Source organism: Malaclemys terrapin, chromosome 20 (assembly GCF_027887155.1).
Source record: "Malaclemys terrapin pileata isolate rMalTer1 chromosome 20, rMalTer1.hap1, whole genome shotgun sequence".
NCBI classification, from domain to species: domain Eukaryota; kingdom Metazoa; phylum Chordata; order Testudines; family Emydidae; genus Malaclemys; species Malaclemys terrapin.
In genome coordinates this window covers 14,847,871-15,098,208 of record NC_071524.1, presented here as the reverse complement: position 1 = coordinate 15,098,208, position 250,338 = coordinate 14,847,871, and the positions used below count along the sequence as shown (strand labels likewise).

Sequence of the window (250,338 nt, the reverse complement as noted above, 5' to 3'; positions counted from 1 at the left end):
GCTGTGCCACACCCCAGAGACAGCTGCAGCTCCGCTCTGGGTGAGGGATATTTGTATAAACAACTGCCAAGCCGGGCCAAGGAGCCTTGTTACAAAAAGCTGCCGTGCTCCAGTCAAGCGGTGGCTACATTTCAGCCCATAAGCCCTTTATAACCAGCTGCTGCTGCCCTCCCGCCCCAGAAGTGGGCGCATCTCAGTGCTGGGTGAGGGATCCCTGTGTAAACAGCTGTCACGCCCTACCCCAGAGGTGGCTGCATCTCAGTGCAAGGTCAAAGGTCCCTATATAAACAGCTGTCATGCCCTGCCTCACTGGTAGCTGCTCTGTGCAAAACAATCAATCTGTGTAGAGAAGTATTGTTATGGGAAGTGCTCAGAGCAGCTCAAACCCCGCTCCCCACCCCCCAGAAAACCTTGACAGTTTGGAAAACGGAACAAACAAGCCACTTCCCTGTTTTCCAGCCCCAGCCTTTACTGCCTGGGCGGGGAGAAGGAAAAATCCACCTTAAAGGAACTCAGCCCAGCTATTCCAAGGCCTTCCTTTCCCTGGGGTTGATTGGCCATCCAGCCAGTCACTCAAGATCCCATATGGGCTGCTAGGAAAAGTTGGCTCCAGACTCCCAGTTGCCCTGGGCGTCCTGCTGCAGAGGGGGGAGATTCCCGGCGAGGCCTGACGGCATGAGAGATGGGCTGCCAGAGCTCCCATCCATCCACTATCCCCGAGCTGGAGGAGATCATGCAGGAAACGGGCTGTAAGGGATCAGCAGAGTCTGTGTGTGTGTGTGGGGCGGGGGGGTTGTGTAACCTTAAAGTTGGCAACTTAAATCTGAGCAAAAGGGCGGAGGGGGGGGGGGTTGCACTGGCTGGTGTCCTGGGGCTGCAGGCCATGGGGGGCAGGGACCCTGCACCCTAAATACTGCCCTCCATGGCCTGTTTGAAGGGGAGGGGGAGATTTGGGTGGGTGTGTGGGTGGGTGTATGATTCTGCCCAACGGACTGGGTGTCAGGACTCCTGGGTTCTGTTCCGAGCTTGGGGAAGGGAATGAGGTCTAGTGGTTAGAGCAGGTGGGGCTGGGAGGCAGGACTTGGGTTTTAGCCCCAGCTCTGGGAGGGGAGTGGGCTCTGGTGGTTAGAGCGGGAGCCAGGGCTCCTGGGTTCTCTCCCCAGCTCTGGGAGGGGAGTGGGCTCTGGTGGTTAGAGCGGGAGCCAGGACTCCTGGGTTCTCTCCCCAGCTCTGGGAAGGGTGTTATTTTGTGACCACAGCAGAGGTTGTGGAGTCAGGCAGGACTCCTGGGTTCCCTGCTTGGCTCTGACACTGACGAGCTGGACAGTCCCACGGCAAACACCCTGTGCCTCGGTTTGCCCCGTCTGACCTGGAGCCTTGGGAAAGCAGCTTAAGTGGTTAATCTGCAAAGTGCTCTGATAGTGGGTGGACGGGAGGGGCTGGGGAAGGAGACAGGCTCACTCCCCAAACTGCTCCATCCCATCCCCCCATCTACTCCGGGGAGGTGGGGGGCAGAGAATCGCCACAGCACAGTGTGTGGAGGAGGACGCTGGAGAGCCATTTCCCACCCCAGGGGGCTCGGAGTGTGACAGAGGAGCCGCCCCTGGGTGCATTTCAGAGCCACTCACTGGGGCCCTGGGACCTACTGGGTGTGAAGCTTTGAACGGGGGTCCCAGCAAAGTCCCCCTCCCCAGGAATCTTGGAGCGTGGCTCCCCTGACAGGGCACTTTGGGTCTCTCTGAACCCAGCTGGGAAGATCCTCGAGGTGCTAATTGGCAGCCTTGGCTAACAGGCCAAGGATTGAATGGGGTACAGAGAACGGGGGACCCCTTCAGGGTGTATCGGCAAGGGGTGCGGAGACAAAATAGCCCCCTGGCTAGAGTGCCGGACTCAGAACCAGGACTCCTGGGTTCTGTTTTCAGCTCCGGGAAGAGAGTGGGTTCTAGTGGTTAGCGCGAGGAAGGCTGGGAGTCGGGACTCCTGAGTTCTCTTCCCAGCTCTGCCACTGATTGGCTGTGGGTGACCTTGGGTGAATCACGTCCCCGTCTCATGCCTCAGTTTCCCCATCTGTAAAACGATACCGACCTTCCTTTGTAAAACACTTTGAGGTCTCCAGACAAAAAACTCTGGGAAAGAACAACCCCCTGCCCTCTATATATAGATATACAGGGGAAGGGGCTTTTAATGTGACCCCCTCTCCCCAGCACTAACAACCCCATAATGCTGCGATCCCTGGGCGGCCCAGGCCCCTGGCGTGAAATTAAATCTTCTCATTAAATGTTAATCAGAGGGGGGGAGGGAGGGGAACAGATTTTAATGGCCAATATCCTAAAGCTTCCGTCACGGGGTCGTTAAACCCTCCCCTGCCTCGGCCCTGCAAGAAGGGAGAATCTTTGCTAACAGTTAAAGCTGTCTCGCTCTCTCGTGTCCAGTTTCGCAGGCCAGCGTCGTGCGCCTCTATGACCGATTTCAGGCCCTGGACAAGCAACAGAAGGGCTACCTGAGGTAGGGGAAAGCCGGCCTCTGTCCCTGGGCCTTTCTGGCAGCCTTATTATTGGTTCATTACGGTAGCACTTACAGTCTCCGGTGCATCAAGGTGGTTTAACGCTTGGGTGCAAAGTGCTCGGATACTCCAGTGATGGGCGTGGTAAAGGAACCCGTAGCGCGGGGGGGGAGGGGCAAACTTTTTGGCCCGAGGGCCACATCTGGGTATGGAAATTGTATGGTGAGCCATGAATGCTCATGAAATTGGGGGTTGGGGTGCAGGAGGGCTCCGGCTGGGTGTGTGGGCTCTAGGGTGGGGCTAGGGATGAGAGGTATGGGGTGCAGGAGGGGGCTCCAGGCTGGGATCGAGGGGTTCGGAGGGCGGGAGGGAGATCAGGGCTGGGGCAGGGGGTTGGGGCGTGGGGAGACACTCTGGGCAGCGCTTACCTCAAGCAGCTCCTGGAAGTAGCAGCATGTCCCCTCTCCGGCTCCTACGCGGAGGCATGGCCAGGCGGCTCTGTGCACTGCCCCGTCCGCAGGCGCCGCCCCTGCAGCTCACATTGGCTGCGGTTCCCGGCCAATGGGAGCTTCGGGGGCAGCGCTTGGGGCGGGGGCAGCGTGCGGAGCCCCCTGGCTGCCCCCATGTGTAGGAGCCGGAGGGCAGACATGCCGCTGCAAGACCCCGCTCCCTGGCTGGAGCACTGGAGCGGGGCAAACCCCGGACCCCACTCCCCGGCGGGAGCTCAAGGGCCGGATTAAAATGTCTGGAGAGCCGGACGCAGCCCCTGGGGCCGTAGTTTGCCCATCCCTGCCATATAGGGTGGAACAGATCAGGCGGTGCCCAGACACAGGGTCCGGTCCGGGGTTCCAGGTGGAGCGATTATCATGGGTATTACGGTAGCACCTAGCCAGGGAAAGGAGAGTGCCGCTGAGATCCGTGCCCTGTTGCTTCAGAAACTGGCTGGAGAGAAGCCCCTGTCCCAAGGAGACAGACGAAAGGGTGGGAGGGGAAACTGAGGCGCGGGGTGGGGCCCAAGGTCAGAGCCCGGACTAGAACCCAGATGTCCTGAATGCTGTCCACATCCCACCCCCTTCCCCCTGCTTCAGCCCTGGGCGAGGGGGATTGGGCCCAACTCTACTAACAGAGACCCGCAGCAGCGATGCGCTGGACAGCTAATGGGAGCTCCTGGTGGCAGGCCAGGTTCTGGCGTCAATCTGGAGTAACCCCAGGGGAGTGAGCCGCGGGGAACCAAGATCCCGCCTCTGGAACGGCTGCCATACCCCACCCCAGAGACAGCTGCATCTCGGCGCTGACAGAGGGATCCCTGTATAAACAGCTGCCGATGCCCCACCCCAGAGGCGACAGCCACCAGTCTTGGAACCGGCCTGGGGCCTAGAACACAGGGGTGAGGGCCCCTAGGGTTCAGAGCTAAACCAGCAGGGCCATGGCATGACCTCTGCCCTGTCTCACTCCCTGAAGCAAATACGACCTGCAAGGGATCGGGGAGCTGGCGGTGAACCCCCTGGGGGACCGGATCATCAATGCCTTCTTCAAGGAGGGGTGAGTACCCCCAGCCCCAATCGATGGGGGCCAGGGAGCTTCCAGCGGCCTGGCTCTGCAGCGTGGATGGTGCAGGCTACAGGGCATGTCACTCGCCGCTGGGGGGCGCCAGAGCTCACAGGCCGCAGAGCATCACAGGGGACCCCGCGGAGCCCGACGGGGACTGGGTGCTGCAGGGTGGAGAGCAGTGTGGCCTCTATGGCAAAGGCATGCGTGGTCCTCCTTCGCTCCCTGCTGTATGGATCCCCATGTACACAGCCCTCGCGCCCCGCCCCAGAGGCAGCTGCATCTCAGCACTAGGTGAGGGCTCCCTGTATAAACAACCCTGGTGCCCCACCCTAGAAGTGGCTGCACCTTAGTGCTGGGCGGCGAGGGGTCCCTGTATAAACAGCCCCCATATCCCGCCTGAGAGACGGCTGTATCTCTCTGTATAAACAGCCCTGTGCCCCGCCCCAGAGATGGCTGCATTGCCGTGCTGGGCAATGGCTTCCTGTATAAACAGCACCCATGCCCACCCCAGAGGTGGCCGCATCTCAGCGCCGGGCGAGAGCTCCCTGTATAAACAGCTGTGGAGCACCTGGCAGCCTGCGCTACTGCACTGGTTATTAGTCAAATCTCCCGTCCCCCGTCGCAGGGAAGAGCTCACCGATTTCCGATCCTTCATCCGGGTCCTGGCTCATTTCCGGCCCGTGGAGGAAGGAAAGTCCAAGGAGACTGGTCGCCCGGAGCCCATGAACAGCCGACTCCGAAAGCTGCAGTGTGAGTAGTGGGGCTGGTGTGGGGAGGGAAGCCTAGGGGGCTGCCCCCCACACCCTACTGCTGAGGCAAGCCACTGGGGCCCCTTGGTGACAAGAGGACGAGGAGCCAGATGAGGGGTTGTGGCATTATGGGGCCTGCATGGGAGGGGAAGGTACCACTGACCTCTGGCCAGAGGGCATTTGGAGTGGGGGATGAGGAAGGCATGTGGGAGGGGTGTTGGACTATGCGGGGACATGGGAGCATGTAGGGCTCTAAGGGGGGCAGGGAGAGGTTGGGGTTGATGGGGGGGATCATTTCCCTGCTCCGATCCCAGTGCTGACACCAATCTGGGTTGCGAAGTTGCTTTTCAGCTCTATGACCAGGACAGTGACGGGAAGATCTCCCGGGACGAGATGCTGCAGGTAATGAGCGTGCATGAGCGTGCGCGGGGCTGGGGAGTGTGCAAAGAGAGAGGGGGAGGGACTTGGGTGAGCATGCGCACGAGGCTGGAGAGCGAGTGTGCAAGGTGACTGTGCGAGGCCGGCACTGCCCCAGTCTCCACCTGAGGGCCCCCAGAGATGGAATCCCTCCTCCCCTCCCTCAGTGGCAGCCCCAGGGGTGGGCGTGGCAAGGGGCGGGGCCACCACTGTCTCCTCCCCTCCAGGTGCTGCGGCTGATGGTTGGCATCCAGGTGACGGAGGAGCAGCTGGCGTGCATCGCCGAGCGCACCATCCAGGAGGCCGATCAGGACGGTGACGGCGCCATCTCCTTCGAGGAGTTTGCCACGGTAGGGCAGGGTGTAGAGCCGGGGGGCAAGGGGTGGGGTTGATTGTCTAGAGGGGAGCGGTGAGGCCTGGCGGAGGATGGGAATATTAGGTGTATGAATGTAGCGCCTGGGGCCACAACGGAGTGAGAGACCGTCTAGCGAGACCAAGGAGGGACCATTATCCCCATTGAACAGGAAGGGAAACTGAGGCACGGGAGGCTAACAGCGTTGGGAATGGAGTGCGAGCCCAGGCTGCGTGGCTGCCCCCCGCCCCCCAAAGACCCCTGGCGGTTGTCTGGGTAGGAGGTGGTTCCGGCCCGGGGCTGGCCATGTTTCCGATGTCCTTGCCTCCCCGCAGTCAGTGGAGAAGCTGAATATTGACCAGAGAATGAGCCTCCGGCTGCTGAAGTGACCTGTCAGGATTGGAGAGAGCCCCCCCCAGCACTGGGAAGATCCACTCTCAGAGGGGCTGCGGCCAATCAGGTTTCAGCTCCGCCCTCTCGTCATCCAATGGATCCCACCAGGGAGGGGCTGCATCCAATCACACTTCAGCTCCACCTTCCTGCCTCCGCATAGATCCAGACAGAGAAGAGCTGCTTCCAATCAGATTTCATCTCTGCCCCCTCCCCTCAGGATGGATCCAGTCTGACAGGGGCTACGTCCAATCAGATTTTACCTCTCCCCTTGTCTTGGGATGGATCCAGGCAGAGGAAGGCTGCATCCAATCAGATTTCATCTCTGCCCCTTCACCTCAGGATGGATCCAGTCTGACAGGGGCTGCAGCCAATCAGATTTCACCTCTGTCCCTTGTCTTGGGATGGATCCAGTCGAAAAGGGGCTGCATCCAATCAGATTGCATTGCTGACAAAGAGTGGATCCCGCTGTGAGGCCGGCCTATGATGGCTGTCGCTCCTTCCAAATAACAAGTGCCTGCACCCAGGGAACGGGATCCAAGCTAACTCCCCAGTGCTGCCCCGATACCTGGGGACTCTGATGCCCCCTAATGGCGGGGGATAGTACAGCCTCTGGTCGGGTCACTGCAGATCAGAGACTTACAACCGACGAACAGCACCTCCCATTCTTGTGCTTTAAGCCCTCTTTGCAGTCCCTCTATTCTGGGCCCTACCCAGCTCCCAGTGTCCATTAGAGCAGCCCTGAGGCTGCTCTGACTTGCGCACTACCCCCTAGAGGACCTGGGGAGCAGAGAAAACCCACAGGGCAGTGCGCTCCAGCCATGCCCCCAATCGACCCCTCGTGCCGGGCGCTGGAAGCAGGGCCGTTAGGCACAGCAGCCGGGGACACTCTCACTGAGCAAGGCGGGGGAAGCTTCTCGGGGGGGACGCTGCCGTCCCAGAGGGCTCAGCGTCCCTGAGACTTGGGCCCAGAATCTCCCGCCATCGGGGCTGGATTCGCTCAGATTCAGCTCTGTTTGTAAAAAAATAAAATCACCGTGAAAAATCTCGTCCTCGGGTTTAAAATAATCGTCGTGAGTTCAGAGAATTTCCGTCTGGATTTAATGCCGGGGAGAAGATGCCTCCCCCTCTCCCCTTTGAGTCCCTGGGGCAGTGTGTCCAGCCACACAGCTCCCCTTCGCCCATCTGGCCCGGCTCTGGAGGGATCACCCCACCTCCAAGGGAAATTAGGGGGCTCAGGCCCCATCGTCCCATGTACCCCTTGGCCTTTTCACGGTGGAGTGGCTAAGGGGTTGCGGCATTCGACTATAATCTGGTGGGTTAGAGTCTCCCTCAATCTCACACGGGAAGGCCCCCTCCCATGCGCTCAGAAGCACATGGGTCCTTGATCCAAAGGCGGTCTGACCCATAGCTGGCTACTGTGCCGTCCTGTCTAGGTGGGCTATGAAACCAGTGGCTTGGGGGATCACTGACGCTCAGCAGGGTGGGGAGAGGGCAGTTATTCCGGTGTCTCTCGTAGGCCCTGCTTGTCACACCCATGGGGTCCCAAAGCAGTTATGGGGGGTCTGGGGAAATGGCTCGTCCCACACCGATGACATTAAAGTCAGATCAGAGTGGGGGGAGATTTTCAAGGGGTGGATTCTTGCCCTGCGGTTCCCCGGTGGGCGCGGATTTCCCTGTGACTGCTCGTGCCCAGCTCCAGAGGCCTGCTGGACAGTGTCCGTCTGGCTTAGGTGTTGCTGATCTCTCTCTGTTTCTCCCCACTGCACCCTATAAAATGTCCCGCCGTGCGCTCACCTCCTCCAGCAAGCTCAGGCCTTAATCATAATCAGCCCTGGTATATCTCAAGTGGCTTTCCAGAGGAGGTCGGTATCATTAGCCCTGTTCTATGGGTGGGGAAACTGAGGCACAAAGCAAGCATGATTTGCCTGTGATCAAGCTGAGATTAGAACCCACATCTTGCAGGTCCCAGGCCAGTGTGTGATGCAATAGGGCACACTGCTCTGAAGAGAAAGCACTGCTCTATCCACACCCCTAATGCCAGGTGCCCCCCACCCGCCCGCCAGCATTTCCCTTCCTTTGCCTGCCCGCCTCCCTGCGACACAGTCCCTGTTCTCCCAGGCCCGCCTCCCGGCCCGTGTTTGTTGCCAAGTGTCTTTAAGGGAGGCGGGAGGAAGGGAATTGCCTCAGTCCCGGATTGCAGGTGGGGCAGGGGGACCCCCGCCCTGCCAAGCAGATGGCAGGACTGGCCCAGTTTGGAACCTCCATGAGATGCCTGCAAAAAGCTTGCCTGTGGGTCAGCGGCTGGTGTGCTAAGCGCACTGCCCATCACGCTGGCCAGTTGTGCCCTTGTGCCACCCAGCTGTCGTCTCTTGTCTTAGCCTTAGACTGGAAGCCCTTTGGTTCCGTGTTTGTACAGCTCCTGGCACAATGGGGTCCTGCTCCATGGCTGGGCACCTAGGCGCTACCGTAATGCACCTAATAGCAATACAACCATACAGCTCCTGGCACGATGGGGTCCTGCTCCATGGCTGGGGTGCCTAGGCGCTACCGTAATGCACCTAATAGCAATACAAGCATGCAGCACTTGGCACGATGGGGTCCTGCTCCATGGCTGGTGTGCCTAGGTGCTACCGTAATACACCTAATAGCAATACAAGCATACAGCGCCTGGCACGATGGAGTCCTGCTCCACGGCTGGGGCTACCATAATACACCTAATAGCATTCAAAATATTCAGAGCCTGGTGCAATAGGGTCCTGGCCCCTGGCTGGGGCTCCTGGGTGCTACCGTAATGCACCTAATAGCAAGGAAAATGTTTTGCCCTAATACACCTAATAAATAATACACAATAACAGGCCCAGTGGGCTCCAGCATGGGAACTCTCCAGGATCTTGGCCGCTGGGGGGAGGTGGTGGGGCGAGAGAAGAAAACATTCAAGTCTATTGAATCTGGTGCCTGTAAAAATCTTCCCTCATTCAATTCAGAGGGGGAGGGGGCTGAGTTATGGCGCGGGGGGGGGGGGGGGGCTAGGTGATCACAATGGGCCTTTCTGACTCCTAATCTCATTTGGCTGGTGGCGGGTCTGACCCGGTTGGCTGGCTCTCAGTCTCTCTCTCTCACACACACACACACGGGGGGGGGGGGAGGGGGTGGCAGCTCCCAGCTCAACCTACTCCCTCCAGCCGCTGAAGGGTTAAAAAACAAAACCCACCCAGATTTGGGTCAGGGGCTCAGCCAATCGCCTCCATCCCTGGCTGTGGCCCGCCCCGCCAGCCAATAGCGCAGGGCTTGTGTCTGTGCGCTGGGTGTTTGCAGGGGGGGGGGCATCTTTGCTTACGCCTCCCCGGACGGGATCGGGGCGCATCGCCGGGATCGGGGCGCTCCCCCACTTTGGGAAAGGGAGCGGCTGGGAAGGGATCGGCGCTGCACCTGCTCGGGGGCAGGGGGGAGCGATTGGGCTGGAAAGGGGAGTCCCCCCACCCCGCACCCAGGTACCGGCTGATTTGCACTCGGCACCGGCTGTCTCAGCAGCGCAGGTGGGGGGGACGCTGGGGACCCCCCCCCCCCGCCCGGCTGGGCTCGGGGTGGGGGCGGATGTGCGGGGAGGATGCTGCAGTCTGGGCCTGGGAGACATTTTACTGCGCCGAGCGGGTGTCCGGCTCAAGGTGCCTGAGCTGGGGGGGGGGGGTCTGCTTCCCTTGCGGCTGCGGGGGGGGGGGGGGACAGAGGGAGTAGATCGGGGGGGGGGTGTCTGGGTACAGGCCGGGCTACTGGGGAGGGGCTGGGATATGGGCATGGGGGACAGGCTTTGGGGGGGATATAGGAACTGGGGACAATAGGGGAACAGATTTTGGGGGGGTACAGGCAGGGACCGGGCTGCTGGGGAGGGGCTGGGATATGAGCACGGGGGACAGGCTTTGGGGGGGGGAATGGAGGTGCTGTGGGATGGCTGGGGTATAGGAACTGGGGACAATGGGGGGAGCAGGTTTCGGGGGGGAGGAGCTGGAGGCAGGTTGCAGGAGGGATGAGAGAACAGGTTTGGGGGGGGGCAGGCTGCATTACCTGCAGCTGTCTGAGGGAGGGAACAGTTGCGGGGGAGAGCAGGGGTTACACCCCTAGGGCTGGGGTACAGGGTGCAGGTATGGGGGAACCTCACTGAGCCTGCCGGAAGACCGGGGAGGTGGAATGAGGGGAGGGGTTCTAGGTATAGCCCCTCATGCCCCCTAGAATGGAGCCCCTTGTGCCCCACACCCAGAGATGCCTCCAGGCCCAGCCTGGCTGCCAAGTCCCCAATTGCTCCCCCGCCCTGGGGGGCTGGCCCATATGGGAACGGGGTAAACCCCCTCCCACCCCCCGCCAGCCACCATCCTGATTAAACTGGCCAGTTCCTGCCATGAGCCTCCCCCTAAATCTCACCTGGGCTGCAGCTCGGGAGGCAACTAAGGGATGGGAGTGGGGTGGGGGGTTGCTGGGAGGCAGGACTCCTGGGTTCTATTCCTGGCACTGGGAGGGGAGGGGGCTAGTGGTTGGAGCAGGGAAGGCTGGGAGCCAGGTGTTTTCTGTTCCAGCTCTGGCCCCCCTCAGTCCCTGTGTGACCTTGGGAAGTCCTTTCCCTTCTCTGTGGCACCGTTTCCCCATCGGTGACGTGGGGGTGAAAACCTGATGTCCAGCGTGGGTGGCCGGGGGTAATTCACTGGTGTGTGAAGATTCTGGGGTGAAAGGAGCCGGGGAAGCACAATGCATTATTATGGAGTAGAGCAGGGGGCTGGGAGTCAGGGGTTCTGGGTACTATCCCCAGCTCGGGGAGGGGAGTGGGGTCTAGTGGTTAGAGCAGGGGGGCGCTGGGAGCCTGGACTCCTGGGTACTATCCCCAGCTTGGGGAGGGGAGTGGGGTCTAGTGGTTAGAGCAGGGGAGGGCTGGGAGCCTGGACTCCTGGGTACTATCCCCAGCTCGGGGAGAGGAGTGGGGTCTAGTGGTTAGAGCAGGGGTGGCAACTGAGAGGCAGGACTCCTGGGTTCCATTCCCAGCTCTGCCACCAGTTTACATGACCTTGGGCACATCACTTTTTTCCCCCCTGTGTAAAATGGAAATACCCCCCCCCCACATCCCATTTTTGGTGAGGGGTTAGACTGCATCCATTAATCCCTCCTGTCTCTCTCCCACACCCCCTGTCACTGACCTTGCCGGATCCAGCAAGAACCCGGGGATCCCCTGTCCCCCTCCCTCGAAGCAGCACCGTCTCTGAGCCGGACCCCGGACGCCCCCGCGCCGTCATGTCGACCATCAATCCAGAATAGTGAGTCCGGGCTGCCAGAACCTGGGGGTGCATCGCATGGCTGGCAGGAGGTGGGGGGGATGCTGAGCAAAAGGTGGCTGTTGTGTGCAGTGAGTTGGGTGGGTCTCAGCCCGATTCCTGGAGGGCAGCTGGCATTGCTTGCCCGCCCCGTAATTCTGGGCAGTGGGTAGAGATGGGAGAGCCCTGGGATGGACTAAGACACAAATCAGCCATCTCCTGCAGCATCGCACCACCCGGTTTCCCTACCGTGCGCCCCGGCAAGATGCTTGGATTCCCCTCACTCTGAGGGCGGCCTGCCCATGCTGTCCACCTCCGTCTCCTTCGGTGCTTTAACTACTTTTAAAAGGGGGTGGGGGTGCATCACGTTGGGGGCGGGGTTGTCCTCAGAGGAGATGTAGGGTGAATGGGGGACATTAAGCAGATGGTGGTGGGGAAATATTGGAGGAGTGTGGAAATGTGCCCAGATGTTGCGGGGGGGGGAGGTTAATGTGCCCAGATGTTGGGGCTGGGGGAGAGGTTAATGTGCCCAGATGTTGGGAGCAGGGCGGAGGGGTTAATGCGCCCAGATGTGCTAAGCACAGCTCTCTCAGAGACGGGAACAGGAGGTGTCCTTGTGCATATGGGTCGGGGGAGCCCTGTGTTCCCCTGGCAGACATGAGAAGGGATGGGGGTGGTTGCTGGGGTCCTTGGCCTTGTGAGCGGGGTGATATCGTTCCCTGTTGGCCACCTGCAGCCACTGCAACCACCCAGCCCACTATCGGCGGCTGGCGGTTCCCGCGCTGAGTCCGTCGGTGGATCCCTGCTGGCGGCTGTTTGGCTGCAGCGGAAAGGGGGGGGGGTTACTCAGCTGCAAGAATTGCCCCCCCCCAGGGCATTTCAGAGAGTCACCCTCCCCTCTCCCCAACAGTGACTACTTGTTCAAACTCCTCCTGATCGGGGACTCCGGGGTCGGCAAATCCTGCCTCTTGCTGCGCTTCGCGGTGAGTATCGGAGATGATGATTTATTAGGTAGTGCCCAGGCACCCTGCTCACAGACCAGACCCCCATTGTGCCAGGTGCTGTACATTTGTATTGCTATTAGGTTTATTATGGTAGCGCCTTGAAGCCAGGTCACCCACCCCATGGGGCCCATGGACACTCCTGACCCTAACAGCTCTTCCCCTCTCCAGGTCCCAGGAGGGAGAGAAAGCCAAGGGCCCTGATGAAGGAATTTCTCCCATCCAGTGGGGGAAGCAAGAATGATGGGAGGGAACAGAGTGTAGTGGGTTAGAGCCGGGGTAGGGGTGGGAGCAGTGGAGAAGGGGGCTGGGAATCAGGACTCCTGGCTTCTCTTCATAGCTCAGTCAGCCCCTCGCTGTGCGACCTTGAGAGAGTTGCTGCCTTGTTCCCTGCCTCAGTTTCCCCGTTTGTGACGTGATAAAAATACCATATGGCCTGAACCTGAGGGGTTGAGGGCTTGTGCATCTTACTAGGGTAAAGCCACTGTCCTCTCCAGGATGGAATTGGAACTGCTCATTTGTGTGTCCTAGCCCCCGTACTGCTAAGAGCTGATGGGGATTCTCCTTTAGCTCCGGTGGCTAGGCTTTTAGAGCAGGGGGAAGCAGGTTCTAAGCTTTTTGTTGCTGTGACGTTCCTAGGGGCTGTGGGGTGGGCAGCACAGGGGCACCATGATGGCTGTGGAGGCTTGCGGGGGTCAGTGTTGGGGGGAGCACTCAGTCTGGGGAAGGCTGGGGGGCACTGCCGGGCTCCCCCCGCCCCATCACTCACTGTCCCTCCTCTCTTCCCCAGGATGACAATTACACGGACAGCTACATCAGTACCATTGGGGTGGACTTCAAGATCCGGACCATCGAGCTGGAGGGGAAAACTATCAAACTCCAGATAGTGAGTTCAGGGCAGTCGGGGGTGTCAGGACCCCTGGGTTCCATTCCCAGCTCTGGGAGGGGAGTCGGTTCTGGTGGGTTAGAGCGGGGGAGGGCTGGGAGTTGGACTCCTGGGTTCTATGGGCTCTGGGAGGGGAGTCGGTTCTGGTGGGTTAGAGCGGGGGAGGGCTGGGAGTTGGACTCCTGGGTTCTATGGGCTCTGGGAGGGGAATGTGGGGTCTTGTGGGTAGGGTTAGGAGCCAGGGTCAGAGGTTCAACACATTGAATGAACAACAGACCCGGCTGCAAAAGTGGGAATTCCCGCCCAACTCCTGACCCCAACTCTCTCCCCCACCCATGAGATTGGGGGGTTCATCCAGACTCAGCACCTCGCGCTGTCCTCATGACGCTCCCACCTTCCTGACTGGCTAAAATCTCCTGGGATTTCCCCGGCGTTCTCAGGAGATTTCAGCTGCCCCAGACCAAGGGATACGGACTCTGCCCCATTGCGGAGTCTGAGCCGGAGCCGGGTTCAGAGCAGGCCCCAACCCAAAGGGAAGGGGGTGGGCTGGATCTGAAGTTGCTTTCTGACCCATCCACGAGGACGGTGGGGGAGACCTTAAAATTGTTCAGGGTGTCGCTGCGTCTGATACACGCAGGGAGTGGGAGGAGGGGCACGGCACCAAGGACGTATACGTGGGAATAGCGCGAGCGTGTAGGGGCAAGATCAGGAAAGCCCAGGTGAGGAATGAGCTACCGCTGGCAAGGAAGGTTAGAGACAACGAGACGGGGTTCTTCAAATACGTCAGGCGAAAAAGAAAGATCACGGGCAGCGTGGGGCCGCTGCTCGGTGGAGAAGGTGAGCTGGGAACGGAAGATGATAGGAAGGCAGAACTGCTCAATGCCCACCTGGCCTCAGTCTATCACATGTGACCGGACGACCACAGACAATAAAGGGAAAGGGAGGCAGATCGGGATAAAGTAAAGAACACGTCACAGATCTTCTGACCAATTTGAATGAAGTCAAATCAGCAGGGCCGGACGCTGTTCACCCAGGGCACTGCGGGAAGTAGGTGAAGAAATCTCAGTGCCACTGGCGATGATACAAACACATGGGTGACAGGAGAGGTCCCGGAAGGCTGGAGAAGGGCCAACGTAAAGCCCATCTTTAAAAAGGGGGAGCCGGGGAACTACAGACCAGTCAGCCTGACTTCGATACCTGGGAGCTGCTAGAGCCATGTAGCAAACATTCCACTGGCGAATGCCAGCAGGCTGAAGGGGTGATCGCTAGCAGCCAGCGTGGATTTACCAAGAACAAATCCTGCCAAACCAGCTGGATTCCCTTCTTTGACAGGGTAACTGGTTTGGTGGCCGGGGGGAATGCGGTGGATGTCGTATACCTGGACTTCAGCAAGGCTTTTGACACAGTCCCCCGAGACATTCTGATAACTAAGCTGGAGAAATGTGGGCTCGGCGGAACTACCATTAAGTGGATACATAACTGGTTAAACAGCTGCAAACAAAGAGTAACGGTTAATGGAACGATGTCGGGTTGAAGGGAGGTCTCAAGGGGGGTTCCCCAGGGATCTGTTCTGGGTTTGGTATTGTTTAACATCTTTATTAATGCCCTGGATGTAGGTATAGAGAGAGCAGACTGACCACATTTGCAGGTGACACAAAGCGGGGGGGGGGGGGGGGTGTTGCCAACCCTTTGGAGGGTAGAGCTAAGATTCAGAGGGATCTTGATAAATTGGAGAACTGGGCTATAGACAACACAATGAAATTCAACACAGACAAACAGAAGGTGCTTCCGTTAGGGAAGAAAAACCAAATACAGAATGGGGGGTAACTGGCTTGACAGCAGCACCTCTGAGAAGGAGCTGGGAGTGGTGGTGGATGGATCCCAACCTCAACATGAGTCAGCAACGCGATGCTGTTGTAAAAAAAAGCAAGTGCGGTTTTAGGTAGCATGAACCGAGGCATAGCCTGCAAGTCCTGGGAGGTGACAGTACCGCTCTGCTCGGCGCTGGTTGGGCCTCAGCTGGAGCCCTCTGTCCAGTTTTGGTCCTCAATGTATAGAAAGGGTGTAGAGAAGCTGGAAAGGATCCAGACGCGTGCGACGAAGATGATCGAAGGGTGGAACACAAGCCGTATGAGCGAAGGCTGAAGGAGCTGGGTGTGGTTAGTTTGGAAAAGAGGAGATGAACGGGGGACACGATAGCGGTCTTCAAATACTTGGAAAGCTGCCATCAGAAAGATGGAGAAAAGTTGTTCTCTCCTGCCACAGGGGGCAGGACAAGGGGCAGTGGGTTCAAACGACAGCCCAGCCGATCTAGATTAAATCTCCCCTCGCTGTAAGAACAGTAGGACAATGGAACAGACGCCTTTTGGGGGCAGGGGGGGATCGTTTTCACTGGAGGTTTCAAAAGGAGGCTGGAGCCATCTGTCTTGGGTGGTTTAGACCCAACAAATCTGCACCTTGGCAGAGGGTGAGATTAGATGTCCCTTGCGGTCCCTTCTCACCTTGTGGTCCTATGATCTCTTCATCAGGAGTGCATGAGGGGGAGCTGGGGTCTGTTTTGGGGGTACAAGAGGGGGTGGGGTCTATGGGGTGCATGGCAGGGCATCGAGGACCTATGGGGATGGAGGCACAGGGTAGGGCATCTGGGGTCCTTTTGGAGCGCAAGAGGCGCTAGGGTCTATTGGGGATCTGGAGGCTGTGTGGGTCCATGATAGGAGATCTGGGTTCTGTGGGGCCTGGAGCTGGAATGCGAGCTGGCAGGGCTGGGGGCTGGGGGGTACAGAGTGGGGGGCTGGGGGGGTCCAGGATAGGAGATCTGGGTTCTGTGGGGCCTGGAGCTGGAATACGATCTGGCAGGGCTGGGGGTACAGAGTGGGGGGCTGTGGGGGTCCAGGATAAGAGATCTGGGTTCGGTGGGGTCTGGAGCTGGAATGCGAGCTGGCGGGGCTGGGGGTACAGAGTGGGGGGCTGTGGGGGTCCAGGATAGGAGATCTGGGTTCTGTGGGGCCTGGAGCTGGAATACGAGCTGGCAGGGCTGGGGGTACAGAATGGGAGGCTGTGGGGTACAGGAGATTTAAGATCAGTGTGGGGCACAGGGTGTGTGTGGCAGCCTTCTAGAAGTTGCATATAATAAACTACAAACCAGCCTGCTGGGGCCGATTCCCCTTTTGCCCCATGGGGCAGCCAACAGCGGGGTTCATCCCGCGGTGGGAAGGAAGCCTCCGTTCCCCCCTCAATCCTTATGGGGCCTGTCCTGCTCCATTCAGATGCCCCACACCAGAGCCCCGGGAGCAGCCATTTATCAGCTGTGACTGGGGCGGGGTGCGTGTCGCAGGGTCCATCCAACCGCTGATCCCACCCTCCAATCCCAGCCCTGTTCCCCAGTGGGGGTCCCCACCCCCCAAGGCTCCTTGCTGCTCCATCTCCCTGCCAGTCCCCCATGCACAGGACCCTAATCTCACTCACGTGCCAGCCCCTCTGTGCCAAGAATGGCCCCTTGAAACTCCCCTCCCCCCACGCAGGGTCCTCCCTGGCCAGCTGGCATAAGGGGCCTGCTCCCAGTTACAGGGCACTGCATGGACACTGATTGGGGGGGTGTCCACACCGGGTGCTGCACGGCCCCCAGGCGAGGTCGGGGGGTTCCCCCCGTCGCGCCGGGTGCTGCACGGCCCCCAGGCGAGGATGGGGGGTTCCCCCGTCACACCGGGGGCTGCACGGACCCCAGGCGAGGTCGGGGGGTTCCCTCATCGCGCCGGGTGCTGCACGGACCCCAGGCGAGGTCGGGGGGTTCCCCCTGTCGCGCCAGGTGCTGCACGGCCCCCAGGCGAGGTCGGGGGGTTCCCCTGTCGCGCCGGGTGCTGCACGGACTCCAGGCGAGGTCGGGGGGGTTCCCCCTGTCGCGCCGGGTGCTGCACAGACATGGAGTCCCTGCGCCAAAGTCCTGACGGCTGAAGTGGCCCAAGGGAGGGTTGTTCTCCCTATCCAGCAGTGGGGTGTGGGGGGGGTCCTGACAGGGCCAGCTCCAGCGCTTTTGCCGCCCCAAGCCACGGTTGGTGGCACTTCGGCGGCAGCTCTACCGCCGCCGCTTCATTCTTCGGGGGCAATTTTGCGGCAGGTCCTTCCCTCCGAGAAGGACTGAGGAACCCGCCGCCGAAGAGCCGGACGTGCCGCCCCTCTCCGTTGGCCGCCCCAAGCACCGGCTTGCTGCGCGGGTGCCTGGAGCCGCCCCTGGGGCCTGAGATGCAGCGACTCACATGGGGAGCTGGGAATTGACGCTGGGGCTTTCACCCCCAAGGCCAGCCAGTCGGGGGGCTCGGCAGCGCCCTCTGCAGAGCTCAGAGCCAGCGTGCCATCATGGTCCCGTGTATCCTGGCTGCTCCCTGTGGGTGGCGCCGTCCGCTTGTTTCCATCACCCAGACAAGTTCTTTCGTGTGTTTCTCTCCCACCCCGAAGCGAGCTTCCCCTAGCAGGGACGTGGCTGGAGGCAGAAAGCTGCTGTTTTCCCTGCGTTTGCTGCTTATGAGGTGTGGGGGCCATGTAGTGGTTAGAGCAGGGGGCTGGGTCCCAGGGCTCCTGGGTTCTCTCCCAGGCACTGGGAGGGGAGTGGGGTCTAGTGGGTAGAGCAGGGGGGCTGGAAGCCAGGAGTCTATTTCTGACCAGAGGCTAGAGCTGGGGGGTTGGGAGTCCGGACACCTGGGTTCTATAGTCCAATAGAGCGGAGGATTCAGAGCCAGGACTCCTGGGTTCTATCCCTGGCTCTTGGAGGCAGTATTGTGGGAGGGGCTGGGCGCCAGGACTCCTGGGTTCCCTTTCTAGTGGTGGGAAGGAGCATAGTCTATGTGTCTTTCTTTCCCTGCTCTGCAGTGGGACACGGCCGGCCAGGAGCGCTTCCGGACCATCACGTCCAGTTACTACAGAGGCGCCCACGGTATCATCATTGTGTATGATGTAACGGACCAGGTGAGTCTGACCACGGAGCCCTTCCTAAGGGAGGGCGTTATGCTGGGTATGGACTTGCCCTTGGTTATAAATGACTGTGGCTCATCAGTGTTCTTCATCCTGGGGTGGGACGTGGCAGCTGTTTGTGCCAGGATCATGTCACGCCGCACTGAGATGCAGCCAACTCTGGGGTGGGACGTGGCAGCTGTTTATACCGGAATCATGTCACCCAGCACTGAGATGCAGCTACCTCTGGGGTGGGACATGGCAGCTGTTTATACCGGAATCATGTCACCCAGCTCTGAGATGCAGCCACCTCTGGGGTGGGGCACAGCGGCTCAGGATCATGTCACCTAGTGGAGAGATAAAGCTACCTCTGCACTGGGATATGGCAGCTGTTTCGACAGCTGTATAGAAACTACACAGCATTTTAAGGCCGGAAGGGAAGGAGAATCCAGTATCCCAGTGAAAGTGCAGAGGAAAATGTAACGGTATCTGCCTGGGGATTTGATTTTCAAATGAATGGCCCCCTTTTTTTTTTTTTTGGCTTGTGTGTAGTAGATACAGACCTGGCTGCCTTCTGCCATGGGCTGATCTCAGAGGCGGGATTTCTTCAGTGAAGCGGTGCTCTGCCTGCTGTTTAAAACAGCTGCCACGTTGATTCCACCCCAGAGGCAGCTGCATGTGTTTGGTGGGAGACGTGAGCGTTGCGTGCGAATGATCTTTGCATTCTCGCAGAGCGGCTCCGTGCTAGCCAAGGGCTCTGTATCAATAACAACACCAACTTTTTAAAGTCGAGGAGGAGAAATCAAGTCTTGCTGGAAATGTAAATGAATCTGCTGGACTGAAAATCCCAACACCTGTGTGACCAGGAGTGTCTTGGGTCTCTTTAGTTGGGGGTTGGTCTAGATACCTTCTGAGGTCCCTTCCAACCCTGATATTCTGTTCTAAGAGGGTAGCCGCTCCAAGACTGGCCAGCTCCGTTGCTTGGGGGCGGGGCTGTGGAGCCTTTCCCTCCAGGCTGTGGGTTCGAGTCCCGCTCAGGGGAGTAATGCCTGAGAGTCGCTCCCAATTAATGGTCGCTTTGCGGGAGGTGTGTGTGAGTCAGAAGCTGGTGGGTCTCGGTCCAGTTTGGACGGGAAGGCGCCCTTTATTTGAGATGCAAGTTGACATGAGCATTGGCCTGCTAAACCCAGGGTGGTGAGTTCAATCCTTGAGGGGGCCATTTAGGGAACTGGGGTAAAAATCTGTCTGGGGATTGGTCCAGCTTTGAGCAGGGGGTTGGACTAGATACCTCCTGAGGTCCCTTCCAACCCTGGTATTCTATGATTCTATGTTCTCCTGACTCGTACGGGGCAATCACACCCTGGCTGGGGATGGACTAGGTGAAGGCTGGTGGGCCTGCCCCCAGATGTAGATGGGGATTAGACTGCAGGCAAGGCCCTTGCCTTGACCCCCTGGGAGAAGGGAAGCACTGGGCCCCTGGAGACGTCGCTCAGAGCCTCTCCCGTCTCCGCTCCCCCCAGGACTCGTTCAGCAACATGCACCTGTGGCTGGAGGAGATCGGCCGCTATGCCAGCGAGAACGTCAACAAGCTGATCGTGGGCAACAAGAACGACCTGACCTGCAAGAAGGTGGTGGATTACACCATGGCCAAGGTCAGTACCGGGGGGAGGGGGGGGCGCAGAATAGTGCACATGTCGCACACTTAAACCCCAGCCCACAAGCACCGGGGGAGGGCTTCTGTGAATAACCAAGCTGGCAGGGCGAGGCGGGGATCTGCCCGGCACTCACCGTGGCCTTTCGTGTTTTCCCTCCCCCGGGGCAGGAATACGCGGACGCGCTGGAGGTGCCGTTCCTGGAGACCAGCGCCAAGACCGCCACCAACGTGGAGCAGGCCTTCGTCACCATGGCGGCCGAGATCAAGAACCGGGTGGGCAGCGGCCTCCCCCACAGCGACAGCCGCCAGCCCAACCCCCGCATCCAGAGCGCCCCCCTGCGGCAGGGCCGGGACGGCGCGGGGGAGGGCGGCGACGGAGGTGGGGGCTGCTGTTAGGGAGGGGGGTTTCCCCCACCCACCTACTCCGTGGTGGGGAGCTTCTCCGTGTCTGGGACTACCGCTGGGGGCCAGGACGGCTGGGCAGAGGGGCCCTTTGCAGCACCCTATTTATTTGCAATAGATTTTTACAGGCTGCGATCCCTCTCCAACCGTGTGGGCGCGCCCTCCCCCTTGGCTAGCCAAGAGAGACTCAGGGCCGGCTACTGATCTGGGCTCCTGGCGGGCTGAGCTACTCCAAGCTCCATCCTCTCCTCCCCCAGTCATTCCCGATCCCCGCTGCATGGCCATACAGCCAGCCCTGCTCTGCACCCTTCAGGCCTCTGGAAGGGCCCCAGCTGCTCCGAACAGAGCCGGGCCCAGGGAGGAATCCCCGAATGCCGCAGGACGCGCGATGCCTCCCTGCATGGGGGTGGAAGGCGACGTAGCCACAGACGGAGCAGCGAGGAACTGTGCCGTGACGCCCAGGACAAAAGCAGAAAGCACCGTCGTCTGCGTCCCCTCTTAACGCAGCCTCGTGGGCGTCTGGTGCCGAGTTAGCATCTTTTTCGTGTCCAAATGCTTGAATTTCTCCCCCCTCGGCTCAAGACTGAAGAGCGGCTTGAACATTCAAAGCTTGGGTGGAAAAGCGCCTCGAGCCGGGTCCCGCAGCCGGATGCCATTTCTGATAGGAGGGGCCTTGTTAATCCAGAGCGAGATCCCGTGGCTGGGCGGAGTCGGCTGGAAAACGGGGTGCTGGTTTATAACACCATGGGCGGTGACCCAGTGGAGGAGGTCTCTCAGCGCCGGGCTGGAGTCTTCATCACTCTGGCGTCTCAGTGAGATTGCATGCCCCGTTCGAGAGCCGAGCGAGCTCCACCACCAGCTAGGGGCTGAATGCTGGAATTCTGGTGTGTGAGGCACCAGCCCTTGGCTTACAGGGAGGGTTTTGACTAGAAAGATTCGAAGGAGGGTCAAATTTCAATCCTGCCTCCCTGGAAGAATTTCCCTCCCCACCCCCACCCCCACCCCCGGTTTGCAACCCTTCCCTCCCCCCTTTGCTCACAACTGATGCCTCCAGCCCATGGCGGGGAGAGTTTGGCAAGATCCCTCCCCACTGAGCGGGGCCATGTTGGGACGAGGACCTTGCTGCATTAATTGGCTCCGGCATGTTCCGAGCAGGGCAGTCCCTGTCCTGAGGGGTGGGGGATTTAAAGGGATGTCTGTTTGATGGGGGCAGGAAGTTGTGGGGGGGGGTGGTAGAAGTGGCACCTGGGTTAATAGACTTGCTGGAAAATTTGCCCTTGGTATTTATCTTATTGCCTTTGAAATACAGTTAACTCTAACAGCAGCTCGTCTGCCAGGGCTTGACTGGCACGACCCACCGCCGGCGGTAGGTCGTGGGCCCCAGAAATGGCACGTGCCGGCCGGGGCCAGCAGTTTATCCCTGCTATTTAACACCGCTGAGAGTTTTTAGGGCTTGCGGGTGCCCTACGAATTAAAGGCTCCATCTACAATTGATTCCGGGAGCTTTGCATCTGTCCAGCTCAAAGCACTTTGCTAAGCAGAACCACAGCCTTAGTTCCATTTTACAGATGGGGAAACTGAGGCACGGAGCGGGGACGTGACGCACCCATGGGTCCCCAGCAGGCCCAGGGCCTGTGCTAGGAATAAGATTAGGGTGGCCAGTGCTCGCACCCCTCCTGCCTGCGTCATATTCCCCAGCTAGGAGGCCCCAGCTACGTCACTGGGGCTCTCGCTTTTCTTAAGGCCGGTCTGAAGCGACTCAAACAACCGCCGGCCGCTTTAGAGCAGAAGGAAAGGTTAAACTAAACAGGCCAGTCAAGCGAGTCCTTCACAGCTGAGGAACGGGATGCAGGACAGGAACGGGGGAGCCAAAAAATCTCACATAAGGGACCAGGTGTCCTAAAATAGTTTGGATCTCAGCGTGGCCGACTGTGAGCCTTTAATGTCTAGGGATTACAGAGACACAGCTCAGGCTGTATTGTACCGGTTAGTTTAACCTTTGGCCTAAGCAGCCGGTTGTGTAAGGGCCCCGGCCCTCTGCATTAAAGGTCATACCGCTCATTGGTGTCACCCCAACATACAGCCATCCCATCACCCCCCCACACACTATTAATTTCAGTGGGAATGAGGCACCTAAATCCCTTTGAGGAGCCAGGCCAAACCCTCTGAGCACGGGCAGCGGTGCCCTGATATTCGATGCTTTGACTTGCATCCATTCCCAGCAGCTAAACGGGCCAGCCGGCCAGCGAGGGCCCCAGAACGGCTTGCACGCGGCCGGATTGGGGTGGGGGGCCGCAGGAACCGGAGATTTTGCTGTGCCTGGTGGCAGACGATTGCACAGGCGGGTGCAGAGCGCGGTCGGGGCACAGCAGGTGACTAGAGAAGGAGGGGAGCCTGGCGGAGCAAGGAGGGGGTGGTCCCTCGCAATGCAGCCGTGGGGAGAGCCGTCTGGCGCTACCCTGGCCTGTCCTGATGGCTGCACTTCAGCCGGGCTCTGGACACATGGGGACGGGCACAAAGAGCTCCGAGGACGACCCCAGGTATGTAAAATCTGAGCTCAATCAAGCTAATGGATGAGTGTCATTAACCGCTGGACACGCTTCCCGCACCTGTAGGGGGCGTCTCTCTCACGCGGAAGCTTCCCACCCCAGATGTCCATCTCCAAGCGCTCTGCTCTAGCTCGCACCAGGACGCACCGGGCCAGGAGCTCTGGCCTCAGTCGGACTCGCTGCTCCAAATAGTCTTATGGCTGAATCTAGTTGCCGGAGCAGGCCATGGATGGGGGGAAGGTTCCCACCTCAGCCGCTACCCAGGAGCCAATGGGGGAAGGGCAGGTGTTTCAGTCTGTGGCAGCCTCACGCATGCCAGGCTGGGGGGGGGGGGGGAGCAAGGTGCAATACCACGTGCTCTGGGCATCAGGTCACTTTCCGCACCTGGGCTGCTGCTCTCCTGCCATCCCTTTACACAGCCCAGGTGGGGAAAGGGACCTAGATGCAGGAGTGCCAGGGTCTGTTTCCCCACATGGGCACAGGAGGAGGGGTGCAGGGGCTGGGTGAAGGGTCACAGTGCAGGGTTAGGGGCGCAGGAGGGAGGTGCAGGGCTTACGGGTGCGGGGCCTGTGTGCAGAGATTGGTAGCACCATGGAGCTCTGGGAAGGGGGTGGGAGCAGGAACAGGGCATAGCAGTATGTGGCATAAGGCCAGAGGAGGAGGCCGGGGCGTGGGCAGGGTTCAGCGCGATGTAAGAGTTAGACGGACAGGGCACGTGTGATGGGGCCGGACAGGGGGAGCTAGGTTAGGGGAACCCCCCCCAGGACTCGGACCAGCCTGGGCTGCCCGGGCCCAGCCGGGCTCTTACCTGTGGCCAGATGGCTCAGGAAATAGGCTTCTACCAGCTGGTCTGTGTCTCCACAACACAAGAGAGAAAGTGCTGGCAATCCCGCGGGGGGTGGGGGAACAGTCGCTTTAGGGAGTACCCAGAGCCGCCTCCCCCATCCCCCACACAAGGCAGGACTCCTGGGTTCCATTCCCGGCTCTGGGAGAGGAGTGGGGTCCAGTGATTAGAGCTGGGGGGCTGGGAGCCAGGACTCCTGGGTTCCATTCCCGGCTCCGGGAGGGGAGTGGGATCTAGTGGTTAGAGCAGGGGGGCTGGGAGCCAGGACTCCTGGGTTCCATTTCCGGCTCCGGGAGGGGAGTGGGGTCTGGTGGTTAGAGCAGGGGGGGCTGGGAACCAAGACTCCTGGGTTCTAGTCCCGACTCTGCAGGAGGAGTGTGGTCTAGTGGTCAGAGCAGCGGAAGGCAGGCTGGTAGTGAGGACTCGGCTTCTATCCCTGGCTCTGGGAGGGGAGTGGAGTCTAGTGGTTAGAGCAAAGGCACTGGGTTGATGAGCTCAGCCTTGCGGGCCAGGCGTTCCTGCTGTCCCCACAGCTGCCCCGCTTGTCTGTGCCAGGTACAGGAGAGCGAGGCAGATGCCTTCTAGGGGGCACTCCCCCTTTACCCACTCCACTGTGGGAATTTGTTCCCCCTTTAACCACGTTGGGTCCCGGACGCCAGGGTCCCGTGTAGCCAGTCGCCGTGGTCACAAAATAATCGCATGCACAAGACTCAGTCGATCCTTCCCGAGCACTTTATTCTGGTGATGGGGCCCCTGATTTCCAGCCTTCCCTGGGGCTCTCTGCTGCTGAGCCACGAGACGCTCCTGCCCCACCCCTACCCCCAACCCCAGTCAGGGGCAGGGGTCCCGTGGGGTCTTCTGGTTCGGAGGGAAGTAGAAGATGCGTCTCTGGTTTTCGCAGGGCCGGTAGGGGGAGAAATCCCGGGCTCCCTCCTCCAGGCACCCGGCAGAGAAGTTGCTGAAGAGCGAGACCTTGAGCTGCACCAGGACCTGGCGGGCCTGCAGCACAGTGGGAGGGAAGAAGGGCATGAGGAATAGAACCAAGGAGCAGAAATAAAAGCGTTGCCATGCATTGACCTGCGGAACTCCCTGCTGCAGGAAGGACAGGTCCTCTTATAGCTTCAGGAGCCTCAGCAAAAACACACAGCCCTACCCAGCTCCACGGCCCCATTATCTGTGACCCCAAGCCCCTGCTTGTCCCCAGCACCCACAATCCCCCAGTGCGCCTGCCCAACCCCCATGTCCCATTCTCTGTTACCCAGAATCCCCTGGGGCTCTGCTCAACCCCAGCACCTCAGCCTCTGTTTTCCAGAATGCCCCATAGCCTCTGCTCACACCCAGCACCCCATTGTTTATTACCCAGAATCCCTGGTGGCTCCTACCCTACCCCACAGCTGTTGCCCGCAGGACCCTGGGGAGCGCAAGAAAGGCACCCACCTGGCCGTCGGTCACACACTGCAGCACATGCTCCTTCCCCAGGACGGGCACCAAAGCCTCCTGGAGGGTGTGGAGCTGTGGAGGCAGGATGGGAAGGGTCAGCGAGCAGGACACTGGGGTGGTGACGGGGGTGGGAGTCCCCCCTCCACAAACCATCATCTGCCAAGGGCAAACCCAGCCGGAAAAGGCCAGGGATGAGCCGAGCCCCCTCACACCGGGGACGGGGCCCTAGGGAGACTGTGGGGCAGCAGCCCTCGGGCGTACCTGGTAGCTGTGATTGCAGGACGGGAGGATCCCAGCTCTCTGGAACGCTCTGTGCAAAAGGGAGATGAATTGGGGTCAGACGGAGGGGCAGGGGGAGGTAAAAATCATCCCACGATGCCAGCACTGCAGTGCCACCAGAACGCCAGCCTCCCATAGAGCACTGCCCAGAGAGAGTTAGCCCCACCTTCCCCATAGACAGACCCACCCCCCGACAGAGACCCTATTCACCCCATAAACACCCCCCTGAGAGAGAGTACTGAGCTATAGATCGCCCCACTATAGATCCCGAGAGAGAGAGAGACGCTCCCCCCCCCCCCCCCAGTACTGTACATTGATCCCCAAGAGAGAGCTGGATCTCTGTTACAGACTGTCCCAATCCCAGACTGTACAGCCCCCTAAAAGAGAGATCCCCTATAGATCCTCAACCCTGAGCTCCCCTCACTAGAGATTCCCCCCAACACTGAGCTCCCCTCACTATAATTCTCCAACACTGAGAAATCCCCGACAATAGATTCCCCCAACACTGAGAGATCCCCCAACACTGAGAGATCCCGATGATAGATCCCCCCAACACTGAGCGATTTCCCCCCAACACTGAGAGATTCCCCCAACATTGAGATCTCCACTATAGATTCCCCCAACACTGAGAGATCCCCCTACTATAAATCCCCAGCACCGAGAGATTCCCCCAACACCGAGAGATCCCCTCAATACAGATCTCCCACAGATGAAGATCCCCTAATGATAGATCCCCACCCTATAGATCCCTTCATGAGAGATCAGCTCGTGACAGATCCCCATCTCCCCCATGAGGCATCCCAATCGCTCGACCCATAACCCAAAGCCAGGGAAAGACCGAGCCTCCTCTCCGAGCCCCTGCCCCAGTGGGAGCTTTGCTGGCACCATGGGGTGGGGTGGAGCGGGGGTTGGAAGTGTCCTGTCCCCCCGCCCCATGGTGGGCTAGTCTCCCTTGCTCTCCCGCCCTGCGCCCGGCTCACCCGTCAATGTTGTACATGGTGCGCAGGGCAAGGGCCGCCCCGAAGTACTTGCTGGGGGAGCTCAAGGCCTCCATGCACCCAGCACAGGTCCCGTGCTTCTGCCACTCTTCCTTCCTGCAGAGGGGGGAAATTAAATCCCATGAGTCAGTCACATGCCCCCCTCCCCCAGGCCCCAGGCTGGGAATCCAGGCTGGGGGGGCAGGGGGATCTGCCGGCCATGACACCCGACCCGGTACGGCAGCCTCCCCGTGCCTATGGCCTCTTCAGCATCCTTTCTGTGGCCTCCCCACTATCCTCCCCCCCGCCAGCTCTCTCCCCTCCCCTGCAGCGTCCTCCCACCCCCCCAGCTCCCACCCCTGCAGCGCCCCCCATGCTTTCTCTCTGCAGCTTGCCCCATTCCCCCCCCCCCCGAGTCTCAGCGCTAACCTCCCCACACATGCCCCCAGGGGCCCCCCCCCCCGATCCTCTCCTCTCCACCAACCCAGCCCCTCCTCCCCCTGATGGGCCTGAGAGCCCCCCCCCAAAACACTCCCCGGCCACCCCACTCACCAGAAGTTGAAGCTGCTGGCATTGAGGAAGGTGGGCCAGTGCTCGGCCAGCTGCTTGGGCAGATCCTGGCGTAGGAGAGAAAAGCGGGCAAGGCTTGTCCTGGGGGGGGGGGGGGCAGGGGTCCCACAATTTGGCCCAGGGTTACCCTCCCCTGTTCAGAGGAGACATCAGCTCCCAGCAGGCCGTGCTCCAGCTCCATCCCCTCTGGGATGAGGCCACAATCCACCAGTGCCCCCCAAGCCGGGGAATCACCCCTTCCTCCCCCCCGCCAGTCTCCCAGCCACGTACTCCTGGGGTGGGGTCACATAAGGGGGGATTTATTCTTTCCATTCCTCAGATCTAGCCCTCAGCCCGGCTCTGCCTGTCCATGATTCAGGAGCGGTTGGCTGCTTACCCACAGCTACCTAGGAGACTCCAGGAGACGGGACTAGATTCTCCACCGCTTTGCATCTGTTCACACTGGTACCTCTCTCACACATGGGGAAACTGAGGCACCAGGGAGGGAGACTTGGCCTGCCCAAGGTCAGATAGGGTGTCTGTGGAAGAGCCAGGAAGAGAACCCAGGAGTCCCAATGCCCACCCCACTCTAACCACTAGACACCACTCCCCTCCCGGGGGCCGGGATGGAACCCAGGAGTCCTGGCTCCCAGCCCTGCTGTGGTTGGAACAGAACGTACTGGATGTGGGGGTCGGCGGGGCATCGCTTACCATCAGGTCAGAGGGGAAGAGATGCCAGCAGGTGCAGCAGTTCATGACGTTGCTGGGCCTGGGATCAAGGGGCACAGAGTCAGGGGAAAGGCCGCGTTGACCCCACGCCTCCCACCCACCCCAAGGGGCATCTCTCACCAGAGCCCGTGGATGGTCCAGCTGTCGGCAGACTCGGGGACGACGCAGTCGAACCTCGGCCCTAGAGCCTCCAGGCAAAGGAACCGGGAAATGGAAATGGTCACGTCCCAGTTTAGCCCGCCACCCCCCACTGAGCTATTCCCACTGGAATCAGGACTCCTGGGTTCGAGCCCAGCTCTGGGAGGGGAGTGGGGTCCAGTGGTTAGAGCAAGGGGGACTGGGTTCCATTCATGGCTCTCCCTGCCTGCCCTTGAGACAATCACATCCCCTCCCTGTGCGGGAGGTGGGGGGGGGCTAGATTGTCAACCTGCTCCTACCCAGGGATCGGACACTCCATAAAGCAAGCCGGGGATCAGCGCAATGGGCCCATCTAACCTGGGATCCCCCAGCCCCAGCCCCGCCAGCTCCAGACCAGTCTAACCTGGTATTCTCCCCTGCCTTATGGCAGACCACGGGCCCAGCTGGCCCCACGCCCCCTGCCCTAGGGCAGACCACAGGCCCAGCTGGCCCCACGCCCCCTGCCCTAGGGCAGACCACGGGCCCAGCTGGCCCCACGCCCCCTGCCCTAGGGCAGACCATGGACCCAGCTCTGGCAAGCAGCCACCCTGGTTTAGTTCCCTAATCCCAGGCTTTTCAGCCAGTCCATGTGGCTGTTCCGCTTGGTACCTGTAGGTGGCAGCCGCAGACAGGTATGGGGGGCTGGGGGAGCGGAGGTGTTGTGGGGCAGGGATCAGATATAGGGGGGAAGGTTTGGGGATGGGGGCGGCAGGCGCTCACCACGCAGAACGATCCCGGCCACATCTGGACAAACTTCATGCACTTCCAGCTGCAAAACCTAGCGAGGCAAAGCAGAGCTTTGCAGAGACCACGCAGGGGCAGGGGCGTGGGGGGAAGGAGATGGGGTAGTGGAAAGGAAGAGTGGCCTAGAGGTATGGCTTGGGGACTCTGGGTTCAAATCCCATCTCCCTACAGATTCCTTGGCCGAGTCACATAGTCTGTGCCTCAGTTTCCCCACCTGTACAATGGGGATGATAGCCCAGCCCTGCCAAGCCTCACGGGGGCGGGAGGATAAAAGCCCCAAAGACTGTGAGGCGCCAAGATGCTGCGGTGATGGGGGGCTGCACAAGAGCTCAGACAGACAGGAAGTGGAAAATCTGGAGCCTGATTCGGAGTCACCCCCTTTCTGCACCCAGGGCAGGGACAGGATGGGAGGTGGCTTTAAGCCCCCTTTGTCCTCCCCCCCCCTCCTCCATTCTTGGCCCTGCCAGGGCTGTCCTAACTCACACGCTGTCCCCTATGATCCCTTAGGAGTGGAGAATAGAAACAGCACAGGGCCCTCCGGCCGCGCCCCAACCTGTCCTCGGGGGGGGGGGGGGGCAGAGAAGAACCACAGGGCGCTCCGGCCATGTTCCCAGCCCACCTCCTACGCTGGTGGGGAGAGAGGTTCCCAAGGGGCTTTCCCCAGCTCCTACCTCTGTGTTTCTCACACTTCACATGGTCACCAATGCAAACCCTTCTTCCTGCCCCCCGGAGGAGTGGGGATTGTCCCTCGCTAGGGGACGCTCTGCAACTTGCTTGCAGGGCAGGTGGGGCCTCGGGGCTGTAATCTAGGGGTCAGTCCCCCCAGAATCCGCGTATGAAGCCCGTTGGGGATGGGGACCAGTGCGCCTATAGGTCCAGTGAGATCTCAGCTGGTCCCTAAGAATAGGAACGGGAGCCCTGGACCCCGCTCTGCCCCCCCAGTGCTGGGGCCAGCGGGCATCACTGCAAAGGGGCACTCACTCTCGGTGGCACCTACCTGTTTTGCTCCACCTGCTCCTCCCGGAGCATCTCCGCTCCGGCTAGCCACAGGAACACCAGCACGGCCCCACGCACCATCGTCCCTGCAAGGCAAGCGCCCAACCGCTGACACGGGGGAGCAACGGCGGCCACGGTTGTCCCCGGACGCCACAGGCCACGTCCTGCCAACCCCCCCGGGGCAGCCCCCGTCCTTGGTGGAAGTCACTGTCTAGGGGTGGATTCGGCCAAACATCTCTGGGTCTCTGTGCTGGGCAGCTGTCATGCACAGCCAGCACCCCAGGGTGGGAGCCCCGGGTTGGATCCAGCACCTCTCGGTTACCTCCCCGGGGGAGTTAATGGGGAGCACCAGGAGGAGGGGGCTGGGAGTCGGGAATCTGGAGGGATCTGGGCTTGGAAAGCTTACCCTGCTCAGTCCAATCTGGCCTGGCCGAAGGGTGGAGCCGGCCGGGGAGCCGAAAATGGAAAGCCCTCGAGCTGGTTTCACTTCTTCATGCAGCAAAACACGCCCCTCGAGCACAGACGTGCGGGGACCCTGGGGGCCCTCAGCCACCACCATCAGGAAGTGCGGTGGGTGCCGGGGGTGAGGGGTTTGGGGAGAGGCCCAAAGTGGATCCAGGATGGATATTCCTCACTCAGTAAAGGGAGAGGATGGGGGGAGATCATCTCAGGTGAGGAGGTGCCTTCCAGGGCTAGGGAGGAGCAGCCCTAGGGGGCAGAGAATAGCCACAGCGCAGGGCGCTCTGACCACGCCCCCGATCTGCCCCCTATGGGCCCTGGGGGCCAGCGAATAGCCACAGCGCAGGGCGCTCTGGCCACGCCCCCGATCCGCCCCCCCATGGGCCCTGGGGGGCAGAGAATAGCCACAGCGCAGGGCACCCTGGCCATGCCCGATTGGGGGGCGGGTTGGGGGGCTGTTTCCTGTTCCTCAGTGGCCTCTATTCTCCCTCCTCTTGGGACCTTTCCTGCCCCCTCTGCCACCCCCCGAGGAGGCCGTGGGGGGAGTCCATGGCCCGGAAAGACGCCCAGGCCTCTTGGCATCAGCTTGTGATTTGAGCTCAGCGGCTGCCCTTAGTCTGGCAGCGGGACAGGCGGAGAGCCAGCCCCCCGCCCGGCAGCGTCCTTGTAAGGCCGGGACAGAGGGCGACGGGCAGAGGGGGGCAGGAGAGAAGGAGACGGGCGACGAGAGGAGAGGAGAGCGCGGCCCAGGCCCAGGACGATGCAGGCCCTTCTGGTAACGAACGCCCCCCACCTCTGCAGCGCAAACACCCCCTCAGAGCCACCCCCCGATCCAAACACCCCGCCAGCCCCAGCCCCCGCATCAGGGTGCAAGTCCTCAGTCAGACCCCTCCGGATCCACCCCCAATCTAAGCATCCCTGTGGATCCAGCCCCCCTCCAGATCCACCCCCAATCTAAACACCCCCGTGGGTCCAGCCCCCCTCCGGATCCACCCCCCATGTAAACACCCCCGTGGGTCCAGCCCCCCTCCGGGTCCAACCCCAATCTAAACACCCCCATGGGTCCAGCCCCCCTCCGGATCCACCCCCAATCTAAACACCCCCATGGGTCCAGCCCCCCTCCGGATCCAACCCCAATCTAAACACCCCCATGGATCCAGCCCCTCTCCGGATCCACCCCCAATCTAAACACCCCCATGGGTACAGCCCCCCTCTGGATCCAACCCCAATCTAAACACCCCCATGGATCCAGCCCCACTCTGGATCCAGCCCCAATCTAAACACCCCTATGAATCCAGCGCCCCTCCAGATACCCCCTACAATTTAAACACCCCCATGGATACAGCCCCCCTCTGGATCCACCCCCATCTAAACACCCCTGTGGATCCATCCCTCCTCCGGATCCACCCCCCATCTAAACACCCCCTTGGATCCAGCCCCCCAAGATCTAAGCCTCCAATCCAAACACCCCCCTCAGATCCACCTCCCCCCAGCTCCATACACCCCCTCAACTCTAACCCCTCCCTGGATCCACACACCCCCTCATAACCCCAAACACCCCCAGCTCCAAGCAGGTCCAACCCCCCCAGATCTGATCACTTCCAAGATTCAACCCCCCTGCCCCCTTCAGGTGCAGCCCATGTGTGTGAATCGCTCCCCTGCGCTTTGCCTGGGTCTCTAACCTTTGTTCCCTGCTGGGCACCGGCTTTTCTCCTTCGGGGGCTGGGTTTTTAAACCCGTCAGTCCGGTGTCTTTCAATAGCGAGGCCCTGACCCTCCTCTGCGGTGCTGCAGTTTCAGCCCCGTGTAGACACCGGGAGCAACTCCTGATTTAAACCCTGGGTAAGCAAGAGCCCAACCAGACCCTGCGAGACTTATTATGTATTATGTGTATTACGGTAGCGCCTCAGCCACGGGCCACGACCCCATTGTGTTAGGCCCTGTATATTTTTATGGCTCGTCGGTGTATTACGGTAGTGCCGAGGCGCCCCCCTCACGGACCAGGCCCCCGCTGCGAACTCACACAGCGCCTGGCCCAAGGCCCTCGCCATCTGCGTACGCGACAAAGACAACAGGTGCAGGCCGACGGGGGAAGCACCAGGGAACGTTCCCAATTAAAGGCCCAGACTCCAGCTTTGGTCCCTTTAGCGCTTTCACCCGTTCTGGTTTTCTGAGCCATCCCATAATGACTCTGGGAAACCTTCCCAAACAGGGGTCCTCTTCTTCCCCCTCCCCGCTCTGCATATACACGCACGCAGACACGGATTCCCACAAACGGGAAACGATTCTGGTGCCACTGCGCTGGTTCGTTACGTGCCTGGGAAGGGGCAGGTACAAAAAGCCCCCGAAACTGCAGAGCGATGTAAAAAAAAAGGGGGGGGGGTGAGAAATATGCCCAGGAACGGATCTGCCTGGCACCTCGCTCCTGGGCCAACGTGTGCTTTGGAATGTAGATTCGGTAGACAGGTGGGTTGGTACGGTGGGTAGACGGGTGGATGGGCGCTGGGTAGAACGGCTGGCGTGTAAGCCGCTAGACAGAGGGCGGCATGGCAGAGGAAGGGTGGCCTGAGCTGTGACTCACTGTGTGACCTGGGGTGAGTCACTGCAGCTCCCTGGGCCTCTGTCTCCCCATCTGTAAAATGGGATAATCGGCCTTCCTTCGGCTGGTTAGACTGGGAACCCTTCAAGGCAGGAACTGACCCTGGCTCTGTGTCTGTGAAGCGCCCGGCACGACGGGGCCCTGATCTCGGTCGGGGTGTGCGCAGTGCCCAGCGCGACGTGGCCCTGATCTCGGTCGGGGTGTGCGCGGTGCCCGGCGTGACGGGGCCCTGATCTCGGTCAGGGTCTGGGCAACACCCGGCGCGACGGGGCCCTGATCTCGATTGGGGTCTGCGCAGCACCCGGCGCGACGGGGCCCTGATCTCAGTTGGGGTCTGCGCAGCGCCCGGCGCGACGGGGCCCTGATCTCGGTTGGGGTCTGCGCAGCGCCCGGCGCGACAGGGCCCTGATCTCAGCAAGGCATCTAGGTTGCTAGGTGTACAAATAAGAAGAATACTGCATGGCAGGGCGGGGATAGATCAGTAGAAATTAATGTTCCCTGCCTAGAAGGATATGATGCTTTGAAGCCAGGGAGCAGAGAGTTTGGAAGGGGGAGGCAAGAGTGGGGCAGTAGGCTTGGGTGTTAAAATTCCATGGTGGCCGTTAATCCTCCAAGGTCCTGGGTGGGCTGCAGGGATGTTTTCTAGGTGGATTAGATCTCCTGCTTCGGGGGCTAAGCAGAAGGAGAGTATAGATAAGGGGGAGTAAAGAGGGGTAGACCCCAGAGGTGGGGTGGAGAGAGAGGAAAGGGCACAGAGGCCTCTGCGGCTGCAGTTTCACTTTTCCAAGGTGACTTTAGATCTATTGGTGTCAGGAGTGGGATTCCCAGTCCCGCTCCCAGCAATGGCCTTGGGCCTGGCTGGAGGCTGCCCTGGGAAATCTGGACCCCTCTGCCACTCTGAGAGTTTCTTAGCAGCCTTTGCAGCACCATGACAACTTGTAGCAAACTGAGGGGTTCTCACTCTGGCCCCATCTGATGCCCGGCAGCCCGGATCCTGCAGCGTGAGCCAGATCGTGACCCCAGTTACGCAGCAGTGTAAATCCATTAGCCAGACCCTGGGTGCAGGGTGCTGTACGTCCCCTCTGGCTGTCTCTCGCTGGCCCAGCCTCACTAGCCAGCCCCACTTTCACATGTGCTTTCACGTCCCCGGGGGAAGGCTCCGAGCAGCTGCTGCTTTCGCTCTGTCTGTCCAGGAAACAGAAGCTGCACTGGGGTGTCACACGGTGGAAGGGTGGGGAGTTCCTGAACCTGGCTTCGCTGTACCACCCGGCCCCGCACCCTCCCTTGATCCAGCCCAACCCTTCTAGATTGGCATGTGGGAGTCCTGACTGCCAGCCCCCCTGCTCTAACCCACTAGACCCCACTCCCCTCCCAGCCCGGGGACAGAACCCAGGAGTCCTGACCCTCAGCCTGGGTTTGATTCTCTGCTGGTCTGGGCCTTGTATTGGCATTTGCATGCATTAGATGCAAGGCAGGGTGGAAACCAGAACCCAGCAAGATGACTCTGATCTCGCTCACCGGGGCTCCTTCCCCTCTCACTCAGGAGTGACTCCACTGGCATCAATGCCGAGACAACAGGACCAAGCCGCACGGGGCCATCTCCTCCCAGAGGCTGGGACCTACGCGGGGGAGGGGGTTGATTTCACTCTATTCTGTAGGTTCCTCATCACCTTTGCCCTCCCCCACCCTGTCCCCCCTCCCCACGGCCATCTGTGTCACAGATCTCCCGCGTGGGATCCCTCCGCTCCTTCGCCACCTCCACTCGCCACCAGATGAAAAACAAAGTCCCCGAACATCAGAAGCTCTTTCAGGTGAGACAGGACCCCAGCTTGAGAGAGGCGAAGGGTGAGGGAGGGGCCAGGGGATGGAGTAGAGTGGGAGGTTGGCAGTCAGGACTCCTGGGTTCTAGCCCCAGCTCTGGGTGGGGAGTGGGGTCTAGTGGTTAGAGGTGGGGTGGGTCAGGACTCCGGGCTTTATTGCCAGCTCTGCCATGGATGCAGGGTGTAATCTTGAGGGTAGGCGTTCAAGTCCCTGCAGCAATTGGTGCCTCAGTTTCCCCACCCATTAAATGGGGATGGTAGCCACGTGAGGCTGTTGGCAGGGTTAGTGCATGGGGATCCCGGCATGAGTGAGGGGGATGGGGAGGAAGAAATGGAACATTGACCCCCATTGGCAATGGGGCAGCTGCGTCCTGTGCACCCCCTCGGAGCCAGAGGTCACCCTACAGCATGCCTGCCTCAGTTTCCCCCCTTCTCAGGGCTCCCTCAATCACCCTATGAGAACAAACCCGTCTCTGGGTCAGCAGGGGCTGGATTTGTTACCCCAAATCCAATGCTTAAACCTCCAGCCAGTCCATGCTGCTCAACTCTTCTGCAGGGCTCACCCGGGCCTGTCCCATCTAGAGCCAGGCAAGGGCCGCCTCCCTGGCCAGCCCCCTCTGGGGTGTCCTCTGCTCTTTATAAGGACATCAGCTCCCCTGCACCTAGCTGGCTCTGCTAATGAACCCCACCCCAGCCCAGGAGTGGGGTGGGGAGGGGGCTGGCTGGCTGGCTCCAGGCCTCTGGCCCTTAAAGTGGCAGTCCACCCCTTTACACCCCCCCAACCGGCCGCTACCCCCATGCTGCCATCTGTGCAGGCAGCCACGGCCCTTTCCTTTTCTTTGAATCTGTCCCATTCTCTGCATAAAGGGTGCCCCATTGCTCGGAAGCGCAGGGACCCTTGCAATGACTGGGGGGGGGGCTGGTTTCCTGATCCCCCTTCCCCCCCTTGTTTTCCTTCTCTGCCTAGGCGGATAATGGCCTGCCCGTGCATCTGAAAGGGGGCATGGTGGATGCCTTGCTGTATCGACTCACTATGATCATCACTATCTTTGGTAGGTGCTGCTCCCTGCTCAGGACGCCTGGGTTCTATCCCAGGCTCAGGGAGAGGAGTGGTGTGTAGTGGTTAGCGCGGGGTCAGGGCTTCTGGGTTCTGTGCACAGCTCTTTCAGAGGAGTGGGGTCTAGTGGTTAGAGCAGGGGTGCGGGGGGGGGGTGCTGCGAGTTAGAACTCCTGGGTTCTATCCCTGGCTCAGAGAGGGGAGTGGGGTGCAGTGGTTGGGGGGGGGGGCTGGGCACCAGGACTCCTGGGTTCTGACCCTGGCTCAGGGAGGGGATTGGGGTCTAGTGGTTAGAGCAGGGGGGCTGGGAGGCAGGACTCCTGGGTTCTATTCACAGCTTTCAGAGGAGTAGGGTCTAGTGGTTAGAGCCCGGGGGGGGGAGGTTGTGCTGGGAGCTAGAAATCCTGGGTTCTCTCTCTAATTCAGGGACTAGTGGTTAGAGCAGGGAGCTAGGGAATCCGCACTTCTGGGTTCAGTTATTAGTCGTTTAATGGAGCTGCAGCAAAGTCCCCCCGGGTCATAAGCACAATTTGAATCAAACGGAAGCCGGGTAGCTCTTAAAATAAAAGCCCACGCCAGACAGAGAAATGAAACTGAACAAAGCCTGTTTGCTTCCTTGTTGTAATGATCCTTTTCTACCCCCATTTCCCTTTTGATTTGCGATCAGCCCCTTTGCGGACTGGCAGAGGTATTGAGGGGGAAAGATTTCGCTGTGAATGAGGTGGGGTGTTGTAGCATTTCCTAGTGGTTAGAGCAGGGGGGCCCTGGGAATCAGGATCCTTCGGTTCTGTTCCCAGCTCTGGGAGGGGAAGAAAATCTAGTGCTTTAGCACAGGGAGAAGTGGGAAGCAGGACTCCTGGGTTCTCTCCCCAGCTCTGGGAGGAGAGTGGGGTTCAGTGGTTAGAGCAGGGGGGCTGGGAGCCAGGACTCCTGGGTTCTATCCCCAGCTCTGGGAGGAGAGTGGGGTTCAGTGGTTAGAGCAGGGGGGCTGGGAGCCAGGACTCCTGGGTTCTATCCCCAGCTCTGGGAGGAGAGTGGGGTTCAGTGGTTAGAGCAGGGGGGCTGGGAGCCAGGACTCCTGGGTTCTATTCCCAGCTCTGGGAGGAGAGTGGGGTTCAGTGGTTAGAGCAGGGGGTCTGGGAGCCAGGACTCCTGGGTTCTATTCCCAGCTCTGGGAGGAGAGTGGGGTTCAGTGGTTAGAGCAGGGGGGCTGGGAGCCAGGACTCCTGGGTTCCGTGTGCATCAGGGGCAGGGGTGTATGGTTTAGGGCTTGGGCCTCTCTTTCTATTCTGAAAATCTTACCAGTCATTCTCTTGCCGTTCCAGGCTCCTGTTACTCCGTCTTCTCACTGGTCAGAGCCGCTTTCCCCCAGAAGAAATGAGACGGCAGTCTGGAATAGCTGGTTCCCCTCTCCCCCCGTCCCACTGGGCCCGTTCGGGGCTGGAAGCAGAGAGCGGAGAGCCATGTACTTTAAGAAAACCCCAACCCTCTGAAATCAATAAAAAGCACCTTTAAAAACTGTGTCAGGGTAAGACCCCCCCTTTGGGGGGCAGGGGGGGAGTGGGGTGGGGCTAATGTGAGCACAGTGAGGGGATTGTTTCTTTCCAAATACTGGAATGACTCTCAGCAGCTGCTGGGCTTGATCCAAGACTCAGAGATTCTGATTCCCAGCTCCGCCGACCCCACACTGCCTGTGCTTCAGGAATATCCTGTGGCAGAGGGTTCCACAGCTTAACAGGGATGGCCGGCGGGAGAAACTGACGCCGCGATTGATGCCCTCATTCCCTGATTCAGCTATCCTGTTGCCTTCATTTAGTTACTGAAACCTTTGCTTTGGGGGAGAAAGCGTGGGCTAGTGGGTTTGATTCCCGGCCCGGCCACTGGCCTGCTCAGTGACCTTGGGTGAGTCATAGCACCCCTCTGTGCCTCAGTTTCCCCATCTGTAAAATAAGGATAATGATACTGACCTCCTTTGTAAGCCCCGTATTGGAGCTACGGATTGTTGTTACTTAAGGGCCGGACGGCAATGGAATAAATATGCTGCCCAGGGGCCAATTGGGTGGGTCTCACAGATATGAGTGGTCTAGTCATTAGAGCAGTGGGAGGTTGGGAGCTGCCAGGACTCCTGGGTTCTATCAGTTGCCTGGTCCCCAGTGTCACTCTGAGCAGCCTCAGGGCAAACTGGAGGAGATTGACCCAAAGGAGGACAGGTTTAGAAAACCTGACCCAGGAGGGAAGGCTGAAAGAAGTGGGCAGGTTTAGTCTAGAGAAGAGATGGTTGAGGGGAGAACTGAGAACAGGCGTCAGTTACGTTAAGAGCTACATAAAGCGGACGGTGATCCACTGCTCTCCATGGTGGGTAGGACAAGAAGGAACTGTCCCAATCGGCAGCAAGGGGAATTTAAGGTAGATAGTAGGAACTCTAAGGGGAGGCAGGGCTACCTGGTCCTGTCTCAGCGCGGGGGGAGATGGATTAGCTGATCCAAGGAGGTCTCTTTTAGCCCAATATTCCTAGAATGCTATGGGACAGCACCCCCCTCCTCTGGAGCATTTACCGGCCGGCAAATTGGACATGGGGTTTGAGTTTATTGTAAAGAAAAAGGCGCTTTCCCTTTTTTTGTTGTTTTTTGTATTGTGCTTTGGAAAAAAAAATCACCTCGCTTACATCACGGATAAAAATAAAGAGGGCCCCTCACACAGACAGGGGCTTTGGTGTCACAGTGACAGATACGTTTGAAAACCAAACACACACACACACACAGAGAGGGATAGAAACCAGGGAGTCATCGGCATGCGCCCCCACCTCCCCAATCCAGCCGTCCCATCAGTCCTATTTCCCTTCATTTAGTTCGTGAAATGTTTGCTTCGGGAATATCCTGTGGTGGGGAGTTCCACAGGTTGCCAGGAAAGGATGGAAGGGGAGCTGAACCAGGGAAATCTCTGATGTCCCCATTCTCTGATTCATCTCTCCCATTACTCCTATTTCTCTTTAATTGGTTAATGAAATGTTTGCTTCTGGAATATCCTGTGGTGGGGAGTTCCACAAGTGACCAGGAAAGGCTGGAAAGGGAACGGAACCAGAGAAATCTCCTATAGTTCCCATTCTCTGATTCATCTCTCCCATAACTCCTGTTTCTCTTCAGTAAGTTAATGAAATGTTTGCAAGTATCCAGTGGTGGGGGGTTCCACAGGTTAACAGGGAAGGATGGCGTGGAGAATTGAACCAGGCAAGTCTCTAGCCTGATCCCTCTCTGATTCAGCTGTCCCATCAATCCTGTTTGGCTTCATTTTGCTACTGAAGCATTTGTGTCAGTTGATATACGGGCTTTCTTCAGAACAGCGTGGCCTAGTGGATAGAGCACTGGAGTGGGACTCCGGAGACCTGGGATCTATTCCCAGCTCTGCCACTGGCCTGCTGGGTGAGCTTGGGCAAGTCGCTTCCCTTCTCTATGCCTCAGTTTCCTCATCTGTAAAATGGAGATAGTGCTACTGACACCACCACGCCCCTTTGTAAAGTGCTTTGAGATCTAGGGATTATTAATATCTTGTGGCGTGGAGTTCCACAGTTTAACATGCTTCATAAAATCATAGGCTGCTCAGAACCCAAAGTTGGCTGGGATAACACACAAGAAAATCCCTGTCTCCCTCTCACCCCCTCCCCTACCCCCATTTCTCTCCAGACGGCAGAGTCCTGCCCAATCCCACAGCTGACTGGCCCTCCCCCAGCACTCATTATCTGCCCCTGGGAAAACCCATCTCAGGCAGGGGGAGGAGCCTCCAGGGTAGGGGCATGGGTGGCAGGAGCGGGTGCGGGGCATGAGGACCCAATCACAAGAGGAGGGGTGGGGGAGATTAGGGTCCCATGGGAGGCAGGGCTGTGGCCGTTTGAAAATAGAGCCAAATATCCACACGCCGCGCTCCAAAAATTCCCCCCGACTGGGAGAAAGTTCAGGGCCGCTTCCTCCTTCTGAGTCACTGCATTGGGGCATGATGCACAGGGGTCTGCCTTTCCTACAGTGGGTGGGGGGGGTCACATGTGTACCCCAAAGAGGATATAAAGATCCCTTCCCCCCACAACACATGGCGCCACCGTGTCTGTAGCATACTCCGTCCCCCCACCTGCCACTAAGCCTATCACCTTCAGCACCCAGGGACAGCCCTCTCCCACTGGAGCTACAGGAGGAGCTCCCCTAGCTGGCTGCAATAGTAAGGCTGTTATCCGCTAAGTGCAATGGCAGTGCACACACCCTACGCCCGCCCCCGGAACATCCGCGGCTCCACCTAACGCACGGCGCCAGAGACTCCAGGGCAGGTTGGACAGCAGGGACGGACGGACGGACGGACAGCTGCGACCGGGAGCCGGGGTGGGGGGGCAGCGAAGCGGGACAGCACGTGGCGCGGCGTCTCAGGCATTTTTTAGAATCTTCTTGGCCCGGGTGTTGGCTTCTTGGATGCGATCTTCGTTCACGGTGACCTGCGGGGAGAGGAGGCGGTGGTGGAACGGGCTCATGCCCTGATCCAGGTGGAGGGGAGGAGACAACTCGGGAGGCCACGGCTCCCTGTTAGGGGCTGCAAACCCACCCACAGCAACCTAAGAACCTAGTTCCCGAGCAGGCGGGCGGGGACGACCTGGGAGCGCTGGGCCTACCCCCTCGCTAGCCGCCGCCAGGGGGTTTCGAACCCAGGACGCCCCCGCTCGGAAGCCCAGCCCATCCCTCTCCCACTTGAACATGGCCCCGGAAAGGGGTCGCTGGGTCCTCCAATCCCATCCTCTGCTGACCCCATCAGACACAGATCATGCTCCATCTTTGACCCAGTTTTGTTGTTTGCCCCCCCCCCAGCCCCCGGCCCTTCTACTGTCCCAAACCCTCCACCCTCCGGTGCTTAGAAACCTGCTTCTAATCTCCAGCCTCAGCCAATCACAGACCAATTTCATCCCATTTCTTCTGGTGCCTTTAGCTTCCAGACCTTATCTTCCTGGGGTATTTCTAGACAGCCCTCAGCTCCCCGCTCGGCCTGCGTTTTGCCGGGCTCCACTCCTCCCTTCCCCCCACGCTCCTAGCAGCCTTTCTCTGCACCTTGAATTCAAGGAGGGAGTCGCTCCTTCGGCCAGCAGCAGTAGCCGGGCCATTATCCGCCAGCTGGCGCGGGATGCAGCGCACGATTCACAAGCGCGTGGCACCGGGTGAGCGTGCCCACCCTCCTTGGGCCGGGCAGCAGCTGGCGGCCGAGCAGTGAACCGAGCTGGAGGGGGGTTCTCAGCCTGGCTCCTTAGTGGGGGCCAGACACTGTCCCATCTCCAGCCCCCCAAAACCCAGCCGGGGTCTGGTCCCACAGGGCTGCCCCCAAACCCAGCTGGAGTCTGATCCCACAGGGCTGCCCCCCAAAACCTGGCTGGGGTCAGATCCCATGGGGCAGCCCCCTCCAGCATCCCACTCCTTTGTCGCCCCCTGCAGGCAACCGGGCTCCTGCCCAAAGGCTGCGTCTCCAGGCGGGCGTGTGGCCGCGCGGCGCTCACCTTCTCCATGATCTTGTCCACCTGCTTGTTCTGGATGTCAATCTCGTTGCCCACGTCCAGCGCCATGCTCTTCAAGTTGCCCAGGATGCTTCCCACCTGCACCAGGTTCTCCTCCATCTCGTCCTCCCGCGCGTCATTCGTTATTCTGGAAGATCCGGCCCCTCCCCGTAAGGTGGGGAGCGTCCTGCTCTGACCCTAAGCACTAACCGCACCAGCCTCTCTGCCACCTGGGCTAAGGGAGTAGCTCCCTCTGCGAGGGGGCAGTAGCAGGCTGTTATCCTCTATGCAGGCTGCAGCCACTAGGGGGAGAGGTTTAGCCAGCGACTGCATCTCTATGGGCTTTATTAGACCTTGGATTCCCGCTCCGTCCCCATTCAGGACCGCTCCCCAGCCAGGCCGTCTTTTCCGAGCCCCTCTCCATCGAGGCCAGCACCAACTTTGAGAGGAGAGCACCCCCTACTGAGCCCCCCATCCTGCCCCCTAACACCACGCTGAAACATTGAGTCTCTGATGGTCCAGAACCCCACCGGACTGTCTCAAGAACCTGGGGTGGGGGGGGTCAGGTCGTGAGGCCCCCCCAGATGCAAATAACCTAAGGGGTTTGGGGTCTCCCCCAGCGAGAGTACCTCTTCCTGAGCCACCCACCCCACTCCCTTGCCTTCCAGTGGGACACCAGCCGATGGGCTCCCAGCCCAAGGGGGCCCAGCTGGGCTCAGCCCCCTGGAGGTGCCTGGGGGCAGGTCCTGCTGGTCCTACCTGTGGATGTAGTCGCCGCTCATGACCATCTGCTCTCTTTCGTCTGCCACCCGCGAGGGCTGCGTGGAGACCACCCCGTCCTGGGTGTTGCCCCAGACCGCCTTGTACGCCTCACTGGCCTTGATGTTCTTCAGCCTCCGTAAAACAAGGATGGGGGGAGCCGGTGAGACCTAGGCCTGGGGGGTCTGACCCCAACCAGGGCAGCCAGGTGCCCCCTTTTCCCTGGCTGGGGTCAGATCCCACAGGGCAGCCCCCCAAAACCCAGCCGGGGTCTGGTCCCACAGGGCTGCCCCCAAACCCAGCTGGAGTCTGATCCCACAGGGCTGCCCCCCAAAACCTGGCTGGGGTCAGATCCCACGGGGCAGCCCCCCAAACCCAGCTGGGGTCTGATCCCACAGGGCTGTCCCATGCCCCCCTGGCGCCCTGAGATGCAGGGGTGTGGGGAGGCTGCGTTGTCACATGGGGCTGGGACCGGCAGGGCGGAGGTGATGGGGCAGCAGATCACAGGGGTGTCTCCCCTTCCAGGCGGGGGGCGGGGGGGGCACCTACTTGGCACAGGGGCAGACGCAGATGCCGCAGCACTTGGCCATGTCTGTCAGGTTCTTCTCCGCCTCCTTCATGTCCTGGTTGATCTGGTCCAGCCCCTCGTCAATCCGGTCCAGCTGTTCTGGAGAGGGGGTGAGGGGCAGGTGAGTGCTGGGGCCAGGGGGGCAGAGAGGCCGTAGGGCTGGGGGAGTCTGTGGGGCAGGGTGTTGGGGGGCAGATGAGGCCGTAAGGCTGGGGGACAGTGGGAGAGCAGATGAGGACATAGGACTGGGCGAATCCATGGGGCAGGGTGTTGGGGAGGCAGATGAAGCCGTAGGGCTGGGGGAGTCTATGGGGCAGGGTGTTGGGGAGGCAGACGAGGCCGTAGGGCTGGGGGAGTCTATGGGGCAGGGTGTTGGGGAGGCAGACGAGGCCGTAGGGCTGGGGGAGTCTATGGGGGAGCCTGTGGGGGGGGCAGGCTCTAGGTTGGCAATGGATTGAGTCTTCACCTGGACCTGCCCCCAGGTAGGAGGAGCCCGGGGCTGTCTCAGGATGCATGAACCCAAGGTGGGGTAATGGGGGAGTTGGGGGTACCAGGGGAGTTCAGGTCTTGAGGTTCACTTCCAGGTACAAATAAGCTACGGGGTTGGGGTTCGCTCCTCCCAGATGAGAGTAATGGGGGGGCAATGGGGAGCCAATGGAGAGCGCCCCTCCCACCCGCACTGAGAATTCAGTGCTGTGAGCTTCCCCACAGCAGTGTCCTTGGACTCCAGTCACCATGGCTGTGAGTTACGGGGAGGGGGGGTGATATTGGAGCTGGGTCCCACCCCTGCTCTCTCATGTGGTGAGCCAGCTCTGCCCCTTCCCTAGAACTGGTCCCCCCCCCCCAACGCCCCTGGGAGCCGCACAGCCAAGGGCTGCGGGTGGGGGCAGCGGGGTCTCAGGAACCTGGGTCCAGCAGAACTCAGGGGGACCCAGCCTTAAGCTGGAGCCGGTGCTGATCCAACCAGGCGGGTCTGTGACAGGAGTGACCTGATTGGGGGGGAGGTCTGGGAGTGTCCCCCCCCCTCCCAGGCACACACTGGCTGTGTCCTGCTCCTCCCGCCCCCCCCCACCCCAGCCTCTTCCTCACCTCCCTGTTCATCCAGCATCACCAAGATCTGGATCCCAGCGTCTTTGCTCTGCGATGGGAGAGGAGGTAAGGGGGGGGGGGGGGCAGTGTTAGCAAACCCCGGCCCAGCCACTGTGACACCAACCTCAGAACAGCGCTCTGATGCCAGAGGCTGTGAGCTTCCCCACAGCAGTGCCCTGCCAGGGACTCTGGTGCTGTGAGCTTCTCTGCAGCAGTGCCCTGCCACGAACGCCAATGCTGGGAGCTTTCCCACAGCAGTGCCCTGCCAGGAACGCCAATGCTGGGAGCTTCCCCACAGCAGTGCCCTGCCAGGAATGCCAATGCTGGGAGCTTCCCCACAGCAGTGCCCAGCCAGGGACTCTGGTGCTGTGAGCTTCTCTGCAGCAGTGCCCTGCCACGAACGCCAATGCTGGGAGCTTCCCCACAGCAGTGCCCAGCCAGGGACTCTGGTGCTGTGAGCTTCCCCACAGCAGTGCCCTGCCAGGAATTCCAGTGCTGTGAGCTTCCCCACAGCAGTGCCCTGCCAGGAATTCCAGTGCTGTGAGCTTCCCCACAACAGTGCCCAGCCAGGGATTCCACAGCTGTGAGCTTCCCTACAGCAGTGCCCTGCCAATACCAGGCTGAAGACTCTGGTGCAGTGAACTTCCCCACAAGAGAGCCCTTCCTGTTCCTGGCTGAGCTCTCTGATGCTGTGAGCTTCCCCACAGCAGTGCCCTGATCAGTTCCAACTGGGACTCCAGTTTACCAGCCCCAAGGTACAGCTGCCTTTGCTATCAGCTGCTGCACATCTCTGTATTAAAGGGGGTGCCAAGGGACCACCCCCCATCACCCCTGGGGTCCTGCCTCAGTTCTTACCTCTTCCACCATATGCAGCATCCGACGGGTGCTCTCCAGCGACTGCAGGGGAGAACAGAGAACAGGGTGTTGGTACAAGAAACGCAGCCCCCACTGAGGAGCTCAGTGCTGCATACGGGGCAGACGACTGAATTGCAGCTACCTCTGGGGCACGGCCCTTCAACAGCGCAGCAAAACCACCGCAAGCCTTCTTGCAGAAAGCGCCTTCCCTGCATGAGCTCTCCTGAAAATGCTCTGCAGAATGAAAGTAACTAGAGAAGAGCACGTGGGGTGGGGTGCAGTGGGGGGGATGTTATGGAGGGGAGGCAGGCTGGCCCGCCAACCTCGTGGTTACGATGTTACGCTGGGACTCAGGGGATCTGGGTTTGATTTCTGTCTCAGCCACCAACTCCCCACAAGACCTTGGGTGAGTGAGTGTGCCTCAGTTTCCCCACCTGTAAAAAATGGATGATAATCCTTCTCCTGTCTATTTAGACTGAAAGCTCTCTAGGTCCTTGTGATGTGTCTGGGCGGCACCCGGCCCGACGGGGCCCTGATCTCGGTCACTGTGTGTCTGGGCAGCGCCCGGCGCGACGGGGCCCTGATCTCGGTCACTGTGTGTCTGGGCAGCGCCCGGCGCAATGGGGCCCTGATCTCGGTCACTGTGAGTCTGGGCAGCACCCGGCCCGACGGGGCCCTGATCTCGGTCACTGTGTGTCTGGGCAGCACCCGGCCCGACGGGGCCCTGATCTCGGTCACTGTGTCTGCGCAGCGCCCGGCGCGACGGGGCCCTGATCTCGGTCACTGTGGGTCTGGGTGGCGCCCGGCACAACGGGGCCCTGATCTCGGTCACTGTGTGTCTGGGCAGCGCCCGGCGCGACGGGGCCCTGATCTCGGTCACTGTGGGTCTGGGCGGCGCCCGGCACAACGGGGCCCTGATCTCGGTCACTGTGTGTCTGGATGACGCCCAGCACGACAGGGCCCTGATCCCCATTGTGTGGCTGTTACTGTCCATGTGGGCTTTGCATTGAGAGACCCAGAGAGGTGTCTGCCCTGCGCTCACTGAATCTGTCCCCTCCTGGGCCCCCTAAAATGAGCTCCCTGCCAGCGGTTGTCCTGCCGTGGGGCAGCCCCCAAATCCCTTGGCTCCTGCCCGGCCCATCCGCTGCCCTCTGTGTGCCCTAGGAGGGGGTGAATTCACCACCTGCTGGGCGGAGCCCGTCTGAAAGGGGAACAAGGCTCGCAGTCACCAGCTGCTTCCCAATGGCCTTTCGGTGACCGCCGTATTCTCTGCTCCGCAGGGGCTCGGGAGCTCGGTTCCCAGTGACTAAGCGCCCGGTTCAGGAGCTGCCACCTCCCCAGTTGCCATTTTCACCCCAGCAGTCGCCATCAGGGGCAGGGGCCGGGATTTCCTTCCCCTCCACCTGGGCCTCGCTCTAGTCCCCGCAAGGCAGTTCAGATCCCTTTGTTCTCTCTGGCCCCATCCTTCCCCTGTTCCCCTAGGTGGGAGCATTTGCCCGTGGGTGGGGCGAGGGGCCTGGGAGTCAGGACTCCTGGGTTCTCTCCCCTGCTCTGGGAGGGGAACGGGGGCTAGTGGGTTAGAGCAGGCAGGCTGGAGTCAGGATGCCTGGGTTCTCTCCCCAGCTCTGCAAGGGGAGCGGGGGCTAGTGGTTAGAGCAGGCAGGCTGGAGTCAGGACTCTGCCACTGACTTGCAGTCTGGCCTTGCCCAAGTCACTTCCTCTCTCGGTGCCTCAGTTTCCGCAGTGGGGGTATTCACACGCCAGGCGCTCTGGGATGCTAGAGCTGGCCCCAGCACCCTCGTCCCTGCTCACCTCATCTGTGATCTGATCCACGCGGCGCTGCATCTCCTGCGACTCGGGCCCCACTGTGCCGTTGGCTGCCATCCTGCAGGCTCCCCGGCGGAGGGCGAGTGCCTTCGGGAACTCACAGGGCACGGGCTCCGCTTACGGCCTCTCCTGGATCACCTGCAGGGGGCGACGTAAAGCAGCTACACTTGTGTCCAGAGCCCTGCAAGTGGCAGACGAAGGCTGAGATTTCCAGCCTAGGGGGCTTAGACACGTCACCCATGCTGGGGGTGTCTAAATCTCCTGGGCCACTGGGCAACTCTCCACCAGGGTTTGTATACAAATCCTATTGGTTGGTGAGCTCAGCATAGTGTCTAGGACTAGAAGGGACTGGCATTTATTTATGGAGGGGAGGTGTGTCCTGGATGGATAGATGAAGAGTGATCGGAGGTGTTGGGGGGGAGAAAGGGGGTCCCTGGAAGGATGGAGGGGAGTGCTGGGTTGGGAGGGATGGAGGGGGGGTCACAGACAGATGGAGAAAGATCGGGGGGGGGAAAAACATATGAAGAGAGACTGAAATGACTGGGAGTGTTACATTAGAGAGGCGTGAATAGGAGGGGACATGAGATATACTGTGCCCAGGAGAGAGAAGGGAGCTTGGGCAGGGACCCCCCGCCTCATCACTCAGCGACAGGTGATGGAACTAATGTGGGGATTCAAACCCAACACCAGGAAATGCTTTTCCACACGAGACATCCGCCTGAGGAACTCACTGCCACTGGATGACACTGAGGATGGAAACTTAATGCAACCAACACCGCCTCTGGGTGGCGCTCGGTTGCCCTCTAGTGGTGACCACATGCAGGCGATTGAGCCTGCTGGAGCCTTACTTAAGTGAGCAGGGACGTTTAGCTCAGACAGGAGACGGAGCGGCTCACGCATTAAGATCCAGAAGTCGCAGGTCTCAGCCCCGCTGCCGACAACCCAGCGTCACACGGGCACGAGTCAAAAAGGGGTCGGACTTTGATACGGAGAACAAGAATCTGCCGGGGCAGGAGAGTTGAGGCCTCCTATAGGGTGACCAGACAGCAAGTGTGAAAAATCGGGACAGGGGGTAGGGGGGTAATAGGAGCCTAGATAAGAAAAAGACTCAAAATCGGGACTGTCCCTATAAAATGGCGTAGGCGTCTGCTAATTGAAAACGTGCTGAAATGCAAGTACAGAGCAGGCCTTTGGGCTCCATATTATTAAAGCTAAGTGTGAACAAGAGGGATTAATAAAAGCGAGGCAAGACGTGACCTGGGGGTGGGCGTTTCTGGCCGGTGTTGTAGGGGAATTTGGGGGTGTCTCGGAACAGTAGCAACTGCAGCATTTGCATCGACACAAACGAGAATTCAAACGATGTTGGACGACAGCCAATAAAGAAGTAGGTAATATTTGGGGGCCCGGCTTAAATACGGCAGCCAAAATACAGACTGGGTTGAAGGCAGGTTTAATTCATGAAGGGGTGTTGTTATAATTGGCTAGGGAAAGGCAGTACCCTGGTTTTCGAGCAGGGCACTCGTCTGCATCGGGGTGCTGTTAGCAAGAGGATTTTCGGTCCATTCTTCACGGGCCGGGACTGATGACGGTGAGTATCCACGCAGGGGCTGGTTCGATTGTAAGGGCTGTTTGCTTTCACTCATGATTTTTATTTTAAATCAACTCTTTAATTCTCTCTCTCACGGTGTCCTTCACAGCCCTCCCCGGAATACAATGGAAGGCTCCAACCATAAAGAGTTGAATTTGAGTTTGGTTCTGTTCCTTATCTGGAAACGATTCATTGGGAAGGAGTAAATCCAGACAGGGAGAGAAACCTCCCGCTTCAGGATTTCTGCTGATCTCTGTGAGAGGTCGGGGTGAGGGGCAGACTGTCCCACGTCTGCTACTGCTGGGTTCTGACCCTTTCCTCTGTTGCAGCCTGTGCTGGGAGTTGTCGGAGACGGGAGACCAGGTTAGATGGGTTTTGACTCTGTTCAGCTAGCATCTAGATGCCCTGATCAGGGATCAAGACCCATTGTGCCAGGCGCTGCACAGACCCCGACCGAGATCAGGGCCCCTGTTGTGCCGGGCACTGCACAGACCCCAACCGCGAACAGGGCACTGCACAGACAGAGCGAAAGACAGTCCCTGCCCCAAAGAGCTAAACAGACAAAGGAAGGGCTGTTTTCCTCATTTTACAGATGGGTAAACCGAGGCACAGAGCACCGCAGCGACTGGTCCGTGGTCACCGAGGGAGTCTGGGGAAGAGCGAGGAATTGCCTCCAGATCTCCCGCGTCCCATCGTTCCTCAGAGCGCCTTTCACACTTCCTCTGTATTTGTCTTTCGTTGTCCCTGATCAGATTTTCGCCCCTGTCTGTTTCAACCAACCCACCCACCCCTCATCTGAAGCAGACCCCGGCACTGCCAGGGCCAAACCCACAACACTGACATGGGTCAGAACCAGGCCAGAACTCCAGCCCCCTGCCGCCTCGCTGCTAGATCTAAATCCGTTCCCCTACGGCCTCCTGTTATGCCAAGATGCTCAGGTGTTACTTCGCCTCTGCTAATGTATGGAGAGAGATTTGCCAAATACCCTCCCCACTCACAGCCACAACACGCCCCCTTTCCTGGGTGGCAGGGGGAACCAGTGACAGGCTATTTTTAACATGCCTCGCTGGGGGGGGTGGGGGGGCCGACCAGCACCACAGGAGCTGTTTGCACACCTCGCAGCGCACAACAAGCGAGCAGCTGCAATCCGCTGCCTCCTAATGAGGGCTCTGCGGGGGAGAGGAGGTGGGGCAGGATGACAGGGGGTGTCAGCCCTGGGGCTGTGCCTCCCCGGCGGGATTACTACAGGCCAGGGAATATGGAGCAGAGGCAGAGCCTGGAGAAAGGCATCCTCACATCTGCCCGGGAAGCCCCTTGCTGCAAACAGTGACGCGGGTGTATCAAGAGGGGGCGCTCTTCCTTCCCAGTACTGAGCCCAATGGGGCACTAGGGGGCGCTGTGCCGCAGGGAGCGGGGATGGGAGCTCAGTAGGGGGCGCTCTCTCCTCACATGCATCTGACGAAGTGGGCATTCACCCACGAAAGCTTATGCTCCAATACGTCTTTTAGTCTAGAAGGTGCCACAGGACCCTCTGTTGCTTTTTACAGACCCAGACTAACACGGCTCCCCCTCTGATACGTCTCTCCTCACAGTCAGTGCTGACCACAATGTGACGCTAGGGGCGCTGTGCTGCAGGGAGCAGGGTGGGGGCTCAGTAGGGGGCGCTCTCCCCTCTCCGTGCCAGCCCCTGTGCGGTGCAAGGGGGCGCTGTGCCACAGGGAGCAGGGTGGGGGCTCAGTAGGGGGCGCTCTCCCCTCTCCGTGCCAGCCCCTGTGCGGTGCTAGGGGGCGCTGTGTTACAGGGAGCAGGGTGGGGGAGCTCAGCAGGGACTCCCGGGTTCTGTTCCCCATTTGGACAGGGAGTTTTGCCTAATGGTTCAAGCAGGTAGGAGCAAGACATAGGCCGCAGAGTGGCGCCTAGCGGTTAGAGCGGTGAGGACGGGGTGGACACGGACTCACGATGACTGCACTCAGTTCTGGCCTCTGCCACTGACGTGCTGTGTGACCTTTCAGGCAAATCCCAGCGTTTCCTTGTGCCTCGGTTTCCCCAGCTGGAAAACAGGGCTCCTACGGCCCTCCTGAGAGGAAGGACAGGGGAGGCTGAAGCGCTGAGAGAGATCCTTACGGTGAAGGGACAAGAGCATCGGTCTTAGTGTGTTATGTCATTGCTGCCCATCCCCATAGCATCTGGGCGCTTTCCGCCGTCACAGCAATAGCAACAGACTCAGCCGCAGCCCCGAGGCGCGAGGGCCAGGCCTCAACTTCCGGCAATGACTCAACCACCTGATGCGCTGTCTGCTCTCTGGGGACGTGAGCCGGAGCACCAGCCAAGCGCCCCTCCACTGGCTGATTGCCAGGAAAATAATAAACACCCCAGGTCTGCGTGAGGCGGGGACGGACCGGCCTGCAGCCCGGGGTCGATTAACCCTTGATGAGACCCCGCCTCCATCCCATCCCCGGATCAATCCCCTTCTACCAGGCAGACCTCCCTCGCTCCCTACTACGAGCCGGTGATGGGACAGGACCGTGTCCCTTCTTCCCCTCCCCCCCCAGCATGTGGGTGTCTCCTGAGTTATAAAGGGAGTCCACGGAATCTCGGGGTCTAAATAGGGGACCCCAATGGGGCATTTTTAGGGTGGCTTGGAGCTCAATTTCGCTCCTTCCACAATCCAACGGAGCTGCTTCAAATGACGCCTAATTAGATGCAGTGAACCTTATGCAAAGGTTCTCCCAGCAGGGGGCGCTGTGGGGAGCAGGGCAGGAGCTGGGTGTGGGCGGAGCTCTCGGCTACTCCAGTCCCAGCCTCTCCCAGCAGGGGGCGCTGTGGGGAGCAGGGCAGGAGCACTACATGTGGGGAGAGCTCATCCTTATAGATGAGCAAGTGTGGGCGGGAGAGGGGCTTAGAGTCAGTACTCCCAGGAGTCCCGGATTCTCCTTCCAGCTCCCACACAGATTCACTGGGTGACCTTGGGCAAGTCCCTGCCACGCTCTGCGCCTCAGTTTCCCCATCTGTAACATGGGGAGTATAGCGCTGGGCAGAGCCGGGAGGAGCTCAGCGCTCCTTGGATGAGCGGCGCCAGCGCAGGGCACTGACTCGCTGTGGTTCTAAACTCCCCTGCACTGTAACTTCCGCTGAACACATTATCCGTCGTGCGGCGACTCAGAGACCATCATCCAGGGATCTCAGAACGCCTTAGAGATGTTTCTGAATCTCCTGTGAAGGATCATTATCCCCATTTTACAGGGAGGGAAACTGAGGCACAGAGTGGCGGGGAAGGTCACAGCCAGCCAGTGGCAGTGCTGAGGAATAAAACCGAGGACCATGAGTCCCAGTCCCCCCTGCTCTAACTCACAGACCACCCCTCCCCTCCCAGAGCTGAGGAAAGAACCCAGGAGTCCTGGCTCCCAGTCACCTGTTCTAACCAGTAGACACCACTCCCCTCCCAGAGTTGGGGGTAGATCCTAGGAGTCCTGACTCCCAGTCCCCCCACCCTGCTCTAACCACTACTCAGATCTGCAAACTAAAGAAACCACCCTTGTAAACCCCAGACCTGAAATTTAGCAGGGCCGCCCTGTGCTTTGGCCAGACCGCACCTATGATCCCCACACAACATTAGGACCCAGGAAGGACCAGGGCAACGGGCCTGGTTCCAGCTCTGCCACTGATTCATTGCGTAACCTTGGGCAAGTTACTCCCTCTCTCCGGGGTTCATCTCCCAGCCCCACAGACCGGCTCCCAGCCGGCGACATGGGTCCATTTCACACGTAGCCAGATGGAAAGCCGGCTCCTTTGTAGGTGGCCACATTTAGGGTTTGATCCTGTTGCGTGCCAAGTCCCCCCTGCCCTAACTAGTTCCAACTGCCTCCTGGGTGGCGCTGAGAGCCCCTCCGCTCCTGCTGAAATCAGCGAGCCGCAGGCGGAGTGAGTGGGGGGTGCTGGGCCCACGGCAGGATCAGGAGCTGGGGAAGCACATGGGATTGCCCTGCCCACGGGAAATCCGGGCTGTGTCCCCAAAACCGAACATTCGAACCTGTTCACGGAATAACAATTCCAAACACGTCCATTCGGGAACTTCAAAATGACCCTGTGGGACAGATTTGATCCCGTCCAGACATGACGGTGCAAATGGGAATCGTCAACAGGAAAGCGCTACATGATAGTATTTATGTTGGGATCGTCTTTTTGTTCTGGGTCTGTACAGCACCTGGCCTAAGGGGGGCCTGATCCAATACTGGGATGCCAAGGTGCTACCATAATACACCTAATAGCAACACAAATGTACAAGGGCTGAAAAGGACCAGCCCAGAGGAATGATCCAGATGGAAGTGTGAGGCTGGGAGGGGGGTGGAGAGATAGATTGACCAGCCCCCCTCCCTCCTGCCAGCCACAGACTGCCCCACCCTTCAGACCCCCGCCCCCTCTGTCTGGAATCTTCATGGACCCCATCTGCCCAGGCCCCCCGAAGCCTCCCCCAGAACCCCCTACAGTCCCCCATCTCCCCTTTCTAGACACCCCAATTCTCTCCAGACCACACCCTCCTTTCTCCATCCTCCTATCCAGACCCTCCTCCCGAGACCCTCCACCCCTTGCCCTGATCCCCTCCCACTGCCCCATCCAGCCTCCCCTCTACAGACCCGCCCCCATCCCTAGGGCTGGGAGATCCCCATCCCCCTGCAGCCCCCGCCCCAGAGGAGGGGCTCCCTCCCCTCTTACCTGTTGCTAGTTCGCTTCCAGGATCCCTGTTCTGCGTCTAGTCGCAGCAGCTCAGAGCTTCTGCTCCTCTGGGAGAGGGGTGGGGGGTTTGGCCCCACCTCTAGGGGGCCCCCATTGGACAGTTGGCCTGATTGGCAGCTCAGGATGCTTTCCCATTGGCTGCCAGCAAAAGGGGGTCGGGGCAGGGTGGGTTAAGAGCCTGAGGCTGGTACCCACCCACCCACCTGAGGATGCTGTTACCAGGGGCAACCTCCAGCCTCTGACGTTAGCTGGGGAGCAGGGAGGCTGGAGATGGCGACTTGGCATGGTAACCTGGGCAACATGCCTGGCAACTTGCATGATAACCTGGGCAGCTTGGTACTGCAACCCGGGCAATTTGGCATGGTAACCTGAACCACCGGGCCTGACACCAGGCAACCTGGGCACCTTGGTGACCTAGCCTGGTAACGTGGGCCTCTTCGTAACCCAGGCAACCTGGCCTGCCGGCAATCTAGGCCACGCTCATGGGAGCCCACTGGGCAGCCTGGCAGGGACGTGGCATCCGGACTCGCTCATGCCCTTTCAATCCAACGCCCCTGAGGAGGAGAAGGGTCGTGGCTTGAACTGGTCCTTGGCGGGGAGCTGCCTGACTGAGGATAATCCAGCAGGGGGCGATGGAGTCCGCCAGGGGCCAGGGCGGGGCTGAGTTGATGGGCCAGGCTGTTGGGATGGCGGGCAGAGCCCTGTACCTTTTTGCTCTCACCCGTGACTCTGCACCAGCCACAGCATGACAGGGCCCTTTGTAATAGGGCCTCAGGCCGGGCTACGTACACAGCGTGGCTGTCTTAAGCAGGCAGTGAGTCAGGACTCCTGGGTTCGTCTCCCAGCTTTGGGAGGGCAGTGGGGTCTTGTGGCTAGAACAGGGGGCAGGGGCTGGGCATAGACGCAGGAAGTAGGAGTGCGGGGGGTTGCTGCAGCACCCCCAGGTTTTACGCAGGGCTCCGGCTGCCGGCCCCGCACCTGGGGCTCCACCCCTGCCCCCAGTGGTGTCCCCAGTCTCTGCCCCCTTGCCCTTGTCTGTGTTCCCCCCTCCCAGAGCCACTGCTCTGCTCCTGGTCCCAGCTCCAGGGGGTAGGGGGCAGGTAAAAACGGAGCTTTACGGTTTCATTGGCTTTCAGCACCCCCCCTGTAAAAAGCATTCCAGCACCCCTGGGGCCGGGAGTCAGGACTCCTGGGTTCTACTCTCAGCTGTGGGCTGGGGGTCTAGTGGTTAGGCAGGTGGGCTGGGAGTCAGGACTCCTGGGTTCCATGCCCAGCTCTCGGAAGGGCGGGTGGGCCTAGTGATTAGAGCAGGGGGGAACTGGGAGCCAGGACTTCTGGGTTCTGCTCCGAGCTGGGGAATGGGGTCTAGTGGTTAGAGTAGGGAGGCTGGGAGCCAGGACACCATGGTGCTAACAGCCAGGGGCTCTGGGCCGGCCTCAGGTGGGGTGAGGGGCTGTGGGGAGCCCACAGGAGAGAAGGTAACAGGCGGTGGATACAATAAGCCGAGCGCTTTCCTCCCCCAAGGCCTAACAGTCGCACGGGGACGCCTGCTGAACTGCGAACAACAACTGTTATGCAGCAGGTGTGACCCAGGCAGCCCCACATGTCCCAGCCTGCCCACTAAACTGTGGCCGCTGCTCGGGGCCCCGCCCGAACCGGTTCCTCTACGCGCTGGGTGTGCTGAGGTCATTCAGTTCACAGATCACTGGAGAGTTGCTTTATGCCTTAAGCCCTGACCCTGCACCTGCCCCAGAGAATGGGGCAAGAGGAGGGGCGGGGACACGGGCAACTGCTCAGGAGAATAACAGTTTGAAGTGGGTTGTAGCTTCACACTTAGGATCATGCGATGTGCAATGCACTAATTCGGTCTCACCCCGCCCCTGGGAGAGGAATGCTATTCCATGCACCATGGTAGCTGGCAAGCTGAGGCGTGGACCAGTGTCCTATGGGGCTAGGCACTGGACTTTTTGTATTGCTATTACATATACTGCGGTAGCATCAAGGTACCCCAGTCCAGAGCCAGCCCCCCCCTCCTTGTGCCAGGTGATGTACCAAAGATGGACACTGCCCCACCCAGCTGACAAAGAAATATGATCCCCATTTTACAGATGGGGAAACTGAGGCAGGCAAGCAATCATTGCGTGTCGCCATAGTACCTCAAACCCAGGTTCCAGTGTGCTAGGCCCAGCACAAACCCCTAGCAAGAGACAGCTCCGGTCCTGAAGGGCTTCCAGCCTCAATTCACAGACGATGGGAGAGGAAACAGATGCAGAGAGAAGTGATTTGAAGCCAGTCCCCCAGCAGGGGGACAGCAGAGACAGAAACAGACCCCACATCTCCTGGGCCCTAGTCTGCCACCCTAGCCACTAGGTCGTGCTGCATCTGGGGAGAGACAGGACCATCTCCCCCTCCCTAACCCTTACCTGTAGCGCTATACCTGCTTGTTATCTAGCACCTTCCCCCCCACCTCCAATGAGGAATGTGTTTTCCAGACCTCCCTCCCCAGGGCCTCACTCAACCACCAATGAAATGCGGCCATCTCTGGGGTGGAACGTGATGGCTGTTCTGCACCAGGTATCCCACGCCGAACAGCCCATCCCCGGTTCAGGCCGGGATGCCGAGAAGGGCAGAGACGGGCAGTTGACACCGTAACAAGTGAGTAAGAGCTCAGGGTGTTGGGGTCAGATTCTGATCTCCGTTAACACCAGCTGAAACCGGGTGCAAGTCTTTTGATGTCAAGAGGTGGATTTACAGATGGGGGGTGTTTACATTTGGGCCCATTTATTTTTCTGCGACTAAACATCCCACTGGTTAAATCCCAGTTTGGATAAATCTGTGTCCCTAAAATTTTCCCCTTTGGACACCAACCCGGGACTCAGCAAAACCCGGGTGGAATTCCCTGCTCCTTCTGAGTAAGCTTGGGCAAGTCACTGCAGTCCATGCCTCGGTTTCCCCATCTGTGCATGGGGAGAGTAGCACTGGCCTACCTCGTGAGGCTAAACACATTCAAGGATGTGAGTTGCTCAGATAAGGGGGCCCACACAAGCACCACAGTAAGGCCGGTTAAGCTGTTATGTGCTGTTAAAAACAACCACTGCATTCCACCCCAGAGGCAGCTGCATTGCAGTGACCTAAACTGCCAGTGCTTCTGGGGAGAGAGGGGAAGGCCCGAAGTATGAAAACAGCGACAGCTCCTAGACAGGGGGTTGGCAGGGAACATACGTTTAACTGGAACGCAGCGCAGGGGCGGAAAAGAGACGCATCCGAGCTCTGGTGACATGTTATTATAGAACTTTATTATCATTTCTATTGAGCTTTAGAAAACACGGTGGGCGTCAATGATAGAGACAGCTGGTACGTTCCACGGCAAACCCCCAACAGCCTGGGCATCCCTCCTGCCTTCGAAAATGCCACGACCGAACGGGGCAGCCCCGGATTTGCATGTGCCCCAGCTAGGCAGCGGGTGCCCTTGGGGGCGGGGGGCACTTGATGCCCATCCGATGCCTCCCTGGCTTGGGTGGTCTGCGGGGATCGAACCCAGCACCTCCGGACCTAAAAAAGCACAAGCCTCTACCGTAGCAGCCTGAAAAAATCGCTATACATGACCTAGCCACTAAAGGAAGACAGAGCCAGGTGTGTCTGCCCAGTCAACAGCTTTTCCACCTGCCCCCGCCCCGGCCCATGCCCGGCCTCTCTAGGGCCTGGGCGGAGAAACTGCATGCAGGGAAGGAACTGGCCTGGTTGGCTCCCACTCAGCCGAGGAAATTCCAGCCAGGGAGGGAGCCGGAACCCGAGCCGATGAGAAATTAAAATCCGCCGGCGCGTGGGGAGGGGTCAATGGTTCCATTGATTGCTGCGTTTGGCTTCGTTTCTGCCCCCTCCCGCCGGAGCTGGGAGATCCCGAAGAGGGATCAATGAAGCGTGGATCATATGCCAGCAAACATACCTCAAAATCAGAAGCCATTTTATGCCCCCTCCCTCCCCCACAAGTGACCCGGAGGAGAGCTGGCGAGGGTGGGGGATGGAGAGCAGGGGACATCTGGTCTTCCAGGGAGCGAGGAGGGTTGGAAATCAAAAAGCAAAGAGAAGGGCGGGTCGCAGCTGGCGTGGAGAGGCCCAGGTCGCAGCATGGAGCCCGGAGAGGCCAGGGCGCGCTCCGGGCCGTCGGTCCAGGCTGGCGCGCCGGCTCTTAGGAGTACATGGTGAGCTGCAGCCACTGCGGGGCAGAGCGGAAGAGCGGTCAGGAGAGAGCGAGCTGGGCCGGTCAACACGAAATACAGACTGCCCCGGCGGCAGGCAGGCTCGCAGAACCCAGCAGCGGGACAGGATTGGCCTCTGTTTTTAAGGTGGGGTGGGGAGGGGCCATTCCCCATGGACCTCAATGGGGTGGGGGTGCGGGGCTGGGGGAGGGGCCCTGGACCCCAATAGGATTCTCCAGCTTTGCAGGGGTGCGGCTGCTCCTCACGCCGCTGGGAAGATCCCTGGCCCCTGCTCCGCCCCCCCCCACGGAAGCCGGGCTGGACCCGCTAACCCCGGAGTTCCCGGCCAGCCCTGAGGGGTGGGGCGGGGGAAGAGGGAGGCAGGAACCACATCGGGGTCCCTTGCTAGACAGCAGGAAAGAAAAGGCCGGGGGGGCAACCAGCCTCCCGCCTCACTCACCTCCTGGATGTTCACCCGGATCTGCCCGTCCCCGTCCTTATCCAGAGACTTGAAGGCACCTGTAGGAGGAGAGGGGAAAGGGCGGCCTCATGGTTAATACACTGGGCTGGGACTCAGGAGAGCTCGGTTATCTGTGAGCGACCTGTGAGCCCTGGGGGTGGGGGTGGGGGTGATAATCCTGCCTCTCTCCCCCTCCCCACTTGTCTATCTAGGCTGTCTAAATCTGGGGCAGGGACCATCTCTCAGCACGTGTCTGCAGCACCCGGCACAACAGGAGCCACCCCCATCTTTATCCTCTGCTCATGGAGATAGAACCCAGGAGTCCTGGCTCCCAGCCCGCCCCCACTCTAACCATTAGCCCCCACTCCCCTCCTAGAGCTGGGGATAGAACCCAGGAGTCCTGAGCACAGGGATGGAGATCAGATCACGAACGACCCACCCTCTCTCCAAGGCAAATGCCCCCCTTCCAGACAAATGCCCGTGACCCACCCCCCTGAAGTCACAACCCACAGATCCAGAACCAGGAGGTTCCCCTGAATTGGTTAGGATTAACCCCTCGGTTTCCGGCTGGAGCGCCTAGTCACCGACAGAAATCCGTTTTGCCAGAGGCCAGGGCGGAGGGGTCGAGATGAGAGAGAAACCAGTTCAGGTGGCATCATCCACCGTTGCTGTTATTTTTTTGTATTATTTCTTGTATTAGCAGAATGGGCCAGGCGATGTCTATTTTAGTGCTATTAGGTGTATTACGGTAGCACCTAGGGGCTCGCGTCATGGATCAGGCCCCCATTGTGCCAGGCGCTCGCTGTACATACATGGAGCAAAACCCAGATGGGCGGGGCCCAGCTCACACTAGAGGCAGGGGTGGGAGGGGCGGAGGGAGGGGAGGGGGGGCAGAGGACCCCAGAACCCACTCCCCCCTCCCCCTCCCCAGGACCGACCCGCAGGCCACTTACGAAACATGGCATCCAGGCGAACCAGGCAGCTGATGAAGTTGTCGAAGTCCATGTGGCCGTTCTCGTCTGAGTACCTGCGCACGATCATCTGATACAGCTGCTCGTTCAGCCGGAAGCCTGGGGGGAGAGGGGGGAGAGAGAGTCACTCCCCATCCACCTGAGACAGCCCTTGTGGGTCCCCGTCCCCCCACCCCCCCCCCGCCAATCCCACCCCTCAGCGGCTCCTTACCCGCCGCCTCGAAGGCGCCTGGCAGCTCGCTGCTCCCGATGGTGCCGGATCGGTCGGTGTCATACTGTTTGTAGACACACTGGGGGGGGGGGGGGACAAGTTGGTTATGGGATAAGAAAGTACCCCCCCAGCACAAACACACAGCCGCTGATTGGGTCTAGGCAGGGAGGGGGACCACAGACAGAGAGATGGCTGACGTGGGTGAGAGGGGAAGGGAACAGAAGCCAAGATTCCTCCCCCCGCCCCCGAGAACGGCAGAGCGGAGGAGAGAAATAAGAAACCACCACCCCACCGCTCAAGTGGCACATGGGGGGCAGGTGAGACACAAGAGAGACACCCCCCCACACACTAAAATGGCAGCCCCTCCCCAGAACGCTGGGTGATGGAGGGAGCGGGCGGAACATCACAGGCAACGCAGCCCCTTAACTCTGCCCCAAGGAGGGGACTGTTTGGATCCCAGCTACCCCCCTGCTGGACACCCCTGGTACCTCTGGCAGGTAGGCAGGGGAGCGGCGCTGGGAATTCTGGGTACCCAGAAGGCAATGCAACAGCAAAGCCCCCCCACACGCAGGGCTGAACGTGATGCATGTCAATTCCAGCCGGGAAGGCTCCTTAGAGTCCAGTGCTCTTAAAAAGCCCCCCCCCCGAGACTGGGATCCCCAAGGTCTCTCGTTCCCCCTCCTGTCCCCACACCCCGGGGGGGGGGGTACGGTCGGGCCTCAGCTACGCGTGATAGCTGCCCCTCTCCCCCCACCTCTCTACCTGCCACTTCTTGACGTTCCCCCACAAATACTTGAACTCCTCGAAGCCCAGCTTCCCGGTTGTGTCGCTCTGAAGCGCTCGAGGTCAAGGAACAAAGACGTCGGCCAAAGCCACCCGGGGCCCCGCCAAGCCGCAGGGAGGGGATCCGGCAGCACGGGGGCCTTCAACATGGGTGGAAACAGCCCCCCTGAGACTCTCACCTGTGCAGGGGATCTCCCCAGCCAGCGTGGAGCTGGGCATATGGAGCCCAGCACAGGGGGCGGATCGGGGGTGTGGCCAGAGCGCACTGCCCTGTGGCTATTCCCTGCCCCCCAGAGCCCATAGGGGGTGAAGTGTGAGTTAGGGCAGGGGCTGGGCAGGGCCTAGAATATAGGGAGAGCAAAGGGGGCTTAAAGCCCCCACCGCCCATCCCTGCCCCAGGCACAGGGGGCGCGGGAGCTGTGAATCAGGCCCTGGTATCTTTAAAGGCTCCTGGGCTCGGACGTCAGTTTAGGAGGAGGATACATCCATGACGGCCACCATGCTGCGACAGGTGTCAATCCCGAACCCATCCGTCTTCAGGTCGGGATCTGGAAGGCAAGAGAGCAGGTTCGGGCAATGACGCGGGCGGCGTAAATACGACAGGGCTCCAGGCCCCGGAGCTCTGCACGGCATCGATGCTACTGCCTCTGGGGTGTGGAGTCCAGTGCCAGGCAGCTCAATGCCATGGAGATACCAGAAGTTCAGCATCGTCCCCCATTGCTCAGAGAGGGCGGCTGGCTAGCTCAGACACCAGATATGGGCTGGAGGCAGGACACTCTGGCCCGCGTTATACAGGGCAGGCGAGATGATCACAAAAGTCCCTTAAAACCAATGAATCTAGGAAACCAAAGCATGGACAGCAGCTCGCCTGAGGTCACACCCCGAGCCAGCCAGGAATGGAACCCAGGAGTCCTGGCATTCCCTAGGTCCCCTGTAGCATCAGGACGGACAGTTACCAAGCACCACAGGACAGCAGTGCTCTGAGAGGCAGGGTCCAGCCAGCCCGGACCTTTTAACCATTTCGTAAATGAATCAAGTGACGCGGGGTTTCATTTAAACGGACCGCGGGCCCCACTTACGTCTGGTCACCACCTTGTTGAGAATGTTCATCAGCTCAGTGGCGCTCACTTCCATATCCTGTCACAAAGCACAGAAACAAGGGGGACGTCACAGCGGGCTGGAGTAACGCTCGCCCTGCCTGGTCTCTCTGGAGCACGTCGACCCGCAGGGAGCCACCTCCCGGCTGCTCCTGGATGGAGGCAGCCGCCCCCTTGGACCCATTCCTCACCCCATAACTAGGGCCCTACTAAATTCACTGTCCATTTTGGTCAATTTCACGGTCATAGGATTTTAAAAAATTGTAAATTTCATTATTTCAATCTGAAATTTCACGGAGCTGTAATTATAGGAGTCCTGACCCAAAAAGGAGTTGTGTGTGTGTGTATGGGGGGGGGTCACGAGGTTATTGTAGGGGGGGTTGCCATACTGCTACCCTTACTTCTATGCTGCTGTTGCTGGGGGGGCGCTGCCTTCAGAGCTGGGCGCCCGGCCAGCAGCCGCCCATCTCCAGCTGCCCAGCTCTGAAGGCAGCGCAGAAGTAAGGGTGACAACACCACACACTCCAAAAATAACCTTGTGACCCCCCTGCAACTCCCTTTTGGGTCAGGACCCCCAATTTGAGAAACGCTGGTCTCCCCCGTGACATCTGTATAGTACAGGGTAAAAGCACACAAAAGACCAGATTTCACGGGGGGCGACCAGATTTCACGGCCTGTGACACGTTTTTCATGGCCGTGAATTTGGTAGGGCCCCACCCATAACTCAACTAGAGTCCCATGCTGCAAAGGATTCTGGGCAGGGCCATCTACAGAGAGGAAAGGTCACAGGGCAACCAGAGGCCTTTGCTTCTGGGGCCTGACTTGCAAAGCAGTTGTGAATTGGCTGAGAATCAGTCCCAAGGAGGGCCTCGGTGAAAAGTTTGGCCCAGGGAGATGCCCTCAGGGCTGGGCCGGGGCCCCTTTCTGATGGATGCAAAGAGAGAGGAGGGCAAAATACTTACATCTCCAGCCAGCTGCGTGAAGAGGCGCCGAAACTGGCGTACTTCCTCGCTCTCGTTAGCTTCCACGTTGGAGAAGTGGCTGCGAGGGGGCTGGGGGGGGCAGAAAGAAACTGAAAGTTACAAAATATAAATAGCCAGGGTGGGTTAAACATATATCCATGTCTCTCCACTGACCCAAAGGGTCACCCACCGGCAGGTGCAGATGCCTTAGCAAAAAACGTTTAAGCATCTGAAACGGAGATCTAGTCCAAGAGGAGGGGATACCTGGGAACCCTGCTCTTGTTTGGATAGACAAGGAAAGCAGGAGACGTTCGGCTCGTTGCAAGGCAGGTTTGGATATTTTATAAGCAGGGTGGGGGGGGATTGTTAGCAGAAAGCGTTTTCCCCCAAGAGTGCCTTGAGCTAAAGAGGACTGGACAGGGACAACCCCCAAAGGGCCAGATACTCAGATGGTGTCAATCAGGAACAAGACAGGCTTCCCGGTGGGGTAAACGGGTGTCACTCCATTGGAGTCAATGGGGCCAGATCCCCCGCTAGGGCACACCCGCATTACTCCATTGACTTCAAGAGAACCAGTTTACCCCACCAGAGGAGAATCTGGCTCCAGGAGAGACAATCCGAATTAATAAAAGCCACTTTCCCCTCCCTTTCCAGTCAGTGAGATTTTCTTTGCAGGGCACGATCCAGTTCTCCAGTCATCCACGGCGTCCTCCAGGACAAACAGGGAAAAGGAGACCTGAATTTCTAACGTACGACATGCCACCTTGGGCTGTCTTTGTCTCCATAAGCAAGAAGCCAAGGACATGAGGTCCAGGGCCGGCTCTGGCTTTTTTGCCGCCCTAGGCAAAAAAGCCACCGGGAGGGTGCTGAGCCCGGCCGGGGCTCCGCTCTCCCCGGCGGCCAGAACGCCAGGGGGAGGGCGGAGAGCCCCCGGTGGCCAGAGTGCCGGGAGCAAAGCGGAGAGCCCAGCTGGGGCTCTCCGCTCTCCCCGGTGGCCAGAACGCCAGGGGGAGGGCGGAGAGCCCCCGGCGGCCAGAGCGCCGGAGGGAGGGCGGAGATCCCGCTGCAGCTCTCTGCTCTCCCCAATCGGCCGGAGCGCCGGGGGGAGGGCGGCGAGCCCAGTCGCGGCCCCGCTCTCGGGCCGGAGCACCCCGCCGCGCCGCCCCCCTCAGGCGCCGCCCCAAGCACATGCTTGGTGGGCTGGTGCCTGGAGCCGGCCCTGATGAGGCCCATTTACTTCTCTTTGCAAATCACTTTAAAAAAACAAAGCAAACCGCAGAACGCTTCCTGGTGGGCAGACGCCTGCATTCACGCGGCTTACTCCCACCAAGGCAATGGGGCTCCGTGCCGGAGGACCCTCCCCCACACGCCTGGCTACAAACTCAGCACGTCCAGGGCCCATGTTAGTAGCTGACAGGAGTCGTTAGAACCGGCTGTGATCAGGACTTACCGGTGGCTCCGGATTATACTGAGCTGCTGCTTCGCTGTGACACAGGGGGAAAGAAAGAGGAAACCGTTACGAAGGGTCTTTTATAAACACACAAGTTATTATAGATTTGCATTATGGCAGCATCAGCAAAGACCAGGGTCCCGTCGGGCCAGGCGCCGCGCAGAACCTGACTGAGACAGTACCTGCTCCCAAGAGCTTCCAATTTGCATAGACAAGGGAATAGTTATTATTCCCGTTTTACAGATGGGGATACGGAGGCCCAGAGAGATGCAGTGATTTGCCCAAGATCACACAGGGAGCCCAGTAGTGGAGCCAGGCATTGAATCCAGATCCCCCGAGTCCCAGTCCAGTTCCTTAATATTTAATGTATTTAATATTTCGAGTGCTATAGAAGAGAGGTGGCTGAGGCCAAAAGCGTCCCGGAAGTGAAGATACGGCTGTTGTCAAGTGAAACAATGCACCTGAAAGATGTAACAGGAATCACCTTTTAGTTGTGTGTCTGGACAGTGCCTGGCACCATGGGGTCTTGGCCCACTCCTGGGGTTCCTAGGGTGCCACCTTAATACATGTAAGAGCACCTCCCTGCTATACAGAGCAGGAAACTGAGGCACAGAGCCACATCCAGGCTCTCACAGAGACAACAGCAGAGCTGGGAACAGAATTTAGGGCTCCTATCTCCCAGTCCAATGCTCTAGCCACTAGACCACGCTGCCTCCCCTACACACAATACATGGCATGATAAACTGCAGAACCACTTTCTAATTTAGAGGTAGATCCCTGTATACACAGCTGCCACACCCCACCCCCAGAGGTGGCTGCATTTCAGTGCTGGGTGAGGGATCCCTGTATACACAGCTGCCACACCCCACCCCCAGAGGCGGCTGCATTTCAGTGCTGGGTGAGGGATCCCTGCATATGTGGTTTGCCAGGCGCTATGTATGGAAAGCGCTGGGGGAATATCAGTGATGAGAGAAGGGCCCAGCATCAGGGGAAGAACCGAGGCGGGGACAGAGAAAACAGGGACTCTCCCCTGCGCTCGTCTAGGGGCACGGGCAGGGTTTTCCTGGGGCCTGTGCCTCTAGCTAGTTCCCACTATGTGGGCAAACCAGTCTGACCGAAAACCGAAGCAAGGCGGAGCGGTCCAGCCAGCCCTAATCCCCAGCCCTCCCTCCATCCCCCCACAATCAATAGGCCAGGGCACCGCATTCAAAGCAACACCTCCTAGCCAAGGAGAATCCACTTCCCCCAAGAGGCCACGGGATTCTAGGGTTCAAGCCCGACCAGTAAGGGGATGGGTCACTGCCTGCCCTGTGCCTTCAATGCCCTGGCTTTACCCAGCCTGCAGGCTAAAACCAGGACCCCTCCAGCCCCTAAATCGCCCTGGAGGGACCAGCCCCTCTCACTGGGCCCCCACCGAGAAAGCAACAGGTCCTCTGCCTCTCCTCCATCCCAACAAGCAGACACTCCACAGAGCTCGATCAGCGGCTGGTGATTTAGAGATGAAAGCCAAGCGAGTAGATTCACAAAGGCCCGTGGGTCAAGTGATGCCAAGTAATAGGGAGAAAGGCCGAGACGGGAATTAAAGGGGAAACGAGCAAGACACAGTCTTTGTTCAAGACGCCTCTACTCGCCCACTCTCCTGTCCAGCTTTGTGACAGAGATCAAAGTGCTCAGATCCGTTGTCTCGGCCTGCCAGCACCTCGCCCAGCCTGGGGGAACCCCAAAACACCACACGCTCCTCTGGTGCCCCGGCGCCAACAGATTCCAGAAGGATCTGGGATATGTTCCCAGAGAGTAGTGACCAGTGATTCGCAGTCATGCTGGAAGGGCATAACGAGTGGGGTCCCGCAGGGATCAGTCCAGGGCATTGAAGGCATAATATCTTCATCAGTGAGTTAGATAATGGCAGAGCGAGGACACTTATCAAGTTTGCAGACGATACCAAGCTGGGAGGGGTTGCAAGTGCTTTGGAGGAGAGGATTATAATCCAGAAACCGGAAAGATGCTCTGAAGTAAATAGGATGAAATTCAACAAGGACAAATGCAAAGTACTCCACTTAGAAAGGAACAATCAGTTGCACGCATACACAATGGGAAAGGACCGCCTAGGAAGGAGTACTGCGGAAAGAGGTCTGGGGGTCAGAGTGGACCACAAGCTAAATATGAGTGAACAGTGTCACCCTGTTGCAAAAAAGAAAGTGAACATCATTCTGGGCTGTATTAGCAGGCGTGTTGTAAGCAAGACATGAGAAGTAATTCTTCCACTCTACTCCGCGCTGAGTATTGTGTCCCTTCTGGGCGCCGCATTTCGGGAAAAACGTGGAGAAACTGGAGCAAGTCCAGAGGAGAGCGTGAACACGGACGCAACCAATAAACGGGCCCTTACAGCAAAGAACAATATCAGCAGGGACACAGGCAGCCTCTTTAGGACCTGGCTAGGGAGCCTTTCACCCACAGGTTCACCGGTTCGAATCTGGCCTGGCTGAAAATTGTTACACTCCCCACCCCGGATGGCTGTATGGTGGCCCCTGCCTGTAATGAATTCGGGAGGTCTCAGTCCAGTTCCTAGCGAGATCTATGCCCCTGGCACATAATCCACTACCCTACCTGGCCACTCAACAGCCACCAGGGCGGACCTCTCCTCTCCTCTCACCCTCTAAAGCGGGTCCCTCCGGGTCGGGGCAGGGCACAGCAGCTGGGAATGAGAGACCGACCCAGCCACTGCCCTGCTGGGTGACTTCGGGCACGTCACCTACTGGGCCTCAGTTTCCCCGTCTGTAAAATGGGGATGATGACATGTAAAAGGTTGTTATAAAGAGGACAGTGATTCTTCACATCCATTGGAGGCAAGGACAAGAAGGGATTGGCTTAACTGGCAGGAAGGGAGATTTAGGTGAGGTATTAGGAAAAACTTTCTAACTCTCGGGGGAGTTCGGCTCTGGAACAGGCGATCAAGGGAGGTTGTGGGATCCCCACTGTTGGAGGTTTTTAAGAGCAGGCTGGAAAAACCCCTCTCAGATATGGTCTAGGTTTACTTGGCCCCTGCCTCAGTGCTGGGGGGGGGGGGGAGGAAGAGGTGTGGACTAGGTGATCTCTTGAGGTCCCTTCCAGTCCGACATCTGTGTGATTCTGCCCTCCTTAATACAGCACTTTGAGAGCTACAGATGAAAAATGCTAGACAAGAGCGAAGTATTAGTATTACCACCCTTCAGATCCAGACATTCAAGCCAGCCACTTCGGCCAGCAAACAGGACAACATCAATTAAGGAGCCTGTCTGGGGTTTCTTCTCCCACTATTGGAGACTGGCACACTCAAACTCATCCCGCTGTCCTTGATCCAAAGGCACTCCCCCCTGCCTCCCCCGCAATTCGATCCGAGAAAAGAACCCAGGAGTCCTAGTGCCCAGACCCCCGCTCTCAAGTTGTCCAAAGTCTACAAGGAGGAAAAGATGCACATTGATCTCTCTGGGCCTCAGTTCCTCCATCTAGAAAATGGGGTAATGAGCCTTCCTTCTTCGGTCTTATCTATTGAAATGGCAAAGGCTGTCTCTTAAAGTGTGTCTGTGCAGCGCCCAGCGCGACGGGGCCCCAATCTCTGTCATTGTGAGTCTGTGCAGCGCCCGGCGCAACGGGGCCCTGATCTCGGTCACTGTGTGTCTGGGCAGCGCCCGGCGCGACGGGGCCCTGATCTCGGTCACTGTGTGTCTGGGCAGCGCCCGGCGCGACGGGGCCCTGATCTCGGTTGCTGTGTGTCTGGGCAGTGCCCGGCGCGACGGGGCCCTGATCTCGGTTGCTGTGTGTCTGGGCAGCGCCTGGCGCGTTGGGGCCCTGATCTCGGTTGCTGTGTGTCTGGGCAGCGCCTGGCGCGTTGGGGCCCTGATCTCGGTTGCTGTGTGTCTGGGCAGCGCCTGGCGCGTTGGGGCCCTGATCTCGGTTGCTGTGTGTCTGGGCAGCGCCTGGCGCGTTGGGGCCCTGATCTCGGTCACTGTGTGTCTGGGCAGCGCCCGGCCCGACGGGGCCCTGATCTCGGTCACTGTGTGTCTGGGCAGCGACCGGCGCGACGGGGCCCTGATCTCGGTTGCTGTGTGTCTGGGCAGCGCCCGGGGCCCTGATCTCGATCACGGAGCCCTGGCAATACCAATAACAACAACGACGAGGCTACGTACGAACCTGATGGCATTGATCACTCCTCCAATGATGCCCATGGCTCCGCCACCGCCTCCCCCACCTCCAGCCCGTCCTCCTCCACCGCCGCCACTCAGGAATCCTCCGATCACATTCCCAATGTTCCCTCCGAAGCCTCCACCTCCGCCTCCTCCCCCTCCTCCTCCTCCTCCAAGGAAGTTCTTGACGAGGAACATCGGGGCGGTTTCCTAGCTGGAGGAAGACCTGCGAAAAGATGGGCTGGAAAGAAAACAGACAAAGGGCTGGTCAGTTTCACTCTCCCTCAACCCACTGGTGGTCCTGCAGTGGCCTTGGTCTACAAAGCGCTGCCCCCCCTTTCCCCTTGGGGAGACGACGTCTCTCTCAGGCAGGTTTTCAGCACAGACCCTTTGCTCAGGAGTAACTGCCCCCTCCGCCCCACACACAGTGTTTGCTCAGTGTACCTCGCCACAGAAGCTGCTCATAGGTGGGGAAGCAGGATGCTGTGGGAAGCGGCTGGCTCAAGCGCCTGGTTAGTTAGGCACACTCCCGGACAATGTCAGGGCCCAAACCTGCAGGGGACCGGTGCCCTCTAGCTCCTGGAGGGGTAGGGCCCCAGCACCTGGCAGGATCTAGATCGGGTGTTGCCAAAACAGGGAATCAAACTGGAGATTAACCACTGGAATCTGGTGCCGTGCTTTTGCAGATAGACAGCGCGCTGGGAGGGAAGCAGGGTCTAGTAGTTAGAGTGGAGGGGACTCCTGGGTTCTAATCTCAGCTCTGGAAGGGGAGCAGAGGGGGCTGGGAGCCAGGACTCCTGGGTTCTAATCTCAGCTCTGGAAGGGGAGCAGAGGGGGCTGGGAGCCAGGACTCCTGGGTTCTAATCTCAGCTCTGGAAGGGAGCAGGGGGGGCTGGTGGCCAGGCTTCTCACATTCTATTCCAAGTTGTGGGCAGGGAGCAGAGACTAGTGGTTAGAGCGGGGAGGACAGGGGCTAGGAGCCCGGACTCCTGGGTTCTAACCCCAGCTCTGGAAGGGGAGCACGGGGGCTGGGAAGCCAGGACTCTCACGGGGGAGTGGTATCTAGTGGTAAGAGCAGCAGAGCTGGGAGCCAGGACTCCTGGGTTCTAGCCCCAGCTCTGAAAACACTTCAAAGTCCCCAGCTTTGAGAAAAACTTTTCCACCATCAGGCTGAGACGGACAACGCCTGCGACCCAATGATCCCCTGCCAAACCACCGCACAGAAACAAAACAAGCAAGAAAGAGGCAAAATTAATAAAAAACAGCAAAACAAAACCCCAAATCCCTACCCCAGGCAGGATTTTTTCCCCCAAAAAGGGAGACACGGCAGAGACTCTATGAAATCCACAGGGGATTTTGCTAGTGGAAAAAGCCCGGATACAACAGTGATGGGCAACAATACAAATGACAGAACTCTGGAATCTCTCTCTGTACATCTGTTCTGAGTTCTGGGAGAGGAACACAGCCAGGTCAGAGAGGACTGATGGGCGGTTTGGGGGGAGGGGTCAGGACTCCTGGGTTCTATCCCCAGTTCTGGCAGTGGGATGTAGTCTAGCACAGAGCCCTGACCCGAACCAGACAGGACCAACTACAAGCGTTGGGTCTGTGTCAGGTGGGAAAACTGTGCCCCTCACTCCACAGGACGCAGCAGCGGGCAGTAGACGCCCGGGGCAGGACACGCAGCCGCCGCTGTGCCAACCCCACGGGCAGGAGGTGCACGGTGGCACGGCCACCGGTTTGGGGAAAAGGGTTGGGTCAGAAAACGACTCCATCAGCTCAGGTCTGGGTCTGGGGCGGACCTAAAAATTAAGCACAAGCAGCCCCTAGTCTAGAAGTTGGATTGGGAGAGACTGGAAGTCAGGCCTCCCAGCTCTGCCACTAACTTCCCGTGTGATCTCAGGCCAGTCACGCCCTCGTTCCGTGCCTCAGTTTTCCCTGCTGTGAAACGGGGAAAGCACCCGCCATAAACACCTAGCGGGACCGCCAGGGTTCATTTAAAAACTGGCCGGTGCTGCCGAGGGACACAAAAGAACTTTGTTTCGTTAGCGACTGTTTTCCCTCGTCTCTTTTCAGCGGGCGAAATCACCAGCCAGTTTCAGCGGAGCGGGTAGATCTTTGGACGATTTAATGCCGGCGCTGCAGGAACTGCGGCGCCCAGACGATGCAAATCGGAGAACACTGGGGCATTGTCTACGCCTACGGGGCATTTATAAGCGGGGCGGGGGGAAGAAAGGTGACTGGGCTGAACTGGCCCCATGTCAGCTGCCCACAAAATGCATCTGCTGACTTGCCCCGGGGCAGTCGGGGAGAACAAGCCGGATTCTATCGCGCTTGATGCACGAGATGTAGGATCCCCAGCAAAGCCCCAGCGGATTCCCGTGGCTTGATTTGCAGGCCAATCCGATCTGCCTGAGCCCCCGTAGGGTCTCTGCCAAGACACCTTTAGCACGCGACACCCCGAGGCCAGTCTAGCTCACAGGACAAGCGGGGTACGACAGTAAAAGCCATATGGACTCAGCTACCCACCTTTCCCTCTGTTTAATGGAGTGCGGTGGGGGAATGAAACAGGAGTCCTGGCTGCTCTAACCACTAGACCCCACTCCCCTCCCAGAGTTGGGAACAGAACCCAGGAGTCCTGGCTCCCAGCCTTGCTGTTCTAACCACTAAACCCCACTCCCCTTCCACCTGTAAAGAGAACCCGGGAGTCCTGGCTCCCATCCCCCCTGCTCTAACCACTAAACCCCACTCCCCTTCCACCTGTAAAGAGAACCCAGGAGTCCTGGCTCACATCCCCCCTGCTCTAACCACCAGACCCCACTGCCTGCACTCTGTGCCTGAGACCCCCTGAACAGAACCCAGAAGCTATGAGGCCTCGACCCATCCTCCGGGCCGCACAAAAGCGAGCGGAGCGCCCCAGAGCCGGAACTGCAGCTGCCCGGGGGCAGGCAAGCTGGGTGCAGGCTTCAGCTGGGGAAAGGAGCAGATGCTAGAGCCGCGAGCGGCCTCTGGGCACCAGGCCAGAAGCCTGGGGGGAAGAGAGAGACAATGGGGCGTTGTCTCCACAGGAGCAGCTGGGGGGGGGGGGGGAGGAAGGTTAATGGGGGGGACATGAGCTGGGTCAGAGGAGACACACAAACATGGTCCCCGTGGGGGAGAGGTATCCGTGTTCCCCGGGGTGAGAGGAGTCCAGTGTAAAGGGGGTCAAGAGATCCCTGTGGGGAAAGGAATCCAGTGTAGGGAGGAAGCAGGCGATTCCCTGAGATCCAGGTGGAGGAGAAGAAATCCAGTGTAAAGGCTGGCAAGAAATCGCCCCCGAAAGAAGGATCCCAGGAGGAGGGATGGTGGGACGGTGATCAGAGGTGGAAGTTGTTCCCGGGGCAGGGGAGGAATCCAGTGGCAGGAGAAGGGGAAGAGAGAATCTAGTCCTAAGAGGATCTCCCTAGAGCAGGGGTTCTCCACCAGGCGTACGCATACCCCTGGGGTCCATCAACTCCGCCTCGTTTTACAACAGGCTGCATAAGAAGCACTACTGAGGCCAGGACAAACTAAAATTTCAGACCGCCCATGACTCGTGTAGACGACCCACCGAAACGGAAGTACAATATTGATATTCCGATGGATTTCTTTTAGAAGGCTCTGGTCAAAATGAGACTGTCAGCCAGTCCTGGGACACTTTGGTCTTTTGAGGTCTGGTTTGGCAAGCAAGTCGGTCTTAAGCGTGGGGCAATTTGGGGGTGCGCGAGAGTCGCGAAAGGGGGACAGTCGTCTGGACAGGTTGAGAGCCGCTGCCCTAGAGATCCTAGGGGAGGAATCCAAAGAGAGCAGAAAGTTGGAGGGGCAAAGGGATGGAGTGGGAGGGGAGAAAGGGCCCCAGCGTAGGAGTGGAGGGTAGATTTCAAGGGATCTAATGGGGCAAAGGGGTTACCGGATAGGGATTTAGAATCTTGCTATAGAGGGAGGAACCCAGAGGGACACGTCTCCAGGGAAGGAAGAAGGATAGAGAGGATGGAGGAGGGAAGGATCCAATGTGTGAAGAGCTGAAATCTCCAGGGAAGAAAAGAGGGGATCCAGAGGGAGGGGTTCAGAGACCCCCCCAGGGGGAAGGGCAGGAATCCAATGTGGGGGGATTCAAAAGGGAATCCCGGGGAAGAAAAGGGAGGGGATCCAGTGTGCATGGGGGCAGGAGGGAAACCCCCAGGGGAAGGGAGGGGATCCCATGTACACAGGGAATCCCCAGGGAAGAAAAGATCCAATCCACATGGAGGACCAGACGGGGATCCCAGGGGAAAGGGGAGGGGATCCAGTGTGCAGGGGGAATCCCAGGGAAGGGAGAAGATCCAGTGCATGGGGATCAGAAGGGGGATCCCCATAGGAAGGGAAGTGATCCAGTGTGCAGAGAGCAGGAGGCGATCCCAGGGGGAAGGGGAGGGGATCCAGTGCTCAGGGAGCAGGAGGGGATCCCAGGGGAAGGGAGGGAATCCAGTGCATGGTGATCAGGAGGGGATCCCAGGGGGAAGGGGGATCCAGTGTGCAGGGGGGATCCCAGGGGGAAGGGGAGGGGATCCAGTGTGCAGGGGGGATCCCAGGGAAGGGAGAAGATCCAGTGCATGGGGATCAGAAGGGGGATCCCCATAGGAAGGGAAGTGATCCAGTGTGCAGAGAGCAGGAGGCGATCCCAGGGGGAAGGGGAGGGGATCCAGTGCTCAGGGAGCAGGAGGGGATCCCGGGGGAAGGGAGGGAATCCAGTGCATGGTGATCAGGAGGGGATCCCAGGGGGAAGGGGGATCCAGTGTGCAGGGGGGATCCCAGGGGGAAGGGAGGAGATCAGAAGGCAATTCCCAGAGGAAAGGGAGGGAATCCCGGGGGCCTGGGGCAGGAGGGGATTCCCCAGGGGAAGGGAGGGGATCCAGTGTGCAGGGGGATCCCAGGGGAAAGGGAGGAAATCCGGGGGGGCCGGAGGGGATCCCCCAGGGGGAAGGGAAGGGATCCAGTGTGCAGGGGGATCCCAGGGGAAAGGGAGGGGATCAGAATGGGAGGGGATCCAGTGGGCGGGGGGGATCCGGTGCACGAGCGGCCCACAGCCCCAGGGATCTGGGGCAGCGGAAGCCAGGGAGAGGCGGGCAGGACGGGGGCCAGCAGTGGAGGGGAAGGAGCCGGGGACCCCGCGGGAGGCGGGGTGGCGCCCCGGGTGCCCCCAGCCCTACCTGCGGGAGGCGATGCGGGGCTCCGGGCTCTGCCTGCAGCGGGCCTGTGCCAGCGGCCGGGACGGGACTGCGGGACCCACCACGCCCGAGCGAGTCACTGCGGCGGGGCGGGCCCTAGAGCCGCAGCCAGAGGCGCCTCCCCGATCCACCGGGGCCCTAGTGCCGCCCCCCTGGCGGAGAGAGAACCCAGGCGTCCTGGCTCCCAGCCCCCTGCCCCCTACTCTAACCACTTGACCCCACTCCCCTGCCAGAGCTGGGGAAAGAACCCAGGAGTCCTGGCTCCCAGCCCCCCCTGCTCTAACCACTAGATCCCATTCTCCCCCCCCCCCAGCTGGGGAAAGAACCCAGGAGTTCTGGCTCCCAGCCCCCCCTGCTCTAACCACTAGATCCCATTCTCTTCTCCCCCCCCCCCCCCCAGGGCTGGGGAAAGAACCCAGGAGTCCTGACTCCTAGCGCCCTGACCCCTGCTCTAACCACTAGATCCCACTCCCCTCCCCGAGCTGGGGAAAGAACCCAGGAGCCCTGGCTTAATTCAGTGTAACCATTGTTAGGGTGGATAGATGCCCAAAGCCAAACATACCCCATACGGGGCTCCAACCCACAACCCCAGAGAAAGACCCATCTGCCTCCATAGCTGAATTAGCCACTCGGGATGGGGTAACTCCCCACAGGCAGCTCTCCCATTAGCCTGAGTAGGATCACAGAGACGCCAGCCAACACAAGTCTGCCCCAGGGACTCCTTAGATGGGGGGCTTAGTGGTTAGTGTTGGGGGAGTGGGATTCAGGACTTCGGGGTTCTATTCCCATGGACAGTGGGATGGAGTTCCAGGGGTCAGGATGCCTGGGTTCTCCTCCCCGCCTGGGCTCTCCTGGTTAGAGCAGGGTGGAGCTGGGAAGCACGATTAGTGGGGCCCAGTTCTCAGCTCCGGGAGGGGAGTGAAGTCTAATGGTTAGATTATTACTGGTATTAGGGTAGCACCTACGAGCCCCAGTTCTGGACAAGGACGTGACCCCCCATGAGGCGCTCTACAGCAGTGCCCAGGGGGGGTCAGGACTTTGAGGGCTGAGTTCCCTGCAAGCGGATCCCCAGGTAAGCCAACGAGGCTCTGCATGGGCATAGGCCTGCCTAGGATCGAGGCCCTTAGGCGGGGGGGAGACACATGGACATTATCACCCATGCTCAGTGCTTATGTGCCCCGCTGCTCAGCACCGGGGACAGATTCTGCTCCTGGAGTGACTCTGGATTGGCCCAGATGTCAACACCAATCCGAATCCAGCACCCAGACTCAACACGTTGTGGGTGCATGGGTGGATTTAGCTACATCCTGTTTCTTTAAGGGAGTTAGATCTCCACCCCTTACTCTTCACTCCCCCCCCCCATCTCTCTTTAGCTGCAGGCAGTTCAACTATGAGGCGGAGTGGAAAAAAAACTCATTGTGGTTTCCCCAGGAAAAGGGGCGTGGGGAGGGAAGCTCCCTGCTCTGAATCAGGTGCCTGGAATGTGAGCCTACAGGGTCTCCCTGCACATCCCTTCCAGGAAGGGTTGATTCAGACTCTGAAAACATGCGAGGATGGGCGAGGAGAGTTGGTTACAATGGGCTGGGTGCTCTCACTGGTTTACACCCGCAGGGGAATCTGGCCCCCTTGACTCCAATACAGTTAGGTTAATTTCCACCTCTGGGAATTTGGCTCATCGACGCCAATAGACTGATGCCGATTTACTCCGGCTGGAGATCTGGCTTCAGAGCCTTTCCCGGCAGCACAAGTGACCCATTTGCTCCTGGACAGGGCTTTCTGCGGTCCTGCATCGCGTTCCTCCTAGATACACAGTGAGGCTGAGTTTCCGCACGGTCACTGTCACCACGGAGAGTGAGTGGGAAATGCTAGGGTAACAGAACCAGGCCCTGCTGAGGATTGTCCAATGATGATATGATGCTCTTAGACACCAGATCTCAAGGCACTTTGCAAAGGAGGGCACCAGTATCATTATCCTCATTGGACAGCTGGGGAAACCGAGGCAGGGGCCGGGGAAGCGACTTGCCCACCAGGTCGGCTGAGTCTCAGTACCGTGCCTTGTCCACTAGACCATGTTGTCTAAGGCCCAAAAGGCAAAATTAGCAAAGGCTTAGGTAGCAGATGCTGCTTTGGGGGAGGGGGGGTTAATACAGCATCATGCAGCCTGCAGGGGGGGGGGGAGAGACCTGGGGTGTTTCCATTTAATGCAGGCAGCTTCAGTTGTAGTTTTCACGGCAGAGCAGGGCACAAGCTTCCCCCCAGGGTGCCCAGCCCGGGCCTGGGGGCAGTGGCTGTAGGGACCAGTTTATTGGCAATATGGCGAGGTGGCTCAGTGGGGGGCGCTCTCCCCTGGCAGTCAGGGGTGGCTCCAAAGCTTCAAGGTGGGACTCTAGGCCCTGGCTCCTGGATTGGGAGGAGCTCATTTTTCACCCTTCCTCACCCTCCCAGCCCCTAGTATCACAAAGGGGAGGAATTATTTTTTCGCCCCTCCGCCGGGTTGGCACTTTCCCCCCGGTCCCTGCTTCCCGGATGGGGGTGCGGGGACGTTACGCCCCTCCCCGGGATTGGCACTTCCCCGCTCCCCCCCTCACCCCCCCCCGGGACCCTGCTTCCCTGATTAGCAAGGGGGAGGGTGTTTCGCCCCTTCCCGGGGTTGGCACTTTCCCCCCGGCCCCTGATTCCCGGATTGGCGGGGAGTGTTTCGCTCCTCCCCTGGGTTGGCACTCCCCCCCCCCCCCCCCCGCGGTCTCTGCTTCCCGATTTGGGGGGGGGTGTTTCTCCCCTCCCCGGGGTTGGCACTTTCCCCCCGGTCCCTGCTTCCCGGATTGGCGGCGGGGGGGCGTTTCGCTCCTCCCCGGGGTTGGCACTTTCCCCCCGGTCCCTGATTCCCGAATGGCGGGGATGGGCGTTTCGCCCCTCCCCGGGGTTGGCACTTTCCCCCCGGTCCCTGCTTCCCGGATTGGCGGCGGGGGGGGCGTTTCGCCCCTCCCCGGGGTTGGCACTTTCCCCCCGGTCCCTGATTCCCGAATGGCGGGGATGGGCGTTTCGCCCCTCCCCGGGGTTGGCACTTTCCCCCGGCCCCTGCTTCCCGAATGGCGGGGATGGGTGTTTCGCCCCTCCCCGGGGTTGGCACTTTCCCCCCGGTCCCTGATTCCCGAATGGCGGGGATGGGTGTTTCGCCCCTCCCCGGGGTTGGCACTTTCCCCCCGGTCCCTGCTTCCCGGATTGGCGGCGGGGGGGCGTTTCGCCCCTCCCCGGGGTTGGCACTTTCCCCCGGCCCCTGCCTGCAGGTCACGTGGTGCCGGGCCCGGAAGAGGATGGCGGCGGCCGCGCGGCGGGGCGGTGGGGGGACGCGGCCTCTCTCCCTCCTGCTGCTCCTGGCGCTCGGGCCCGCGGCGGCCGGCGGGGCGGGGTCCGAGCCGGGGCGCTGGACCGTGAGCCCCCGCAGCGTGAGTCTGCGGCGGCGCGATAGGGGCGGGGCCTGTCGCGACAGAGGCTCCTCCCCCTGCGGGGGGGCTCGCTCCGCCCTTCCCCCCATTAGCGGCTCCGCCTCGGGGCAATCGCCCCCCCCCCCCCCAGGTCGGGGGTCAGATTCTTCTGGGCCCCTATAGAGGGGAGGGACCGATCCCTATGTATAGGGGAGCACTGCTCTGGGCCCCTATAGAATGGGGGTGGGGTGCCTGGCCCCTATAGAATGAGAGGGGGTGCCTTGCTCTGGGCCCCTATACAATGGGGGTGGGGCACCTGGCCCCTATACAATGGGGGTGCCCTGCTTTGGGACCCTATAGAATAGGGGTGGGGTGCCTGGCCCCTATAGAGTGGGAGAGGGGTTGCCCAGCTCTGGGCCCCTATAGAATGGGGTGGGGGGACCGTGTTCTGGGTTCCTATAGAGGTGGGATATAGGGATTGGTCTATCTGGGTGAAGGAAGGAGGAGGTGCCCTGCTCGGGGCCCCTATAGAGTGGGGGGCAGGGGCGCCCTGCTCTGAGCCTCTATGTTCTTCCATACTAGAGGTAGGGCTGGTGTCCCGAGCAGGACCTGGGCTGTCCCACCTGTTTCTTGTTTGCCTTGTTCTTCATAACAGATGAGCCCTTAGATGAGCCTTTAGGTCTGGTCTGTTCCTGGGGCACGTCAGGAAGGGCGGTGGGCTTCCTCGCTTCCCCTGCAGCCGCTGCTGGGGGGATCAAAATAGCCCACTGCTGCAACTTTGGGAGCCCGGGTGTAGACAGGAGGCCTGTGCCTGCTGCTGCTTGGTGGGCGAGCCTTGGTGGTTCTAGGGCTTCCAGCATTGGCAGGGGTGGGAAATGTCCTTAGTGTGGGCTCACTCCTTGGATCGGAGCGTGTGTACCGTGAGATCTGCCTTTTAACTGTGTGCGTGAGACTCTTTTAACAGAGATGTTCTTTCTCCGGCCCGTGCGATAGTTTTATAGATTAAAGGGGTGTTCAAACGCCCTAAAGTTTTAAGCAGTCTGCTTTCCAAATCCCTCCCTCTTTGACTTGCTGCAGCTTTCAGTGTCTTGCGATGTCATAATGCCACTGGTTGTCCAGTCGCTGTGAAGTCTCCCGCGTCAGACAAGCCCTGATAACCATACAATGGCGGTGGCTGGAATCTCCTGCCCCATTGTGCCAGGCCTAGTGCAGACTGCGAGAGAGTCTCTGTCCTGAAGGACATCCAATCTAAATAGACAGAAGAGACACAGGGAGGGAGAAAGGGTGGATTGGGGTCCCTAAATTGCTATTTGGGATCTGATTTGGGAATGACTTCTGTAAAGTAAATCGAGTTGAACACAGATCCCCTGGATCCCAGTCTAGTGTCTCGATCCCACGGCCATCTGGATTCCTGGTATAAAATACACACAGGAAAATATTTCCTTCTTTATATAATATAAAGAATCTCAGGGTGTTTCATTTCTTTTTGTGTCACTATTAAGGCCGGGGAGCAGGTTGTATTCCTGGCCCTCCCACTGACGAGTCACTCTCTGTCTCAGTTTCCCTATCTGGAAAATGGGGAAAAGGGATGGAAAAAAGACTTTCCTTCCACTAAAAAGCAACAGAGAGTCCTGTGGCACCTTTAAGACTAACAGAGGTATTGGGAGCATAAGCTTTCGTGGGTAAGAACCTCACTTCTTCAGATTCTCTTGCATCTGAAGAAGTGAGGTTCTTACCCACGAAAGCTTATGCTCCCAATACTTCTTTTAGTCTTAAAGGTGCCACAGGACCCTCTGTTGCTTTTTACAGATTCAGACTAACACGGCTACGCCTCTGATACTTTCCTTCCACTGTTGATTGTGATGCTTAATTCCCTGACACCTGTAAGTGGCTTTGAATTCCTTGGCTGGAAAAGGGTAGTAGGAAATAACAGTGTGTTAATATCCCCCATTCCAAATATTCCTCGCTTCTGTCCCTCTGGAGCAATCTGGCTGTAATGGCAAATTCACTGCATATTTCCTCTGGGGAGCCGCTGAACGTACCTTACAAAGAGGGCAGTGGATTTGTGTTGACGGGCGAACATCAGTGTTGGTCTGAATAATTGAAGAACTGAATATTGACTGAATAGAATGTACCTCGGTCAATATGTACCTTGAAAACTTAATGTTAATCCGGGCACGAAGTCATTATTTGCTCGTTGCCCCGTGAGCGATAAGTTCATTAATAAGATCTCTTGATTGGATCAGTGCACAGCTGAAAGCCCTCAAAGTCTGGTACCGTCTGTAGGTATCAGGGACAATGGGATGTTCTTAGCACAGTGGGGACGTCTCGTTATACATAACAGCGTCATCGGAACTTCAGAAAGAAGGACCTAGCTGCGACCAAGTGTGTGCAGTGTTTAGGGCCGGGTGCCCGTATCCTATTCCCAGCCCTGGATGGGAGTGTGGTTTGGTGATGGGCAGTCTGGACTCCTGGGGATCTATCCCTAGGTGGGAGTAGGGCCTACTTAGAGTAATGGGGCTAGGAGTTGGAGCATATGGGTTCTAGGCCTCCAGCGGGATGGGGCTGGGATCTAGCTGTTAGAGCAAGGCAGCTGGGAGTGGGGACACCTGGGTTCTATTCGCAAAGTAGGTTGGAGGGGTTGAGCAATGGGAGTCAGGACTCCGGGGTCCTCTGCCCAGTTCTGGGCCAGAGTGAGGTTGTAGTTGTTTGAGCAGAGGAACTGGGAGTGAGGACTCCTGGGTTCTCATTGTGGCTCTTCTGCTGTGTCTGTGTGTAACATGTCGCCTTGCTTCCCTGTCTGTGGATTTGGGTGCACCTGCTTTGGGGTGGGAAGGTTGAGACTCAATTTTAGTTCATAAAGTGCTTTGAGATCCTCCACTGAGAGTGGCCGGGTGTGCTCAGGCTTGACTGGCTTTCCCCAGCCGACTTCCCCTTGTCGGAACCACGTTCATGCCGTTAAAAACGGTGCAAGCTTGTCAGCCCACGTGATCGACTTCCTACCCGAGACCTTCCACCAGCCCTGCCCTGGCCGGGCCACCTGTGCGAGTGAGCCAGGAATTTGGCCTGCGTGGGTCACTTGCTCTCCAGCCAATAGCACATTTTGGTGGCTGCGCTTGTTGCTTTCACTAATCACCCCTGGGTCCCTGTGGGCCGTCTCCCAAGGGACGTTCTACCATCCCCCCTGCCTCAAACAGTCCAATTCCATTTATTTTTACTCTCTAGCAGCAGGCTGGATTTGAACTTGTGACCTCAGTCCTTTGAACCTTCTGATCTCCTCTCTGCCCCACTGCTCAGAAGCTGCTGGTACTCTTTCCTTTTATTAGAGGTGCCAGCCAAGCCCCTCTGTAGTGCTAGGCACTGTACAAATCCCTAGTAAGAGAGTTTATCCAAATAGACATGATACAGGGTGGGAAGGGAAACGGAAGCGGAAGAGCTGGGAATGGGACGCAGATCTCCTTAGTACCAAACCAGTGCTCTAACCCCTGCATCATGCTGCCTCCTAACACAGCCCTTTCTCGTTGTCTCTTCTGAGGACAAGCCAGGGGGATAAAACTCTGCTTCTTTCGTAACCCTTCTGCCCTTCCCCAGAAGCAGCCATGCAAAACTTTATCCACTCCAGGCTATATGCAAAGCAATTTGCCCCGAGTGGCTCATTTATGATGATTCACTAGTGCACATTTCCAGAGTCCTTGCATCGGTTTGTTTAAGGGATCAAAAAACCCCTCCCCGTGTGTTTTCTTACCTTGTGACCGAACCGCCTCTTCCCCACCCCTGCCTTTTCAGAACAGCACCAAGAACCTGTTTGTGTTCTCCAAGACGATGTTCAACGGCTCCTCGATCTCTCTCCAGGGTGAGTCGCTTCAGATGCGTTGAAACGCTGGGCTCCGTAAGCTCTATGGGGGTGAGCTTTGCAGAGTCCAAACAGCATTTGGGGGATGTTTGGCCGTTTTCAAAACAGTTTCCCAATGTTTTGCACAAAGCTTCGTCTCGGTTGATACAGTTCCTTGAAAAACATTGGAATTTTCCAACGGGAAACTGTTTCAAAGAAGATCTTCCAACAAACTGTGATAAGTACGTGCTTCAGTCTTTGCATGATCGGCCCTTAATTAGGAGCCTAAATATGGAGTTTAAGGGGCCTGGTTTTAGGCACCCAGATTTGAAAGCTTTGATCACAGCTTTCCTGAGAGGGAAATACTAAATCTAGAGAAATAGAGCTCTCCAGTAAATGGAAAGGATTGTCTTCATGGCTGAGGATGTTAGGGAGATTCCCAAACCGGAGCCATTCTTTTTAGGTGACAGATCTGAGGAACTGTCCCAGATTGAGGTCTCATTAGAGGAGGTTTTGGAACAAATTGATAAATTAAACAGCAGTAAGTCACCAGGACCCGATGGGATTCACCCAAGAGTTCTGAAGGAACTCAAATGTGAATTTGCAGAACTACTAACTGTAGCCTGTAACCTATCATTTAAATCCGCTTCTGTACCAGATGACTGGAGGATAGCTAATGTGACGCCAATTTTCAAAAAGGGCTCCAGAGGTGATCCCGGCAATGACAGCCAGTAAGCCTGACTTCAGTACTGGGCAAACTGGTTGAAACTATAATAAAGAACAATATTGTCAGACATATAGATGAACATAATTTGTTGAGGAAGAGTCAACATGGTTTTAGTAAAGGGAAATCATGCCTCACCAATCTACTAGAATTCTTTGAGGCAGTCAACAAACATGTGGACCAAGGGGGATCCAGTGGACATAGTGTACTTAGATTTTCAGAAAGCCTTTGACAAGGTCCCTCATCAAAGGCTCTTACGCAAAGTAAGCTGCTGTGGGATAAGAGGGAAGGTTCTCTCATGGATTGGTGACTGGTTAAAAGATAGGAAACAAAGGGTAGGAATAAATGGTCAGTTTTCAGAATGGAGAGAGGTAAATAGTGGTGTCCCCCAGGGGTCTGTACTGGGACCAGTCCTAGTCAACCTGTTCATAAATGATCTGGAAAAAGGGGTAAACAGTGAGGTGGCGCCATTTGCAGATGATACAAAATTACGAAAGTTAGTTAAGACCCAGGCAGACTGCAAAGCGCTACAAAAGGATCGCTCAAAACTGGTTGACTGGGCAACCAAATGTCAGATGAAATTTAATGTTGATAAATGCAGAGTAATGCACATTGGAAATCATAATCCCAACTATACATAGCTAATTTAGACCCCACTATTTTATGTTACCACTCAAGAAAGAGACCTTGGAGTCATTGTGGAGAGTTCTCTGAAAACATCCACTCAATGTTCAGCGGCAGTCAAAAAAGCTAACAGAATGCTGGGAATCATTAAGAAAGGGATAGATAATAGGACAGAAAATATCATGTTGCCTCTATATAAATCCATGGTATGCCCACATCTTTAATACTGTGTGCAGATGTGGTCGCTCCATCTCAAAAGAGATGTATTGGAATTGGAAAAGGTTCAGAAAAGGGCAACAAAAATGATTAAGGGTATAGAACGGCTTCCGTGTGAGGAGAGATGAATAAAACTGGGACTTTTCAGCTTGGAAAAGAGACAGCTAAGGGGAGATATGATTGAGGTCTATAAAATCATGACTGGTGTAGAGAAAGTAAATAAGGAAGTGTTCTTTACTACTTCTCATAACACAAGAACTAGGCGTCACCAAATGAAATTAATAGGCAGCAGGTTTAAAACAAATAAAAGGAAGTATTTCCTCACACAGCACACAGTCAACCTGTGGAACTCCTTGCCAGAGGATGTTGTGAAGGCCCAGAGCATAACAGGGTTCAAAAAAGAACTAGATAAGTTCATGGAGGAAAGGCCTATCAATGGCTATTAGCCAGGATGGGCAGGGATGGTGTCCCTAGCCTCTGTTTGCCAGAAGCTTGGAATGAGCGACAGGGGATGGATACATGATGATTCCCTGTTCTGATCATTCCTCTGGGGCACTTGGCACTGGCCACTGTCGGAAGACAGGATACCGGGCCGGGCTAGATGGACCTTTGGTCTGACCCAGTAGGGCTGTTCTTATGTTTTCTGTAACCCACTGAGCTGGGGCATCTAAAAATACCATGTTATTTTGAAAAGCCCTTTGGATCATATCAAAACACTACTTTTTTATTTGTCATTTAAGCAGCTACTGTGCGAGACACACAGCCCTCCAGGGAGAGAGAGAGAGAGATTACATTTCAAACAAACCCAGAATTTAGTGAAGGTCACACATTGACAGTTGCATAATATATATATCATCTTGTTCTAAGGACCCAGTGAAAATGTTCCAAAGCATCACAAAATGTGTCCTTTTTTTTAAAGCAGTTTTGATTGCAAAAGAATACGAAACATAGGCCGTGAGTTAGCAGGGTACCTAAGCTTTGAGCATGGAATCCGTTCTGCTAAAGTTAGTGAGATGCTGCGTTGCTGAGCTCAGGGGTTCAAAAAATGCAAGTTGGGTCCCCCAACATTACGAGATCAAAAAATAATGAATGAAAACACACCTCGTGTTTTGATTTCTAGTATTAGACTCTCGGGGGGAGGGGGGTGTCCCATTTCCTAGTTTGTCTTGATTCTCACTTAATCACGTGAATCCGGTAGCTGGGGCTTTAAGCATCAGATATCAGCAGCACCTGCTTATGTATTTTCAAGTTAGGCATGTGCTCAGGTACTTTGCTGACGTGGGACTGTGACAGCAACATGTTGGGGGTTGACGTTCTCGGGCAGCCGAACGCAGCTTGGTTTTGCTTCGTGCCTGTATGTTGGAGAGGAAGCAAGAGAAACCCAAAGGAAAACTGCCCAGTCCTGGGTTGGCCGTTCAAACTGAGCAAGGTCCCGGGGCCTGCAGAGTCCCGAAGATTCAGCCTGTGCTGATGGGACCCAAGCAAATCAGGCTCTCTCCGAAAAAGCCACCATGTGGCTAGAGCTCTGGTCTGAGACTTGGGAGAACTGGTTTCTGTTCCTGGCTCAGCTGCTGGTCTGCTGGGTGAACAGGTCAAGTCCTGCCCCTGCCTCAGTTTCTCCATCTGTAAAATGGGGGTAATGATACTGCCTCATCTATCTAATCCTGTCTAGTCTCCCTCTCCCACCCCCATCAGATCAGCACAGGCCTTGGCGGTGGGGGAAGGAGTCCGCGTTCTGTCTCCATACTTCTCCTGCCAGGGATGATGTCGTCCCAGCTTTTCCTGCTGAGGATGCAAACGACCTGCCTTGCCCCTTGCCGGTCATGACTCCGGCTCCGTTGCTGGGGTCTCGGGTGCCTGTTGGCCGGGCGCTGATGGTGCCTCTGCTTTGCAGTGCTGTCGAAGAAGTGCTCCCCGGGGGTGACCCTGAACGTGACCTGGTACCTGCGAAGCTCCCATTGTCACAATGAAGTCTACATAGACGTAAGCACCTCTGTGCCCTTGCGGGGAAGGGCTGGGAGGTGTGGGGAGAAGAGGAGGACTGGGTGGAGGAGGCATTCAAAGCAGGCTGGTTGGACTGAGAACTCTGAGCATAGAGGCCTTTGACGCCCACACTCCCAGAGGGAGCACAGTCCAGTGGTTAGAGCAGGGGGCTGGGAGCCAGGACTCCGAGGTTCTATTCCTGACTCTGGGAATCCGATGGGTTAGTGCGTGAGACTGGGGGCATGGAGGGGGGGGTCAGGATTCCTGGCTTCTATTTCCAGCTGTACCAGTGACTCCCTATAAGCCCGGGCAAATTCTTTTCCATCTGCGTGCCTCAGTTTCTCCCTCTGGGAAACGAGGATGATGCTGACCTTGCAGGGGATGGTGGGAGCTGGGGTTGTGAGGCATCATTAATTGTGTGTGAATCGCTTTGGGGCCGTTGGATGGGAGACTAAGGGGGGTATGACAGAGGTCTATAAAATCATGAGTGGTGCGGAGAAAGTAAATAAGGAAGTGTTATTTACGGCTTCTCATAAACAAGAACGAGGGGTCACCCAATGAAATGAACAGGCAGCAGGTTTAAAACAAACAAAAGGAAGTATTTCTTCACCCAGCGCACAGTCACGCCTTAGGATGTTGTGAAGGCCAAGACTATAACGGTTCAAAAAAGAACTAGATAAGTTCATGGAGGATAGGTCCATCAACAGCTATTAGCCAGGATGGGCAGGGATGGTGTCACTAGCCTCTGTTTGCCAGAAGCTGGAAATGGGCGACAGGGGATGGATCATTTGATGATCACCTGTTCTGTTCATTCCCTCTGGGGCGCCTGGCATTGGCCACTGTCGGAAGACAGGATACTGGGCTAGATGGACCCTTGGTCTGACCCAATATGGCCGTTCTTATATTAATCTGGTTTAACTAATCTGGGTTAATTCACAATAATTTTCCCTAGTGTCCACATGTAGACTAAACTTTGGGGGGAACTGAAGGGGTGGGTGGGTGGGAGAGGTATTGCTCTCTTTCCTCCACCTTATCTGCTGGGAATGTGACCCCTCCGTGCTGGGCTCATTGATCCACCACTTCATGGCTATCCCTGGGGTGGGGGGGAATCAGGGAGGAGTCTGCCCCCCATCTAGGGTGTTGGCCGGAGCGTACCGAGCAGGTGATGGGCTATTGGGGATCAACCACGTGAGCGGTGTCCCCTGGGCGGGGAGATCTTTGGGCCTCGGTCCTAGTCTCTTCCCACCCCTGCAGGAGAAGAGAGCAGAGACTTACCTGACCAATTACAGGGTCGAGCTGGAACCGAAGAGCTCCGGCCAGTACATCCTACACTCCTATAAACCCTTCAACTGCAGTCACTCGGTCCCCCTCGAGGTGAGTTCCCTCTGGGGTCGAGGACTGGGAACCCCAGGAAGAGAATGGAGCTCAGAACAGAGCTCTTAGGAGCAGGGGTGGCTCTGATGACTGGGGGAGGGAGGGAGGGGCAGGCGGGGGGGGTCTTGGCCCCTTTGCGGGTGTCCTGGTGGGGGGCCGATGCAAGGGTGGGCTGATTGCGTGGGAGGCTAGGGGGGCTTGTGGTCGGTTGGGGGAGGGGGTGGTTCCTAATTCTGCTGATTGAAACAGCAGAGGGCCGTGGTAGCTGGGGGCTCTTGGGCCATTTTAGGGGGGCTGGGGTCCCCGTTGTCTGTGGGGTTCCCTGGGGCGCCGCCCTGCTTTGCGCCAGCAGCTCTAGGTGACTCTCTTCTCGCTCCTCCCTTAGCTGAATGTGGAGAGTTTCGAGCTTCCCACCCGGCTGGATCGCCTCACGGACTTGCAGGTGGGTAACCCCAGTGTCGGGCTCCCCTCTTCTCCCCCACAGCCCTGGCTTCAGGCCGATCATCGCGGCCAGCTAGCTGAGAGAGGGGTGCTCCTGTTGAGTCCCCCTGGAGTTTGGGGGGGCGGGGGAGAGAGCGCACAGGCGTTCTCTGGGCTTCCTGCGTGGCGTTGCCTGGCCCTCTGATGCAGGGTACGTAGGAGACGTCCCCTCCTTCCCTGGCCCTGGGGTAAGAGCTCTGATCACCCCACCTTTCATGGCTTGACCCTTTGCTCCGATCTAGGGGCTTGCAGAGCTCCCCTGGCTCTGGGTTTGAGTAGTGGGTTATGCCGTGAGTGTGACCGTGCCGTCTGTCATTGGTTCCGTCCTGCAGCTGCGCTGCTGGGATCCTGACAGGTCTTGCAAGCTAAACAGGATCGGCCCTGGTTGAGGCTTGGATGGGGAACCCAGGGTGCTTTGGGAACCGGGCTTTGATTCCTTATTGTGTGGTGACTTCAGAGCAGCGCTAGGGGGCGTTGCGCTGCAGGGAGCAGGATGGGTGACTTGCTAGAGGGCGCTCTCCCCACAGTCAACGCTGGCGATAAGGGGTGCAGTGCTATTGGTGGGGGGCTCGGTAGAGAGCCCTCTCCCCTCTGAATCTGTGCTGACCCCAGCGCAGCACCGTGTCCGTAGAGGGACAATCTTTCAGGTAAGGGGAGGGATAGCTCAGTGGTTTGAGCATTGGCCTGCTACCGAGGGTTGTGAGTTCAATCCTTGAGGGGGCCATTTAGGGATCTGGGGCAAAAATCTGTCTGGGGATTGGTCCTGCTTTGAGCAGGGGGTTGGACTAGATGACCTCCTGAGGTCCCTTCCAACCCTGATATTCTATGACAAGAAGTCTTGACTGCTTGTGCTGATTGTAGGTCCAATAGCATTTTCCCTAAGCATCAGTGTGCTAGCCCTGGTACCCCCGCTGAATTCTATTATTGGCCGTTCCTTCTGCCTCCCTATCCTTCCCCCCTTGCAATTTCAACTGGGCAGCGATTCTTCCTCACTTGCCATCCTAAATGCATGAGCTGATATTTATTTCTTGTTTGCAACAGAATAATATTTTGTGACTCTTTTATTACAAGGGGGATGTGATGCAGAGAGAGAAATTCCATTGCCCACTACCTATAACTGAATAATAACTGCACCAGCCGTTCTGTCCGTATTTTTTAATTGCAAGAAGGCGCTTTGAAACAAGTCCTGTACAGTGGCTAGAAGGGTGGTTCTGATTTTACTCTCAACGGTGTCCAGTCAAGTAAAAAAATCAGCTGGGATTTGAACCTAGAACCAATCTCAACATTTCCATCGAAAGAGTTTTCTGTTGGAAAATGCCATTTTGATTAAATTGGCGTTTTTGGCAAAAATCTTACAGATTTCGACAACGTTTCCTCTCAGGAGGAAAAAATTGGGATATTGCTGTTTTTCTAAAATGTTCTGTTTCAAAATGAAAGATCAAAACTTTTGGGTTTAGAAATGTCCTGTATTTTATGTATAAAAGGGTTTTTATCGAACTGTTTTGAGTTTCTTGAAACAAAACATTTTGATTGACCCAAAACATTTTATTTCCAGAATTTTGTTTGGCAAAAAATTAGAAAATTTGGCTTTTTGCCCCGATTTGGGATGAAGTGTTTTCTGATGTGTTTATTTTTCACAGGACAGACCATCTGTTTTCCAACCAGCACACTTTATGCCTTTTCTTGCTTTTTAATGAGGGGTAAAAGGGCTTGGAGTTTGTCTTCAATTTAAATAATAATAGTGTGTGTGCCTACCCTAAAAATAGCAGTTATACCTTAACTACGCTAGATGTCTCCTTGGAAGTCCTGGAGATCTGGACTGGGAGCTGTCCTAGCAACGAATGGTGTATTTAACAAAGACTTGCTCTCCCAGTTGTTCAATCTGTTTGAGTTTAAATGTGAAACCACACTTGAAACAGTCCGAATAAACCTGCTTTCTTTCTCAGTTGAGTGTCCTAACCCTACCGATCTCCAGTTGTCCTTAGTTTCCCAAGATTAAAAATTGAGTTAAAGAAGACCTGGATTTCTAATATAGAAGAAATGTCTGCAGCAGAATAAAGCAGTTTTGGTGGCCTTTATCCATCAGAAAGATGCCCTGAAAAGAGCGTAACCCTCCACCACCACCATTTTTTTTTGCCCATAGAATCTTCTAAAAGACATACATTCTTGTCTCTCAATTTCTGCACTCTGCAGCAGACAACCGGGGTCCAGCGGCGCGGGACTGTGGGCGCGCAGCCCAAGGATGCCGCAGGGAAGCAGAAGTCGTCATCTGCCGAATTGGCTGGTCCGCCTGGCAAAAATCCAGAAGCGGCAGGGAAGCCGAGCGAGACTCAGGGAAAGAAACTGGGCCCGGGAAAGACTGACGGAACCAAGAAATTAAAAGCAGGGAGGCAGGACAAATCAGAGGTTGGTGACCGCGACAGCTGGCCGATCCCATGGAGTGCTTGTCGTCATGGGGAGGGTTGCGTTCGAGGAGCTGCTTGTGTCTGTAGGACTGGATGGATCCAGCCTCGGGTAGCTCGTCTCTGTCCCTGCGGTGCCGCCTGGCAAATACTGCCCTAGCTAGGGTTCCTCAGTACGCTCTGCTGCCCCCTACAGGGTAGAATCGCACTGCTCGAGTATGTCATTGGCTGATCCAAAGTTGTATTTATAATCCCAGGTTTGTCCACCCACCCCTCGGGTTTTGCCTCCAACATAGAAATCAACAGAGAGTAGTCTGCAGGTTAGATTTTCTCCCCAGGTTGCAACTAGGGCTCCTCCCTCTGCGCTGCTCAGCCCGCACCCTAGGTCCTCTTCTCCCTCTTGCTGTTGCTGGGTGGGTTAACGAGTGCCCCATCCCAGGGAGTGAGAACCCCTGATTGTGTCTGCTGCTCTGCCAGCGTGGGGGTCGGGGGAGGGTGGAAGGTTGGCTCCTGTGGGTCACTTGGGCGTGTCTGTTTGCAGCTGGATGCCTTAGCCGAGACCTGGGAGGACGGGCCCTACATGTTCATCCTGAAGATTGAGGGGCAGAGCAAGGACCCAAAAGCTGCCCTGAACTGGGAGCTCACAAGTAAGCGCAGCCCAAGCCAGGTGGCTGCAGCTTCCCCACTCCGCTGCCTCGGCCTGGGTTCGAATCACTGGGGAAGCAGCGGTCTTGGTGCCCCTTGGACTGGACAGCTGTGTGGGGGAAGGGGTGACTCTCCCTGAGGGAGCTGTCCCGGGGAACAGGCTGGGGCGGGGCAGCTGCCACAGGGGAAGTGGATGTGTGGGGTGGGATATGGTGGGGGAGAGTGGCTGTCCCAGGTGAACAGGGTGTGGGCTGGAGACGGGTAGCTGCTGCAGGGCAAGTAGGGGTGTCTGTGGGTAGGAGGGGGGAGTGTCGGGGAGTGAGGTGGGGGTAGAGAGGCCAGGGGAAGGGGACATGGAGGAAGGGCGGGGGGGGTGGGGGTGGATGTCCTGGGGCAGTGAGGGGGTGTGTGTGTGTGGGGGGGTAAGCTGTCCCAGAGGGAGAGGGTGTAGCCGCGGGGGGGGTGGCTGTCCCAGTGAAGTGGGTGAGTGGCAGCTGTCCCATGGGTTTGGGAGGGGGGCTGTTGCCAGGGGAGCAATGGGGGGCGGGAAGGGCAGCCATCTCAGCGTGAGTGGGGGGAGGAGGAGTGTGGGGCAGGGTGGGGAGGTTGTCCCAGGGAGAGCGGGGTGGGTGGGTAGCAGCTGTCCCAGGGGATGGAGGGGCCTGTCCCAGGGGAGTGATGTGGGGGAGGGACAGCTGTCCCAGGGTGAGTGGGGGGGTTCACTGGGAGGCTGTCCCAGGGAGGGCAGGGGCGGGGATGAGCTGAGCAGAGGGAGGGGTTGGGGGGAATGGGACGGATCCCTGCGGAAGGAAGGGGGCTGAGGGGGGGGGCAGCTGGTGGAGGGAGGGGGGCCCGGAGGGGGAGGGGGCAGCGAACACAGCTGGAGAACAGCTGTTGGGGCGGGCGGGCCCCTGGCCTCTGGCTGCTTCTCGGTGCCCAGCTCCGTTGTCTCCCTCCCCAGTTGACGTCCGGATGAAACACCCTCACTACCAGTACATCTCCGCCTCCGAGTGGCCCCTCATGGCGGTGAGTGAGCAGGAGCGGGGTCCAGGCTCAGGGGAGGGACCCGACCCCCAGGGCTGGCACGGTTTGGGGAGCGCAGCCCGGGGGTCTCCATGGCTGTGCTAACACCCCCTCCCCAGGAACGCCGTGGGCTGGGCTCCCTGCAGGAACTTTCCTGGGGCTGCTGCCGGCTTTCGCTGCTGGCTGTTTTGTGGCCTCCTGGCGAGCGGGTTTGCCAGCCCCTGTGCCCCTTGATGCTGTGCATTGTGGGTAACCACCCAGCTCTGCCTGACCCCACTGAGCGCATTCTCATTTAGCACCATGAGCTGGGATGCTGGCTGGTTTTGCAAGCTAAGCAGGGTTTGGTCAGGTTGGTACCGGGAAGGGAGACCGCTGGGGCATATCCCACTACTGCAGGAAGGGACACAGGGGGTAGCCTCTGTGGGCCGGTTCTGAGCCCAGCGTGGTGTTGGGCGGCGCTGCAGAGTGGGGTGGGGTGCTCAGAAGGGGGCGCTCCCCCGTCCGTGCTGCATCATGACACTGGAAGGGGTTTTGCGCTGCAAAATGGACTCAGTAGGGGGCACTTTCAGGACTGACCCCCATGCCCCATTATGGCACTAGGGGGTGCTTTCCTTTTTCAATCGTCGCTTCCCCTGCAGCCCCGGTGTGGTGCTAGGGGGCGCTGTGCTGCAAGTGGCTGTTTCAATAGGGGGCGCTCTCCCCTCACAGCCATTGCAGGCCCCAAGGCAGCGCTAGGGGGCGCCGGCCCCTCAGATCAGAGCTGATCTCAAGGCCGCAGGGTTGGGGGGGGGATAGGGGGAAGGTGTTGGGCCTGATCACAGGGGCAGGGTGGGGGGAGGGGGCCCGCCTGGCTGCCCATCATCTGCGCCGCTCTCCCGCTCCGCAGTTCTACATGGCCATGTGCATCGTATACGTGTTCTACGGGGTGCTGTGGTTGGGGCTGCTGGCCTGCTACTGGCGGGACATCCTGCGCATCCAGTTCTGGATCGGGGGCGTCATCCTGCTGGGCATGCTGGAGAAGGCCGTCTTCTACGCCGAGTTCCAGAGCCTCCAGAGCCAGGGGGTGTCTGGTACGTGCTCGGGGCCCCGGCGCCGCTCCCGCCCAGCAGGGTTCAGCCTGGCTGGGATGTGGGTGGAAGACCTGGGGGTGAGTCAGTAGGGGGCGCCCTTACCTCTCGGCACTGACCCCAGCGCTGTGCTGCTGGGGGTGCAGGTGGGAACTCAGTAGAGGGCGCTTTCCCCTTGCAGTCAGTTGTAACAGTGCTTTTAGGGGAGTAAAGGGGGGGGGTTCAATAGGGGGCACTCTCCCCTCTCAGCGCTGACCCCAGACCTTTTTTGCTGCCCTCAGGCCCAGCGGCTCCCCCCCTGGGTTGCGTAGAGACCGACAGGAGAACACTGCCGCTGCATAATCCTTACGCTGCGCTTGATGCTCTGTTGCTTTGTTCTGCTGGGCATCATATGCAGGGAAAATCTGTTCCCCTTTCGCTGAGGGTGCTCCCCCCTTTGCCACCCTCCTTGTCTCCTCTCTTCTCCCCTCTGCGTTTCCTCGCAGCTCCCAGTTCACGCCTCCGAAGCGTCGTCATCTGGCCTTAGTGCTGCTCCTCCAGCGAGCGAGTCACGGTCGCTCTTCCCCTCCGACGCTGTCACCAGACGCCCCGGGTTCAGTTGCGCTCGGTTCCCATTTGGAAGCTTCCTTGAGGGTCGTGCCAGCCACATACATACAGCCTGTGGGCTGGATCCAGGCCGGACCCCAGCCCTACCCCTGTTCCTTGCATGGACCGAGGCCAGATTGTCTGTTTCCGTCTCTGCGTCTTCTGTCCAGCTCCCACTAGGGAGTGGCATGGGACTGATGTAACGGGCCTGAAATGGCTCCTGGCTCTGGTTTCTGATCCAAGGGGCATCTGTGCACGACAGGGAGAGGTGGGGGTGATGGTTTGTGCCCCAACCTTCCTGTTCCCCGCCCCGTGGTGACGTTGCTTTTCTCTCCCGTTCCAGTCCAAGGGGCCGTGATCTTCGCCGAAGTGCTGTGCGCTGTGAAGCGCATGTTGGCCCGAGTGCTGGTCATCATCGCCAGCCTGGGGTACGGCATTGTCAAGTGAGTACCTGGGGCGGGGGGCGGGGCAGGGAGAGTGCGTGAGACGATACCAGTGGAAGAGACTTAAGAGTGATGCGTGGCAGATTAGCCCATGAGCCCTGCGGGATGATCCCTGAGTAGCGCTGCTTCCAGGAACGAGCAGTTCAATTCCTTCCTGACCCCTGCCAATGGCCAGTTTACGCCCTGAAGCCTGAGAGCTCACCTTCCCCTCCCTGCAGGAAGAGTAGCGTGCATTTCGTATGGGTTGTGGGGAGCGGCTCCGTGCCTTGCCACTCCGATTGGGGGGCGGGGGCCCTGGTTGGAGATGGGTCAGCCCATGTGTGTGGAGGACGGGGTGACCGTTCCGGGCGTCGGGGGGTGGGGGAAGCTGGAGGAGGGCGGCTCATCTCACGGAAGAGGCCCCTCCTTTCTCCCCTGGCCTGCCCGCCCCGTGGGTGACCCCGACCCTGCTGTCTGTGCATCTCTGCAGGCCGCGGCTGGGCGCCCTGCTGAACCGGGTGGTGGGCGTGGGCCTGATGTACCTGCTCTTCTCCATCATTGAGGGCGTCCTGCGGGTGAAATCGGTAAGTGGGGACCTTGTGGGGGGGGCCCATCAGCCATGGGCGGCCTGGAGTCACGGCCCCAGTCACAGCGATGGGGGCGCTTCGTTGGAGCCCCCGGCTGCCCCGCGGCGGGTGGGAGATGGTGCCTCTGAACGGGGCTATGGTGGCAGTTGTTTCTGGGGGCGGCAGGAGCAGGAGGGATGCAGCGGAGGGGCAGGGGGGCATCCTTGGGGCACTGCCCTGCTGGGGACAGCTGGTTCTGCTGGGCACGGCTCTCTCTTCTGGCAGCCCCAGAGGGATTCGTCCCCGGCCTGGGGAGGCGTGTGGGTAGGGGCTGGCTGCTGGGACTGCAGGTTGGGGGTGGGGCTAAACTGGGGAGAGGGCGGGGCTTACTTGGGGGATGGCCTGGGCTGGTGTGGGGTGGGTTGGCTGGCCCTGCTCCATGATCCCTCAGCGTCTGGCTCTTCCCTCCCCGCTGCCCAGGACCAGGGTAGCACGACCACCCTGGTGTGCAACATTGCGCTGGCCTTTGTCGATTCCTGCATCGTCTGGTGGATATCCTTTACCCTACGCCCCCGGGGCCGCCTTCCTCCTGTCCCGGCCCCCACCCCACAGCAGGCTCGCTTGGGGGAGGGGGGAGGCAGCCAGGGGAAAGTCCCGACACTCATGGTCCTGACCACCGGGTGCCTGGAGTGGGGCTGGCCTGTGGGGGTCACCCTGGGGCTCCCTGTGAGAGGCAGGGCGGGGCCGGGTGGGGATTGCCCCACAGTGGGCGGGGCCTAGCTGTGGCAGGACTTGCCTTGGGGGCGGGGCCTAGCAGGAGGAGGTTTGCCCTGGGGCTCCCTGTGGGAGGGAGGGGTGGGGTGAGCTGGGGGATTGTCCTCGGGGGTGGGGCTAGTGTTCTGTTTGACCTTTGTAGGTGGGGGACTCCTGTCCTCTAACCGGCTGCCCCATGGGGGGGGGCTGTGCGAAGGTGGGTTGGACTGTGGCCGTCTGTGCTGTCCCCCTGCGACCCCTCCTCCCTCCTCCGCTCACCGGTCTCTGCTTCTCTTCTTCCCTCTCCAGGCTCAGGATGACCTGGTGCTGCTGGCTGCCATCCCCCTGGCTATGCTGGACTCCGCCCTCTGCTGGTGGATATCCTGGGCCGCTGCGGGTCTGCCCGGGCTCGGCCGCACGGCACGGCTCCGCTCCCCTCCTGCTCCCCTCGCGCTCCCCTCACTCTCACGTTCCCCTCGCCCTCTGCTCCCCTCGTGCTCCCGCTCCCCTCGCGCTCCCCTCACTCTCACGTTCCCCTCGCCCTCTGCTCCCCTCCTGCTCCCGCTCCCCTTGTGCTCGTGCTCCCGCTTCCCTTGCGCTCCCCTCCCCTCCCCTCACGCTCACTAGCCTGCTCCCATCCTCCTCTGTCCGGGTCCCCAGCGCCGCCGGGCTCCGCGTCCCACTGCTCCGGCCACTGGGAGGTTGAGGACTGGTTGGGCAGTGGGGGCTGGGCATCAGGACTCCTGGGTTCCATTCCCCATTCGGGGAGGGGAGTGAGGTCTAGTGGTTAGAGCAGTGGGGTGGGAGCTGGGTGTCAGGGCTCCTGGGTTCCATTCCTCATTCTAGAAGGGGAAGGGAGGTCTAGTGGTTAGAGCAGTCCGGTGAGGGCTGGGTGTCAAGACTCCTGGGTTCTATTCCCAGCTCTGGGAGGAGTGTGAGGTCCAGTGGTTAGAGCAAGGGGACGTGGGGTCAGCACTCCTGGGTTGTATCCCCAATGCTGGGTGGGCCTGGGCTATGGTGCTTGGAGCAGGAGGGGGCTGCAAGGCAGGACTCCTGGGTTCTATCCCCAGCTGTGCAGTGGGGGGGTGGGAAGTGGTCAGAACTCCTGGGTCATATTCCTAGGGTTTGCTGTGTAGTATTGGGGGCAGACTGTCTGTGCCTCAGTTTCCCTGTCTCTAAAATGGAGGTCATGACCCTCACCCCCCCCCCTTAGGCCTCTTGGGGTGGGAGGGGCTGCAGGAGGCAGAGGATGCTTATTAACCATTTCCTGGCCTTCGGGGAGTGGGGCAGGGGGGGACGTGTGTTGTATGCAACCGAGTGCCTGAGACAGGTAATTCTCTCGGCCTCCTTGTGCGCTCACACCCCCCCAAACCCCCATCTGAATGCTTTGCAGTAGTCCCCATTGGTTTATGGGGCATGCCTGGGGGAGGGGCCCAGGTCAGACACCATAGAATGGACGGGGGAGGGTCGTGTGGGCTGTAGCGAGTTCGAGGAGGTGAAGCCGCCCTCCCCCCCCATATCTCCCGGCGTACCCCGTTTTTTTCCCTTAACGGGCCACACATCCTCATCAGCCTGGTGCAGACCATGAAGCTCTTGAAGCTACGGCGCAACACGGTGAAGCTGTCCCTGTACCGCCACTTCACCAACACCCTCATCTTCGCCGTGATCGGTGAGTCGGGGGCGCTGGGGGGAGTGCACTGAGAGCTGGGCCCCCTCTCCCGGTGCGCAGGACCCCGCGGGGCAGGGCTCTGAGGCCACCAGGATCCCTTCCCCGGCTCTTGAGCGGCCGTGCCCCCGGATCAGTCTGTGCCCGGGCGGGGATGATTGGCACTGAATGCCCCCACCCCCAGTAGCGATGGTAAAGCTGAACGAGGGGTCGGGGGGACCCGCCTGGCAGCCGTCGCCCTGGTAACAGCCTGTCTCCTCCCCAGCCTCCATCATCTTCATCATCTGGACCACCAAGACCTTCCGGCTCACCAAGTGCCAGTCGGTGAGTAGCCAGGCGCTGCTTGTGGGTGCCACGGGCAGTCGGGCCGGCACAGTAACCCGGTGAACAAGAGCCGAGCCTGGGGGAGGTCGGGTCCCTTGGGGAGGAACTGGGCCCAGGCTGGCTGTGAAGGCCGCATGGGGCTGCAGATCCGCGCTGCAGGGTCTAACCCCCCAGCCCTGGTGGCTGGCTGGCTGCGACCTCCTGCGGTGCTACCGGCCGGAGTCTCCAGCAGCTACTGTTGGGATGCTGAGTCCCACATGGGGCTGGGAATCAGGACTCCTGGGTTCTGTTCCCTGCTCTGCCACTGATTCACTGGGTGCCCTTGGGCAAGGCACTCCTGCGCCGTGCCTCAGTTTCCCCGTTGCTCCATAACTCTCCTGCCTCCAACGGGAGGCTGTGTGGCTGAACGTCAGGGGCGCGGTAGGACGACCCAGGGAGGAGGGGGCTTCCGTGTCTGTCCTGCCTCCCCCGGCTCACTCCCTTTCCCGCTGCTCCCTTGCCCCTTCCCAGGACTGGCGGGAGCTGTGGATTGACGACGCCTTCTGGAGGTTCCTCTTCTCCATCATCCTGCTGGTGATCATGTTCCTGTGGAGGCCCTCGGCCAATAACCAAAGGTGCCTGGACCCCTCCGCCTTTTCCCCCCCGGGCTATGCTCTGCCAGGCGCTCGGGACTGGGAATGGAAGGATCCAACCCAGGTGTCGTCCATAACGTCAGTGCCGAACACCCGGGCGGAGGGGTCAGTGAAAGCATCTAGACTGGGGCTTAGCAGAGAGCTGCGCTCGGCCCGTTTTCCAGGGATGAGCCACCGCCTCGGATCCAGCCTCGGTTAGAAAGGCTGGTCCCCGGCAGCAGGGAAGGGCAGCTGGGATGGGAGAGGTCAGTTGTTGGGGGAAGGGTGTTTCAAGATGGGAGCTGGGATGGGGGAGTGGGGCGAAGGATTCTGTTTCCCACTGAGACACTGCTGACCCCAGTACCCCAGCGTGGCGCTAAGGGGGCCATTATTTGGTTCCCCTCATGCACACGCACTATCCCGTAGGACCATTGTCAGCATCCGGTCTAACCACCTGTATAACCCACCCAGCCGTTCCTGCAGCCAGTCCAGATCTGGTGGCTAAGATGGAGCCACATCTCCACCCAGTCGCTGGCTGCATCCCCTGCCCTGCTCCATGGGCTATTACACCCCCAGGTGATGCCCCCCCCACCCCCTTAAAAAAATATCCCTGCAACTGGCATGGTCTTCTGAAAGATCTGCCCTAGTTCAAACAGGAGTTATTTTAAGGAAGTCCCTGTAAGGATTTGGTTTTGATCGGTAAATGTCAGTAAACTTTGATTTCACCGCAAATACGCAAACCAGCGAGAAAAACGTTTCCATCTGTGAGAACTGAAAGATACAGCTGGCCAAAGGAAGACGAATGCTGCTTCAGAACGTATCGGCGTTTGATTTCAAGCTATTTACTCATGGTTTGACGGGTGATATTGACAGTTGGTGTTTTAACCGTTACAAAAAACGTCACTTTTATTTAACGACAGATGCTAAGGTTTAAATTGTCTGTCCCCGCTGCCCCATAATTTCCCACAACAGTGAACATTTAAATAAAAAAAATGCTTAAAACCCAGAATTCTGCACACCTGGGAAAATTTAAATACAGTGGAACCTCAGCATTACAGACACCTGGGGAACGGAGGTGGTTCATAACTCTGAAACATTCGTAACTGTGATCCAAACATTCTGGTGGTTCTGTCAAAAGTTGACAACTGAATGTTGACTTTAACACAGCTTTGAAACTTTACTGTGCAGAAGGAAAATGCCGCTTTCCCTTTATTTTTGCAGTAGTTTGTTTCACACAGCACTGTGCTGTATTTGCTTTGTGTGTGTCTGTGTCTGTCTGCTGCTGCCAGGTTGTGTACTTCCGGTTCCAAATGAGGTGTGTGGTTGACCGGTCAGTTCGTAACTCTGGGGTTCATAAGTCTGAGGTTCTACTGTAGCTAATGATGGGGGGGAAGGTGCTTAAACAAACATCGATACCCTTTGAAATTATTTAAAAAAGAATCAAATTCTGCCTAGGAGGATGAACACAGTGGTCCTCCTGGCTATGGGATCTGTGCATTTGTGAACCATTGTGCTATCTCGGCAGATACGCGTTTGTGCCGCTGGTGGATGAAGGGAGCGAGGAAGAGGACGAGGAAGAGGAACATATGGTGAACGAGGCCTTTGGTAAGTCGGATCTAACAGGATTCTCCCCCCCAGACCCTGGATTCCGGTGTCCGTTGCTTAGGAAGAAACTGGCCTGAACTCAAGTGACTCCCTTTGCTCCTTACCTTTCACCCTGCTCTCTCGGTGCCCTGGCGTGTGGCTGGCTTGTGCTCACACACCAATAATACCAGTTTGGTTATTGGCGTATACCAACGTGGGGTGTGCAGGAAAGGGTGAGCGAAGGCCTTCCTGACCCCTGCTCCCTGAAGCATGAGCTTGATTTCCCCTTAACTTAGCAGGGCTCTAAATTATCACAACCAGGAAATGATCCAGCCACAGGGTTGGACGTCTGGCACTGGCTACCTACATAGCTTCTGCACGGTGTATGTATGTGCCTAGGGCAATATATAGGGGGCAAGGTTATTTTTGCCCTGTACACAAAGATAAGGATGTCGGACAGTAATCCAGCTATGTAAGAATGAGGTAGGCAGTGCTGTATAAGGGTCAGAGGAGTGGTGACAGGACTGGGAGTCATGACTCCTGGGTTCTTCTCTTCCTGGAGCTGGTGGGGGAGTGGGCTCTAGTGGTTGGAACAAGGGAGGACTGGGAGTGAGGACTCCTGGGTTCTTCTCTTCCTGGAGCTGGTGGGGGAGTGGGGTCTAGTGGTTGGAATAAGGGAGCCCGGACTCCTGGGTTCTCTTCCTGGAGCTGGTGGGGGAGTGGGGTCTAGTGGTTGGAACAAGGGAGGACTGGGAGTCAGGACTCCTGGGTTCTTCTCTTCCTGGAGCTGGTTGGGGAGTGGGCTCTAGTGGTTGGAACAAGGGAGGCTGGCTCTGTCACTGATCTGCTGTGTGATGGTGGGAAAGTCACGTCCCCTGCTGTGAGGTAGAGGAAACACTGGGGAGGGGTTGTGAGGCTAAGTGGCGTGTCAAGCTCCCTGCAATCGAAGACACAAGAGTGCGGTGCAGCGGTGGGGTTGGGTCAGCCCCGTTCGATGGGCAGCGGTGGCTTCCAACCAAAACCTCTGTTGCTAGTGGCTCCTTTGAACCCTGCCAGCCAGGTAGGGGAGGGATCAAACCGAGCAGCAGCTGTCACTCTGAAATGACTTTGCCAACCCACTAGACGGTGAATGAAATGCGAGAATCCCGGGCAACTGCAGCAGGAGGTGGGTGGGGGTCTGCTCCTAGTTGCTCCCTCATTGACCCACTGGTTTGGGGTCTGTTTTGCAGAAGGGATGAAGATGAGGGGTGCAAAAAATGAAGCCAATGGGATCCTCAAAGGCAGCCGAGTGGTAAGGAATGGGGTTCGGGGGTGCTGATCCGGCTCGTGGCTCCCCAAAGGGGCCTCCACCTCTCCAGCGTCAGGCTCTGAATCGGGTGCCACCCCTGGCCCCGCATCGGAGCCCTTTAGGCCCCTAACGGCCCTGCCGAAAGTTGCTCATGGCTGCAGACGGGGGAGTCAGGGTGAACAGCTTCCGCCGGTGCGCAACCGGACAGGGTTTGCAGCTGTAGCACCGCAGGCTGCGTTCCTCTTGGAGCTGCAAAGCTAAGCAGGGTCGGACCCGCTTACGATGTGGGCGGGAGACCCAAGACGCTGCAGGGATCGTCCTTGGAGACTCTGTGGCCAGGGGTGAGCTAACCCCAATACGCCCGTGTGGCACTAGGGGGCGCTGTGCTGTGGGGTGCTGCCACTCACCACCCAGTGGCTCTAGGGGGCGCCGTCCCCTCCCAGTCAGTGGATTCTTCGCGGTATTGCAAACTTCAGGCCGATGCGCCCAATCTGGGGGATGCTCCCCAGGACTCCAGCACTCACTATGTGTTCCCCCCCACCCTCTTTCTTTGCAGGATGAAGATTTGAAATGGGTGGAGGAAAACATCCCCTCGTCTATGGCTGACGTGTAGGTTTGAGTGCGATCCCTGAGGTCGCCTGGCCCTTCCGTCTGGGGCAATCTAAGATCTTCTCGCGCGACCCTCGGGGGCTCCCCCGTGCGGGGATGCTGTGAGGAGGACGGTCTGTTCGTACGCAGGGCCTTTGCCTGGCATGCTCTTTATAGCCGCGCTGGGCTGCTGGCCTCTTAGCTGTCATGGTAATCGCGTTTGGAGCTGGACCCTGGGTGGGAGATCGCCGAGGGAAATGCCCAGTGCTGGAGAAATGGTATCAGCAGGGGCTGCTCACCTCTGAGGCTGTACTGACCCCAGTCTGGCACAAGGGGGCGCTGTGCTGTAGGGGGCACTCTCCCCTGGGAGTCAGTGCTGACCCCATTGCCCTAGGATGGCGCTAGGGGGCGTTGTGGAGCAGGGTGGGGGGCGCTCGCCCCTTGGAGTCCATAATGACCCAGTACGGCACCAGGGGGCGCTGTGGAGCAGGAGATGTGAATACCTGGATGAGAAATGACCCCCCAAAACCCTCTCCAGCAATATCCCCTGGTCCGTGCTGTGGGATTGGGGATATTTGGCTCCAGCGTCCTGGCTGAATTTCCTCTCGGACGATGTCCAGATTCTCCTCCCCCTCCCCAAGGGGTAAGATCCCTTTCACGCCCTCGCTTGGGACCCCCATACGCCTTGGGCTTGAGGCAGATCCGTCTGTCCCTCAGAGGGCCTGCGTCAGTCCGTGCATTAATCCCGTGGACTAACCTTTCCTGCCTCTCTTCCCTCTTGCAGGGTGCTACCCCCTCTGCTGGACTCCGATGAGGTAACCCTGCTTTTCGTATTCAGAGCCCCAGAGAGTCTCCTCCCTGAACCCGCCTGTTAGCTTGCCCGCTCCAAAGAGCATCTATGTATACGGAGGGCAAGGCAGTGAGTCCCCTCCCCTCGGAGCCAGTGTAGCGCTAGGGGGCGCTGTGCTGCAGAGAGCCGGGTAGGGGGCGCGCTCCCCTCGCAGTGCAGCACTAGGGGGCGCTGTTCTCTTGTGTCTCTGACCTGAAAGGAAACAGAGGCACTGACACTCATGATCACCCAAGATCCCATCAACCCCTTCACAAGAGCCAGGCGCTTACCTACCTCTGGGTTCTCCGGGTGACTCCGTTCTGCCGCTGTGTCCCCTTCCCGTTTTAGTCGGGCGCAGGGTTTTCCTTCGCTCCCTGCCCTCTGCCATCGTGTAGCTCGGTCACCGTTCATCAGCTGCCGCGCCCCACCCCAGAGGTGGCCGACACGCAGCGATCTCTTTGGTGTCCGCGTTTAGCTTTGAAGCAGCGAGGAGTCCTAGGCATGGGGGTGACTCTTCTCCTCCCCGTGGGACCTAACAAGGGCCCTTTTCTCTCTCCGGCTCCAGGAAATAGTGACCACGAAATTTGAAATGTCCAAGATGGAGTGAGAGAGGAATCCGCCCCATCGCGCTGCAGGATACGCCCAGCTTCCCTCCGTGGCCCGTCGGGGAAGGAGAGTTGCTGGTGGTTTTTCTTTTAATATATATATTTGTATATGGTTAAAAGATTATTTTATTACCTTTAAGTTTCTAATTCTCGGGCTTTAACGGACTGGGGAGCTCTCCCCTGCTAGCGGCCCCAGGAGAGCGCCCCCGTCTGGGGAGGAAGACCAGAATGCACCTCGACCCGGATCAGCTTCTTTCTCGGACTGGATTAGGAAGGAAACTGCTTTAGGCTGCTCCGGGCCTCTGTCCTGCTGGGGAGCGGCGCTGGCTGGACACGTGCAAGTGGTTTTCTAACGGGTCGGGGGGAGTGGGGAGTGACAGGCGGACACGTATTGGGCGCACCTGTTATGGGGTTCTTGTGGGGGTGCCCGTCTTTCAGGGGTGGTGTCTGGAGGAGGCGAGGGGGGTCGATCTAAGTGGGATGGGGTGCTTTTATATGGGAAGGCAGGCCGGGAGCTTTGTGTGGGGACTGGGCGGCATTCTGGGTGCAGTTGGCAGTGATGGGTGGCTGGCAGTGACCGGGGCAGGAATGGGGTAGGGAGAACGTCTGGCTCTTCTGGGGCCCCTCGCATTCTGCTGCCAAGACCGGGACACTTCCTCTTTCCAGCCCAGAGAGCCTGAGGGAACCCACGTGCCATGTGCATCCGCCACCAGGCGCTGGGGCGGGGACACCGCCACACTGCTGTGCTTGCTAGGATCCCGCTCGGCGGCAACTCTGGACGTGGGATTCTCCGGGTGGCTGCACCGGGCATCCCAGCTGCTGCCAGGGGCAGTGCCTGGCACAGCGCGTCCTCCCTGAGCCTCTTCGACTCCAGCGGGGGCCACTCAGGGTTTTCTCCCCCAGCTGGGCACCCGCTGAGGCGGATGGAGTGCCAGGGCTTGCCCGCCCCGGAGCCGGTGCCCTCTTCTCCGACGTCACTCCTGGCTGGCACAGCGGTCGCACCAAGAGACCTATCCAAGATCCACTGACGCCCCTGCGGCCAGAGAGAAGAGACACCTGGTCCGTGCCATGGCCCCTCATTCTGGAACTGACAAGGGTCACTAGTTGGTGCCCTTTGCCAGGGCGAACACGTGCCTGGTGCTTGCTTCAGACTGCGCCCGGCTGCAAACTGGACCTGGCTCGGACTGGGACGAGGAGGAAAAGCACCAGTACCGACCAGGGACCCGGAGCCCCCGCGCGGCCCTGCCTGCAGAGCCCACCCGGTTCCTGGCGACGCTGGGCCGCCTGCTTCTCTTGCCCGGCTACGCAGCTGTTTGGTGACTGTCGCGCTGACGAGCCAGCGAGCTGGAAAATCGATCGCCTGCTGCTTCGCTCTCCGCCGGCAGGAGCGGGGCTGTGATTGGCCCTGTCTAATCTTGCGGACAGACCCCCCCCCCCCCCCCCCCGCTTTCCAAATCTCCCTCTCCTCACGCCTGAGCCAACAGGATATTAACTACACTACACAGCTCGGCCCTGGAGCCCAACCAAACCTGCCCCGTCCCTGGGCCCCTAGAGGGCCCCCGCAGAACTGAGGGCGGCCCATGGACCCACGTGAGTGGCAGCCAGCCGGGGGCTGCCCGCCGGACTTCTGGGCACGGTTGAGCAGCCCCCTCTTGCAGTCTGGCTTCCCCCAGCAAAGGGCGGGAGTGGTGGAGCCAGGTCCCTCCCCAGTCTGTCGGGATGGGGTGACTCCTCTGTGAGCCTTTAGAAATTGACACTGATGGCCTAGCGCATCCTCTCCTATAACCCCCACACACACTCCATTAGCCTGGCATGTCCTCTCCCTATAGCTCCACCATCTCCTCGCCCTATAACCCCAGAACCCTTCCCTATTGAAATTCAATCAGCCTCTGCATCCCACATGCCAGCCTGCGCCCCCCCGGATGCCAGCTTGACCTACTTTAAGCGCTGCCCGTCCCACTCCGCCTCCCCTGCCCGTTCCCCACGTGCTTGACATCTTCCGCAGCGGCGCCTTCTCCTCCGCTTTGTGTTTACGTTGCTGTCACCTGCCTGGAGCCAGATCTGTCCCCTCTGGGAGATCTTCCTTTTCCTGTCTCCCCGTTTCCTTCCAGCTCTGGCTGCGCCAGGAGGGTCCCATGCCCGCTGACTTCAATTTTAAACTGAAATGCTTTACAGGCTGTCGGGCGGGGTGAATTCTGCCCCCATCACTGGCCATTTTTTTGGGTGGGGGAGCTCGATTTTGGGGAGCGGGGTGTATTGCTTTGCTGGGGGGGGACTCTGTTTGTGTTACATCCACTAATGGTAAAAAGAAGTCACGATTCGAAACCGTCTTTGTGTGCTTTCAATTTCGGCAGTGAAATTTCGTCCCCACCACTTCCCGTTGGGAGCCCAGGGGTCTCCGCAGCTGGCTGAAAGACACTGCCCGAGGGCGGGTAGCCTACATCCGTAGCACTAACAGAGAGCGGGGCCCATGGGGCCAGCTACTGTATAGACCCAGGCCTTGCCCCAGCCAAGGTAGGGGCCCCATTGGGCCAGGTGCTGCACGGACCCAGGCCATATCCTCACAGAACTCCACCTAGACCTGGCTTACTTTGTGGGCCAGCTCGGTAGGGTGGGGCCTGCGTCGGGCTGGTTTGTACAGCACCTGGCGCAGCGGGGCCGACTCGGAGGATGGTCATGGAGTTATTACACAAGGGGAAGGATTACAGCAGGGGAGCTGAGCTGGGGGGGAGTGGAAGGAGAGAATCCGGCCGGGGGGGGCAGCAACAGGCCCCAGCCAGGCCTCAACTCCTCACCTTTCTTAGCCTCTTGAGCGGTGCCCAGCCAAAGCTGCCCTATCCCAGCGCCCCGTGAGAGGCCCAGCTAACTGGTGGTGGGGGGAGCAGAGCTGGCCTGGGCCCCGATCCCCAGGGCGATTTAGGTGCCTAATTCCCACTGGCGCAGAGGAGAGTTGGGTGCCAGTGCCCTGTTGAGGGGCTTGAGCAAGGGTGAGGGTGTTGCTTAGCGGCTGGTTCAGGCCCTGGCACGTGAGCGTTTCTCTCTCAAAGTCTCGGTTATTTCTCAGGCATCGCACTAGCTCTGGCTGTTATCCGTATACGAGGCCAGTCCTCTTTGGGCCTCGGTGGCAAGGGAGTTCCACGGGCGAATGGCAGGATCCTTGCTGGGAGGCAGAGCCGGTGTCTCTGTGAGCCCCAGAAAACAGCAGCTGGAGGAAGATTTGAATGAAATCAGTCTCTGCTGTGAGTCAAGCTCCCTACGCGCTGATCGCTGGGTTGGATTGGGTTGCTGGGAATGGCCCCGGGTTCATTAGCTGAGTGGCGTCTGAGCCAGTCAGGCCATGTCCTGAGGGTGAAGAGAGAGGCACCAAGCTGTTGGAGGGTGGGCGGGCAGGGCCAAGGAGGGTGCCCCATGGAGGAACAGAACAAAGATTTCGCTCCCCGTGACCCTGCTCACCAGCTGTGACTTTTTTTACCCCCCAACACGGGTTTCTGGGCTGATCGCTAATAGAACAGGGGAGCGTAGCAATAGGAGAAACAGCTGGGTGCTGGGTTCTGTTCCCACCTCTGGACGGGGTTTATCCCCAACTCTGGGAGGGGAGTCATGTCTAGTGGTTAGAGCAGGATTAGGCCGAGAGGCAGGAGTCCTGGCTTCTGTTCCTACCTGGGACGTTATCGCCGGCACGATCCCTGCTCTGCCACTGCCTTCCTGCATGACCTGGGGCAAATCACAGTCCTGCCCTGTGCCTCAGTTTCCTCATCTGTAATAATATTGACTCCAGCCCGTGCCCAAGGTCCAATCCCGACTCCAAAGGATGTTGACTGGGCCTGGCTTGGGAGGTCGGCCCCTAGAGCTGCCCCTGCTGCAAGGACCCACCAGAGCTCCTGCAACAGGAAGGCGTTTTTATTAGCAGTATTTGGAACAGACACCAAAGGGCGAGAGAGGGTGGGGGACACAGTGGGGGGGGCACACTGGCCTGGCCAAGCCACCATCCTTCATGAGCACTGGAGCCCTTCCCTATCCGCCGGGCTCCCTTCGCTGCCCGCCCAGCCGGGCACTCGCTCCTTCCTCGCCACCTTGTGTCTCAGCATCTCCTCCGTCCCTCTTTGCCCCTTGTGCTGCCTCGGGCACTGGCAGCTGGCCCCCGCCTGGCCCTGCTCCTCTCTTTGCCCCGATCAGGCCGCAGAGAGCCCACCAGGGGCTGGAGCCTGTCCCGCCTGGGCTCAGGGAGGCAGCCCTTTGCCGCCATCTCAGCGGAGACTCGCCAAAGGGCTCCACGCTTCTGCTAAGGGTAGCGAGGGGCCTGTGCCCAGTGCCCTCACCAGGCCCCTGGCAGGGTGGCACCTCCCACCCCTTCTTCCCTGGGTTTGCTGCCTTGAAGCAGAGCAGTTTTCTGAGCAGGGAGGAGCCTGCACTGCCCGGCCCCGAGTCCTGTTGGGAGCCCCGGGCCCCGGCCCGGCCCCCTGGATGCCTCACAGCCTGGATGGGGCTCTCGTGGTTGGCTTCCAGGCAGAGACGGCTCTGGGCGGCGCCAGGCTCCCAGCCCGCCGCCCCCTTCTCCTTCCGCAGCATCCGAATCTTCTGCCTGAGGAAGGCCTGTTGTGAAGGGCGCTTTCTCCCAGGCGCTGGCGGGAGCCCTGATCCATGAGCCAGGGGCACGGGGGTGACGCTGCCTCCATCCCAGGCCGGGCTGGGCTGGGACGCCGTCCCCCCTCCCTGGCTCGCCACGTCCATTTCAGCCCCCTCGCCCCTCGCGCTCTAGAGGGCACATTCCGGCTGGGGTCCCGGCGCGAGGAGCTTCCAATCCAGCGGTGAAGGGCTCGCTCCACGCCGGGCCAGCTGCAGGTCCCGGGGTCGGCGTCCTCGTCTGGGCGAGCAGCAGGGCTCTGGCGGGTGGGGGGCCGAGCTGCGTGGGATGGGGGGACACCTCCAGCAGCTGGGGAAACCAGAACCCGAGTGAGTTGGATCAGTGGCACTTGGCATCTGTGAGTCTATTCAGGGCTAAGGCCAGAAGGACCCAGCCTGGAGCTCAGTCTTGATTTAAACCCATCTCCCCTTTAACCCTGGGCACGATCCCCCGTCCCTGCCAAGCGGGGGAACCAGCGACACCGCGTTGGATAGAGAACCCAGGCTGGGCCTGCCCCCTGCTCTAACCACTAGACCCTACGCTCACCCGCAACTGGGGATAAAACCCAGGAGGCCTGGCTCCCGGCCAGCCCCGCGCTAAGCCCTAGCCCCCCGATGCCCCAGCCAGAGCTAGAACGATCCCATCCCCCGCCACGCTAACCCCAGTTACGCCAAGCAGGGGCCTGAGTCAGGGACATGGGACCCCCACCCTGCAGCCTGTCCCCGTAAATCACTGAGCTGCCAACTGGGTGCAAAGCCCCCCCCCCTGCACCAGGGAGCCCCCGCAGCCCGTCTACGACTGCAAAACAGGGGGCCCAGCCCCCCCAGGGTGGGGATCAGGACCAGCCCAGATTGGCCCAGGTGGGAGGGGGGGGGGTGACCCGCGGCTGGGGATCCATGTGAACCTACTTCCATTTCCCCAGCCAACTCAGCGCCAGTCGCCCCTCTAAGCCAAACCGGAGTGTGCCAGCCTGGCGCGCAAGCACCCACCCACTGCCCCCCTCACCCAGCCGCTCCCCCCCCCACCCGGCCAGCTGTCCCTGCTCCTGCCCCCCCTCACCCAGCCGCTCCCCCCCTGCTCCTGCCCCCCCCACCCGGCCAGCTGTCCCCGCTCCCCCCCGCCCCCCACACTGACCTGCCCCCGCCCCGGCTGCAGGGCCGCAGCAGCGGCTACGCTGCGCGGGGCTCCCGGCTCCTGCGCTTCGCTCCGGCCCCGCCGCGCCCCCCCCCCGCTTTGCCAAGGCCCAGCCCCCTCCCAGTGTTCCCCCCCCTGTGTTCCCATGGCAACCTGCCTGCGGGGGCGGGGAGGGGCAGTCGGGATGCTCCCAGCCCGCCTTGGGGACTAACACCAGGCGCTTGGGGCAGGCTGGGGCAGTGGTTAGAGCGGGGGGGGGGGGGCGGGGCGGCTCAGGACCCCTGGGCGCTATGGTCTAATAGAGCAGAGGAGCGAGAGCCAGGACGCCTGGGTTCTCTCCCCAGTGCTGGGAGGGGAGTGGGGTCCAGTGGTTAAAGCGAGGGGGGGGTGCTGGGCACCAGGACGCCTGGGTTCTCTCCCCAGCGCTGGGAGGGGAGTGGGGTCCAGTGGTTAAAGCGGGGGGTGCTGGGTGCCAGGACTCCTGGGTTCTCTCCCCAGCGCTGGGAGGGGAGTGCTTAGAACGGGGCCAGCTGGGATTTTAAGCCCTGGACTCCCCTCCCAGCACTCACAATAGAACCCAGGAGTCCTGACTCCCACCTCTGCCCCGCCCCTGACTCGAGTCTCCTGGAGGCTGATATTATCTGTCCAGAAACTGAGACGGCTCAAACTCACAAGAACAAACGTAGCCTCAGTGCTGGCTCCCTGGGCCCTCCGACCCCACCACACTGGGGCAGGAGATGACACCCCCCCACCACCACTTTATCTCAGATGAAGACCCAGCTCTGGGTTTGACACTCACCCCTTCGCCTCTGCCTGTCGCCATCCACCCAGGGAGCTCCCACCTCAGTGGATTAAACGCCGTGGCCTCCCTTAGGTCAATCACATCACCTCCCTACAGTCTTACACATGGGGAAACTGAGGTGCCATTTGCCCACCTGGCAAATCAATGGCAGAGCCAGCCTGGGAAGGAACCCAGGCGTCCTGACTCCCAGCACTCCCCCCTGCCTCCTCTCCTAACTGGGGTCATGATGAGAAGCAGCTGCTGGCGAGGGGAAACTGAGTGGCACGGTGACCCACACGGTCACCTCAGGCCCAGTACGCAGCCCATCAAGGAGGCAACGGGGACCCAGATCCAGCCCTGGCTCCCCGCTCTCCGGAAACCACCTTCCCCTGGCAGGAGCTGACAAAACCCCCAGAACCCAGGACTTTCCCCTGGCACCCAGCTTCCCCTCTCCAGTGGCAAAGGGCAGCTGCTGGGTGGGAGGATGGCAGGACGCCCCCAGGGCGGCAGTAATGGAATAAGCAGCCCCCAGCGCCGTGAGAGGTTGATTCACGCCCTGATGCAGGAGGGTTTGCTGCCCAGGTGTGTATTTTTATTGTGGAGGCTTGTTAGCTATATAAATGTCAGACACAGCTCCCTCTCTGTGTGCCACCCTGGCAGGGCAAAGGGGCCTTAAACAAGGTAGAAAGGACCCCTGGAGACTCCCCGCCATCTCCCAGACCCCACACATAGCCACTGCACCACCTATGCTCGACCCCCCAGGGCCCATAGGGGGTGGAGCAGGAGCATGGCCTGCGCTAGCCACAAGGGGCTGGCCAGGTCCAGCATGCGGGGAGCAGACGGAAAGAGACCCACACCCAGGCAGGGGAGAAGCTGCACCAACCCAGGGAAGTGTGAGTATTTCCCGAAGGCACAAGGCCTGTGTTACTGGAACTCCCCCAGCCTCGCTGGAATAAGTACTGTCCCTCCAAAGGACTCGCACAGCCCCCCCACGGCCATATCTGAACACCTCACAACCACTACTGCAGTTAGCCTCACAACTGCACAGAGGGGAAAGCGAGGCAGGGAGAGGCTGAATGACTCACCCACATGCCACTGTCTGCAAAGTCCAAGAAGGGCACCCTCACCCCTGGGCCATCCTTTCTACCAGCATCTGCCCCGCTGTGGAAGGATCAGAGCCCCATAAGGACATGGGCATGGGTTGACTGGCAACTCCGTGGCAGGGTGGGCTTTTTGTTCTGTGTCTGTATGGCACCTGGCACCATGGTACCCAGCTGCAGAGCTCCCATGGTACCTGTGGCACAATGGGGTGTGACTAGCGTGGCACCAGTTACCATATCCCCTCGCATCCAACGGTACCAGGTCCTGTGCCCACCCGCAGGGCTGCAGCAGTACCACTTACAACGCCTTCCCCAGTGGCATAGCTAGGCATGGAAATGTAGGTGAGCCCCACTTGATGGTAGACAGGTAATGACCAAAGGTCTGAGGTCCCAGCAAACCAGTTCCATGGCACATGAATAAATTCACTTCAAAACACATTTACTTAAACTTGGCATTCGCACAGACTCCGGTTTGGATGGGCCTGGGTGCACCATTTACTAGATCCATCTTCAAGGCTGCAGCGGCCTCAGTTCCAGTCCCCTAGGGGGCAGTACCCAGTCCATGCTGTCCAGGTGTCTTATGGGAGGTGTAGTTCAGGTCTCGCATGTCCCCATTCTCTTCTATGGGCTAGGCTCCCTGGCCAGACTACATCTCCCATCATGCTCCATGGTCTTGCCTCTTGGAGATGGGTGTCGGTGCATCATGGGAGTCCCACAGCTGCAACACATCATGGGAGATGTAGGCTGGCGGGGGAGCCCAACCCATAATAAAGAATGGGGCTAAGAATCACCCAAACTACAACTCCCATGAGGCACCTGGGTAGCATTTCTGAACTGAGATATTCTGAGTTTTGGGTATTCTTTGAGTCTGAACAAAAAGTCAAAATTTTCCACAAGAAGCAGCCACTTCTCACAGGATGTTTTGCTGGGTCAAGTCCTGATTTGCTGTCGAAGAACAGCTGCGATGGAGAATTGTCCAAGCTGCCCCATTCCCTGGGGAGCGGTGGACCTGCCAAGGGGCTAGGCTGGGCTGGCAGAGCAAGGCCAACGACCACAAGGGGTCCTCGATCGGTGCAGTGGTGGGACCAGCTGATTTCTTGAGGTTCCTTTCAGCCGTAAGCTTCTGGGTTCGTGTGGGTCAGCTCTGGGGGTCTCTGAAAGTACTGATGAGCTTCTTCCAAAGTCCCGGGAAGGATCCAAAAGTGCTTCCTTCACGGGCAGGCTCCTTGCATATCTGGGCATGCTGGGAGGTTGGGATCTTCCTCAGAAGCAGGTGGCTTGGCAGATGCCCAAGGAAAATCCACGCGAGGGCGGCACTGAATGGTGGGAAATGGCCCCCCTACCCCTTGGAGCTGCCCCCGGCATTGGGGAAGCCGTGGGCTCTCGTTGGCATTTTCCCAGCACGCCTACGTAGGAGGGGGCCCATTGACGTACTTCAGCATGAAATGGAAGGACCGGACGTAGCAGGGCGTTTCAGCGCGGGAGAGAAGGGAGGTGCCGGCCAGGAGGAGCAGGAGTAGTCCAGCCGCAGACAGCAGCAGCCTCTTCATTCTGACCAGGATCCTGGAGCCCGCCTGAGGTTGATCTGAGAAAGCCAAGGGCTGGGACATAGACCTGGAGGCACGAGAGATGCCAGGATTGGAGTTGGCACGTCGGGGGCGGCGGGGAACAGAACAAGAGTCATAGGAGAGGCCCGCTGCAGCTCAACCCCCCTCCCTGCGAGCCCCAGGGAAAAGGGGAGCATGGCCTGTGGAACTCCCAGCCACTGGAAACCAGAATGGGCTCCAATGGGATTCGCCGCTCCCGGTGTCCCTTTCTCTGCACTGCTCTGTCCCCTGGCTGGGGGACCAAAGCCCCCTCCCTAGGGGTGAACTCCAAAGTCAGTGGAGTGGGGAGGGAGCCTGGCAGCTGTTTCAGACAGAAATGCGTCTGGAGACCTTCGCTCCAGGGTGTGGGAGAGGGGCAGGTCTGGCGGGGGCTGGAAAGGAGGGTGGTTAGCTAGATACGAGGAGAAAGTCTGGGCTGGCTTCATGGATGGCCCGCTGAGAGGTCCACACCCTGCACCACCTCTGCCCCTCCCATCTCAGCCTCATTCGCCCAGGCCCACCGGGCAACCCAGCCACAACTGGGCTGCGCTCAGACTGCTCCAGACACCCCTTGGGAACATCTGCTCTTGCTCTCCGTAACCCTTTGCAGGTGGGCAAGGGCCCACAGGGTGGTGACCTGGAACAGACGGCTGGAGGCACTGGTGCAACGGGCTAACCCACCCCACTCCCAGGAAAGCAGGCCTGGGGGAGGCAGGGCTGGGAGGTGGGGAGATGCCAGGCCTGGGGTGGGGTGGGGGGGTCAGTTGGGGGAGGGATGGGGCAAAGGACATCTGGCTGTGGCATTCCTGCCCCTCTGGCTCAAAGCAGCAGCCCCCTACCCCTTCTCAATGATGACTGCCACGTCCTCAGAGCCGGGACCGGCCTGACTCCTCTTGCAGGGCTGCAGAAGGAAGGTCGGAGAAGGGGGCCGTTAGTCAGGGCTGGATGGGGCCCAACACCCCCCCTCCAGCTATGGGCTCTGCATGGCCAGCGCATCCGAGGTACCAGCCTCGAGCCCACCACACGTGGGGCCTTCTTCCTTAACTCACGCGGGGGAAGGAAACTTTACAGCGGGAGAGGTGCTGTCTAGTGGTTAGAGCAGGGGGCTGGGAGCCAGGACTCGGGGGCGCTATCCCCAGCTGTGTGGAGAGAGGGGATCTAGTGGACTCAAGCAGCGGGGGGGTTGGGAGTCAGGACTCCTGGGTCCTACCCCAGTGCCAGGGGAGGGGAGTTATGTCTAGCCCCATGCTTGGCTTGTGATCTGGGAGGGCATAGCTCTTTCTAATTATCAGCAGTACAAGGGGGCCTCCCCTCCTGGGAGTGGCCAGGCATGTCCCTGCTTAGCTTGGGGACTCTGACGGCATCCCAGCTGAACCCTACTGCTTGGCCTGCCCGGGGCTGGACGCTGGGACTGGCAGGGCCAGCCAGGTCCTTGTCTTTCCCAGCCACTGTTGCAACCACCCACGCTCGGCCCTGCTGCTTGGGGAGGGGAAACTGGGGGGCGGCCCCATCGCTCCGAGCCCTGCGGGTCAGGTTGGATAGAAAGGGGCAGGGGCGAGACCAGAGGGGAGGACACCCCCCCCAGCCCAAATCCCACTTGCATCAGCTCCCCCTAGGGTGCCCCATCCCTGCAGAGGTCACAGGGATGACCCCCCAGACCACCTGATCAGCACCATCATCTCCAGTAGGGGAGGGAAAGCCGCATGGAGCTTGGGGCCGGGAGAGATCTAAGCCCCGCAGGCACTGGGGATGTGGGGGTGCCTAACCCGAGACCCCCCTGCCCCCTCCAGGGTGCAACAGCGCTCACCTGCATCACTTCCAGCTTGCCCTGCTCCACGCAGGTCTGGCCCAGCCAGCTCTCAATCCGCTCAGGGTCAAAGCCCACCGTCTCTGTCTGGCGGCAGGCCTCGTTCCCCAGGGTCAGGCTCTGGGGATGCCGGCTGCCACGCCGAGGGGCATTCCCTAAGGGGAGAGGATGGCGGGGGCGTGACTGCCAGGGGCAGGGTTACAAGAGAGAGATCAGCCCAGGGGAGGGGAGGAAGGATGACCCGGTTATTAGGATACCAACCTGGGAGACGGCAGGACTGGGTTCAAATCCTTGCTTTGCTACAAGCTCCTTGGGCAAATCACTTAGCCACTCCATGCCTCAGTTTCCCCTTCTTTGCAATGGGGATATCAGCCTTACAGGAGAGTTGAGAGGATACATACGCTACAGATTGTGAGGCCCTCGGCTAAGTAATGTGTGGGGCATCAGCAGGTGGCTCAAAGGAGTTAATAATGGGGGGCTACAGAGCCGGTGGCCTGGACTATGAAGCCCTTGGTATCAAACCAGCACCCCGAAGACAATCCCACCTCAGTACGTGCTAGCAGCTCATGGCTGTTGGGTGGCTTCCCTACTGTGAAATGAGTTTGTCAGGTCTCAGTCCAGTTCCCCCCTACCCAGCAGAGGGGCCCAGAACTCAAGGGCCCTGGAGACCGAGCTCATCCCCAGAAGCGATGTCTTTCCAGAGCAGCGTCTGAGAAAGATCTCGGGGGCTGGCCGGGCAGGATCTTTCACCAGTCCTGAGCCTGGATGTTTTATGCAGCAGAAAACCGCCCCGCGCTGTAATGCACTGAGCCCTCACAGCTCATTTCACGCCAGCCACAGAGCTGGGGTACGGACAACCAAAGGCCAGATTCAAGCCCATAAAGGACCAAAGCCCTGACCTGGTGCATAAAGTACCTTTCACCGTAAGTACCTATGCGGGAAGGAGAGATCTGATAGCAGAAGACTCGTTTATAGGAGCACAGATAGAGTGAGATCAAGGTGCTGGGAGGGGAAGCTGGATAAACTAAGAATTAACCATTGGAGCAGCCCCTTAGGAGACACGGTGGATTCTCCATCGCTCTCCACCGAGATCAGATGCTCTACGTCAACCTCCAGATCTGGGCTGGCTGCAGCCTGGCTGATCGGAATGGTCCCTTCTGGCCTCAGAATCTATGAATCACCCGGCTCCCGCCGGTCTGTTTCCAGCCGGACTGGGGGACTCTATTCAGGCGGATTAGGACTAGAGCTGGGAGAAGTTTCAGTTTTCGGTGACAAATGCAGATTCGACACGTTTTGCAAACCAGTGACTGTTTGGCAGACTCGTTCGTGTCGCAAAAACCAAACCACAACCAGACCCCGGCGGCAAACACACAACTCTGAAAAATCCCAAACGGTTTCGAAACAAAAGAGTGTCTTGGTTTCTTTCGCTCCGAACGACTTGGGGTTTCAAAAATCCCTTCGATTTCACTTTAAAAAAAATCCCAAACAATTCAGACAAGGCTCGGACATGAAACACATTATTCAACCTGAAGCAAGATTTTTTTCCATGTTTTGATTTGCCCAAAATTCTGATTTTTTCCCCATAGATTCAGAGATCACAAGGCCGGAGGGGCCCACTGCCCTGAATTAGTCTAGTCTGGCCTGTGGAACGCGGACCAGAGAACGGCCCTGAATTAATTCCTGGTTGAACTAGATTTCCTGTTATTTATACAGCTTTAGAACATAAGAACGGCCATACTGGGTCAGACCAAAGTGGCTGGTGCCAGGTGCTTCAGAGGGAATGAACAGAACAGGGCAATTATCGAGTGATCCACTCCCTGTCGTCCAGTCCCAGCATCTTTTCTTATGACCCCACAAGTCTCCCCTCATTAGCTAGTGGGAGCTACCTAAGGGCTTTCTTGGTAATGGATAGGCAGTGGTCAGCTGGACTGGACTGTGACGGGCCAGGAACCAAGTCACTTACCGGAACTGTCCCAGACAATTTCCACCTTCCTTCTGGTCGCCAGGGAGAGACAAGGCCCATCCTGGGAGCCCAGCTGCACCTGCGTTTCCCCTCGAAAGGGAACGGCCTGTTAATGATAGCCATACTCAGCCCCCACTGGCCAAAGCCGCCTCCATCAACCCTGACAGCTCCTCCCCAGGAGACAGGGTGTCTCCTGCTTGGGTTACAGGGAATGGAGGGACACCGACCCAGCACCTACCCTCCCCCTGCACCTTTCCCGCTCAGTGCTTGGGATAGAACCCAGGAGTCCTGAGCTCCACTGCCTCCTACTCTGACCACTTGAACCCACTTCCCTCCCAGAGCTGGGATAGAACCCAGGTGTCCTGGCGCCCAGCCAACTCTGCTCTAACCACTAGACCCCACTCCCTCTTACAAATAGGGAATCACCTTGTCTCTGGTTCCCAGTGAAGCCCGTTAACAGCAGGGGGTCGTGTTAGGCGTGGGAAGCTCACCCCGCTACTGACCGGGCTACGGCTGGTTTAGGGCTAGACAGAGGCTGCAGCGGCTTTGCGGTTAAGGTGCTAGGCTGGGACTCAGGAAACCTGCATTCAAGTCCCAGCTGTGTGAGACCCTGCACCTGTCCCTGCATCTCACCGGGCCTCAGTTTCCCCACCTCTCAAACAGAGCTAATCCCACTCTGTCTGAGAGTTCTCGGAGGTACGGCTGGTCTGGTGCCCCGATCTTAGCTACTGTGTCCGGGCAGCACCTGGCGCCATGGGGCCCCGATCTCGGTTACCGCGCAGGGCCCAGAATTTCACTACGGGGGCTGCGCTGTAAAGCAGATAACAATGAAATGCAGAGAGGGGGAATGTGACATGGACGGATCCTACGTGGGGAGGGAGGAAACACAAGCCTAAGGGCTGAGAATTGGTCCTGGGAATTAATCGGACCCCCGGGCCCCCGCAGAGGTACCAGCGATTGGGGGGGACCAAAGGGGACTGTCCCCCACATACACTTTTTAAACATGGGGGTCCATGCCTCCCTTGCCCTTTTGAGAACCTGAACTCAGCAGAGGAGCTGTGGGGGAGAGGGGGGAAGCATTCCCCCCTCCCCCACTGGCCCCGTCTGGAGCTGGGTGGGGTGGCCCTGCGACCTGGGACTGGGCCCCCCACTTCTGCTGTCCATCCCTCACCCCTGGGCCACTGCTGCGTAAAACCCCTTCCAGGGCTTTGTTTCCATGCTCCCCGATGGGGTCGGTTTCATCGCACCCGAAACCCCCCCCCCTCCCCCGGCCGTTTACAGAGGGGTCCCAGGAAGCCCCTGCTCGTACTTTCAGAGACCCCTGGTACATGTCACGCAGTGACCCCTGTATCGAGCCCAGCCCCCCTGGGATGGACTCCAGTAGCTACCTACGTTCAGGTCCTCGTGGCCGGTGCCTCTCCCGCATCCAGCCGGCCAGCTGCTGGGCGTGCCCGGCTGACAGCTGCACCTCCGGCCCGACTCCTCCCACTGGCCCACACCTGGAGAGAGGGAACGGCGGCTGGTGGGATCTGCCCCTTTAAAAGATCCCCCGTGACCCCCAGGAGCTGCTGCAGCAATGTTGGGTTGGCCCAGCTCGGCTGCCCCCCTTTAAGAGACTGCCCCTTTAAGGCAAAGGGGGTGGAGGGGTCTGTGCACCCCCAACCCATCTCCAGGGCCAGGAGCTGCTGCCCTTAAAGCTCTGCCCCAGCTGGCATGGGAGGGAGGTGGCAGCTGGGTCATTGTTGGGGGTGGCCCACCCTTGCCATATGGGAAGGAATCTTTATGGAGAGAGGTGTTGTCTAGTGGGTTAGAGCTGGGGGGTGGGGCAGTCAGGACTCCTGGGTTCCATCCCCAGCTCTGGGAGGGGGGTGAGAAGCCACCTCCTACCCATCATCTGGGGCAGTTTGGGGGGGCTCTGCCCCTTTAAGGACTCCTCTCCCCACCACTGCAATTCGGGGCAGCCAGGGCCCGCGACCCACGGCAGCCCGTACCCGTGATGGCGCTGCAGTACGATGAATCCTCTTCGTCATGAGACGTGGACCCGCCCACGTCCACCGAGGGGTCCCACTCCAGGTCCAGGCTGTCCCCCCAGGCAGCCCCGAACGGATGGCGGCGCCGGCAGCAGAGAGCCTTGTGCGGGGTGGACTGGTAGATCCAAGCAGCGGGAGGGGGCCCCCTGGCTTCTCCCTCAACCTCAGGCTCCGGGGACGCGTCTGCGAAGCAGTCAGACTCCACGTCAGTGTCTCGGTCTGACAGCCACTCATCCTCAAAGACCTGGTGGGTGGGTGAGCAGGAAGGGTCAGCAGGAAAGAGACAGCAGCTCGCTAGGCCTTCAGTAGCCTTTAACTAACCCTCCTGCAATGGGCAACTCCAATACACCTGAGCTATAGGAGAATCCCCAGTCATTGTTGGCAGTATAGGGGCTATGACACACATTCAAATAATTTTTATTCTACCAGCAGAGGGCAGAGAAGCACACACGAACTTGTAAATGATAATATCTCACCTGACAATCCTCAAGCACTTTGGAAACTGATACCCAGAAATCACCTCATCTAGCTCTGTGGGTACAGCTGCAGTTGTTTATCCAGAGATCCCTCCCCCAGGGCAGAGATGCCGTCACCTTCGGGATGGGATATGGCAGCTGTTTATACAGGGATCCCTCAGTGCTGAGATGCAGCCACCTCTGGAGCGGAACACACAGCAGCCATTTAACAGCTGCAGAGCAATGCTGCACAAGAGTTGAGGAGTGGAAGCGAAGAATCCTTTGACCAGCTGAAAACGCAGCGGGGGGAACTTGGGAAGGTAAAAACGCAACGGATCACAAGGAAATGTGGCCACGACCCAGGCGTTTCGTAGCCCAACTCTTGCCAAAAAATCACCACAATAAGCACCCGGTGCCTAGACCTCTCCCCCTCACCAGCACAACAAATGCAGCCTCTGCCACCAAACCTGGGCCTTGGGGTCTGGCGAGAGCCCCCCGCTCTGCTTCTTGCAGCATGCCAGTTGGAATCAGCTGACAGACTGGCGCGTACTTCCCTCTGTGCCCCCACCCCTCTCCCTGCAGCACAGCGCCCCCTAGTGCCACACTGGGACCAGCACCGACTGCAAGAGGAGCGTGCCCCATTCTCTGCTCCCACCCCTCTTCGCAGAAGAGCGCTCCCTAGTGCCACCGTGGGGCATTACAGGCAGCACTGAGTGAGCAGGGAGCACTGCCCCACAATGTCTTCCTCACAGTGGTGGCCCTGAGGATTTTCCTGGTAAATCTCCCATCCCTAGTCTGGGCAGGGCTGAGAGCGCCCAGGTGCCCGGCGCTGGTTGAGCCGCCGTGCCCCGTGGCGCGGGCTCCGCCCCACACGTACCAGCCTCATGCTGACCAGCCGGCGGCGGAAGCGGAACACCCGCCAGAAGACCTCCTGGCAGTAACAGCTCATCTCCTGCAGCTCCTCCTCCAGGATCTCGGCGTCCTGCGGCTCGCTCCTCTGGATCAACCGCTCGCCGGACACCAGCAGCCAGTCGAGCCGCTCCGCGTTGGACTGCACGGCCTCCTGGAACTCCTGGGACAGAGGGGAGACGTTAGCCGAGACAATGGGGCTGGCCCCTCCTTGCCAACTGCCCCGGGAATCTTAGCAGGCCTGGCCTCCCATTTCCATCTTACCCCGAAGACTTCCAGCAGCACAGCGCCCCCTACTGCCGTGCTGGGGTTTGCACTGGAGAGCACCCCAGCACCCCCTAGTGCTGCGAGGGGAGAGAGCCCCCCGCTGAGCCCCTCACCCTGCAGCACAGCGCCCCCTAGAGCCACCATCTCAACGCTGCCCCAGAGAGAAGGGCAAGACCAAATGAAGGGCCGATCCCAACACCTGTGGGGTGTGGTCGCCCCTCCAGTTCCTGATCCTGCTGAACTTGCCAGAACGGAGCGGCGTGGCGCCCAAGGTCACAGGGCTGCGGCAGCTCAGCCGTTGGGTTTATTGTTGGGTTTATTACGTGCTGTCGAGCGGCCCAGGGACAGGTGCGAACGCGAACTGGAAGCGAGAAGCTAATCTCGGGATCGATCTGGCGTTTCCACGCAGAGGCTGGCCGGTTTGAGCAAGCAGAGGGCTGGTAATGCACATCAGCACCTGTTCCCTCCCGCCCCCAGCGTGCAGAGCTGGAGGCGAGGGGAGGGTTTGGGAGACCAGTCAGCCTTGGGATATTTTAAGACGGCTCGGTGCCTTCAACCGAAGGACAAAGTCCACCCAGACATGGACAGAGAAGTGGGTGGAATACTGCCTGTTGACTGAGATCACTGGGCTGGGACTCAGGAGATGTAGACTGCCAGGTGACCTGGGGCAAGCCACGCCCCCCACTCCGTGCCTCAGTTTCCCCATCTGTCAAAGGGGGTGAACAATACTGCTTCCTTCGGGAAACGCTTTGAGATCTGCTGAGGAAAGAGCTAGGGATTCTTGGAAGAAAGGGAGAGCTAGTTTTCTACTGGCCTGAGGCCCGGCAAACTCATCTCACACAGGCCGGCAACTGGCTCATCCAGGGGAAACACTCATCAAGATTCAATCCCTATTGACCATGGCCCGATGGGAACTGGTGACCTAAAGGTGAAAGGGTGCACAGCTCTGCCCCAAGCCCCAGCTCCCGAGGGCCCAGGAAAGTGCTTTATACAGGGAGCCTGCAGCTCTCCGTCCCTGTGCAGCAGTTTGATCCAGGGGATCGCAGCAAATATTTCAGTTTCCTCTCTGAAAACCCACCCGCCTCGTCGCTTACGGACTTAACGTTTACGATCACAGGGGTGGGGTGTCTGTCTGCTGCCCCCTGCTGGCGGGGACGAACCCTGCTCTGTGCGTGCGCAGAAAGAGAGAGGAGGTACAAAAATGACACTGGCTAGAAGAGTTCACTTCCCCGTAGACATGAGACCAACTCAACCTACCCTGATCTACACGACTCCAAGCTTTGGGGAAGTCTGAGTTTGTGTTTGAAGGAGGCGACATGGAGTCAGGACTCCTGGGTTCTATTCCTAGCTAGCCTCCCTGTAAGACTTTGGCAGAGTCCCTTCCCTTCTCCGTGCCTCAGTTTCCCCATCTATAAAAAACTCAGAGGAAGCTATCGACTTGTATCCCCCGGGGGCTGAAGTTATGAAGGTGCTTGGAGATCCTTGGAAGGCAGATGCCAGAGCATCACTGGGAGAAAATAGTCCCACGCTGGAACTAGCCTGGTTTGACCCCCACGCTATCCTCCGGAGTCTATGTATTATTTTTTAACCCTTAGATCGCCACCGTTTCTCTGAATGTATTGGCATCTCAGCACCTGACAGGTTAAGTGAAACGTGTCACCCGAAACCAGTTCGGCCGGACGTCATTCTCTAAAAATAAAATTTCCCCTTCAGTGAACCAACATTTTCTGTGTAAACAGATGATCAGGTGTGTGCCTGTGTACACATGCATCTCTGCACGTGCACTTTCCCTTATCACTTCGCCGGTGCGACCCGCCTGCAAACAGTCGGCCACAGAACAATGAGGGTACTTTGCTCACTCACTGCTCTTCCCACTCAAAGCACATCACAGACATTAATTGATAGCTCATGAGTTCTGAGCCCTCCCCGCTTCCCATCAGAGGGGCTAGGGGAAGAATATGCAAGGGTCACTTCCCCCTGTAGGAAATGCAGCTACCTCTGGGGTGGGACGTGGCAGCTGTTTATCCACCGCACTGGGACACTGGGGTGAGCACGGATTCAGAGGGGAGAGCACCCCCTACTGAGCCCCCCACCTCACTTGCTGCAGCACAGCGCCCCCTAGTGCGGCACCAACTCCAAGATGAGCGCACCGGCTACTCAGCCCTCACCCTGCTCCCTGCAGACCAGCGCCTCTCGCACATGGTGCAGGATCATTCTGAGATGAGGCTGCACAGACGTGTGCATTGCACGGCCGCATCTGGGAGTTGCAAGGGGCCAATACGGTATATACATGCCCTGCGATCCCTAATCCTTCACAAGAGGACGTTCTCAGCTTACCTTCAGCTCCATCATTTTCTCGAGCGAGCTGCCCCCAGAGAAATGTTCCACATCCGTGAGCCGCAGATCCAGCTCCGTCAGCCACACCTGCACGTTCTCCCGCTCCCACTCAAACTCCTCCCGCTGGCTGACAAAATACTGAGGGGGGGGGGGAGAAGCAAACAAACAAAAAACAAACAGTCAAACAGAGCCAGCAGGTTTAGCAGGAAGTCGGACATCAGAAAATTCACATTTCAGTGTCCTTCTGCCTAATGCTAATGATGCTGGAGATGATTAATTATTATAATAAAGGGCCAGGATTTTGAATTCTTGACACCTTTGCAGAAGTGGCTGGTAATTTTTACACGTCCCTCTTTGTTTTCGCCTTAAGCCCAAGAATCTCTTGGGAGCAGACAGACTTTTTGTTCGGTGTTTGTATGCCGCCTGGCACAACAGGGTACTGGTCCATGCCTGTGGCTTCTAGGTGCTATCTTGATACAAAGGGTGAATCAATAATACTACTAATTCATCAGATGCCTGCATGGTATCCCTGAGTTTCTGACACTTTGATCTTGCTCATAGAATCACAGAACTGGAAGGGACCTCGAGAGGTATCTAGTCCAGTCCCCTGCACTCACGGCAGGACTAAGTATTGTCTTCTAGACCATCCCTGACAGGTGTTTGTCTAACCTGCTCTTAAAAATCCCCAATTGTGGAATCTCCATCACCTCCCTAGGCAATTTATTCCAGTGCTTATCCATCCTGACAGTTAGGAAGTTGTCTCTAATGTCCAACCTAAACCTCCCTTGCTACAATTTAAGCCCATTGCTTCTTGTCCTGTCCTCAGAGGTTAAGAAGAACAATTTTTCTCCCTCCTCCTTTTAACAACCTTGAAAACTTATCACGTCCCCTCTCAGTCTTCTCTTTTCCAGACTAAACAAACCCCGTGTTTTCAATCTTCCTTCATAGGTCATGTTTTCTAGACCTTTAATCATTTTTGTTGCTCTTCTCTGGACTTTCGCCAATTTCTCCACATCCTTCCTGAAATGTGGCGCCCAGAACTGGGCACAATACTCCAGTTAAGCCCTAATCGGCGCGGAGTCGAGCGGAAGAACGACTTCTTTTGCATTTTGCTCAGCTGAGTGGCGCGAATCAGGGCCTGAGCAATTTCACTTTCCGGGCCAGATCCCCCTCTTGTGTAAATCTGATCTGTTTCACTGTCCGGGTCTTCCTGCTGAGGAAGGGATCCCCAGTGTAACAAGGGGCAGGTTTATACGCCCATCCTGTCTCCTTCCCCACCCAAATATTATTGGCGGGGGAGACACCACAGGCACATTTCTCTGCCGGTTATTCCTGGACACAAAGATGGTGCCTCGAGATGCCTCCCCGCCGTGCCAGTGCCCCTCCCAGGGACCTGCCGACTGGTACCTTCAGTCTCTTGAGGATGGCAGCAGCTCGTTTCTGGAGGTTGTCCCAGCGCTGGTTGCTCTCCTGGACTGCGGCCCTGAGCCGGCCCTGCAAACAGATGCCGTTGGCCTGAACCAGCTGCCGGTACTGCCAGTTTAAGGACTCCAGATGGTGCAACTTCTCCTGGATCTGCCTTTGCAGCACCTGGAGGGAGAAAGGGACACCAGCACTGGTGAGGAAGGGCGGCCTTGTTGTTGTTGTAGCCCTGGACTAGGACTGGCTTGGATGCTGGCCCCTGCCGTAGACGTTGCCGTGTTGTTCTGTGCCTCAGTTTCCCCATCTGTAAAATTTGAATAGTTCTCCCCTGTCTTGGGGAGGGGGCTGTGAGGATCAATTCATTAGCAGTTGTGCTGTGTTCACGTACTGCAGTTGTTACCCTCTGGTGAGCATGTGTTACAGGGCCCCCCCTGTGCCGACCTGCAGAGCACATCCTGGGCTCTATTCCCAGCTCGGGGAGGCAAGTAGGCGCTAGTGGTTAGAGCAAGGGACTGGGAGGCAGGATGCCTGGGTTCTATTCCCAGCTCTGGCAGGGGAGTAGGGGCTAGTGGTTAAAGCAAGGGGCTTGGCGGCAGGACTCCTGGGTTCTGTTCCCAGTTCTCCCACTATGTATCTCTGCGGTAAGTCACTTTAATCTCTGTTTCCCTATCTGTCAAATGGAAATTACAAGGCCTGGCTCAGAGGGGCAGAAACATGAGACGAAATGAAACGTTTGCAACGGGCTGCCGAGATCCTTGAAGCACTATGGAAACTGGAGACCTCGTTAGCCTCTTGCCAAGGGGAAGGACAGCTTTTCCTGCCACCTTTGAAATAAAAGGATTTCAATAAACACAACTCAAAGACCCCTCTGCTACTGAGTGTCTCCCCTGAGGTCTCTTTCAAGAGACTTCTTGCCAACCCTGCCCCACCCTGGCTGTGCCAACATCACTGCGCAGAAGAAATCATTCAATTTCTTCCAGTATTATTTAATAGGTGTATTATATTACACTACCACCTACTGTCACCATGCTGAGCCCTATTAGGTTAATTACGGTTGTAGCTACCAGTCGCCATCCAGGATCTAGGCCCCATTGTGCTGAGCCTTATTAGGTGTATTATGGTAGTATCTATGAACCCTATTGGAGTTTGGGGCCCTATCAAGCTGGGCTTTATTAGGTGTAATACACCTAATGGTAGCATCTACCATCCCCATCATGCCTTGTCTTACTATGTATATTACAGTAGGACCAACATCCGCATCCCAGAACTGGGGCCCCATCAGCTGGGCCTTATTATGTATATTACGGTAGCACCTATATCTGCATCCAGATATGGATTGTGCTGGGCCTTATTATGTGTATTACGGTAGCACCTACATCCCCATCCATTATGCTGGGTCCCGCAAGAGGCGGTCCCTGCCCCAAGTCTAAATAAACAAAAGATGGGAGGGGAAACTGAGGCACGGAGCAGGGCAGGGACTGGCCCAAAGACACTCAGCAGGAGGGTGGCAGAGTTATGAACACAACCCTGGTGTCCTGTATCCCAGTCTAGTGCTCCATCCGCTGGGCCACACTGCCCCTCCCCTCACTCCCATCCTCACCTCAAACTTTTTGAGCTCCTCCTTGGCCACAGCGAAGGGCACCTGGGAGGAAGCAGGGGAGGCGGCCCACAGCTCCGCCCCCCGCAGCCAGTCCTGGAAGCGGGACAGGGAGTCCAGGACCCGCTCGTGCAGCCGGCAGGCCTGCTCGGCCCTGCAGGGAGACAGAGAGGAGCCTCACAGCGTACGGCGAGCCAAGCTCCCCCCTGCTGCCACACCACCCCCCTGCCACCACCCACCATGTCATGAACGCCAGCGACACCTGCTTCCCTGCCGCGCCAGCGGAGCGACTGTAACTGACCAGGGACGGGGAAAGCCAAGGGCCTGGCAGCTTGGCACAGCCGCAGGGGACATCTGGCATCGCTAGAAGATATAGACTCACCTGCACCAGCCCCGACTCCTCTCCGCTCCACCAGAGCCCAGACCCCTCCCCTCTCCCCACTGCATCCCACCAGGCCCCCTTCCCTCCTCCCCCCCACATCCCAGCCCCACTCCCAGCTCCCTTCATCCTTTCTTTTTCCTGCTGCCCACAAAATGACCTCCCCCCCCCCAAAAAAAGTAACCCCAGGACCCAAATCCCCACAATCCTTTGCATCCTCTAAGGATTCTGGGAAGAGGTGGGTCATTGGGCATCTGGCAGGTGGTGGGACACAGAACGGCCGACACTCCCCTATGCCCTCATACTGGGCGGCGTCTCCCCCCTCCCCAAAGACCAGAGCCTGGATCTCAGCCTCACCTGATCCGTTTTTCCACGGAGGCGGTGCAGATGCTGCAGCCGGCCTCGTCGGGCACCGGCTCCCCCTGGTGCATGGAGAGCATCCGAGATTTCAGAAGAGCCGGGCTGAAGCTCTGGGCCACGCTGTCCCTCTGCATTTCCGGCTCCCCACCACTTCACAATCCCCGCGAGCGTCTCGGGGATGCCTGGGCATCTGGACAGAGCCTGGGCATCGGCAGGGGGCGCATGATTGCCCCTCCCGGGAGCGGGTCCGGCCAATCCTGTCTGGGCACAAACAGATCTCACCTGAATAACAGGGCCGCCGCTCGCAGCTCTGGGAGAACCGCACGGCAGGGCCGCCCAGAACCCAGGTGCGGGGCCCTGCTGGGGAGACAGGAACTCCTAAGGGCAACAGGTGCAGAGAAAACCCAGCCCCCCCCGGGGGAGAACGCTCTGCTCTCGTAAATTACAGCCACGCTGGGAGGCCCCTGAGTCACAGGTATTCCCGAAGGAGGGAGGGAAGGGTATCACTGCATGGAGAAGCTTCGAAATAGGTGGAAACTAGTCTCTGCAAATCCATCACAGACACACCCCCCAATGCTCCCCAGGCAGTATGGAGATGGCATCAGGAGCAGCTCAGGGGTGTGGACTATTCTTTGCCCCCCCAGGGCCCATAGGGATGGATTGGGGGCATTGCTGGGGTGCACTGCCCTTGTTCTCTGCCCCCCAGCACCCATAGGGGGCAGATTGGGCGTGTAGCCAGAGGACACTGCACGGAGGCTATTCTATGCCCCCTGGGGGCGGATCAGGGGGTACGGCCACCACACAGCGGCTAGTCTCTCCCCCCCCCCCCCGCATCACTTAGAGCAGCTGCGAGGCTGCTCTAACCGCTGCAAAAGGGCCAGGCAGGGCCTAGAATACAGAGAGTGCAAAGGAAGTTTAAAGCCACCAGCCGCGCCCCCACATGGGCAGACGGGGTAAGTGACAATCAGGGCCTGTATTCCGTGGGGGAGGTGGCGGGGCTAACAGCAGCTTTGCAGCCACTTTGCACTGCCTCTGGCTGCACAAGAGGGCGGCCAGCCAGGTCAGGGAGCCATGCATTTGCAGATGGCATGGCTGCGGCACATCAAATTAGAGCAGACCTGGACCCAGGAATGGTACGCGGGGAGACTGAGTTGAACATAGGGTGGGAGGAGGCAGTGGTAGGGGTGTGGTAAAGGTGGCTGGAGGAGAGGCCCATTGTAACCAACCAGCGTGACCCGCCGCTTAGCACAGGCCAGAGAACAAGAGAACGGCCAGACTGGGTCAGACCAAAGGTCCATCTAGCCCAGTGTCCTGTCTTCCGACAGTGGCCAATGCCAGGTGCCCCAGAGGGAATGAACAGAACAGGGAATCAGCAAGCGATCCATCCCCTGTTGCCCATTTCCAGCTTCTGGCAAACAGAGGCTAGTGACACCCTCCCTCCCCATCCTGGCTAATAGCCATTGATGGACCTATCCGCCGTGAATTTGTCTAGTTCTTTTTTGAACCCTGTTACAGTCTTGGCCTTCACAACATCAAAGTCCTGCCCCAAAATAATCCCTAGGCCAGATCTCTTAGGAAAATACCCAGCCCTGGTTTAAAAATCGTCAATTCAATTTGAAGAAAGGACTGGGATTGTTCAGCTCAGCAAAGAGACGACTAAGGGGGGATGTGAGAGAGGTCTAAAAAATCATGACTGGTGTGGAGAGAGCGAATAAGGAAGTGTTATTTACCCCTTCATATCACCACAAGAACCGGGGGTCACCCAATGACATCAATATGCAGCAGGTTTAAAACAAACATAAGGAAATATTTCTTCACCCAACGCACAGTCAACCTGTGGAACTCATTGCCAGGGGATGTTGTGACGGCCAAGACTAACAGGATTCAAAAAGAATTAGGTAAGTTCCCGGAGGATAGGTCCATCAATGGCTATTAGCTAATATGGTCAGGGACGCAACCCCATGCCCTGACTGTCAGAAGCTGGGAGTGGACAAGGGATGGATCACTTCAGAATGCCTGTTCTGTTCACTCCCTCTGAAACATCTGGCATTAGCCACTGTCGGCAGACAGGATACTGGGCTAGATGGCCTGATCGTCTGACCCACTATGGCCGTTCCTACGTTCAGTGATGGAGAATCCCCCACGACCCTCGGTAAATTGTTCCAGTGCTTAATTAGTCTCACCGTAAAAATCTACGCCTTATTTCCAGTCTGAATGTGTCTAGTTTCAACGGCCGTGGGATCGTGTCATGGAACGGCTCCTGTTACTGTTACGGCTGGTCTGCAGACAGGGGCCCCTGTCAACCACCAGTGGAGCTTTGCATCCCACGACCGTCTGAGATCTCATTAAAGCCAAAGCGGCCTGGCCCGCACGCTCCTTCAGGACCTACCGAAGGAGTCATCCAAGCCCCCTCAGCAGCTGCTGACGATCAGGGGTGCCCGCAGACTCACAGGTCAGAGGGCGAATGGAGGGTTGCCAACACAAAGGTGAGGAGACGGGCTGTAGGGCGTGGCTGGCAGAGGCAGAGCGCCAGGGGAACAGAGTTTCAGGCCGGAAGGGAGCATTAAATCATCTAGCCTGGCCTCCCGCAGAGCGCCCAACAGGACATTCCATTCTACCCAAATACCCCGACACGGAGCTCGACTGAGCTCAAACTGCAAACCGTAGGCAGAGGCCAGCAGAGACCCAGCCCGAGGCCCACACCATGGCAGAGAATTGATTAAGTGAGATTTGCCCAGATGATCCCAGCAGATGACCTGTGGCCCACGCTGCAGAGGAAGGCAAAAAACAAGGTACTTGCCAATCTGACCTGGGGAAAATTCCTTCCTGGCCCTGAATCTGCATCAGTTGGACCCTGAGCATGTGAGCAAGACCCACCAGTCAGGCATCTAAGAACACCCCTAGCGCTGGTCCACTCCATTCAGTGTCTCGTCTCCAGCTGTGGCCAATCCCCGATGCCTCAGAGGAAGGTGAAATCCGCCCTCCCTGGCTCCAGATTACAACTGTGCATCAGGAGGGTGGTGGGGACAAGAAAAACCTTCCTGACCCTGCAAGCAACAGACTGACGCCTTGATGCAAGAATTATGAGCGTGACCATTAGAAGTAGCAGAGGGACAGGGCTTCTTGGGCACAGAGCCCACTGGATGGGCAGACATGGGGATTTCTGAGCGAGGAAGTTGCCTGCTGCCGTTTCTTCCTACTGCGTTCAGGGACACGGGACTTTCTGCACATTCCGTGTAAACAAACCCCCTGGCGATCACTGATTTTTTCCTCCTAATAGAAATAACCCTGCAAGGCCTCCAAATATTGTCTAAGGGGCTCAGGCCAAAGGGAAAACACTAGTATTACTAGGTGTATTACGGTAGTGCCTAGGCACCCCAGTCATGGACCAGGACCCCATTGTGTACATTTGCATTCCGATTAGCTGTATTACGGTAGCGTCTAGGCAGCCTAGTCCTGGACTGGGGTCCCATTGTGCCAGGTATGGTACATTTTGATGGCTATTGGGTATATTACGGTAGGGCAGAGGGCATGCCAGCAACGGCCCAGGACCCCATTGTGCTAGGTGCTGTACAAACAGGCCCCTCCTTAGAGAGTTGCCGATCCAAGTACAAGACCAGGTGGAGACAGACAGACCCGAGGGGGGCACAAGGAGACAGTGCTGGGCAGTGGGACGGGCAGTGGTCTCACCAGCCCCCAATCAGTGCCAGCTCTAAACTCCAGCTGCGGCACCCGCCTCCCCGCTGGCTCAAAGATCTCGGTCCTACAGTGCTGCCCGCCTGCTGCACCGAACCAAAACTGACCACCCAGGGATCTGCCACTGCCAGCGGGGAACCGCCTTTCCTCTGCCAGCCAGCAGAACCGAAAGCCAAACCCGGCAGTCCATCGGCTCCAGCCCGGGCCGAGCCAACCGCCCTCCTCCCCGTTTCCTTGTTTGTTCCTTAGCTGCTCTTGTGCCAACCCACCCGGGATTTGTTTGTTGTGCCTCAGGAGGCCATAACTCGCCCCACCCCTGCTTGTAGCTCAGCCGTTTCTAGGCCACCTGCTTGGTTCGCGAGCGGAAGCCTGGCCTGGGAGTGTCGGGCACTCGCTAAGACGCGCAGGAAAAGATCCCCCCTTGCCCAGCATTGCACGGCCGGCTAAGGGAACAGTGGGGGGGCATGGATAGATTACGGGGATGGATGACACCCAGGCACTTTAATCGGGGGGCGCCCGTCGTCTCGTGAGCTTCAGCCACGTGTCGAAGGCACAAAAAGTCAGGGGCAAAGCCAGGATTAGAACCCAGCATTCGCCCGCCTCACAGCCCCTTACGCTAAACGCTTTAGAAGGGACCTCCACAGTGCTTGATTTTTGCGCCCCAGCTCCTCTAAGCTTGGCAGTTCATAGCCCCAGTACTTGGTCCCGGACTAGCCCACTAGATCCCACTCCCCTGCCAGAGTTAGGGATCGAACCCAGGAGTCCTGATTCCCATCCCTGACTAACCCACTCCCCTGCCAGAGTTAGGGTTCGAACCCAGGAGTCCTGACTCCCAGGCCTCCCTAACCACTAGACAGCACCGTCCTCTGATAACTGGGAAAAGAACCTGGGAAAGGAGTCCTGATGCCCAACACCTACCGGTCCACCCACTACCCTCCTGTGCTGCCCCATAATAAAACAGGACATGGATTGCTTTCAATATCACCTAGGGTGACCAGATAGGGTGACAGAGGGTGTGTGTGGGGGGGGTAATAGGAGCCTATACAAGATAAAGCCCCAAATATCAGGACTGTCTCTATAAAAATCGGGACATCTGGTCACCCGAATATCACCCTGAATGTCCTGTCTGGATGGGCCTTTCCCACTCCATGGTACTGCCACCCTCTGGAAAAGGAACCTGCTGGAGGAGTCCTTAAGTCCTGAGCAAACAGAGCAAGAATTTTGCAAACACGCTCCGGACCTTTGAAGAGGCAGCAAAAAAAAAAAAAAAATGCAGAAGGATCAAGAGTTCACCCCCCCTCCTGTCTGGGGATGATTCTGAACCCCACCCCCATGGGGGGCTGTAAGCCTGCAAAGGAGCTAACGATGGCCTTAGTGGGCCCCGATTCTCAGTCACGCTGAGGCTCCCCTGTGCCACACGGGGGTGGAAACAATCCCCCCCCCACCCCACGGCATGGAGTTAGTGTAAAGGTCTTGTGCCCAGACCCTGGTGTAGGGGCTGGATCTGTGGGTGTGGCCAGGGCGCACTGGGCTGTGGTTGTTCTCTGCCCCCAGGGCCCATAGGGGGCGGATTGGGGGCGTGGCTGGGCAGGATGCAAAGAGTAGAGGTACAGTTGCCTCTCCCCCAGCTGTGCCCTGATTGCAGGATCGGGGCAGCTGAGAACCCGGGCAAACGTCAGCCCTTCCCAGTCCCCTGCATATGCAGCCAGTGCTGGTGGCCGCTTCCCCAGCGCATAAGGCTGCCAGGACCCCCAGCTCTTTACCTTCCTGAAGCACCCTACAGCCCCTGATCTCACACCATTACTACCGCGTCCAAAGCGTCCTCAGTGTGGCTACTGAAAACCAGGTGTGGCTACTCCCCAGCTGCAAGTACAGGGTTTCCGTGGGCCGAGCACCTTCCCTGGACTGGGGTTTAGCGGAAGGCAGAGGTGGAGATATGCAAACAAACAGGGATGCAGACAAAAGACCCAGCGTGAGCCCGTGGGTTAGGCCCTAGATCGGAACTCCACAGACCTCGGTTCTAGTCCCGGCTCTGCCAAGGACCAAAGGCCACTCGTTTCCTTTCACCGTGCCTCAGTTTCTCCTCCCGCCCTTTGTGTAGTTAGGCTGAAAGCTCTCCGGGGCTGGACAGTCTTGGCACGCCAGAGCCCCTAGTCACCACGGGGATATAAAATAAAGTGGAACCGCTTGGGATTTTCTGAGCCACCCTGGCCCCCCAGGTCCATAGAAATTCCTGCTCTTTGCGAACTCCAGCAGGAAATCCCAGATCCCGCCAACCCTGGACTTTGACCCCGATTCTGTGGCTGTCCCTATTTGAGAGAGAACGTGGGAAGATTACGGAGGGGGCAAGGTCTGAGCGCTCCTGGGAATCGGCCAGGCTGGCAGGAGGCCCTCAGGAGTGGTATCGACCATTCTAACTGGGCGGTGATTACACAGCTGCAAATGACGACGGCAGGCAAGCCACTTTGCTTCTCTGTGCCTCGGTTTCCCCATCCAGCCCTGCCTTGTAAAGCACTCTGAGGTCTACCCCGGATAAGAACTGTAGGATTGGAATTACCTTCCCTCCCCCCCATTCCCCTTCTTCTGTGTCCCAGAAACTAATTTGCAGTTTATCTGTTGAAGAATAAGAAATAAGGGCTGGATATTTCTCCCTCCCCAGCCCCCTCTTACCAAAAGCCTTTGTCGGTCACAGTTAGATTCCAAGGTGGGAAGACAGGAGGATGGTTGCTGAGCTGCTACAAATTCCTTTCAGTGGGGCAAGATGAGGAGAGTTTCAAAAAGATGTTTCCATCCCGACGCCGAGCCCTGGAAGGCAGCAACCAGGGAAACCGGATTATTTTTGCTCTAGCTGCCAAACGCCAATTCTCTGAATCTGAAAGGCAACTCGGGTCCCCCGTGCTACGGGTGGCAGCTGAATTCACTGGGAGACAGCATGATCGTTCCAAGGTTATTTTTTATATTACAGTGGTGCTTAGAGCAACCGGGACCGGGGACCGCGTCGGGCCGGGCGCCGCCCAGACACACGGCGCCCGGGACCGGGGCCCGCGTCGGGCCGGGCGCCGCCCAGACACACGGCGCCCGGGACCGGGGCCCGCGTCGGGCCGGGCGCCGCTCAGGCCCACGGCGCCCGGGACCGGGGCCCGCGTCGGGCCGGGCGCCGCCCAGGCCCACGGCGCCCGGGACCGGGGCCCGCGTCGGGCCGGGCGCCGCCCAGGCCCACGGCGCCCGGGACCGGGGCCCGCGTCGGGCCGGGCGCCGCCCAGGCCCACGGCGCCCGGGACCGGGGCCCGCGTCGGGCCGGGCGCCGCCCAGGCCCACGGCGAGCCACAGTCACTGCCCCAAAGCGGATGAGCTTTGATACAAGTCTATACTTCAAATGCTGCAGCCGCACTGACACAGCACCTCAATGAGGACACTCCCTACGCCGACAGGAGGGCTTTTCCCCTTGGCGTCGGTAACCCACCTCCCCGAGAAGCGGCAGCTATAGCGCTGTCTGCACCGGGGCTTAGTTCGGTTTCACTGCGGCGCTCGGGGGTGGATTTCTCACACCCCTGAGCCACCCTTATGCAGACCTAATTTCCTAGCGTAGCCCTGCCCCCCGTGGACCAGGCGGTTAATGGGGCTCAGCAGAAGGGCCCGGGGTCTGTTCCTAGGGCCTGTTTGCAGGTTCGGGGCTTGCGTTTCCACCGTACCGAGCGCATTTCCGTTGCTACCAGAAACGAGCATTGAATAATCACAGGGCGAGTGACGTTACACCAGTCCACTTATCCAGGCAGGGTCACTCAGCCCCTGGCTGCTATGTTGGGGTCCTGGAGACAGAAGGTTGAAACCCAACATTTGCTTTGAAGCTAAAAATCAGCGTGAGACTCTTTCTAGCAGGCCCCTGCTCCTGCCAGGCATGGGGCACCCGGGACTGCCAGCAAAGCCACCAGGAAACAAAGATAGCCGTGTGGTTATTGGGCCCTCGAGACCTGCCTTCCAGTCCCAGCTCGGCCAGGGGGGAGTCACTTCCCCCATCTGGGAAGTGGGGCTAACGCTACGTTGGTTAGGCAGTGAGCTCTTCGGGGAAGGAGCCTCTCCTCCTGCACGTACAGCTCCTAGCACACCGGGGCCTAGAGATGCTATGATAATACAAAGAACGACCGTCAGGCACGATCCTGGGGCGCTGAAGCCGTATTTTCTGCCAGATCTATTTGGAAGCAGGTCCCTTTAAGACTGTGCTCCAGGAGTCAGTGCCGTGATGCTGCCCCCACCATCCCGGGCAGGGATATACTGTAAACCCCATGGAAGCCACAAACTTTGTACTTTGTCATCGACCAGGCCACGTCTCCAACCTAGCAGCCAGGGTTAAAAACGACAGAATAAATATTGACCGTGGAGTGCACACCTGCCCCTCGGATCCAGCTCCTCGTAAAGCTTCCCCAGCCAGGAATCTCTCATCCCAGCACCCCCTAAACCCAGGGGAGTCAGGGCAGCTTTGCCAGGGAAGAACGGAGCCTCGTGTTTCCATTGCTGTTGTTTACGATGGTACCACCTCGCCGCCCCAGCAGCGAGAAAGGGACCCCAGTATGCCAGACACGGCACGGATCCCCGACTGAACCTGGTGCCCCATTGTGCCAGGTACAGCACAGACCTTTCCCCCCCCCCGCCCCACATCAGGGGCCCCCATTGTGCCAGGCACAGCACAACCCCGCCCCAACCAAAATCGGGGGACCCCCACTGTGATAGGTGCAGCACAGACCCCTCACCCTGCTGAGATCGGGGGCCCCCCCTTGTGCCAGGTGCAGCAGACCCTAATTAAGACCAGGGTCCCACTGCGCCTGGCACAGCACAACTCCCCCCCCACCCCCGGACACACATCCGAGACCGGGGTCCTCAATGTGCTAGATGAAGCACAGATTCCTCCCAAGACCAGGGGCCCCCATTCAGGGCCCCACTGCACCCATCACAGCACAACCCTCCCCCAACCAAGACTGGGGGGGGTCCCCATTGTGTGAGGTGCTGCATGGACCCCATGTGCTGGGCGCTACATAGAGACAGACTCCCTGCTCCAATAACCTGACTGTTGAGTCCCAATTATCCCCCCTTCCCTTCCCCCCGCCCCTTTGACAGATGGAGATTTGCAGCCCAGAGACCAGGTGAGATCAGCACCAGTTGCCTCCCCTTTGCAGCAGCCTCAGAGAGGCCGGAGATGGAAGGGGCCAGTAACGCAGGGCGCTCCAGCCCGCCGCCTCGCCCAGTGGCTGCCCTCACCGTACCTGATAAGCAACCGCTTAATTCTAATCCTCCAGGGCCCACTGGATCTGCAGTTCACCCAGAATTGGGGACCCTTTGCATCGCCAGCACGGATCAATCATTAACAGGTCCCACTCCCTCCTCCACCCTGCCCTCAGGGCAGCCGGGTGAGTCAGAGACCCCTCCCGGCTGGGCATCTCCCCACCTGTCCGGAGGAGATGGGCGGCGAGCTCGATTCCAGGTTCTTCCCCTGGCTTTTGGAGCAGGTGCGCTGGGCTGGGCGAATGGCACAAAGGCGGCACCGCACGGCCGGAGAGGGAGGGTGGAGAGGTGCCAAGTAACCTGGCCTTCCCCCGACAGGTAATCGGGAGCGGAAGCCCAGCCCCACCCCGGCTTGCTCAAACAAATCCGGTGCAGGCAAAGCAGCTCGGTTGGTTTCAGAGAGGATCGGGCCCTTCAGTCTTAACCGGTTCGGCCCAGGGCGGGGATTTACACTGGGACATTACCACCCCTACCCCAGTTCATTGTTTGCAGACGCCTCCAGGGGCGGAGAGGAACCGAATTCCATGGCTGGATTGCCCACGCCAGACAGACACGGCCTGCTCGGTTAACGAGGGGTGAGGGAAAGAGGTGCCGGGAAACACAATCCCTCTGGGGGTCAGGGCGCAGCGAAGGTGCCAGGGAAGCACCCAGCGCGGTGGCAGTAGCCCCAGGCTAGAGATGGGGAAAGTGAGGGGCAGAAAGGGGAAGTGACTTGTCTAAAAAACAAAAACAAAAAAATGCTGCGACAGTGACAGGGCCAGGAATAGAACCCAGGAGTCCTGCTTCCCTGTTCTAACCACTAGACCCCACTCCCCTCCCAGAGATGGGAATAGAACCCAGGAGTCCTGCCTGCCAGCTCCCCCTGCTCGAACCACTAGACCCCACTCCCCTCCCAGAGCAGAGGATAGAATCCAGAAGTCCTGCCTCACAGCTCCCCTGGCAGGACTCCTGGGTTCTATCCTCTGCTCTGGGAGGGGAGTGGGGCTAGTGGTTAGAGCAGGGGAGCTGGAAGGCTCTAACCACTAGCCCCCACTCCCCTCCCAGAGCCAGGAATAGAACCCAGGAGTCCTGGCTCTCCCAGGAAAGTCCCCCTGATCTAACCCGCACTTTCCCTGCACAGAACTGGAAATATCCGAGTCACAGCCCTGCTTTTTAGCCTCAAGACCATCTCAGCCCTACAGGCTAGAGGGAGCTGAGAAGGCTTTAGGGGGTCGAATTTCCTTCACAAACAGGCTGGCTGATGGCAGATATTGGAAGAAAAGCAAATAGCTCCAGAAAGCACTGGGATTTCCCTAAAGGGTTTAATCGGACTGTCCCCATCAGCAGGGATGAGAAGGAACCCTGGTTGCATTACAGCCAAACAATGGAGACTCTAATCCTGCCACATTAAACTATTGAAACTTACCCTTAAAGAGGCAGGATCTTTTTAACTCCACCCCTCTTAACTGTGCTCTTACTACACCGATCTGTCTGAAAATTAAGAAGCAGGCTCTTGAACCTGCAAAGGAAATTTCCTGGAAAGTTGGAGGGACATTTAATGAGATGTTTGTGGGAAGACAGATGATTTAACAAAAAAAAAAAAAAAAGTGATTTTGCAATATGCAAGCACAGCAGGTATGGCAGCCCCGTCTAGTGACAACGGGAAGGATAGTGGTCTACTACAGCGAACAGCTGAAGGAGTTCCCCTTTCAGCTCAAGGGGTAGCACACTGTGCTGTGGATTTTGATTGTCCTGAGTTCAAGTCCCTGTGGTGAACTCCCTCAATGGCGACTTTCATAGCCCGGGCATTTGCTTTTGCAGTTCTGCCAGCTACAGACCCCAGCTAAGATCAGGGTCCACATCATGATGGGCATTGCCCAGAAACCCACCAAGATCAGGGCTTCCATCGCACTGCCCAGACCCCAACCAAGATATACCCCCCACCCCATCATGCTCCAATAACCTTACTCTGTGAACAGCCAATGGGTCTGGTGCAGTGGACCAGAGTAGGTGGGTTATTTGGGTATTGAGCAGTTTAAGGCATACATTGGGAACACTGTAGGTTTACGTGAGTGTACGTCCCAGTCTGTGGTCCAAACAGAGGGCTGGGAGCCAGGACTTCCTGAGTGCTATCGCTATCTCTGCAGTCTCCTACGGGCTTTTTCCCACAGATGGGGAAGATCTGGCTGCTGCGTTAAGAAAACAGTCAGTCATTTCAGGGACTGGGGGGGGGGGGGGGGGGGGGGGAAGAGAGAGCCTGCCTGCAAAAAGATGTTGCTCCCTGGACTAACGAAACATGGAAGCAAGGAAAAAGCCAGGCTGACAGGGTGGAGCTGCACCCATGCCCTATGCAGCGCAGACAACCATGGGGAGCATGCAGAATTCAGCATGCTTCAGGCTGGATTCATGGCTCTCCCATCCCTGCACTTGGGGCAAGGATGTGGGGAAAAAGGTGGCTTGAAACCCCCTTTGCGCTCCCCACATTCTGGGCCTTGCCCAGCTCCCAGCAACAGTCAGAGCAACCCCGAGGCTGCTCTAACTCACATACTCACTGGGCCCTGGGGAGCAGAGAAGTGGGCGTAGCGCAGTGTGCTCCAGCCATGCCCCCCGAGCCGCCCCCTAGGCCAGATTGCAGGGCCCTAATGCTAGTTCTACCTGGGCTGGAGAAGACCCCTGCAGGGGTGGGGGTGGGAGAAGGCTGCTTTTCCCACTTTAAGGGCCATTTGTGCTGCACAGAGCAGCTCGAGTGTAATTATCCAAAGGAATGTTAAGAGGCCTCTTGATGCTGGTCTAGAAGTACCTACCCAGGCGGGGAGCGGAGGGCTGGGTAAACCAGCAGACAAAGGCTGATGTAGACCTGGATGAATTCAGACAGTAAACAAGATGCAAATTTTTAAAGAGAGGGAATTAACCATAGGAACTACTGACCCAGGAACAGGGAGTAATCAAGATTGGACAGCATTTAATCCACTCTAGCTCGATCACCAGATAGGGGCTGGATGTAGGAACGGCTGGGTGGGACTCTCTGGACTGGGCTAAGCAGCCTATATAGCCCCACTGACGCACCAGGACCCATTTGGGCCAAGCATATTAGGTGTACTACGGTAGTGGCAAGGAGTCCCAGCCATGGGCAAGACCCCCATCGTGCTAGGCGCTGCATAAAACGCAGAACGAAAGACAGTCCCTTCTGGCCACAGACTATGAGAACTGAGCAATTTTCCTTTCATTCACACTTGTGAATCTCCAAGCTAGAATCCGGCCCCTGAGAGACCCACAGACCTTCCCCTCTGCCCCATTTCACCCCAGAGGAGGAGACCACCAAAAGGAGCCAAGACCGCTGTAGATCTATAGGGTTCAAGGCGACGCCTGCCTTCCTGGGAGATGTCAGACAAGACAGGGAGTCCCCCGCAGGGCACGAAAGGCTAATCAATTTATCATACTTCTATCGCATGACACACCTTACATGCCCCTAGGCACTGCATCTTCACACCCCCCCTCTCCACAGCTGACCTTCATGTTGCAAACAGTTTTAGACAGATAAGGCACCCCTAGAATTCCAGTGCCCCATGGCACTTGCCTACTGTGCCTAATTGGAAATCCAGCCCCGTCTATAGTACCCACCACTGTATGAGCTGAGGGTCTTACAATTCCTTTGTGAGGTAGAGAAGTGGCATTACCTTGCCAGTATACAGATAGGGAAACCGAGGCACAGAGCAGCTAAGTGACTTGGCCCAGGTCACACAAGAAGGCGGTGGCAGAGCTAGGACTTGAACGCAGGTTTGCCGAGCCCAAGGCTAGTGCCCTGACCCTTGGCCCAGCCATCCTTCCTCCCACAGAATCACAGACTATCTAGTCCAACCCCCTGCTCAAAGCAGGACCAATCCCCAACTAAATCAAAAGTGGTAAATCCCAGAGCTGGTTCTGCTGCATCCACAGAGCGGGGGAGAGTCTGCAATCAAGGATATCCCTCCGTGGTCTCTTCGAACCCCGCTGGTTGCACCGAGACAAGAGGAGAGGCAGCTGTGGCCCTGTGCTCATCCATTCCAGCCACGGGGTGCCACGTTTTCGCCACGGCGAGCAGCTTGCTCCAGTGTGTCACCCAACAGCCTTCATACCCGAATACAGCCGGCGCACAGGAGAACCGAGGGGGTGGGGTGCACAGATGGGCCAACCTGGGCTCTTAGCCACTCACCTCCGAAGGTATTAAGAAAGTCGGATGTGTGCGGCAAAGGCCAGATTCCCAGGGGGTGAAAATCCGTATGGACGCCAATGGAGCAAAGGCCTGTTCACACCAGCTAGGGTCTGGCTCCTCCATACCTGGCTCTCGGAGCAGCACGGTGCATTTCGGCAGGACTTGCCATCAGGGGATCTCCCAGCGCTTCACGTATGTTTGTGAATGAAGCCTCCCCGGGAGATGGATGTACGACATTTCGCCCCATTTTACTGACGGGGAAACTGAGGCACGCAGCAAAGACGTGACTCACCCAACACTCAAGAGCGAGTGAGTGGTAGGCATAGAACCCAGGCGTCCTGACTCTTGGGCTTTGAGCATCCTCTCTTCTCAGGTCCGGGCTTATAGATCCCAGGGGGCCTGCCTCCCAGCCCCTTCTGCTCTAACCACGAGACCCCACTCCCCTCCCAGAGTCCGGAATAGAACCCAGGAGTCCTGGCTCCCAAGACCGCGCCCAAAGCTCAAAATTATCTAAATACCATTAGCCTCCAGCCACCAATTCCCCTGGTATTCCTGGTTTTTGTGCTGGATTCCCCACTGGACCCCAGATATCCACCTCCCGTCCATCTGGAGGCGCTCCAACCATACTCCAGTTCCCCATCGGCTCCGGCTTAGAAAGCACATCACTGATGGGAAGTGGATTAACAAGCCTTTAGCTGCAGCAGTTGATGCCCAATCCCTCTCCCCATCAAACGCACAATTTCACCTCCCACGCACCCAGGGGCTAAGGCAGGGGCAGAGCGCACAGGTGTGAACGGGAGGCGGGAGGCAGCGGCCGGCTGAGCCGAGATCTCAGCCCAGGGAAACGGGCACAGCGGCACAAGAGAGTTCAGAAGCAGAAACGTAACTGATTCCTCAAGCAGCAGCGAGGTGGAATGACCCCCCCCTGCCTTTATTAGAGTTCACCGCATTTAAATGAATGGGTTTGAACGTAGGTAGGAGCAGGCGAGCCTGCCGCACGCTTCTGAAGTGCTCAGGGTGCTTTGCCAACGGATAGCACTCCTGCCATGTCACAGCCAGGGAAACTAAGGCACTGGGAGGTGGAGGGAGAGTCCCTTAAGGTCACACGGTGAAGCAGGAGCACGAGTGGGGAGTAGGAAGCCAGGAGTTCTGGCTTCCTATCCCCTGCTCTAACCACTAGGCCCCGCACTCCCCTCCCAGAGCTGGAAACAGAACCCAGGAGTCCTGGCACCCTGGCCTCTCGCTCTAACCACTAGACCACGCTGCATCCGGTCCAAGTCTCTGCGCCTTCGTACAGATGACCCCAGAGGCTGCTCTTCTCCTCCCGTGCGGGTGAGACGCTCTTGGGCTCGGCTCTTCCCATCCTGCGGCGCGCTGGGAGAACGGGGTCTTCGCAGCCTTCCATGTCCGGGTCTCCCTACCCCCTCGTTAATTGCACGTTTCACAGCACCATTTTCAGGCAAGAGCCTGGGCGGGAGGGAGGGAAGCAAACTCCTCCCCTCACTTCCCCCTGCCCAGGAAAATGGCCGTTTTCAGCACCTTGGGGACGTGGCGGATGGTGAGCGACACCCGGGTTCCCCGGCGCAGCTCGTCCCCGAGCGCCGCGCTGCAGGCCGCCACGTTGGCCACTTTCTCCGAGATGGCGTCGGAGGTGGCGGGTCGGATCCCGTGCAGGTAACGGACGTACATGTCCTCCCGCAGAACCAGGAGGCTGCGCGGCTCCAGCAGCAGGGACAGGAAGTGGCGCTGCTCCTCTGTCTGGGGCGCGGGGACCTGAGAAAGGACAGCGGAGCACGTTCAGAACCAAACCTGGCCCCTTCTGCACCTGTTTCCACGGGAGGATCTCAAAGCACCCGAAGGATGTGAGTAGTTTAAGCCACACAACCCCCCTGGATGTTTACAGCACCACCCCCCGTCTTCCAGATGGGGAAATGGAGGCACCGACAGGGCTTTGCCTAAGACCACACAGTGAGTCAGCAACAGGACTGGGGAACAGAACCCAGGAGTCCTGATTCTCAGCTGCCCCTGCCCCCCCACCTCTAACCACTAGACCTCACTCCACTCTCAAAGCTAGGAACAGAACTCCCGATTCTCAAGCCTCTCCCACGTGTTCTAACTACTACATATCACTCCCCTCCCAGAGCTGGGGATAGAACCCATGTCCATGTGGACAAACTGGAGAAAGTCCAGAGAAGAGCAACAAAAATGATTAAAGGTCTAGAAAACATGACCTGTCAGGGAAGATGGAAAAAACTGAGTTTGTTTAGTCTGGAGAAGAGAAGACTGAGAGGGGACGTGATGACCGTTTTCAAGTGCATAAAAAGGTTGTGACAAGGAGGAGGGAGAAAAATTGTTCTCCTTAACCTCTGAGGACAGAGCAAGAAGCAATGGGCTTAAATTGTAGCCAAGGAGGTTTAGGTTGGACAGTAGGAAAAACTTCCTATCAGGGTGGTTAGGCACTGGAATAAATTGCCTAGGGAGATTGTGGAATCTCCATCATTGGGGATTTTTAAGAGCCGGTTAGACAGACACCGGTCAGAGATGGTCTAGATAATACTTAGTCCTGCTATGAGTGCAGGAGACTGGACTAGATGACCTCTCGAGGTCCCTTCCAGTCCTCTGATTCTGTGATCTCCCATAAGGTGGGCAGGGGGTGCATCCATGCGCACCTATAAGTGCATCACCCATAAACTGTATGAGAGAGAGAGAGAGGAGGAGAAGGGAGGTGTACGTGTGACCGGCTGTAGCAGTTTCTAAGCCGGATGAGTTAAAGCACCGTAAGATCCGTGCGCAGACCAGCCCTGCCCCAGCTTAGCTTCATGCACCTCAGGGATCCCACCGCAGGGAACACAGTATGGTTATTGGTTTCCCCGTTGCGCCTCAGGCAGAGAGTTTTAAGGCTGCCCGAGAGATCTGGCCCTCAGATTAAAGTGAGCAGGAACTGGTTACCCCAATCCGCTGATCAGGCTCCATTGCCCGCGGCGCTGAGCACACAGAGTGAACAGACAGTCTCTGTCCAGCTCAGGTCCTTCGATACCACAATGACGGGCAGCAGCTGAGTGCCTCACAGAAATGGATTTACCCTCACAACCCTCTACAGGAAGCAGGGGGTTCTACTGGGGCAGGGGCTGCCTTTCTGTTCCGGGTTTGAACAGCTCCCGGCACAATGGGGGCTCCTGGTCTATGACTGAGGTGCCTAGGCACTACCGTAATACACCTAATAGCAATAAAAATGTACAGCTCCCGGCACACTGGCAGCTCCTGGTCCATGACTGAGGCACCTAGGCGCTACCATAATACAAATAATATTGCCACCTTACAGAACTGAGGCCCAGAGAGGCTAAGTGACTTGCCCAAGGTCACAAAGGATGACTCTAGTGGAGCAGGGAATCAAACCTGGGTCTCCCAAAGCCCAGGCTAACTCCCTAACCACTTGGCCATCCTTCCTCTCTGTTCCCCGGGTGTTAGGCATGTGCATACCCCTCAACAGGATCGGAGCCTAACTAACGACCAATCAGAAAGCAGGAAAGTGACGACACTCAAAATACAAACAGAGAATTCTTGGCATTTTCTCAGTTCTCTTTCAGACATGCAGATCTCAGGGGCCGGGTGAAACCTCTCCAGGCACATCTAGATGTGACTTGTTAGCAGAGCCGGGTGAACATTGTCAGACAAATAATTTATTCAACGACAGATGCGATATTGGTTGATCAGAAACTATTGGCAAATTTGTTGCGAGTAGTTTTGGCCATTCATAAAATGAGGGGGTGGGGGGACGGGGAGAAGGAGCTGCTCCTGCCGCCCCCACCACTAGCACCCCCATAATGCCCAGCTCGGTGGTTACAGCACGTAGGAGAGCCAGGTACAAATTCCCGCTCCGGAACAAACCCCAGACAAACTTTTACGATTCATCTACAAATTCCAGATTCGGTTTGACCCACGCCGCATTGGTTTTCGATTTTTCAGAACTGCCACCAAACCAAAGGGGGAACAAAACAATAAATAAACAAACCAGTTATTCTCCGGGCTCTGTTTGCAATTCTGTGCTCACCTGCTCGCTGTCCACGTGCTGCCCCCTGCTGACGGGATGGTAGAAGTCCAGCAGCGTGTGTGATCCCAGGCTGATGGTGGTGACGGTGGGGAAGTACAGAGGTCCATCTTCATGAGGCTAGAGGGAGCTGACATGTCAGACTAAAGCAAAGGATCTCACACACCCTCCCCAGCTCTCCTCGCCAGTACCAAGCATGAAATGCAGAAAGACACGGCTCTAAACACCAAAGACACGTGGGACCAACCCATCACACGCAGGCCCTGCTGCTGAGAAGATGCCTCTCTGACGTCGCCAACCTTTGTAGCCAGCGCACATGGCAAAGCCAGGAGTGTGGGCGGGGTGTGCATGCCCTAGGCTTGCATGTCACTGGTGCTCATGCTCCACTCCCAAGATAAAAACCCGGCTGTGGAAACAATCTGCTCTCTCACAGCGAGGTCGGGCTATCGAAAGGTGTTGGGATTAAGAGAAGACATCGGTAGCCGGGAGTCCTGACACACAGCCTCCCTGCTCTAGCCACAACTCCTTTCCCAGAGCTGGGGAAAGAACCCAGGAATCCCAACTCCCAAGCCGCCCCCGTGCTAACCATCACTCTCCTGGGGAAAACCTAGTCTTGGCTATCTAGACTCCATCCCCCTGAAATCTCCAGCCAGTACGAGTTGCCACTGCTGCAAGATTTGCTCCCACAGACACGCCTCTGATCAGGTCAGGTTCTGCGTCTGCCCCTCCTCCTTTGCCCCCACAGGGCAGGAGCCACCCTGATGTCGAGTAACGGAGCAGCTGGCCCGTGGGTAGTTACCATGATCCCCTGCCCAGGGAGGTACTCATTCACCAGCACGTGGTTCGCCAGCTTCCCTCCAAACGCTCCGAGGGAGGAGATCTTCTCGGCATAGCGCTGCAGCCAGGCGGGCAGCTTCTCCGGTACCATCCCTTTGGCATGGGGCAGCCCTCCTGGGAGGCAGGGAATACAGAGAGGAGCTGGCGATGAAGAGATCCAGCTAGGAGATCCATGGTTGAAAAGCACTAAGCAAGTGTTATGCGACATCCCCCGCCCACCCCACTGGGCTGGGCTGTCTGAACCTCTGGAATACGGCCTGGCTTGGTTTAAGCACCGTAAGCCATTCCTCTCCCTCCTTCATGCCTGCAACCAGCAAATCCCTAGCTCCCTAGATCAGCAGATCTCAAAGCGCTTTACAATTTGCACATGGGGAAACTGAGGCACAGAGCAGCCAAGTGACTTGCCCAAGGTCATCCAGCTGGCCAGCGGCAGAGCCAGGAACAGAACCCAGCTGTCTCGAGTCCCTGCTTAGTGCTCTATCCTCTAGGTCACTCCGCTTTCCCCTCTTGGTTGTCACTTAGGCCCTCCAACCCCTGGATCAGTTTTACTACTCTCCTCTGAGCTCCCTTCCAATTTGTGCCCAGAACTGAATGCAATTAGCCTGCTTATTAGGTATATTACGGTAGCACTGTGGTGCCCCAGTCATGGACCAAGCCACCATTGTGCGAGGCGCTGTACAAACCCAGGACAAAAAGACAGTCCCTGCCCCAAGGAGCTGACAAGCTAAGTATCATCCCTGGGTCCACTTACCCCAGATCTGACTCTCAGCTCCTCGGCTCAGTCACATTTGGGGGTGTATATGCACCCCCCCCCCCAAAATCGCTATATCCTCTTTGATGCTCCATCCCACTGCAAACTCCCATACGACTGGCAGCCCTTCAGTCACTGCTACTTCCCACAGAGGGCTGCGGATCATTTCCCACCACCCTCTAGAGGTGCTTTTGCCTGGAAGCGGATTAAACCCCGGACACACAGCGGGGTCGACAGGAAAGGATGCAAGCCGGAGACATCTTTGGAGACCACTGGTGGAGGAATCTGGGTCATGGGGTCCCAGGGAGGGACCTGGGTTTAGCTCCCACCTGTGACTAAATCCAGCCTCATTTACAGGAGGAGAGGCTTCTGCAGGAGATCCGGATCCGGACACACCAGTTACAGGAAAGTGGGGATACCAATGGCTCAGACATCAGCAAAACCCTTAGACCTTAGGAGGGGCCTGGGTTACCTGACTTGACGGATGTCGAGCTGTCCTTGAACAATAAACATGTCCTTGGGGAAAGGGACTGCAAACCAACACCGGTGGGAGCTTCATTGCCAGGGAGCTGGCCTGGGGCCTTGCATGAGGGTGGGGAAACTGAGGCAGGGTCCGACGCCGGGTTTGGGGAGATCTTGTCTCCTCAATCCTGCAGCCAGCCAGCCCAGGTCACTCACCAGCCAAATGACATTCCTTCCCTCCCTGATGCAGGCTGCCCAGCGCCGTTTCCAAAGGACAAAGCTGACATCCTGCGCTGAGCCCAGACTAGACCTCAGTGGGAGCGAATTCCCCAGTTCCGTGCACTAACCGGTCCCTGGTGCAGGGGGAGGGGGGGTCCACAAGCCTGAGCGCCAGCGATGGGGCTGGAGAGAACTCACCCCAGTTCTGCAGCTTCCTTCCAGACAGCTGGGTCCACTTGGGTTTGGGGGCAGCGTAAACCTGAGGGGGCGAACACAGGGACGGGCGGAGATGCCGGAAAGCTTTGCTCGAGGGGAAGAACATTACAGAGAAACGGTACAGGAGGCACAAAGTATTATTTACATTAGCGCCGAGGGAAAGAGACCGTCCCTGCCAGGCAGAGTTTATAATCTAAATAGACACGGCAGACAAAGGGCACGAGGGGAAACGGAGGCTCTGAGGCTAAGTGACCCACCCAAGACCTCACGGGCAGTCTGTGGCAGAGGAGGGAATTGAACCAGGGCCCAGGCTAACGACCAAGGGGCATCACGTTATACGAGCCTGTCCAAGGGGTGGAGGGGAGGGGAGGGGAGGGGACAAAAACAGAAAAGTAAGGATGGGCCTGAAGCGCAGGGACTGGGCGATGGGGCCCAGAACTCTGAATGTTTAGAGGAAGGCTGGCCCTGTGGGGACTCAGGAGATCCAGGTTCAATTCCTGTCTCCGCCACAGACCCTGTGGGCAAGGCACTTTCATGCTTATATCTGTAAAACAGGCATAACAATCCATCCTGCCTACTGAGCTGCAAGGTCTTTGGGGCAAGGGCTGTCATTCACTCTGGGTCTGTGCAGCGCCTAGCACAATGGGGCTCTGATCTCGGTTGGGACCTCAAGGTGCTCCCATAACATGCATCAGGAACTTAAGATCTATGCTGGTCCTACTACATTGAGCAGGGGGGGGGTCATGCAGATGCCAGATCTACAAAAGCTGCGTCTGTCTGTGCACTCGGGGTCTGGGACCGAGATCTCCATTGCAGAGAAGTGACACTAACACACAAACCGCCTGCTTTTATCCGAGTCAGCCAGGAAATTCTTCACTGCAAGAGCAGCGTCCGCCAAGCGCTGCACTCGCTTCTTGTGCCATGCGAATAATAAACCTGAATGAAAATCTCACATACCTGGTGCAGCAGATAGGTCTCCTCCGACTTCGAGATGAAGTTTGGAACATAATAGACAGTTGGCGGAACCTGCAATTAAAACATACTAATAACACCACCACCGACTATTCATCAGTAGAGCTCAAAGCACTTTACAAAGGGGGTCGGTATCATTATGCTCAGTTTCCCAGTCTGGGAAACTGAGGCACAGAAAGGGGACGTGATTTGCCCGAGGTCACCCCGCAGGCCAGTGGCCAACCCAGGAACAGAAGCCTGGTCCCCCAAGTCCCAGTGCAGTGCTCTACCCACTAGGCCATATGCCACCCCTGCAAAAAAACTGCAACTAGTTTGCTGGTCTCAGAAGACCAGGTGACCCTTACACAAAACCACCAGTAAGATCCATGCTAATTGCCCTTCCAGTCCCGCCACCCATCCCAAAGGTGAGGGCCACGTCAGCAGAGAACCCAATGGCTGTACTCACCTCGCAGCCAGAACTCCCTTCCCAACCCGCAGAACGGGCCTCCCTCCAGGGCAAGGCAAGGGAGAAGCTTAATGTTATTACGTCTATGACAGCAGTATCTAGAGGCACTAGCCGAGACCGGGGCCAGGCGCTGCCCAGACACAGCAAAAGAGACCTCCCTCCTCACTAACATCCCTCACAACGACAGCATGGCCGCCTGCCTCACAGATCTACAAGGCAATGGACAAAACTGAGATACCTATCCCCATCGGCAAACTCATCCTCACCCTTAACCATTTTACATTCAACACCACTTTGTCCAGACCATGGGCACAGCTCTGGGTACTAGGATGGCTCCCCAATATGTCAATGTCTTCATGGGCCACTGGGAGGAAGATTTTCTGGACAAAGGCACCACAGAACCAATGATGTACCTGAGACACATCAATATTTTCATCCTTTGGGCAGACGACCTGACCTCCCACACAGCTTTCCATCACAACGTCAACCATCAAACTGCAGAACGCTCCTGCACCAGTATCAACTTCCCAAATGCCATGATCCACTTTATCGATGGAACCCTACAGACAACTATCTACAAGAAACCCACGGATCAGCACATCCGCCTTCTCAGATCCTGTAAGCACCCCAAACACACCAAGAAATCGGTTCTCTCTGTAGTGGGGCCCTCAGACACCACAGAATAAGCTCCAAGAGAAAGTCCGGGATACACACCTTAACACGCTTAAAACCACCTGCACCGAACAAGGACACTCCACCAGAGAAGTAGATCATATCCTGGAACGGGCCACCCAAATATCCCAAGAGAACCTGCTTCAATACAGAACAAAACCCCCTCCAACCATACCCCTTTAGTTGTCACCTACCAACCCACACTGGAACCCCTACAGGGTAACACTAAACAATTCTAACCCATACTCGACGGGGATCACAACCTGAAAGAAACCTTGGCCAAATCCCCTTTTCTGGCTTTCACCCCAACCTTGCCAATTCAGAAGTAAGTTCCCCCCAGACCAGAACCCACCAACTCAAAGAGGAACCAGACCATACCAGAACAACAGATGCAAAACCTGCAGGCATATCTCTACTGCTATATTCCCTCCCACCCCAACGCACCTTTCAAGGCCCATGGTTCTTACACATGCCCCAACAACTAAGTGAGTAAAACCAGACGATCACAACTCTCTCAAATGAACACTAGGGTTTTGCCCCAGTGCAAAACAAGCAGATAAAACCCCAGTTCCCCCTCCTGCCACTTCCCGGCTACATTCCGTGCCTGGTTACCTGCTCTACACAAAACGTCTCCAGCGCCAGGATCTTGGCACGTGGCTCCTCCATGTCAAAAAAGGGGCCTGCGATGGCTGGAAGGTCCAGTCTTCTGGGTCCCCCTCCTGGAACCGTTGCAGATCCATGGAAAGGAAGCAGAAGAAGCACCATTACCTACCCGAGAGCCGGCCAAGCGCACACTGCAAACAGAAACGAGACCATCAGGGTCTCCAAACTGCCGGGAGAGCTCCAACAGGAATGGTTGGCACTCTGCAACAGTGGCTCTCAACCAGGGGTATACGTACTCCTGGGGAACGCAGAGATCTTCCGGGGGTATGCCAACTCATCTGGATCAGTGTTTCTCAACCTGGCGGTCACGCCCCCGCAAGGGGTCACAGGACAGGGTTTGGGAGTTTTCAAGTGCAGGGCTGGCATTAGGGGGTGGCAAGCAGGACAACTGCCCAGGGCCCTATGCCACAGGGAGCCTGTAAAGCTATATTACATGCTTCAGCCCCGGGCAGCAGAGCTCAGGTTTGGGCTTGACTCCTGAAAGGGGTACAGTAGTCTGGAAAGGTTGAGAACCACTGATCTACAGCACACACAGACTTTAGCCTTGTGAATGGACCAACCCTCGCAGTCCCCACTCTGCTTATGGGCAGGGTTACCCTCACCTTACGTACAGGGAAACTGAGGCAGGGAGAGAGGAAGCAACTTGTCCTAGGGTCAAACGGGCAGAGCCAAGAACAGAACCCAAGAGTCCTGACTCCCAGGACAACTAACCTCTGAACCCCATGCCTCCTCCCACCCTACCAGAGCTAGGAACAGAACCCAGGAGTCCGGGCTCCCAGCCCCCCTCACCAGGGAGAGAGAGAGAACCCAGGAGTCCGGGCTCCCAGCCCCCCTCACCAGGGAGAGAGAGAGAACCCAGGAGTCCGGGCTCCCAGCCCCCTCACCAGGGAGAGAGAGAGAGAGAGAACCCAGGAGTCCGGCCTCCCAGCCCCCCTCACCAGGGAGAGAGAGAGAGAGAGAACCCAGGAGTCCTGGCTCCCAGCCCCCCTCACCAGGCAGAGAGAGAACCCAGGAGTCCGGGCTCCCAACCCCCCTCACCAGGGAGAGAGAGAACCCAGGAGTCCGGGCTCCCAACCCCCATCACCAGGGAGAGAGAGAGAGAGAGAGAACCCAGGAGTCCTGGCTCCCAGCCCCCCTCACCAGGCAGAGAGAGAACCCAGGAGTCCGGGCTCCCAGCCCCCCTCACCAGGGAGAGAGAGAACCCAGGAGTCCGGGCTCCCAGCCCCCCTTACCAGGGAGACAGAGAGAACCCAGGAGTCCGGGCTCCCAGCCCCCCTCACCAGGGAGACAGAGAGAACCCAGGAGTCCGGGCTCCCAGCCCCCCTCACCAGGGAGAGAGAGAGAACCCAGGAGTCCGGGCTCCCAGCCCCCCCTCACCAGGGAGAGAGAGAGAACCCAGGAGTCCGGGCTCCCAGCCCCCCTCACCAGGGAGACAGAGAGAACCCAGGAGTCCTGGCTCCCAGCCCCCCTCACCAGGGAGAGAGAGAACCCAGGAGTCCGGGCTCCCAGCCCCCCTTACCAGGGAGACAGAGAGAACCCAGGAGTCCGGGCTCCCAGCCCCCCTCACCAGGGAGAGAGAGAACCCAGGAGTCCGGGCTCCCAGCCCCCCTCACCAGGGAGAGAGAGAACCCAGGAGTCCGGGCTCCCAGCCCCCCTCACCAGGGAGAGAGAGAACCCAGGAGTCCGGGCTCCCAGCCCCCCTCACCAGGGAGAGAGAGAGAGAGAGAACCCAGGAGTCCTGGCTCCCAGCCCCCCTCACCAGGCAGAGAGAGAACCCAGGAGTCCGGGCTCCCAACCCCCCTCACCAGGGAGAGAGAGAACCCAGGAGTCCGGGCTCCCAACCCCCATCACCAGGGAGAGAGAGAGAGAGAGAACCCAGGAGTCCTGGCTCCCAGCCCCCCTCACCAGGCAGAGAGAGAACCCAGGAGTCCGGGCTCCCAGCCCCCCCTCACCAGGGAGAGAGAGAACCCAGGAGTCCGGGCTCCCAGCCCCCCTCACCAGGGAGACAGAGAGAACCCAGGAGTCCGGGCTCCCAGCCCCCCTCACCAGGGAGACAGAGAGAACCCAGGAGTCCGGGCTCCCAGCCCCCCTCACCAGGGAGACAGAGAACCCAGGAGTCCGGGCTCCCAGCCCCCCTCACCAGGGAGAGAGAGAACCCAGGAGTCCGGGCTCCCAGCCCCCCTTACCAGGGAGACAGAGAGAACCCAGGAGTCCGGGCTCCCAGCCCCCCTCACCAGGGAGACAGAGAGAACCCAGGAGTCCGGGCTCCCAGCCCCCCTCACCAGGGAGACAGAGAGAACCCAGGAGTCCGGGCTCCCAGCCCCCCCTCACCAGGGAGACAGAGAGAACCCAGGAGTCCTGGCTCCCAGCCCCCCTCACCAGGGAGACAGAGAGAACCCAGGAGTCCTGGCTCCCAGCCCCCCTTACCAGGGAGACAGAGAGAACCCAGGAGTCCGGGCTCCCAGCCCCCCTTACCAGGGAGACAGAGAGAACCCAGGAGTCCGGGCTCCCAGCCCCCCTCACCAGGGAGAGAGAGAACCCAGGAGTCCGGGCTCCCAGCCCCCCTCACCAGGGAGAGAGAGAACCCAGGAGTCCGGGCTCCCAGCCCCCCTCACCAGGGAGAGAGAGAACCCAGGAGTCCGGGCTCCCAGCCCCCCTCACCAGGGAGAGAGAGAGAGAGAGAACCCAGGAGTCCTGGCTCCCAGCCCCCCTCACCAGGCAGAGAGAGAACCCAGGAGTCCGGGCTCCCAACCCCCCTCACCAGGGAGAGAGAGAACCCAGGAGTCCGGGCTCCCAACCCCCATCACCAGGGAGAGAGAGAGAGAGAGAACCCAGGAGTCCTGGCTCCCAGCCCCCCTCACCAGGCAGAGAGAGAACCCAGGAGTCCGGGCTCCCAGCCCCCCCTCACCAGGGAGAGAGAGAACCCAGGAGTCCGGGCTCCCAGCCCCCCTCACCAGGGAGACAGAGAGAACCCAGGAGTCCGGGCTCCCAGCCCCCCTCACCAGGGAGACAGAGAGAACCCAGGAGTCCGGGCTCCCAGCCCCCCTCACCAGGGAGACAGAGAGAACCCAGGAGTCCGGGCTCCCAGCCCCCCTCACCAGGGAGACAGAGAGAACCCAGGAGTCCGGGCTCCCAGCCCCCCTCACCAGGGAGACAGAGAGAACCCAGGAGTCCGGGCTCCCAGCCCCCCTCACCAGGGAGACAGAGAGAACCCAGGAGTCCGGGCTCCCAGCCCCCCTCACCAGGGAGACAGAGAGAACCCAGGAGTCCGGGCTCCCAGCCCCCCTCACCAGGGAGAGAGAGAGAACCCAGGAGTCCGGGCTCCCAGCCCCCCTCACCAGGGAGAGAGAGAGAACCCAGGAGTCCGGGCTCCCAGCCCCCCTCACCAGGGAGACAGAGAGAACCCAGGAGTCCTGGCTCCCAGCCCCCCTCACCAGGGAGACAGAGAACCCAGGAGTCCGGGCTCCCAGCCCCCCTTACCAGGGAGACAGAGAGAACCCAGGAGTCCGGGCTCCCAGCCCCCCTCACCAGGGAGAGAGAGAACCCAGGAGTCCGGGCTCCCAGCCCCCCCTCACCAGGGAGAGAGAGAGAACCCAGGAGTCCGGGCTCCCAGCCCCCCTCACCAGGGAGAGAGAGAGAACCCAGGAGTCCGGGCTCCCAGCCCCCCTCACCAGGGAGAGAGAGAACCCAGGAGTCCGGGCTCCCAGCCCCCCCTTACCAGGGAGAGAGAGAGAACCCAGGAGTCCGGGCTCCCAGCCCCCCCTTACCAGGGAGAGAGAGAGAACCCAGGAGTCCGGGCTCCCAGCCCCCCTCACCAGGGAGACAGAGAGAACCCAGGAGTCCTGGCTCCCAGCCCCCCTCACCAGGGAGACAGAGAACCCAGGAGTCCGGGCTCCCAGCCCCCCTTACCAGGGAGACAGAGAGAACCCAGGAGTCCGGGCTCCCAGCCCCCCTCACCAGGGAGAGAGAGAACCCAGGAGTCCGGGCTCCCAGCCCCCCCTCACCAGGGAGAGAGAGAGAACCCAGGAGTCCGGGCTCCCAGCCCCCCTCACCAGGGAGACAGAGAACCCAGGAGTCCGGGCTCCCAGCCCCCCTCACCAGGGAGAGAGAGAGAACCCAGGAGTCCGGGCTCCCAGCCCCCCAAGCCAGGCAGAGAACCCAGGGGACCACCGGGCGAGTCGCAAAGGCTCACGGGAAAAGCGCTCCTCTGCTGCCCCACTCCCCCCTCTGAGGCACGAGCAAAGCCACTTCCGTCTGCCCCTTGAGCGAGGTCCCCGCCCCCCCATGAGAAGCCGCGGCTCAACCAATCAGCGGTGGGCGAAGGGGCAATCGGCTCGTGCAATAGGCGGGGCCGGCTTCAGCCAATGGGCTAGGGGCGGAGGCGGGCCTTGGGAGTCTCAAGGTTCTAGGCGGTGTCGTCACACGCCCGTCCCCCCACCCCCCGCGGCCAGCTGCAGCCACGTGGGGGAGCGCGTCAGCCCATCCCCGTGGCCTCGCGCCGCTCGCGGGTACCGCAGCAGCACAGCCCACCCCCCCCCCCCAGCACAGCTACCGGCTGCCCCCGCTCCTCACTTCCCGCGCCTCCCGGGGACTGCGCCGGGGGGGGGCACCCCTTACCCAGCATGGCCCGGGGGGTACCGCTCCCACCAGCTGGGTGCTCTCTCTGGACTGGGCCCCCCTTACTTCTCCCCCCCAACACGCTCCTTCCTATTTCAGGGTCTCCCTGCGACCTACACCCCCTACATCACACCATGTGCCCCCCGTTCTCCTCCCCCCCTTCCTGGGGGCTCTGTGTGCCCCCCCCATTGCCCCCCCCATCCTGGGGGCTCTGTGTGCCCCCTGTTCTCCTTCCCCCTACCCCGGGGGATCCGTGTGCCTCCTGTTCTCCTTCACCCCCATCCCGGGGGCTCCGTGTGCCCCCCATTCTCCCCCCCACCCCAGGAGCTCCGTGTGCCCCCTGTTCTCCTTCACCCCCACCCTGGGGGCTCTGTGTGCCCCCCATTCTCTCCTCCCACCCCAGGGGCTCTGTGTGCTCCCATTCCTCCCCAGGGCTGCCCCCCCATAACATTGTCTCTTGTTCTCCCCATCCATGCCAGGGGCTTGTGTCCCCCATTTCCCATTCCCCCCATAACAGGTTCATAAGAACGGCCATACTGGGTCAGACCAAAGGTCCATCTAACCCAGTGTCCTATCTTCTGACAGTGGCCAATGCCAGGTGCCCCAGAGGGAGTGAACAGAACAGGGAATCATCAAGTGATCCATCCCCTGTTGCCCAATATCACTCCAGCCAGGGGTTCTGTGTGCCCCCCATTCCCTCCTCCTCCCATACCAGGGTCTCCCATTCTCCCCCTACGCCAGCAGCTCAGTGTGCACCTCTTCTGCCCCATGGCAAGGGCTGTGTGTGCACTCTCATCCCCTCCCCTCCCCTCCCTATTACCACTCTTCTTTCTGTCGGAGTGATAAGTCACTCAGGATGTCAGCTCTACTGGGAGGACAGGCAGAGCCGAGATGGGGGGCTGTTATGCTGAAAGGCACGAACAGCTGCAATCTGCGGCCAGCTGCAGAGGGGCTTGAAGATGTGGCTGCGTTAAACTCCAAAATGGGACCAAGCAGCGCTCTGAGGAGTGGAAGCCACGTAGGGTCACCAGATGTCCCTATTTTATAGGGACAGTCCCGATATTTGGGGCTTTTTCTTATATAGGCTCCTATTACCCCCCACCCCCTGTCCCGATTTTTCACACTTGCTGTCTGGTCACCCTAAAGCCAGAGACCTGTTACACAATGCACATAGAAACACTCTTTATTAATGACAGATAAGCAATAGGCATACTGATTTCTTCTCATGCTGAGTTTTCCAGAGATCCTGGATGGACGGGGAAAGGGACAAGGCATGCAAAGTTAACAGCGAGATCATCAGCGGGAGTAACAAGCCACTCGCTAAACAATTTACAAGGAGAATGGGTTACAAATTTTAAAAATAGTGTTAAAGAAACTCCATCCGACGTGTGATTTCTATTATACAAACACTGAGGCCATGGCGGGGACCGCTGCAAAGGAGTCCGAGCCGGACTGGGGCCAGGTTAGCATTTGGACAGCGGTCCCCGACGATGGTTAGCATCGGAAACACAGGCCTGGCCGGGGTGACTCGGGGTCTGGATGAAACGGGGGAAGGCCCAGGATACCCCCTCGTGACTACGGTGAAACTGAGCAATTGCAGGGGGTTTTTATTGCTAGTAAAAAGAAAATGAGAAAGCGGGGGGGTCTTTTTATTGGGCTAGAGAGGAAGCTGAGAGGATGAAGCGATGCGTGTGTTTCGTACTCATAACAGCTGATAGGGATGGCGATGCGTGTCGGGGGCAAGGTTCCTTTCCCAGTGTCAGGAATAGAACCCAGGAGTCCTGGCTTTTCCCAGCTCTCACAAAATGCAACAGAAAGACAAGGAGGAAGGCTGGAGGATTTGGAGAGGGTGGTTAGGATTCTGGCCTGGTGCACAAGAAGCTGTTCCATTTGGAGGCGTTTTAAAGTACGCTGGGCCCAGGTCCTTTTTTCACTGCTTGATACTGCGCCGTGTTTCCAGGAGGAGCTGCTCAAAGCCTTTTCGTTATTGAAGCTCCATGACCCCTCAGTGAGGTGGGTCAATATCCTCATCCCCATTTTGTAGATGGGGGAAACTGAGGCACACAGCGGCACGGGGACTTGCCCATAGTGTCAGTGGCATGCTCCTTCTCAATGCCAGGAACAGAACCCAGGAGTCCTGGCTTTCTATTCCTTTGCCCAGCGCACCTTTCCTAGTGTCAGGAATAGAACAGGTGTCTGGGCTTCCTTTTCCCTTGTCCTTCCCAGTGTCAGGAATAGAACCCAGGAGTCCTGGCTTCCCCACCTCTAACCACTGGACCAGGCTACCTCTGCTTACTAACAGGACACCCCAGAGAAAGCAGGTTGACCAGTCGTTTTCTCCTGCTTTCCTAGTTTGTGACATTAGGGGACATGGCAGCAGCGGTGGGGAATGGAGGGAAGGATAAGAATGGATGGATAGATCTGAGGATAGAGGAAGAAGAACGGAGAAATGGAGGGAGAAAATGGATGGATGGATCTGAGGATAGAGGGATCAGGAAGGATGGGTGGAGGGATAAGATGGATGGATCTAAGGATTCAGTGGGATGGATGGATGGAGAGAGAGATTCTATGCAGCTGTTCCTGGTTTCTAGCAATGACCCACGCCCTGTCTTGGGCAGTACCCAGCCAACTATCTGTAGCTCTCCCCCGACGAGAGCAGACCCCGGTACCTTTTCCTGCCCATAGCCGAGCCCAGCCACTCAGACAGGGAGCTCTACGCCATTCCCAAAAGCAGCCACTGGGAGGCGGTTGTCAACATCCCAAATGTCTCCGGCTTCCCAGCATTCCCAAGACCTGCCCCCAAACGCTGTCCCCCTTTCACTAGACCGGACCAGCTAACGCGGTACAGCTCCCCTCTAGTGTGGACGCAGTTTTACCAGGATCAGTGTGCTTACACCAGGATTGCTATTCCCACATGGAAAGGGGGCACCTCATTCCCTTTCACCAGTTCCACACACGGATTTTGTGCTGGTACAAGCGGGTGGGCTAGAGGTGTTTTTTTTAACTGATACCGTTACACTGATATAACCCCTGTGTAGAGTTTAGTTATACCAGGATAAAGGTGTCTTGTAGCCAGTATAGTTTATTCCCCTTTCTCTCCGCTAGACTGATATACGCACCTTGATCCCAGTATAAATCCACCGTACTGCTTTAACTGGACTGGGACTGGACTGCTCTAAGCGGGAGAGTTAAACAGGACAACGTTCACGTTTAGACAGACCTTTGGCTCGGTGGGGAACATCAACATGCCATCCACGGCTAATTTTTCTTTTAAGATAGTTATTAAGGGTCATTTTCTTTTAAAAATATATATTTTTTCTAAACAGCTCAAAAGGAAAAAAGCCCGGCAGGTTTGCCTGCAACAAAGAGCGATCGCGCCGAGGGGAACGCATCGATGAGAATGAAAGAGGGACAGAGGAGCACCAGACAACCGCCGTGTTAAGAGACCCCCGACCCCGGTACAAGCTGCTCCAACCTTTGAAGTCAACATCAGTTGGTCCTTGGAGCAGTTGTGTCTCAAGGGGAATGCTTAGCAATCTCAGAAAGCGCTGATCTACCTTAGAAATACACTCATGCACTGATTTTCCCCCTGGTAACTGAACAGTGGGCCCCAGAGTGAATCCCGGGGGACGGGGGCTTTCTCAGAAGGGGGCCCGCACTACTTCCAGAGAGGAAGGTCCCCCCAAATCTCACTGCTCTTTAAGGTCCAACATGAGACCGGTTTCTATAAGCCAGATCTCCTCCCTGGAAGGAACTGAGCAATCGAATAGCATTGATCCTGGAAGGTGAGCATTACATAATTCCCAGAGAAAAAGGCAGCTTAAACTGGGGAGGATCACTACTTCCACACTCGGTGTGTTATAACCTGACCCTGTCCACGCTGCTACAGAGATGTAGAGAGAGGCCAGGTTAAATTACGTTTAGTTGGGGAGCAACTCAAAGGGCCAGGTTCTGGGGATCCTGGATCGGCCTTACCCCGAGCGTCAGGCTCAGAGCAATCAAACCGCAGAGGGAAATCTGTACCAAAGAGGTTTTGTGTTCGTGCCACTGCGCCCCGGAGGGGGGTCGGGGAGAAATCAACGAGGGGAGCTTCCGAGCCCATGTCACGTCTACCCGGGGTGTGGGGTGCATACGCGCGGTGGGGTGGGGGGGGGGTTAGTGCAGCCTTTCTCGCGGACTACAGGGGGCGACGTTCAATGGTACCAAGGCACTGGGGTTCACTAGAACTGCAACTCGGGGAGGGACGGGGGGAGATGAGAGCCCAACGGGGAGAGCAGTCTTTCGGTTAGTTGGAGAATAGAGGACAGAGCGGAGGACGGGAGAGGCGCGCGCCGAGGCCTTAGGACTGCATCTCTGCACGCAGCATCCAGGGGAACCAACAGCAGAAGAGTAATCTGAAAGAGACGAGAGAGGGGGGAGCGCTCGCCGGGCGGCTCACAGCAGGGACCCCGACAGCAGGGGGAGAGGAAATGAGAAGGCAGCGGGTCAGTTTCTTGGGGCAGGGACTGGCTTTTTGTTCTGTGTTTGTACAGCCCCTGACAGCAATAAAAATGTACAACACCTAATACAATGGGGTCTTGCTCCATGACTGGGGGTGCTACCGTAATACACTTACTTGCAATAAAATGTCCAGCCCCCTAGCACAATGGGGTTCTGATCCATGACTAGGGTGCCTGAGAGCTACCGTAATACACTTAATAGCAATAACAATGTACAGCCCTAGCACAAAGGGGTCCTTGTCTGTGACTGGGGTTTTTTTGGCACTACCGTAATTCACATAATAAATAACAACAACAGCTATGTAGGCAGCCAGGGAAAGGGTATTTCCCCCCCGGCTAGATCTGGGTGGGGCTCACAACAGGTTAAGCTCCTGAAGACTGAAACACCGAAGTCTAGCTAAAGTCTAGGGCTTGATACAGCGGTATCGAGTGAAACTGAAGGGCTTGCAGAGTCAGATTAGATGGTCTAACGGTCCCTTCTGGCCTTAACCACTTTGACTCTATCAATCATCCTCTGAAACAGCTGGTGCTGGCTCCTCTTTCCCGATTGGCTGGCACATCCCAGGGGTGTGGGGCTGTTATTCTCACTTGAGACAGGGAAGGTGCTTTACAATGGCTTTAAGCCAGCTTTGTCCTCCCCATAGGCTTCCTCTGCAGGACCCTGCCCGGCCTGCATTGTAAAGTCAGAGCAGCCTCGGGGCTGCTCTAGCAGTAAGTTAGCGCTGAGGCTGCACTCATTTCCTGTTTGCTCCTCAGGGGGCCTGGTGGGCAGAGAATAGTCACAGCGCGGTGCACTCCCCCTGCGTTCCTGAGGCCCCCCCCCCCCCCCCCCGGATCCTGGGGAGCAGAGAATAGAAACAGCAGGGTGCTTTGGCCACACCCCCAATCGGCCCCCTATGGGCCCTGGTGGACAGAGAATAACCACAGCGCAGGGTGCTCCAGCTATGCCCCAACCCATGCCCTACACTGGGAGCTGGGCTCTTACACCAGCTCCACATGGGCCAGCAATGGGGGGGGGGTCCCGGAGGGCTATTTCCATCCAGTGCACTCTGCTTGGGGCCTGAGCGGGAACCCCTAAATTAAAGTGCCAAAGGGACCCACGGATCATCCGGCTGCCTAGCCCCTGTCCGAGAACAGCTTCCAGCGCAGGAAATGGTGTTTCTCTCTTTTCCTTTGGCTCCGGTTCTAAGCTGGGAGTAGTGCTAGGGGATGCTACAGGGAATTTCCCCCCTTGCTTTTCAGGTGCGTGTTACTTACCCAGGAGAGTGTCAGGAAGGGGGGGTATGCAGAGGGTCATTTCTGTGTCTGGGACTCAGGGTGGCAATTGCTTCCCCACCCAAACCAAGATGGGAGAGCTCTGGTCACCCCACCCGCCCTGCCCCCAGCTCCTTCCCCACCTTACCTAGAGATGGAGTTTTCTGACGTGATGTCTTTTGGGGTCCTGACTGCTGTGAAGTTGCGCTTTGGCTGTGACACTGCGAGAGAAGGGACAACGCCGTCGCTTTAAATGGAGTACTGTACCCGGGGGCCACCGACGCCCTCTAACAAACCCAGGTGGAATGACAGTGCGACAAACCCAGGAGGGGGCACAGGCCTCGTGGTTAGGGTGCTTGCCTGGGATGAGGGCAGTGTGTGTTGGGGGAACGGCACTGGCAGAATGAGGGGAGCGTGGAGCAGGGGTTGGAGCACGACCTGGTACGCCACAGACTCCCCGCGTGACGTTGAGCAAGTCCGTGCCTCAGTTTCCCCATCTGTGCAAGGGGGCTAAATAGCCCTGCCTCCCAGGGACGATGTGAAGCTGAACACACCCTAACGATTGTGAGATGCTCGGAGAGGACAGTGCCGGGGAAGGAGGGGGGTCACATAAGCACCGAAGAGAGATTCCATGGGGCCATGACTTGGGCACAGATGGAATCGCTGGGGAAGACTGGATGTCCCCGTGGCCTCACTGGTTAAGTCACCCCCCAGTGCAAGGCCAATGGAGTCACAGGTGGGGTGGGCTTCGCCCCTGGTCCCTCCCGTCGCTGTGGGGAAGGGAAAAGCGGAGGATCCCGAGTATACCTACTAGTGACTTGGTGCACCTTCTTCACCGAACTGCTATCTCCCTGGGAGTCTTTGGGGCCGCCGATCCTGCAAGGGAGGGGCAGGGAAAAGGCAGAGAAGAGAGGCTTGTTCACGGAGGTGTGGAGCAGCTAGGACCTTACCGACGCCAGGGAGTTGCCCAGATTCCAACCACCGGTGATAGACAAGGAAGGCTGCTCGCATACCGGTGACTGGGATCAGGGTGAACCCTCCGCACAGGCGAGGCCTGAGAGCCGTCCCAAAGCCTCTTAAAAACGGGAGGCGGATAATCCGGGGGAAGCCACTCCTGCGCCATTTGCCTCAGACGAGTCCCGTTGCTCTACGGGGAGGATATCTGCCACTCAAGGGGGCTTCGTTAGGATGATTTGGAGGCTGTCGCGTCCTTGTCAATTAGAATCAGAGCTGTCAGAAGCGTCAGGAAATTGTACTCCCACATATATGCGCCCCTCAGGGAGCAGGATTTGAACCCAGCACAACAAACCGCAGGTTCCCACCCTTGAGCTAAAGTAGCAGTAGTGGGGGTCAGTGGGGTCAGCCACCCTCAGTGGGGTCAGCCACCAAAAGGCGATCGCTCATGCTCACACGTAGCTAAAGCCAGGAGAAACGTACCTCTGGACCCTGGAAGGTGGGGCAAAGACTCCGTGTTTAGGGGAGCAGCTGAAATACCGGACCCCAAAGACCGAGCCATCGTGTTTCCCCGTGGGCTTGTCGAGTTCGATGCCGAACCAGTAACCTGGCAATGGGATAAGAAGCCGTCAGAGTCCATTTCCCAGCACGAGACGCGGGCTCAAACCCCGGACTCCCACGCCAGAGCTAAAAGACCCTGTTACAGTCTTTTCCACCCACCAATCGGCACCTCTGCCCTCCCGCCAGCCGGGTACCTTACCCGGCGCAAAGTCCGTCTTGCCGTAGAACCGGATGATGCCCTGCTTCTGCCCCGCCACCAGCACCTGGTCCCCGATCTCGATCTTCAGCCCTTCTCGGTCCAGGCTGCCCACGGAGGGAGACTTCTTCCTGAGAACTGAACGGAGAGGCAGTGAGACCAGCCCAGGGGTGCCCAGACCTCCAGCGGCAGCTGCATTAGCCTGGTGCCAGAGTGATGATTGAAACCTTGCCCCCTGCCCATCTCTAAGCCAATCCTGCCATCTCCCCGCCCTCAACTTTTCCGCTCTCCTCCAGTGAGTGACTTGGAGGGAACAGGGGGAGGAGCCCACAGCAGAAGGTGCTGGCAAGTTAAAGAAGTATGGATTGGATGAATGGACTATAAGGTGGCTAGAAAGCTGGCTAGATCGTCAGGCTCAACGGGTAGTGATCAACGGCTCGATGTCTAGTTGGCAGCCGGTATCAAGGGGAGTGCCCCAGGGGTCGGTCCTGGGGCCGGTTTTGTTCAACATCTTTATTAATGATCTGGACGATGGGATGAATTGCACCCTCAGCAAGTTCGCAGATGACACTAAGCTGGGGGGAGAAGTAGATACACTGGAGGGTAGGGATAGGGTCCAGAGTGACCTAGACAAATTGGAGGATTGGGCCAAAAAAAACCTGATGAGGTTCAACAAGGACAAGTGCAGAGTCCTGCACTTAGGACGGAAGAATCCCATGAACCGCTACAGGCTGGGGACCGACTGGCTAAGCAGCAGTTCTGCAGAAAAGGACCTGGGGATTACAGTGGACGAGAAGCTGGATATGAGTCAGCAGTGTGCCCTTGTTGCCAAGAAGGCCAACAGCACATTGGCTGTATTACTAGGAGCATTGCCAGCAGATCGAGGGAAGTGATTATTCCCCTCTATTCGACACTGGTGAGGCCACACCTGGAGTATTGTGTCCAGTTTTGGTCCCCCCATTACAGAAGGGATGTGGACAAATTGGAGAGAGTCCAGCGGAGGGCAACGAAAATGATTAGGGGTCTGGAGCACATGACTTATGAGGAGAGGCTCAGGGAACTGGGGTTATTTAGTCTGCAGAAGAGAAGAATGAGGTGGGATTTGATAGCAGCCTTCAACTACCTGAAGGGGGGTTCCAAAGAGAATGGAGCTCGGCTGTTCTCAGTGGTGGCAGATGACAGAACAAGGAGCAACGGTCTCAAGTTGCAGTGGGGGAGGTCTAGGTTGGATATTAGGAAACACTATTTCACTAGGAGGGTGGTGAAGCACTGGAATGGGTTCCCTAGGGAGGTGGTGGAATCTCCATCCTTAGAGGTTTTTAAGGTCAGGCTTGACAAAGCCCTGGCTGGGATGATTTAGTTGGGGTTGGTCCTGCTTTGAGGAGGGGGTTGGACTAGATGCCTCCTGAGGTCCCTTCCAACCCTGATAGTCTATGATTCTATGCCAAGCCCAGGTTGGCTGAGGGAGGGGGTGGAAAGGGGGCAGGGGGTGGAGAGGAGAAGACTGACTGGAATATGGGGGAGGAGTGAGGCATATGGGTGGGGAGAACTGGTGGGATTGGTTTGTGAGGAGGCTGGGCCTTTCTAATTTGCATATGTAAATAGCACGCAAATTTTCCCCTCCGCTCTTTGCCGCACCAGAGCCGGCCAGCCTGCCGGGGCTTTGACCTCTCCCCCGCCAGACTCGGAGGGGCAGGCACGATCCGAGGACAGGGCCAGGGGGCGCCTGGTTTATCTCCTAGCAAAGAGCCCGGGGCGCAGTCCTGCCCCAGCTGCCCCTGATTAATCGGCTGCCGTGTCAAGCCCCTTGATGAGATTTGAGATCCAAAGGCCAGGTCAGCTCTTTCCACCCACCCCCGGCGATAAAGGGTCTTCAGGGTTAATTAGCCAAGTACCTTTCCAGATGGGGATGAATGAGACATGGGAGGAAAGGGGCACACCCAAGGTCACGCCCGGAATCAGTGCCAGAGCTGGGAGTGGAAACCAGGAGTCCTGTCTCCCAGCACCGCTCCCCCCGCCCAGCTCTAACCACTAAACCCCACTTCTCCCAGAGCTGGGCATAGAAGTGAACCCAGGAGTCCTGGCTCCCAACCCCTCCCCCCCCCCGCTCTAACCACTAGACCCCACTCCCTTCCCAGAGCTGGGGAGAGAACCCAGGAGTCCTGGCTCCCAGCCCCTTCTGCTTCAGCCGCTAGAACTGCCCTGCTACCTTTCTTGTCCTTCCGGCCCTTCCCGGTCATGCGGGAGAAGTCCATGCGGGGGGTTTTGGGGGTGGACGTCACCGATGACGGCATCTGGTCTGTGGCTTTGGCGATTTTAGACACAGAGGCAAAAACCCCTGAGAAGATGGAGAAAAAACCCAACAGTCAATGGTGGACTCAGAAAATGCTTAGCTGTAAAGTCCAGTATCCACTAAGCCATATTCCCTTCTGGAGAGAGGAGCAGAACCCAGGCGTCCGGGCTCCCAGTCCCACCCCATAGCCTCTAGACCCCACTCCCATCCTAGACCTGGGAACAGAACCCAGGCGTCCGGGCTCTATTTACCTTGCTTCGGAGGGCAAATGAAATAGCGTATTCCTCCAACGCTTCCGTCATTCTTGCCCTCCGGCTCATCCAGCTCCACCCCAATCCACTGGCCACTCGCGAACTCCGTCGTGCCACAGAAACGCAGGGTGCCCAGCTACAGAGACGCAAACAGATTGTCAGAGCCAGACGCTGGGGCCGTTCTGAGTCCCCCCCCTGCTCCCTGCACACAGCACCCCCTACTGCCATACCGGGGTCAGCGCAGGCACCAAGGGGAGAGCGCCCCCTACTGAGCCCCCACCCTGCTCCCTGCACACAGCGCCCCCTACTGCCATACTGGGGTCAGCGCAGGCACCGAGGGGAGAGCGCCCCCTACTGAGCCCCCACCCCGCTCCCTGCACACAGCGCCCCCTACTGCCATACTGGGGTCAGCGCAGGCACCGAGGGGAGAGAGCCCCCTACTGAGTCCCCACCCCGCTCCTTGCACACAGTGTCCCCTACTGCCATACTGGGGTCAGCGCAGGCACCGAGGGGAGAGCACCCCCTACTGAGTCCCCACTCTGCTGCCTGCACCACAGCGTCCCCTACTGCTGTACTTGGACCAGGGCTGATACTGAGGGGAGAGCGCCCCCTACTGAGCCCCCACCCCATTCTAGGGTGACCAGATAGCAAGGGTGAAAAATGGGGACGGGGTGGGAGGTAATTGGCACCTATATAAGACAAAGCCCCAAATATCAGGACTGTCCCTATAAAATTGAGACATCTGGTCACCCTACCCCATTCCCTGCAGCACAGCATCCCCTATTGTTGCACTGAGGTCAGTGCTGGGATTGAGGGGAGAGCGCCCCCTACTGACCCCCCACCTCACTCCCTGCAGCACAGCGCCCCCTAGCACCATACTGGGGTCAGCGCAGGCACCGAGGGGAGAGCGCCCCCTACTGACCCCCCACCTCACTCCCTGCAGCACAGCGCCCCCTAGCACCATACTGGGGTCAGCGCAGGCACCGAGGGGAGAGCGCCCCCTACTGAGCCCCCACCCCGCTCTGCTCCGAGATCCCCCATCCAAGCCCGGCCCAGCCCACCGCCCCTTCGCTTGGGGAGCTCCCAGAGGGGGCCGACGGGCCGGTACCTTCTGTCCGTCCACCACCACGCGCTCCCCGAGCTTGAGGCCCAGGGAGGTGAGCATCAGGTTGCCAGGGATGTTGTCGTAGTTGGGCAGCGTGACCTTGGGCAGGTTGCAGCTCAGGGGGACGGCATCCAGCAGCAGCTGTTTGAGCTCCTTGGCGACCATGGCGGCCTCGGCCTTGTCCAGCGTCATGTCCATGGGGTCGGGCACCACGTCGGCCGGCACCTGCCCTTTGCTGTTCTGCAGGGGGCAGAGCGGGAGAGAGGCTGGGACGGGGGGGAGGGGACGGGGCAGCCGGGGGGGGGGGGGGAAGGGCCCGAGAGGCTGTCTGTGTGCGCTCCCCCATCCCCTGTGCCATATCCCAGCGTCAGAGTCCCTCTTTGCTTGCAGCCCTTCCCCCCAGTCCATATCCCCATGGGTCAGGTCCCCTCTTTCCAGGCAGCCCCAGTCCCAGGCCATATCCCCACAGTCACGTCCCCTCTTTCCAGGCAGCCCCAGTCCCAGGCCATATCCCCACAGTCAGGTCCTCTCTTTGCCTGCAGCCCCTCCCCTCAGTCCATATCCCAGAGTCAGGGCCCCGCTTTGCCTGCAGCCCCTCCTCTGTCCATATCCCAGAGTCAGGGCCCCTCTTTGCCTGCAGCCCCTCCCCTCAGTCCATATCCCAGAGTCAGGGCCCCTCTTTGCCTGGAACCCCTCCTCTGTCCATATCCCAGAGTCAGGTCCCCTCTTTGCCTGCAGCCCCTCCCCCCGGTCCATATCCCCCCAGTTAGGTCCTCTGTTTGCTGCCACTTTCCCCTTCCCTCCTCCCCGCCCCCCCCCAGTCCATATCCTGACAGTCTGGTGTCCTTTATGTGCTGACAACTCCCCCTCTATCTTGCCCCAGCTGGTCTCCTGTCTGTATAAGGTCATCCCCTCCCCTCTAGGCAGTTTAGCTCCCGTTCCCGCACTCTCACCCTGACAGCGGGGTTGGCCCCGTGCTCCAGCAGACACTTCACAGCCCCCAGGCACAGGTTGGAGGCGGCGATGTGCAGCGCCGTGCCGTGGTTGAAGTCGCTGCAGGTCGAGTTGAGCACTGCAAGGCAAAGCGCAGACACGGCCCAGGGTGAGGCATCGACCCCTGCCCTGAAGGGACTTGCCGCCCCCCCAGGCCAAGGGCTAGAGGGGAAACAGGGGCACAGGGAGTGATTTGTCCAAGGTCACACAATGAGTCAGTGGCAGAAGTGGGAACAGAACCCAGGAGTCCTGGCTCCCAGCCCCTCCCCCATAACCACTAGACCCCACTCCCCTTCCACAGCTGGGGATAGAACCCAGGAGTCCTGACTTTCAGCCCTCCCCCACTCCCCCACTCCCAGCCCTAACCACTAGACCCCACTCCCCTCCCAGAGCAGGGGATAGAACCCAGGAGTCCTGGCTCCCAGCCCCTCCCCCATAACCACTAGACCCCACTCCCCTTCCACAGCTGGGGATAGAACCCGCTTGGGCCAGGGCAACACAACCCCAGAGCCACGGGGCAGTAGCACTCAGGGGAGCCCCCAGCTGGACTCAGGGGGAAGCGTCCCCCTCTTCGGCCTGTGTCTCCCCTCCTCTCGCCCCGGCTCACCTTTGGGCTTGGAGCCTTTGAGCAGGATGCGGATGAGCTCAGGCACGTCAAAGTAGGCGGCGTAATGCAGCGCGTTCATGTTGGTCCAGCGGCTACGCAGGGTCACATCCACCCCCAGGGCCAGCAGCTGGTTGGAGAGGCGGACGGCAGCAGCAGGGTCGCCTGGGGCGGGGGGGGGGGGAGGGCAAAGGCGATGGGATCAGACCTCTGAGTGGGCACCACAGCCCCTGGAACCGCCCTCCCCCTGAGGCTACTGCAGGAGAAGGACAGCAGCACCCTCCAGACTGGAGGAAGGAAGAGGCACTCTGGGCCCAGGCCGGGACCCCCGGCTCCCTGAGTCACGGGACCCCAGGAGAAGCTTGGCTTGCATTGGAAAGGAAGCAGCTCTCCAGCCACGGCGAATAGGGGGAAAAACCCAAAATACAGGAACGGATGTGACTAATGCCTGCCTGAGTCTGCCGAGAGCCTGAGCCCATCGCTCTGAGCGTGGGGAGCTGTCCCGGGTGTAACTGACGCTGCCTGAGTCTGCCGAGAGCCTGAGCCCATCGCTCTGAGCGTGGGGAGCTGTCCCGGGTGTAACTGACGCTGCCTGAGTCTGCCGAGAGCCTGAGCCCATCGCTCTGAGCGTGGGGAGCTGTCCCGGGTGTAACTGACGCTGCCTGAGTCTGCCGAGAGCCTGAGCCCATCGCTCTGAGCGTGGGGAGCTGTCCCGGGTGTAACTGACACTGCCTGAGTCTGCCGAGAGCCTGAGCCCATCGCTCTGAGCGTGGGGATTTACCCGAGGTGTCTCAGTGGGTTTTTAAACTCCCAGCCTCCCTGCTCCAGGGGGTCCAGCCAACCCTATCCGAGCAGGGAGCTTTGTGTGGGGCAGATTGGGGGGAGTACAGCAGGCCCCACCCCCCCGCCACCAAGCAGAGGTGGCCCAGCAGCTGAGGTGAGCACTGAGGGGCCCCCACACACACCTCTGTGCAGGAGAAAAATGGCCCCGATCCTGCTCCACAGGGGAAGGAATAGGTCCCCCGATGCTGGCCCTGCCTCAAGGGGATGGGGGCCGCCTGCGACCCCCCTTCAAGTGCGGGGTTGTCCCATGGCACGGAGGCAGAGCCTGCGTGGGGGAGTGTGAGCCCCCCAGATTGTCCCAATTGCTCCAGGACAGCAGCGCCCTGCCCCCCAACCAGGGGATTCAGCCATTCGCGCCTCAGCTGAGATAGAGGGCGACCCCCAAAAGGGAGCCTACCCCTTCCCAGCCCACCGTGCAGCCCGTCCCCCTCCCCCCACCCCATCCCGCTGGCTCACCGACACCGTGCGCCCCGGCTTTGCATGCGTAATGAAGCAGCGTCATGTCGGTCAAGCCATCCCGGTCGTTCACATGGCAACCGCGCTTCAGGATCTGGGGGGGAGAGAGGGGAGGCGGGCAGGGGGAGAGAGGGTTGGGGGGAGGAGAAGAGGGGGAGGGGAAAGGGAGAGCAGGGGGTGGGGTTGGTCAGAGCTGGTCATGCCGCGTTCCCCACCCCCACCTGCCATCCCGCTGCGTCTCCGGTTAATTTCCAGGTCAGAACAGCACCCAGCATGGAGTGGGAAGGTCCCTGGTGACGGGGGCTTGAGGGGTACAAGAGACGAGCAAGGGAGGCCTGATGGGAGTTTCTAACAGCAGCAACACGGTGCACCTCTGCCCCGGGGATCTCGAAGGCAGGCACTGCCCCTTTGGCAGAAGGGGGGGGAAACTGAGGCACAAAGCGGGGAAGGGACTTGCCTAGGGTCACACAGCGACTTAGTGGCAGTGCTGAAGATAGAACCCAGGAGTCCTGGCTGCCAACCCCTCTCTGCTCTAACCCGCTCAACTCCCCTCCCCTCCCAGAGCAGGGAACAGAACCCAGGAGTTCTGACGCCCAGCCCCCGCCCAGCTCTACCCACTAGACTCTGCCTCGTAATTTCCTGTGGACTCTTTTCTGACCCGCTGTGGCACCGATCTCAGACCCCCTGGTGGAATCAGGCCCTTCTCTGATCAGGATGTGCCGGTTCCACCCAGCTGCAGCCCCCCCTCGGCGTGTCCCGTGTCCCCAGGGCGGGCAACCCGGCGCCTCTCCCCAGCGCCAGGCCGCGCGGACGCAGGCACTGTGCAAGGCGCGTCGGCTCCCCTCACTCACCTCGCTGCCTATGACATCAATCTTATGTTGCACCTGGGGCACCCACTGGCGGATGATGGCAAACAGCTCCGGGACTGTGGTCTTGGGGTCGTAGAGGATTTCTTGGCAAGCCGGGTCATTCGGGTCAAAGAAAGTGAAAGCTAGAAAGGGAAGGAAGGTCTTTAAAAAGGGGAATCTACCCCTTTATTAGGTGCACTATGGTAGCACCTGACTCCCCATCCAAAATCGATACCACGCCACGCCGAGCCTGTATGACAGTAGCACCTAGAGGTCCCAACACAGACCAAGGCCCCCTTGTGCTGGGTGCTGCAGGGACACCAGTTAGCTCTTGCCTACATAGTCAGAAGTGGGAGGGGAAACTGAGGCACAGAGCGGGGCAGGGACGTGCAAAAAGTCACCCAGCAGGCCAGTGGCAGAACCGGGAGCGATGAAGCGTCTGGGTGTTTTCTGAGCACAGCTTGTTTCATTTACACCAGTCCCTGGACAGAGGTGGTTGCAAACAGCATGCAGGCCCCCCCGTCCGCCAGGGCTCAGCTACACCCAGTATGTGCCCGCGTGCCAGACCTGCCCCTCTCTGAACCGACTCTCCTGCTCTCCAGAATCTCCGCTTTCATTTACACTCCAGCTAGGTTTTCTGGTTGCCCAGAAAACACGTCCCCAGGCAGAGTCTGAAGTAATTGCTCGGTGAGGTGTGAACCGCCCCCCTCGTCTCAGGAAAGAGTGAGCCTGTTTAAACGTCTGCTGTGTTAACAGAGCAGGTCCCGGAAATGCCCAGTGTGCCGGGTGGGGTTTGGGAGCAGCCATAAGAATTTTTGTTTCTCTTCCGCAATCAGGAAGGCGTCGTCGGTTACAGTTCAGGGTAACTGTGCCTGGGTTCCCCTTCTGGGGTCCAGAAGGGGCACCCACTCTGGATTCCCAGGTTCTCAGCCATCGCCTCTCTGGGGCGGAGTCATGCATCCCAGCGGGATACATCCAGGCAGCCTGATCCCCAGCAAATCTGCCTGCCTCAGCCGTATTGCTCCTCCTGAGATACGCCGGGAAGTTGCTAGTAGACTCGAGCGCACAAGGCGACGCGCGGACCCAAGACATAACCCGGATGCTGAACGTCCCAACAAAGGTTTCTGGCCACCGTTAAAGCCCTGACACCATCACCCAGTCAGACAAACACCAGCGACCCTGTCACCTGCACGCTCCGGCTCCCACCAGCTGAGCCTCTCCCCCAGAACAGCCCTGGGCTATTAATCGACTCCGCGCTGGAGCTGGCCAGTCCAGAGACGCGCTGATCAAGTGAGGCTACATCACTGGCTGCAATAGCTGTGACTGCGTCAGAGAGACCCAAAATACAAAGTATCTCCTGCAACACCTGCTGCTTGGGTGCGGATGCTTCTCCAGTGACCTGGCAGACAGGGCCGGCTCCAGGCACCAGCCTGGCAAGCAGGGGCTTGGGGCGGCCACTCCGGAGAGGGGCGGCACGTCCAGGTATTCGGCGGAAATTCGGCGGACGGCCCCTCACTCCCGCTGGGAGCAAAGGACCTCCCGCCGAATTGCCACCGCAAATCGCGGTTGTTTTTTTTTTTGGCTGCTTGGGGCGGCCAAAATCCTGGAGCCGGCCCTGCTGGCAGAGGGCAAGGATTGGGCAATCACCTGGGCTCTATCAAGTGCTCTGGCCGGTGATCAGTCTTTGTAATCCCACCCAGCGTTTTTTTTTTGTGGCCACAAGTTCACAACGGCTCTCGCTCAGAACCAGCCCCGCCGTGAATCTGAGAGTCACTCGCCGGTCCAGTTTGGGCGTCGGATCTCGTCCCCCTTGTAACAGCTGATCAGCCGACAACAGATGTCTCCTCGGGGCGCAAGTGAGCTGTTGCCTTAGGCCTGGTCTACACTCCACAGCTATGCCTTAGCGGCACATGTGTCTCCACTGAAATGTGTCTCCTGACGATGTGACACTGACGGAGTAATGCCAGCTCCGCCTCCCGAGGAAATGGATTAACCTCAGTGACAGGAGGACCCCTCCCATCGGCACGGGTAGCGTCTACACCGGCGCGCTCCAGCAGCGTAGCTGACTTGCTTTACCACGGTAGCGTTGCAAAGGTAGACAGCCCTTAGGATACTGACGCTTAATTCAATCAGGTTGGGCCAGGAGATTGCAGGAAATTGCCTTCTCTGTCACACTGAGCCCAGGAGTCTAGCAGAACCCAGGGACAAACCCCACCGAGGGGCAACTCAGCGTATGGAGCCGAGATAACCAAGCGGCACCGCGGCCCCCTTTATGAACATCAGCACGATCTGCTGTGGGCAGCATCTCCTTTTGGCGACACACATGGGCGGGGCGTATTTAGTGGGCGGAGCTTGGAAGAGTACCACCTTTTTTTTTCTCTCCCATCTGACCCCTGCCCTCTTTCTGGCCAAATACCAATGGCTGGTTCCCAGGGAGCAATTCTGCCCAAAGACTCGGGAGTTGAGTTGGGGAGACTGAAGCAACGGCTCAATTAAATAATATATGGAGATATCCCTATCTCATAGAACTGGAAGGAACCCTGAAAGGTCATCGAGTCCAGCCCTCTGCCTTCACTAGCAGGACCAAGTACTGTTTTTGCCCCAGATCCCTAAGTGGCCCCCTCAAGCATTGAACTCACAACTCTGAGCTACCTCCTGCTGCTTGCAACAGCTCCTCCAAAGAGAAACAACAGCACGAAAAAGAGCCCAGCATGGCTTCCAAGACTGACCACTGCTCACAGGCTAAGAGAAAGAATTGATAAGATCGTCACAGCGCCACCTGGTGACTTCCGCCATAACCATATAAACAACCCTCCTTTCATATTTGTGCAGGGATCGCTCATCAGTGCTACAAGGGGTTATAGTGGACCACAAGCTAAATATGAGTCAACAGTGTGATGCTGTTGCAAAAAAAGCAAATGTGCTTCTGGGATGTATTAACAGGTGTGTTGTGAGCAAGACACGAGAAGTCATTCTTCCGCTTTACTCTGCTCTGGTTAGGCCTCAGCTGGAGTATTGTGTCCAGTTCTGGGCACCGCATTTCAAGAAAGATGTGGAGAAATTGGAGAGGGTCCAGAGAAGAGCAAGGGGGAGGGATAGCTCAGTGGTTTGAGCATTGGCCTGCTTAAACCCAGGGTTGTGAGTTCAATCCTTGAGGGGGCCACTTGGGGATCTGGGGCAAAATCAGTACTTGGTCCTGCTAGTGAAGGCAGGGGGCTGGACTCGATGACCTTTCAAGGTCCCTTCCAGTTCTAGGAGATAGGATATCTCCATTAATTTAATTTAACAAGAATGATTAAAGGTCTTGAGAACATGACCTATGAAGGAAGGCTGAAGGAATTGGGTTTGTTTAGTTTGAAAAGGAGAAGACTGAGAGGGGACATGATAGCAGTTTTCAGGTACCTAAAAGGGTGTCATAAGGAAGAGGGAGAAAACTTGTTCACCTTAGTCTCTAAGGATAGAGCAAGAAGCAATGGGCTTAAACTGCAGCAAGGGAGGTTTAGGTTGGACATTAGGAAAAAGTTCCTAACTGTCAGGGTGGTTAAACACTGGAATAAATTGCCTAGGGAGGTTGTGGAATCTCCATCTCTGGAGATATTTAAGAGTAGGTTAGATAAATGTCTATCAGGGATGGTCTAGATGGTATTTGGTCCTGCCATGAGGGCAGGGGACTGGACTCGATGACCTCTTGAGGTCCCTTCCAGTCCTAGAATCTATGAATCTATGAATGCAGCCTCCTCTGGGGTGGGGCGCAGCAGCGTTCAACGGCAACACGGTACATCAGTTTAGGATAGAAAGTAAAGAAAAACCCTGTATATAATTGACACGGCATGGGGGACTGGAAGGAAGTAGGCTGCAGTTAACCACAGTGCCCTGGCTAAATGGGCTAACACCACTATATTGCAAAGAGCGTGGCAGGATCACCGGGAGGATTTCGGGTTTCAGTTTTGCATTTGATCTGAAAGACGCCAAGTCAAGTAGCAGCACAGCGCCCCCTCGTGACACTTTGGGGTTAGCGCTGACTGCAGGGGGAGAGCGCCCCCTACTGATGCCCTGCAGTGCAGCGCCTCCTAGCACCGCATTGGGGTCAGCCCTGACTGCAAGGGGAGAGCGCCCCCTACTGAAGCCCTACAGCGCAGCTCCCACAGTGGGTCAACACTGAATACAAAGGCAGAGCGCCCTCTACTGAGTCACCCACCCTGCTCCCTGCAGCAAAGCAGAAGGACCAGCACTCATTGAGAGGGAAGAGTATCTCCTATAGGCTTCTCCACCCACACTTTGATGGACCGATCCCCCCGCTCCCACCCCCCAGTACCACCCTGACTCAGTCCTGACTCATAGGGTCCTTTGAATTAACCACGGCAGGGATTAACGTGCTAGTGAGCCGACAGCGCGGTGCAGCCACGTTTATCCCCTTTGCAGGCAGCCTAGAGATAAATAGCCCGGGCAGCGACACTCACACAAGAGCTTGTCTCAGCCTGCCAGGGAAACACAAAGCCTGGATCTTCCCTCCCCCAGCAACAGCTTCTTATGAAACACTGCCTGAGCGGCAGCCCAACGGCCAAAACAGGCCAGCGTGACTGTCGCTCGCGAGCACCACGGCACGGCAGCTCTCCGGGCTCCGATTCATCCGTGCAGAGAGCCACGCCAGCGGAAGTAGCCGGATTGCCACGCACGAGGGGCGGAGGGGTGGGGGGAACGCGTCTCGACACCGCACACGTGCAGATGAGAGCGCGGCCTCTCGGACGCGCCGTGCAGAAGCAGGGTGCGCCGGGTGGGGACACGGGAGGCGAGTGAAAGGGGCGGCGCGCCCGTTGCTGTTGAAATCAACGTGCGATTTACTGCCGCGTCCAACAGGCTCGAGCCCGAGTTTATAACCCAAAACCTGAAGCAGCTTTAGAAAAGAAAATAAAGACATAAAAATAGGTCCCACAAATTTTATGCCAGTGGAGAATTATCCCTTACGCCTGCCAGCAAATAAACCCTTTCCTGGCAGACCTCTGAGCATGGCACCATCTCCCTAAGGTCATCCCCACAGCCTTGTAGTTAAGGCAGTGGGCTACCATGCAGAACTCCTAGGTTCAATCATCCACTCTGCCTTACACAGATGGGGTAGAAGAGAAGCAAACTTTGAGGGGAGTTCCCCTTCCTTTCATGCACTAGATAGAAGCAATAACCCTCACAAATCAAAACGCTTAGCACGTTGAGCTCTCATCTTGCTTGAAACATCTGCTCCGTTTTTCAGGGCTGACCCCGGCTCTTTGGAAAATCTGGCTACAAGTTCAGGGCTTGAACACTTGACCCTGCCTTCTCTGGGCTTCAGCGTCCACAGCTGTACTGGGGGGAGAATCATCCGGCCTTCGGTTGCCTTGTCTGTTTAGCCCGGAAGCTCTTTGGACAGGGACCATCTCTCGCTGAGTCTGGGCAGTGCCCAGTGCGACAGGGCCCTGATCTCGGTCACTGTGTGTCTGGGCAGCGCCCGGCGCGACGGGGCCCTGATCTCGGTCACTGTGTGTCTGGGCGGCGCCTGGCGCAACAGGGCCCCAATCTCGGTCTCTGTGTGTCTGGGCAGCGCCTGGCACAATGGGGCCCTGATCTCGGTCACTGTGTGGGCAGCACCCGGCGCGACGGGGCCCTGATCTCGGTCTCTGTGTGTCTGGGCAGCGCCTGGCACAATGGGGCCCTGATCTCGGTCACTGTGTGGGCAGCACCCGGCGCGACGGGGCCCTGATCTCGGTCACCGTGTGTCTGGGCAGCGCCTGGCGCGACGGGGCCCTGATCTTGGTCACTGTGTGTCTGGGCAGCGCCCGGTGCGACGGGGTCCTGATCTCGGTCACTGTGTGTCTGGGCAGCGCCCGGCCCGACGGGGCCCTGATCTCGGTCGCCGTGTGTCTGGGCGGCGCCCGGCCCGACTGGGCCCTGATCTCGGTCACTGTGTGTCTGGGCAGCGCCCGGCGTGATGGGGCCCTAATGGAGGCGGGGTATGGGGCTGCCATACGTGCCGTGTCTGTGCAGCACCCAAAGGGGTTCTGATTTGGGGGCTCCAGACACTACCATCATATACTAGGGTTACCATATTTAAAAAATAAAAAAAGAGAACACTCCACGGGGCCCTGGCCTGGCCCTTTCCTACCCCCGGCCCCGCCCCAACTCCATCCCTTCCCCAAAGTCCCCGCGCTAACTCCGCCTCCTCCCCTGAGCGCCCCGCATTCCCCCTCCTCCCTCCCAGCCACGCGAAAAGGGCTGCCCGAGTGCTACCGGCTTCACGGTTTGCCGGGCAGCTCCCAAACCCTGCACCCCCGGCCGGCACTTCCCCAGCGCAGCTGGAGCCCAGGAGGGGAAGCGCCCAGCCGGGAGTGCAGGGTCCAGAGGCATGGGGGCTGCCCGAAGCCGGCAGCGCTCGGGCAGCTCGGCGCTTACAGAGCCCAGGAGTCAGGGAGCACAGCAGCCCCCGGCGCCCACTCTAAGGTAAGCCAGGGAGTATTTTTCCCGGACATGTTGGGCTTTTTGGAAATTCCCCCCGGACGGGAGTTTGATTACCAAAAAGCCGGACATGTCCGGGAAAAGCCGGACATATGGTAACCCTATCATCTACCTAATAAAAGCAGAAACTGTCCTAATAAACTGTACCGTGCTTCAGTTTCTCCAGTTGATTTGGGGAGGACTAAACATCGTTTCAATTGTTTCAATCATCTAATTGACTCCGGGGCTGAGGTATAGATTTCCTGAGTGCAGGGCCCTTGGACAAAGGAGAAAGCTTTTCAGGATGGCCTGTCAGGAGGCAGCACGTGGGCATAAAATACAGCTTGTGAGCAGCACAAGGGCTGGGCTGTGTGACGGGGAGGCTTTTGAGTCAATTTCACACGGGTGAAAGGTGCCAGATTGATGGTATTTCTCCGCAAACCAGGCAGCTGCACTGTCTGCTATCCTCCCCCCCCACGGCTCCTGCCTCACAGAGCACCTCCAGCACCTGTGCCAGCCAGTCCCCCTGCCCTGAGACCAGATCAACGACCACGCCCCCTAGAGAGAGGTGCCATATCCCGGTCCCCACCATATCCCAGCCAGTCTTCCCAATCTGGCGCCAGATCAAAACCCACACCCCCTAGAGGGTAGAGGTCCCATATCCCATTCCCCATCCCCTGAGCCAGCCAGCCCCTCCTCCAGGCACTGGATTGGAATTGGAGACCCCAAGAGGAGAAAGACCCTGTGTCCCATTCCCCACTCCCAGAGCCAGCCAGTTCCCCCACCCTGGGGCTGGATCAGAGCTGGCACCCCCTAGAGGGGACAGGCCCCATGTCCCAATCCCCAGCCAGTCATTCCCCCTGCCCGGGGCTGGATCACAGCCAGTGCCCATTAGAGGGGACAGGCCCCATGTCCCATTCCCTGCCCCCTTGAGTCAGCCAGTCCCCCACCCTGGGGCTGGATTGGAGCCAGCACCCCTTGATGGGAAAGGTCCCATTCCCCAGCCTCATGATCGATCAGACATCCCATCACACCCTGCCTTTCATTGGCCTTTGCTGGATTCTTCTAGGCTGAGCCAACCGCCCATTTGCATAACATCAAAGCTGCTTTTTCCATTTGGCAGGACATATTCTGGGATCCGCTGCTCGGCTCAGGCCGCGGCTTTCAATCCCGGCTAAACTGATGATTGTGATTACCGGTAAATGCTGTCAAAATGCCCAGCTGCCCAAGACTTCGTCCCGCTCCCAGTGCAGCCGCTGCGGGGTGGGAGCAGGCCTTGCGGAGCGGAGAGCCCAGCCCCTGCCACGTAAGCTAAACGGGGGCCTGGGTCACGACTGCAGTGCCTAGGGGCTACCACAATACACCTAAAACAAACAAACAAAAAATACAGCACCTGGCACAGTGTAGTCCTGGTCTGTGACTGGGGTGTCTCGGTGCTACCGTAACACACCTAATAGCATTAATATGTGCAGCACCGTGCACAGTGGACTCCTGGGCCATGACTAGGCATTACAGTATTACTACTAATAAATAAATAAATAAAACAAAGGATAATAATTATGATTAAACAAATAACTGTCTCAACTACATAAGAAACCATTTGGGTGGAGGTCACTGGTTCCAACCCTAGGCAGGCGGGTAGTCACCAGCCGTCTTTTACTATTCAAGGGCCGTTTTGGTGAAATGAGTCTGTGGGCCTCAGCTCGCAGCAAGCAAAGAATCAGGGGCCTAAACAGCCCTGGAGACTGAACTCTCAGATAAACAAACCATATCTCCGCCTGTCTGGGGCCGTCTATCTGACACCTTCCACCAGTGCTAAATTATCAAAGCTCCGGCGCCCTGTTGTGCTGGGCGCTGCACAGACACAGAGTGAGCGACAGTCCCTGTCCCAAAGAGCACGCAATCTAAATAGACAAAGGCAGGGTTATTCTCCCCATTTTACAGATGGGGAAACTGAGGCACGGTACGATTGAGTCACTTGTCCGGGATCACACAAGGGAACAGTAGGGGAGTCAGGGATAGACCCTGGCTCTCCTGAGTCTCAGGCAAACAAGATCAGCCTTCCACTGCATTCCCCTTTTGTTTTAAATTGTTGGGTTCTTTTAATTAATCACAGCAAGGTGGAAGCACCTGGAGACCTGTGCAGAGCCAATGGGTCTCCCACACACTCCACGCTGCAAAAACTCCCCCCTAAGCTTATTGTCCTAGCACCTGCTGTAAGCATATTCCTAGCGTGGATTTCATAGCTAATCTTATTTGCCAAAATACTCACAGCATAATCCAATCATAATAAATAAAGGCTTCAACGTCAACCCCCCTCCCCCCATTTCTATTGCTGGTGAGACACGTGCTCTTCTCTCCTCTCCCTGCCCCCCCCCCCCCCAAACAAAAATCTATACTGCTCTTGCCACAGTCCTAGCCAAATTCATGCAAAAGCAGCCGGGGGGGGGGGGGGGGGGGGGAGAGACTTTCCAGAATAATGACATCCGATGACGCATCGCGTCTGCATCTAGCAACACTGAATCACTGGGCTGTGTTTAGAAACCGATCACCTGCCAGTTCGTCGCCGGCACACCTCCACCGGGTCCTGCTCCTGAGAGGGGCTCATGTGGGTAATTCGGTCGTAAATTTCAGGCCCATGGAGCCAGCCAGCCCGCCCGCCCCAGCGGTCAAAGGAAAGGTTTCAGAACCTCTGGTTCAAATCCAGCCTAGGGATTCTGTCTCCCCTCCCAAGTCGTCCTGCCTTAATTATCCCCGTCTAGTTAACGGAGGAGACCCGGGTGCAGTTTAACAGGCATCAAGGTGCTCAGACATGGATAACTATTCCCACCTATAGGCGCTATACCGGTATAACCAGTCCGCCTTGTATAGGGAAAAAGAATCATATTCCCACCTGACACAAACTGGTCCTAACTCCGCTCAGATCAGGCCTCGGTTTCTATGGCCCAGCTCCATTAGCACTGACGCGCGGGTCGGCGGCTTACATGAAGCGAGTTTGGCTGGTCTCAGCCCGCTTTCTCGGATGGCAGACGGCACAGTCCCCTCTTGCTGGCAGCCTCAGCACAGACAGCGGGGCTTGACTGGGCCGTGGAGATTGCTGGCTCAGAGCTGGCCCTGTCCGAGCAGCGGTGAGCCGCTGTGGCGGGGGGGCGGGGTGGAACGCATGGCGGATAAGTAGAAGGATTCAGACTCCAGGGCATCTGGCCCTGGGGTTAAAAGCTGAATGACACAGCGTCGCACGGGAGGAGACTACAACTACATCCTTGTCACCCATAGGCCAATGCGGGGAGGCAGTGCTGCCTAGTGAATCCATCACTGGATTAGGCCCCGGGAAACCTGGGTTCTAATCCTAGCTCTGCCCCCACCCTGCTGGGTGATTTGGGGGAAACTGAGGCATGGAGCAGTTTCCCCATCTGTCAAATTGGGTTCTGAGACCCCTTAATGATAAGAGCTAGGATTTGGATGCTGGAGTCTGATCCCCAGAAGTTCTGAGCACCTGCCACTCTTCTTACGTGCATCATGGCAACGTCCTGGGGTCCCAGCTGAAATCGGGGCCCCACTGTGTCGGGCTGTGCACAGACTCAGAGCAAGCGCCCCCCTCCTCCCCTGCCCTAGAGAGCGTGCCGTCAAACCAGACAACAGGCAGGAGGGGAAACTGAGGCACACAGCGAGCGGGAGATCAGCAGCAGAGATGGGGACTGAACCCAACTCTCCCGTGGCCCCAACTGGTAGGCCACGCTGCCTCTCACGGGCTGGTGCTCAGCCCCTCTGGGGATGAGGCCCCTCGGTAACGGGAAATGTTACCCCGTGCGGCTGCCTTGGCCCTTGGCTCCAAAGCCAGGGGAAGTCTGGGGAACGAAAGGAGGGTGAGAGCAAGACACAGACGAGCCCCCAGGCAGGCGGCGGGGCGAGCTCACCATAGTCCTTGGGCAAGGGTGCAGGGGCGGAGGGATGGACGATGGGTTTCTTCCTCCGCTCCAGGACGGGGCTCTGGAACTCCAGCGGCTGGCGCGCCTCCTCGGTGGGAAGCTCAGCTGAGTCGTCTTTGGTCATGATGGGTTGTTACTCCTGGTTGTGGAGGGAAGGGGGGAAAAAACATCCAGGCCTCTGAACAATCAGCAGAACCCGCCGCGCCCCCCCCCCACCCCCCCGAGGGTCGATTCGCCGCTGTTGGGCAGGGCTAATAGGATCAGACCTGGCATCTCTGCAGCACCCTCTGTCCCATGGGCTCACGTTCATTTTAAGCCCCACAGGCTCGCCCCCGCCTCCCCACAGTGAGTTTGGTATTATTAAAAAAAATGGTGATGGGGAAACTGAGGCATGGACCAGTGAAGGGGCGTCCTTGCAGCAAGGCAGAACGGGGAACTGAAATCCAGGGTCAAATTACAGACCCCTGCTCTAAACACTAGGCCCCACTCCTGTCTCTGCTCTTTCATCTGTTGTCCCCAGTACTCACTCGGGCCTGGGTTCACTGGTCCCTCCCCCATGCTTAAGGGGGGAGGGCGTTTAGCTATGGGCGGGCTTAGGCTCACCATCTCCTTGCAATCACAACAGATAGACTCCCCCTCCCAGAGCTGGAAATAGAACCCAGGAGTCCTGGGGCTAACCATGAGACCCCACTCCCCTCCCAGAGCTGGGGATAGAACCCAGGAGTCCTGGCTCTAACCACGAGACCCCACTCCCCTCCCAGAGCTGGGGATAGAACCCAGGAGTCCTGGCTCTAACCACGAGACCCCACTGCCTCTGCCCATCTCACCAGCGCGTACGCTGATGTCTCCTGCTCCAGCTTAGGAAAGCCCAGCAGTTCAGAGCCCCCTACCTCCCATCTCCCAAACGCTCCTATGGGAAAGGTGAGCGAGGCCTCTCCCGCCACCGGTCCACATGGGCCTGCCCTGCGGATCAGAACCACTGCCCCGGCTGCGGATGGGGCTTCCCCAGCCCCTCCCCCTGCCGTGTGTGCAACAGGGAAGAGAAAGAGGGGGCGTTGGTCTCAGCAGAGGGGGGGATTGGAGGGGGGTTCCCTTGGACACTCCCCTTCCCCCCCCCGCCCCATACACACCCCTGGCCTGACATCCAAAAGTCCCTTGCAGGGCACAAGAGCCCCAGAAACAGCAGGACTGGTGGACAAAGGGGAAGAAATGGGATGGCCCTGCAGTGGGGAGGCGGGGGGGATGGGACCGATGGTTGGGGGTAAGGGAGAAGGATCAGGACATGAGAGTGGAGGGAGATGATGGGGGGGGGTTGTCAAGGCCTAGAGGGGAGAATGGGGCACACAGGGCAGGACTGTGGGGTGGATGGGGATAGGAATGGGTGGATGGGGCAGGGGAGGATGGAGGGTCAGGGAGGGGCACTGGGGTACAGATGGGAAGGGTGGGGGTGATGGGGTGGCTGGGGGAGCAGGGATGGGCACTGGAGGTACAGATGGGAAGGGTGGGGGTGATGGGGTGGCTGGGGGACAGGTGGGGGTGACAGGGTAGTTGGGGGAGGATGGAGGGTCAGGGAGGGGCACTGGGGTACAGATGGGAAGGGGGGGTGACAGGGTAGTTGGGGGGGAGATGGGGTACAGGTGGGTTGGTTGGGGGGTGATGGGGGTGGACGGGAGATGGGAAGGGGATGGGAAGGGGGGATGGGATACAGTTGGAGTGATCAGTCGATGGGGAAGGGGGCGATGGGGTACAGGCAGGTTGGTTGGGAGGTGATGGGGTGGACGGGGGAAAGATGGAAGGGGGGATGGGAAGGGGGATGGGGTACAGGCGGGTTGGTTGGGGCTGATGGGGTGGATGGGGGAAGGATGGGAGGGGGGATGGGACGGGGTGGGGTACAGGCGGGTTGGCTGGGGGATGATGGGGTGGACGGGGAAAGGACAGAAGGGGGGATGGGAGGGGGTGGGGTACAGGCGGGTTGGTTGGGGGTGATGGGGTGTACGGGGAAGGACGGGAGGGGGGATGGGAGGGGGTGGGGTACAGGCGGGTTGGTTGGGGGTGATGGGGTGGACGGGGGAAGGATGGGAGGGGGATGGGAAGGGGGATGGGGTACAGGCAGGTTGGTTGGGGCTGATGGGGTGGACGGGGGAAGGATGGGAGGGGGGATGGGACGGGGTGGGGTACAGGCGGGTTGGTTGGGGGTGATGGGATGGACGGGGGAAGGATGGGAGGGGGGATGGAGTACAGGCGAGTTGTTTGGGGGGTGATGGGGTGTACGGGGAAGGATGGGAGGGGAAAGAGAAGGGGGGGCGATGGGGTACAGGTGGGTTGGTTGGGGGGTGGTGGGGATGGATGGGGAAGGATGGGAGGGGTGACGGGAGAAGGGGGGATGGGGTACAGGTGGGGTGATCAGTCGATGGGGAAGGGGCAGGGGGCGATGGGATACAGGCGGGTTGGTTGGGGGCGGTGGGGATGGATGGGGAAGGATGGGAGGGGTGACGGGAGAAGGGGGATGGGGTACAGGTGGGGTGATCAGTCGATGGGGCAGGGGGCGATGGGATACAGGCGGTTGGTTGGGGGGCGGTGGGGATGGATGGGGAAGGATGGGAGGGGAATGGGAAGGGGGGGCGATGGGGTACAGATGGGTTGGTTGGGGGGCGGTGGGGGTGACGGGTGGGGAAGGACTGGAGGGGTGACGGGAGAAGGGGGGATGGGGTACAGGTGGGGTGATCAGTCGATGGGGAAGGGGCAGGGGGTGATGGGGTACAGGCGGGTTGGTTGGGGGGCGGTGGGGATGGATGGGGAAGGACGGGAGGGGTGACGGGAGAAGGGGGGATGGGGTACAGGTGGGGTGATCAGTCGATGGGGAAGGGGGCAGGGGGCGATGGGATACAGGCGGGTTGGTTGGGGGGCAGTGGGGATGGATGGGGAAGGATGGGAGGGGTGATGGGAGAAGGAGGATGGGGTACAGGCAGGTTGGTTGGGGGGCGGTGGGGATGGATGGGGAAGGATGGGAGGGGTGATGGGAGAAGGGGGATGGGGTACAGGCAGGTTGGTTCGGGGGCGGTGGGGATGGATGGGGAAGGATGGGAGGGGTGACGGGAGAAGGGGGATGGGGTACAGGTGGAGTGATCAGTCGATGGGGAAGGGGGCAGGGGGCGATGGGGTACAGGCGGGTTGGTTGGGGGGCGGTGGGGATGGATGGGGAAGGATGGGAGGGGTGACGGGAGAAGGGGGGATGGGGTACAGGTGGGGTGATCAGTCGATGGGGAAGGGGGCAGGGGGCGATGGGATACAGGCGGGTTGGTTGGGGGGCAGTGGGGATGGATGGGGAAGGACAGGAGGGGTGACGGGAGAAGGGGGGATGGGGTACAGGTGGGGTGATCAGTCGATGGGGCAGGGGGCGATGGGATACAGGCGGGTTGGTTGGGGGGCGGTGGGGGTGACTGGTGGGGCGGGCAGAAGTGGGGCGATGGGGGCAGGGGAGGGAGCTGATCTTCGCCCGGCTGGGGGACGGGGGCTGATCCCAGCCGGGCCCCAGATAAACCCCGACCCTCCCCCCATCCCCATCCCCCCGGGGCGGGGGCAGCTGGGCCCGGCCCGATGGGGGCCCGCCCGGGCCGCACCTACCGCGGACGAGGATCGCTCCGTGTCTCGGTGCCCGGGCGCTGGCGCTGGTCCGGAGCCGCTCAGAGCCCATGCGCCGCCCGCAGCATCAGCACCAGCATCAGCGCTGCATCCCCGCCTCCTCGGGGGGATGGGGCTGCGGGGGGAGGGGGGAGCGGGGGCTATAGGGGCTATAGGGGAAGTAGGGGGCTGTAGGGTAAGATAAGGTGTGAACAGGAGGTTGAGAGGGGAGCTGGGGCTATAGGGGCTATAGGGGAAGTAGGGGGGTGTGGGGTAAGATAAGGTGAGCAGGGGGTGTAGAGGGGAGCTGGGGCTATATGGGAAGTAGGGGGCTGTGGGGTAAGATAAGGTGTGAACAAGGGGTTGAGAGGGGAGCTGGGGCTATAGGGGCTATAGGGGAAGTAGGGGGCTGTGGGGTAAGATAAGGGGAAGCAGGGGGTGTAGAGGGGAGCTGGTGCTATAGGGGAAGTAGGGGGCTGTGGGTAAGATAAGGGGGAGCAGGGGGTTGAGAGGGGAGCTGGGGCTATAGGGAAGTAGGGGGCTGTGGGTAAGATAAGGTGAGCAGGGGGTGGAGAGGGGAGCGGCTGCTATAGGGGCTATAGGGGAAGTAGGGGGCTGTAGGTAGGATATGGGGGAGCAGGGGATTGAGAGGGGAGCTGGGGATATAGGGGCTATAGGTGAAGTAGGGGGCTGTAGGTAGGATAAGGGGGAACAGGGGGTTGAGAGGGGAGCGGCTGCTATAGGGGCTATAGGGGAAGTAGGGGGCTGTAGGTAGGATAAGGGGGAGCAGGGGGTTGAGAGGGGAGCTGGGGCTATAGGGGCTATAGGGGAAGTAGGGGGCTATAGGTAGGATAAGGGGGAGCAGGGGGTTGAGAGGGGAGCGGCTGCTATAGGGGCTATAGGGGAAGTAGGGGGCTGTGGGCTAAGATAAGGTGTGAACAGGGGGTTGAGATGGGAGCTGGGGTATAGGGGAAGTAGGGGGCTGTGGGGTAAGATAAGGGGTGAACAGGGGGTTGAGAGGGGAGCTGGGGTATAGGGGAAGTAGGGGTCTGTGGGTAAGTTAAGAGGGAGCAGGGGGTTGAGAGGGGAGCTGGGCTATAGGGGAAGTAGGGGGCTGTGGGTAAGATAAGGTGTGAACAGGGGGTTGAGAGGGGAGCTGGGGCTATAGGGGCTATAGGGGAAGTAGGGGGCTGTAGGTAGGATAAGGGGGAGCAGGGGGTTGAGAGGGGAGCTGGGGCTATAGGGGCTATAGGGGAAGTAGGGGGCTGTAGGTAGGATAAGGGGGAGCAGGGGGTTGAGAGGGGAGCTGGGGCTATAGGGGCTATAGGGGAAGTAGGGGGCTGTGGGTAAGATAAGGTGTGAACAGGGGGTTGAGAGGGGAGCTGGGGCTATAGGGGAAGTAGGGGGCTGTGGGTAAGATAAGGTGTGAACAGGGGGTTGAGAGGGGAGCCGGGGCTATAGGGGAAGTAGGGGGCTGTGGGGTAAGATAAGGAGGAGCAGGAGGTGTAGAGGGGAGCTGGTGCTGTAGGGGCTATAGGGGAAGTAGGGGGCTGTGGGGTAAGATAAGAGGGAGCATAGCTAGAGAGGCATAGGGAAGGGAGTGGGATAGTCCTGGGGGGTGACTGAGTGAGTGTGGCCTCCCCTCCAATAATGGGGCCACAAAGTGCCTAGCAGACTGTGGGTGCAACCCCTGTCCATGGAAATGCGACTGCTTCAGGGGTGGGGTCATGGTGGCTCTTGGTGGCCACCCTGCACCGTCTGGGACAGGGAGTGACAAAGCAACCCTGGAGCTCCTGAGACTTGAGTTCAGTGCTTGAGGCCCTGTTGTGCTCGGGTTTTTTAACAGAACCACCCCCTTATGAATCAGTTGGGGGGGGGGGAAGGGCTCAGTTGTTAGCAGAAGATCTTTTCAGGACCCAGGATGGGAGACCCAGACCAGATTCCAAACACCCCATGAGTTCTGTGGGGCGGGGCCTGAAACTTCCATCCCATCCACAGGCATTGCCTGCCACAGATGGCCCTGAACAGCTCGTAAAAGTTTCTAACGACGAACACCTTCCGAGCATGTTTGACCCAATACAGGCCTGTTATATAACCGCCACAGTGACAACAGTCTCCTCTATTTGGGAAGGCAGCTGGTCCCGTTCATCGCAAATGGATGATAACTCTGGAACCTAGTGATGACCATATACAGTAAAAATGGCAACTACCCCCACACTCTGCATTGTGGGCAGAGTAGGGGGGTTACAGGTTGTTGCTGAAGCACGGCCGCTTTTTATTCCTCATCCCTCCTTCAACTTGACCTCCTCCCCCCCCCCCCATGATAAAGGCATGAGCCATCTGCAAAATCAAATTAGGAGCTCAGAGGTCAGGGTGGGGAGAGGGTAATAAATTCAATCCGAGCTCTAGAGAAAAGCTTTTCAGTGGAGAAGGCCCATTTCCGCAGCACGTGTGTGTGATCCTTTGTGTCAAGCATGAAAGATTTTGCCGGTAAGTCAGGGGAGGGAGCTGGCATGGAGCTAGCAGAAAACCGAGCGTCCATTACTACAAATCACCTTAAAAGCAGCTATAAAACTCCATCCCCCCATCAGCCGATCTCCTGCCACACATGCTGGACAAAATGGAGGTTGGTGCCTTGGAAGCTGCAATGCCCCTGGGAGATTTATGTTTAAAGCACGTACAGTGGAGGCTAGTCAAGCATCCGATTGTTCTGGGGTTAGGTTAGCTTTTCCACGCAGACCTTCTGCAACGCGAGGATCAATTTGCACATACGCAGCTCTTGTGGGAGCGCATACTGCAGAAGGGCAATGCTGCGCCCTGCCGCTGTGTGCTGGAAAAACCTAGCAGCACCACACTAACAACTCAGAGCTAGGGCTGTGTTCCTGTTAGGACCAGGTTTCACAAAGAACGGGATGTGCCTTTGAACAACTAATTGGGGCAGGGGGTATACCCAGACCTCCCAATTGTTCCTCAGAGCCAAAGGTTTTGTATACACGGAAAAAATAAGATGTTGGGCTGTTACGCTTACAAAGGAAATCTTCAAAATGTGAAGAGTGGGATTGAGGATTGATGTAGAGTCTCCCTGAGTTTGCAGAGAGCCTGACACACTGGTGGAGAGAGGGTAACTGTTCTGAGTGTAACTGTTGTTGCTGTGTAGTGCCATAGTGTAGATGCTTCCCACATTGACAGACGTGGGGTTTCTATTGATGTTGCTAATCCACCTCTCCAAGAGGCGGTAGCTAGAATTCTTCCATTGACCTAGCCGTGCCCTCTCTGGGGTTAGGTTACAGCACTCAGGACAGGTGATTTTTCACAGCTGAGTGGCGTAGCTAGGTTGATCTAATTTTTAAGTGTAGACCAGCACTAAGATCAATCTGAGAGGGGAGAGCTGCCCCGAGTGTTACCAATTCAGAAGAGCCTGCCTGAGTTTGCAGAGAGCCTGTAACAGTAGCTCTGATGTGGAGACTGCCTCACTGATTTCAACGGCTGCTAAGCCAATTATGGTTTCAAGGCTTTATCCTGACTCAGAAAAGTGGACACACTTAAGTCAGGCTTAGCAAAGCCAGCCCTAAACTCACTACTTTCCTTAGTGAAGGCAAAGCCCAAATGTCTCCATTGTTAGCTCTCATATGGTACTTATCATCAGTAGATCCAGAGGAGATTTACAAAGGAGGTAGGTATCATCATCCCCGAACTGAAGCACAGAGAAGGGGGGGTGGCTTACCCAAGCTCACTCAGCGAGCAGGGTCGGGAATCTAACCAACATCTCCTGAGACCCAAGCCAGTGCATTATCCATGAGGCCTCCCTTAATTATTAACCATGCCCCTGCTCATTAACGCAGGTCAGAAAGGAGAGGCAGGCTCAAATTAAGATCCACAACAGCATTTTGTAGAGAGCAGGCGGGGAGGCAAGGAGACACATGAAGGACTAGCTGTGACCGAGACGCTTGTGGGTAGGATTGTGTTTTCCTTACGGGGAGCTCAACTTTCAAACGCCCGGGACACACCTGACCTCAGGGTGTGATTTATAATGGGCTTTAGGGAACGTTCCTTTGGCAGGGAATGGCGTTCGCCCAAATAAAAAACAGAAGGGAACAAGCAGGAGTTTGCTGCAGGAGACTTAGCCATCCATAGGTGCCTAGAGGTGCTGGATTGCCCAGTGCTTCATGGTGTGTCTACACTGCATATTGGGGCCTGCAGCAGCGACGCTCCCCCGCCCAAATCCGCTAGCTCAAATCTGCCAGACTCAGGGTAGCAGGAACGCTTTGAAGATGTGATCTCCAGCCCAAGATGCAACTTCAGAGCATTGTCTACACGGCACTTTTTGGAAAAAACAGAGCAAGCCTCACCAGCCCAAGTCAAGCCAGGCTGGCAGGCTCCAAACCGCAGCGCAAATGTGCCCTCAGGCACCCTGCTCCAGTACGGACGTCATGCGGATCCGGGACCAGCGCCCCAGCTCCACACGCTGACAGCAGGGGAGTTATTCCTGATTTACACTGGGAGAGAGTGAGGGGGGAAAAAATAAATAAATCAGACCCCTGATGTTAATACACCCAAAAGGCTGGAAGGACACGCTCCAGGGAAGAATTTTTCACTGTGGAAACCTCCACTTCTTTGTCATCATCATTCATTTTTATTAAAGCATTTTTTAACCAGGTACAAACACAATCTCTCCCGTGGAGAGACAAATCAAGATTTAAACACGATGAGGTCCCCGTCCCTCCCCTCAACACATTCAACAGGATCTACAATCGTGGCGCTGCCAGTCAACCTTTGATTCCAGCTGCTTCATTTGCAAACAATCGTATTAAAAATAAACTTAAATAAAAAAATAAAGTGGAAGAGAATTTATTCACACCCTCAGGAAAGAATCAAGTACGCAGCTAGTCAGGGAAAGCCAATGGCAATGGGACAACATGATGGTGGTTGGGAGCCTTGCTTAAAACCTTTGGAGGATGAATTATTCTTAGATCTAATGAAGCTTTTTCCTCTCCTGATAACTTTGCAATTCAAGGACCAATCCTGCACCCACTCAAGTCGGTGGGAGCTTTGCCATCGTCCTCAACAGCAGCAGAATTGCTTAATTGCAGTGTTTTCCAAACAGGGAACCCGATAGCAGGAAGCCGTAGACAAGAGCTGGCTGCAATGGTAGGGTACCCAGCACAAAAGCCCCCATTGGAGTCATGGGTCAGGCTCTAAACATTCATGGAATGGGCTCAGAAAAAAACAGGCGTCAGGAGACACCCCCATCTTTCCACACCCCCCTCCAAAAATAAAAAAATAAAAAAATCCCAGCTGCCCAACCCCTCTGCCAAATCCTTTATCAAGCTTTCTGATGACCCCAGCTCCTGGCAGCCCCAAACCTCTCCCCTGAGCTAGTGCACATGTCCATGTTCCCTGAAGTGACTGTCCCTGCCCGTCTCCCCAGCTGCTAAGCCTACAGCGTTACAAGCCTCCTACACAGTGTTGCCAACTCTCATGATTTTGTTATGAGTCTCATGATAATTATTGTTTTCCTTAAAGCCCCAGCTCCTGGAGATGTGATGATTGCAGCCTTCATTCTTAAAGAAAAAGTAAGTTTCTAGCCCTCCTGGCTGTGGAGAAAGCTTCCAGCTGTGACCCCATGGCACCCTAAAGGCTCAAAAAGCAGAAGGCAAATAAAAAGAACACCAAAGCCATTATGTTGACATTATCTCATGACTTTAAAGCCAAGCTCACCATTTTTTGGTGATGTTTTGAACATTTGGGGTTGGCACTACCGCCTAGAACAAGCCGTTTAAATATCACGGCAAACTGCGCTCACCCAGGATGCCTGGGACCCCGGGGATGGACGGTGAGCCTTGTAACGACAGCGTTTTGCGTGACAACGCAGCTGGTCAGTGTTAACAGATACACAGTCACACATCCCTCCAGGACCTCTGCAGCCCAGATCTCGGGCAAGCACGGCTATCCTCAAGATTTCCAGCCCGGCTTTGCTGTTTCGGTCTGCTCGGTCCATTTCCCATCTGCACAGATACTTGTGCATAGGCCGAGAAATTTGTGCTTCAGCGGGGGAGGGCTTATACACAGGATGACCCAGAGGAACAATTAGGTTAACTGCCCCAACAGTGCCAGAGAGGCTTAAAACTCAGGGCCAGCAGCAAAGTTGACAGGAGTTTTCAGGAGCTTAGGGAGGGGTGAGTTGGCTTGGCTTATACACACCCTGCTCATTTTTGTTGTCACTCACGCAGGCAGCCAGTTATGCACAGCAAGTACACGAGTAAATACAGCTTTTAATCGGTGGTTATTAACCCGGTGACAGCAGGACCCCGCAGCTCAGATGTTTGGGGAGGTGGACACATGGACAAGCCAGTAACTCGATCCCCCCCTGAGAAGACCCTTTATAAACAATCATTCCAACGCGAAACAAACCCACCTCTCCACTCCCCACCCAAATAAAGTGCCATAGCATGAAGGCCATTGAATACGCAGCTGCCGCATCAGCGCCAGCAGCACGGGAATCGCTGCTCCTGTTGCTGGGGAGAGAAGGACCTGGGTGATCCCTGAACGTGCAGCTCAGTGAAGCAGGGAGCGGAGGGTCTCTTGGTTACTGCTCTTCCACGTGGATGATTGTCTCATTCCCTTCCTCTGGGAGCTGGGGAACGGCGTACACTAGAGCCCGGTCTTCCTCCTGGCAGATGATGGCAACCGTGCTGCCGCTTTCTGGCATCACCGCGCTGGACTGCAGGCACGCCTGGGGGAGAGCAAGACGGGAGGTTAAAGATTTTGCCTGGAGAGGTTTTCGGGCAGGGCTGCTTAAAGGACGGGAGGGGCCAGGGCTCGGAGGTGGCACTGCCCGTTTGCTCTCTCCGGCCTTGGCTACACTCGGGAATTCCCAGTGCTGCCGCCTTGCGAGAGAGCGTGCAGCGCTGCAGGCTCTGATCACACTGGCGTTTTACACGGCTGGCCCAGGGCAGCTGACTTGGCTCGCGGCGCTCAAAACTGCAGTGTAGACGGCCAGGCTTGGGCTGGAGCCCAGACTCGAACCCGGCGAGGGGTGGGTCTCAGCGCCTGGGCTCCAGCCCGAGCATCTACACTGCCATTTTCAGCCCCGCAGCTCAAGTCAACTGACCTGGGCTCCAAGCCTCGGTGCCGTGCGTTTTTGCCTTGCAGTGTAGACGTACCCTCTGGTGTTTGGCTGGCTGGTTCTTGCTGCTCAGGGTCGAAATGGTCGCCATATGTGGGGTTGAGAAGGAATTTCCCCCTCCAGGTCACATTGGCGGGGACCTCACGGGTTTTTCGCCAGCGTGGCGGGGGTGGGTCACTTGGCAGGATGATCTGGGTCTATCTCCCTTCATCATTCCCCTGTCACTGCTGGGCTCTGGGGCCCCTCGGTCCCTCCTATTCGCAGCCTGCGGCACATGATAGGTCAGTCTCCTGCAAGCTGTAATACTTGGTCTGATTTCAGTGGCTGAGTTAAGCAGGCAGGTGCTGCTGGTAGCCTGTGAGATACAGCAGATAAGTCTAGATGGTCTGGTGGACCCTTCTGGCCTCAGGCTCTCTGACTCTAGCTCCAGATGGCGCCTTCAATCCAGCCCCGGGGAACAGCAAACGAGTCGTTCCCGTCTGACAGCGGTTTGGTGGCCCCTGGATAAACCAAGTTTGGTTGCTATCGAGCAAGGGTGCAGGAGACAGAGGGGCACTTAGGCCCCTCGTCGGCAGCCTCAGCAGAGAAGCCAAGGGCTGATTGGACCCCGGGGGCTGAACTCTCCCCTCTCAGCCCTAGAGAGGGTCCTGCAGATCACAGAGATGGGGGCGACAGAGGACTTCAGTCTCAGTGGCCTGTGTATTCCTTGGCCTCTCTGCCTAGGCTGCTGGGAAAAGGCCTGGTAGGTGATGGGAACTGCAGGCAGAGGTCGGAATGCTCCACTTGAACCCATGACCTAGAAGCGAAAGATGCTGCCTCTCCCCTAGTCAAGCCCACAAGCCATTCAGACCCCACCCAAGCTATTTTAGGGCTCATCAACATGCGAAGTCATTCCAGAACAAGGCAGGGTCTGGATTTCAAGTCTTACAGCTATTCTGGAATAAGAGTATCCATATGGGAAGCTATTCTGATCAGTTTCCCCAGGTAGAAAAATCCTCAGGTCCACAGATCAGTAGTTTTTGTTGTTTTTTTTTAAGGTTAGCAGGGACTACCGCATTATCTTAGTCTGGCCTGGGTAAAGCAGACCGTGTTTCATGCAACATAATTTTGCTTCAACTGCCTCTCCCATACCCCCATTCCAAAATGCTACAGGAAAGAGTGGGGGTATAAAGACACTGTCATGCTGAAAGGGCTAAAGGCTGCCAGCAAGCAAATCCTGGATCCAAACACAATCACAGGCATCTCTATAGCCAGTGGGTGTGGCCAAGCACTCTTTTAGGCTAAACAAAAGGAGCAATCAAGCCACTTGATGTAGTGATGGCAGCTGCAGACAAAGAAGACTGACTGCCCAAGGAAACAGGCTGCATGGCGTATCAGAGCTTTGCCATGTAAACTGAGGAATGGCTCAGGCAACAGAGCGAGGGGAAGGGGCTGTGGGTGTGACCCTGATAGGAAGCAAAGAGGTGGAGTTTCTTGGGGACAGACTGCTCTGGAGGGACAGACTTGAAGATTTACGAGCAAGGAAGATGCCTGTTTTGTAGAGATGGCTGTATATAGACAAGATGACATCATAAGTCTACCTGACTCGTATCATCAATTTCTCATCCTCACAGAGACAACTCTGCCAGACCCTCAACTTCCCACCCCCACGATACTGTCTAGGCAATAAATTAAATCAAAGCCTCTGGTTGCAAGGCCAGCATGAGCGAGCGGCGGGAAAAGATCCAATTTCAAGCTGCGATCTGAAGAGGACTGGGGGGATACATTCCATCCACACGCATTTATCCAGTTCAATTAAAATGATCAAGAACAATAAACCGGCTGAGTAAATTCCAATTAAGGAGGAAGGGAAAGTTCAAAGTTAACAATTAAAACCCTCCTAAAACAAGAGCTGTGTGTGAATCTTTTTGCATCGGAGCCCAGCGGCTGACTGAACAGACCTCGGAACAGATGTGCTAACAAAGAGCCCAACGCCATAGCTAATGTGGCACTTAAGGACTGACGCAAGCCACTCCCGCAAAAGATTATTAGGGATGGAAGGTTATGGCACTAGTCAATGGACAGACCCGCTTCCTTAGGTTTGCAGTAGGGGCCTGTCTCCACGGCACAAGGTATTAACAGCCTCTCACGGGGTGGGGGGAAGATACAGAGCTGTGAACGGTGTCAGATTGATTATCTATCTAGGGTACTTCTACAGTGCCCCTCACCATAGTATCTGAGCATCTCACATGCTTTAGTGTCTTCCCCCCCCCCCCAGACCCCTGTGGGGCTAAGTGACTTGCACCAGGTCATACACGGGATCTGTAGCAGCACAGAGAATTGAACTTGGGTCTCCCATATCCCATGCTGGCACCCTAACCGCTGGGCCATCGTGCCGTTCTGCTAGTGCTATCTGCAAGAACTGGCTCCTAGGAGGGCGAGGCAGCTATGTATTGGTTGGTTTTATGAAACTGTTGTATCACTGAATGTCTCAGTGTATGTGGGATCCACCCTCAACTCTCAGAGCTATAGCACATCTCTTCCAGACCAGGGACAATGGAGAGTCATGGCTCTCATTCAAATGGGAGCGTGCCTCAGGACCAGGCATGGCTGAAGCTAGGAGGACTGGCTGTCTCCAGCACCTCTGCGGGGGCCTTGGGTTTGGAGCACTGGAATTTCCCAGAAGGGGAGAAACAAAGAACCCAGACTATAGAGAGGGGGGAAAGGGCCATACTTTCATAGCAGAGGACAGCTTTTCTGAGTGCAGCACTGCTCAAGGTCAGAGATGCTTACTGGAGAGGAAAGAGAGTGAGACTAGCGGTCAGAAGAGAAGCCGTGAGTTGCAGGAGGAGGGTCCTGGACACCTGGTTTTTATTGTGTCTCATGTCCCTGCCCCAGAAGTCAACAAAAGGCACCACTTACTTTTGTACTCTGATCTAAGTCCAAAGAACGTTTCAGAGAGGTGAGGAAACTGATGCAGGGAACGCGTGAAGGTGCGCGTGTTTTGTCCGGATCTGTGTATTTCTCGGGCCGTCTCAACCAGAGAGTGATTGTTTTAGAATCCCTATTTGCAAAGCCTCTGTATGGTGCACGTCAACGGTCACACGTCCCCGAGGAGTTCAACAGCAGAGAGGCCACCAGGTTGGCGCTCTGGGAAAGGGTGGGCTTGAGCAACGGGGGTGTGCCTTGCGAGGGGTCAGCACTGTTCTTGCAGGGCCTAGGGCAGCTGGACCATGGGGAGCCATTTCTGCCTGTGCCCAAGGAGTGCGCCAGAGAAGCAAAGGAAAGACAGGGTCGGGGACCACCCAGTCTGGAAGCTTAAAGAAGACAGAGCCCAGGGTGGTAGGACTCAAACAACCCGAGTGTCCAGCAGGGGGAGTATTACCAGGGCTGCAGCAGCTCCATTAGGAAAGCTCTTTTGCTTCCAAACGGGGATGAACTCACGGCCAGATCCTGCCCTCACTGAAGTCAATGAGTCTTTGAGTCTCCTCACCCACACCCCCAGCAAGATCTGACCATTTCACCAACTACACCCCCATAAGCAAGATACTGAATGGTAGATTCCAGACTTTTTTTTTTAATTGTGGCACCTGTGTAAGGAGAGCACTGAACTGAGAAGCTGGTGAACTGGGGTGCACGGCTTCCACAAAGGCAGCAGGTTGGCGCACACTGCCGGCATCCAGAAGATAGGGGCCTGGGCACTCGCATGTAACAAAGCGGGGTGTGTAAACTGCTCGCCTGCATTGGGAAAGAGGGGGCTCCTGGAGCCCAAAGCAGTGCACCTGTGTTGCCGGCAGCTGGGGAGAGTTTCCCCTGCTATGGCACAGACAGGGTGTCCTCCCGCTGTAAGCAGGTGGTGGTATTAATCCCAGTCATCCTGGGTAATGCTGAAAAGTGTCACGGCTCCTCCTACCAAGGTGCCTCCATCATCACCCCAGCAGGGAAGAGAGGAGCCAATGGCCCAATGGATTCTGGACTAAGCCGACATGGGAGTTAGTGGTTCGGCTTGACACACAGACTCGCTGCAAAAGACCTCTCTCCCGCTTCTCCTCACACAGGGACAGCCAGACAGGCTGGCAGATGGGAACAACTTTCCAACGGTTGTTGTAGCCTTGATTCCCATAGCAGCAACACCACCGTTAGGAACAGGCACCCACAAGACACTGGGCCATCCAGTCCTCAGGACAGCACAGGCTGGAGCTGTTCCACAGAGCAGAGGGAAGCCATCTGGATGAATCTGGCCCCACATATGGTATAGATTAGGGAGTAATGGGCTATACCGTCTGTCCCCCACCCACCAAAGCAGGAAAAAATCCCACCCCTTGTATCCCCACACATGGCACTCATTGCATCCTGCTCAGGCTGTTTGTGGGTATCAAACATGAGACCCCCTCACTCTAACTGCATGAGTTGCTACTGCTTGAGCTAAAGGCCCGTATCTGCATTCTCTATGGGGCATAGCCACTAGGTAAAACAGAAGGGTGTTCTGGTGGCTAGAGCACTAGCTTAGGGCTTGGGAGACCCAGGTTCAATCCCCAACTCCGCCACAGGCTTCCTGTGACACCTCGGGCAAGTCACTTAGCCTCTCAGAGCCTCAGTTCCACATCTGTACAAGAGGGATAAGAGCCCTGCCCCACAGGATTTTAAAGATTGTGAATTGCAGAGATACCACCATGACAATACCTCCAGCTATCTCTACACTGCAGCCAGGGCTTTGTCTTGGAGACGTACTCCAGCTACCCGCAGTGCCACATCCTGACTTCTGAAGTGCAACTAGCACAGGTACATCCACACGAACTGCAAATCACCCCCATGTATGCATACATGTGAGACCCAGGGACCTCATGGTGCCAACTGACAGAGGGTATAAGGGTTACAGGGATCCCCGGAGTCTGGTATTTACATTCTAGTTCACCAAAAGGTTCATTTCAGGGTCTACTGAAAGTGTGTCATATACTGGTCCTCTTGATCAGTGCAAGATGGATGTACAGGGGATATTTGAGGAGTTATGTTTCCGTAGAAAAATTATGTTCTTAAAGCAATGTATAAGGTGACCTGCCTTAGTTCCACCAGACAGGAGCTAAGAAACATTCCTCTCTCTGGTCTGGCTTGTCGAATACTAATGGAGGGATGTGACATCAAAGAGAAAGCAGCACACAGGAAGAAACAAGCCACAGGGGGTTTATCCCGTTTGCAAACAATGGTTTGGAGGACTATTTCTACGGGGTGCCTATGAACCGCCCCTATTCCTTCAAGCTGTCAGTGGGCTTGATTTTATGAGGAGACTCAACCCTACTTGCTGAAAATGCTGGGGAGAGGACGTGGGGTAGGCTATCTTGTAGGACAGTAATTCTCAACTAGGGGTCCGGGTCCCCCTGGGGTGCCACAGGCAGGTTTCAGGGGGTCCACCAAGCATGGCTAACATTAGACTCCCTAGGGCCCAGGGCAGAAAGCCGAAGTCCTGCCACGCGGGACTGCAGACCGAGTCCTCAAGTCCTACCACCCAGGGCTGAAGCCAAAGCCTGATCAACTTAGCTTTGTGGGGACCCCGGGCAATTGTCCTCCTTGCTACCCCCTAACATTGGCCCTGGCTTTTATATGCAGAAAAACAGATGTTGTGGAACAGCTGGACCACGGAGTTTTTATAGCATGTTGTGGGGGCCTCGTAAAGAAGAAGGTTGAGAACCTCTGTTGTAGGAGATATGGGAATGTCTTGTGTTAATTAAATATCAGCTCTAGAAAGCGTGTTATGATTTTGTTTCATATGTAACCATGGGGAGGGATAGCTCAGTGGTTTGAGCATTGGCCTGCTAAGCCCAGGGCTGTGAGTTCAATCCTTGAGGGGGACATTTAGGGATCTGGGGCAAAAATCTGTCTGGGTAGTGGTCCTGCTTTGAGCAGGGGGTTGGACTAGATGACCTCCTAAGGTCCCTTCCAACCCTGATGCTCTATGAGTAACCGTTTCCAGCTGAACCTGTTCTTGTTTTCACTATATAGACACCTAAGTGGTGTTGGTGGGTGGGTGTGGTGACCCAGAGTTGAATCTTACAAGATGGAGTGTAGTGTTCCTTTGGGAACAACAGATGTACAAGTTCTGTCAGTGTTCAGCAGAACAGGACTAGGCATGCGGCAAGGACTTGGCGGGGGGCATGTGTCTATCGCTTACCTGTACAGAGAGACTGGGGCCTGCAGAGGCCTGGAAGCCAGTGCTTGTGCTCCCAGAGGCTGGTAGTTTCAGGAAGCCAACCCACAGCAGGGACAGACAAGACCCCCTCATGCTAAGGGCAACTGGTGGTGAGGAACCCGGCAAGCATCAGAACATACCCTTAAACAGCCAGACAGAGCTTAGACACGCCCAACCTACCATCTCCAGCAGCTTGAGTTTCTCATCCGACACCAGGCTCTCCTTCCTCAACTGCTCCACCACGCCCTCCATGGCTTCCAGTTTGGTGCAGTGACGCCGGTGTCGCTGCTGCAGCACCTTGACCTTCTTCTGCAGGCCCATCACCAGGTTGACCAGCTGCTGGGTGGTCAGCTCGTTCTTGTGGTAGCGGTGCTCCTCGAGCTGCTCCTCCAAGGTTTCAGCACAGAGCTCCACCTCGATGGTGGAGGAGGAGTCGTCATCATCCAGGGAGCCGGCAGCATAGTTCGACACTATGGGCACCGTGGAGACAATGGGCACTGTCAAGGCTGAGGACAACACGGTCTCGGGAGGCGATGCACTGGATGTCAGCGGCCCCATGGCGCCGGAGGACACCACCGGCGCGGTGGGGATGGTCTCGAAATACGCCACCATCTGGGTGGTGGACACCTGCAGGGAGCTGAGGACAGCTGCGGTGGAAGGATCGGTTTCCAGAAGGGGCTGGATGGACACATTCTCAATGAAAAGGGTGCCCTGGTCTGTAATCTCCTGTGGGTCCACCGTGGCCACCAGGGTATGCGACTGATCAGCAGCGAAGGTGCCCTCGGCCTGGTCCACCACAGCAGCGTCCTCACAAGAGACCATGATCTCTGTGGCAAACTGCTCGGGCACGTCCGCCACGAAAGAGTCCGGAGAGGCCTCGACGGAGAAATCCACACGCTGGTCCACGGCAGGAGGGAACGGCTGGCCTGGGAGATGGATGGGGATGGACTCTACGCCCTCCGTGGGTGAGGCCACGGCCAGCGCCACAGCGTTGAGTGGTTCCACGATCTGAACGAGAGGCATCAGGTTCACCGCCCCGACCAGAGGGGAGGAGAGGGCATGGAGGTCCAGATCCGAGACAGAGGGCTGGGCTTCCACATAGATCGGGGCTGAGGACAGACCCGGGTCGATAGCTATGGCGAGAGCTTCCAGTGTGTCCGGAGTGGGGTGGGCGGCCATGGCTTGTGGCCCCTGCGAGGTCCTGTCCATGGTGTTCTCACCAATTAGCTTCTTGGCCTGTGTTTCGCATGGGGGCCTGGCAGGATTCTCCCTTTTCTGCAAGCCACCAAAGAAACAACATGTATTTGCCTCTGAAGGACAATGCAGAGGTGAGGGGGCCCAATTACCTGCCCTGCTTGGGGCAGGAGGAAGAGGTGGCTAGAAGTTCCCTTTGCATTCCCCTATGCTGCAGGAGAGCCTTATCTGGCTTCCAGGGTCAATTACAGCAGCCTCAGAGCTGCTCTAAATTATGCTCTTTTTTATGGACCCTGGGGAGCAGAGGATGGACACAGCACAGTGCACTCTGGCTGCCCCCTTGACACCCCCCCACACACACATTGCTGTGTGCTCTGGCCGTCCCCTGATCTACCCCCATGCCAGGTGTTACAGGCAGGGCCCTTACACCTGCTCTATCCAGCTGGGGAGGCCTCTGACACAAAGTGGCTTTAGGTTTTCCAACAGGCCCGATTCTCAGGCCCCATTCCCCGGGCTTTGCAGGGACTGCCCAGATTTAAAGCGCTGTCAAAGGCCTGCCTCCGGGGTCCCTGAGTCGTCAATCCAGCCCCCTCTCCAACACCTCGCACAAGCACACACAGTCAGACAGATCCACATGCTCCTCCCCTCCCCCTCCTATGTTCCAATTAGGCAATTATTTCCTCCATTGCTGTTAGCCTTCGTTAAGTCACATGACAGAGCTGTTTACTCTCAAGCTGTTTGCTCTGGGAGTGACAGACTGTCAATAGCCTGCTGAACCAGCGAGCAGGTATAGGCAGGCCACCTGGCAGTGACTAGGCCGGTTTCTGATCATCTTGCCAGATTCGCACAAGTAATAAACAGGGTGCTTTAAGCTAGCCCCAAGGGGCTCAAAGCTTCACAAGTCCCCTCAGGAAACGATCAATATCATTCTTCCTATTTTACAGATGGGACAACTAGGCTACAGAGAGGGGGAGAGACTTTTCCAAGGTCACACAGAGTCAGTAACAAAGTTGGGAATCGCACTCAGGAGCCCTGAGTCCCCCATGTTCTAAGCACTGGACCCCACTCCCAGGGTTGAGAATAGAACCCAGGAGCTGAGTTCGAGTTCCAGTCCCTCCTGCTCTAGCCACTAGACCCCATTCCCAGGGTTGGGAATATAGCTCAGAAGCCCTTACTTTGAGTCCCTGCATACGTCTGTGCCTCAGTTTCCCCAACTTAAAAAATGGGGATAATTCCTTCCCAGAGTAAGGAATAGAGCTCAGTCCTCTACACTAGTTACTCAGCCACGCTCCCTCCCTCGTCAGCTATTTTCTAAAACCCTCTCCCAAGCATCCCCCACTGAGTTCACACTGGAAAGTCCCTACATCAGTTGATGACCAGAGACTTACCAAGGGTTTTTCAGACAGTTGAAAGATGGTGGGGATAGCATCAGGCTTTAGATAGCGAACCCCCCACCTGTATTCGAAACACGACGGAGCAAAGTGCTCACTGCATAAATGCTGGTATCTGGTGGGTACCCACTTCTCTTGGTTCATCTGAGAGAGCCATTGTTGGAGTCGTTCTGGGTTATGCAAGGGAAACCTGCATGGACATCGGAAGAGGTCTTCAGTGACAACCAAACCTCACACTGTCATGGCCACATTCAGCCTCTGATCGCCAAGCAACCCACAAACATTCACTGATTTAGCTTCACAGCCCCCTTTGAGGCAGGTCCGTGTTAGGATTCCCATTTTACAGATGAGGAAACTGAGGGACAGAAAGGTGAAGAGACTTGCCCAGATTCAAGCAGTGAGTCACCAGTATAGCTAGTAAGAGGACCTAAAAGTCCTGACTCCCTGAGCACTGCTCTTGGCCCGCATTCTATCAAATATCCAAACTGATATCAGTGATTAAAGAGCTGGCAGCAGACACCAGGACTCGGCTGGCAGGGCCTGAATATCAACCCCAGGGAATTCCAAATGTTTGACACCCAGCTCCTCCTCCCCCGACATCCCAGGCCATCAGGTGCATGGGCTCAGCCAGACACCATTAAAAACAGATGCAGTGACAGAATCTACTGCTCTCCAGCGCGTTTTCCTGCCCCATTCCTTACATACCCCATTTCCTTGCCCCATTCCGAAGAGAGCCTCTGACCTATTAACCATGGCTACGCCTGGTGTTGTACACATCCCTGTAACTATATGGTACCTGTCACTCAATGCTGTTAAATAAAGGGCCCGCCTTCCCTGTACAGCACCTGGCAACACCCACCACGTGGCCCATACCCATATGACAGCACCATCCTGTTACTGGGGGAGGGGAATTCCACTCCCTCCATTAACATATGTCACGTGGCGCTCACTGATATAATCATGTTGGACAAATACCCCAGTCTAATATGGTCCATGACCTGCTCCATGCACCTCACCCATGCATGGCCCACTCCCCACCCCAATGGTGCTCCCCCTCACCCCACTGCCTCCTGCCCCCCAGACTGCACTCCACTGTGTCCTGCCCCTTCACCTCACTGCCTCCTGCCCCCCAGACTGCACTCCACTGTGTCCTGCCCCCTCACCTCACTGCCTCCTGCTGCTTCCTGCCCCCCACCTCCTGCCCTTTCCACTGTGCTCCCCCTTACCCCACTGCCTCCTGCCCCCCAGACCGCCCCCAACTGTGTCCTGCCCCCTCACCTCACTGCCTCCTACCCCCCCAAGACCACCCATGTCCAGCCCCCTCACCCCACTGCCTCCTCCTGCCTCTTCCATGGTGCTCCCCTTCACCCCACTGCCTTCTGCCCCCCAGACCACCCCTCACTGTGTCCTGCCCCCTCACCTCACTGCCTCCTGCCCCCCAACCTCCTGCCCCTTCCACCGCCTCCTGCCCCTTCCACGGTCCTCCCACTGCCTCCTGCCCCCCAGACCGCCCCCCACTGTGTCCTGCCCCCTCACCTCACTGCCTCCTGCTGCTTCCTGCCCCCCACCTCCTGCCCTTTCCATTGTGCTCCCCCTTACCCCACTGCCTTCTGCCCCCCAGACCACCCCTCACTGTGTCCTGCCCCCTCACCTCACTGCCTCCTGCCCCCCAACCTCCTGCCCCTTCCACCGCCTCCTGCCCCTTCCACGGTCCTCCCACTGCCTCCTGCCCCCCAGACCGCCCCCCACTGTGTCCTGCCCCCTCACCTCACTGCCTCCTGCCCCCCAACCTCCTGCCCCTTCCACGGTCCTCCCCCTCACCTCACCTGCCCTCCTGCCCCACCTTGCTGCCCCCTGACCCCCAGCCCCCACCCCCTAGCTCCTGCCTCCCCTCACCCTCTAACGCCTCGTGTCCCCTCACAGCCCTGCCCCCCCCGGCGGGCTCGGCCGCTCCCCTCCCGTTGCCAGCCCGCGTTGCCCCGGGGGGGGGGGGGGGCGGCGAGAGCGCCCCGCGCGTGACATCACGGACCGGCGCGTGACGTGCCCTGACGTCACGCCGCCGCGCGGGCGGGACTGACCGATAGAAGCTGAGGCGCTCGGCGCCCGGCCGGCGCGGCCCGGCCGAGTTGGAGCAGTTCGGCGCCCGGCAGTACTTGGGCATCGTCACTCGCCCGCCCCAGCGCCGGGCCGGCTTCCCTCGCACGTGACACGTGACACGCGCCGCGCCACGGCCGCACGCAAGGCGACGTCGTGCGTCACTACGCATAGAATCCCCCCCCACGCCGCCTGTCCGTCCGAGGGCGCGCGGGCTGCGCAGCAGGGTGGAGGGGGCGGGGCTATCTCCGGGGCCCTGTCGCCATGGCAACAGGGCCATAGACTAGCGCCGCAAGGACCGTAACGCAGGGGGTGGCCGCGGGGAGGGCGGGGCTGGAGGGTGTCAATCTCAGGAGGGAGGCGGGGCCTGGGATGGGGGGTTGCTATGAGAGGGGCTGAGTTAGGGGGCGTCACCCCAAGAGGGAGGAGGGGGATGGGGGGGTTGCTATGAGAGGGGCTGAGCTAGGGGGTGTCACCCCAAGAGGGAGGAGGGGGATGGGGGGTTGCTATGAGAGGGGCTGAGCCAGGGGGTGTCACCCCAAGAGGGAGGAGGGGGATGGGGGGTTGCTATGAGAGGGGCTGAGCCAGGGGGTGTCACCCCAAGAGGGAGGAGGGGGATGGGGGGTTGCTATGAGAGGGGCTGAGTTAGGGGGCGTCACCCCAAGAGGGAGGAGGGGGATGGGGGGTTGCTATGAGAGGGGCTGAGCTAGGGGGTGTCACCCCAAGAGGGAGGAGGGGGATGGGATGGGGGGTTGCTATGAGAGGGGCTGAGCTAGGGGGTGTCACCCCAAGAGGGAGGAGGGGGATGGGGGGGTTGCTATGAGAGGGGCTGAGCCAGGGGGTGTCACCCCAAGAGGGAGGAGGGGGATGGGGGGGTTGCTATGAGAGGGGCTGAGTTAGGGGGCGTCACCCCAGGAGGGAGGAGGGGCCTGGGATGGGGGGTTGCTATGAGAGGGGCTGAGCCAGGGGGTGTCACCCCAAGAGGGAGGAGGGGGATGGGGGGGTTGCTATGAGAGGGGCTGAGCTAGGGGGTGTCACCCCAAGAGGGAGGAGGGGGATGGGGGGTTGCTATGAGAGGGGCTGAGTTAGGGGGCGTCACCCCAAGAGGGAGGAGGGGGATGGGGGGTTGCTATGAGAGGGGCTGAGCCAGGGGGTGTCACCCCAAGAGGGAGGAGGGGGATGGGGGGGTTGCTATGAGAGGGGCTGAGCCAGGGGGTGTCACCCCAAGAGGGAGGAGGGGGATGGGGGGTTGCTATGAGAGGGGCTGAGTTAGGGGGCGTCACCCCAAGAGGGAGGAGGGGGATGGGGGGTTGCTATGAGAGGGGCTGAGCTAGGGGGTGTCACCCCAAGAGGGAGGAGGGGGATGGGGGGGTTGCTATGAGAGGGGCTGAGCCAGGGGGTGTCACCCCAAGAGGGAGGAGGGGGATGGGATGGGGGGTTGCTATGAGAGGGGCTGAGCCAGGGGGTGTCACCCCAAGAGGGAGGAGGGGGATGGGGGGGTTGCTATGAGAGGGGCTGAGCTAGGGGGTGTCACCCCAAGAGGGAGGAGGGGGATGGGGGGTTGCTATGAGAGGGGCTGAGCCAGGGGGTGTCACCCCAAGAGGGAGGAGGGGGATGGGGGGTTGCTATGAGAGGGGCTGAGCTAGGGGGTGTCACCCCAAGAGGGAGGAGGGGGATGGGGGGGTTGCTATGAGAGGGGCTGAGCCAGGGGGTGTCACCCCAAGAGGGAGGAGGGGGATGGGATGGGGGGTTGCTATGAGAGGGGCTGAGTTAGGGGGTGTCACCCCAAGAGGGAGGAGGGGGATGGGGGGGTTGCTATGAGAGGGGCTGAGCCAGGGGGTGTCACCCCAAGAGGGAGGAGGGGGATGGGGGGGTTGCTATGAGAGGGGCTGAGTTAGGGGGCGTCACCCCAGGAGGGAGGAGGGGCCTGGGATGGGGGGTTGCTATGAGAGGGGCTGAGCCAGGGGGTGTCACCCCAAGAGGGAGGAGGGGGATGGGGGGGTTGCTATGAGAGGGGCTGAGCTAGGGGGTGTCACCCCAAGAGGGAGGAGGGGGATGGGGGGTTGCTATGAGAGGGGCTGAGTTAGGGGGCGTCACCCCAAGAGGGAGGAGGGGGATGGGGGGTTGCTATGAGAGGGGCTGAGCCAGGGGGTGTCACCCCAAGAGGGAGGAGGGGGATGGGATGGGGGGTTGCTATGAGAGGGGCTGAGTTAGGGGGTGTCACCCCAAGAGGGAGGAGGGGGATGGGGGGTTGCTATGAGAGGGGCTGAGTTAGGGGGCGTCACCCCAGGAGGGAGGAGGGGCCTGGGATGGGGGGTTGCTATGAGAGGGGCTGAGTTAGGGGGTGTCACCCCAGGAGGGAGGAGGGGCCTGGGATGGGGCTGAATTAGGGGGCTTGGGCTGGAGGGGTCCCCTCGGGAGTGTTGAGGTGGGGGTGTCACCCTAGAAGGGAGGAGGGGTCTGGGCTGGTGGGGCATTGCTCTAAAAGGAATGAAGGGCAGCAAAGAGAGAGGGATTAGAGGTGACTGAATAATTGATTTTTCAATTCGGTGGCTTTCAGAAGAGAGGCGCCTTTGTGCCATTCTCCAGAGATGCTGTGTACGTTCCTTTGCACAGCACAGCTAGAGGTCCCCATAAAAAGGCCGCTGTCAGGAATTCCCGGTTGATTTGCACCCTGAGGTCTTTACTGGATCCAACTCTAGATGATGTTTCTGGGAGTTTTGCCTGAGTTTAAACCAAAGCCTGATCTGCACATAAAAGTTTTGCTCGCATAGCTATATTAGTGAGGGCGGAGTGTGTGCATGTGTGTTTGGGGCAGGGAGGAAACCACACCCTTGGTTGACATAGCTGTGTGGCAAAAGCCCTAGTGTAGATGCAGTTACACTGGCAAAAAAAGTCCTTTTTCTAGATTTATAGCAGTTTGAAAACAGGTATAAACGGCATCTCCCCTAGGGAGGTTGCCGCCATAGTTATGCTGGCACACCCTTCCTAGGAGGGACAAGGTCTCTGTATTTTGGAAAGAGTTTTCAAAAATCACCTCTGACCACGATTGCACTCACAGAGTGTGTTACTGGTCTACTGTCCTGGCAAAGTGCTCCTAGTCTGGATGCAGGTATACTGGCAAAGCTGTGCTTTGTGCCTGTATAGTAACCCACTGCCCCATAAGTAAAACAAGCACCGTTTTGCTGGTGTAACTGTGGCTATGTCACAGACTCTGTTGCCCCATCTCTGTCGGTCCAGGCTGTGAAGAGATGTGATTCCCTGACTGGCGGAAGACTGTACTATAGACCGGGCCTTTGTCTCCCAAGTGATTTTCCTACCTCACTCCATCTCCAAGTGACTTTCAGTGAGATTTGTGTTCCTAAGACCTGGTTTACACTAGAGTTAGATGGATGCCTGACAGCTTACATCGGCATAAGTATGGAAGTGTCTACAGTTAAATTTCGGTGCCACCGACTTAATAACTCCACCTCCACGAGCGGCACAGAGTCAAGTTTGAGGTAGTTAGATCAACACAGTGTCAGTGTAGAAGGCACTGCATTGCTTATGCCGACTGGTACTGGCTTTCAGGAGCCTTTCAATGTCCCACACTGACAGTACAATTTATACAAGTGCTCCTGGTGAGAACAAGCACCCCTGATACAAGGAGCAAAGTGTAGACGCAGACACGCGATGTAATTACCGTGGTAGCTGTATGCTGACATAAGTTAGGTTGATTTAATTTTGTAGTGTAGACATGTCCTTACTCACTCGGTCTTTGGCAAAGCCTGCCCTCTTTCAGCACCTGGCCAACACTCCAGAAGGCTGATGGCCAGTTACACTAAAATATTTTTGCCCTGCTCTGGCAGCTTTAAGAGACCTTAAAGTGGGAGGAAACAGCCCCTTGAGGATCCCCCCATGCAGGGGGCCTCTGAGTCTTTTGTAATTGACATGGGGGGCCCAGAGAAAACCCCTGCTTGTCTCCAGATAATGAGGCGTGTACAGATGGCCTAAAGCCTCCTTAAATTCCCCCTTCCACCCAAACTTGTCCATGCCCCAAGCACAGACATGGATCACCCAGATCAGGTCCCAGGAATTCTGCAGCAATTAAAAAACAACGGAACATAATTTAAGAGGTGCCATCACCTTGAAATCTAGTCAACCCAAAAAAGGGAGGGAGGAGGCCAAAAACAGTCCCAGGCCCTGTCCCCCCCCCCCCATCTTTCTCTCTCAGTCCACCTGCCAAAATTTGTGGTTTTAAAGTCACATTTTCCTATTTTAACAATGTTTTATCTCCCTTGTGTTTGAAGCCATGGGCCAGAACCCCAGCTGGTGTAAATCAATGGTGAGGTCAATGGATCTACACTGGTTTACTCCAGCTAAAGGTCTGTCTCTGTATTAAAGACCCACACAAATAATAGGAAAAAACTGACTAGCCATTGAGCATACATGTTCTTGACCACCCTTCTGCTTTTCTTTGCCATAGGGAAATGAGCTTGCTAGAAGGTCTGGCCCACATGGAACTGTTTTTGTTCTTCACTATCCTCTTGCAGAATTACACAGGAATCAAACTTGATATCACATCAATTATGAGCAGCACAAGGAACAAACCACGCTTTTGTCGTCTTTTTTTACTCTCTTATTGGATGCACTGTTAGCAGGATGAGCTGTCACTAAAATATGTTTAAGGATTGTACATGCTGGAAATTCCAGAAGAAACAGAACATAGAAGGATATGGCAGAATAAAAGAGAAGGAAAATTATAGTACAATAGGACCCAGAGACCCCAACTGAGATTGGAGCTTCATTTATTTCTAAGAGAGGAAATTACAAAGTTGATCAAACAAAAAACTCTTCTTTAAAATACAAAGAAAGCTTCAAATCTTGAGAATCTTATCAAAATGAAGCTGATTTTAAATGTGCACTTAATTCCTCTGGTATGCATCCGAAGAAGTGGGCTGTAGTCCACGAAAGCTTATGCTCCAATAAATTTGTTAGTCTCTAAGGTGCCACAAGTACTCCTGTTCTTTTTGCGGATACAGACTAACACGGCTGCTACTCTGAAACCTGTTAATTCCTCTGGTGCGACTAGTGATTTTTGTAGCAGTGATGTTTGTTTCTGTGGTGCAGTCTGTAATTTCTTGGAAATTTACACGTAACAGACTAGTTTCCTCTCTTTATTTTGGAAAAGGAGCACTCGGTTTTAAAATATAATGATCACCACCTTCACATAAGAAGCTCCCTATTCATAGATAACACCTTGATTTTAAATAATCCCAATGGTCAAAATGGAAGATAGTTACTTTCAATACAAGTCATTTATAACTTGGACAGGTTTCAGGGTAACAGCCGTGTTAGTCTCTAAGGTGCCACAAGTACTCCTGTTCTTTATAACTTGGAGATAGCCTGTTATTCTATTTCTCCTTGATTCCTTCACGAATGAACATTCAGAAAAACTCTGCCACCAATATCCATTTAGAAAACAATAACCTATTAGGGCAGGAACCGTTGCTCCGAGGTATAGAATAGGTGCTCCACTAAAATAAAATCACCATCCCATTATAATGTGCTCTATCGCTGGGAAGGTTATAAAAACAAGCCATCCCAAATTCTCCACTTTCCAAACTCATGATTGTCTGATACATTTGGATGGTTGAGGCATCGTTTATATTGCCTAGTTCCATGTTCATAATTTGCCATAGCTTGCATTGTTGTTGCAAATGATGATATTACTCTCAAAAGAAACTTGCGTTATTGCTGCGGTAGGGTCCATAAAAATGGATGTGTTTTGCCGTAGTTCTGTTTAACGTCTATGCCGAGCTGTCATTTGTTTTATATAGAATTTAACACTCCTCACAACTAGCATTTAATTCAGCAAGTGCTATACATACAGTAATGCACCATGTGGGAAGGCACAGGGACATCTCGAAAGATGGGCTGTGGCCATTAATTGTATCACGTCCTCAAGAGACAGGTCTTTATACAGCATTTCTGCATTGGTCTCTGGGCAAGATTTCCAGGCAGTGCAGGCCACTGCGGTCCAGTGACCTCTGATTCTGTAGAAAAAGGCACAGGGCACTGTAGTCAACCAGGCTAGCTGAAAGCACAAAATTCTTACCTCCACTCTTAGCCTGAGCCTGCAATGCCCAACTCCCTTCATAGATTCCACCTGTTCCCCCCAGAGTCCTCCTGACGATGGGAGCTCTGGTTTCCCAGTTCCAGATCTATGGAAAACAATGCCAGCCCTCTCCATATCTTCCCCACTCCTGTGAGGCCCGAGTTTAGCCTCCAACATAGGGTTGCCAACTTTCTAATTGCACAAAACCGAACACCCTAACCCTGCCCCTTCCTTGAGGCCATGTCCTTGCCATCCCCCTTCCCCCCGCTCATGACATGCCCCTTCCCTTGGTGGCTTGCTCTCCCCCCCGTCACTCACTTTCACTGAACTGGGGTGCGGGTGGGGGTGAGAGCTCTAACTGGGGGTGCAGGCTCTGAGGTGGGGCAAGGGGTTGGGGTGCAGGAAGGGGTGAGGGCTCTGGGGTGTAGCCAGGGAGGAGGGGGTTGGGGTGTAGGAGGGGGCTCCAGACTGAGGGGTGGGGAAGAGGGGTTATGGGTGGGGGAGGGGGCTCTGGGCTGGGACAGGGAGTTGGGGCGCAGGCTTACCTCCAGTGGCTCACCTCAGCAGCGCAGCTGGGGGGCTAAGGCAGGCTTCATGCCTGTCCTGTCTCCACGCTGCACCCCAGAAGCAGCCAGCAGGTCTGGTGCCTAGGCAGAGGCGTGGCAGGCATGGTTCCCAGCCAATGGAAGTGCAGAGCTGGTGCTCGGGGCAGGGGCAGCGCGCAGAGCCCCATGGCCCCCCTGCCTAGGAGCCGGACCTGCTGGCCACTTCCGGGGCACAGCACAGAGTCAGGACAGGTAGGAACTAGCCTACCTTAGCTCCGCTGCACTGCCAACCGGACTTTTAACGGCCTGGTCGGCGGTGCTGACCGGAGCCGCCAGGATCTCTTTTCGACCGTATTCCTATTGAAAACTGAACACCTGGTCATCATCCTACTCCAGCAGGGTCTTCTGTTTCTGGTAGCTAGCTAGATTAAAGCTAGCTAAGGTAGGTCTACATTGTTACCAGATTTGCCCATTACTTTGGGGTATGTTCATTTATTCAGGTTACCCTTCTGGGGAAGGGGATTCTGTAATTCTATCAATGTACTACTTGTGTTTTCATATGGAGCTCTACTTCTCCCTTCTGCAAGTTCCTTCCCAGTGGAGCTATCCTGCAGGACCTAGGTTCCCTAGGGCTGGGTTTCTCCAGCCCCAAAACCGGATGAACACACACACACACACATTAACAGAGCAAGTCTGAGTGGACCGGGTCAATCAGCATTGTCAAGCTGACCCCTTATATGTCTCTGGACTCACTGGGCTGGAGGAAGCAGCACTTTCAAGCTGCCTCTCCTTATATGCCCCTGGGCTCCATGGACTGGGTCAAGCAGCATTTTCAAGTTGTTACCCTTAAGTGTCCCAGATTCAGCACGTCCCTATCCCCACTCTCACATCACAATTGTACTGGCAGTAACCTACTCGATGAGCAAACCCCACAGTATTTTGGGCGCTGCAGGGATCTTTAGCTTAGATACAAGAAGCGTTGCTGTAGAGTGAATGGGGGAAGATAAAACACAAAAGAGTAAAGTTCAGCGAGAGAGAGAAGCAACCAACTTAACCATAGAAGTTATTTATTGAATACTAGTGATCACTACACAAGGAGCTAAACCAACATAACATACATTATTAAAGGTTAATACCTAGGGTAGAAAGGAAAACGAGGAGAGAGAAAGAGAAAGAGAAGGGGATCTCGCCGCTCCCTGAAGCTTGAACTGGTCGGGGTTCCCAGGTGATGGTAGCTGAGGGTCCTGAGGGCAGGAGACAGGTAGAGTCCCCAGCACGATCAGTCAGGAGAATATATGGAGTCCCAGTGGAACTGATGCATAGTTTGGATCTAAGCATCAGAACAGTGACTGGAGGGTGAGCAGGGATTTTGTAGAGAAATTACAATGGTTGAAGGGAGAACACTAGATTTGTTTATAGGTAAGCTAATGACTCAAGGGTTTTCTTTAGACTAGACAATAGGAGCTGATCACTCTTGGCTATGGGTGGGGTTTTCTTCCAGGGAGCTCGCAATGCAACTAGGCTGCTTCAGTATTTTGGATATCAATCAAAGATTCATTACTAGGATTGGTCTGATAACTGCTGAGCTGGGTGTGGGCAGCCGTAGGTTCATTAGCATCTGGAGCAGAGATTCCCAGGATGCAGTGCGTCCCTGCTTTTTCTGGTCCCAGAGTTCAGTGCGGTTCTCTGTTCTCCATTCTGTGTGCAAATTGAGATGTCTCCCTGTCCCATCTTTCATGCAGCTGAGGTGAGGGGAGTTGTCTCTGCTCTCCATTCTGTATGCAATGGAGATGTCTTCATCTTGTCACCCTTGCCAGGAGGGGTCTAGGAGTGTCTCCCAACGCCCTTCACTGCTCTCTGCAAGTTTTTCCTCTGATGGGTTTTGGTTTAAGCAGAGGCTGGGGGTGTCTTTCATGAGTCAGGCTGGATACTGTGCCCTGGTTCCCCATGGTATCAACATGTGTTGCAATCACATCTCTGTGCAGTGTATATATCCCCTTGGCTTAGACAGCATTCATCTTCCTTAAACACCGCCTCTTTTTTGCCCCTGCGCAGTGGTAGAATTCCCAGCACCAACCCCTCCACTAGGCTGCTGGGCAGAGAGTGGTTCACAGTCAAGGCTGGCACCAAACTTGTTGTTCCACTGGGGTAGAACCATTCAATGCTAATGGCACTCGATTGCTCTGTCACAGCTTCCTGGATGTGGTTTCTCCATCATGCGTCTCCTACAACAGTGAATGCTCCAAGCCCAACTCCAGGCTGCATTCAGATGAGAGGTCGAACTATACCGTGGCAACCACAACACCAAAATGGAATTCATATATTGACACACTTGTATCCCCCAAATCTGTCACGGCCTGGTCACCTAATCCACCACCCACTAGGCAGATAATTCATTGCAGGTGGGTCAGAGCCCAACTCCCCTTAAAGGGACAGCCCACCCTGTGACAGCCCCTTTGAAGAATCTCAAGTTTGGCCTCCCTCCCACCACTAAAAAACTGAGTTATTCAAAATCACTAGTTACTTTTGGAAACGTTGGCTCCTGACTCTCAAGTCATGTTCTCTGATCATTGGGTAACACTCCCTCTGCCATCCCTCTGCTTTATCACTTATAATAATAACCACATCTTGCTCTTATCATCCATAGCTCTCAAAGCGCTTTACAAAGGAGGTCAGTATCATTATCTCCATTTTTCAGATGGGGAAACTGAGGCACATTGGGGTGAGGCCCAGATCCTCAAAGGTATTTAGGTGCCTAACTTCCACGGATGGCAATGAGAGTTAGGCACCTAACTAGATCTTGGAGGATCTGGGCTGAAATGACTTGCCCAAGGTCTCATGAGTCCAGTGCTCTGTCCCCTAAATTCCCACCTCGCTGCAAAGTGGCTACTGCTGTCACAGCTCAGCTTTCTAAGTGTATTAAAAAATTAAGTGATGGCAGTTGAACCTAGGCAGTAGGGAAAGGACAGGAAGTGTGGTCTATTGTGAAATTCTTGATGCTAGCCTTGGTGCCTAGCTATCCCAATGATTAGGCCCTTAGAGGTTCCTTGACTGCCGGTGCCACTGATGCAAACAGCACAGGTGTAAGCTGTAAACAGATAAATACACAGACCAGCAACTCAGCTTTATTGAGTTCCCTCTACCTTGCTTTTACCTCCCCCACCACCCCTAACTGTTAAGTTTTTATACCTCAACTCTAGCTTGGCCATAAGTATTAGGTCTACAGACCAATCTGATTATCATTACGTTTGCTTTCTGAGCTTCCCTTCTCACCCAGCATTTAATGATGGCACTGAGATGTGACAAATACATAAAGCTTTTTTTTTTTTTTTTTTTAAAAAAAGAGCCCTCCCCCAAGGGTTAAAAACTCAGTCCTAGAGCTGGATTGGGCTTTAGCAGAGTACACCAGAGATGATCCCTCCCGGGGCAAAACAGCAGAACCATTTCCCCCTGCTCAGCGAGCCCTACGTTTGGGGGAGGAAGGAGGAGAACATGGTACCCAGAGTGAAAGGAGGAAGGGGAATTAACTGCTTGAAGATAAGCCAGTCAGAGGTAAATGGAAGATGTGCTCCCCTGAGTAGATGGTCTATAGAAGCAGACATTTTCCCAGGTCTAGCAAGGATGTTTTCAGGTTATTTATTTAAATGTACTGAATTATACTATTAATATTTACTATCGGGGCTATATGCTTTGTAGCTAGTATAGGTTGACTTATTGCACACACAGCAGGGACTTGAATCCCTCCATTCCCCTCTTTTTCAAGGACTTTGTCGTCCCCCCAATTCTCCTTCCCTCCCCAGCCAGAGGCTCTGTTTGCTCCTATTCCCCCTTTCCCTGGTTAGCGTGACCACCTTTGTTGGATGGAAGTAAGGGGAAACCACATGAAAAATAAGGGGCTGCTTTATTTTAAGGGATATTTTAAAGAAACACTATTTCCCTTGGCAAATCATGTATTTTTTTTTCTCTGAAGCGTACATTTCTACTGCCCTCAAGGATACAATGCAATTACCATTAGCTTCAATGTAATGTTTAAAATAGGACTTCTGATCAGGTTTAATACATTTCAATACATCTTAAAACAAGGGATGGGGGGTGGGAATCACCTTAAGGAAAAAAATCTATTAAATAAGGGATGGTCCCTTAAAATAAGGGATGGGGGTCACACTACCCCCATTCCCAGGTCCCTCACTCCACCCTATGTGAGGAACTCTGTTTGCCCCCTATTCTACCCTGCCCTCCTCCCCCCCCCACCTCCAATCAGCCTCGTTGGGTAAGTTTGTGAAGTCCTTATAGTCAACTCAACAACATTTCTCTGTAACATGTTAAACTTTAGAATGCTTTATTCAATCAACTCCAAAACTTCAGGGAATGTTCCTGACACCCATGGCCAGAACCACACCCATTTTGGAGAAAACCAAATGGGCAAAATCAGGGGCGGGGGGATATATGGTGTTCCCATCTGGTTAGCACAGCCATAACTTCAAGCATCACCAGAGGTGCTGGGGATGTGGCAGCACCCCTTGGCTTGAAGTGGTTTCCGTCAGATAAAGGGTTTACAGTTTTGTTCAATGGCATTCAGTACCCCCACTAAAAAAATTATTCCAATGACACAGAGCTCCACTGCAATTATCTATTGATCAAACCATTGGTAATACTCTACCTCATCTCTGATCATCTTCCCAATAGAATTTAGCATATTGACAACACCCTGAATGTCATCTTTCTGTCTGGGGGGGGGAGATTAAAAAGACGGCAACTTTTCAGCCTGGAAAAGAGATGCCTAAGAGGGGATATGATAAAATTAGGACTGGTGTGGAGAAAGCGAATTAGGAATTGTTATTTACTCCTTCACAAACACAAGAACCGGGGGATATTAATAGGCAGCAGGTTGAAAACAAACAAACTAAACTTCTTCACACAATGCAGTCAACCTGTGGAACTCCTTGCTAGGGAATGTTGTGAAGGCCAAAACTGTAATGGGGTTTAAAAAAAAAAAAAAAAGACATACATTCCTGGAGGATAGGTTTATCAAATGGCTTTTAGCCAAGATGGTCAGGGATGCAACCCCATCTTATGGGTACCCCTGGCTTGTGAGTGGAAGAAGCTGGGAGTGAATGACAGGAGATGGATCACTTGATGATTGCCTGTTCTGTTCATTCCCTCTGAAACGCTTGGCTTTGGCCCCTTTTGGATGACAGGACACTGGGCCAGATGGACCATTATGGATGCACTATGATTGTTCTTATGTTGTTAAGTTGCTTAACTGGGAAAGAGGCTGGGGGAAATAGGAGGCACACACAAAGCCCTTACCATGGGGGAGGGGGAAATGGGCACCCTGTTGAGGGAGAAAGGGGCATGCATAGAGCCTTTTCTCTGTGCGTGTGACACCTCGAGGGACGCAGGGAACCACTGGTGTGTGCAATAAGCTTAGCGTGTACAAGCTGTGAAGCATCTTCCGACCCTTCCAGTTACATTCAATCTTCTGGAGTCTGAATAGGAGGCTTGCTCCCACAAGCCCCACCTGGCACAGAACGACTATTGGGTTCGGCGGGCGCCTGTGTAGGGAGAGGGCTTGCACCATAGGGCTCTAGTTTTCTCCTCCCGGATTCATGGTTGAATTGCTTAGAACGGGTGCTAATTCATTAATTGGGTTTTAAATAATTAACGAGTGGCATGGAGGGCGGGGGGCCGGGATTCGAACCCCCAATCTTCAGGCCCCTGCTGGGTGTTAGACCTACACCAGAGACAGGGGGCGGGATTTTACGGTAGCTCCGCCGCTATTGGCTGATCTTGAAAATGATGGGTTCTCCGCCCCTCCCCTCCCTGATGCTGACAGTATAGTTCAGGGGAGGCGAGCTTTAATGGCAGCGCCGTCACTATTGGCTGAGCGAGGAAGGATTAGCATACACGTCACCCATGGGGGCGTTACGGAGGCGGGATTTCACGGAAGAGCCGCCGCCGTTGGCTGCGAGCGGAGATGTTTGGCGTGCGCGGCGGCCAATAGGCGCGGGGAGCCGGGTTTCCGCGCGCAGTTCGGAGCGGTTGCTGAGGGGGGGCGCGCGCGGAGGGCCGCGCAGCCATGGCGGGGTCCGGCGGCGGCGGCTTCTACACCCGGAGCGGGGGCGCCGACTCGCCGCCGCTCTTGAGCCTGAGGCGGAGATCGAGGCACCAGGGCCCGGAGGAGGCGGTGAGGGGACGGGATGAGCGGGAGAGAGGCTGAGGCAATGGGGGCGGGGCTTGAGGGGGCGGGGCTCCACACCGGAGGGGGCGGGGCTTGGGGAGAAGGGACGAGGTGACGCGGGGGGGGTGGGCAGATGCAAAGAAGGCGGGGCTGGGGGACCTGTGAGGGGGCGGGGTTTGGGTGAGGGGGCGGAGCGTGGGCAGATGCAAAGGGGGCGGGGCTTGGTGAAGGGGCGGGGCGACACACAGGGCGTGGTCAGGTGTAAAAGGGGCGGGGCCTACACGCAGGGCGTGGGCATATACAAAGGGGCGGGGCTTAAGTGAGGGGGCGGGGCGACACGCAGGGCGTGGGCAGATGCGAAGGGGGCGGGGCTTGGGGAGACATGGGGCGGGGGCGGGGCGACACGCAGGGCGTGGGCAGATGCGAAGGGGGCGGGGCTTGGGGGCATGGGGAGGGGGCGGGGCGACACGAGAGGCGGGGCTTGGGGAGGTGTAGGGGGGTGAGAAACTTTTGGCGATGCGTGGGGAGGTTGGACTAAGGAAGTGGGCGGGGTCGTCTCTTGGGTTGGGGAGATGGACGTGAAAAGGGGCAGTGACTTGAGACCCTCCTGTGGGTGTCCCTCACCCCTCTTGGATGTAGACCCTGCCCCCGAGCATCGCCTAGCATGGAGCTGGGTGGGTCTAACTTCTTTGGGGAATGGTGTGTGTGTGTGTGTGTGTGTGTGTGTTGAGGGTGGGGGTTGGATCTCAATGGGAGCAGAGCTCTTGGTGGAAGTTACACACATACAAGTTACAAATACCCCCCAGCCCCCGGCTGCTTCAGCAGCTTGGGGGGTTGTACAGTTTGTTGTGCCATTGGGGTGGCTTGTTTGCTTCTTGCACTCTTGGGATTCCTTTTCGCTGGATTCAACTCCTTACCTCCCCCAGCAGCGAGATAGCTAACTTGCTGTAAAAATCCTCCTGGAGACAGCATGGGTAGTTTTTTATTTTTTATCTTGACAAGATCAGCCCTACAGACCTTGTGTTCACTGCCAAAACAGGTGTGTCCTTTGCCTGGGGGTAACTAATGTGTTATCCTCAGGTAAAAGCACAGTGAAGATCAAATATTTCAGTTTTACAGCAAGGTAGACTTGCTGAGGTCAGCCTGACCTCACCGGACAAATAAAACACCTTATCTTCACTATGCTTTTGCCTTGGGATAGCTCATGTGTTAGTTACCTCGAGGTTAAAAAACCTGTACCTTTAATAGTGAAGACCAAGCTATTCCCTCCAGCTGTGGTTGACCTCAATTTGCTACACTGAAGTAAAACCACAGCCTTGTTTCCACTAGAATTTTTCAGTGAGTTAGTTGTCTTGATGTAATCATATATTTTTACAGTGAAGTAATGGTTTCTGATTGGTCTGCTTTTCTTGTTTATATCTCATTTAGGGTCTCATGTCCCAGTGCAGCAGCATATGGGTTAGAAACGCAACAGGAACTGTTCATTTAAAAAAAAAAAAAAAATCTACTACAATATTTTGAAAATAATGAAAACTGATTTCTACAAAGTCTATCTTTTTTAACAAGTTCTGAAAGCATCCCTTCAAAATGAACCGATTGGAATCTTTGAATAAAACATTTAAGCTAGTGAGACCTGCATTCACAATTCTATTTCCTCTTCAAACCGTTTTTATCACTGACACCTAAGCCTTTGCGGGGAGCTCTATTCCTATGGTCTCCCTGCTGTGCCACGGATTTCCTGTGTGACCTTGGGCAAGTTGCTTAGGCCATTTCTATACTACAGCGGCACGGTTATGGTGCTGCCGCTGTAGCACCAGGGTGTAAACACTTCCTGCATCGATAGAAGGGGTTTTTCTGTCAATTTAGTTAATCTGCTTTTCCGAGAGATAGTGACTAGGTTGATGGAAGAGTTCTTCCGTTGAGCTAGCTGTATCTACGCTAGCGGTTAGCCAAAGTTAGGTCGACCTATCAGGGCAGGAGATATTTTCACGGCACTTCGTGATGGTCAATCTGATTTTGAAGTGTAGACCAGGCCTTAGACTCTGTGGCTTAGCTCCTCAAAGGTTCTCAATAGCAGTTAGGTACTTAAATACTTTTGAGGATCTTGGCCTCTGTGTCTCAGTTCCCCAGTTATAAAATGGGGATATAAAGCTGTCTTCCCCACCTCACAGGGATGTTGAGGGTAAATGCTTTAAAGATAGAGAGGTGTTCAGATACTATGGTAATGGGGGGCTTGATAAGTACCTACACTTAACTTATATTGTCATAGCTAGATTGATCAGGAATGTGAAAAAAACCCCACTCCTGTGACCGACACAGCTGTGCTGTCAAACCTCCCAGTGTAGACACAGCCACGCCGATTTGAAGAGTACAGTGCCCATTGGGAAGGCGGTGCTCCTGCACAGGCAGAAGAAGTCCTTCTGTCAGTGTAGGCTTCATCTGTGCTGGGGATTATGTCAGCATAGACTAGTATAAACATAGTCTAAGTTACTTACTTTGATCTCTGGTTTTGGAAGTATAGGGGGAAAAAATTCTTTCCAGCCACTGTTTTAAAGCCTGAACATATAGTCTCTAATGATTTGGGCTGTTAAGCAATGTTTCCATTTTTAAATAAAGTTCAGTGTTAAGCTTGTATATTGTGCGTGATTGTTTGCTTGAATTTCTATTGGTTCCCTCTTACCCTGATGCAGGAAACCATGCCTTCCAGGTCGCTGGAACAACTGCTTCAAGAATCTAATAATTGGGAGTTGTTTATAAGCTCTTACATAGTTCTGACTGTACTAGACTTCAATATTTTTTCCCTTTTTTTTTGGGCAGGTTATGCTTGAGAAAGTATTGGGAATAACTACCCAAACCAGTAGTGGTTTAGCTTGTGACCCAAACACCGGGCAGATAGCATATCCTACAGGGTAAGTGTACTATATAAATGTGGAAAAGTGTAAGTTTATGTTCTGTGTCTACCTGCATGATTCTAGAAACCGCTGCAACTTACAGAGAAAAAAATGGACTTGGGCCCTGGTTGTTTTGCCAACTGTGTGTATGCAGTATTGTTATTTCACTGTTACTTTGGGGCTCCATTTTACAGTCCTTTGTCACGCAGGTAGGCTTTACGTAAGCAGAGGCTAATGGGACAGCTTGCGTGAGTAAAGGTTGGATCCCATCCCATGACAGAATCAGCTACCACTGTAAGAATATTCAAAGTAGCTAGAGGCATGCTTGAGCATCAAAATTCCAACTGACTTCAGTAGGAGATAAAGACATTCAGCATTTCATAGGGCTGTGAGCCCTTAGTAGTTTTTTTCTTTTTTTTCCCCTTGTGGGGCTTCTCTAAACCTTATCTCACAGGGTTCCTCAAGCAGCAAAGGGCTGGAAATGTAAAGCTCTTAACAACTATCACATCTTCTGGATCTGGCTAAAGAGGTATATTCGAGGGCTTTAAGTTCACCTTCTCATTCATGGGCATCCAGAGGTCTGATATCACTGCTGGATTAGACCTGTGAGTTTCATGGTAATGGAGTAGTTTAAGCTATACTTTTTCTTTCCTCTGTATTGACTCCACCACTTCCAGGCATAGATGCTGGAATTTAGGGTGCTGGGGGTGCTGCCGCACTCCCTGGCTGAACATGGTTTCCATCATATACAGGATTTACAGTTTGGTTCAATGGCTTTCAGCACCCCCACTATAAAAATTGTTCCGGAACCCCTACTTCCAGACTCAGTCTCTGATGTTGAGAGTCAAGAAAGTGACCAAGAAAGAGTCTTGACCTCTGATCCCAGTATGACAGTGCGTGGTATGAGAGTTACCAGTTGGCCTGGCTTGCTATTTATAAAATGTGTTAGGTGTGGGGTATGGAGGACTATATTGGGATTGCAAGCTTTCATGTTTAGAATGCGGGGTGGTTTCTTGGCCCTGCTTGCAGACTGGGGGGGGGGTGGGTCTGTAGCAAAGCATGCAATCCGAGTCATTCTGAAAAGAGCCAGCTTATATGTCTTGCTGCCCTAGGGAGCAGCCTGTTTTCTCTCTCTCTGTTTTTGAATCTTGTGTCATCGTTCTGATTTCTAAGAAACAAAGTCATATTACTTTGCAACCTTCCAGCAAGAGTGTTTGTTTTTAATCTAACTTCTGTGTGTGTGTGCTGTGAGCATATAACAGCAAATCAAGGGACCTGATTAATCAGTAGCTAACCCACTGAAAGTTAGAACAGCACAGGTCAAAATTAGCTTGCTCAGTTACAGAATAGATACATTACAGCCAATTTAAAAAATGTTTGCAGGATTAATTATTCAAAAGAACAAAATAGATTTGTATTTTTTAACACAAACTTTTAAATATTTTGTTTCCTTTATGGTGCTCAACTGAAATAGAGGGAAAGAGTCAATCATGTTGAGAATTATTTTTAAGAAACATTCTTACCTATTTCACAAATTATTATTTCTTTGTATTGCTGTAGCACTTAGCTGCCCCAATCATGGCCCAGGGCGGCCTGGTGCTAGGTGCAGTACGAACACAGAACAAAAAGACTGTTGATTTGAATTATTACAACTGAAAGAATTCTTAACATTGAAAACTTTTCTGAATGTTAACTGTTTTGCATTTCTCTTGGCTTGTTAAAAGCCAACCACTAGTCAGATTCATTTTCTGGCCTGATGCTGTGGCATTTGACATACAAACACTGCAGGATTGTCTCTCTCTTTTTTTTTTTTTTAATCCCACTATTTACACTGGTATTATTTAAAAACAAAAACCAACCAAACAAAAAAACACCCCAAAACAAATGGAAAAAAAACTATTAGCCTTGTAAAAGCTTGTTTTAACAAACCCTAAATTTTAAATTATACTTTAAATGGTCTGTTTAACTTAAAATATTAGTCAAAAGTGACACTATCACCATTGGTATCCATTGTCAGAGACTGAAACCAGATTCAGTCATGCTTTAAGGGTAAGTGCTTATTGCTGAACGATGGGAACAGGGGTTTCAGGTAACACTTTCAGTTATTGTAGTAATCTCCAGGTTAGTGTTAGAACAAAAGCCTTCTAAAAATATAACAACATAAACATATTAAAGTTGGCCTAGTAGATAGAACACTGGACTGGACTCTGGAAACCTTGGTCCTATTCCTGGCTCTACAACTGGCCTGCTGGGTGACCTTGGGCAAGTCGTGTCACAACTTTGTGCCTCAGTTTCCCATTTGCAAAATGGGGATAATGATACTGACCCCCTTTGTCAAGCACTTGGGGCTTGACTGATGCCGAGCTAGGGTTGCTGTTGTTGTTTTATTTAAAAAAATAGGATGTGCTTTTCTCTGCAACGCTTTCCCTTTTCTGGGAAGTCTTCCAAACTCTGAAGATTGCCATCCTCCTCTGAAAACCCCAGCGCTCCACAAACCAGGTGAAACACTTATTAATGTAAATGTCTTGTTCTTTCTTTTTCAGGTGTGTGGTTGTAATTTTAAATCCCCAAAAGAATAAACAAAGACACATCTTTAATACTTCCAGGTATTGTCCATGCTTAAATTTACTCACCACCTCGGTAGTGTTTATTCCAAACTTGCTTTTTGGGATTTGGGTTGCTGAGAAAGGAATGTGACTCTCAGCTGAGCAAAGTGTAACTGCTGATATTGTGCATGTGTTACGGACCAGGACCCCACTGTGCCAGTTGCTTTACAAACACATTACAAAAAGACAGTCTCTGCCCCCAAAGAGCTGACAGTCTAAGTAGATAAGCTATCGTAGACTGTGTGTTTGAATAACACTATGGTGGGTAACGTCAGAATGTTTTTTCCTTATCATAGTGTTTATTGCAGTGAGCACTGTCTGAACTTTCTCTGAGGGAAAATGAAAGCTATATCTTTCTTTCAGGAAAACGCTGAGTGCTCTGTCTTTCTCACCTGATGGAAAATTTATTGTTACTGGTGAGGTGAGTTCTGCTGAAGTGTAATATAGTGTGTACACTTGGAATGGAATTTCTGATTTCTCTACCAATGCAAATGCTTGTATGCCGGGAAAACCTGCCATAGTAAGACTAGAAGGAATGCCCAGTTAGTGCCCTCTGTTTTGATGCTAGCTTTCCGGCCTCCATACATTGGTTGAATTCTGGCCAGTTGATCAGGTAGTACTAATCTGGAATTTAAACTGTAAAGATGAGCATTTAAACTACAGACTAACGTGGCTGAACTATGAGTTGTCCGCACTAGGATACTAGACTAGATGGACCATTGTTCTGATCTGGGATGGCAATTCCTATTTCTTGTGTGTACAATTCAAATGGCAGCACATATTCAAATGACTCTTGCAGAACGGGCACAGACCAGCTGTACGAGTGTGGGACGTCGAGGAGAAGATGCAAGTATCTGAACTGCATGGCCATAAACATGGAGTGGCTTGTGTGGCTTTTTCTCCCAACATGAAGTATATTGTGTCAGTGGGCTATCAACATGACATGATTGTCAATGTATGGGACTGGAAGGTAAGGCACTACATATGTCAGAGACAAATAGCCTCTGTCATTTCTCACTGAAAAGCAAAGAATTTACTGATGCCCTTACAATAAAATATAATATATCTGTTAGCTTATATGATAATCAAATGCAATCAAAATAACCCCTCCCTCATTCAAACCAAGAAAACGATCTCACTTGGGGAGAACAGCTGGACTTTGATAATCTTGTAGGCACATAGCAAACTCTAGCATTCCTGGAGCAAGGGCAAGTTTCAGAGCTGAGGACTTTGTTGAGACTATCCTGCCTCCCTTTTCCTGATGAATAAGGCACACGTTTTTTAACAGGGAGGGTAATTAACCATTGGGACAACTCACCAAGGATTGTAGTGGATTCTCCATCACTGGAAATTTTTAAATCAAGAATGGATCTTTTACAAAAAAAAAAGATGCTCTCATTCAAACCGGAATTAACTCAGGGAAATTCCATGGCCCATGTTATACAGAAGATCAGACTAGATAATCACAATAGTTCCTTCTAGCCTTATAATCTATGAACATTATCTGATCTCTCCTCTTCACTTGCTTGTCTATCCTGCCTCCTGCTCCCAGATGAACACGATTTGATTTCACTGTCTTCTCTCCTTCCTGCCTCCCCACTGTATTATTTGTCACACGCATTGTAATATGAAAGTACCTAGGCCTATCATCTTGAGCAGGTGTAGATCACATATCATTCGTGCAGAGCTTGGAAGGTAATACATTATAATGCCTGCAGAGCACATGTATATCCTAAAGGATTTATTCACCTTTTGCAGTATGTTTGCTCCCAAAAAGAGAAGTCCAGTGAAGGCAGTCCTGCTTGATTGAGTCAGCTCAGCGGTATACACATGAAGCTTCTAGGTCAAGCTGCCTTAGAGTTATTAGGAGACCGGGGTGGAGAGTGGAGGAAGCATTAGATTTTTTTCAAAACCTTTTCCTCCTCCCTACCCCACCAGGAGGGCTGGAACGGGGCGGGGGTCAATGGCCCCATCACTTTTTACCTTAAGGGGGAGCGATGGGAGGGAAGAGGGGGCGAAGAGGAGCAAGTGAGGGGCAGGGTCTTGGGGGAAGAGGTGGAGGTCTTGGGGGGAGGGGGAGAAGAGGTGTTTGGTGGGGCCTCGGGGAACGGTTGGGGTGGGGCCATGGTTCGGGCACTGGTGCCTCCCTGTACCTCCCCTCCATTTCTAGTGAGCGTCCAGCATTCCTGCATCTCGCACTCAGGAGAATCACCGTTTCACAAAAAAACCTTGTCCAAATTGTCAGAAAAACCATCTTTTCTGGCAGATGAATTGTTTGCAAAATTGTACTTCATGTCAATATTCATATGAATTGTTAAGTGCTGAGGATGAAGTGGGAGTGTGTCAAAATTTGCCTTGTAGTGGAATCAGGATTTCAGAAGTAACTTCCATGTCTCTTGTGCTGTGTATCTCTCATGAACACCCAATAATTTGTACATTTTTTGTCTCTTTACAGAAGGATACCCTAGTAGCATCAAACAAAGTGTCCTGTAAAGTTATTGCAGTATCCTTCTCTGAGGACAGCTACTTTGTTACTGTTGGCCACCGCCATGTTAAATTCTGGTTCTTGGACGCATCGAGGGAAGTTAAGGTAAACCTTTCTCATGTGCTGTACCAGTTGGATGTGGGAGTACATGACTTTAAAAAAAGGTGCTCAGGATATTCAGACAGTTGACTAGATGTCTGTCCCTGCTGCAGTCAGGGTTATTCGTTTAGGTGAGTGGCGCCAAAGAGCAGTAAGGCTTTTCATGCCCTACACTCAATCTCTCTGTCATACCGTAACCTCCTGCCCTGCTTCGGGAATGACCCATGGCCAGGCAGCTCTAGGTGGGTTTTGAATCTAGCTTTCTGGAAGTAGTCTTCAAAAATCACATTCGCAATAGAGCACAGGGATGAAGGGGCAAGAAATTGCTAAATTAACGTTTAAAACGCATTTGCAGGATGTGTCAGTTCTTTGACAGAGCTATTGCATACTTGCCGGATTCCAGAAAACATGAATCAATATGTTTGACAATCCTGTTTCCCATTTTTAAAAAGGAAGAACTTACTTCTCTCCTAGGGATATTTTGAGGCTTTCTTTAGATCCTTGGTGAAAAGTATCAGAAGGACAAATGTATTCGTATTTATAATGCAAACTAATGTGTTCGTTGCAGATTAAAGAGACTGTGCCATTGGTTGGTCGCTCTGGACTTCTGGGAGAACTTCACAATAACATCTTTTGTGGTGTAGCATGCGGGCAAGGGAAATTGTTGGGCAACACTTTCTGTGTTTCTTATTCTGGACTTCTCTGTCAATTTAACGAGAAGCGAATGCTGGAAAAATGGATTGATCTGAAGGTAAAATGCCTTGTTGCCTAATTATTGTAAAATAATTCCATTTAGTTTCGGATACCTATGCTTCCCTTATATCTTACTGTAATTGTTTTATAGAAATACGTTCTCTGTTATAGTATCAGGGGTAGCTGTGTTAGTCTGTATCCACAAAAACAACAAGGAGTCCAGTGGCACCTTAAAGACTAAGATTTATTTGGGCATAAGTTTTCGTGGGTAAAAAACCACCCATGGACTCCTAGTTGTTTTCTGTTATAAAAAAGGTAACTTTATGTGTGTGAAATTCTTCCTTCAGGTATCGCTAGCAAATTGCATCTGTGTTAGTGAAGAGTTTATTTTTTGTGGCTGTGCAAATGGAACTGTGAGGATCTTTCATTCCCACAACATGCATTATCTCACTGATCTACCGAAACCTCACTACTTGGGCGTTGATGTAGCCAAAGAGCTTGAACCAAGGTACAAAGTTTTGACATGAAATATAGTGCTTCACTGTGTGTATTATGTTTGACTTGGCTTGAAGGAAAAAGTGCCTTCTCTTTGTACATCTTAAATACTCCGTACAGCTTCTAAAGATGGTGGCTAAATAGCAAAGGCCAGATTTTCAGAAGTGGCCAGTGACCCTTATTAATGTGAGCTGAGCATTTCTGAAAATTTGATCCTGAAAGTTTGTATGTTTCAGTCGTACATTTAAGAAAAGAAGAAAATGGATATCTAAGATTAAATTGACTTGAAATCAGTCATCTTTCAGAGTCTCTAATCCAGTGTTATTAACATTAAAACGGGTTTCTGAAAGAGCTTGAAGAAACTAAAACCTGATACTTTGCATATAACAATGTAAGGTTTTAAGACAAATCAGACTTGACAGCCTCTTTGCCTGTTTTAATAAAATACTTAGCTCTTGTATCAGGCTTTTCATCGACAGATCTCAAAGCACTTTACGGATGAGGTAGGTATCATTAATTTGATTTTTCTTTCAGTGTAACTAACTGGCGTGAATGTTTTCCAAATAGCTAGATGGCTTTTCGGAGCTGTGCATCATCAGAACAGTCTGTTGGGCTGTACCCAGGACATAGAGATTTTTCACAGATATGAAATTCTGGATGGCAGAGGGTAAAAACCCAAGAATAATGATCTGCACTGTAAGACTTGAAGTGCATCTAGCATGGACATTTGTGAGACTGAGTACATGCTCAGAAAATGTAGCTGTGGTTTTAAGATGTTCGGTAGGCTGGAAGATTAGTGAATTTAAAACCGAAATTGTTGTATATATCATACTTTAGCTTGCATTCTTTGTTTTTTAAATTCAGCTAAAAAGAATAATTCCTCTTTCTCTGTCTCTTAAGACGACCAGATTCCGTCTACCCAGACACCATTGCCTTAGCCTTTGACCCATGCAATCGTTGGCTCTCTTGTGTGTATAAAGATCACAGTATATACATCTGGGATGTTAAAGACACAAACAAAGTTAACAAAGTGTGGTCAGACCTCTTCCACAGTTCCTTTGTATGGAATGTTGAGGTAAGATGTAGTTCATGTGCTAGCATTAAACAGAGCTTCTGAAGGTGGTGGTGGGGAATAAAAATGACTTATAAGCTTCTTTACTAGCTTCACCCACTTAGAAAAGATGATTTTTACTATCCTCCTATTATTTCCATATCAGACTAGTAACTGGTTAATAATAAAGGTTTCCCTCTAGTCAGACCATACTGTCAACCTTCTTTATAGTGCAGTAGCTTAAGGCAGAACAAAGAATAGGGAAAAAGGAGAGTTAATCTTTAGGGCGGATTCAGATGTTCAACAGAAAATAGAACTAGGCAGCCTAGTTGCTCCACTTTAATAGCGCCCATGACCCTGATCGACGCTATCTGTCTCTCTTGTGTAGCTGATGTGATCAAACAGGAGCCGCAAGTGACTTGTTTTCATTGACGGTCGCTGTTCAGTTTGTTGCTTTGTAGCTGTCCAGCGACATTTCACAAAAATACAACTGTACTTAGTGTTTATATACGAGCTTTGTGCTGACAGTGTCCAGCCCTGTGATGTGATAGGAGAAGGCAGATTCCTAAATGCAAAGCAAACTCTGGCACTTATTTTCAGGCAAAGTATTTTGGAGGGGGTAGAAAACCTACCCATTGACTTTTACCCACCCTGAAATGGCTCATCACTTTATCTAGAAGAGGAACTGATACACAGGTTGTCATTGTGACGGGTTGGATCACAGAAACCCCCTTGGGAGCTGGCACCTGATGTACCAAGACTACCCCTGCTCCTGTTTTCCCTGCCAGCTCAGGACTCCAGCACCCTGTCTTGCTGAGCCAGACACTCCCGTCTGCTGCAACACAGACCCAGGGTCTGAATCACTTGTCCCAAAGCTGCAAGTTTACCTGAAAACAGCTCACAGACGTGTGCTTGTCTTTAGCACTCAGATGCCCAACTCCCAATGGGGTCTAAACCCAGATAAATCCGGTTTACCCTGTATAAAGCTTATACAGGGTAAACTCATAAATTGTTCGCCCTCTATAACACCGATAGAGAGAGATGCACAGTTGTTTGCTCCCCCAGGTATTAATACATACTCTGAGTAAACTAATAAGTAAAAAGTGATATTATTAAATACAGACAGTAGGATTTAAGTGGTTCCAAGTAGTCAACAGACAGAACAAAGTAAGTCACCAAGCAAAATAAAATAAAATGCGCAAATCTATGTCTAATCAAACTGAATACAGATAATCTCACCCTCAGAGATGCTTCAGTAAATTTTTCTCAGATTGGACCCCTCCCAGGCCTGGGCACAATTCTTTCCCCTGATACAGCTCTTGTTCCAGCTTAGGTGGTAGCTAGGGGATTCTTCATGATGGCTCCTCTCCCCCTCTGTTCTCTTCCACCCCTTTATATATCTTTTGCATAAGGCGGGAACCCTTTGTCCCTCTGGGTTTCCACCCGCCCTCACTGGAAAAGCACCAGGTTAAAGATGGATTCCAGTTCAGGTGACATGATCACATGTCACTGCAAGACTTCATTGCCCACTTGCCAGCACACACCTATACAGGAAGACTAACAGGTAAACACAGCCATCTGCAGACAATGGTCCTTGTTAATGGGTCATCAAGATTCCAAACCATCATTAATGGCCCACACGCATAATTACAATAGGCCCTCAGAGTTATATTTCATGTTTCTAGTTTTAGATACAAGAGTGGTACATTTATACAAATGGGATGATCACACTCAGTAGATTATAAGCTTTGTAATGATACCTTACAAGAGATCTTTTGCATGAAGCATATTCCAGTTACATTATATTCACTTATTAGGTGTTTATAAAACCATATAGACTGCACAAGTCACAGTCATCTTCCCCCTGGGGCCATGACAAGGAATCTGATGATGGGGGAGCTCTTTGAAAGGGCAGTGGTGAGGGATGGTGAGACAGCTGGTCATAGTGACTCTTGCCTATTACCGTTGGAACAATGATACTGTTATATTGTGTTTCCTGGTCTGTGGTATCCACCTGTTGTGATCTTATACTTAGAGTGAAAGCTGTTCTGGGCGGAGACTGTCTTGTATGTTATAGTGTGCCTAACGCCATGGGGATGGGGACCTTTAGGCACAAATAAAGAGATTCTATCATTATTGATTGTTTTAAATATAACTCCCCTAACTCAGATAAACAAACAAAAAAACCCTCCCCATTTGGACAAAGGTTTCCAGTTTCCCTTTCTTATTAGTCAGTTTCACCTACTAAAAAAGCCATGTGATGGGGAGAAAATCTCTCCAGTTTTAAGCAGAGGATTGCAGAGGAGTCTTGTAGAACAAACTTCTGCTTTACTTAAGCTCCTGGACTCCCACTCTGCTTTTGGAATGTAAACTAATTTGTACCTTTCCTCTCTCCGTTGTCCCCCCACCTCCTTTTTATGTTGTGGAAATATGTAGGTTTACCCTGAGTTTGAGGATCACAGGTCCCGGTTACCTCCAGGATCTTTTCTAACCTGTTCATCCGATAACACCATACGATTCTGGAATGTGGAAAGCGACGCTAGACCTATGTTCCAGAAGAACGTTTACAGTAATGTAAGCACCCTGGTGGCTTTTTGTTGACCGGCACACACAGCTTTAGAATAATGGGGCCAAATTCACCGGTGGCTTACCCCAGTCTAAAGCCTGGCAGATGAGCCTTTAAGTGTACTGCAGGGAGGGAAAGCTCTAGTGGTGGAAATGAGATAAAATCTCTCTCCTATGCTGGAGTATTGGGAGAGAGCACAGCTGAAAAATTGGTTGGTGCTGGCTGGAAAGACATTGAGGTGAGGTGGGATGTACTGGTTCAGTACCTCTCTTCGGCAGTCATCTCTCTTTCACATGCATTTGTCTGACTCAAAACAAGTTACTTCCAACTTACAGCCTTTAGGTATTTAGCTTTTATTTTAAACGTGTTCAGAAGTTTTACAATGATCTGAAGAACCCAGGGTTCCTGGATATCTTATTCCTGCCTATAGGAGCAGTTCCTATCCACATTTATCAATTCAGCTAAGCCAACAATATTCTGTACAGATTTGCCTTTTTTGAAAGCGAGAGATGAGGATTTAGTGGCTAAAGAACAAGACTGGTAAACTGCGTTCACCTTTCTGTACCGCATTTTCCCATCTATGAAATGGGGATACTTACCACCCTTGCAAGGGTGTCCATGAGGCTCAGTCAGTATCTGACAGTGCTTTGGAGGTAGTGTGGCCTAGAGGATAGAGCACTGAACTTCAGTTCAGGAGACCTGAGTTCTGTTTCTGCCTCTGCCACTGGGTGAACATCCCCCTCTGTGCCTCAGTTTCCCCATCGGTAAAAGGGGGCTAAGGACACTGCCCTCTTTTCTAATGCGCATTGAGATCTGCTGATGGAAAGCCCCATATTACAACTAGGGATGATGATGATTTGAGTTCTCAGGGCAGACAGCATTATAAACATTAAGGTGGGATTTCAAAGAAACTTGCGTGACTTAGGTGCACAGGTCCCATTGAAAGTCACTGGGGCTTGTGCTCCTCAAGCATTCACAGTTTTGAAAATCCCATCCTTAAGGTACTAGTATACTATTGAAGTCAAAATTCCTCTACTACCGGAGACGGTAGCAAGCATTTTATTGTTTGTTGTTATGGTATATACCTAACTCGCTCTTTCTTCCCCCTCACAATATAAAGAACTTGCTGAAGGTGGTGTACATGGACAATAATAATCAGCATTTGCAAGATTCAACCAGTGTGCCTGACAGAAATGAAAATGCAGGATATCTAGATGTGAAAGCAGGTGTTCGTGTGATGCAGGTTAGCCCTGATGGCCAGCACTTAGCCTCAGGTGACAGAGGAGGCAACTTGAGGCAAGTATGATCATATCTATCAGCTGTCACCTCTACTCTGTTTCACTGAATGTTGCACGTTTTAACAGAAATGATCCTGGAAATGCAAAACAGCTACAGGTTCTGTACCTGTCCGGATACATCTACGCTGCAAATTAAGGTATAATTGTGGCACAGGTAGTGATACCCGTGCTAGCTTTAATCTAGCTAGTGCAGGTAAGAATAGCCGTGAAGGCACAGCGGTGCAGGCTTGCGTACAAGCCTGCTGGGGGCCCTGGGTGCACATTTGGGTCGCTAGCACACCTGGGGTCCATGCCATTGTGTCTTCACCGCTATTGTTACCTGCACTAGCTAGATTAACGCTAGCACAGCTATGTCTTCCCACCCTACATCTTAATTTTGGGTGTAGACACACCCTCCAACTCCATTCAGTCACGGATGGTTATTTGGTCCAGATCTCAAACCTGGCTACCACAAAGGTGATGCTTGACATTGACACCCCTTTCTACTCCAAAACCCCCTACCGCAAGCAGAGTTTTGACCCTAAAAGGTGAGATGTGCCAGAGACTCCATGAACCCCACTAGGGACTTTGCTGCTGCTTTTGATTTTACGTGGAAGATGGTCGGATACCACCATGATGGGCAGCAATATAAATCCCTAAATAGATCAGCAGCACTAACTTTTCTGGACAGTCTAAATAGGTATTGCTCCATTTTCCTTAAGAAGGAAAGGGTATTTTCTACTGCAGTATGACTGGTTTGAATGGTGCATTCAAAAACAGTTCCCATAAGTACCATGTCTTGTGCTCCCAGTAAGCCAAAATTGCTACTAGTGCCGAAAGGGCAAAACGCTTTGAACAGCTCCACTTGGCTTTTGGATGTGTGGTAAGCAACTGGAGTGATTTCTTTTATACCTTGGTCTGAATGTTTGAATCTGTAAGAGAGCATGTGACTTGCAGATCCAGGGTTACGTGCTCATCCCAAGATGCATATGCAATGCTCCAAGAATTCCTGTTACTGCTAAACTTACATTCTTTCGTTGCATAGATGAAGATATCTTTCAGTCCTGACTTTGGAGGAAGTGTCCCACTTCATCTCATCCCCTCGCTAATACCTGCTTTTGGTTGTGATTTCTCCATATTGGGGTTTTTCTGTGTCTAGTTACAAAACTCCTCATGAGAGTAGTCTTATTCCTTAAATGTTAGTGGTTTTGTATTATCGCTATTATCTGACTGGCCAGTGTGTAATAAGATAGGACTGTATAGTTCTGCCCTGATCCAGCAAGGCACTTAAGCATGTGCTCAACTTTGAGCATGTATGTAATCCCATTGATCCATCCACTTTAAGGCCAAAAGGGACTATTAGGTCATCTAGACCTCCTGTAGAACACAGGCCACACAAAATTCACCCAGTTATGCCTGTACTGAGCCCGATAATTTGTGTGTTGACTAAAGCATCTCTTCCAGAGAGGCATCCAATCTTGATTTGAGGACTCCAAGAGATGGAGAATCCACCATTTCCTTGGGAGAGTTTGTACCAATGGTTAATCACCCTCCCTGTGTTTAAAAATCTGTGTCTTTCTAATTGGAATTTGTCTGGCTTCAACTTCTAGTTCTTGTTCTGCCTTCTCTGCTAGGTTAAAGAGCCCTTTAGTTCCAGGTATTTTTCTCCCCCGTGAAGGTACTTATACACTGTAAGTCACCTCTCAGTCTTCTTTTAGATAAATCAAACAGATCGAGCTCCTTAAATCTCTCACTGTAAGACATTTTCCTAGTCCTCTAATCATTTTTTGAGGCTTCAGTGGGTTTACTCTGTGCTTAAAGATAAGCATGTGCTTATGTGTGTTATATCCCTTTCCCCACTCTGTCTGTCTTGTCTATTAAGACTGTAAACTCTCCAGGGGCCATCTGCTGTTCTGTGTTTTGTACAGTGCCTAGCACAACTGGGCCCCATTCTTGGTTGGCCCTTAGGCCACTACCATAATAAACATAATTAAGAAGTGCTTTGCTGGACTGGTTTGCTCCTCCTCCCCCCCATCAATGGGTAAAATTGCTCGCTTTTCACTGTTGCATTTTTATTGTAGGATACATGAGTTACAGTTTATGCAGGAAGTGGTTAAGGTGGAAGCTCATGATTCAGAAGTTCTCTGCTTGGAGTATTCCAAACCAGAAACTGGTAAGTTTTTGAAAACAAACTCGAGGAAAATGACAAAAGCACAACTGAACACATGGAAGGTGCTGAAAATATATTGAAGAATTATTTGTGTTTTTTTGGCTTCAGTCTGCGTCAAGCTATGTATCAGAGGGGTAGCCGTGTTAGTCTGAATCTGTAAAAAGCAACAGAGGGTCCTGTGGCACCTTTGAGACTAACAGAAGTATTGGGAGCATAAGCTTTCGTGGGTAAGAAGTGAAGTGAGGTTCTTACCCACAAAAGCTTATGCTCCCAGTACTTCTGTTAGTCTCAAAGGTGCCACAGCACCCTCTGTCAAGCTATGTGTAACTTTAGGTTAGCAGAAATATTCGTCTAAAACTGCCTTCTGTTGATTAGCTCTGTTAAATATTTTATCTGAGATTTTAATATATTTTACTGGGAAAAGTGTGTGGTTTTTTTTTAGTAAAATGAGATTGAGTCTGAATACACATGATCATTTGTGTAAGAAGATTCCATTTTTACATCGTAATTTTTCAGAATATGATGCTTCAAACAAATGTTGCTTATTTTTAAAGGAAACAGAAATCCCCATGCCTTTACAAATGTCCCTTTAATGTCTCTAGGGATGGCACTGCTGGCTTCAGCAAGCAGAGACCGACTGATTCATGTATTAAACGTAGATAAAAATTATAAATTGGAGCAAACTCTGGATGATCATTCATCTGCCATAACAGCTGTCAAATTTGCAGGTAAGTTTCCAGACTTCATATTAACACTTATTGTTTCTATTAAACTTTCATTGATCTGTCTTAGTGCTGCGAAGAGAGAACTTAAAAACCTATTGTAAAGTAACTGAATTTTTTTCTTTAAAAGGATGTCTCATTGCATAGCTTGGCAGTAGAGCTGGGCAAATAACTTTTTTTTTTTTTTTTTTCCAATTTGCTGGAAGTTCAGAAAAATTGTGTGTGGGGGAAATTCAGTTTGACTCAAATCGAAACCCAAAATTTGCACAGACAAAAATTAAAATATCAGTGAATAGATTTTTTTTTTTTTTTTTTTTTGGTGGGGGGCACTTCTAAAGTGCCTGGTGAAGTCCGCTCCCTTATAACTAGACTTGGTAACATTCGATTTTTGTTTTTTGTAATTTTGACAATGTTTGTTTATTTGTAAGCATTTATTTTTTCTGTTTATTGATTTTTAAATTTTCACAGTTGTGGGAGATTATGGGGGTGGTCACATAGTTTTTATTTAATTACAGTGGATGTTGAGATTCAAAAATTTAAAGCTTTGTAACCATTTAAAATACACATTGTATATTTTGACATATGATGTTGACAAAGTAAATAGCCGTAAATCAAACTCAGAGTAAAACACTGCTTGAGAACTTTGTAAACTTTTTATTATCGATGGAAATAGGGTGTGTGTGTGTGTGTGTGTGTGTGTGTTAAAATCAACATTTAATCACATCTTTCCAAGCCTACTTATAACCTTTAGCCCAGAGGCTCAGGCACCCACCAGGGATGTGGAAGACCTGGGTTCAGTCCCTCCTCTGCCTGATGTGGAGAAGGGATTTGAACTTGGATTCCTACAGTGCAGGGGAGTGTCCTAACCTCTGGGCTGTGGCATATTCTGGGGCAAATCTTTTTTCGGTTCTTCCTGCTGAAGCTGTTCCACCTTGTATACGTTAAATAGTCATTGGAGCAGGGACTCGAACATGGGCACTTTCACATCTTAGGTGAGCTCCCGAACCACCAGTCTATTCTTACCCTTTTCCTGACCCAGGGACTAGTTATTGTCATTGAGTGTTAATTCATAATGACAAAGAGTGGTTTCCCATATGTTCGTTTTCCCCAGATGGGAAGCAATCTTCGGCACGTTCTCATAACTCTCTATTTGTCAATGGAAATTTGGAACCAAATCCTCATCTGATGTAAACTGAGTAGCTTCATTGACTCTTCTACAGCCTGGCAGATTTATATCCGCTGTGGATCTGACCTTTAGATCTTAAGCGTTTAATTTTTAAAAGACGCTACTTAGTGCAATTTTAGCTTTCTTGCTTTACAGCTCTTCAAAGGGAGGTATTGCAATGAATCCTTATTAGGGCTTGATGCCTACCTTAAACTCTGACTTCATTTTTCCTTCCTTCCTTTTCCTTCAGGTAATGGAGAAGTTCAAATGATAAGCTGTGGAGCTGATAAAAGTATTTATTTTCGCAGTGCACAGAAGGTAAGCTGTAGCATCCCTCTGTAGATAGCAGCTGATCACTGGCAAGATACTGTCTTCTCTGTGGTGTGTACTCTCTTTAACAAAATTGAAGTTACACTGTATACTATAAACTTACCCCTGAAAAATCAAAACTCTGTCTAGAGTTTGAGATTTAATTTCAGGTTCTTGCACGCACTGTAGATTTACAGGGTTTCTATAGCAGGGATTTATTGGCATTATCTGACATGGGGTTGTCCATTCTATATGGGATTTTTTTATCGTACCCATAAACACAGATGGGGAAAAATTGTTGACAGAAGTCAGGGTTCTAGTACAAGAAGCAGAGTGCTCCAATCTTGTTTTCTGGTCTGCACGTCTCTTTATGCAGGTTGCAGATGGGATTAATTTCATTAGAACTCATCATGTTGCTGAAAAAAACACCTTATATGACATGGATATTGATATCACACAGAAATACGTAGCTGTTGCCTGCCAAGATAGAAATGTCAGGTGATCTGTTTTATTTGCTTTATTTATGCGGGCTAGACTATAAAACACGCTGTCCCTAATAGAGAGATTTTCCCCAATATGTCTGAATAACAGGAATACATCTCAAGGTTTGTCTGGTAGCCTTTGAATCGAGAAACTCAAAGGTCAGAGAAGACACCAGAGTCTTAAGTGCCCTAATAATGGCCGTGCCCATTTTAATGAAATGGTAATTCTTTATTCAGTAATCCCTCAAACAAATGGTACTCCAAGGTTCTTTATCCTCCTCTGATGCTTTGACCCCATCTTTGACAACAAAGCTTGCAGCAGTTTTAATAAGTTGGTTAACCTGAACCATTTGTAAATGTCCAATTCTTCCAAGAATTCATCTTTAGATAATGGTTCTGGTGGAACCAATCACTGGCAAAAAAAAAAAAAAAAAAATAATGGAGATATCCCATCTCCTAGAACTGGAAGGGACCTTGAAAGGTCATCAAGTCCAGCCCCCTGCCTTCACTAGCAGGACCAAGTACTGATTTTGCCCCAGATCCCCAAGTGGCCCCCTCAAGGATTGAACTCACAACCCTGGGTTTAGCAGGCCAATGCTCAAACCACTGAGCTATCCCTCCTCCCTACCAACCTATCCTGTCCAATCCTCATTGCTGACTTTCCACAACATCAGAGTACTATATTTACCCCATACTTTTTTCCAAAGGTCTGTTTCACTTTCAGTAGATAAGTTTGTTATCTTAAGTTTAAGGGGGGGAGGGATAGCTCAGTGGTTTGAGCGTTGGCCTGCTAAACCCAGGGTTGTGAGTTCAATCCTTGAGGGGGCCACTTAGGGATCTGGGGCAAAATGAGTACTTGGTCCTGCTAGTGAAGGCAGGGGGCTGGACTCAATGACCTTTCAAGGTCCCTTCCAGTTCTAGGAGATGGGATATCTCCATTAACTTATTTTATTTATTATTTATTTGTTATGCTACTGGCTTGTCTGTTCTCCGTAAGCCAGGTATGAAGTAAACTCTCATTATAGAAACTGTTTGTACATCATACTCTTTTTTTTGAGACAAGTTCTATCTTCCTCTGCGTTTAGAAATTGCTTAGCACACTTTATTTTTGCACTGTCGAAATCTAAGAAGACTTCGAACTAAAACATGGCACAATGTACAGCAAAAATTTCAAACAGCTTATGAGAGAATAAATGCAATTTTAAAATACCCTGAATATGTAAACTAAAACTGCCATTTATAAATAGGTTGATGGCATTTTGGCAAAGTTACTTTCTTGGTGTAGAGGGCTAGAACTTGCACCCAACCAGAGTTTCTAGTTTCAAGTCAGTCTTTTATAATAATAATAAATAAATCATTATTATTAATAACCGAACAGATTTCCCCCTTTCAGAAGGTCCAACTGTACCAGAGGGGTGGTAACATGCTTCTGTGAGGCTATCAAAAGGTGACATCTATAGGGAGACCACATGTAGCTAAGTGCATATGAGTTCAAGCAGCATTATTGTCTTGAGATTTAGGACCTGATTTTTTTTTTTTTTCCAATGTGAATTGTAGGTGCTTGGGATATCAGAGACAAGGGGCTAGTCTACATTAGTCTGGTGAAGAGAGCTCTCCCGTCAGCATAATAAAACCACCTCCGTGAGGGGTGGTAGCTGTGTCAGCGGGAGAAGGTCTCATGTCAATATAGCGCTGTCCATACTGGTGCTTAGGTCGGTGTAACTTACGACTTATTCACACCCATGAGCGACATAAATTATACCGACATAAGTAGAAATATGTACAAGCCCTAGGGCAAACCGCGGAAGCGTTTTAGCTTAGCAGCTTTGTGCTTTTATAAGCAGGTACTTTATAAAGGTCTTTCTTGATTTGAAAACTACCTGGCAAAGTTACCCTGTTCCGTTTGTTCTGTGCGCACGTAAGGCAAGTCTTGACTGAGCCAAATCACTTGTCTACTGCACACCATTAAAATAAGGAATGACCTTCTTACAGAGTATACAACACTGTCAGTGGGAAACAAAAGTGGTGCTACAAAGGATCGCAAGGTGATGATGGGTCGTTACTAAAGGTAAGCAAGCAATTGCTGCAGCTTTTAAAGTGCTCTGTTGAAACTTGTGCTATGGGTAAGCATATATGAAATTAAAGCATAATGTTCTATGTATTGCATGGTTGTAGGTCTAAAGTCTAAAGAGACATAATCTGATGTAGAGAGATTACAGCGCCGTCGCTTCTAGATTTACAGTCCGGTGAAACATATTATAGGTGTTTGCAAGGGACTATGGGAATTTTCCAAAATTTGCCTAGAATTTGTCACATTTCAGGTTAGCAAGGCAGGAGTCACAACGCTCCCCTGGTTTGGATGAAACTATTTCTTCTTCCTTTTTCCCGTGTCCTGGCAATTGGAGTCAGTTGCTGTTTGTCTCCACATGTTCTTGTCAAGTACATCTTCCAAGCTGACACCCACTTTCTTCGTGTCCTCCTTCTGCAACGTGAACTACTTTTTTTTTTTTTTTCTAGGTCTTTCTCTTGGTCCTTGTCCCATGACTGCTAGCTCTTGTACTCTCTGGCCAACGTATCCCACATCTCCTTGCCTCGCATAACCATGCAATCTCGGTCGACATTCCCTCAGCTTTTTGACGATGGGGCTACCTGCCTCATGGCTCATAGACTATGCACTGAAAGGGTATCCGCTCTTATCTTACTTGGCACTCACCTGAGCCTTCTCATTTTGGCAGTGTGACGTAGTTGTTCTTCTCTCTTCCTCGTTGGCCAGCATTCCGACCCATGCGTCTAAGCACAATCTTATACGCTTTCCTCTTTAGTTTACTCGGCATATTCTCATCGCATAGAATTCCCATCAGCTCCCTCCATTGACAGCAAGCACTCGTCATGCAGCTGCTAGCATCCTAACGTTCCCATTATGGCTTAACACTGAACTGAGATATTGAACTTGTTGCACAGACTTTAATTCTATACCATCTAGTTTTACTGGCTTCTCGTTGTCCCTCTGAACAAAGGATTGCATCTCTTCGGCCTTTTGTCAGCTGATTTGTAAGACATTTGCTTCTAATGCAGCCCTTCATAGTTCTAGGTCTTTTTCCAGTTCATATTTATTTTCACAGCACAACATGACATCATCGGCTACAAGCATGTTCCACGGAGCTTCTGTCTTAATCTCGTACACCAAGGTGTCCGTTACAACCAGAAATAGGAATGGGTTTAAGGCTGATGATCCTTGATCTAGATCTACCCTCGCTGTCAGTGACGCACTGAAACCGCAGCTGCTTCTCACGACTGTTGTACTACCCTTGTACATGTCCATAATAGCGTGAACCTATGTCTCCGGCAGATTGTACGATCACAGACACCACTGTAACAATTCTACAGGAACTCTGTCATAAGCCTTCTGCAAATCCACAAACGCGAAGTGCAGTTCCCTGCTTTTCACCCTATACTTCTGCAATATTCGAGCTGCAAACACTGCAGCCATTGTTGACTTTCCCGGCCTAAATCCAAATTCGTTGCGGCTTACTCGATGCTCCAGCTCCTCCAAAAGTCTTTCCTCCATAGTTCTGTCCAGCCATTTCATCGTGTGACTCATTAACTTGATGGGTTGGCAATTTCTACATTCTTGCACACTTCTTTATGCTTGAAAACAGGGACCAATGGGCTCTTCCTCCACTTGTTGGGCATTTTTCCAGTACAGAGAATTAAGCTGAAAAAGTTCTTCCTTGTCACCACTTCCCCATGGTCAAACGCTTTAAATGTCTCAATCCAGTCCCACTGCCGATGTCCAAGTCTCCACCGTGGCGATAGCTCTTGTGAGGCTGTTGCTTCCGCATACTTACCTCAGCTGTTTCTTCACATTGAGTTCATTGAGCAGTTTCTCATAAATGATTTCACTGTCATCCATCAGCACTTTTCCTTTTTCATCTTTGACACACTTTACAGCTCCCAAGTCCTCTGTAATTCTTTGCTTAGTCTTGGCTGATCTACATTTTCCTCTTTGTTCATTAGTAGTTCTGCATAAAAGGCTTTAAATGCCTGACCCTTAGCTGACCCATTAGAATGAAACCATTCATTGTGTCCTAATAATACGTGTCCATCTCTTGCTGATCACTTTTCCCTATTTTGTTTTATTTCAATTTATCTAGCACTAAGCGCTGCACATCTCTCTTGAAATACACAGCCACAACATTTAAAAAAAAATCAGTATAATAATTTAGTTCTTCAGTCGTCTATCCTGCAAGTCTGCAATTAATAATTTCCCTTTATTTCTGACTGCCATGGCAGGGGAAAAATATCTACTAGACTCACAGGTTGCCTACAATATTCTGTACCATCTACAATCCTTATGAACACTTCTCTCCCAAAAGCCTGTGTGTGTGATGGTCTGGGTGGGAGAGATGGGTTTTACAGCATACTTGAGAAATAATGAAATCCAGTTTATAGTGTGGACCAAGGGAGGAAACCAATTCCACAGTTAAAGATCCCTCACGTTTAAAGGGCTAGGAGGATCTCCTGTCTTGGGAGGGACCTTGTAACTTTATCCCTGATACGGCATTGCCAACTCTGTCAGCAATGGCTGAATGTGGGCTGTCAAGAGCTGCGCTCTTTGAGATGTTTTTGCTGTGGTAGGGACAAGAGAGCCATCCATACGATGGCTTTAGACTTGCCAATTGTCAGCGTTTCTTTTTGTTCTGTTTTTGAGTCGGCACTGGTGTATTGTGCATGTTTGATCGGTTCTTCCACAGGAAATCTCAGTCCAGCTCCCATCTTGAGAGTTCTGTTTATCCATTCAGTTGTCCTATTTTCTCAGAAATCCAACCTCTTGGTAGGTTCCCCAGAGCATCTACTCTGTGCTGAAACCTGAATCTGCTCCGAAACAATCTGATAGCTGTTTCTTCCAACCTTTTGGAGGTTTAATCCCTCCAAGGCAACATGTCTACTCGTTTAAAAAAAATAGAACTCTGGGCATGACAGAGCTGACTGGAAATCTACCAGTTCAACAGTTTCTAATGCTCCCACAACGGTCAATATGTATAACTCCATAATTTGTGGTTGAAATTATCTGGGCACAGTAGTTACAGGTAACTACCCTGTGCTCTGTAGGCTTTGGAAGGAGGATATGCAGTTTCTCATAAGAGGATTTATTTGAAATCTCTCGTTTCTGCAGGTACAACTGGATCCCTCGGGAACTTTTCTAGCAACCAGTTGCTCCGATAAGAGTATTTCGGTCATTGACTTCCAATCCGGCGAGTGCGTTGCAAAAATGTTTGGCCATTCAGGTGCGCTTTTCCATTTTATCATTACATTTGCTTATCTCAACAACACCTAATCTAGAATGTAGCGCTTGTCTCTTCCACTACTCATTTCACCTGTGAATTGAAAACTTCTAAGTTGTTAAAGATTTCCCCAAAGCATTATCCTAGCCAGCAATTCCTCAGGTGAAACTTTACCAGGAATAATCCTGTGTGTTCTAAACAAACAGTAAACTATAAAGCATAGTTAGGCTAGGTCTACACTACCCGCCTGAATCGGTGGGTAGAAATCGACCTCTCGGGGATCGATTTATCGCGTCTCGTCGGGACGCGACAATCGATCCCCGAATCGACGCTCTTACTCCACCAGCGGAGGTGGGAGTAAGCGCTGTCGACGGGAAGCTGCAGAGGTCAATTTTGCCGCCGTCCCTACAGCGGGGTAAGTCGGCTGCGATACGTCGAATTCAGCTACGCTATTCGCGTAGCTGAATTTGCGTATCTTAAATCGACCCCCCCCCCCCGTAGTGAAGACCTGCCCTCAGTAGCAAATGTAGTAAAAGGGACGTGATTTTTTTTTTTAAATGCCTTTCATTAAATTATCTTAACCAGCTTTAATCATAGTTACATGGTTCATTTCATCCAGTAATAGCATATTTTAGAACATTTTTAAACTCCAAGCACAACCCAGTGTTTTTCAATAAGTTTTTCCAAAGCTTTTAGAAATATTTTAATCAGAATATTCAGTAAGATATCAAAACCTACATGCTGTCTTAACACTATCCTCCAGAATTGCTTGTATCCAGAGAGCTAATATTTAGGAAATGAGAACTTTGATCAGGAATCACTAGTAGCTTGTCACGTAACTAGAACTATTCCAGTGAGAAGAGGAATATGATTAAATTAATTCAAATCCGGATACCCCCGTAATTTAATTGTCAGCTGTGTCTTCAGTCACTTCATATTGAACCAAGAATATGCCCTTACTCACCAAAACTCATTTTGTTCCTAAAGTCATCTTGAATAATACTGAAAAGTAAACTACACAAATTCATTGTCTTCTGAACAAGAGATCAATAGTGCTTAATTTCTTATGTTACAGAAATAGTAACTGGGATGAAGTTTACCTATGATTGCAAGCATTTAATCACAGTCTCAGGAGACAGGTATGTGTGTACCTTGACCAAATATGCTTATGTCAGCGCTACTTTGACTGTAATACTCCAAGGGAAGGTACTAAAGTAGGGCAAATATGAATATTTTAACATATTTACTCAGTAAGCCATCGTTCCTGGGGGAGGGGAATGGGAGAGAAGGGAGGAGGCTCTCTCTCCCATCAAAGTTAATGGGGGCTTTGTATGACGAGTTTTGTCCTAGAATACACAACTCATTATCACTGGTAGCAATGGTGGAATCTGCAGTGTAGCCAGGGTACAGGTTTTTTTTTTTATTCACTATGTAGACAATGTGATGGTTGTTAGAAAACTGCACCATGTCTATGCTACGGCTCCCACCATTGCTACTGTCAATGGAGCATCATCGGTGGAAGATTACAGATCTGTTTTAACTAAGGGTTGGCTTCAATGGGAGTTGGATTGGGTCTACCAGATTGGAGTTGAATCTGATGGTATGAACAGGTGAGGTGGTACCTGGTATTTCTGGTTCTGTTTGTATCTTGATGATGGTGTTTGGAGTAGATCTGGCTTGGGTTGAGGGTGTTGGATGGTTGTGTGTGGTGCGTGTGGTTTTTTTTAAATCGTTCTGGGTGGGTTCTAGCTCACTCAATTGACTTGATGACCACTGGCTAGAGACTTTATTCAGAACTGAGAAGAGTTCAGTAATTTGTAAGATTAGATTTTGTAAATCAATTTGGGATTCTTCAGCTTGAAAGTTATTAGGTCCTAAACAAAACTTTTTATCAACAGTTGTGTGTTTATATGGCACCTTGGCCCCGAGATTACAAACTGTATGAAGCAGCACTTAGTGGAGCTCAATCAAATACAACAGCAGAAGAAAGCCAAGGAATTAAACTGGTCTAATCAAATCAGGTATTAAAGTGGGCTTTCATTAACTGCGGGTTAGTAATTTGATTCTATTGCAGGTCTTATTCATAGCTGCAAGTTTTCGGCAGCTCCATGTTTGACCTTCTATGCCAATTATGCAGTGAGCGAACCTGGATATTTGAATAATTCGCAGATGACCATAAAGCTAAGTTTATGGTTAATACACCCTTCCCCAAGCAGTGGTTGGGGGTAGGAGAAGGAGCTGCACAAAACTTGGCAGGTAGCGGTGGGAAGATATCTCTGGGGAGGGGGGGTGCAAGTGGGTGCCTGGGTTAATTGGGGGGTCTGAGCCCCGCCTAGGGATAACTGGGTGTGGTCAAGTAGGGGCATGGGTGCTGGGGGAGTGGGTCACTGGAGTTGAGTGAGTGCTGGGGCAGGTAGGTGGGTGGCATCTGGGAGAGTTGGAGGAGCCTGGGGTTAGTATTGAGGCTCCCTTGCCATCTGTCCCCACTCATCAGCCATCATCACCTCCCCACACCAGCTGGTCCCACGACTGCCCACGCTTTCTTCCTTGCTCCAATGCAGCAGGGGAAGCAGCCAGACGGGGGGAAGACCTGTTCTGTGTCTGCCCGACGCTGGGCTCCATGGCGGCATCTATTGGCCCACATGGGGAACTACAGCTTCAGCCCAATGGTTGGCCAAATGTGTGCTGCACTTGCCTAACGGTATTTTGGGCTGGTAGCCTGAACTTCCGCTGGGGATAGTGGCCACTGCCGTCTCTGTTACCTTAATCCGGAACTTTCTAACGTAGGACATGTGCGTGAGTAACAAGTAAGGCAGAGTGGAGCGAGGATGCGGGTAACGGTTGTACACTTACAATGTTCCTCAGGCGGGAGACGTATGTTGCTGTGCCAAGTGGAAGGATGTCCCAGAAGGCAGAAGAGCCGACCGACTACGATACTGACGAGAGGGAAGAGGAGTCCTCTCTGCAGACTCCAGCCAAAGAAGATTTTGACACAGGCATGTGCTCCAGCTTAGTGTGTCAATCCGTTGTGGTGATTGTTTGTTAAACTTACTGTCTTTTGCACTCTCCTGCTTGTACACCCTGAGCCTTTTGGAAATTTGTTGGGGAATCACAGAGGAGGGAGAGGGGAATAGAAAATATTTTAGGTGGTCAAGGAGTCTTTTAAACTTCAGTAGAGTGGGAGCATGTTCCTGTGGTTAAAACACAGACGTTGTTGGCTGGCCACTGATCCTTTACACGCAGGACTAGAAATCACAAGGTCCCACGCCCTTCAGCGCATTCCACTGCAGTCAGTGCTTCCCAGCATAAACTGTATTGCTCATCTCAACAGTCACTTGGTTTTGTTTTTCAGATCCTATCTGCATACTAACTAATGGCAAGCTACCTATGTGGGCAAAGAGACTGGTAAGCTGGGCATTATTATGTAGCTGTATAAAAGGGCTTTATTTGAGAGAGAGGATGATGCAGCGGCTGGGGAACTAGTCTGAGACCTGGGTTCATTTCCCTGCTCCGCCACAGACTTCCTGTGTAAGTTTGGGCAAGTCACTTAGCCTCTCTGGGCCTCAGTTTTCAGTTATACAATGGGGACAATAACACTGGGGTGTTGTGGTGATAAATACATTAAAGATTATGCAGCTCTTAATGTTTTTCATCAGAAGATCTCAATCTACGAGCTGGTTGGTATTGTTCTCCACGCGTCCCTCATCTAACAATAATAGCAACAAATTGCTGGCCACGTTTTTCTCCCTTGCCTTAAATATACCCATGAGAGGGGCAGGAATAAAGATTCATAGAATCTAACATGAGTTTCATGAAAGGTGAGGCATTTGACAAGATTCTAAACAATTCTTGGAGATACAATTGGGCACTTAAAAAGAAAGATGTTGTCCTTTGCTTCCCTCATTTAATTACAAAAATGATTTTAAAAGTACGGGGCATATGAGATGTTTTAAGGAGCCTTCATCATTAAACTGCCTCGGCAGGTGCCCACTTTGAGTTGAGGGTTCTGAAATCATTGTAAAACCGTTTGACCATGGGGCAGGGGTAAACGCTCATACAGTGGCCATGGATTTGACATAATAAACCAGAGTTATAAAAGGGGGTCATCCCAAACTTTCTCTTCTTCCATTGATTTGAACGGTTTCTGGATATTCTCCCCCAGATCAAGACAGGCCATCTGCATTCAGAAAGTGCATTTCTTCTATTAGTAAAACGTCAGTCACCAATCAGTATGGGCTTTTCTGTTAGAAACGTCAGCAAAATGGCTTACCTTTTAATTTACTTACTGCAGTTCTCCAAATGCGTAACCTTCCGATCTCAAACTGATGTCTTGGCGGCTAAGTAAAACAGTGATTTTTCTCCCTCTCAAACACATTTGTTTTTGTCCTTAAAATATTTTAAGTCTACTCATTTCATTACTTCACTGAGAACTGAAAAAATGATTGCAATTGCATTTAATCCATAGAAACTACACACAGTGCTTTAAAAACGTGGAAAACTTTCTTTCTCTAGCTGGGAGAGGCAGAAAATTCGGACAGCATGACATTTAACCCAAGGGTGAATTACCAGCCCCAAGGACGATGGGCCGAACGTGCTGACAAAGAGCCAATTAAAACCCTTTTAGACACTGAGATTAGTTACTTTACCCCAATAAAAAATGACTTCCTGGGTGACTCTGAACTCGAGCCGAAGAATCTGGACCAACTACTCTTGGAGGTTAGTGATCCTTATAGTTAAGACTGTCCTCTTTTTTTTTTATTCTTTTAAGAGAACCAAAGTCACTTTGTTCAGAATAAATTTCATTTCTGTCAATATCGCTCATTTATTGCACTTGCTGTTTATCAAGAAATATGATTCCTGGGCACTTGTACCTACCCTACCTCGTGTAAAGAACCACATCCAGCCATCTCTGAGTACGTCTACTTAGCCTCAGGGCGGTCAGTGTAGTACAGTCAGAGATGTGATTGCAGCCCGCCTGGAACTCTGGATACATATTCACGTTCCTAGCCTGAGCTGGGGTCCATGTCGGCTTCACCGCTATTTTTCAGTTGCGCTAGCTAGATTAAAGCTAACACAGGTATGCCAATGCGAGCTGCAATCACGCCTCTGATTGTAGCGTAGACACGACATACCCTTAAGGTCTGCAAGCCAACGCGTAGCTTGAGAACCTTTGTGTTTTAAGAAGAAATGAAGCTTTGTATTTCTTACAGACTGAGAATTCCCCTAGCAATGTCATTGAGGACTTCAAACGCTCGGATCTCTTCTCAGAGGACGAAACAAATCAGGAGCCGGAATCTCTTGAAACTAGTGGAAACAGCATATATGATGCACAGACCGGAGACGGGTCTCCAGAGGCAGAAAGGTTAGTGTTGCTACGCAATAAGATTAAATTGGCACGTACCTACATATTAGCCCTCCCTTCCTTTGTGCCAAATTAAAACTATTTGTAGAGCTGTATCAAGATATTCATTCATATGTTAGTCTTAGCAGTTCATAGGTCTTATTGGGCTGAGTGACTTGTGTGATCTAGAATTAATTTCCCCGAAGTACTGGCAATTCTCTGTACAGCACCTGGCACAACGGGGTCTTGGTCCATGTCAGGTGCTCCGATAATAACTGCAAGACAGACTAGTTTAACGTTTCCTATGGTGGAAAAAGGAAGTTTGCGGCTAGGGGTCAGAAACTGGGAAGTGTCTGCTTTTGTGCTTTCCATATAGCCACTTGTCTAGCCACCTCCCTGGTGAATCGTCATGTCTGTGTTGTGAGGTTGAAACGCTAAGCTCTTCTGTAGACAAAGGACAATAGAAGGCTATTTATGTTGCAAAATAATTTCACTGGAAGGCCCTAGTTATGTCAGAAAGCAATCCAAACAACTGTTGTTGGGCAGATTGGAAAAACAAGAACGGCCATGCTGGGTCAGACCAAAGGTCCATCTAGCCCAGTATCCTGTCTTCCGACAGTGGCCAACGCCAGGTGCTTCAGAAGGAATGAACAGAACAGGTCATCATCAAGTGATCCATCCCCTGTCGCCCATTCCCACCTTCTGGCAAACCAACTGGGCAAACTTGGCTTTATATCCTTTATTGCTCCCTGTCCCCCATTCATGCTGTGAGCAAGTGATGCTCCACTTAAAGTGATGGGTCAGCCGCATGATAGTTGGGACGTGTCTTTTCCCTTCCTTCATGAGGGTAGTGCTTGCCTCCTTCACCACCCGGCAGCTAACTTTCCTATAGAACTGGTTGCAATGTTGAGTTCGTTCCTCGGGTTTTCTGAGCTCCTTCTGCAAATCTGTTCAGCTTATTAGCCTCGTATGTCTGTCTCTAGATCTGGGGAAGAGAAGACAAGATAAAACTACTTCTCCGTAATTGCTGCTTGTTACTCTTCTCTTTCCTGTCCTCCTGCTATTTTCCTCCTGTCCTACTTGCCTGGTTAATATCCAGCCCTTGGTTTCTCAGATGGCCCAGAAAGCTTCTCGCCTGAGGGTGTCAGTTCCAAAGTATCTGCTAGGTTTAAGTAATGGTTCTTGATTGTTAATGGAAAAAGAGATGACAAATGAAATCACTAGATATTCTACCATCCAAACACACTTATTTATGATGTGGCTATTCTGAGACTCTCAAACAGAATTTCAAAACTAACTTTTTTCAGTGTAACTTCTAAAAGTTCATTCACTCTTGTTGCTAATACCCTGATGTGGGGAATACCTCTCCGGATGAAAAAGTATTTTAGCCTCAAGAAGCAGCAGGCCCAGATTCTCAGAGGTATTTTGGCTCCTAGCTTCCACTGAAATCAATGGACGTTAGGAGCTTAGATAACTTTTGAGGATCTGGGCCTCAGTCCTGATCCTTCCTGCTGAGCCTTTGAGCTAGAATAATTGTGATGGTGGGATTTTTTTTTTCCCCCACTCAGTGTTCTCCACCCGTGAAAAGCCAGACTGGAATTTCCAAGTCATATAATGTAGATCAAAACCTACTATGTGATGGCTGACCACTGCTGACATGGATTGGATTCAAATCTAGTTGCCTACAGATGAACGACCCTCTGTGCCTGAGTTATTGGCTCTCCCAGTGTATCATAAAAAACCCAATGCTTTAACAGTGCTTTGAAAATTGTGAGAATTCTTAATGCATCAACCTGCTTTTTCTTTTTTTCCTTTCGTTTTCAAGTAAATATGTGAAGGAGCTCCATCTTCAGCCCCTTTATCAGAAGGAAGTCAAAAATGGGAAAGACCAAGGCTGCCTCATCACATCTCTGGATTCTGAAACCTCTGCTTTTGATCGTCAACAGGAGGGTAAGGTTTGAAAATACAACAGCATAACCAGCCTTTATCATATTAAAAGATGGGAGGGTGATAAAGCAGCGGGTTGGGGCTTAAAAATCTCTACTTGTATGGAGTTGTATATCCATGGCCGTTTTTGAAGTATTTAAAAGTATTCAGAAAAGCTGTTTAAGCTGGGTGTGACTTTATTAATAGAAAACCTAACATATGCCAGACTCCTATCACTTCCTTTTGCCTCTCCTCTTTAACTCTTTTTTTTTCTTTCTGATCGGTGTAACGTAATGCTAGATGAGGACTCCGTGGGCTCAGATGGAGACTTGGACGTGGAAATAGAAACAACTGATTTGGATGGAAACTTCCAGAGAGACAGTTCTTTACCCCAAACCCCAGAACAAGAGAAGTACCTGAAACATCATTTTGAGACCTTGGCAGATGCCCAGGCTGAAGGTACCGCTTAAGTACCAAATAAACTATGAAAATAATGCCATATATGGTTGCCCCTTTGGCCGCAGTGGTTCACCAAAATTCGGGGCTTTGTAGGGTTGTCTTAATTAAGATGAGAAATTGATGATACAAATCAGGTATATGCTTGTGTGGTCTTGGTTACGTACAGGACACTGCCCAGAGCATCCTGTTTCCCTGCACATAGTAGAATCAAACGTTTCCTCTCTCAGAAATCCCACATCTGCCCTTCTAGTGGGCTCTATGGACAAGGAGCCCTGTCCTTCTGCTTCCTTTCACGGTCACTCTACTATCTTCTTCCTCTGGCTCTCTGCCTTCTACACCCATCCTGCAGCTTACAACCAGTCTCCTAGCCTGTGTCTGCAGCCAGGAAAACCCCTCCGTCCACACAGCTCAGCACTGTGCTGCTATGTGGCCTATGGGTAATGAGGGATCACTGCCCAAGGCAGCAGCTGTTTAAACTACATGAAGAGGCTTGATGTCTCCCTTGAGCGTGAAAGAGTGCTTGGCTCACCCATTGGCTTTAGCAAGTCTGTGATTGTCTTTGGATCCAAGCCATTAGCACCTTTCAGCATAACCGTATGTAATGTTTCTGTACCCATGTGCCTCAATCATAATTACTGTACATCAAAAATCTATGTAGTGTGGTAAATTCACACCCATTTTGCATCTTATCTGGAATTGTTTGTATAGTAGGATCAGCCCCTCCCATTGAAGTCAGTGAGACTTTTGCATTTGATTTCAAAGATCTTGTCTTTTTCATCTCAAAGCCAATACAACTGTCCTGTATGGCTCAAAGACATAATTATTACCACAGCCTGTCTAACAGCTTGTTGGCTTTCTTGGGGGTATTTCAAGGAGCTTCACTTCTGGCAGCAACCTTTGAAATTGCTTCATGTATGTGAAGCTCTTCTATTTGCCTTTATTAGTATGTATTCAGTATCTGGAATGCACACAGTACTGAGGCTTAAAGTGTCGTTCACTTCAGAGCCCAGGCAGATTGCACACGATTCTCTCTCTTGAGGCACAAATACTATGGCCTGTCTTGGTTTTTATACTCTGAGTCTGTATTTGAAATCAGATAAGAATAAATTCCTAGCTCTGATGTAGCACTTTTCAATCTCTGATCTCAAAGCACTTTACAAAGGTGGCCAATATAATTATCCCTATACGTCACTCTGCCTGAATATTCTATCCTTTCCCCTACCTTGTGGGCGTCTAGTCTGCTGGACTGTAAGCTCTTTGGAGTTGGATCGGTCTACTACTGTATAGCACCGGGATCGGCAACCTTTGGCACGCGGCCCATCAGGGAAATCCGCTGGCGGGCCGGGCTGGTTTGTTTACCTGCAGCGTCCGCAGGTTCGGCCGATCGCAGCTCCCACTGACCGCGGTTTGCCGTTCCAGCCCAGTGGGGCCTGCGGGAAGCAGCGTGGGACAAGGGATGTGCTGTCCACCGCTTCCCACAGCCCCCATTCGAACCGCGGCCAGTGGGAGCTGCAATCGGCCGAATCTGCGGACGCTGCAGGTAAACAAACCAGCCTGGCCCGCCAGTCAAAGGTTGCCGATCCCTGGTATAACACGTAGCACAATTGGGCCCTGTTCTCACTTGGTTCCTGGGCACTACCCTAATAAACAGGATTTTTTTTTTTTCCCCTCTTGAACTTTTTCATTATTGGTCTGTGATTATAGAGCAGTGGGACTAGGGAATCAGAACACAGTTCTGATAGGATGTTTCTCTCTCCTTTAAACACAGAAAAGTTTGATGGCTGCTTAAAAGATTTGAAGCCACCTGAAGAGGCGGATGACGAAAAAAACCTGTTCTTGAATCCACGTTTGAGTATTTCTGCAAGATTTCTCTCACGCTGCCAGAAGAACAGCAGGTAGGTGCAGCACGTTTCCTGGGTCCAAATACATCTTTTCATATGGTTATTTCTCCCTTTCATTCACCAGTCTGTCTCAATCTATCCTGTTTATAGAGCATCAATCACCGTAGTATCTGAAATAACTAAAGACAGCAAGATACTTGGTGCAGAGACTGTCTTGGCTGTAAAGTGCCATGCATACTGGATCACTTATTTTTTATTTTAATTCCCTTTTTGTCTGTCATTTGAGTTCTCAGGAAGTGGTACTGTTCATCGGTACGACTCTAGCTCCTAACTGTGTACACTAGTTGTAGTCCAAGACCGCTGGATAAAAGATAGTGACAGTGATTTAAAGGTGGGGGTTTCTAAAGTACCTAAGCAATTTCAAACTATGTATCTCCTTGACTTCCAGTGCAACTTAATCGTTTAACTCTGTTAGCGCAGGGTTTTTCAGAAGCACCTAAGTCGATAAGGCAGCTGCTTGTGGGCATTCCATTGAAGAGGTTTCATTTCAAGCTTTAAAATGCAAGTTGAGCATCTTCGCTCTAGAAAGTAGAACGTATGGACTCTGGGAGGGTCTAATCTTTTTGGAAACTCAACTACAACTTTAATATTTTACTTGGGAACAGAGAGGACTAACCTAAAGTATTAGATTCAGGTCTTTAAAGGACCTAGAGAAGAGCTCTGTAGAAGCTAAATAGAAGTGTTCTAATACAAGTTATTACCTCATCCTCCTTGTCCAACAACCAACCTGGGACACAAACAGCTACAACACTGCCCACAATAATCTAATGTCTGTAAACTGACAACTGTCTTGTCTCTTGGCTGGTAATTTCAGGGCTTTCGTGGTAAAGCTCCTTGTCTATCATAAAGGTTGCGTGGTACACAACTTTAACTGATCCATCAAACCTGATTCAGACTCATGTATATTTACATCCAGGCTTGCCGCTGCCTTTCTTCCAAGAGCACGTCAGCAATCGCAAAGTACTACAGATGCAATAAACCAAGTTAAGGAAGAGAGTAAATTATCTCGTGAGGCCACGAATTCAGAGGTATGTTCATCTTCCAAAGAGAACCCTTCCTGATACAGAATACTGAATGAGACGCTGCGTCTTATTACAAGTGACAGAAGTGTGACAAAGGGTGTGTTTTTTAACTCCAATCCTAGAAACTGTTTGACCACAAATTACACTGACCAGATGGGATATCTTCAATCTTCAAAGCAATAAACAATTAATAACATGGTTCATTGTTTCTTGGTCTAGGGCCCTGTGTAACTCACAATTTTTAGAAAATTCATAACTGCATAAATGGCAAAGTATTGAATTTTACATAGTTTGCACAGAATAAACCTTTCAAGTAAATGTAGTCAATTTCAAAGTTAGTCTCAATGTTACTTGTAAAAATTCATTTCATTCTTGAAATTGACTAGTTAGGATAATTTTTTGTATGAAAGCCTTTTGGCAGACATTCTCCTTTTAAAAAACAAACAAAAAAACCCAACCAAACAAACACAAACAACTTAAAAGATCACTGTTTGGGGGCATTTGGGGGCCATGCCTTCTGTGAAAATGTGATTTACCCAGGGTTCTAGTTATCTTTCTCCCCCCCCCCCCCCCCCCCACACACACGTTTTCCTCCCCTCCCCCAGAGGTGATGGCATTAAATGAACTAGAGATGGACAGTCCTGTGGTTAGGGCCTGGGTTCAGTTCCTGATCTGCAGACATTTTGTGTGACTCTGGGCAAGTCACTCAGGCCCAGATCCTCATAGGTATTTAGGTTCCTAACTTCCATTGAGCTCAAATACCTTTTGAGAACCTGGGTCTTAGCCTCTCTGGGCCTCAGTTCCCCGTCTCTGCAAACGGGGATAATAGCACCGTTCTGCCTCTCAGGGATGCTGTGAGAATAAAAATAAAAAAGCAGTGAGGCATCGAGATACTGTGGGAAATATAAGTACCCCAGATACACCAGCTAGTCTCTGATTGGAGGATCTGTATTGCCAGGGATGATACCCAAAGCAAAAAGGGCACCGCTGGGTTTTCAGATGCTCAGTGGCATTTGTGACACCACCTGTTAAGAAAATCACCGTTTGACATGTAAACTGAATCAATTACAGATTCACTTTCACAATTAAAGATTATGAGGCTCTCAGGACCTGTGGTGATAGATCATCAGCTACAATACAGCAGGATTTTCATTGTTCGCTTGCTTCCTGTTCTAGCAATGTTATTTGCTCTTAGCGGGGAAAACACAGAACGGTTACTATGAGTGTTGGAAGTGGAGGGAAAACATTATTTTCATGAATTTGTCATTTTAAGTCCACCTGGGTATTCTGTTAAGATTGTAGTGCCTGTATCTAATAAATACTGGTTTCCTCTGTGTTCTTCTTCTGTGTAACATAGCACAATGGCTACTGCAATATGAAAACCAGGATATACGAAACATATAGTGTATGTCTTATTGAGAGGAAATGAAAACGAAGAGTGTGATTTATTAAAGTATGTAATGTAGATGCATAAATCCCATTTGAAAATCAATGGGACTGGAGTGTATTTGAAAATTCCACCCTAGAGGATCATTTCAAACTTTCGTAACACACTGTAGCCAAACTAGGATCTTTGTTATATGGGTTTATTTTCCTACTTTTCTGTGTATATTTTTTTTTAAGAAACCATTGGAAGAAAAGCCCCTTGAGGTGGTGGAAAAAACAGACTCCAAGGCATGCAGTCCCTCAGGTAAGATGCTGATTAATTGCAAGACGAGATCTTTCATTTGGGGAAGGGAAAAACATAGAAAATGACCCAAGCATGCTTCACATTTGTTCCCACAAGTATACAGCTGGCTTTAAAAAAAAAAAAAGGGGCGGGGGGCTAGAAACATGATTTAGTGCCTTTTGTCTGTCGGAATTTAGCAATATAGGTCTGAAAAAGCTTGGGTACAATTTTCAAAATCACCTAAATTCCATTTTCAAAATCAATGGGACTTAGCCTCCTAAGTCACTTAGAAGCTTCTGAAAACATTGCCCTTGTCTTTGGTTTAACTTTCGTAACAGTGATGTCCAAAATACGCAGGAATGGCATGCGCACCACACTTTGAATCTTCAGAGTTGCAGTAGTAGCTCTTGACAGGTTTCAGAGTAGCAGCCGGGCTAGTCTGTATCCGCAAAAAGAACAGGAGTGATTCCACAAGTATTCCTGTTCTTTTTGTAGTAGCTCTCGCCTTTCCTCCTGACTTCCACAAGGTGGCATTGTTTGCTGTCTTCTCTTCAGAAAGACCTTTCTTTGCCTCCCTTGTTAATTCATAGTAGCTTTGCTTGTCCCAGCACCAGACAGAGAGAGCCCTTGAAGTAAAAGTTTTAAGGTGATCAGCAATGTAAATGGGACTGTTCCTCTATTAATGAATTCTGTGACACTTTAGCCTTGAACTCTCTCTCTGCCTTCTGCGTAAACTCTCCCATGACTTAATCTACTCTAGCTGTAATTGGTTTACTAGACTGAGATAATTCTGATGTCATCTTTCTGACTTTGTGAAGAGAAGGAAAGGTTCTAAGTTGCCCTTGAAGAGCCAAAAACTTGTCACTAAATCTGCAAGAATGATTAGAGGAGACTTCACGTTTTATACTCGTCCTCTTGGAAAGGTTTAGCACCATCATTTAAAGAAAGTCGCTGGCTAAAATAATGGAAGATGACAGCTGAATTTTGCAGTACAACCACTTGATGACGTTTGTCTAGGAAAGCTCCAGATGTGGAAACTGCATGTCCAAACCCAGTAAATCTTTTTATTCTTAGAAACCCAGATCCTCATCAGAAGTTTTGAAATGAACCTGCAGCCTTTGTGCACTGCGTTCCAGGAAACGTTGCAGCTTTATGACAAGGTACAGTGTGGGATAAACTGAAAGCATGGGATGTTATCACACCCGGGGAAGGAATAACAAATTCCAACATCCTTGCTAGGAGCCCTACCTATTGTTGGAATTACTGGCCTTTGAAACTCACCGTGATGTTTATCATCAAAATGGCTGCAAGCTATTTGTTAATGATGTCTAGATTAGCATAGAGGAACACCGTCAAGGAGTGGTCTTTAACTGTTGCCCACTGAGCCTGCTTCGGTGACTTTACAATGTGATTCATCTAGACTGGGCCTGCCGTAACAGATTGTCATAGGAGTGGCCATACTGGGTCTACCTAGTCCTGTATCCTGTAGTGGCCAGGGCCAGATGCTTCAGAGGACAATGTAAAGAACCCTATAGTAGACCGATGTGGGGTACTCTGTCCCCTAAATGGTCCATGTATGGTGCCATCGTGCCTACTAGAGATGTCCAGTTGTAGTAGAGTAACTACAGATGTAGGTGCTGGTGCTAAATTCTTGTTTCAATCCCAGCTCTGAAACTGACGTGATGTCATTTTGGGCAAGTAACGGAGCTGAAATTTTCAAATCCCTCCACTGTGTGTAAGCTTGTGAATTGTAAACACACACACACACACACACCGCCTCTCTGACATGTGCATGCTCTTCTGGCACTTGCTCATAGGGTGACCAGATGTCCCGATTTTATAGGGACAGTCCCGATTTTGGGGTCTTTTTCTTATATAGTCTCCTATTACCCCCCACCCCCGTCCAGATGTTTCACACTTGCTGTCTGGTCACCCTACTTGCGCACCTGAATCGGAGAGATGCGTATATTTGGCAATTTAGGACCAAATTTTGAAAGGTATTCAAAATCCATGATTTCAATGGGTGGGTGCACGGTAGGGAAGGTGCATACATGGGTGCATAGCTCTCTGTTGGGGGTGAAAGCAGTGGTTAGGCACCTAAATACCTTTGACTTTCAATAGGAATTAAGTACCTAACCTGCTTAGGCACTTTGTAAACCCCACTAGGCCCCTATCTGCATCTTTAGGTGCCTAAATCCCTTTGTAAATCTGGCCCTTGGTTTTTAACCTTTCTGTCCTTCACCAGCTATAAACTGGGATAATTCTCATGGCACAGAGGTGCCGAGACTTCCTTAATAGCATTATGAAGATACAAAACACCACATGGGAGGTACGGGTCTGGGAAAGGTGGGAGCTAATTGTCCTGCCTTGCTTGGCACTGGTGAGGCCTCAGGTGGAGTGCTGTGTCCAATTCTGGCTGTCGCGCTTTAGGAAAAATGCGGACAAACTGGAGAGAGTCCAGAGGAGAGCAAGAAAAATAATAAAGGGTTTAGCAAACCTGACCTATGAGGAAAGATTAAAAACTGGGCCTGTTTAGTCTTGAGAAAAGAAAACTGAGAACAGTCGTCCAATATGTTAATGGCTGTTGTAAAGAGGATAGTGATCAGTTGTTCTCCATGTCCTCTGTAGGTAGGACAAGGAGCAAAATGGGTTAATCTGCAGCAAGGGAGATTGAGGTGCGATCAGGACAAACTTTCTAACTCTCAGGGGAGTGAAGCTCCGGAACAGGCGTCCAAGGGAGGTTGTGGGATCCCCGTCACTGGAGATTTTTAAGAGCAGGTTAGACAGACACCTGTCAGGGCTGGTCTAGGTTTACTTGGCCCTGCCTCAGCCCTGGGAGATGGACTTGATGACTTCTCGAGGTCCCTTGCAGTCTTACATTTCTATGATTCTATAAATGCTAGGCCCTTTTCCCAATACGCCTGTGCGCGTCGCGGGATGGGGAAAGAAGGAACTTGCGCATTAACGGGAGAGAGGAGGGGGATGGGTGTGTGTGCGTGCTTGGTGTATTTCTGAATGCCTGTAGTCCCTGGCCTAGAGGATGGGAGTGTCATTGCTGCTGTGTTGAAAGGAGTATGCCTGAAATAGCACCCAATTCAGCCGGGGTATGTGCCCCCAGGCTGTGTCAGAGGTAGAATGTCAGTGGGATCAGTGCCTTTCATCTGTGGAGCTCGGAGCTGGCTGAGGAAAATTCCATCCTGAGCGCTCACTCTCTGCTGACCTGGATTCCATCTGCATCATCAGCTGGAAAAGGTCTTCGCAGGGGTTGGCGTGGCATTCCTGTGCCTTGTAAAACAGCTGGGTTCCACCCCCCAGGGCTGAAAATGCGTATTAACATGGAGCACTTAAACAGCCGCGCCTTGTCCGAGTGCTTCACAAGTACTAATCTGAATGCTTCTGAGAGGTAGGCATGAGTGTCGCTCTGAGGGGAAACTGAGGTACGGAGGTTGTGACTTGCACAAGTCCACTGAAGAAGTAGGGTGGCAGAGCCAGGCCTGAACTGTTTTCTAGGTCTTGGGGCTGTGTGCAGCCATATGGTATAGTTTGCACACCAGCTTGTGTTGCTCTTTGGGATCCTTTAAACCTAACCTTAAGTACAGCATAAAATGTAAGATTACGTCAATAATCTAGGAGCTTAATGACGAAACTGACCCTATGTTGACAAAAAATCCACTAAACAGGCAGCTATAGATCTGATCCGGACTCAAATAGCTTACTTGGCTCTTAGTCTTTCCATAAGTGTACTGTCCAATTCCTTAAAGCTCTCTCTCCATAGGTGACCTCATGCAAGGAATCCACGGAGGAAGAGCTCCTCCAGATAAAAACCATGCTTGCCAGCACTTTCAGCTGGATGAAAACTGAACTGGATTCCAGAGCGGTCAAAAACAACGCTGACGTCGCAACGGCTACGGACAGTCCGTCCCCTCAGCTCAAGCGCCTGCATGACAACGAGACGCTTTATCTCTTGAAACATTACTCAGAATCGCTGGTGAGAATGGTCCAGAAAAAACTTGATGACTCTATTAAACCAGAAGTGGCTTGAGTGACCCCGGCCAGTAGATCTGCCAAGGGTATATTTTATTGCGATGCAGAGCTTGAGAGAACACAAATTAAATCAAGGCCCCACATGTGACTCCTGCGGAGTCAGACCTTTTACATAATATGCGTGTTAACGGTTGTCTTCTGCACTGGTTTTTTTGTTGCTGTTGTTGTTGGTTTTTTGTTTTATTGTGTGTGTAAATTGTATTTTTAATTACCTCCGCAAACACGGTCCTAAGCAGTAGACTAACAAATGGCCTTTTCGGAAGAAAGTGCTCAGACTGTTACAGCGGAAACAAGGGGAGAGGATTGAGGCCCCGTCGATCTGTTTTGGAACTGTATTTTAGGTTGGTGTGTTGTAAGCTGCTTCGGCACAAGTGTGTTTTGTTTTTTTTAGATCCCTGCCACTTTCGAGAAGTCTTTAAAATAAATGTGTTTTATTTGAAGGAATGGTCCTCCTAGTGCTTCATAGATTGAATAGATTTTAAAGGGGCCATCATTCGAATATCTTCTCTGACCCTTGCATGGCACCGCTGGAGAATTTCAACGCTGCTGTTGTCTCAGGGCTCGCGTCCCAGCGTCCTGGTCTGCTCTAAGGGTTCGCTTTAGGGAAACTCATGATTTGATGGCTTTGGAAGACTGGTAATGGGATAACTGAGCCTTTCACCTCTAGTCGGCTGGTTCAAATCCCGCCTACGTTGACCATGACAGGAAACCCATCTGAAGACTGCCCAGTAGCCTAATGATTATCTACTATGCTTTTAATATAGCACTCTTCACACCGAGAGCTCAAATG

At 55.3% G+C, this 250,338-nt stretch overlaps 12 protein-coding genes, 1 long non-coding RNA gene and 1 other non-coding gene across 28 annotated transcripts; 7 read left to right on the top strand and 7 right to left on the bottom strand.

Annotated features, from left to right (window-relative positions):
* Nucleotides 1–500: 500 nt before the first annotated feature.
* Nucleotides 501–7,001, top strand: CHP2 (calcineurin like EF-hand protein 2). The gene is made up of 7 exons (XM_054009808.1): nucleotides 501–749; nucleotides 2,433–2,505; nucleotides 3,965–4,045; nucleotides 4,680–4,804; nucleotides 5,144–5,205; nucleotides 5,448–5,570; nucleotides 5,908–7,001. The coding sequence occupies exons 1-7, from the start codon at nucleotides 683–685 to the stop codon at nucleotides 5,959–5,961; spliced, it is 585 nt and encodes a 194-aa protein (XP_053865783.1). The 5' UTR covers nucleotides 501–682; the 3' UTR covers nucleotides 5,962–7,001.
* A 2,259-nt stretch (nucleotides 7,002–9,260) lies between these two features.
* On the top strand, nucleotides 9,261–21,640 carry LOC128826501 (ras-related protein Rab-1A-like). Its single transcript, XM_054009817.1, has 7 exons — nucleotides 9,261–9,456; nucleotides 11,160–11,262; nucleotides 12,170–12,242; nucleotides 13,051–13,146; nucleotides 18,010–18,105; nucleotides 19,611–19,742; nucleotides 19,913–21,640. Exons 2-7 carry the CDS (start codon nucleotides 11,240–11,242, stop codon nucleotides 20,138–20,140), a joined length of 648 nt encoding a protein of 215 aa, XP_053865792.1. The 5' UTR covers nucleotides 9,261–9,456; nucleotides 11,160–11,239; the 3' UTR covers nucleotides 20,141–21,640.
* A 2,616-nt stretch (nucleotides 21,641–24,256) lies between these two features.
* On the bottom strand, nucleotides 24,257–36,756 carry LOC128826648 (ribonuclease Oy-like). Of its 3 annotated transcripts, none has more exons than XM_054010047.1 (10): nucleotides 36,667–36,756; nucleotides 29,432–29,516; nucleotides 28,411–28,468; nucleotides 27,634–27,701; nucleotides 27,496–27,553; nucleotides 26,788–26,852; nucleotides 26,239–26,352; nucleotides 25,241–25,289; nucleotides 24,977–25,051; nucleotides 24,257–24,538 (listed from the first exon to the last, which is right to left on the bottom strand). In XM_054010047.1, the coding sequence occupies exons 1-10, from the start codon at nucleotides 36,671–36,673 to the stop codon at nucleotides 24,371–24,373; spliced, it is 747 nt and encodes a 248-aa protein (XP_053866022.1). In that variant the 5' UTR covers nucleotides 36,674–36,756; the 3' UTR covers nucleotides 24,257–24,370. The 3 variants fall into 3 exon arrangements, with proteins under 3 accessions (XP_053866022.1, XP_053866024.1, XP_053866023.1); XM_054010049.1 differs by lacking the exon at nucleotides 36,667–36,756 and adding an exon at nucleotides 31,572–33,214; XM_054010048.1 differs by lacking the exon at nucleotides 36,667–36,756 and adding an exon at nucleotides 29,837–30,098.
* On the top strand, nucleotides 30,541–36,885 carry LOC128826650 (cytochrome c oxidase subunit 7A2, mitochondrial). The gene is made up of 4 exons (XM_054010051.1): nucleotides 30,541–30,664; nucleotides 34,209–34,298; nucleotides 35,275–35,359; nucleotides 36,690–36,885. Exons 1-4 carry the CDS (start codon nucleotides 30,650–30,652, stop codon nucleotides 36,743–36,745), a joined length of 246 nt encoding a protein of 81 aa, XP_053866026.1. The 5' UTR covers nucleotides 30,541–30,649; the 3' UTR covers nucleotides 36,746–36,885.
* Nucleotides 36,689–52,335, bottom strand: LOC128826649 (synaptosomal-associated protein 25-like). Its single transcript, XM_054010050.1, has 8 exons — nucleotides 52,279–52,335; nucleotides 45,963–46,115; nucleotides 44,151–44,192; nucleotides 43,296–43,344; nucleotides 42,188–42,305; nucleotides 41,639–41,773; nucleotides 40,883–41,027; nucleotides 36,689–39,838 (listed from the first exon to the last, which is right to left on the bottom strand). The coding sequence occupies exons 2-8, from the start codon at nucleotides 46,032–46,034 to the stop codon at nucleotides 39,770–39,772; spliced, it is 630 nt and encodes a 209-aa protein (XP_053866025.1). The 5' UTR covers nucleotides 46,035–46,115; nucleotides 52,279–52,335; the 3' UTR covers nucleotides 36,689–39,769.
* A 3,527-nt stretch (nucleotides 52,336–55,862) lies between these two features.
* On the bottom strand, nucleotides 55,863–71,907 carry CAPNS1 (calpain small subunit 1). The gene is made up of 11 exons (XM_054009919.1): nucleotides 71,800–71,907; nucleotides 66,603–66,836; nucleotides 62,433–62,466; nucleotides 60,983–61,072; nucleotides 60,003–60,060; nucleotides 59,407–59,471; nucleotides 58,903–58,971; nucleotides 58,141–58,219; nucleotides 57,912–58,028; nucleotides 56,959–57,017; nucleotides 55,863–56,515 (listed from the first exon to the last, which is right to left on the bottom strand). Exons 2-11 carry the CDS (start codon nucleotides 66,791–66,793, stop codon nucleotides 56,489–56,491), a joined length of 789 nt encoding a protein of 262 aa, XP_053865894.1. The 5' UTR covers nucleotides 66,794–66,836; nucleotides 71,800–71,907; the 3' UTR covers nucleotides 55,863–56,488.
* Nucleotides 71,908–75,104: 3,197 nt separating this feature from the next.
* LOC128826410 (transmembrane protein 87A-like) lies at nucleotides 75,105–100,372 on the top strand. 2 transcript variants are annotated; one of them, XM_054009663.1, is made up of 20 exons: nucleotides 75,105–75,263; nucleotides 79,029–79,095; nucleotides 82,533–82,621; nucleotides 83,876–83,995; nucleotides 84,381–84,437; nucleotides 86,669–86,881; nucleotides 87,419–87,524; nucleotides 88,484–88,548; nucleotides 89,432–89,615; nucleotides 90,541–90,640; nucleotides 91,110–91,203; nucleotides 92,248–92,318; nucleotides 93,501–93,607; nucleotides 93,870–93,928; nucleotides 94,439–94,542; nucleotides 96,065–96,144; nucleotides 97,353–97,414; nucleotides 97,968–98,020; nucleotides 98,784–98,814; nucleotides 99,394–100,372. In XM_054009663.1, exons 1-20 carry the CDS (start codon nucleotides 75,132–75,134, stop codon nucleotides 99,433–99,435), a joined length of 1,836 nt encoding a protein of 611 aa, XP_053865638.1. In that variant the 5' UTR covers nucleotides 75,105–75,131; the 3' UTR covers nucleotides 99,436–100,372. The 2 variants fall into 2 exon arrangements, with proteins under 2 accessions (XP_053865638.1, XP_053865637.1); XM_054009662.1 differs by lacking the exon at nucleotides 92,248–92,318 and adding an exon at nucleotides 91,666–91,739.
* A 7,118-nt stretch (nucleotides 100,373–107,490) lies between these two features.
* LOC128826544 (nesprin-2-like) lies at nucleotides 107,491–131,405 on the bottom strand. 9 transcript variants are annotated; one of them, XM_054009878.1, is made up of 13 exons: nucleotides 131,321–131,405; nucleotides 128,551–128,685; nucleotides 122,182–122,445; nucleotides 121,449–121,599; nucleotides 119,834–120,016; nucleotides 118,427–118,564; nucleotides 115,791–115,985; nucleotides 114,420–114,702; nucleotides 113,821–113,927; nucleotides 112,429–112,534; nucleotides 110,466–110,620; nucleotides 109,498–109,559; nucleotides 107,491–108,686 (listed from the first exon to the last, which is right to left on the bottom strand). In XM_054009878.1, exons 3-13 carry the CDS (start codon nucleotides 122,316–122,318, stop codon nucleotides 108,479–108,481), a joined length of 1,725 nt encoding a protein of 574 aa, XP_053865853.1. In that variant the 5' UTR covers nucleotides 122,319–122,445; nucleotides 128,551–128,685; nucleotides 131,321–131,405; the 3' UTR covers nucleotides 107,491–108,478. The 9 variants fall into 9 exon arrangements, 7 of the variants coding, with proteins under 7 accessions (XP_053865853.1, XP_053865852.1, XP_053865858.1 ...); XM_054009877.1 differs by lacking the exon at nucleotides 131,321–131,405 and adding an exon at nucleotides 131,139–131,228; XM_054009883.1 differs by lacking the exon at nucleotides 131,321–131,405 and adding an exon at nucleotides 131,139–131,228 and having other exon boundaries at nucleotides 112,429–112,507.
* Nucleotides 130,213–141,741, top strand: LOC128826547 (uncharacterized). Its single transcript, XR_008442855.1, has 3 exons — nucleotides 130,213–130,500; nucleotides 131,172–131,381; nucleotides 141,322–141,741. It is a non-coding gene; the product is annotated as an uncharacterized LOC128826547 (long non-coding RNA).
* Nucleotides 136,216–148,878, bottom strand: ALKBH6 (alkB homolog 6). Of its 4 annotated transcripts, none has more exons than XM_054009885.1 (7): nucleotides 148,806–148,878; nucleotides 144,563–144,669; nucleotides 142,819–142,887; nucleotides 141,844–141,904; nucleotides 140,176–140,327; nucleotides 139,380–139,496; nucleotides 136,216–137,101 (listed from the first exon to the last, which is right to left on the bottom strand). In XM_054009885.1, exons 2-7 carry the CDS (start codon nucleotides 144,614–144,616, stop codon nucleotides 136,829–136,831), a joined length of 726 nt encoding a protein of 241 aa, XP_053865860.1. In that variant the 5' UTR covers nucleotides 144,617–144,669; nucleotides 148,806–148,878; the 3' UTR covers nucleotides 136,216–136,828. The 4 variants fall into 4 exon arrangements, with proteins under 4 accessions (XP_053865860.1, XP_053865859.1, XP_053865862.1 ...); XM_054009884.1 differs by lacking the exon at nucleotides 148,806–148,878 and adding an exon at nucleotides 144,850–145,442; XM_054009887.1 differs by lacking the exon at nucleotides 148,806–148,878 and adding an exon at nucleotides 145,216–145,442.
* A 1,519-nt stretch (nucleotides 148,879–150,397) lies between these two features.
* CLIP3 (CAP-Gly domain containing linker protein 3) lies at nucleotides 150,398–178,176 on the bottom strand. The gene is made up of 14 exons (XM_054010027.1): nucleotides 178,103–178,176; nucleotides 174,467–174,617; nucleotides 164,091–164,230; nucleotides 163,240–163,333; nucleotides 161,944–162,105; nucleotides 161,297–161,415; nucleotides 160,347–160,583; nucleotides 159,239–159,374; nucleotides 158,904–159,032; nucleotides 156,698–156,832; nucleotides 156,421–156,544; nucleotides 155,795–155,859; nucleotides 155,132–155,204; nucleotides 150,398–153,624 (listed from the first exon to the last, which is right to left on the bottom strand). The coding sequence occupies exons 2-14, from the start codon at nucleotides 174,600–174,602 to the stop codon at nucleotides 153,570–153,572; spliced, it is 1,605 nt and encodes a 534-aa protein (XP_053866002.1). The 5' UTR covers nucleotides 174,603–174,617; nucleotides 178,103–178,176; the 3' UTR covers nucleotides 150,398–153,569.
* A 4,533-nt stretch (nucleotides 178,177–182,709) lies between these two features.
* THAP8 (THAP domain containing 8) lies at nucleotides 182,710–196,180 on the bottom strand. The gene is made up of 4 exons (XM_054009868.1): nucleotides 196,052–196,180; nucleotides 193,971–194,163; nucleotides 191,569–192,663; nucleotides 182,710–184,832 (listed from the first exon to the last, which is right to left on the bottom strand). The coding sequence occupies exons 1-4, from the start codon at nucleotides 196,132–196,134 to the stop codon at nucleotides 184,686–184,688; spliced, it is 1,518 nt and encodes a 505-aa protein (XP_053865843.1). The 5' UTR covers nucleotides 196,135–196,180; the 3' UTR covers nucleotides 182,710–184,685.
* A 12,605-nt stretch (nucleotides 196,181–208,785) lies between these two features.
* On the top strand, nucleotides 208,786–249,961 carry WDR62 (WD repeat domain 62). The gene is made up of 30 exons (XM_054009850.1): nucleotides 208,786–208,896; nucleotides 211,708–211,799; nucleotides 214,325–214,387; nucleotides 214,751–214,808; nucleotides 215,187–215,357; nucleotides 216,843–216,977; nucleotides 217,540–217,722; nucleotides 218,012–218,172; nucleotides 219,060–219,234; nucleotides 221,647–221,784; nucleotides 222,897–223,072; nucleotides 225,135–225,226; nucleotides 225,826–225,951; nucleotides 227,361–227,428; nucleotides 227,796–227,917; nucleotides 229,894–229,969; nucleotides 233,078–233,189; nucleotides 234,262–234,325; nucleotides 235,085–235,207; nucleotides 236,052–236,182; nucleotides 236,539–236,591; nucleotides 237,699–237,902; nucleotides 238,397–238,548; nucleotides 240,353–240,477; nucleotides 240,754–240,912; nucleotides 242,681–242,807; nucleotides 243,730–243,841; nucleotides 245,459–245,525; nucleotides 246,579–246,664; nucleotides 249,280–249,961. Exons 1-30 carry the CDS (start codon nucleotides 208,789–208,791, stop codon nucleotides 249,544–249,546), a joined length of 3,726 nt encoding a protein of 1,241 aa, XP_053865825.1. The 5' UTR covers nucleotides 208,786–208,788; the 3' UTR covers nucleotides 249,547–249,961.
* LOC128826804 (small nucleolar RNA SNORA16B/SNORA16A family) lies at nucleotides 219,561–219,702 on the top strand. Its single transcript, XR_008442893.1, has one exon. It is a non-coding gene; the product is annotated as a small nucleolar RNA SNORA16B/SNORA16A family (small nucleolar RNA).
* Nucleotides 249,962–250,338: the final 377 nt, after the last annotated feature.

What these genes read in the sequence shown, in the direction of transcription:
- WDR62 (XM_054009850.1), top strand. Translation starts at nt 208,789, where the DNA reads ATGGCGGGGTCCGGCGGCGGCGGCTTCTACACCCGGAGCGGGGGCGCC. An exon ending in GTATTCCAAACCAGAAACTG is followed by an intron (nt 225,227 to 225,825) that starts GTAAGTTTTTGA and finishes TAATGTCTCTAG; the next exon opens with GGATGGCACTGCTGGCTTCA. An exon ending in CAAAGAAGATTTTGACACAG is followed by an intron (nt 236,183 to 236,538) that starts GCATGTGCTCCA and finishes TTTGTTTTTCAG; the next exon opens with ATCCTATCTGCATACTAACT.
- CHP2 (XM_054009808.1), top strand. Translation starts at nt 683, where the DNA reads ATGGGCTGCCAGAGCTCCCATCCATCCACTATCCCCGAGCTGGAGGAG. An exon ending in CAACAGAAGGGCTACCTGAG is followed by an intron (nt 2,506 to 3,964) that starts GTAGGGGAAAGC and finishes CACTCCCTGAAG; the next exon opens with CAAATACGACCTGCAAGGGA. An exon ending in AATGCCTTCTTCAAGGAGGG is followed by an intron (nt 4,046 to 4,679) that starts GTGAGTACCCCC and finishes CCCCCGTCGCAG; the next exon opens with GGAAGAGCTCACCGATTTCC.
- LOC128826650 (XM_054010051.1), top strand. An exon ending in AACATCAGAAGCTCTTTCAG is followed by an intron (nt 34,299 to 35,274) that starts GTGAGACAGGAC and finishes TTCTCTGCCTAG; the next exon opens with GCGGATAATGGCCTGCCCGT. An exon ending in TATGATCATCACTATCTTTG is followed by an intron (nt 35,360 to 36,689) that starts GTAGGTGCTGCT and finishes TTGCCGTTCCAG; the next exon opens with GCTCCTGTTACTCCGTCTTC.
- CLIP3 (XM_054010027.1), bottom strand. Translation starts at nt 174,602, where the DNA reads ATGACCAAAGACGACTCAGCTGAGCTTCCCACCGAGGAGGCGCGCCAG. An exon ending in ACCCTTGCCCAAGGACTATG is followed by an intron (nt 164,231 to 174,466) that starts GTGAGCTCGCCC and finishes TTCCCTTTCTAG; the next exon opens with CTTTCACTTTCTTTGACCCG. An exon ending in TTGATGTCATAGGCAGCGAG is followed by an intron (nt 163,334 to 164,090) that starts GTGAGTGAGGGG and finishes TCTCCCCCCCAG; the next exon opens with ATCCTGAAGCGCGGTTGCCA.
- LOC128826649 (XM_054010050.1), bottom strand. Translation starts at nt 46,034, where the DNA reads ATGGCAGCCAACGGCACAGTGGGGCCCGAGTCGCAGGAGATGCAGCGC. An exon ending in TGCGTCTGCCCCTGTGCCAA is followed by an intron (nt 41,774 to 42,187) that starts GTAGGTGCCCCC and finishes TGTTTTACGGAG; the next exon opens with GCTGAAGAACATCAAGGCCA. An exon ending in TGGACAAGATCATGGAGAAG is followed by an intron (nt 39,839 to 40,882) that starts GTGAGCGCCGCG and finishes CTCTCCCCGCAG; the next exon opens with GTCACCGTGAACGAAGATCG.
- LOC128826648 (XM_054010047.1), bottom strand. An exon ending in GGCCGGGATCGTTCTGCGTG is followed by an intron (nt 27,702 to 28,410) that starts GTGAGCGCCTGC and finishes CTTTGCCTGGAG; the next exon opens with GCTCTAGGGCCGAGGTTCGA. An exon ending in GCCAGCAGCTTCAACTTCTG is followed by an intron (nt 26,353 to 26,787) that starts GTGAGTGGGGTG and finishes CCCCCTCTGCAG; the next exon opens with GAAGGAAGAGTGGCAGAAGC.
- LOC128826544 (XM_054009878.1), bottom strand. Translation starts at nt 122,318, where the DNA reads ATGCAGAGGGACAGCGTGGCCCAGAGCTTCAGCCCGGCTCTTCTGAAA. An exon ending in TCCGTGGAAAAACGGATCAG is followed by an intron (nt 121,600 to 122,181) that starts GTGAGGCTGAGA and finishes GTCTCCCTGCAG; the next exon opens with GGCCGAGCAGGCCTGCCGGC. An exon ending in AGAAAATGATGGAGCTGAAG is followed by an intron (nt 115,986 to 118,426) that starts GTAAGCTGAGAA and finishes CCTCTGTCCCAG; the next exon opens with GAGTTCCAGGAGGCCGTGCA.
- ALKBH6 (XM_054009884.1), bottom strand. Translation starts at nt 144,979, where the DNA reads ATGCCAGCCCTGCACTTGAAAACTCCCAAACCCTGTCCTGTGACCCCT. An exon ending in AGACCTATCTGCTGCACCAG is followed by an intron (nt 141,905 to 142,818) that starts GTATGTGAGATT and finishes TCGCCCCCTCAG; the next exon opens with GTTTACGCTGCCCCCAAACC. An exon ending in AGCACGTGGACAGCGAGCAG is followed by an intron (nt 137,102 to 139,379) that starts GTGAGCACAGAA and finishes GTCCTTTCTCAG; the next exon opens with GTCCCCGCGCCCCAGACAGA.
- LOC128826410 (XM_054009662.1), top strand. Translation starts at nt 75,132, where the DNA reads ATGGCGGCGGCCGCGCGGCGGGGCGGTGGGGGGACGCGGCCTCTCTCC. An exon ending in ATCGCCTCACGGACTTGCAG is followed by an intron (nt 84,438 to 86,668) that starts GTGGGTAACCCC and finishes TGCACTCTGCAG; the next exon opens with CAGACAACCGGGGTCCAGCG. An exon ending in CCTGAACTGGGAGCTCACAA is followed by an intron (nt 87,525 to 88,483) that starts GTAAGCGCAGCC and finishes CTCCCTCCCCAG; the next exon opens with TTGACGTCCGGATGAAACAC.
- LOC128826501 (XM_054009817.1), top strand. Translation starts at nt 11,240, where the DNA reads ATGTCGACCATCAATCCAGAATA. An exon ending in TGTATGATGTAACGGACCAG is followed by an intron (nt 18,106 to 19,610) that starts GTGAGTCTGACC and finishes CGCTCCCCCCAG; the next exon opens with GACTCGTTCAGCAACATGCA. An exon ending in TGGATTACACCATGGCCAAG is followed by an intron (nt 19,743 to 19,912) that starts GTCAGTACCGGG and finishes CCCCCGGGGCAG; the next exon opens with GAATACGCGGACGCGCTGGA.
- THAP8 (XM_054009868.1), bottom strand. Translation starts at nt 196,134, where the DNA reads ATGCCCAAGTACTGCCGGGCGCCGAACTGCTCCAACTCGGCCGGGCCG. An exon ending in GAGCGCCTCAGCTTCTATCG is followed by an intron (nt 194,164 to 196,051) that starts GTCAGTCCCGCC and finishes ATGTCCATGCAG; the next exon opens with GTTTCCCTTGCATAACCCAG. An exon ending in AACTCAAGCTGCTGGAGATG is followed by an intron (nt 184,833 to 191,568) that starts GTAGGTTGGGCG and finishes GCTCTCCCCCAG; the next exon opens with GCGTGCCTGCAGTCCAGCGC.
- CAPNS1 (XM_054009919.1), bottom strand. Translation starts at nt 66,793, where the DNA reads ATGTTCCTCGTCAAGAACTTCCTTGGAGGAGGAGGAGGAGGGGGAGGA. An exon ending in CAACAAGGTGGTGACCAGAC is followed by an intron (nt 59,472 to 60,002) that starts GTAAGTGGGGCC and finishes CTTGCCTTCCAG; the next exon opens with ATCCCGACCTGAAGACGGAT. An exon ending in TCGCCTGGATGCCATGTTTC is followed by an intron (nt 57,018 to 57,911) that starts GTAAGTGGCCTG and finishes CTCCTCCTACAG; the next exon opens with GTGCCTTCAAGTCTCTGGAT.